At 41.3% G+C, this 243,793-nt stretch overlaps 14 protein-coding genes and 1 long non-coding RNA gene across 41 annotated transcripts in view; 3 read left to right on the forward strand and 12 right to left on the reverse strand.

Moving 5' to 3' along the window:
* kank2 (KN motif and ankyrin repeat domains 2) overlaps positions 1-12,204 on the reverse strand; it is a 15,268-nt gene extending 3,064 nt beyond the window's left edge. Inside the window, exons 1-8 of the mRNA XM_010730510.3 lie at positions 11,841-12,204; positions 6,176-6,260; positions 3,277-3,372; positions 1,628-2,980; positions 1,252-1,461; positions 1,056-1,161; positions 264-890; positions 92-179 (exon numbers count right to left, since the gene is read on the reverse strand). Coding sequence (XP_010728812.1) covers positions 92-179; positions 264-890; positions 1,056-1,161; positions 1,252-1,461; positions 1,628-2,980; positions 3,277-3,346 — 2,454 coding nt within the window. The 5' untranslated portion in view covers positions 3,347-3,372; positions 6,176-6,260; positions 11,841-12,204. The remainder of the gene's footprint in view (positions 1-91; positions 180-263; positions 891-1,055; positions 1,162-1,251; positions 1,462-1,627; positions 2,981-3,276; positions 3,373-6,175; positions 6,261-11,840) is intronic.
* Positions 12,205-13,651: 1,447 nt separating this feature from the next.
* dock6 (dedicator of cytokinesis 6) lies at positions 13,652-37,983 on the reverse strand. 3 transcript variants are annotated; one of them, XM_010730507.3, is made up of 50 exons: positions 37,744-37,983; positions 35,756-35,843; positions 34,607-34,785; positions 34,359-34,427; positions 34,101-34,227; positions 33,238-33,450; positions 32,510-32,595; positions 32,328-32,394; positions 31,956-32,105; positions 31,705-31,785; positions 31,341-31,497; positions 31,067-31,197; positions 30,461-30,554; positions 30,200-30,362; positions 27,495-27,612; positions 27,086-27,156; positions 26,836-26,974; positions 26,616-26,717; positions 26,432-26,518; positions 25,766-25,997; positions 25,223-25,387; positions 24,925-25,097; positions 24,103-24,204; positions 23,664-23,750; positions 22,952-23,047; positions 22,704-22,844; positions 22,308-22,421; positions 22,036-22,206; positions 21,796-21,935; positions 21,463-21,632; positions 21,188-21,339; positions 20,713-20,895; positions 20,327-20,453; positions 19,950-20,034; positions 19,682-19,778; positions 19,444-19,578; positions 19,027-19,179; positions 18,765-18,923; positions 18,570-18,670; positions 18,292-18,484; positions 17,970-18,113; positions 17,704-17,835; positions 17,580-17,594; positions 16,955-17,080; positions 16,777-16,866; positions 16,435-16,671; positions 16,192-16,335; positions 15,914-16,020; positions 15,647-15,820; positions 13,652-14,948 (listed from the first exon to the last, which is right to left on the reverse strand). In XM_010730507.3, the coding sequence occupies exons 1-50, from the start codon at positions 37,791-37,793 to the stop codon at positions 14,906-14,908; spliced, it is 6,360 nt and encodes a 2,119-aa protein (XP_010728809.3). In that variant the 5' UTR covers positions 37,794-37,983; the 3' UTR covers positions 13,652-14,905. The 3 variants fall into 3 exon arrangements, with proteins under 3 accessions (XP_010728809.3, XP_010728811.3, XP_010728810.3); XM_010730509.3 differs by lacking the exon at positions 24,103-24,204; XM_010730508.3 differs by lacking the exon at positions 23,664-23,750.
* Positions 37,984-46,475: 8,492 nt separating this feature from the next.
* elavl3 (ELAV like neuron-specific RNA binding protein 3) lies at positions 46,476-63,627 on the forward strand. 13 transcript variants are annotated; one of them, XM_019252831.2, is made up of 8 exons: positions 46,477-47,032; positions 53,567-53,786; positions 53,882-53,985; positions 56,192-56,345; positions 56,468-56,696; positions 57,219-57,272; positions 57,842-57,880; positions 58,660-63,627. In XM_019252831.2, the coding sequence occupies exons 1-8, from the start codon at positions 47,024-47,026 to the stop codon at positions 59,006-59,008; spliced, it is 1,158 nt and encodes a 385-aa protein (XP_019108376.1). In that variant the 5' UTR covers positions 46,477-47,023; the 3' UTR covers positions 59,009-63,627. The 13 variants fall into 13 exon arrangements, with proteins under 13 accessions (XP_019108381.1, XP_019108376.1, XP_019108379.1 ...); XM_019252834.2 differs by having other exon boundaries at positions 58,681-63,627; XM_019252833.2 differs by having other exon boundaries at positions 56,471-56,696.
* A 1,163-nt stretch (positions 63,628-64,790) lies between these two features.
* On the reverse strand, positions 64,791-70,556 carry prkcsh (PRKCSH beta subunit of glucosidase II). 2 transcript variants are annotated; one of them, XM_019279622.2, is made up of 18 exons: positions 70,431-70,556; positions 69,975-70,110; positions 69,770-69,886; positions 69,553-69,648; positions 69,408-69,465; positions 69,145-69,262; positions 68,797-68,926; positions 68,451-68,535; positions 67,926-68,013; positions 67,751-67,834; positions 67,512-67,673; positions 67,334-67,424; positions 67,095-67,164; positions 66,832-66,921; positions 66,672-66,746; positions 66,479-66,578; positions 66,233-66,386; positions 64,791-65,006 (listed from the first exon to the last, which is right to left on the reverse strand). In XM_019279622.2, exons 2-17 carry the CDS (start codon positions 70,063-70,065, stop codon positions 66,246-66,248), a joined length of 1,596 nt encoding a protein of 531 aa, XP_019135167.1. In that variant the 5' UTR covers positions 70,066-70,110; positions 70,431-70,556; the 3' UTR covers positions 64,791-65,006; positions 66,233-66,245. The 2 variants fall into 2 exon arrangements, with proteins under 2 accessions (XP_019135167.1, XP_027141122.1); XM_027285321.1 differs by lacking the exon at positions 70,431-70,556 and adding an exon at positions 70,219-70,402.
* Positions 70,557-74,904: 4,348 nt separating this feature from the next.
* pde4a (phosphodiesterase 4A, cAMP-specific) lies at positions 74,905-113,540 on the reverse strand. Of its 3 annotated transcripts, none has more exons than XM_027285318.1 (15): positions 112,327-113,540; positions 89,310-89,495; positions 88,808-88,844; positions 88,576-88,646; positions 87,909-87,958; positions 86,994-87,106; positions 81,690-81,783; positions 81,410-81,573; positions 80,878-80,976; positions 80,617-80,781; positions 80,330-80,429; positions 78,459-78,613; positions 78,233-78,355; positions 76,135-76,317; positions 74,905-75,921 (listed from the first exon to the last, which is right to left on the reverse strand). In XM_027285318.1, exons 1-15 carry the CDS (start codon positions 112,620-112,622, stop codon positions 75,385-75,387), a joined length of 2,373 nt encoding a protein of 790 aa, XP_027141119.1. In that variant the 5' UTR covers positions 112,623-113,540; the 3' UTR covers positions 74,905-75,384. The 3 variants fall into 3 exon arrangements, with proteins under 3 accessions (XP_027141119.1, XP_027141120.1, XP_027141121.1); XM_027285319.1 differs by lacking the exon at positions 112,327-113,540 and adding an exon at positions 91,181-93,008; XM_027285320.1 differs by lacking the exons at positions 86,994-87,106; positions 87,909-87,958; positions 88,576-88,646; ... (1 more) ...; positions 89,310-89,495; positions 112,327-113,540 and adding an exon at positions 84,123-85,822.
* An 8,836-nt stretch (positions 113,541-122,376) lies between these two features.
* Positions 122,377-132,944, reverse strand: raver1 (ribonucleoprotein, PTB-binding 1). 8 transcript variants are annotated; one of them, XM_019279628.2, is made up of 15 exons: positions 132,506-132,944; positions 131,487-131,553; positions 129,615-130,084; positions 128,004-128,195; positions 127,779-127,899; positions 127,603-127,703; positions 127,467-127,499; positions 127,021-127,099; positions 126,553-126,755; positions 126,341-126,422; positions 126,103-126,242; positions 124,984-125,055; positions 124,753-124,884; positions 124,454-124,519; positions 122,377-124,363 (listed from the first exon to the last, which is right to left on the reverse strand). In XM_019279628.2, exons 1-15 carry the CDS (start codon positions 132,827-132,829, stop codon positions 124,190-124,192), a joined length of 2,256 nt encoding a protein of 751 aa, XP_019135173.2. In that variant the 5' UTR covers positions 132,830-132,944; the 3' UTR covers positions 122,377-124,189. The 8 variants fall into 8 exon arrangements, with proteins under 8 accessions (XP_019135173.2, XP_027141520.1, XP_019135171.2 ...); XM_027285719.1 differs by having other exon boundaries at positions 127,431-127,499; XM_019279626.2 differs by having other exon boundaries at positions 127,021-127,102; positions 127,431-127,499.
* Positions 132,945-133,814: 870 nt separating this feature from the next.
* On the reverse strand, positions 133,815-142,219 carry tyk2 (tyrosine kinase 2). 2 transcript variants are annotated; one of them, XM_019275336.2, is made up of 24 exons: positions 142,063-142,219; positions 141,288-141,498; positions 141,050-141,173; positions 140,829-140,961; positions 140,554-140,717; positions 139,992-140,370; positions 139,724-139,909; positions 139,260-139,417; positions 139,050-139,167; positions 138,770-138,953; positions 138,514-138,632; positions 138,243-138,413; positions 138,067-138,154; positions 137,709-137,836; positions 137,308-137,443; positions 136,709-136,860; positions 136,460-136,610; positions 136,290-136,378; positions 136,020-136,206; positions 135,558-135,676; positions 135,182-135,354; positions 134,971-135,088; positions 134,744-134,869; positions 133,815-134,654 (listed from the first exon to the last, which is right to left on the reverse strand). In XM_019275336.2, exons 1-24 carry the CDS (start codon positions 142,063-142,065, stop codon positions 134,511-134,513), a joined length of 3,561 nt encoding a protein of 1,186 aa, XP_019130881.1. In that variant the 5' UTR covers positions 142,066-142,219; the 3' UTR covers positions 133,815-134,510. The 2 variants fall into 2 exon arrangements, with proteins under 2 accessions (XP_019130881.1, XP_019130882.1); XM_019275337.2 differs by having other exon boundaries at positions 134,511-134,654; positions 141,288-141,490; positions 142,063-142,215.
* A 1,729-nt stretch (positions 142,220-143,948) lies between these two features.
* On the reverse strand, positions 143,949-147,669 carry LOC104918675 (cell division cycle 37, HSP90 cochaperone). Its single transcript, XM_010730497.3, has 8 exons — positions 147,562-147,669; positions 147,025-147,306; positions 146,073-146,178; positions 145,854-145,969; positions 145,529-145,651; positions 144,849-145,031; positions 144,693-144,764; positions 143,949-144,593 (listed from the first exon to the last, which is right to left on the reverse strand). The coding sequence occupies exons 1-8, from the start codon at positions 147,667-147,669 to the stop codon at positions 144,453-144,455; spliced, it is 1,131 nt and encodes a 376-aa protein (XP_010728799.2). The 3' UTR covers positions 143,949-144,452.
* Positions 147,670-149,673: 2,004 nt separating this feature from the next.
* On the reverse strand, positions 149,674-150,423 carry cmc4 (C-x(9)-C motif containing 4 homolog (S. cerevisiae)). Its single transcript, XM_010730496.3, has 3 exons — positions 150,333-150,423; positions 150,176-150,235; positions 149,674-150,086 (listed from the first exon to the last, which is right to left on the reverse strand). Exons 2-3 carry the CDS (start codon positions 150,231-150,233, stop codon positions 149,953-149,955), a joined length of 192 nt encoding a protein of 63 aa, XP_010728798.1. The 5' UTR covers positions 150,234-150,235; positions 150,333-150,423; the 3' UTR covers positions 149,674-149,952.
* An 873-nt stretch (positions 150,424-151,296) lies between these two features.
* icam3 (intercellular adhesion molecule 3) lies at positions 151,297-172,536 on the reverse strand. Its single transcript, XM_027284959.1, has 22 exons — positions 172,334-172,536; positions 170,258-170,530; positions 169,852-170,172; positions 169,411-169,635; positions 168,634-168,861; positions 168,255-168,518; positions 164,588-164,857; positions 164,331-164,492; positions 162,918-163,136; positions 162,457-162,699; positions 160,653-160,848; positions 160,513-160,585; positions 159,002-159,167; positions 158,145-158,420; positions 157,703-158,023; positions 157,318-157,581; positions 156,879-157,032; positions 153,178-153,335; positions 152,309-152,575; positions 151,887-152,219; positions 151,551-151,805; positions 151,297-151,466 (listed from the first exon to the last, which is right to left on the reverse strand). Exons 1-22 carry the CDS (start codon positions 172,389-172,391, stop codon positions 151,459-151,461), a joined length of 4,734 nt encoding a protein of 1,577 aa, XP_027140760.1. The 5' UTR covers positions 172,392-172,536; the 3' UTR covers positions 151,297-151,458.
* Positions 172,537-193,875: 21,339 nt separating this feature from the next.
* s1pr2 (sphingosine-1-phosphate receptor 2) lies at positions 193,876-210,011 on the forward strand. Its single transcript, XM_010730494.3, has 2 exons — positions 193,876-194,479; positions 206,770-210,011. The coding sequence occupies exon 2, from the start codon at positions 206,900-206,902 to the stop codon at positions 208,013-208,015; it is 1,116 nt and encodes a 371-aa protein (XP_010728796.1). The 5' UTR covers positions 193,876-194,479; positions 206,770-206,899; the 3' UTR covers positions 208,016-210,011.
* On the reverse strand, positions 208,854-212,168 carry LOC113747041 (uncharacterized). The gene is made up of 2 exons (XR_003463306.1): positions 212,059-212,168; positions 208,854-210,560 (listed from the first exon to the last, which is right to left on the reverse strand). It is a non-coding gene; the product is annotated as an uncharacterized LOC113747041 (long non-coding RNA).
* On the forward strand, positions 211,469-223,364 carry dnmt1 (DNA (cytosine-5-)-methyltransferase 1). The gene is made up of 34 exons (XM_019252858.2): positions 211,469-211,661; positions 212,093-212,129; positions 212,604-212,711; positions 212,806-213,046; positions 213,164-213,236; positions 213,360-213,444; positions 213,544-213,584; positions 213,666-213,720; positions 213,879-213,962; positions 214,169-214,278; positions 214,406-214,524; positions 214,627-214,719; positions 214,809-214,960; positions 215,465-215,652; positions 217,328-217,511; positions 217,617-217,714; positions 217,825-217,972; positions 218,086-218,201; positions 218,281-218,482; positions 218,561-218,694; positions 218,781-218,960; positions 219,062-219,286; positions 219,375-219,567; positions 219,689-219,779; positions 219,869-220,009; positions 220,122-220,404; positions 220,766-220,907; positions 221,368-221,534; positions 221,655-221,832; positions 221,938-222,133; positions 222,223-222,386; positions 222,487-222,603; positions 222,877-222,970; positions 223,068-223,364. Exons 1-34 carry the CDS (start codon positions 211,615-211,617, stop codon positions 223,103-223,105), a joined length of 4,524 nt encoding a protein of 1,507 aa, XP_019108403.1. The 5' UTR covers positions 211,469-211,614; the 3' UTR covers positions 223,106-223,364.
* Positions 223,365-236,129: 12,765 nt separating this feature from the next.
* Positions 236,130-239,134, reverse strand: eif3g (eukaryotic translation initiation factor 3, subunit G). Of its 2 annotated transcripts, none has more exons than XM_010730343.3 (10): positions 239,002-239,134; positions 238,855-238,901; positions 237,906-237,994; positions 237,590-237,649; positions 237,384-237,488; positions 237,048-237,243; positions 236,834-236,944; positions 236,584-236,720; positions 236,356-236,462; positions 236,130-236,268 (listed from the first exon to the last, which is right to left on the reverse strand). In XM_010730343.3, the coding sequence occupies exons 1-10, from the start codon at positions 239,022-239,024 to the stop codon at positions 236,253-236,255; spliced, it is 891 nt and encodes a 296-aa protein (XP_010728645.1). In that variant the 5' UTR covers positions 239,025-239,134; the 3' UTR covers positions 236,130-236,252. The 2 variants fall into 2 exon arrangements, with proteins under 2 accessions (XP_010728645.1, XP_010728644.1); XM_010730342.3 differs by having other exon boundaries at positions 236,828-236,944.
* A 1,614-nt stretch (positions 239,135-240,748) lies between these two features.
* Positions 240,749-242,466, reverse strand: p2ry11 (purinergic receptor P2Y11). The gene is made up of 2 exons (XM_010730426.3): positions 242,308-242,466; positions 240,749-242,030 (listed from the first exon to the last, which is right to left on the reverse strand). Exon 2 carries the CDS (start codon positions 241,978-241,980, stop codon positions 241,060-241,062), a length of 921 nt encoding a protein of 306 aa, XP_010728728.2. The 5' UTR covers positions 241,981-242,030; positions 242,308-242,466; the 3' UTR covers positions 240,749-241,059.
* Between the last annotated feature and the right edge of the window lie 1,327 nt (positions 242,467-243,793).

Consider the following 243,793-nt stretch of genomic DNA (forward strand, 5'->3'; position numbering starts at 1 on the left):
CGCTTCGTTGTGCTCCTGCTTGTTTTCTTCCAGCCGGTCTGATAAAGTGGATTATGCTACTGAAATGAAATGAAATGAAATGAACACCTACTGCTCCTTGTTGACTGAAGGCATTGGGTTCCCCCAGGGCTTTCTGCAGGGCATGAAGGGCTGACTTCAGGCTGTCACTCAAGTCCAGTCTGAGACAGAAAGAACATCATACACAGGCTTGATAGTACCATTACAACTATATTAATCTGTCCGTTAACCATGTGTATATTTACCTGACTTGTTTGGCCGAAGCTGTTGCGGTGTCGTGTGTGACGCTTTCAGCTGATGGCTTTATATCTGACTGGCTAGAGAGGATGGTCGTTTCTGACTGGACGTTAAATTGCTGCGTGCTAATCTCAGTGGTTTTAGTGACACATGTTGATGAAGAACTTGTAGCTATGGAGCTTTGTTCAGGAGTGCATTCAGTGCTTGATGATGTGGAGGTGATCTCCTGGGTGACTGAGTGTTTTTCTGAAGGCTGGTTGACAGTCTCTTTAGGGGCAGAGTCGTTTGCTGGACATGGAGGAGTTAGAGTGGAGTTGGAGGCTGGTGACTGTGAGGCACAATTTTCTACAACAGTGTCCGTTGCTGGTGACTGGGAGGCTTTATCTGGCAGTCTTGTGTCTACAGTTGCAGACTGGTTGGGACTCTCCTGTGAGTCTGGAATGACGGCTGGCAGTTTGACTGCAGTCTGTTGAGGTACACTGTTGCTTTCTGGTGGCTGGGAAGCCTTGTTGTGGATTATTTGCTGGTGCTGGATTGAGTCTGGTAGTTTTTCTCTGGCTTCATGATATTCGCTGGAGTCACTCCCCTCATCTGAGCTCTCGCTGCTGCTGTCGTCTGATGATGTGGACTCATAGCTGCAAGACAAGAACATTTGGAACTCACACCTGTTTTATCACTACATACAGTATGCAGGTAAAACAAATACATTTTTACTTCATAACTCTGAGAGAATACGCTTGGCTAAGCAGACTCAGACCTGGGTAAAATGACTGATTGGTGGTCTGCAATGACTGACTTACCCTCCATTGACTCCAGTGAACTGTAGATTTTTCTTTGTGGTGGGAGATCCTGGTTCACCTGCTTTCCGCTTCATAATGGACCTCAGAGAAGACTGCGGAGATGAGGCTGGAGAAGATGCCAGTGATCATGCACACAGTAGGAACATGATGCAGTTAAAAAAAAGTTAGAATAATGAACAGAGTTCAGTCCAATTACCTGTTTTAGGGCCTTCTTGTGACTGGACAACCTCTGTGGATGTATGCAGGTGTGTCTCTCCTTCTTGAGAATGCAGCAGACTAATCTGATTACCAGACGTGCCTACAGCAATGACAGGAGTAGCTACAGGTACCGAAGTGGACAACTCGCTCTTCAGGACATCGCGCACCTGCTTGGAGCTGACTGCAATTGGCAACTCAACTGGAGCATCTGTGAGACAGAAAGAAGTTGAGACTTTTCAGTCAAATGTCTTGTGCGAGGAATTAAATACTGAACATTATATGTTTCACAAAATGCTGTTGCATTTGGTCAGCATTACACTGTCACACATTGTGACTCAGTATCCTTGGTCATACACTACCAGCTGAATACAGACCTTCAGATTGTCCTCTGTGGTCGGCCTCCACAGTTCCACCAGCTGGTTGAAGTGAGGGAGAGCTGCAGGTCTCTGCTCGGAGCAGAGTGCCCACCTCCACCACAGTAGGCTGCTCCAGTGTGTACACCTGGATTCCCACAGTTCTCTGTTCCCTCTGTTGGGGCAGCTGTGTGAAGCTGACCACAGTGTGCAGGCTGCAGTCTTGTGGCTCCTGCCAGCCCATGCTGGTAGCCATGACTGGATGCTCTGCCTGAGGGGCCTTCTGGACTGCTGCAACCTGCTGCTGTGCAGTCAGCAGCTCCTGCATCGTCCTCTTTAGCTGGCCCTCAAGCTGACCCACTTGATTCCTAAGAGCCTCTGTCTCTGGCAGCAGCCCCAAATCCTCCTCCCGAACTCCGACTCCCACCTGACTGCTCCTTGAGTTCTCTGGTCCCACTCCAATAGTGCGAAGTTCCCGCTTTGCATCTGGTCGTGCTCCACCCACAATCACTGTGTCCTCAATCTCACACCCCGAGTCTTGCTTTGTGCCTTCGGGTGTGGTGGGAGACAGTGGGCCTGCTGGCTTGCTGCTGCTCTTAGCTCCATTGCTCACCTCTTCTTCAGGGATGTCGATGTAGAGCTCTCCGCGAGGACGACCTCTGCTGAAACCCAGAGTATGGCCAAGGAACTTCTGACTCTTCAGCTGGACACTGAGCTGCCGTTTCTCCTCCTGCAGCACAGAGATCTTGACCTGCAGCACAGGGATGGTCTTCACCTGCTCTTCAAGCTCTTTTATTTTCCTGAGGGCAGCAGCCATCTGCTCCCTGACATGCTGCAGGTGGGCTGGTGTTGGGGTCACTGGGGTGGACAGGCCAGAACTCATTGGGGTAAAGGATCCACTCTGGGCTCGGTTGAAGCTGTGCGCACTGCTGAGAGAGGTGTTGGAGCCTGCTACACTGCTGTGCATGTTGCCCAGGTTGGAGAATCTCCGCCCCTCTTTCTCCTCCTCCAGCTTCCTGCGTGCATCCAACAGAGTTTTCTCCACCCGGGCAGTGCTGAAGTTGGGCCTCTGTGATGTGTGATAGCCTGGGGCACAGTAGGAAAAGGAGGAGTGTCGGCTGTCCATGCTGGTGTTGGAGCACAGAGACTCTGTTGAGGTCCACCAGGAGCCGGCGTAGCCATAACCACGAGGCAGGGAGCCATAGCGTGGCCGCCTTTGGATAGGCACCTTCTTGATAGTGTTTCCCTTCTCTATGTCGTTAACATATTTGAGGAAGTCTAGGTCCAGACGGTAGCCATAGGGGGTCTCCACTGAGTAGGGCGCCTCCTGTTCTTTGCCGTGCAGGGAAGGGGGAGCAGGCGGGTTGAGTTTCCCTGAGGGGGAAGGAAATCAACTTTAAACAGAAGGAAAACTGCGTCTAATCTTGGGCTCAGACTTTAGAGAATAGTATTAACTTTGGCTACTGTGTATTTATGAAGCAATCACCAAATTAGGTACAAAGTGAAATGTCACAGTAGCTACAACCTGACATTTTAAAGTGTCTGTAAAGTACACCTTTTATTACTTCTAAGTTGCCTGACAGTTTAAACGATCTTAAAATAACATATTTATTATAAAGAGCAATATTAGTAAAAATAGTTATTAGTAATAATATTAGTAAAAGTTGCACCTGGGAAGCCGGGGTCCATATGCAGCACCTGAGCCATAATGAGCGTGTGGCAGCTATTTCCAACAGTCATCCACTAACTCTCACCTGTGGAGAGTTCTTTCAGTGACATGAAACAGAAATACATAGATTAATACATGATTATGTATGTCCAAGATCAGTGCTTATATGGACATCTTATAAAGTGATTATACCAACACATTTGATTTGCATACCAGCAATAAATTATTGCTCTTTTAACAGCATGGTGTTTAGTTTGATGGTCAGAAATAGTTCACTGTTTCTTATTTCACCCTTCTTCTTCCCTTTCTAATTTTATTCGTTCATTCTTCGGAGCATAGTGGGTCACAGTCGATCGTGTGTTTGTTTCTGTTCTTAGCATTCAGAGATGAGGGGTTGGAGGGGAAAGTTTCCTGGCAGCTAATTCCAGGACAGAGGGTTGAGACTGCGTGTTACAGCCATATTAGGAATCATCTGTGCACGCTTACTTTGCCTCTCAATTTAAGGTTTACAGACACTCTCTCCCCTGTCTCTCCCTCAATTTCTCTACATCTTTCCCCTCCTGTTTCTTCTCTGTTTGTCCTCCTTTTTAGATATTTTTCTGGTGCTTGCTCCCCCCCACAACGTCAGCTGACGATCAGGAGGTTTCAGCTGGTCACTGTCTCTCATTCCCTCCGCATTCACTTGCTCGTTCAACTGAGAGCATAGTGAATCGCTGAGAACTTCAGTGCTTTTTTTTCATACCAGCGGTAATGCATTTTGACTCTTTATAAACAAGAGATTGTGCTTTTTCCTCCCACAGAGAGCAAACACAGTGCCGGCATCGACACAGAACCCACCACGCCAATGCTTGGAAAAGATTAACTTTCTAGGTCATCACTTTGTGGGAAACAGGGATGTAATATTTAAGCCATCCACAGCATTAGCCAGTTGAACATCGTTATATTACTTCAAGGGGCTAAGATCATCAGTTTGGACTGCAAACCTTCACTTTGCTTTTTAGGGGACGTTCAGTTCACTTCACTTTAAAGCTGGTTTTCTTTCTCTTCACCAGCTTGTGACCCTAGACAGGGCTTGCTCGTTTGTGAAAAGTAGGGCACTTGGAAACACTAACTTGGTATTTTTGAAGTCCTGTAGTCAGTTAATGTCTTGGTGCAATTCCCCTTATCTGTGCCCCTTCATCACCCTCTCATACCAAGATTGCCACACACTATGATGCATGGAAATACTGCATGCATGCATTTTAACACTGGCAGGATTAAAAGTACTCCTCACTCCACTGTGATAAAAAAAGACTGCAGATTTGTAGGGCCTCTGCCGAGCGATCTTTTTAAAGCCAACTATATCTTAATGTACAGCTGAGGAATTTATCGGACGTCCTTGCCTTAGATTGGTAGAGAAAAATAGAAGATTGGGAGGCATCTGTAAAAATACAAAAATAAAAAATAAAAACAAGAAAATAAAAGCTGCCTTTCACCATGGTGTGTAATGTAATGCTTAATGTGGAATAATCTCACTGCAATGCTGTTTATCTCAAGCATGGAATAAAGGTGTTTGATTATATGCTGTGTGTTGTACAGGGCCGCCTTAATATGACTGGATGTGTGAGAAAGTGAGAAAAGGACAGAGAGTAGAGGAGTGGTTGTGAGAAAGCGAGCATGTGTGTATGTGTGTGAGAAACTGAGTGTATGTGTACAGGAGGGTGGAGGACAGCACTGACAGAGGACAGTTGATGAGATATAATTAGAATATGCAGTTTAGCGACCGAACGTCCCAGCCTAGCAGTCGAGACGGCTGACACTGTCCACTTGATTCCCCTTTGAATCCCACAATGTGGTTTTCTCTTCCTTCAAATCATATCTACACTCTCCAAAACTGACATTATTCCCTGCTTCAAATGTCTCTTTGCTTATTGCTTCTCCCAGTGCCATTCTTCCCACATCACCCTCTCAAGACGCCCACGCGAGCAGGCCTCCACATCTGCTTCTCCAACAGTGGCTCATTGGGTGTTTCAGATGTGTTAGCATGTGTGTATGTACTCCCCTTGAGTGTGTGTATGTGTGTGGCTGGGGTGGAGTGGTTGACCTTCCTCCCTCTCTCTCGACTCCCAAACAGAGTTCCTTTGAGATGACATCTGAACAGAAACCAGTGTGCGCCCTTCTCCAGTGCCACACAGCTATTCTTCAGACGATTTTCCCTGGGCTAGTTTCATCCAGGACAAATGCTGTGCCCCCATTGCGCCCTCCCGATACAGCTGCATACTGTACAAACGGAAGTTAACATCTCCTGGTCTACTCCCTCCATTCCCAGCTATTAAGATTAAGACATCCCCTGAGGGTAAGATGCAGGTCATACAGCACAAATTACACGTCTGTGGTATGTCCTGTAAGATGTCACGAGAATAAATGCATTATACTGTAGCTTCTTTGACCTCTCACAACCTTTGCACAATGTTTTTTTTTGTACGCACAAGGCACCTTCAGGTTTATTCTTTTACAAACAAACTCATGCATGCGAGTGTCTGGTGGGTAGAAAAAAAGAAAAAAGGATTTGATTTACAGCATGTATAAATATTCCTGTGTCTTTGGTGTATCAGAGGATTTAGACCACCCTGAAAAGTAATTTACGATGCCAAGCTTCATTTCAAAGTCAGTTCTCCCAAGTTTATCAAACTCATTGCTTCCATTCATTAAGTCACCTTATTATTATTATTGCCATTACAAAGGATTAGACTTCAGTATTGCTAAGTCAGAAATACCGGTCTTCCCACTACCCAGAAAAAATCTTTATGGATTTTTCCACTGCCTTACTGACTCTCTCAGCCTTTGGTGATTACTATTCTGCTCAAGCTTGGGAATGGTTTGTGAATTAGGAAAAGAGGGATTTATTTTCCGCTTCATACCAGCTGCTTGCACTGCAAGGACGGGATCTCTCCTCCCCAGGCTCCTTGCTCTCCCTTCCTTTTGGTGCACTCTTACGCTCACCACCTGTGGGAAATAAGAATAAAGAAAACTTGGAAATTCTGCAGTCACTGCATTTGATTGTAGCAGTTTGTAGCCTAGAGAAATGTAAATCACGGGAAAATAAAAGAAGATATCTAGACAAGTAGTCACTGGGGGGACGCCTGTAAAGCTCCATTAAAAAGGTGTGTAGCTCTGTTGACACACAGATAAAAACAGACTCATGACAGGTTACAAAAGAGTGTCCTCCACAAGATGATAAACACAGGTTACAAAGCCAAAAAAAACATTCCACAACATTCCAGTGGTTTTGACTGACATGCCGGATGTGAACAATATGCCCCCATGAAATGCCAATCACTCTCTGACCTCTTTGTAGTGCAGCCTGGTTGAAGCCTGATCCATGCATGGCTGCTCTCCCAGCTTTCTAGAAACACTTTCCCCCACCCCATTCCTCTCTCTAATTTAAAGCTCTCTAATCAATTCAAGGCTGGGAGATTCCCTGCCATGTGATTGGGCAATGTTTTCTGTTTTCTTGCCTCTGTGACTAACACTCCCAAATCCACTGGTACACACACACGCCCTCCAGTTTTTGTGGGAACAGCCGTCAAATGCACAGATCACCTTTAAAGACTTAGAGCCAGACTGATTTCATGAGCCTTATAATGCGTTCCCTTCATGGACGACACAGACCTCAACCGTGCACTATACTCCACTGTGTGCGTGTCCACCAGATAAGCTGCATGACTGTGTCTGCTGATTCTCATACTTTGGCTCAGAGCTGTTCATAGTCAGGCTGCTGTGTAAGTGTGGTCGACATTTTGTCGCAGGGTCTCGCAGACCAAAAAGTACTGACGAATGACCTTTGCATAATATCATTACAAGACTTGCTGTTGTTCAGTCCATTGTTTCATATTGTTGTCATGCCAATACTGCCATGGGTGGAGGGGTAGAGGGAGAAACAGACCTTTTAGACTGGAACGACAGCCAAATCACAAAGAGCCATTCATTCAGCCCCTAGTTCCACAGCTGGTTCTAATATAAAGCAAGGAGGGGCATCGCAGAGAGAGAGAGAGACAGAGAGAAACAGTGTGTGTATGAGTGTGTTGCAAGGAAATTTGCCTCAAAACAAACAAACAGTTGATGAAGTGCTGCTATGGACCCACACACTGACAGACACTGGGAATACAAGGAGCAGGACTGAGTGATTGAAATCTCGACAGAAGTAGTGCCAGAGGTTTTAAAAGAGACTGGCTACCTGTGCTGTTAATTGCGTAAGATGACACAATATTAGGAATGCATCTGGAGCTGATTAGACCAACATAATGCCAAAAGCTACTGTCAAACAATAGGATTAAAGGTAGTGGACTACATGGAGATAGAACACTGTGTGCAGATGGCAAATACTTGTTTCAAACAAATACCAAACTTTAGAGGAGACAACTTGAACTCCCACCGACTTCAACATAGCACAGATGAAAACACACAGATCTCCAACACACCAACACTGTCCGAAACCCAAAGACTCCCACAGTTCAACAAACACAGCTGTAGCTTTTAAGTTGATTTATTCAGGTAAGAGCGAAGAAGATATGAAAGCCAAGTGATTTGGCTGTTTTTAATTTGTCTGTCTTTTCGGTGACAAATCTGATGGTGTGATGATAAATTTCTGATTCCACTAAGAAGTAACATTTTAACAGGTGACGAAATGCACCTTGTAACTGATGTGGCAAAACATAGACACGTTGCAATCCTCTGCGGTCTGATGAAGAAAGGGTTACAGGAAAGGGAGCTCCATCTTTCTATTCCCGAAGGATCCAGAAACAACCCAGTCACTTCCTCCCAGCCCAGGAGAAAGAGTAACAAGGAGGAGAGCATAAACGAGAGAAAAAAAAAGGGAACAGGGATAAAAAAAAAGAGCGAAAGCAGAGTAGAGGAGTACAGTATGTGAGGGAGGGTGGGAGAGAAACAGTGGGAATGTGAGGAAAGAAAGGCAAGGCTGCAAGAGGAGGGGGGAATGCTGCTGAGAGTTTTAGATGGAAACTTCTCGAATGAGAAGACCATGACTGTTCTCAGATTTGGACTCCGCCAGTATGAATCACGGCAGATCCTGCAGCTGACACCAGAATGTCGTCTGTTGCTGTTAATGCAGGAAGAACATCAGAAAGATCACACTGATGGCCCCTCAATGGCCCTCACAATGAGTATATAAAGTTTCAAAGGACCTTTTCTCATAATCTTAAATGGCTCCGCCTAGAAGATTACCATCATTTGTGCATTCCACACCTAAAAATAGGCTGACAATAGAGAATCCCTACGAGAAGCTGCACTTTAAAAAAAAAGTTGATTGTTGTTCAGAGGTTTTTTTTTTTCCTCAGAGCAACAGACCACAGAGACCTGAATATAGACTAGCAGAAGAGTTTTAAATGTTACAGAAAGATCATAACAGAAGACACGGCTGTTAATCTATCTAGCAAGGCTTCTTTGTCCTCCTCCTCATGCTGCAGCACAGATGGCTTCATTCAGCCAACTGGTCCTAGATGAATACTAAATCAGAAAAAAAATATAACAAATCTTTCTCCTGACCAACTGAAGAATGCTAAATGTAGGAGCAACAACAGACATTTATCACCAAGCATAATATGGCTGAATGGTGCACGTCACTGCTCGTCAGAGAGCCTTCGCCATGCGTAACGAGGCCAGATGATCTCATATCAACATGGAAATACAGTGTGCTGTTGTGCTGCTGGTGGACATGTGGTTTTTGACTAATTTGGGTTTTAAACTTCGGACAGTGAAATCATATCCCAATGGGACCTCTGCTACAGGACTCTCTGCCCTTTCACAAAAGTCCTGTTTTTTACATTAAGGAGTGGTGGTATGGAGCAGCAGACGACGCTGGGCTGAGCAGTCTGGTGCGGGCTAGAGTAGGGCCAAGGGGAGGGGCTGGCTAGCTCCCATTACTCCTGGAACAGGAGCAGAGTAAACACCCGCCAGTCTGCTATTGGTCATTGTGCTGACCTCCAACAGGAAACTGAGCAAGGGTGGGGTTGAGCAGCAAGGAGCGGCACCGGAAAAAAAGACAAAAAAAAAGGGGGCATTTGGGAGAAAATTCCTATGCAGTTGTGGAGGTGGGGACTAAGAATGATGCAGAACAGAGAGGCCAGAGTGCTGCACTGTTTTGAGGAAACTGTGGGGTCTGAAGGGGAGGAAGACGAAGTCCAGACGGCAGAATGACGGGTGGTGGGGAGCCGGTCAGAGCAGTGTTGGGGTTAAAAGCTCAGGTCAGCGTGTGTTGTGGTACAGAGTGGACAGCACAGCAGAACAGAGGAAGTAATCTTACTACAACTGCGATGTGGTTAAAGTGGTTCCTTCTAGGGGATCTTATCAATTACTTCCTTGATCAAAAGATTCTGTGAACTTAAAAACAACAAAACAGACCAGGAAAACAGCCATAATACTGACTATTCTAACATGTGTGTGCGCTTTACTTTTATGTGTTACATATTTACAGGTTGCTTTGGAGGATGGAAAACATTTAAAAAAAATGTAATTTATATAATATAATTCATCAGCAGTAAAACTGTCAAGAATAGCTAATCAGTGGTCGACAGTGACAGACAGTCTCATGCAGGTTCAGGGTGTAATTTCATTAGTCCAGCTAAACCATTTAAATGCCCGGCATGTGGCCCAGTGTGCAAATGGGGTTTATAACCCTGCATTCCATCGCAGCACCCCTGGGTCCAAATGCTGTAATGAGACAATCACATTCCAGGTTAGTGAAAAAAAAAACTGCTGAAGGAAACTCAGCTGCTGACAAACCTGACTAGAGAATCCAAAAATGCAGTCCTGGGGACTCCCAGGGGTCTCTGATGGGATTCCAGGGGGTCCCCAGACAAACAAGGAAGAGTCAGTTTTCACTATTTTTACACTTACTAGATCCCAAAACTATACAGCTGCCTGTTTACGAGAGAAACATAGCCCTGCAATAAATCCTTTCTTAATGAAGCATGTAATGTTCTTTTTCGTGTGTGTTAAAACTCAGTTCACGTCATTATAAGTGAACTAAAAAGCAACAAACCAGCAACCTGTCCATGTAACGACATGAATGACAGGACGGAGCCCATCTGAGTGCCATGCAGCTGCTACAATCTCTGGCTGTTCACTGGTAGGTGATTTAATGCAGCCTGCAGCCCATTACAACACAGCAGGACAGTGGTGTATTGTATGATGCAGTGTAACAGGCTGATGACTACTCCCCCACATCCTGCCAAGTTCTGCATGTCCTTCATGAAAACAACATCTGATATGTTTACTGATAAATGTGTACACTCATGACACATCCTGCCAGATAATGTTCAATATCAAACAAACAATTTTCCATATTAACATAAAACTAGCAGACATTCAAGGAGATATAGAAATAATCTATTTGTGCATTTTACCTGAAAAGATGTAACTAATACGTTTATTAAAGGAAATCAGTCATCAGTTTAAAGCATAGTGAGTTTACAGCTTCTGCATTATCTGAAAAACAGTCAAATAGAGTTTAGGATGTTTTACTCTCCTCCTGCCCAGCTGGCAAACAACTCCATCAGACCTCATCCATCTCCTGAGGACATAAACTCTCCTTAGTGACCACCGTGCAGCTACAGGCGGCGAGACGAGCAAATTTGAGGGCAAGAAGCGGCAAGGAAAAGCTGATGAACATCTGGAAGTAATGAAAACTTGCAGAATGCACGGACCCACCCTCTCCCCTGAGCCTCCAGTCTTCACTGAGCTTTTCAGTTTTTTTTTTGTTTTTTTTTAAATGAAATGCTTAGATTGTTGCAAAACATCATATGTTGGCCACACTGGGGGGGGTAAAGTTTCATAATGAGGGGTAAACCGAAACGCACACCCAAAATGTGTTACTCGTGCTGACAAAAAAGGGGGGAGAATATTTGGCAATGCAACATACTGTAATCTCAAACTCCTGCTTTAAACAATTAAGTCTAAAGTTGAGGCCGCGTGGCAAAATCGCCTCTCTATGAGCCCTCTGCGAAAATAACAATACACACTGTACATGATGGTTTCACAGGGATACTGTATAAATGCACACAGACAATTTCACGTTATTATAATAAGTAAACCCACTGAAATGTAGATTCACTGCAGTGTCACGTTTCAGTCTGATAAAATAACGTTTAGTCCGTGCAGGAATATTATTATTATGAGATTATGGATATTTTCGCTTATCCGCGCTTCTCGCCGCCGTTCAATGATGCTCTGAACAAAAAGGCACGCACCGGAGGAGCGACCTCAGACTCACAGTTTCACAGCCCTCTAAAGGTAAACAAACACTAATGTCAAATTAGGAGCTACCGATTGGTCCGTACAGCAGGTAGTAATATTTATATATCAGGAGCTGAGGTGTTTTTGGAGGATAAAGGACCCGCTACTTGGAGAAAGAGGACCGGGGAGGGAATGGGCAGGACCGACGCTTCACAAAAGAAGTCACACTCTGAAGAAAGCGCCTCGCATGAGAAGCTTTGACATGCAGATAAGATAAAGAGACGCACAAACGGGTTTCACACACAGGAATGGGAAGTTATCTGCTGTTCTTACCTGTCCTTTTGGAAATCCTTTCAGCCGCCTCGGCCCAGGAGCGCTCACTGACAGAGAGAGACAAAAACACCGCAGCCAAGATGCTCCGCGCCCCCTCCCGCTCCCCTTAAAGGGCCAGCAACCATGAGGCCAAGCAGGGACCTCCATCATCTTACAGGGCGCTTTAATCTTCTGAGAGGCCTTCATTTGCCTCCAAGGATCCACATTCTCCATGGATCTACAAGAAAGCACCGTCAAGGAAAATCCAAACAACTCCATCAGCTTTCAGTGGCTTTTAAAGGTCGTTTAAGGACCTCTAAAATGATCCTTCATGGACATGACGTACCTCCAAGGAAGGACCCCAGTGGTGCCAGAAGTATTTAGACCTTTTACTGAAGTAAAAGTAGTAATGCCTTAAGGTACAATTACTCCATTACAAATCCTGCATAAGTATTAGCAGCAAAATATACTCAGAATCAGCACTGTCCATGTGATATGTATGTGCAGCATTTTCTGTTTTAGCTGGTTAAAGTTAATCTAGTTTAATCTATCACATTGACTCATATTTTGTAAACTGAACAAATAGTTTGCATGTACAAATGTACAATATTTTCTTACATTTCAATGTTTTCAGTGTTAAGGACTTGCAAGGAAGGAAGTATCTGCAAGTACAACAAACTTACCAGAAAATACAACAACATTCATGATTCCTTGTGTACCAGTATAAGGAACTCTGAGAGCAGACACACACACACACAATTAAAAAAAAACCCAATTGTTTTTTAAACTTAATATTTACAGTAAAGTTTTAATTTACATGCAACTTTTTTAGAGGTCTGTGTTGTTTTTAAGCCTGCTGTAACCTGCGTGGATCATCTTTTATAAACAAGGTTGATATTGTAATCCTCTACATTTCCTCATCATCATTCCAGTACATGTGGAAAATTGAGACTGAGTGATCTTGTTAACTGGAAAACTTCCAGTTCTGAGTGACTGAGCCTCTGCATATCTGTTTGTAAAATACCTGATTATAAACATGGGGCCCTTTGTTCTGGTAAATTAGACAAACATTGCTGGCTATAATGTGGATCGGCCTATTGCTACAGGAAATTAAACTAATGGTAAAGAAAAGGAACGTTAATAAGACATGTGGATCAAATTTATCTTTGCCTCACATTTTAAGCATGTAAGATAAACTTTAGAGAACCCCGCAGGCCTGCGTGAGTGCAGGAAGTAATGTGATCTTGTGATTTAATGTCTATCAAAAGCTACAGTAGGTGAACTATTTAGTGAAATTGCTTTCTGAACTTTCAAACTACAGCTAAACCAGGTGTGCCTAGTTAAAGTAAGATAGATTTACCAGACCAGAATTAAATATTTTAAAAAATATGTGTATCTATCTATGTACGCTGATATAGTATATCCATGTGTGTTTTTGCTTAGATTAGTAGCATAAAATGACATGGACTGACTCTACTGTGTCAGGTGAAGATAAATGAGTTGGTAAATGAGGACAGCAGATAGTGTTTGTTATATTTTCACAGAATGTTATGAAACTCTTTGAATGCTATTAAATGCATTTTGAAAGACCTGGAGGGAGAATCATCGGGGTGTCATTGCTTAAACTGATATGGTTTTATTCACAGTATGTAAAGCACCTTTTATTTTTGGGATAGTATGTGTTGTTGTAATAGTCTGTTTTGATTGGTATCCATTTAATTTACTTGTTCTTAGTTTGTGCTGCTGCATGTAAAAAAAAAACATTAAAATATATTACTCGACTCGTGTCTATTCTTCAGCTCTGTAGCCCCACAAAAAAAGCTGAGCAGAGATGTAGGAAGAGAAATTTAATAGAAGGCAGTAAAAAAGACTGTAAATAAATAAAAAAAATGTTCATCTAATTGGTAAAAAAACAGTTTCCAGCCTTGTAAATTAACAAAAGCTCAGATATTTTAGTAGTTACAGTGTTATGTGCTGCAGTTTGTTTACAATAGTGCAATACAATAGATACAGTAGTTGGAAATAGCTACAATGAATATAAAAGTGTTAGACACACACAAGACACGTGGAGTGCTTTTTAACAGCAATTCAAATACAGTCAAAGGCAAAATGTATTCTGTGTTCAGACTGTACTGCAGGGTGAGAGTAAATGTCACAGTTTAAGCATATTTGTGTGGGTGAAAGCCTGGCTGACAGCAGTGCTTCTGTGATAAAAATCGAATGCGACTGCAGTGCATGACAAGAGAATTTCACAGTTTAAAAACACATTAAACATCCCAACCTGCCTTTCCCTCTGCAACAATCCATTTCCTTTTTAGACTGCTATTTCCGTTCACTCCTGCTAGACTAGGACAGAGGCCTGAGCTCAGATTCCACATCGACTCTATGATAAATTTATATAATGAGAGATAGGCAGATAAATGTGACAACTTGAGGAAGGAATGTCAGTTATTTGGTCTGTTGATAACAAAAGAAAACTCCCTGGGACTATTTAATAACCAAGGCTGGCAGTGGCTACTACCAGGCATAGTTACAAATTAAATGAGGCCACAATACAAAACAAACTACAGCCTCTTCGAAAGAAAATCTTAGAAACAAAAGAAAAACAGAAATAACGTTGAACGATTTGGATACAAAACGTGTTTGGCAGCCTGTAAAAAGTTAAGTTAAAACCATCTCAGAGACATTTCTGAGGAGACTACTTTTGAAAGCTTGGTTTAAAACACTAACACGTCAGAGCCTTGCTCTAAACGATGATGTTTACAGTGCAGATAACCTTCCAGTATAAACAGCCGACGTTTTTTCCAACAGAGGTGTGAGAGCCGTGGTGACGGGGGAGATGCTTCAGCAGGGAAAGAGGTGACAAGTGAGTGTGTGGGTGGTGGTGGGGGGTTAGGGCATGAGTAGGTGGCCAGGGGGTTGGGTGGGTAAAATGACGAGTGAGACGAGAAGGAGGACGGTGTATGTGTGTGTGCTTGTGACAGTTGGTGAGCAATACAATGGGGGAAGGGGGAACAGCAGACGGGATGAGATGTGGCTAATTTCTAAAGCTTGTTTTTCTGTGTTGTTATCCAGTTTGCTGTGCCTCAACAGTCGACTCTGCGGAGACTGGACCTACTGTAGGAATTCCTGCGAGAGAAAAGCAAAATGATGTTTTACTTCAAGTGTTTTAGTTTATTTTGCTGAAAAGAGTGTTTCGAAAAAAAAATTGAGGTTGTTTGTTTATTCGAAATTTATTTTAGATATAAGATCTGACGCAGGGAGTGAAAGAGTTACTGTGAGAGCTGTGAAAGCCTACATGACTTTGAAAGTGTATCTGCTTTCAAAGAGTAAGAACCTCATCATCTCATTCAGTGCCAATGCTCTTTTCACAGAACAACTATTTACATTGAGTTTAATAAATTTGGCAGATTGACTTGAAAAATATATTTGTCCTCAGCATTCAAGCATAACTCTCTGGCAGGTGCCGTTGACTGTAGCTCTGTCTTTGATTATGAACCAGCAGACCCTCACATAAAAACTGAGCTGATGCCAAAAGTAGATGAAAACAACAAAAAAAACATATGGTGATAGTTTCCATAGTCAGGCTACAACACCACAACCCATGAGCTGCTCCAACTTTCTTTTATAAATTAACGTAAAAGCTTTGAAAAATGCCACTGAATGTTGTGTAACAAACACAGACTGTATGTAACTATGATCTACAGTTCCTACAGCTCCTGAATTGGTTTGGTGGTATTGGAGAAACAGCATGAGCTCATTTTGTGTGTTTCTGTGCGTAGGCGTGTGTGTGTGTGTGTATGTGTGTGTTTAATGTCTCAGGTTACCGTTGTGTTTGTGTAGTCTGAGCTGGCAGGGTTCTGTATAGCTGGGGGATCTTGCGGTTGATGAGAGGACCCAGAGCTTCTTTCAGCTTATTGTAGTTCCTCTCTAGCTCTCTGTGGTACTCCTTCTGATCTGGTCCAATCAGGGCTTTATTCTTCCTCAGGGCGTCCTCACACCTGCACGGAAAAGCGCAGAGAATACACAGGGATTTGGGATTTGTTTATTAGTTACACAGCAGTCTGTGTCTCAGTCGTGGAGTGTGTCATCACCTCTTAGTGAAGTCTTTAAAGCAAAGCCGCAGTTTGTTGTGATGGCGAAACAGCTTTGGATCATCAGGAATGTCGGAGAGAAAGACCTGCGCCACCTCAAGGGGGCCCTGTGAGGGGGAGAAACTGTTACATATCTGCTAAGGAATGTCTGTCGCTACTTTATATACTGACCCAGACTTTCAACCCCATTTGCATGGGATTTATATTCCATGGAGATGTGGGCTTTTGACATTTTCAAAGCATAATGGTTATACATCATCAGTTATCTCAACAGGCACCTGGTTCACAGTGGTGCCCACACAGCCCTGCAGCACCATCTGCAGCATCTTGGAGTCTGCTGGGTCTTGGGTCGTGGCGAAGGCGAGCTCCTGAGTTTTCTTCTGCATGTCCTCAATGGCCACCTCCATGGGGACGAGAATGATCTGGATAACCAAAGACAACAGAAATAGAAATACTTTTCTCCCTCTTACAACACATTCATACAACAACTGACAAAAAATCCCGCCAGAACCAACACCCACCTCCTCCTTGTGGATAACATTGATTCGCGTCTTGATGTAAGGGAAGGCATGAGATGTTGTGAGGATGGTTTTGCGTTTGTACTGCTCATTCAGGTCACCATGGGCCCGGCCGTCCAGAGTAAAGGGAGTACAGTACATGAAGGTACGCAGGTTGTAGTTCTTGTCAAAGTAGGTGATTCTTTCCTTTAGCTCGTATGTGTCGAAGAATGGTTCAACGTAGGTGATCTGGAGGTAGGCCTGAAACAAGCAACAGTCACCAGTACAATTACAGTTAGAAAAATCTTAAATCTTATTATATCTGATATAATAGTAGTCACATGCTGTATGTGTAGATGTTGTTACCTTGTTGGGATCCAGTTTATTTTTATCCACTGGGTTTGAGTCCTTAATAATTTCAACCACATCGTCCCCAAATCTCTCTGAGTAGAACTCCTACGCACCAAAGAGATTCAACTTTAGAAAAATGTTTCTCATAAATCACAAAGGACACCTTTATTAGTATCATGGGCAGTTAACATGCCTCAAGTCTGTGAGAGATCTCGGCTAATTTGGTGATTGATGGCTCTTTGTAGACAAACTCCTGTTCATCCAGGTCTCCAAAGCGGGAGCCATAGAAACCAACACGGAAGTAGGTCCCAAACATTCTCTAAACACTGAAGATGGGAAGAAAAGAGAAAAGAGGCTTCAAAGTTATGTTGTGACCTATATTCATGTATATTCAAAGCTTTTTGGCAGCCTAGATGAATTTAAATAGGAAAACAGAGCAACAGTGAGAGAAATAGCACAAATGTAGTGAAGCTGCAAGTCCATCAATTGCCTCTATTGAATGTACAGTTTGTCTAATAACTTCACTTTAAATCAGATAGCAGAACATTTTGTAAGAGAAGGGCAACTATTGAAGAACAAAGGGGGAATATATATTTAGACTGAGATGGCAACAGTTTTGTAACAGTTTGCAGTTTAACTAAATTATGTCAAAGTGTGAAAGCAAATGTTGTAACACTCACCAGTCACGTGCCATTCACACAGGAGGGGAGATGAGAACAATCAGTAGGGGGGGGAGAAAACAAGGAATTTTTGTATTACTTTAACCTTCAATGTAATATATGAATATATAATATGAAATGAACAAATGAACATCTTACCTCCCATCCTGAACTCTAGAAACGGTGTACAAAAAAAGAAAAGAAAAAAAAGAAAGATGAAAATAAGGAGGAATCCAGGATAAAGTTAATTTCTGGTGATTGCAGGATCAAACTGTCAACTCACTTGGTTGTAGACTTTGTTGAAGGCGTCCTGCAGCTTCCCATGGACAGTAGCCAGCTTTTTGAAGTCTCTGTTGGCTTCGTGGATGGGCAGCAGAATCTTGTACACTTCATTTATGGCCTCGTACATGGCAGCCTTGGGGTTACAGCAAAATGGAAAGGCAGTTTTACACATACCATCCGATCACATAACACTCCTTCAGCCGTGGTAACCTTGTGCTGTGTTAACATGCAGTCTGTCACCATGTGGTTGGAGAATGTGAGTCGTACCATGTTAAAAGAGGCAGCTGCTTGCTCCAGGAGGCCTACAAGGCCAGACTCACTGAAGTATTTCCCAGCACAAATCCCCTCCTCCTCTGGAGACAGGACGTCATCAGATACGGCTGACTCCTCCAATACGTTGGATGAAATATTCTGAGGGAAAACAAGAGAAGTCAGAAGAAACATAAAATCTTTATATTTGCTCGTTTCAACATTTATGGGCTGCAGTTGTGGTGCTCCAGTTTTTAGGCCCACCTCCTACTTCGTTCCGCTGCTCATATAAATTGATTGTAAATACAATGAGTCATCAAATTAAACAGTGTGCACTGACCTGGAATGTGACACAACCAATTGGCAGGTAGCGGCAATCCTCCAGCATGTTGAGGTATTCTGCCACCAGTGCTGCGCTGTGGACCAGACAATGTGCAGCTTCAGCATGGTTCCCTCTCTCACAGTGTTTTCCTGCCATGTTCTGGAGCCACGTCAGACGCAGGTCAGGAGAGTTCTGGTATCCCTTTGCAATCCTGCAAAAAAGAAAGTAAATATCAGAGATCTGAGTTGTGATATTTTATTGTCGTATTCAGGCATTATTGATGTGCACCATAGTACCTGTACATGAGGTCAATGAGCATCTCTGGATCCTGTTGATGTTCTTTCATCTTAACAGTGTCGGTAAGAATCATGTGAAGGTTGAACACCAGATCCTGGACCTGCAGTTTCAAAAATGCATCACAGGACATACTGAAGCCTTGTATATCATTCTAGCAGCTCCACATGAGATCTTGTACAGAGATTGTTACATACCTGCTCTGGGAAGGGTGTATCGCGCAGCTCCAGATCCTCTTCAGCGTATGTCAGGATGGTCTTAAGTGAGTGACGAAGATGCTCCTCATTAAAGTTTTGAGATGTTCCCACCAGTGATGACAGGGACATGGTCACCTGCATCTTTACTCGAGCAAAGTTCTGGTGCAAGGGCAAAATTAGAGCCTGTGACTCATGAATCTATTCTTCAAATAGTACACATCAAAATGCAAATGACCTACAATCCAAAGATATCTCAACTTACATTTCCAATCTCAAAGTTCTGCCTCATGAGCAGGTAAAGAGAGGCGGAGGCGTGACTTCTGACAGAACCAACACTACTGCTGCAGTGACGCAAGAGACGTAGGCACAAGTCTGCACAAAGCTCTGTGTCCTCTTCAAACAGCATCTCTGGGAACTACATATACAAACAGACTCTCACTTTGTATATTTCTTACACAAACATAAAGTGTGATTTACTATTTGTGTCTTTAAAATTTAAGTTCCTTGTACAATTATAAAACACAGAGCAACTACAATAATTAAATTATACACATGGAAGGGAGAAGAATTACATGTGAACAGTGTTAGTGTGACAATATTTTAAGCTTCATTAATACTAGACTGTAAAAGATACTAATAAACCAACAGCACAGTTCATTGAGACATTTCACAAAAGTACCTTAAATACCAGAGCCCTTTGTGTAGTGAAGCAGTGCTGCAGGAAGAGGGCGCTCTGGTTGCCTGCCATGCTATGTAGGAGGACTCTCAGTACTCCACCCAGAACACTTTCCTTTAGCTCTGATGCCACCACAGTCTGACAGAGGACACACACAACAAATTACAGAAAGGTAATAATACAATAAATGCATAATACTGTGTGTGAATGTAAAAGGCTTTTTTTTTCTCCATCACTTTACCTTCACTACAATCTCCAGTGTGTCCAGTACTATCAGAGAGGCCTCAGTAGCCAAGTTTCCATCCACCACAGACTCCTGCTCCATCTCAGCTTTAGTCCTGTAGGACAGCATCACATTTAAGCACCGTAAAATGAAGAGACAGCATATTACACCATGTTCATGATATAAATTCTAATTCTGAAATCTATCATCATTTTTCAGTAGTACAGTATGCACAGACATAGACCACTTTCAGCTGGCACTGATGTAATGAATGTGAAGAACATACTTGTCAACTCTGTCTGCATTTTGTCTCCAGTGAGTGACGTTCTTCCTCCACCTAACGTTCTCCTGGCTGCCGTAGGGACTCCTTTCTGGAAAAGTAAACAAATTACAGTTTCCATGAAAACATTTTGACGTGAAATAGTGGAGTAAACACAGGCGTTACCAATGACACTAATTAAAGTTCTGTTAAATTCATGTCAAATAGAGTCAGTGTGCTGTTGTTGTGCATGTTGGCTCACGGGAAAGTCACTGCTGCACTAAAATGGAACCTTAATGGTATCATAAAGTATCATTGTTAAGACCAGTGTTTACACTACTACTTCATGCCATTTTGACCTGTAACACCTCACAAAAACCCTGTTCACTGTGCTCTAATGCTACCTCTGCAACGCCGAACCATCTCCTGACGAGCCCCAATGGTGCCCAGTATGGCCTCCTCTAGTCGGGCCTTCATGTCCTGAGACTTTTTGAACGTCAGGCTGTTGATCCTCTCCAGAGCCTTCTTCCCCTACAACAACAATCGACCATCACAGGCGGAGACAAACAATATCAATCAGGGAAAAACAAGTTTGTAAAAAAGAAATGATAGGGAGCAAAAGTAACATGGACATTAGATACTCAAACATTATAAAACGCATTATAAAAATACAGCATGCTGCACTACTGATAATCAAGACAACAACTAATATCTGTAATATCTGTTCAAATTAAGCATCTGTAAATTGTTTGACTCAACACTTTTGACTGTAAGCGCCTGCTTATTGTACCTTATATTCAAAGCAGGAGACACAGAGATGCAGCAGATCCAGCAAGCGGTTGATTTGCAGTACTGACAAATCAGACACCCAGCGCTCCAGGAGAGCTGCATCTGCATTCTTCAGCACCCACAGGAAACACACCAGCAGAGTCCTGCTGCATTCGGCAGACAGAGAGCTGGATTGGCGCCCAGCCTGGTGAAGACAAACACACAAACTCAGTGGCAGTCTTTTAATATGCTTCAGTACAAAATGGCTGTTTACAGAGAGTTCTAAAAAGGAAAAAGAACAGTGAGCCACCTACAGGCTAAGAGGAGGAGTTGTACTCCAGAACAGAAGATCAACACGGAAATGTTGTTATGTAGAGTTACAGAAAGGGCAGAGTGATTGTCTGTCAAAACTGAGACAGCAGCCTCCCACACAAATCTGTGACATGTCAGTCTGTAGGGCCTGGGGGTACAGCCTGACCCCTGTCGCTATCACTCACCACTGTGGGCAGTGCAAATGGGTTGGCTTTGGCATGCGGCAAAGGGGAGCCGGCAATCGCCATGGCAACAGACTGACTGATAGTGTTGCCGCTGTCTGGGTCAGCATCGTCGGCGTGGGCAGAGGCATGCCGGACCCGAGCAGGCGAAGAGTCTACAAAGAAATATGAAAAGCACTCTCAGGTGTAATAACACTAGAAATAAAAACATTCTGCAAATTAAATAAACATGCGTAGGAAGTGGATAGCTCTAAGAATATTAGTGGGTTGTGTCTGACCAGAGAAGTCGTGGAGCTGATGCAACGTCTCCATGACGATGGGGATGAGGGGCAGGTAGAGCTGAGCGATGTGCGCTCTGACCTGAGGGTCAGTGTAGCGAGGGTCTGCATCATGGCTGCACAGCAGAGAGTGAACAGCACTAATGGCCTTTTTATGAAGGAAGAAAACCCTGTGGGTGAAAAAACATATGTATCAGTAAAACGGTTTCTCACTGCGCATGCACTTCATGCTCTACTGCATTTCATTTTTAAGTTACATCTCTGGTGATCATTACGGGGAAACTGAATGACAACCCTGATCCTTATATATAAACGCAACTTTCAAGAGCCTACCCTTCACCATCAGGATCAAGGATGAGAGAGAGCTCTGTAAGCAGTAGGCCAGACAGGAAGTGCTGCTGACGAAAAGGGACGGAGAGCTCAAACATGGTGGCTACACCCTGGTCTTGCACCATACTGGAAAACGCAGAACTCTGTCGAGACAACAGCAGAAAGAAGGGTGAAGATGAGATAGAAGAACATGAAATGTATATATTCATCAGTTATCTTGTATATTCCAGCCTGCTTCAGTACCTGTGAGGTGGTGGAGGAGGTGGAGGGGGAAGGGGAGGCTGGAGGGCTGAGAGTGGAGCATGGCAGATTGAGGGTGACATAGTGCTCGTGACTGCAGACGATACGAGTGAAGTCCATCCTCAGGGCATTCAGAGAGCTGGGGTTCTGTGCTGTGTGAAGCTTGTTGGCAATCTGTTTTACACGGAGACAGGAAAAGCAGTTTTAAAATATACACGGGACCACTGGGAAAGTGTCTGATATTAAAGGAAAATGGGGAAGGGAGCATGAGGCACCTGTTTGTAGTAGGAGCGGATGAGGTTGAACACAAAGCCCCGGTCCATGAGAGACAGCAGCTCATTCAGGAAGAAGGCCAGACTGCTGTTTAACCTCTCCACAAGCTCCACATCCTGTAAGAGGGGGGTGAAGGGAGTATATATGATTAGATAAAAGGGAAGATATCACATCAAAGGGAAAAAAAAAGACTTTCTGGTCACTGTACATTGTGTTATTTGTGAAATCAATACTGATCACTGGGTAAGAGAAGAGGTAACTTTCTATTGGACAAAACTTTAAAACCACTATCACCTCTGGCCATCTTTTATTAGTTAATACATTGTTCACGGAAAACAAATGGACTTTCTGCATTACTGTCTTGAATTGCTTGTAGTGTAGCTTTGTTGGCTGTGTACCTTGTGATATCGACCGGCTATGTCTGCACTGATGGCACACACAAGTGCAGCGATGTCGTCCACAAAGCGGTCCGGGAAACGCTGGCGTCTAGGAACATCCAATTTGGAAGTCAGGAATAAGTGATGTGCCATGCTCTTTGTCTAGAGAAGAGGGTAAATAAGAAGAAAAAAAATGATGAAAATGTTGTATGTGTGCCTTGTGATGTGTTTTTTTGTAAATCAATATAAATGTACAAAGGCATACTCACCATAAGCTGGAAGAAAAACCAGGCCTGCTGCAGCGCTGCTTCCCTCACTGTGCTGGTGCTGACCACCCACTGCAATGCCAGCTCCTCATGGAGGAGCTACACATGAACCAACAGAGCAAAATTTAAGCTTACACAAGGAAACCATTTATAAACTAGATGAGCTCATAAGATTAAAGTGATGTGTGTGTGTGAGTGTGTTTGTCTTTGCGAGTGCAATTGTTTGATGGTTATTCTGTCCATAATTAAGGTAAAACAACCTGAAATAATAATTAAAAAATATATATATAATGTGTAGAATTTAGTGGCCTCTTGCCTCACCCAATTTCTGTCTGTAAATAGTGCCCCCTAAATCTTATACACTGGACCATAAAAAAATTATTTTAATGAATTACAATGATTTATAAAGTTATGATTAAAGTTCAGAAGTAATAGTAAAAATTAATTTAACACATTAATCAGTACCTCTGCCACAGATTTAGTCCTGAAACCTTCAGACAAACTACAGACGCTATTAAATGTCAGTATATCAACACACACACACACACACACCAACTTAAACAAAATCACAATTTTAAAATGTATGGTGATGAATGTTAATGACACTGAAAGTTGATAAATGTTAGGACATTAAAATGTGTTAGTTGGTTCTGAATATGTTGCTTTTTTTTTCTCGCTTTCACTTTTGTTTTTTTACAGTAGGTGTCAGTTTTACCTTCTTAGCAATCTGCCTTGTGGGAACTGAAAACAAGGCCACGCTGTCCAGGAAGGCAGACATGCGATTGCAGCTGCGGTCGTTTGCCTGACATGGAGTGACGGTGAGGTGAACACAGAAATGAGGACAAAGTGGTGTGAAAATGGGTGAATGAAAAAGGATGGGTGGCCAGAGAACTATCTACAATGAGTGTAAGACTGGTAAGAAATCAGACGAGCGCCAGGCAGAGATGATATCTCACAATGGACATGGTTTGTTAGGCGGTGGTGAAAGACGAGGTGTAGTCGTGGATGAGAAGGTGTTAGAAGTAGGCTAGCAGACTGAGAGGCATACAGAAGCAGATGCAGATACAACCCCTGAGAACTGAGGTAGGAAATGACCCAAACGAGTTGATCAGAGATGGTTCAGGATAGGAAGGTGAGGAGGAGGGATTTGGCACCTGCTTGAGCTCACAGCTGGAGTTGGGGTTCCGGCGTATCACAGATCTGGAGCCCCCAGGGGCATAAGCAGAGTTTACCCAGGAATGGGAGCGGTCAATGCCCTGCCATAGGCCACCATAGACACACACACACACAAACACACAGTGTGGCAAGAGGCAAGGCCACAGTGAGTAAAGGGAAGGTAATTACCGCACAAGAGATTATTTGAAGGATAAAACTGGGAAGAAGCAAAAGTGGGGACCAAGGAGTAAAAAAAAGTTAAGCTTAAATCAGCAAAGAACACAGGAGAGGAAGGGCTGGAAGTACCATATAAAACACAAGGGACAGAGGCACAAAGCATAATTGCATCATTGACATAAGCGGCATCATTAACTGTCAGCACAGAGAGGGTCTCAGTTAACCTGAGCTAATTGAATCTGCTGTGTAGACTATCATTACATCAAAACTACAGCCTGATACCAGATAAACAGAAAGTCAGACTATGGCACAAGTCGTACCATAAAAACAGGGATCTCATAGCAGTATAACGATATAAACAAATACTTGACAAAATAGTGCAAAAGACAAGTTGCAAATGAAATAAATATGCAAATCAAAACAAATACCCCAGAGAACACAAGTTAGAGCCATAACACTGGATAAATTGCAGATTTCTTACAACACATAGAAAGATGACCAAGAAGATGCATCATTTTAAAGAACTGGATATAAAGTATTTAACTGCTGTCATGACTTCTGAAATCTTCCACACACACTAACCACAGCAATAGTTGCATCGCTCTCATAAAAATAGCACATTTCAAAAGATAGGCACAACTCACCTTGCTCCCTATGATCCTCTGCACCTCTTCGTCAGGAGAAATGGGTGTGCTGGCCAGGTCTGGGTTGGAGTTGCTGATACTCTTGGAGCGGGACAGGTGCAGGCTGCTCGGGCGGCCCATTGCTCTCGATAAGGTGGCGTATTGCACAGGCATCTCATAGGACTGCGAGCCAGCTGCTCATGGAGACAGACGGATAGTGATGTCACATGGGAGATATTAGCAAGTCACCAGTCCAATCAAATGACCGCCAGTGGTCAAGGGAAAGGCTCTGCTTCTCAAAAGCAGACTCGTGACTCACCTGTTGGTGGCACTGCAGGTTCAGCAGTTGGCAGGCGGAAGCAGTACTGAATGTAGGACGCCAGCAGGTTGTTACGGCCGTGCTGGTCCTGGTTCCCTTCCAGATTTTTGTGGATCTGGTTGACTAATAAAGCCATAGCTTCAAAGGCAGTCCGGCCCAGGTTCACTGTAGATAAATGAAGTGAGTGAGAGCAACAAGAGGCAGAACTTAAAACTATGGATGGACAAAAACACATAATTGTAGACTAATTTTAAACTGAAATGATTTATACTTTACATGTAGACTTTAATAATAATGCTTGTCCAAACCAAAACAATAGCACAATTTGATGTATTATTTAATAGGTATTATATTAGCACTTAGCAATTCTGATGTCCTGTCTTGTGTGTCAATGAAATTGAAAATAATGAAATACAGTAAACAGTAATTATTAGTCATCACATTATCTGCTCAAACTATACGAATGGCATGCTCCTTAAAGTGTACTTTAAAATTCCAGAAGTAGCATTTAACTCAAATATCTGTCCTTAAGAACTCACTTACCAATTTGCCCCGCAATGACCGGTGGGTACACGATGAGCTGAATGAGCTTGTTGAGCAGCTGGTGCAGAAACCTGACACAGGTATCCAGCAGAGCTCCTCTCAGTGCAGACATACTGGCCTTCAGCTCGCCCTCCATGTTTGCTTCAGTAATGATGACGTCCTTCAGGCGAAAGGGGAAGGAGTACTCTTCCAAAACATAAACTAGAGTGAAGAACTTATCCAGGTGGGGGTCCTAGAATTACCAACACAAACAATATTAAATATCACTTGAACTGGGTGCATTTTAATTTAGTAGCAAGGATTTTGATATGGTTAAAAATTAGTGAGACATGTGTGAGGGTATCTGTGGTTATATGCATACACTGCTGATATCAGTACCTATGGACATGTAATGCACTAGTAAACAGGTAGGTAAAAGGTATAATAAAAAAAAAGACAAATCAAAAATGTTTGTATCTGAATTACCTGTAATATGTTCCAGTTAGTTTTTCTTTCCAGAGAAAAACTACAGGCATTTACATTTACAATAGATGAAAACTATGGATGAACAACTTCAGAAACCCCCTCAGTAACATTAACCAAAGTCCAATTGGGCTTCTTACAAAGGTGGGTGAAAGGGTCATATGGAAAGGCAGAAACTATAATGTGAAAAGGATATTTGTGTACCTGAGTGTGAACCGAGGAGGCCGCTGTCACCTCGACATTGAACACTCCTTTGTGATTATCCACCCACTTCATGCCTGGGAGCTGAACCTGCCACAGAGTGACATCCAACTCATTAAACACTCAGTCAAATCACAAAGGAGTAGGTAATAGCAGGCAGTTACAGTAACTCTTTAAACACACTCACGTCAGGGGTGAGCACAGAGTAGCTAGGTGGAGGCTTTTCCACCGAGACGGGCAAACTGAAGGAGCCAGTGCGTAGTCGGCCATGCTGCATCAGAGGGATCCACTGCAGGCAGAGAGACACGCACATGATCTCTCACCGATGGCAAGACAACAGAAGGAACAAACAAATAAATGTGTGGGTGGGAGTATTAAACGTGGGAAAGCTGAAGAAGCGTACTCACAGTGTAGCCCACAGGGCTCTCCAGAGGAGTGTTCTGTTTGGGCTGGCAGCTGATGTGGTAGAAGGTGAACAGCAGATGGTGGTTGTCTGTTAGATTGGCGGGAATCTTCATCTTCATCTCCTCATAGAACTCAGGAGACCTTTTGAGCAAGAGTTAAACGCAATGTTTAAGGAGGACACCGTGAAAAAAGAAAATGTTGGACAGACTCCAGTGGAGGGTCTGTTAGGGTTAACAGGTGTTTGAGCCTTACTTGTTGTGGTAGATGATAGGACTGTACGCCTCATTCATGAACTCAGCACAGCTTGACTTCCCAAAGATGACCTGGTCCAACAGCAGAGTTTCACTGTCAGTATATTTTCAACAATACTTCATTCACTTTGCAACCACAATTTGAACCTGCTCTTACTTAATCTGACTTGCCACTGGTGTGCCCCAACATTTGATATTCAATAACAAAAATAAATGAGTCATAACACAAACACTTTGCTGTAGCTCACTAAATGTAACTAAACTTTCCTTCTCTCTGTGCAGAGCCCAATCTGAAGATGTTCACTTTACCAAGAATACATCATACTGTATAGTATTTCACTGCCTCAAGCTGTTCTTTGTGACTGGATTTCATTTTCTTGGAAACGCCGCAATCACATCATGTGACTCACCGGCAAAGCTTGACTGGGGTCCTCCCCTGCCATGAACTGAACTTTCACAGCAATGTTCCTCACTGAGCCCTGACGACTGCTGAAGTTCAGACTTTGTGGGTAAACATAGAGCAAATTCCTGAAGGCAAAATGATGTAACACAGAGAATGAGAAAGAGAAAAAGATCAAAAAGACGGATTAAAGCCAAGAAAAACATAAAGAACCATTGTTTGTTGGTTAATTGTATTTAAATCACAATCAGAATCATATTAAACTGGTCCTAGGGAGGCAGTTTCACAACCCGGCTCCAGCTTGTTATGTTCTCAACATTTGTCAACAATATCACACACATCATTCCTGTCAACCTACAAAAGTATACAATATTATTATTCTTAGAAAAGAAAGAGTCAGAGTGTTTCATGTGTGCACATGGAAAGAGTGTGACCCAGTATTGGATTTGCATGCTGAAAGTCACCTTAACTTCTATCCAAGGCAAACATTAAAAGGTAACATTTGTTTATACTTGGAAACAGCTGATTTTATCCACTTGTCAAGGACGTGCCACAAAATCACGTATCTTCAAAATGATATTGTGAGATTGTGATATGGCTCATACATTTTCTGTATCAGACTGTTGTTGTTATGTATGTTACATGTTTTTGTGACCTAAATGACAAAATTAGTATCTCAGGGGTTAAACTTCAAGGCAATGTCAGTGAGACGAAGGTCATGGGCAAATGGGCAAGACCTCTGATCGAACCACAGTTGGGCTAATGTTTTACCATGGTATTGCATGTACATATCCAATATAAGGTGCACTGACCACCCTTCACATTTATCATCCACTGGATATTCTGATGATGCTAACATCTCTGCAGCTGTGACAGACAAATTGGTGTTTTACAACCTTTTTTTCCTTACTTAAAACATCAAAAGCTTTTCCTTATTGACCAAATTACTAGGAAAGAAATAAACTTTTTTAACAACTGAGTGAAACAGACTTAGACAGAATTTTTAAGTAGCCAATATTATGAAGATGATCTGGGCCCTGTGTCTGCTTTGTTTGGCCGGGGGTTTAAGAGCAGTCCATGCAAGTCCGATCAGGAAGACCGGCATGACGGAATACAAGGCCGCGCCGCAGGAAGAAGTCAACGTGCTCATGTTTGGTGTCATACAGTTCAGCGAATCCCTTAAAGATGTTTATGAAACCACTGATGCAAAGATAGCTAAAGTCAGCCGGGCCTTGAAGAGCCATGAGGGGACTCTACAATATCTGGGGAGGGAGACTGAGCAGGCTGCAGAGGTGGAGAAACAGATAAAACAAGTGATACAGTGGCTACAGGTAAGAAAACACAAAATTACAATCAAACTGCAGATCTAAAAAGGCACAGCATTCAAAGCACAGGGAGATATAGCCAGTCTGTCCATTATCTAAAATCAGATTAAACCTTTGTGTTCCACTGATCTCAACAGAAAAAAGAGCTAAACAGACATAACAAAGCAGCTCTTTGATCATTTGCAAAAATGTTAAACAACAGAACAATGAATATACTATGTCTACATTAACTCTTAAGTCTCATCTCACTCTTTGTAAAACTTCACAATCACCATATGATTCTTTAATATTCTTAATATCTATGGATACATTTTATCCATGAGAGTGAGAGTGACATTAGAAAGCTGCATGTTACACTGTGAGGCAGACAGCTGCCAGCTGCACGGGGATAGTTGTTGGGGGAAGAGGATAATATGTGCAGATGCTCCTTTGACAGGCCCAGATGGCCAAGGAACACGCTCAGACCAAGATGACTAAAGACTGGCTGGCCAGCATGGAACAGGAAGATGTGGAGCTGAATACAAAAGTGAAGATGTTGGAGATGTATATCAACAACTCTGTACCAACCAGCATCAAAGAGCTGCAGGTATTCAGAGTACTAGGCAACTTAACATATCTGAATACCAGTCACTGATTACTGTCATATAATAAAATGTCACTTTAATTTTATTCCTGTTTTCAGGGGAGAGCAGAAGAACTCTCTGATGTCTTGAAAGGTTTACGGGATTTGATCCAGTACCAAAAAGAGAACATTGTGGCTCAGGATGAGCAGCTCTCAAGACTGCAGGAGACGGTAAGTCACCTGTCCAAACACGTTTGAATGTTTGGAACATTTCATGTTTTTATTTCAATAATTTGACCATTTATTTTCTTCTTCCAGAGTGAAGCAATGACACAGTCATTTTAAGATTCACCACTGAGATCTCCCAGTCTACACCGATCTTAATGCGACAAGTCTATCCAAATCTGAACTCTATCATGTCACTGCACTCCCTTTCATGTTTATTTTATTAGGACTCTTGTGATTATGTCCACGTCGTTGCGGCTATCCTCTATTCCTCAGGTGAATTTTTATTCCATTTTTTGTCTTGACTTTGATGTACTTTGTAAACCTTTATTTTTAAAGAGTGTTCAAATAAAGTTATTAAATTATTATTTTACTCATACAGTATAGTTTGTTATTTTAAGTACATACATAAAAAAACTCAAAGATAAAAACTTATTTTTGTATTTCATGAAAGAAAATCAATAAAAATGTTTCGGTTTGAAATGAACCTGCTGTCCTCTTAGCTTGAAACGGCAGACTAAAGTTAAAATCTCCAAATCAATATCCAAACAAACACAGTAAGCCATACACACAACGAAGGGTTGAACGTATGTGAGCACGCACCTGTAGGTGGTGTGCGGTGTGTATACATAGCGAGCAGGGAACTCTAGCACATCTTTGGTCGGGCGAACACGCAGGTCCGGGTAAGGCTTCACGTGAAGCAGCTCTGGTGACAGACAGTAATGAGGAGAGTCCGGAGCTGGAGAGATGTCAATCTTCAGCTGGGCTGAGGACACAATAAGTCACAGATACACAGCAGTTATAGATGAATGCAGACAAAGTCAATGTATTAATATCTTGACTATGTGGGCATTTGATGTTAACCTGTGACAGGCCTCAGTCGTCGCAGTACAGAGGACGGTCTGCGCATATCTGCCAAAAACTTGTAGAGATCCTCATCACTCAGTCTGTCGCCCTCCTTCATGAATACAAATAAAAAAGCAAAATTTGTATTAGGACTACAAAAAATCTTATTTTCATATAGTTATCATGGAGCAACAACAGTAGAGTACTACGATGTTATAAAAAATATTCAAAGTTGAAAAATGAAATTTTAAAAAAGTCTATTGTAACGTAATGTTTTGTAATGTTTATTTTCTCACTCTCTATAGTAAAATAACCTGATAACCAATTTTACCAGTTTATGATGGCAGGTGTCCATCATGGGTTAATACATTGTGAAAGATGAGGCCTTTTGCACAGTTTCATTCTTGTTGCCAAGTTAATGGTACAAGTAGTTTGAATGCTCGTCTGTCTCTGAACAATTTTACTAGTTCACTGTTTGCTGTTAAAATTGACCACACTCAGCTTTATGAGTAAAATGATTTTTACTGATGTTTTTATAAATAAATAAATAATTGGCCACATTACATCATCATCTACATTAACTACTCAATGAGTCATAAGCATTACCACTAGACTGAGTCTGACCTGTTTGAAGAAGTTGGTGACAGTCAATGTTGCAGGACGGAAAGTGGCAAAATTACACATGTCATCCCCTACACTCATCCGCTCAAACCCCTTTTTCTTTCTTTCATTCCATGTTCCGTGACCTTTTCGCTCTGGTGGGAAGAAAAAAATCATATAATATCAGAGAGGCACAGGCATGAATGTTACCTTTGTCACTGTAAATAGTTCAAATGCTCTTTGTACAGGCTTGTGTGGCACTGTATGAAATTGAGGACGTGTTCGAAGTCAGCAGTACCAGAGTCAGAGTCAGGGTCAGACCGATCCAGACCTCCCACACTGCTGACAATGTTGAGAAGGTGAATGGCCGTCCAGGCAAAAGGCATGCGAAAACGGCCAAGACGATTACATGACTGCTCTGCCTGCAGACGCAGTTTCTCCAGCTTCTCTTTATGCTGAAGCAGGATGAAGAGCAGACAAGATAAGGCGTAAAATATCTGCAGTGGCCAACAGAGTTGGCCTGCCAAAGAGGACAGTAAATATTGCAGCTACTCAGACAGTATTGAGTAATGCTCGTGATTAGACAGTAAGTGTCCCACGTGCATTCTGGCTGCAGTCCCTGAGAATTGCAACAGTTTAAAACACATTTCTGGCTCCATTACCTTGGAGGAATCTGACTCTTTCATAACCATGTAGGGTTCACAGCATTCTCCAATGTCTCCTTGCTGAAGGACTTTCTCAAGCTGAAATACATGCACACTATTATCCACACATTAAAAGCACACACAGTTTTTTAATCACATGCCAAATAAAAATTGCAAGTGAACTTCTGTATGAGCCAGTAAGAGATAATTATTGCATGGCATTAAATTTAAGTCAGATTCTTCTGTGTAAATGTGTGTTCTTTCAGTACCTTAATGACCAAGAAGATATCTGCAGAAGGGTATGTGATGGAAAAAATAGCAGACCGGGCCAGTGTGGAAATGGCAATGTGAGGTGTATGAGGTTTAAGCAGCCCTTTCATCTGATCCGAGTTCAGGTCGAAGTAGAAATTCTCAGAGATCTGTTGGAAGGAAAATTGAGATAAGTGGGAAATATCAGAGGGAGGGGAAGGAAAGATGATAATGGAAATGTGCGTCAAGGGATTTTAATTCAGTTTTCACTCTAAACCGCAAGACCACTTAGACCTTTTTGAGACAAGGGAAATTTGATTAGTTAAGCATGAGCTCAGCATTACGTAAGTGGTTTTACAGAGTGAAAGTCATCTACGGGAACAAAAGAATACCTTTTTCTTTTCCTTGACGTCATACAGGGCAAGCGTTCCAAATATCGGCTCAATTTCTATTTCAAACCTGCAAAACATAAAATGTACAGTTGTCAAATACAGGGAATATCACGAATAGTTCTAAAAATATATCAGAGTACAAAGACATACTGTAGATGTCAGCTATTCTAAATGTTACTTACTTCAGAGACAGACACTTGACCATGATCCTCTGGCCACAGTGTTCTTTGGGCACTTCAATGGCAGAGCATCTCTCTACTGCTTCATCCTGTCACACAGAAACAAAAGCCATGTACAAAACACACAGGCATAACATTTACACAGATGTCATGGCAACGTAGCAACAGCGTGTACACAGATATAAAGAAAGAGGGATCGGGTGCGAAAAGGAGAAGATGGAGAGAAGAAAAGCAAAGAGCTCTCGGTTTGGACATTATGCACATTTGGTTTACAGGAAAATCCAATAATGTCACTCTGAGCTTAACAAAAGGCAATTACATTCACCAGCAACTGTTACTGCTGGTTGCTGTTTTAAGCAGTGATCTCTTGGATTAAGCTGCAACGAATCTATGTGGCTGTAAACTCATTTAAATTCTCTGCTGATGACATTTGGCTTTCCATACATGGAGCTCTCTACTTTGTTAAGCTTAGATATCGGTCTGATGAAGGGTGGGGGATTCAATTGTTGATGCATTAGTAATTGAATGCATCGCCATTCAAATGCACTTAAGACCTTTGGTGAGTGAACAATAATGAGCAGTAATCTCTATTGACATTAGCCAAGACCAAAAAGTCACAGAGATACATACATTAACTAAGTTTACCAAACTGTGATCGAGTGAAACTTTTCACAGGTTTGTCACTAACATTCCACAGCAGAAGCACAAACACATGATGGTTTAATACGAACTTCATCAGGGGGAGGGTAAAGGCCCAGCAGGTCACTGTGACGCCCCTGAAGGCGCGCCTCAGTATTGCGGCGGTCCATGTCCTCCGCAGCTGTACGTTCCAGCACAGACGGCAGGAGAGCGTCTGGGGAGGAGTTCTTCAGGTCAAAGATACTGGAGGCCCAGCTCCCCCGGGGAGTCTCATCGAGGCTGACTGACCGCCGCTTTGCGTCATCCTGTAGCACACACGAGTGAGACGGAGAGGTGAGATCATGGGTTTTTTTTTTCTCTTCCAGGCAAAGATACCACCTTTAAGAGCTCACTGCAGATGTTTTAGAACAATATGCTACAGATCCCATTACCTTATTACTATTTAATATGACTCATATGGACACTGTGTAATGGATAATAGACAAGGTAGATCCATTAATCTTTTGAACAGTGCCTATGCTTTTAAATTGGTAATGTATCTATAACTGTGTGTTACTGTTGTTTGTCTGTTTTTTTTACCACTATGACGTGTGCCGCTGCCTTTCTTGGCCAGGTCACCCTTGTGAAAGAGGTCTTGATCTCAATGGGTTTTTTATCCGGTTAAATAAGGTTATAAATAAAAAAAAAATGTATGCATTAGTCATTCTCCTGATTATCAACTAGGTGAGCGGAACACAGCTCATAGTGCCGACCCCATCCTAATGAAACAAGCCATGCTGGCTATTCTCTCCGTCTCTTTGTTCACATATCACATCATGATAAAGGTACTAAACTTTTATACCTGGCGCCACTGTGTATACAGGTAATCAATAATATTTGTAAAATGAACCTAAATTGACTGGATGGTCACGCAGTGTTTAAGATAAGGAGTCCTTTGAACATCATCATCAGCTACCTGGTCGTCCTGGCGCTCAGCAGCAGCTGCCTCATCCAGTTCAAAGGTCTGTTTGACCAGTCCTCGCTGCCTCTCCCTCTGTCGCTCAGAGTTGTGAGGGCTGTATGTGGTGCTGTAGCGTTGATATCTCCACGGGTGAAAAACAGTAATAATGTAAGTGTCAATCATGTCAACAGGGAACAGGGTAAAGTGCTGCACATTATTAAACAATAGATTAAACATGTACGGTTGGCTAACTCATCTGGTAGCACCACTTACTTTCTTTGAATGACGAGCCAGTCATCCGTGTAGACTGCCAAGGCATCTCTCACTCTGGGATCCAGTGAGCTACATAGAAAAACACATTAATAATTGATCAAAGCATGCTTTTATTAAGTGTGTTCAGTCAGTGTCACAGAGACAAAGGCTTTGTTCCTGTCTATATTGATGCTTGTCCTCCATTACAGTAATATTAATGTGTGTGTTACAGTATGAGGGTTGTGTCAGCCATTAGTAGTTGGACTCACTCCTCCTCCTCAGGCAGTGGGGGCTCCAGTGTAATGCACTCTTTGTCCAAGTGGAGGAGCTCCAGGTCATCCTGGGGAAACTCCATTAGCTGTCTGAGGGGGCCAGGCTCCACCCCAGGAGCATGACTGCTCACATACTCCTCAAAGTCCACCGGCTCAACCACTTCTGTCAGGGGCAACTGTCAATACACAGTAGAGTATTATGTACCAATAAATATGACATGGCCATAATAACAGAACCAGAAGGAAGGTTCAGTAAAGAGTAGATATAATGCTACTATGATAGAGCAATACAGGATATGTTGTATAATAATTAACACTCAACATTCACCTTTTTTATTTAGTGAAAATCCACATACGCATGAATACATATGCATCACAATAAATAGTTTGTCAGTAAGTAATTAAAAATGTTCTTTGACACTCACGGGATGAAAAACATCCAGCATATTGTACACGTATATGCACACTGAAAAATAAAATTTTGTTTTGGAATTTTTTTGAATGCTGAAAACATTTCATTTTCAGTTCTCACTTCTTTTCAATGCACCATCTTCCTTTGTTTATCCTTAGACCAAACGAAACCTGTCACAGTCATTACTGCTAGTAGTCTGTCACTGCTGCACGTGTAAACAACTAAGCTTTCTTATTAATTATGTATAAAAAACACTGTATTGGCAAATTTAACCTAAAAAACATTTTTGCTTGTCTCATTTGCTTTCACCTCTAGACTTCACAGAGTCTCTGTTTCACAACCTCAGTCTGGTTTCTCAGAGGTTTCTGGTTTACAGCGGACACCATAGAGTATTAGTACATTTCTGTTGGACTAATTAAAAAACGCCAACCTTAACTTGTAATATGACAACAGACAGTTGAGAAAACACAGCATATTATATAACTACCCCTCAGTTTATTTTGGGTTAGCGACCATGCAGAAACAACAAAGGTGAGCAGGAATATCACGTTTCAAAAATCACCTCTACTCACACCTGCTGTCAACATTAACTTACACTACACTCACATGCATTCCTTGCATTTGAATTTAAACCTGATTCATAAAGTTACACCCATCAGCTTCTGACTTGACTTAAACGGGAGTTTTAAGCCTGTCGGCCTGAAACTCAGCAGTTTATACATAGGGTGACTCACAGGGTGGTGTGCGCTTCCTCGTTTCTTGTTCATCTGAGGAGAGCCATAGTCTCTGGTCACTTGTTTTCTGACCTCTGCAGCTACCGTCCTGAGTAAAAGAAAGATTTAAAAGGTTTGTCAGCTAGTCAAACAAACAATAAAGCACAAATCTATAGGTATAGCTGTAAAAATACCATTGTGTTAAAAATAAAATATAACATGATTTGATGGACAAGATATATCCATTTATGAAGTAAGAATCCAAGAACTAAACCCACTTCCAAAGAAATTAGGGCCAAACTGAATGAACTTACAATACTACAGAAATCTGCATAAACGAAGCCATTTTAAAATTCTTTAGTATTTCAGCTTCCATGTTAAACTCTGTTGGGGAAGTGTCAAGTTTCAGAGAGACCTACAAAACCCTCTTCCTATCACAGAGTTTTCACAGAGCTTCTGGTACTACTAGTGATGCTGAAGACCAGCAGCTGTTCTGAATAGGGACTCGAGCGGATCTCACAGAGAGGTGACGAGCTGGCTCCAGGGAGCAGGCACAGAGCCAGAACTCCGTCCCTGGCCTTTATGGACTAACGGCAAATGGGAGGCTTAAAGAGAGACAAAGCAAGAAAAAGAAAAACAATCCTTGCACAGAGACAGCAAGCAGCTGCTGCTCTAGAACCGCAAAATGTCTGTTTCTCTCATATACACAGCTGCAAAGGCTTTAACATTTCCCAAACCATGGTCCTCATGATTACATGCCTTTACTCCATCAATACACATGGACTGAAAGGCAGAGAGAGAAAATAAAAGACCTCTACTACCATTTCCAAGATGTAGATTTTTAGCTTGCTGCTGATGACATAGCCTCTTTTGGAATCAGCTTTTTTTTTTGCATGTTTAAAATCTATGAGAGCTATATCATTAAAATATGATGGAAACACTCTCTGCAGCTCTGTACACCTCATTTTAAAACAGGAAAAAGGAAAGCTATCGACAGCAAGGGCAATAACCAGAACACCCCTTCCCACCCTTTCCTGCATCCGGCACAAAACAATGGTCTGTGTCCCACTGAGGAGAGGACAGAGAGGACTTGGGAAATGCGGTGATTGCAGAGAGTGTTCCATAAAGCTAATATATCTGCAGGATATGTTATTCTTTACCAATAATGCAATACACTATTTAAAATAAAACAAGTCCCTCTTATGATGGAAGTAGGTCTGGTGTTTATAGTAATGATGATTTCAGCAGTGGGGTGAGAAAACATTGACTTGCAGAATAAGTGCTTGCTTTCTCACAGGCTTCAGGAGAAGCAGACTAAGCTGTTTCTTGATTAAACAGGCAATTAACAGTGAAGACCTTGGACAAAATCAAGATTTAAAGGGAGCCCCATTCATAAACAGAGAGGCAGCAAATACTTCCACATTGTTAAAGCATGTTAATCAAAGAGCCAGCTGACAGATGCCTTTACATCACATCTCTCTGATCACCCTGATGTATTTGGTATAATGAGACATGCTGGATTTCCAATCAATGCAGCACTTACACCTCTTTATGAAGAGGCAAAACCAGTTTACAACATGTGGGAACAGGTTGCTACAATAGTGCTGCGAGCCGTTCACACGACACAGGAACAAAACATATTGATTAATAACGTGTGTAAAAGCATTTTTCCTACACTTTAACACTCCTAAATGTCATATCACAGTCATATAATCGGCCCAAGTAGCTCAATGACCGTACGATGCTACGATAACACGTACAGAACAAGATATTAAACTCTCCAAAGAGTCAGAGGTTATTTAGAAGAGCACAAACTGTTTCAACACGCACTGGTTTAATTGTAAGTAACACACAGTTGTGCTTGTATTGACTGGTTTATTGCCAGCGATACCTTACAAACCCTAGCATACTGGCTATGTGTACGCCGCCTGTCCGGCAGCAGCAGCAGGTCACTCTCACGCACAGCGAGCGGCACAACTGTTCAACGGTAACTTCTGTTTCGGTCTCACCGGTTGATTTTATGAGCAAACGCCCTCCTTTCGCTCGCTGTAGATGTCATTGTGTGTCCCCATGTAAAGAAGTTCTTCGAAGTCAAACTGAAAGTAGTACTCCTCCTCCTCCTCCTTCTCCTCCTCCTCCTATGTCCCGTCTTGTGCGTGGGGATGCGGACTCCCTCAGACCGCTTCCTCCTCCACGCTGGGACCGGGCACGGATCCCTCCCTGTTCCTCCTGGCGGTTGGGAGCCGAACGGCAACCGTTAGTGTCAAGTCAGCCGTGAAACATGCACCACATCCGGTACACTTCAAAATAAAACGTTTCATGACAACTTATCTGTTGAGTCATACGCAGTAAGGAGATAAAGTAGTCTGTATGACATGGCCATAATAACAGAACAAGAAGGACTTAGGAGGTTCAGTAAAGAGTAGATATAATGCTACTATGAAAGAGCAATACAGGATATGATGACATGACTTTTTTGTATAATAATTAACACTCAACATTCACTTTTTTATTTAGTGAAAATCCACATACGCATGAATACATATGCATGACAATAAATAGTTTGTTAGTAAGTAATTAAAAATGTTCTTTGACACTCACAGGATAAAAGACATCCAGCATTTTGTACACGTATATGCGCACTGAATAATAAAATTTTGTTTTGGAATTTTTTTGAATATTGAAAACATTTCATTTTCAGTTCTCACTTCTTTTCAATGCACCATCTTCCTTTGTTTATCCTAAGACCAAACGAAACCTGTCACAGTCATTACTGCTAGTAGTCTGTCACTGCTGCACGTGTAAACAACTAAGCTTTCTTATTAATTATGTATAAAAAAATACGCAGTAAGGAGATAAAGTAGTCTGTAGCCGCCATCTTCAAATTTCTTTCAGATTTATTAAATTCAAATGAGAATATTATTGAATTTTAATAGCACAGCGCTGTATTTGTTGTGTATACACTTCCGGCCCCACTACTTTCGCCAGCTTGTACCATCCACCGTCTGTTCACGCAGAAATCTCACCTGACCGGTTTAGATCGACCTGCGCATATCCACCTCAGTTTAGGGTTTCACTGCTTTCATTTCTGTCTAGAATTTAGGAAGCAAACCAGTTTCAAGTGTGCTCGACGTTACTCTCGCATTGTCCTGCTTTGGAGGGGATTTCTTTACTTTGTCACCGGGGCACTCATAAAACCAAGTGATTGACCTATTTGAGTGCAGCAAGACTTGATATTTCACGTTTCCTCAATTGCCTTCCGCTCACAAGGACGGCCCTATTGTTAATGTCAGGTTTATTATAAATCATAGTGAATTATTAAAAAAAGAAAAGAATGAAAATGCACAATAGCCACATCTAGAGAGTAGTGCGTGCACTGCAACATGTCTCTACAAGACAAACAGAGCTATATGTTTTACCGAGACTACCCCAGCAGGTGGCGCTGTTCACCATGTTTGGAAGAGAAAGCCAGCTTTGCCTCATCAGTGATTGTTTAAGATTCAATCTTCAAATTTGACCTCTACAAGGAGATGAGAAATAGCTACAGCTTTGTTTACTGGCTTGCTGCCTAACAGTGACTGAAAGTCAGATGAGTGAGTCATTTGATTAAAAAAGAAAATCTTTTACAGTCCTAAAACAAGTAGCCATAAAGGGGTGCTACAGATTCTTTAAAGTGAGTAAAACAAATATGCAAGAACCTATATATGTGACAAGGCCCTTTGTCTGTCTTTTTGATTAAACAAGTGCTGACATTGTCAGTGACTCTTTCCACTAATGGAGGACTTGTCAGTTTATTGTAATGGCAGGTCTACATCTCCCTGCCTGCAATCACCCCCTGCTCCCCCCATGCCTACTATGAAGAATTAATATAGCAATGTACTCTGCTGCAGCCCACCCCCCCACTGCTCACGTCTTCTACCCCACAGTCGTCCTATTCAGCACCCTGGAGAGCTGCTGCAGGTACTCGGGCTGTCCTCTGTGAGATGGCTGATGAATGGCATGAATTGTATAGGGGAGATGTGAAAAATGGAGAGAGCGGAGACCGAGGTAAAACTAACCTTGCGTGACTGAGGCTTCACTGTAGCAGAGTAAGGACAGACGTTTCAGGGATATATGTTTATGCATGGAGCAACAGTCGGAGCAGCGGAAGAGCTCACACGAGACATGAGTCTGGACCATACACACTGCTACTAATGAAAAAAAATGAAGCTCACATACAGGCACACTTCCATCACAATGGCAAAACTCATCTTTCTTTCTCTGCTGCTCTGAGGTTTGTGCAATTGTGCTTTCCATAACTGATTTATTCATGAATTATAGTATTGTTCTTCTCTTGGCATTTGTATGGACATCTCAAGCATATCTAATTAAACTAACCTGTATGTCTAAATATGTACCACGTACATTTCAATATGGATTCATTGAGTAGATATATAATATATATCTACTGTTTGTTTGACATTGCAGCGTCCTTGTATGGTTGGAAAACCCACATCATATAAGTGGGCTGAACCCATGTCTGCTTTATCCTTCTGTCCGCACCTTCCCTGCCTGCTTCCTTGCCTTTCTGTTCATCGAAGGCTTTCAATTCCTAGATCGGTACTATTGTCTGAACGCCCAGCCCCCACGGCAGCGAGAGCCCCCCACCACCACCACCATCACTGCTGTGTTACCAAAGAACAAAAGAGAGAGTGTCAGACACCACCCACTAGATCCCTTTCACACCAGAGCCCCCACCTCAGTTCCAGATGGGGTTGCCTTTTTTCAGGGTTTCTCTCAACCCCAAGAGTCCTCCAAAATGGAAGCCCCCCTCCCCCCGGAGCCCACTACTCAGCTGCCCGTCATCCACCTGCTCCGCCGCCACGCGCCCGTGGCCAGGGCACGTCCCCTCTCTATCCCACCCCACCAGGGAGTCCTATTAAAATCATTAACCACTTTCTTTACTGGGGTCTGCTTCCAGGACATTACTCCGCCAGCAGTAAAAAACTTTAACAACATTAACTCCTAAAAAGGAAGGACAAACTTCAATCCATCTTTCTATGAAAAGATAAAACAATTACCACCAATGGAAAAAAAAAAAAACAACATGTGCAATAACCGTTAAAAAAGATGCATTGTGATGTTTTTTCAACATTATATGATATAAAATGATTACACAAGACATTCTAGATCATATAGTTCAGCTGCTGTTAAAGCAGAATGAAAGAATTACATCAGACTGAATATTTTAATCAATAATGCTAATTCTAATCTCCATCCTGTGGTGACATCCTATGCAAGGGACCGGCAGATGCTCATTTGTTTGTTTCTCTCAAAGCATCAACATGTAGCATCTTCAAGAGAATCTCTGCTTTAACCTCCACCCCTGTCTTGACCTTTCCCCTCCAGGGACAGAGAGTGAGGTGTAGCAACAGGACACATCTGCTACGAGACAGCTGTTAAGTTCCCTAATGTTGAGCCTACAGTCAGGGTTGGGGGGTTGGGGGGGCTAACGGTAATCACTGCATTACTTAAAATCTGCTTAATTGCTACAAAACACACAAATGTACACCTCATGGTATTAGCCCCCTCCTCCTACCAGCACTGAGCTAATCAGACAGAAGGAAACTGTGGTGTATTTCTATGCTTATTTACTAATAAACTGTAAATAATCAATTGAATGTATCTTGTACAACAACACATAAGACTTAGCCACCAGAATGTGCAGCTACAATTTCTCCTCTGCCTACATTACACGCATGGATGCATGCTATGCTGTCACTCACTAACCGAGATTTATGGAAATATTCAGCTTACAGCTCCACTCAGTACAGTGCACACAGCACACTGCTATTAGTGTGTTCCATGTCTGAATATATGCAGATATATGCATATAATGTGTTTATGAGTTCTTTACTGCATTTGCTTTAGACTTTTTACAGGTTCTGTGCTGCAGGAAACGACTAAACCCTCATCAGCATTACCACCCCCCCATCCCACCACCATCCTGCAGTCCCTAAGGGTTCAAGCACCCAAATCAATTGAAAGAAAGAAGAGTGCACTGTGGTCCTCCCCCTACATCTGTCAGGGAGGGAAAGCAGGAGGGGCCGCACTCATGGGTCGTATAGGGGAACAATATCACTCCATCTGTCACAAACCGTTTCATCTCTGATGGGATGAAATATAGCTCACAAATACATCTACCTCTATATCATCTATGTGTATTAGCTTAGTGTTGCCCAAGCCTTCGTCAATTCCCAGAAGCATACGCAGTGGCTTTTTGTCTCATATTACCTTCCTCCCACCAGCCAGCACTCTCCAACCACCTTGCAAATTACGCTTTTAAGCCAAACGGCATGTTAAAAGAAATGATTCCACTTTACACAGTGAACCAGTTAATGAAAATAAAAGACTACCAAGTAACAAAATTTGCATGTAAAAAAGTTCCAGAATGAATGTGCAGAGCAGCGAACCTGAAAGGTTAATGAAAGAGAAAGCACATATTGCATTTGGAGGAAATACTGAAAAAAGTAAGATGCAATCTGCTAATAACCAGGGAGCTCTTTCATATTCAAATGGTGCTGCTGCTGCTGTGTTTGGAGGATGGGTGTGGCCGGTTGATTCTTCTTGCCTCCTGAGCTGTCGCGGCTTTGTGACGTCCACGATTCTATTTGTTCTATCAAATTATGCTATCGGACTGGTCACTGTTTAGTGCCGAGGACAAAATGACATCCCCAACAATACCTATCGAAGTGCACAGTACTACACGCTGATCTCCAACAAAACACGGTAGCTCAGTGATCCAGTAAGCTGTAAGAACAGCACAAAATGGCCAGGCTGTTTACTGGAGAGAGGAATGAAAAACAAAAACCCATATCCCAAGAGCCATCATGCATCTCTCTCGGCAGCAGGTAGAGCTGCAATCTCAGTCATTCATATTTAATTCCACAAGAGTTTCCGGCCAGACTAATGTGCTATTGATTTCAAGTCTCCTATTACTAAAACGGGGGAGGGCCATGATGGGGAGAGAGCTGGACTACAGCGAGTGAGAGCAAGAGATTGAAAGAGGAGAGGAGGAAGGATGAAGATGGAGGGGGAGAAAATAGAGTGCAATGGCTAAAGCACTAGCAGAGTTTTTGTCTGCGATATTATCATATTCCATTTGGACAGCCTACAGTATGTTATCTATCCAATAATCTACTCTTTCCCTGTCAAGAAAATATGGAACAAATCCCACATGAAAGCACAATGAGTACAAATCAGGTTGAGGCAGGATACATTTTATATTATTTGCTGTTCATTAAGAGCTGGGACATTTACAGTTTATGAGGCTCAGCTTAACAGAAGTGGGCACACTTTCACCTCTTCTATTCATTTTGTTTCTGTCACTTGTGTCTTTTTTCATGTCAGATCACCAGGAAAACGAATGAGAGGAAAACAAAGAGAATGTCTAAAAGCTTTGTGTATTTAAGGTCTCTCCCTGGATGCAGACTCAGACAGGACAAAATGAAAGATTAATAACCATGGCTTTATATCTAAAAAGGTTTCGAGTAAAACATGGTCTCTGTAAAGGAGGTTAGCCTCGCTTCACCCAACCTCAAAGCCACATGAACATTTATACACACACTCATGAGCATACAAAGGTGGCACGGATGACGTTATGAATAACAAGTATTAATATATACGTGCATATGCGTGATTTTTTTTTGCTTCAAATCAAATAATAATAATGTGGCACATAAACATTGACTGAAAAGGTTAACTATATCTCATACTGCACTGAATACATACAAAAGACAGATAACTGTTCACTGAGAATTAAACAGGCACATGGAAAGCAGAATATAATCCATAAATAAAAAGATGACAAGAGCGTCTACTTCAGAGACTTCCTCCCACCAGCCTGTCTACTCTAATAATAGCCCAGAGACAACACATCCAGACACAGGGAGAGAAAGATATAGAGAGAAAGAGAGGAGAGAGACAGAGATAGAAAGTGCAAGAGTGAACCCATGAGGGAGACCACAAGAAAATTGCCAAATAATACATAAAGGGTTGAATTAGGCCAGTTGCCATTATCAACAAATGTCCCTTTAAAAAGAGGCTAATTTAATTTTGGAACCTTTCCTGAAAGCAGTAACTGCTTCACTGCTGCTGCCACAAAACCCGGAATTGCCAGGAGCCAGGCCTAGTGGAGAGACCACTGAATTAACCAGACCTGAGGCTGAATCATCCTACCCATCCCCCAGACACACTGTCATAGTGTCACTCTCTCACTCTCCCTCTCTCCCTCGCTCCCCCTCTGCTTCACACACACACAAGGCCACTACTTTACCGCAGGGCAATGGCAACAGGCTTTCATTTTGACGTAATACTACGAGAAAAGGCTAGGCTAAGGAATTCAAACCTAAAGGGCTTTCACAATTTACAGTGTTAAGTATTATTATATATTTACTATTCAGAGTTCAAATATATATTGCATTTATAATTCACATACTCCTGGCATATTCTTACTCTTCTGGAAGTGCTGTACAGACAAAATTGTACAATTAAAATTAAAGATGGTATGTAAAATGCATTTTCTGCTGCTGCTACCATATCTTCTATGATAATCGCATATTTAGAGCACTTAGTATGTTTCTTCTGTGAACTTTAAAATCAGGGAACTAATCCCTCTGGCACAGAGGAGCATTCCATGATATACCAAGAGAAAACGACCACTGCAATAAGCCTCCTAATCACCACTAGTGGAGGAACACTAAACAATAAGAAAATAATCAGTAGAATAACAAAAAGCCTTTTAAGCAAAAACCAATGCTTGATCCTTTGATTCAGTAATGTACAATAGGCGCTTCAAATGCCCTCTTACCCACATGGAGGATTCAGCTGCCGTGCTACTAACCAGGGCTCTAATGAGGGGCCACAATTAAGCCCATTTATTCACATTAAGTGTGAACTGTAAGTGGGGCTGCAGTCAGTTGACAGACCTGGGTGCCTTTGTGTTACAAGGGCCGCTTTTATTCAGCAAACAAAGACGGAAAAAACACAAGCACCTAATGACCGAATCTAGCTGTCTCTTCTCAGACGTTCATACACACGGGCAGAAACACACACATGCACACATGTGCGCGTGGACACACTCTTCCTCCCTCTCTAACAAACTGACTCAAAGGCTCCAACGCATCCAGGCTGAGTTGAGTCACTGCTTGACAGAACGGTGGGGGCGGGGTTAAGACAGACTGACAGTGGGGCTCCATCTCTATCCTCTTATTAACGCTTAACGAGTGCTTTCCTCATGCAATATTCATCTCCACTAATATCATCCAAGCTCTGAGCCGAGCTTGCTACTTATGTAAGGCAATTATGTAAAATATCAAGACAGGGCCCATGTTCAAAATCTGACTGGAAGAGAGCTGCAGGACAATGACAGGAAGAAAGAGGGGGTATACATGAGTGACTGGGAAGGAGAAACAATAAGAGACATAATGTACGGGGAAATTAGGTACTTGCGTGTCCTGTACTATATCTTCATACAAGACTGTAGACTGACATCCATCCACAGATTTCATCAAAGGCAAGTCGTCAATGTCAATAATGCAAACAATTTCCTCCCTCACACCACCACTACTTACAGCCTGAGATGTCTGAGGACTCCTCAAGGTCAGTTAGGGAGAGCAGAGCAAAGCAAGCTGACTGTTGTTGCAGGAAGGCTCACATCAGCACCACTTGTCCACTCATGGACAAAAAATAAATAAAAACATACACAAGAGACATTAATTCACACAACCGTCCTTCATCACCTCACTTCTTCAACTGAAGAGCAATCATAGACTCATACACAAATAAACAAATATACACTGATCTACCCACACTTGCACGCACCGCACCGACCCCCCTAGGTCAAGGCCCTATGGGGGTCTGCACAGAAATAGGTCATTTGTCACACATGATGTCCCGGGGCAGGGGATGCATTATAGATGAGCCCAAACAGCATGTCTCAGTGAGCACTCACCACACAGCTAGACACAGGAGGGAGCAGCAGGAGGTGGGCTGAGAAGGATGAGAACTCCTCAGGACGGGGATACTGGGACATCGTAAAGTGAGACCAAAAAAATAAAAAAATCACTGCTGGCCAAGTTTCTGTACGTAAAGCAAAGAAAAGAGATCATCCAGCCTGATCAGAGATACAACTGCCTTGCTCAACTTTTCACTGAATAGACATGAATTTATTCAGAGGGTATCTAATTTGTTATTCTCATATCTGCACCTGACCCTATAACCAGCCATCTGCCTTGCAGTCATATTATGGATTGAATGCTTTGTTTCTAGCCACAATTCACACCCAATCATTGCATATTTGTGTCTTTTCCCCATTGCTATAATTCTGTGATTACCAGACTAACAAACGTCTGCTGATCTACACTCAAAATCGCTTTTATTCGCAAAGACAAAAGCCTAAAGAGTGAAGTTGTTTGCTATGGTTTCAAACTGGGCCTAAATGGAGAAGAAGAGAGAAAGGAAGGGACTGTGCTGAGGGAGAAGTGAGTGCAAAGTGTGGGGAATGAGAGAGACAAGTCTGCTGTCTTCTGCTGCACCCATCTGTTCTGAAAGTGCAGGTGGAGTCCTATTCACTCCGCTCTGCATGTGTGTGTGAAGAGGGGGGCAGGAAGAAAGGAAGGGCAGCGAGAAAAAGGGAGTGGAGAGATGGAAGGGCAGGGATGGAAGAGGGAGGGTGGAGGGTTGGAGAGGAGGAGGGGGGGGGGACTCTTGGTGATCTCTCCTGAAGGGGATAATGGGAGAGGAACGCATTGCAATGGCTGCCATGTAGTACCCTCCCTGCACAATTAGCCAATCAGCAGCGCGCTCTGCCAGCCAGGAGGACGCATAAAAGAAGAACATTGCAGCAGAGGCACAGAAGGAGACTGCGAGAGGAGCAGGGAATTACACATAAAAACAGCAGAACCAGAACACCCTCCCCTGGACACACCCTGCTGAGGATCACTGCTTCTTTTTTTTCTGAACCATCGCCCACGCCACTCGGAGAGAACGCTCTCCTCATCATCATCCAGTAGAAAACCCCTTTCTCCTCATTTTCATCCTATAGAGGACACCTACAATCTCAGAGGGCTGAGATTCCCTGACGAAGATTGTATTTTTTTTCCTTTTTTTCTTTTTTTTTCTTTTAATTTGGACTCCTGACAGAACATAAGGGCCATATAATATAAAGGCCGAAGAGCATACAGAGATTCAGCCTCCAGCTTCAAGACCCGTGCAAAGAAGGACCTAGATTTCTTTCATTGTACGTCAAGAATGGTTACTGTACGTATGACTCTATTTCTCGTATATCTTTGAACAGGATGTTGTAGCAGCATGCCTACATTGTATCCCAGTCCCTTTATGTTGGATTTGTTATACACTATAATACATGTACACATGTGATGTAGCCATACACAGATTTATATCACATCTTACTGATATATCTTTAGTGTAGACTAAAATAATTTGAAGCAGAGCTCTATGGCTCTGCCCACATGCCAAAACATAGAAGAGCTTTAGGATTAGTGTCCTGTGTTTTTGTTTAATATCCAATGCCGTATTATTATGATAAGATTAACGATCGATAGTGGCAATTAGCAATCTCATACTGAGTGATGCGCCATGCCGCCTGCCTCCAGCCTGCAGTCATTACCAGCGATGGATAAAGTCTTTATCCTGCCATTTTAGATAGCACAGCTTTTACGTTTTCTATCACAGCTACTCCGACTGTCTAAATGTCGCAGCTTTGATTATATTTCCAAGATGATGCAGAGTCAAGGTTTAGGAAATTCCGCAAGATTACAGTGATGGAGATGGAGAAAGGCGCTCGGTTCAGTGGGGGGAGGACTTGCTTTCTTTGCCTGGTGCAGCACAAGGATGCTGGAGACAGGTTTCTGAGACAAAACATGATGCCTCGGAGGCTGAGGGCCCATCCAGCAAGGCAAAGGAAAAAAAAGGGTCGAGTCACTCCGGGAGGGGGAGGGGGAGGAGGGAAATTACGCATCCATCGGTTTGCATTGAATCAGACAAAGTCCAAATTCCTCAGGGTTCTCGTTGCGATGCAACCGAGTAAATGGGCTGGAAATCTCTGAGGCCGCAACAGTAAGGACACGCACGGACATCTCCATTTTAAGCACATTTTCTCTCAAGTATCACATCGCATACGTACAAGATGGCCATGCTTTGCATTGCGCCTGTTGGATAAAAGGAGATGTAAGCGGTGATAAACTAGCTTTGCTCTGAGCCGACGGCCGGATTGGGCGTGTCTCTGCTGGACTGGAGCACTAAACGAGGGCCTTGAAGCCTCAAAAGGCCTACTCCGCTTCACCTCTTGACATGCCCTACAGTTGACAACAGATAATTTAACTAAGCAGACCAATTAAGACCAGACACAATTACATGAAATTATAGAGGCCGAGAAAGAAATAAGAAACCAAGAATCAGCTGCATAGAGTCCAACCTAAAACCCAGTGTATAAAAAAATCAGAAACAATTTTATTAGTTTAGTTTTAGGGAACTGAAAAATTAATTAATTGTAATTATATTTACACATGATACAATGTGAGGCTGTTCAGCCCATTACTCATGGAAACACAAATAAATGATTTAGCACAAAAAAAGAACAGGGTGTGAGAGATGGAGTTGAATAACTTTAAGATCTCATATCATTGAATTACAAATATTGCTCCGAAGAATTATGCAAAATGGAGGCGGAGAGCACGTTGATTCATCATCTGTGAGGCTCGGACTGTCCACTTGACACGTTTGCACATTGCAGTTTTAGTTTCTCTTTGTTGTACATTACCTATTGTCTTTGGTAGGCCTAGGCAGAATCACACCGACAGAGGCTGTAGCTCCCCTCCACATGGTCCGCAGTCCTCCATGCCTGTACCGCAGTGCCAAGCAAATAAAAGCGTTGAGTCAGATAACCTATCCAAAGCACACACAATTCAAGGACAAGGGCAACCGAGGCCTTCACTGTAAAGCAGTCTAAACAGTTGTTTGATGTTAAGTTAAACATTAAATGTAAATCTTTCTGGCTGATAATTTAAAAGGTTAGAGTATTTTTTTTTTTTAGTCTCTGTCCGAAAAAAAAATATTAAAAGACTTCATGTTGTGTTATATTTTTACAGATAGGACATGGCATGTCGAACTTATAGGAGAGGTTAAATGCAATTATGTTATGTAAGCAGTGATTTGCCAATGACTTCATGTAATTATCAGCAACAAATATAAAGCCTGTTGGGAAGAAATAAAGAAAGAAAGTAAGAAAGAAACGAATCCCTAATACTACTACTACGACTAGTTTGTCTTACAATCACGTCTTAAGCAAAAAATACCGATCATACAATTTTATTGCACAGGGTAGATAAACGCAATTAATATAGTTTTATGAGTATCATGGAAAATATTATTTACAAAATATATTTATAATAGTATCGTAAGCTCGCCGAGTTAAAGTCAGTTCATTCAGCCTTTTATAACACGAACTACAAGACTGTTCATCTCCTTAGAAAAACAGGATATAAATTAGTAAATAAATAAATCGGTTTTGTGATTCCTTATTTAACCCATCATGGCGTTTTTGACTTGTAGCTGGCAACTGTAACAGTCATTGTTCCCGGAGAGTCCTGCAGCCCCTGGCCACGACACAAAGCGCCACTGTTTACATTAATATTCATAGTGCTGCCATAGCCTCTGCGAGGGAGAAGAGGAGGAACGGGTGGCTCTTTTGTTTGGTCGTTTCAATACGTTTATTCAGCAAAAAGGCGCTCCGGTTCATGAATGCCTGCAGAGCTCACAAGTCTTGCCTTTAAAATAAGGGGGGGCTAAAAAAGGAAAACGATTAAATCGAGGGATTATGTTATGCGTATGCCATATTTAAATAGCCGTATATGTGTTTTCTTTGCTAATTACTCAAAGTAAAACGTTTACAGACTAGGCAGAATCTAAAAGAAAACGAGTCGGTGGTCTTTTCTTGATTCACGGGCCTCTCTGGCCTCAAATGAGACCGTCCGAAAGCCACTCCCTTTTTCAGCACGCTGGATAGCGCCCCGCATGCTCCAAGGACTCGCAGGACAGATTTTGTCTCCCCGAGCCTTTGACGTTGTCTGCTCCCATCTTATCAAAAGCAGCACACACCGAGAGAGCCGAAATCTTTTAGAAATCTTTTATTCTTATGATAGAGCCTCAGTGCATGGCTGACATGAGCTGTGACTCCTGTCGTCCTGTTGTTTTACAGCTGCCACCATGATCCCTTAAGCTGCAGAGAGTGTGGCTAATGCCCTTTGTTTGGGATAATCCTGTAATCTGTGTTATTTAGAAGGCTCATTTACACTTCAGCCTAGCATTCAGTTTTGATTCATGCTTCCAAAAAAAAAAAACGTATATATATTTATATACAAGGAAATATAATGTGCACTAGAGTCAAGGTTATATATTAAAAGGAGAATCGTTTTCTCATATTCATCAGCTGGGAATATTTATGTGTATTTCTTAAGTGTTCATCTTGATTGATGATTAGTTTTAGCTAGATAATAACAACTAAAATACATATGTTACATGCATACAGCAAGTGAATTTAAATCTACACTAAACCACTAAAAAGCTATTTTTTGTTGGGACTGCATGCCAAAACAAAATACTGATGGTGGCGTGTTAATTCTCACATTCAAAGTGAATTTCTGGTGATCCTTAGTGAATTTAAAATGTAAAACTGGGAAATAATTCTTCATCTATATATTACAGCCTCCAGCGCTGTGCTGCATTTAGAGCAGAAATTAATTGGGAAAGCTGTTTATAGGCATCAGAAGACAGGGAACACAGACTGCGTTTACATCTAGCCATGTAATGCTTCTGTGTTTTGTAATTTAATTGTGTACAGTGTAGGTGGTACGTGTGCTTGGCAGTGGAGGCAGGGCTCTTGTTTGCGTGCAAGTCTGGGTTCATGTGTTTGGCAGAGGAGGCAGGGCTCTTGTTTGCGTGCAAGTCTGGGACCATGTGTGGGCAATGCTGATGCAGTACATTAAATATTAAGGGAGATCTCACAGAACCCCAAAATAGAAAAAAAGCAGTGTGGGACACACTATGCTATCCAAACAACTGGAATCTTTGAGAAAGATGTTTCCAGCATGTTTCCATTGATATTAGATAGTTGATAAGAAATGTGTTGAGAGAGAGGAGGGAATGATATGCAAAAAGGTCCAACCCTATTTTACACCCAGGACGTCATGCTTAAAGGTTACCCCTGGTGTGGTGTTTTTATTGTCTCCAATAGTTGAAAATATCTGAAGCCTAAAGCTGGAGTAGATCTATACTGGGCGTACTGTGATTATTCGTGCTATTATAGGCCTTCCTGCAACATCACAATGACTTATTGTCTCTATGTCATAGTAATTGGGTTACTGCAAACCAAACTTTAGACTATTTGATTTTTGTTATTGGTATACAACATGAAATATGACTGACGAAAGATGAAACACTCCCGTGTGGTTTTTTATCTTTTCTATTTGTTTCAAATAACTTCAAAGCATGCTTTTGCCCTCTATTTCTGTATGAAAATCTTAATCTTAGCTGCTGCTTGTGTCAGCCAATCTCAGGGCCCAGCCCATAGACCGTAGGTCTGTGAATTATATAACTTCACACTGTTCACTGGGGATGTGTGTTCTGCCATGCTGAGGGTTATTTCAGTTGATGAGTCAAATTTGCCCTAATATGTTTTTCTTTCAAAATGCTTTTGTCATATTTGGGACACATTCAGTGTCTCATATTCCTGTTAGTCAGATGCATCACATCACACAACAATATACTAGGTTAATATTACAATAAATACAACGTAACAACGTGATTCCATTTTTTTTTGTCAGCTTGTGTTTATCATATCATAATGGCAAGAAAAAGATAATCAGCAGGCATTTTAGTTGTGCACCAAAATCTTGACGTGATTGCTATCTACATTGCACTGCCTTTGTGCATAGATGTGTGTCTGAAGTATTTTATTTTTAGGTTGTCTTAACTCTGTCGCTGTGTTCCTTTCCCCCTTGTCATTATCAATTTACTGATTTCCTGCTTCTGCAAACATGGAGAGAAAATGTCTGACCTGTTATGTGCCCCTAATAACCACAGACACAAACACACACTGAGCTTTAAGTAAGAAAGCAATTCAGCCATTAGAAACAATGCAGTCTTTGAGGGGCTGTTACCTGGGCAACCTGAGTGGAGGTGAGGCTCAAAGCAAGACGGCAGGTTACAGAGACGAGGGAGAAACGCAGGTTAGACCTATTTGTAGACGCTAGAAAAGGAGAAAGAGAAAAACACATGAAATGGCAAGGAATAAATGAACTTTTTTGTAATATGATAACACAGAATGCGAGCATGTTCAAATACAAAAGGGTGCTCAATTTACAATAGATGGGAAGCAGTGAAGGAAATTAATGTCATAAACAACCTGACAGAAGCTCCTCATCTGTGTCAATAACTTCAACTAACTCATTCAGACTGTGATCATTCTTCGGTTACCAATAAACACAAATCCTTAAGGGAACTCACCGCTTTTTTGGAATTAAAATGAAGCTGGTTATGATTTATTAGAGCACATAAACCAAAAAGCAATAGGGGCTAATTGCTGGGTAAATGTTTCAGTGACATCTAGAGTAATTAAATCAGGAAATTCCCTGAAAATAATTATGAAATAATTCTGAAGGTTCAATAATTAAGTCTCTTTGTTGTTTTGGTCTACATCATAAGAGAGCTTTAGAGGGAACTCATTTAGCCTCACTGACATTCATAAGACCCACAAGTTAGAGGTCTGCAGCAGCTTGGATAAATTTTTTTTTAAATTATATATAATATAAATAACTGATATTAAGCCTGAAACTGTTGCAGGGTTTCAGTGCATACGCCAAGTATATTAGATCATTTTTCAAATTCAAACAGCTGATACGCCAAGTATATTAGATCATTTTTCAAATTCAAACAGCTGAACAAATCAGTGCAGCTACATAACATCACACTAAGTAACAACACAGCAAGAAATGTAACTTGAAATGCCCTTTCACAGTATATAGTGAGTTTTCATGAAATAATTATTCATGGATAGAGAACTAGTGTGAGGAAAGGAAAGAGAAAGTAGAGCAGGAAGTTTTGTTTCTGACCACACAGATGTTTCTTCAGAATCCTCTGTGGATTAAATTAAGCAACACAGTGCACTTCAGAGCAACACAGGAGACAAAAACACTACACTGTGCACTAACTCACAAAGATAAATGTCAGTTCACCACAAAGAAACCTGAACAAAAACAGAAGAACAAACGCATAATCCTAACTTATTTTTCTACCAAACCGTGATATTTCACATTTATTGTAGCACGAAATCCATTTAATATTGTCACTCTCCCTTTTGTCACCCCTAACACCCAAAGCCTCACACACCACTATCACTATTATCCATCCCTGTGTAATGATGTAATGGTGTTTGACCCTGGAAGAGAGTAGGGGGAGGGGAGGAGTAAGGAAAAAGGACTGTGACATCTGCAGGACCAGAGGCAGGGAGCGAGAGAGGAGAAAAGATGGGGTGAAAGTGGGGGAGGGGAGATGATAAATCATACATTGCATCCATCTCCATTTTTAGCAAAGCTGATTCCTGACCTTTCCCTCTGACAGTGACAAAGTGGACAGTCTGTGTGTGTGCGGTTGTGTTTATAGTTTATATTTGTGCAGATATTATATGTTTATTAGCACATGCACATTTATATAGCCACTGTGTCCTATTGTGTCTCTTGAAGTGAATTATGAATCTAACTCCACCCTCTTCCTCAGCAGATAATCAGCACCATGGAAACCCAGGTGTCCAACGGTCCAAGCGGAACCAGTCTGCCTAATGGTCCAGTCATTAGCACCAATGGCTCCACAGATGACAGCAAAACCAACCTGATCGTCAACTATCTGCCTCAGAACATGACCCAGGAAGAGTTCAAAAGTTTGTTTGGTAGTATTGGAGAGATTGAGTCCTGCAAGCTAGTCAGAGACAAGATAACAGGTACAATGCTTTGTTCACTTTGAGAAAAAAAAAATGATCACCTTAACTGCTTTTGAAAATCACTGACTTCCCTATGGCTCTTTCTTTGTCTCCAGGTCAGAGTTTGGGATATGGCTTTGTAAACTATGTGGATCCAAATGATGCAGATAAAGCTATCAACACACTTAATGGTCTCAAACTGCAGACTAAAACAATCAAGGTGAGCAGATCTGTACTCTCAATATTCACTCTTTATTTTTTGATTCTTGACAATGTGCTAGACAAAAAAAAAAAAAAAAAAAAAAAGGAAGGAAGTGGAGATTTTTTTGGGGGGTGGGAGGGGGTTGTGTTGAGAGAGGTGGTAGCAGACGTGACAGAGGGAGGGGAGGAAAATGGGGAGGAGGAGGAGAAGGAGGAGGAGGAGGAGGAGGCAGAAGGGAGCTGTGGCTAGAACAAAGAGAGTGAGAGAAAGGGTGAAAAGAGAAGGAGAGTGGAGGTCAGAAAGCAAGGGGCGGACAGCATGCAGAGGTTATTGTGATGGAAATGTAATTAGGAAGCCTGACTGTGGTGCACTAGGGTCAGTCCAGGTTACCCCATCTGCCTCCAATCTAGGCTAATTAGGGGGTTTCTTTGTCCCAAAATCAGATGAGGGAAAGAGGGGGCATATTATAAAACACTACTTCCTTCCATCCCCCCCGATCTGATCAAAGTAGATCAAAGATTGAGACAAACAGCAGGATTGAGAAATCAAATCTATGGGAGAGCAGAGCAGGTGATCTTCCAACAGCTGTCCATGAATAGGGACATTAATTCTGACTAATGACTGATCAAAGTTACAAGCAGGAAAAGTCGAGTGCTAGATTTGGGTCCTTTTTGAAAGAACAAAAATATGCAGATTTGAAACAGTTAGAAAAAAAAAAAATGCACAAGAGCAGTTCTGTGACAAAAAAGAAAAAGTGTTGATTGTCATGATTTTTTTTATGTTATGTTTATGTTAGTTTTATATTATTGATCTTATGTTATGACATTCACTTATTATTTCATGTATCTATACATCATTTGCCTTATTTAGTTCTTTTCAATAATTTGTTCTTACATTTAGGATATAACACCTCTGGTCAATACCGTAGTTTTATCTTTTTGGTTTTGCAGGAGGCATTAATAGAGAGGGGTGAGATAGTGAGGGAGGGGGCGAGCAGTAGAAGGGTAGGGGGTAGCTCGGAGAGCAGAATGCCAATGACAGGATTAGAGGCCATATGGGCTTCAGGCACCATCTGTACTGTGGGAGCGACAGGGAGAGGGTTAATTATAGGGCAGCCTCTGCTCCCCGAACACAGCAACTCCCCCCTGACTCGTCCAGAACACCCTAATCACTGCACCACACAACCCTCCCGCTCATACAGTCTGTCTGTGTACACAATAGACACTGGTGCTTAGTTCTGATGGATGAAATCAGAACACCTGTATTCATGACAGATAATATACAACTCCTTTTAATTTGCATCTCAGCTTTCTATGTTCGTGTGCTATAAAAGAAATTCATTTTAACGCTACAAGTGATTAAAAAAAATCATCAATATTTATATTTATCATGCAACAATATATGCAAAAAACAATGTTTGTGTGAGAACAGTATGTTTATAAGTTGTCAAGGATCCTGCAAGTCTTATGATGCACTCACATTGTTTGCTGTTTGCCAGTGGAGCTGTTCTCCCCCAGAGGATAGAAACAAAGGAAGGAGGCAGGACAGGGAGAGCAGCTCAGCCTATCTCAGACAACACTCACTCTGTCTCTCCATCACGCACAAACACTGCAACGCCAACAATGCACTGAACTGGATTATCTATCACACATGTGTTCGCGTGCTGCCATAAACACAAAAACAAGAATGCGTGTGACTTTTTTTTAAACAATCACTCAGATGCAGTATGAGATGTAAAATGTTCTGAAAAGTAGACCAACAGAAAACCATAAGGGATATAAACACAGACGCACCAAAAATGGCCATGCACTAATTAAGTCACCAGTGAATTCAGGAAACTACATCAACTAAAGGCCGATGTTTTTCATTGCAAAACAAAGCTGACACTCGGGCTTGTTAACTGATGATTGGTATCAGTTTGGGTATTGGTTACAATCATCACAGTGTATCTGTGTCTCAGTGTGAGCTTAAAGGCAATGATTAGGTCGACAGATCGCAGAGAGACAGTTGGGTCTGTGGAGAGGGCAAATGAAAAATCAGCAGGAGTTAAAATGAAGACAGTGGGTTGGAAACTTTTGGGGAATTCAGTCCAGTTACATCAGATCTTTCAAATATGTTCCTTAAGTTGATGTGTTTGGTTTTCTCTTATGTCTGAGACAAACTTGTGGTTTTGTGCTATATAAATATGATATACTTATTGATTTATTGAATTTGGATCTTATAGGTATCATATGCCCGGCCAAGCTCGGCTTCTATTCGTGATGCCAACCTTTACGTAAGTGGACTCCCAAAAACCATGAGCCAGAAGGACATGGAACAGCTGTTTTCCCAATATGGTCGCATCATCACATCCCGCATTTTAGTGGACCAAGTTACAGGTATAGCCTTATTTGACTTCTCCTCATGTCACTTTAGCACAAATTCTCTGAATGGAAGACTGATAGGCAGCAACAGTCCTTGATGCCAAGGTAGTAACATTGGTCTGTTTTCTTATTCGGAGCAGGCATATCACGAGGAGTGGGTTTCATCCGGTTTGACAAGCGAAACGAGGCAGAGGAGGCCATCAAAGGTCTGAACGGACAGAAGCCTTTGGGGGCTGCAGAGCCCATCACTGTCAAGTTTGCCAACAACCCCAGCCAGAAGACAGGCCAAGCCTTACTGACTCAGCTGTACCAGACTGCTGCCCGTCGCTACACGGGGCCCCTGCACCACCAGACTCAGCGTTTCAGGTACTGAACCTTGACCAACATCACACCACCTGCGAGTTAAGCGCTAGTTAGTCTGTAAAAAGCTATTGTTTCAAGACCAAATCACAGGTCATCCTGCTGTGTTGCCTTGCTTAAGCAAACTCAGTATCCCACTATTTTACAATGACGTGTTAAGTGTGTCAACATTTAATTGTTTTAGTCTGATATGGAATGTCATTACTGAGTCGTCAGTCAAGTCTTTTTTTTTTTGACAATTATTAAACCTCAACTACACAGAGAATAGCTAAGAGTAAATATACAAGAAAAATCTGATGAAGTGGCACACCTCAAAAACAGCGAATGTGGTATAGTTTTATAGGAAAAACTGTGTAATCGAAAAAACTTAAAAAAACAACAAAAAAAACTTTTCTGTCAGTACTAACAAAACTTATTTGTTAACTGTTCCTTTAAGCAATATTATTGCTTTATAGTACAGAAGGAATAGGCAATATTGCATTGTCCCTCCTTCTCACTCTTTCTCTCTGACTTTCTTTTAAACTGCAGCATGATCCCTTCACTTGGAAAGGGACCAGATCCAAATAACAGCTCAAAACCAATGTAAGAGACCAGATTTTTCCAAATACAATAAAAAAACTAAAGCTAAATAAATCTTGGTTGATAATAATACTGAACCTTTAATTTTTTTGCCTATACTGCATAGGTATCGTAATGATTGAAATTGCCAGATGTTGGCCATAAAGGTTCAAAATGTTTTAAAGTCAAAGGCTTCCAGTATTAAATATTTTCATTGCACCTTACAAACAATTGTAGTTACTCTCTCAGGTTGGATTGCTCACTTACTCAATATGGATAGTTGTTTTAATCGGTAGATGTGAAATTACCTAGAATACTGGGTTTGTTTATCTTATATTTAAACTATTAAAGGGGGATCTATTTTGGAGCTTTAACAATAACAATGAACAATACCTATCAGCTGAGACACATATTCACAAGACTATTGTATACGCCATCAGTTTGAGGTTGGATGGTTTGGGAATGCGTTGCAGTGAAGGATGCCCTCTGGAGGCCTGCTGGTGAAGGAGCAACTTGTTAACTGAAAGCCCCCCTTCCTTGTAGATCTCATAACTAACTTCTGCATCCCCTTCATTCTCCCTCTTGCGTTGCAGACTCGACAATTTACTAAACGCCAGCTACGGAGTCAAGAGGTAAATGCCAAAGGTGTACTTTCAAAAGCATCCATGCCAAAATAAAACCTCAAACAAAGTGCCTGGAATACCACCTGCTGACTTCATCTAAAAAAAATCAGATATAATGGCCATAATGCCCACCGCCCATTCAACCATGTTACAGAAGCAGCCCAGAAAACAAAATACTATCTGTAATTGCAATAGGCAATGATATAGCCTTCTAACAGCAGGGTATTCTGGCATGGCTTTGTTTAACCTTTTTGTTCTTTTGTTTTAATTAATAGAAATAATTTCTATGTATTTATTTATGAACTAACATTGTCAGTTTCAGTTGCTTTAATGTCCCCTTTTTTTCACCAGCATGGACATACCAGATTCCGTTTGCGTCTCCTCTGTTTGCTCCAGTTTGTGTATGATTTGATTCCAATTTGCTTTTCATCCCTCTCTAGGTTTCTGTGTTTTGTTCAATACTGTGATTTTCGTTGAACATTGTGATTCATGTGTTTAATTCTTCCAGAGGCTTTGGTCAGCAGAGAAAATGAGAAAATATGCACATTGTGTGGGTGTCTGTGTCTCAGGGCACACAGTGTCATTTTGTATGAAAGCAGGTAGTTTGGAGACACTGTGGTGCCCACACATATTTATCTACTTACTATACAGCAGAGGGGATGGAGATGGGGTCCCCCGACTCCATACCCGACTACAGTCTTTATCACTTCTCACTGAGAAACATGCCCATAAGAGACAGTATAGAGCACTGAATGCCGTGTTGAACTTCAGAATGACACCCATGGTAGTTCTCCTACTCTCTTCCCCAGATTCTCTCCCATCACCATTGACAGCATGACCAGCCTGGCCGGGGTCAACCTTACTGGTCCAACTGGAGCCGGCTGGTGCATCTTTGTATACAACCTGTCTCCCGAGGCGGACGAGAGCGTCCTGTGGCAGCTCTTTGGGCCCTTTGGCGCAGTCACCAACGTCAAGGTCATCCGTGACTTCACCACCAACAAATGTAAGGGCTTTGGCTTTGTCACCATGACCAACTACGATGAAGCCGCCATGGCTATCGCCAGCCTTAATGGCTACCGCCTGGGTGACCGTGTGCTGCAGGTTTCCTTCAAGACCAGCAAGCAGCACAAGGCCTGAGAGAGGCAGCTGGCACCAGCTCCTTCGACTTGCAGGGAGAGCAACCTGAGCTCCCTGTGTCATCACTCTACATGGGCCTGGACTGAATCTCTCTCTGACACATTCTCACACAAATTCATGATATATTATCGCAAACACAGACACGCAAATACACACAAACACACGCACACACACATAACCAAACATATCCATACGCAAGCATACACAAGTCAGAGTTTCAAACAAACACACTAGTGGAGTTTTTCTTTTCTCTTTACACAACATGCTAGTCCTTCCCTATATTTGCCTGGATTGAATTAGAAGGGGTACGTAGCTGGTTTGTTGGGTAGGGGCAAGAGCTATCTATTTAGGAGACAGTCTAACGAATGTGACAGAGAATGTGTACTGAGTGCTTTGATTGAATTCAGGCAAATAATGACAACTGATGAACAAAACGATCAAAAATTTAAATGAACAAATATGTGCAATTTACCCAAACTCTTACCCCACCATCTCTCCCATTATCTTGCTGGAGAGGATGTAGTCACTTTTTTACACTTGGGCATTTTGAATCAGCGATTTTTTTAGATCAAAGAAAATGAAATTAAAAAACAGTGTTCTCTTATATACGTCTATTAAAATATAACTATATATTCAATATTTAAGGTGGTTATAATAGCCGAGTATGTAAGCATTTTCTAGAAACTTTGACTACTGTTTCCTGACCTGCATTAGGTGGTGCCTAGCATAAAGGCAGTTTCTCTACCCTGTGTGAGCTTGTTAGCTCAGACCCAATAAGATTTAGGTTAACCAATGAATACTGGTCACAGAAAAGAGTAGCCCGAAGGCCATAAGAATCACTCTTTCCCTCACAGTCTCACACCGAACAACACAATAGTACACTTATGTATCACAGAAACACAGTTCAATAACTAGAAGATATATACATATTTAGTCCACAGAACAAAAAAAAAGTTCCTGTATTTCTTCTAATTTCTCACAAGCAGACTGTCTGTGAACTTAGAGCAGAGTGGCAGTGCTCCCATGGTGACCGTGTTCATTAGTAATTCTCTAGTGGGCAAGAGTGTGACGCGTGCAAGGGGAAAACCACTTCACCATAACACAGCCACATCAAGGAAATACCGGTGTTTTTCACTTTTTGCATCATTATTCCATTGCACCTGTATTTTACACTTTCCACAGGCCATTTTGCATGGTTTTGTGAGCCATGGTTTGGTGTGATATCCCTTTAACTAAAAGGCTGTATGGTGTCAAGAGTTTTTTTTTTAAAAAAGCAAACGAGATGTGAAATACAACCAATAATGAATCATGAATGTCTTTAGATTCATCTAGATAAATGGAAGCAGGACAGATCGATAGTTGAATATGATTATGGTCCAAGTTGCTGCAAAACGTAACTCTAAAGACAATGTCAAAAACACACCATGAACTCGGCAGGGGAATAACAAAATGAGCAAAAACTCAAGAGCACCGGTATTATTCTTTAGTCTAGTGCACAGATAGAAGCTCCCAGAATAAATGAGTTCTGAGTTTTACCATTCAGTGAGCTCTACAGTAACAATATGCATAGAGCAGCTTAAGAGGACTGCAGTTCCAAATGACTGAACATTTAAAACTGACTTGGAGTCACATGTGTCAGCGATGATATCTGGCAATGTTAAAATTATCACTGATCCTTTGAGGAGAAAGACTACCAGTTCCTCCAGCTTTGCCAAATGCTCCTCAGTTTTACTTTAAACCCCTCTATTCTCTTAAAAGCTTCCCAGAAACTTTGAACTCCTGCCCTCTCAAAAGATGACTGTACAACATCAAGCCTGCAAATAAGTGTCATAATTATACTTCTGTGTACAACAGAAAGGTATTTATTTATTTGCTTCAGATCTGTTTGGCACCACAAAAATAGCATTTCTTAAAAATATCCCCAACCCAATTGCATGAAAAAATTATTTATGGCACCCTTGATGAAACATTAAGGCCAACCTGTCTAGTTGGAATGTCTGTTACAAACCAGACTTAAGATTTACCGTGGGGAGAGCTAATGTCTTTCAATATCAAGACATTTGCACATGATAATAGATTAAATAAGGTCAAGTATATTCAAGACATTTTTGCTTTTGCTTTTCTAAATGACGCTGTGTTAGCCAAAGAGGACGATCTCTTTGAAAGGATTACATTAGAGATAAATCTATTTTTATACATACAAAGGAACAAGACCTTGTGCTGAATTTTTACAGATTCTTAAGCTTGGAAAAATTGGGACATCGCATGGCTTTATTTTAAACCCTCTGATCTTTGCAGAGAAAGGGGGAATAAGCATGCGGTGTATGGGTGGGGATTTAGGGAGGGGGCGAAGGAACATTGTATCTCGTACAAACTTAACCATTCAACCATATCAAAACAATTGAAACAAACTTAACAAAAACAAATTTGATGTAAAAAAAGAAAATAAAAAAAGTAAAAACTAAACAGTTAGGGGTAAAACCTGACAGACACATCTATACTTTTGAGTGCTTAGGCACACTCGCATCTCTTGTCCTGAAGTTGTGTACAGTGTTGCTTCAATGATGGTGCAGTGAAGTGAAGTTCTTTGACTTGAGAATCCCAGACAAAGCTGCAATGAGACCAGCTCATTGCCCAGCTGAAAAACTGAATAGCTGCTTGCAAATAAAAAGGTAAAATGCAGATTCAAACAGTGATGCAAATTCATAATGAACACTGAGCATGATTCTTTATGATTAGATAGATTTGATTTTTGCCAAAGAAATGCTTTGCAAGTCAGTACCAAGAAGGATAAATTAAGACTAACTATATTATTCCCTGAGTAATTGCTGTACAAATCTATGTTATTTATTGAATAAGGACCCTCTACAATTTCAGTTATCATTACTTTTAAATATCTAAGTTGCGCATATCAGTTTGCATTTGTAAATCCTAAAACCACTAAACCAAATGCTAAAATGAAACAGTTGCAAGGAATCCCATTTGCACACATTTCATGCAGACACCGAATGATGAAAAAGGCATATCAAAAATAAATTAGGATGAATCAGTTCACCTCTTGACAAAGGAAAAATTGTGTGCATCCATAAAATGCATTTCCCCCAACATTCATATCATCTGCTTTGTCTTGTGACCAATTTAATCCTTTAAAACCGTTAACATTGCACCACTTACTCTGGCATCTTTTGATCTGACTCATACTGTTTCATCCCCCGAAATACTCTGAATGATTGTTGCTTTTGTGTTCCAAGTCGACCACATAAAGGACTAATCAAGCTATTATGGTTCGAGCAAATTGCAAGAGAGCACCATAGGACTGAGCACTTGGTGAGACCAGTGATAGACGTTAGAAACAACCGAGATAACAGGCCACATTGAACTACAGCTGGAGTTGTTTACCCAGCCATGTCCAATGCAGTACAGTCAACCCACAGAACAAACCCACAGCCCGAAATGACCTTTCATACACAGTCTATACAAAGACGAACACCTACAGTAGAGAACCAAGGACGATGGCAGGAAACAGTACTACACAGCTTGAGCAACAACAATAATCATTGAAAAAGACAAAAAAACTTTCCTATGGAACAGTAAGTGCAATGTGCTTTGTTTTTATATTGACTGAGAACAAATGATATATATTTTTTAAAAAAGAAATTAAACGTCACACTGAAAAGGTTTGCGGAACAGTGAAAGGAGCAAATGTTCAGGCAAAAACATTAAAACGAACAGACTCATTAACAAAATCAAACAAGCAATGAGAGCTCTGATCTCTAAATTTCCATAATCACCTCCTTAGCCCCTAATTTGTGCTCTGACCATGCAAGCTCAAACAAACTGCATATCTGGCTTAATAGAGCAAGTCTCAATGACCTTGAAAGGAATACTGTCTAATATATCATCAGTTTTAGCCCATGTCAATTTCAAATATCATTTTTTTCTTGTAATTTATTGATTTCATTTACATATCAAGACTCACTTGTTAAATGAGCGTATTTGTGTTGTTGATGTTGCCATAGAGAACACACATGGGTCAAAGATTTTGTTTGGTTGCATTGATTGGGTACAGTTTATTTTTCTTCCATTATTTAATTAGTTGCAGTTTTTACAGTGTATGCAGATTTTAGACTTAGTTAGATTTTTTTATTTCAATCAAACTGTGTTCAATTGTGTTTGTAAAAGTCTGTGGTAGCTTTTGTTGCAACATAAAATAATTTAAACAGAAAAAATTCAAAATAGCGCCAACAAACTTGTATTATTTGGGCGACTTTAAGCTTGTAGTTTTAACTTATTGTTAACTTAAAAACTATTTATTATGATTATTATTATTGCCTCGTATAAAGTATGTTTTGTGTATATTTATGGTTTATTTCATTATATTTGCAAGTTTAAAAGATTTAAGTTTGCCAAAATTGTGGTTACACCATTTCGTTTCTTAAAAGGGGGACAAATAGAAAAACAGCTTTAGAAGTACGATTTGGAAACGTTCTCCATAGTCAAAGAATGCACTGCTATATTTAACTAATTGAAGTGTATAAACATACATGCTGTGTGCTAGATGTTATGCCTTTACTGCCTGTGTTCTGTTTGTCTTGTTAAATGAAAATCTTTTAATTATTTAATCTAATCACAGTCTTGTTTTTTCCAACCACTCGGTGAACCCCTGAGACATGGGACAGCCCCTGTAGCAAGGCTTTGGCCCACATGAAGGTCCAGAAATTAGCCAGAGCAGAGGGGATGTCCTAGGCTTGATAAGCTCACAAGATGCTGATTCCTGTTTATGCTGATGGGTTGATTTGTATATATATATATATATATATCTATAAATATTAGCATATATCTATCTATCTATCTATACAGTCCTAAAAGATATTAAGGGTTACATTTCTGTAAAAGCAATGTAATCCTGAGATCATTAATTTCAATATTTGTGCTATTGAAACAAAGATGTTCTTTAGCGCCAAGATGCATTTGGAAACCCAGCCAAGAGCTCCGGCAAAATATAGCAGAGTTCCAGAAAAGCTGCAGGAAGGTTTTCTTGGGAGTCTCTAGGGTAGTAAAGGGCTGAGTGGTCCTTCTGTTTCTCAACCAACTGTATTTTGTGTCTATTTATTTAGAAGAGGGGACGCAGTAACTTAGTGATGTTTTTCTTACATTTTCCTGGAATGGTAGAACAAATCAAAGGTGAAAATGATCAAAACAGTTCTGCTGACACCAATGTCAGTGGGAGAAATACAAAATCTCATACTTCCAAACATGACCAAATGAACAATGTCAAAATTTAACAAAGAAAAAAAAAAAATAAACCTTTCAGTTTAGTCTAGGATATTTATTACTGGGATTTCAGCTGAAGACGCTTGAAGACTTTTTCATGGAATTGTTTAATTATTTGTACTTTACATGCCAGAAAAAAATAAAATAAAAGTTACAAATAATGAGTGACCTAATTTTTATTGACCGTCAAAACATTATTGAATGTTATGAGCAATCATATTAAATGATGATTTTCACCATGACGTATTCACATTCACCAAGGCTGGTTTGTTGGCACATGCAAAGCATTTATTTCGATACCAACATGTTTCTCTAGGCTCTATTTTATATCCATAAAATGAATGCAGACTAAGTACTATGCTAAATGGTTTGAGAAAATAAAGAATGGGTAATATACTGCTACTGTTACTACTGATTGTGTACCTTATTTGGCAGTCACCAGGTACTGACTGAAATCTCTGTTATAATAAAATGGATATACTGGAGTAAAAAAATACATACAAGTTTGGAATATGATAAAAGGAACTTTATTTGAAAACAATGGAATGACATTTGACACAAATCAGAGGAACAACACAACACGGAGTAGTGGAAAAAATGTGTACACGTCATAATTACTCATTGGAATTTCCATAGTTTATTTTTCATGGTTAACCGATGCCAAAGTGGCGCCGTTCATGGCAACTTCATGTTGCTGCAGTGACTGTGGTCCCTCAAGAACAACCTGCAAGAGTGAGAGTGCACACACGTTCATTTCAATGGCTTGTTTGCTTAAGTCATGACTTCCTAGTTGTTAAAAGGGAAAGGGCAATTGAGTTGCAATTAATCCCTGTAGATCCCTGTATTTCCAAGCACTAAGCAGTAATGTATCCAATTCTTGGGTTAGATGCAATATTGATTTAGGTCCACAGGACATAAAATGAAATCTAATTCTGTTGTTCCCAAACAGTCTTACTCCCACACTATCATTATCATATAGCTCATCTTATTTTAATTTGTTGAAAATATCACCATTGGACATAAATTCCATAAACTTGAGAGCAAAAACATAAAATGATGATGGTTTGAGAAGTTAAATAAGTTCTAGTAGTATTTTAGAATCCTTGTTTATTTCAAGGAAAGCGCCTGGTATCTAGTCGGCCTCGCAGGAAAGCTCATGACATTGCCTTTAACCACGGTAACACCAGACAAGCATGTTTATGATGTGCAATGCACAATATATTATCGTAGTATCAGTAACTACAGCGCAAAATGTAACCCTAAATAAACAGTTTTATTTTTTATTAATAAGTATATAAATATTATATTTACTACTTTAATGCATTATGAAATGCTTTCCATTCAACAGAATTTAATAGGCAGCTTCACTGAGGAGTTGGACAGCCTTAAACTAAAAAAGTGAAGTGTCACAAACCTCAGAACAAGAGTTAAGATTAACACAGCACAATATTAGAGCCAGTTTATCAATAATGTAATCAAAGAAAACGTGGCACAATATACCGCTGCATATATTTGTCTCCCCCATATAGTGCATCATTAAATTCTTGTGATTCATTCATTCTTAATTCTCAATTAACTTAACTACATGAACTCAAATTAAGTTGCCATTACCTTGCTCTTGCTGCTGTCCTGCACTTCTTCTAAAAAAGGGAGGCTGTAACTGCACATGGGACTTTCCTCGCGACAAAACGTTGAAACACTAAGCCACATTATTATTTACATCAGGCAGCTGATTGCAGCTGAGTATCACGGATTTGTATTTTTCTGGCAATTGTTTTTTGCTTGAAAGCAAGACTCTTCTCGCTTGGCCCAATTGGAGGGCCAATTTAAAATACTACTGGAAAAAATATGGTCATGCAGCAGAAGGTATGTGTCCCACACAATAGCGTGAGAGTGTCCCAGTTAATTCTTAAGGTTTGCCAACAACACTGAAGAGTTACAGTTACTCACAAATCAAACAGATCTAGAGCTCGTCATGATGCTCTAGATCCAGGCTTTGGGGCTCCTGGCAGACAGCAGGGGTGGTGAACTCCATCAGGTATTCACACCGACTGGGCTCTGAGGTAGATGTCACAACTGTCTCCTTTCCACATGTTAACTTAACCTGAAAGACAAAGATTATCTATTTTCTGTGCTTTGTCCAATGAAAAACATTAATGAGGTGAAAAAAAAAATCAAATTAAGGCTGAGACTTACAGTGGTAGATCTGTTAGGACCTTGCCAGCATGATGTTCCATGTTCATACTTCATTACAGAGTAGACATTATCATCAGGACCTGCCCATTTCCCCCATGTTCTACAGAGAGCAAATGACAAAAAGTACAGGATGAGTTAAGTGTGGACAAAAACAACAACAAATAAGTAACAAACACCGCAGATATTCTCTTACCCCAGGTTAGTTTCTGAACCACCAAACTTGGGTTTCTGGGATACTCTGTTAAACGGACATAGCCTGTAGATGTACCTGAAAGCAAAAGATCAACTTCAGAAGCTTAGAACTTATAACAAATACTAATTAGTAAATAAAAGACATCAGAGTGTGCACTTACTCGCTAGTAGTCAACTCATAACACTGGCTATAGAGGTGGGCAAACTCGGCACTGGGTCCAAAGTCAAAGGAGATTTCCTTCTCAAGGTTCCTGCAGACAAAGTGCAAATCAAAGTATTTGTTTTCAACTAACAACACAGCCATTACGAAGCAAAATCATCCACTGCAGCTGTTGAAAGTTGGACTGCTGTTGAGTAACAAACTCTAATGATTGCATTATTGACAAAGAAGCTCCTTCGTATTCATATTCTTAGTAGTACTTACTTGATTTGATCATCCACTTCACGTAGAGCTCTCTCAGCCTCATCAAACTCATTCCTGGCTTTCTGAGCAGCTTGGGATCAAATATTTGTGATATCAGAATTAGTGATGAGTTTCAAGTTAGCACATTAAAGTTCAAACTAACAGGTATGCGGTCACATCTGTGCTTTTCTACTGGTATTTTACAGTGCGACTCACTTACTTGTAGCTGTGGACTAACTGAGTTGTATACACACACTTACCATCAATGAGGATCTGTGTTTCTTGGTCATATGGTGGCATAGCTCCCTCATCATCTCCATCCTTCTTTTCTTGAGTCCGTGTCGCAGGAGGCTACATATCAAACACAGATAAGAGTGACTAAAGTCACTAAAATAAATTTGAGAGTCATTCAACATTAGTTTGATAGAGAGGGCTTACCTTATAGTCTACGTCATCTGGGTCATCATCTTCATCCTCTTCATCATCGTCATCTTCTTCCTCTGGGATGTCTTCATCAGGGTATTGCTCAGAGTCATTGTAGATTGGATCTGTTGTCTCCTCTGGTGGAGTCTCCACTGGTGCTGGGGTGTCTGCATTAGCCTGAGGCCAAGAAAGTCACACATTTAGAGGGGCAGAGGCACACATGGAGTTTACTCAGAGAATTATCAGGTTATTACCTCTGATATGTATTTTTCTTTGATGTTAATCCAAACAGACTCAAATGCTGCTGTGTCCACTTTGTCCACTCCTCCCAACAGTCCCTATACAAACCAAAAACAATAAAAACACTTTGACATGGTCGGCTTCTTAAGATGTGTTTTTATAAGAACGATACAAACAGAAAGCATTTACCTGAGCCTCTGCCTCCGTGAATCTGGCATCTGAAGCATCTGAATCTGGGTCGAGCTCCGAATGGGACAGTAGTTCAGCCACTGAGACACTGAGAAAAACAAGAGACAAAGCATATACACAAACTGTTTCAGGAGCGATACTCTGTACTCAGAACAATTCATCTCTGCAGCATAGAACTGATTTTAAGTCTGCTGCATGGCAGCATTTGGGATTCCCATTAAACAAGGCACAGAGCAACAAGACAACTTAAAATAAATACGGTTCCAGATTAGGGTTGTTAAAAGTATTGATACTTTTCGATACAGTGCGTTTAAAAAGCGATGCGCTCTGTGTTAAGTAAAAGGAAGGTGAGCTACTGAGTATTGTTTTTTATACTAGTATTGTATTAACGTTCTAGTGCTGTAACATTTTTCTAGATTATCAAATTAAGATGCATTCCTGCTTTACTGATTTGTCCCTGATATGCTTCAAATCACTGCGAGTATTCTCTCATTATCGGTTATTCTGGAGGGAGCTGGTACTCACAATCCATCTGCATCATCATCAAGTTCAAGAAACACTTCAGCCATTCTAGCCAAGTCCTTCTCCCTTTGGATGGCAGCTTTTTCATCTGAAACAAAATTATAAATGGCACTTTCTGGTGAGTCATCAGTGATTCTGATATCACACACACATACGTGTATAGTGTCACTTCATGCTTTTAAGATAAACTCCAGGACAGAGGCCTTGAAGTTTTTTTGTTTAGTAGTACTAGAGTATGTGGCCTCTAGTCAACTTAGTCTAGCACAAAAAATGAAATAGACTGTACCATATGTAATGTGATTCTCAGTACAAACAGTAGATGGTGATATACTTTAACATCTTGATTTACCTTCCCATGCCTTCAGATGGCGCTCTTTGGCTTCTTTCTCTGGCTGCTCTGCAGTCTCTTTTACAGTTCTTAGAGCCTCCACCCTCTCTTCCAGATCCTTCTTACTGACCTGAACATCTGCAAGTTTGGCCTGTTGGTGGAAATAAATAGATGTAACTAAATTCATATAATAGCACCAGTGTTTCGTGCTAGCTCTATCTCTCGGTTTTTCTGTATATAATAAACAAAACATAGGTGACATAGCTAGATATACAATAGTTAGTGTAGACACCTTCGAATATCTATATAAAAAATGTTTGACACTGCAAGAACACACAAACAAATAAAAGGTTTCCTTGTCATTCACACCTTTTTATCCTCTAGACCCCTCTTGGCCTCCTGGATGAGTTGCTGTTTAAGCTGAAAGCCCTCCTTGGCAATCGCTGTCATCTTCTGCAGGCTCTCCATCTCTTTGCGCATTAATTCCCTGCAAATCACACAATAAAAAACAAAACAGTTAACATGTCCTTGAAACTCATTATGTATAGTCTTTATAGAGAAATCAGGCTTGGACTGTAAAGCATACATAAGTTATTAATGCTATGATCGAAAAAAAAATAAAGCATTCCCACCTGCAGGTGTTCTGGCAGGCAGCACCGCTGTTGTACTCGTCTGTTGTGTCACAGCAGTCTGTACGGAAAACACAAGATATTAAACAAAATCCTGCCCGCGCGACACATCTGAAAAGAAATAGTCAGCATGGTTTAAAATTCATACCGCAGATTCCGTCATTGATGCGGGAGGAAGGGATAAAGCCCGGATGGAAACCTGCATTGGTGCAGTGGAAGCTGCCATTGGGACAAGCAGCAGTCCCTGCAAATAAATGTTATTAAATGTATAGACTTAATATTCTCATGATGTGACAAAGCTACTCCTCTACTTTTATGAGTAACTTTTTTTATGCTGTGGATGGTAGTACAAACAGTATACACACCTGGCTCATCAGAGCCATCCTGGCAGTCACAGTAGTCATCGTTCACTCTGTCAAAGGGGACAGTGCGGGATCCGTCCAGGCAGGTGAAAGGTTTGCCCTCTTCGTAAAACTGCCGCTCTTTCATGGGCAAAACAGCGGAAACAAGTCAGCGTCATGACAAAGGTTACTCGACTCACGCATCTGTCTTTGTGCCACAAACGCTTACTTGATAAAGGGACACCGCGAGGGCGCTGGACCTCCACGGCCGAGACTCCGACACCGAGCAGCAGCAGCAGGATCAGACACTGACGGGACATCGTGATGGTGCAGCTCCGCGACGGGTCCGGATTTAGCAGGGTTAACTTCACCAATCAAAGAAGATTAATATAAGAAATAACAACTCTAAATATGCGTGGACTTTGTCCACGAGGCTCTACAATAAGACATGAAGTGCGCACGCTCGTGTTTACCTCTCGTTAGTTAGCCCAGAGCTAACCATTTAATGCTAACTAGCTCATTTAGCTGAATCTGAAGGCAAACCATGAACTAACACGTGAATTAAAAAGGCAGTGTGTACGTATGCCATTATAACAACATAATACATGTAATACACGAGGTTAATACAGTCGATAAGTTAAAGAAAAGTGTATTTTCTTCTAACAAGCTAACAGCTAATCCTTACCGGTGATGGCTGGGTCCGCCTAGTTCCGTGGTGACCGCCCCCCTCCGTCTTGTTTCACTCTGATTGGACGACGTCTTCTTTAGCCATTGTGATTGGTGGACAGTCGTGACACCTGTTAGAAGTAGAGGATTCTGGGTATTTTTTGTTTTTGAGGACGCAGCCATCTCATGCCAGAGAAAGACAGGTGCAGGTAGTCCACATTGTCCACACTGTCCACACTGTTTACAGTGTTTACAGTGTCCACACTGTCCACATTGTTTACACTGTCCACACTGTTCTTTATGATAGCTTATAGTGGCGTAAAAAGCAAACAAGTAAATGACTTCCAAGTGGATAAATATCATTTGAAAACCTTTAGAGTTTAGTCTTTAGTCTTTGTCATTCAATTGTGTTCAGGGGCGCCGTATAGGGGGGAAAAGTTAGGACAATTCCAAGGGCCCACAACTGACAGGGGCCCCAAAAAATATTGTTGATATATGTGCAGCAAGTTCAAAAATCGGCTGTTTTCATTGTTTTAAGAGGATGGTGTTAATTTATTATAATTGGAAATTTAATATATCTTTTAAGTTTGTTCACTTTTCTTTTTTTTTTTAATCGTTAAAATAATTTTCCATTTTGCAATAAAAATACATTGATACTGTAAAAAATGGCCTTCAGCACATTTTCATGGTGGCTTTTGATCTCCCATCAAATAGTGACCTGCACTGCATACTGTATGCAGACTTGCATGCATATACAAATCACCAGCAGTAAGTATTGTGCTAGTACTAGTATTGAACTACAAGACGCAAAACAGTTGCAAGCCTTTAATTAGAGTTATGTAGAGCTTTAGATGGGATAGTTAGGTCCTAGAGATGTGGTGACAACAGCTGCGCAGAGGGGGCCCAATTGGATTTTTTTTTGTTTGTTTTTTTTGTAATGGGGCCTAAAATTCCTGGTGGCACCCCTGATTGTGTTTCAGAAATAGTCTAGTCCATCTATTTTGTGTCTAGAAATGTGATGTTATAGCTCACATGGCTGATGTAGAGTTTACATCAAGTTTCTCACATACACATGGACTGGGCGGTGTTAAAGACAGGATGTGTCTTTGTGGGTGCAAACCTACACTGAAGCAAATAATGAGCGCAAATGGAAGTCCTCTGTACACAATGACTAAAAAAAGTTGTGGCTTTCTAATGACCAAGGGACATTGCCTTCATTTTCCAGTTAAAGGTTAGAAATAAGATAAGTAAATGTAGTAGTATTAATGCAAACAATACAAACAAGTAAAACGCTGACAATTAGTTACCAAACAGTTGCAACAGTAACAGAAAACAATGACAATGGTACTGCATTTAATATAAAAATCTTACTTTATTTGTATTTTTAACACACTTTACAGTACCGAACAGTGAAATAAAAGAAAAATATACTGATATACTATAATATTGTTTTATATATAGATGTTTGCTTATTAAATGCATTTATTCACAAAATGACACCTCAGCTCTGTTAAGAGGAAAAACTTTCATAAAAATAATATAATAAAAAATAACTTGGACACATTTTACACATTACAGCAAGATCATTTACAAATATTACAATCATTTCATGTTTTTTCCCTTGAATAATCTTTCTTACTAGTGACAAACACATGAATTAAAGCCCAGAGAATTATTCACAGAGGGAGTCAGTCTGCGACAAAGTAACCTGACAGCAACCCGATGGGAACCAGCTAGTTAGGCCACCATTGGACGGACATTTAGACTATCAGGCTAGTGATTAAAGTTACTAAGAAACAAAGGTGGTGATAGTACTAGAAATGGCCAAGTTAGATAAGGACACATTTATTTCCTTTGAACATGTCACATCCTATGTGACTACATCAGCTTTACATTTGACTTTATTAGTCAAATAATTCAATCTCACATGGACTATTAATAGAGAATGACTAGTTTGTTTGATTATGCTTCTAGAGAAGGGGTTAACATTGATTACTGCACAAAGAAGGTTTGTGATTTGGCCCAATGGAACATAATCAACAGGTGACTGCCAATGACCAAACCACCAGCACAGACTGTACACTACCTGAAACACACTGTCTGCCTCAAAACCTAATGGAATAAAGTGCTGGTACAATTATACTTGATTTTAACAATAAATGTGGACAATTAAAAAAGACATAATGTTAGCACAAGTGTGTAAAAACATAATCAGAGATTGAAAACATGGGGATGTGGTCTGCAGTGCTTCAGTGGTTCACGTAACAACCTTAAGTGGTTATTTGTCAATCATTATGACTTGGATAAATTTATAATTTACAATCCAATATTACATTATATACAAGAGTGGTAATTCTTATAGCTATATCATCAACACGTGATTCATTTTCCAGACCATCCACCAGAATGATATAAAAATAAACTGTACACAAACTGTTCAAAGAAAACACTTCCCATGGTTTTCTTTTCATCATTTAAAAAGAATGGCAGCAATCAATCAATTGAATAATTGTCTTAATAAGAAACAATTGCTACAGTATTGTGTTTGTATGGCAATTAAATATTAATGTTTTTATAGCTTATGACATAACAAGAAGCCACAAAACAAAGCAACATCTTTAAAGTAAAAGGCCAATGCATATGGGAATCTTTTATTTAAGTGACTGAAATAGTAATCCTGGATTCCCATTCCGCAAGATGAAAGCCTGTGTGGTGGCCCCGCAGCTCTGCTCCATCCTGCGACAGAGCAGGTCAAACACACAGACTTCTGTTGCACCGAGCTGTGGTGTCTTCAGATAAGTTCAGTTACTGACCTGCAGAAACTTGCTCTTACCTTCGAAAGAACCACACCCATGTTCATTTTTTTTTTACCCTGTGAAAAACAAAGACCTAAACAAGCTGTGACCTATTTAAGCTGTGCTGATCGAATCATGAACACCATTCAACAAGATATGGTGATGCCAGAGAGGGAACAATGACACATATGAGAGCATCTTTAGCATCCTGTCTTCTCTTTCTGTTACTCACTCGCTTACTCATGACAACACAATAAGCCACGCAAACAAATACATACACATATCAACTTCAAATCAATATCTGGTCAGATCCAAACAGAAGACATCCTTATTCATTCTCATTGGCTGAAAAATCTTCACTCCCATATCTTATTTCCCCCTGCATGCCTCCAGGTAGCTAGCAATGAGATAATCATTTTACCGTCCTGATTAAAAAAACTACACATTCTTTATGTTGGTCCGAGCACAGCAACAACATAACAACTAACTGGCAATAATGTTTCCCTTTCCCCTCCAAATGCAATGCTGGATACATTGTGTATAGACACACTGATACTCACAGAAATAAGCTTACAGACGTGATATAAATATACTAGGATATCTATTATATATCTTATAAATCTACATACTGGCAGGTATGTATCCTGCATCTGACATTAAGGCAAAAAAGCATCAAACATAACAAGGATGATTAGGGACTGCCAGACCACCTTTTGGCCAAGTCACACGTCTTTCCCCTGACATTCTGCCTCCGTGATTTTCTTATTCATCTGTGTTCTTTCAAATCACTTCACCCACTGAAGTTTCTCATCCCTTACTTTGGTGAGAATCATTGTGTATGAGGAGACATAAACATACAGTGCAAGTGGGTTTGAGATGGCGAGTGAAAATTTGTTCTGCTGATGAAATAATTCTGTATCCCGTCAACATATTTAGCAACTGTTAAATAGAAAATAGGCAAAACTTATGCTTCAAAGCATCACATGGCTTATTCTCAGAAAGTTAAAAAAAATAAAATAAAATCATTCTAATAAGAAAAAAACATAAGCTGGAAAGAGTCCACTGGTGGTTGTGGTGGTGGTAGTGATTGCTCTGCATCTAGAGTTCTGAGTTATTATATTACCAGAAGAGCAACAAAGGAAGACTTACAGCTTAAAACATATCACCACAGAAACTGTACGTGTGAGATACACACCACAATACCATGAACAGTAAAGAGAGATCTTTAACAAGAGACAATCAAAAATGATAACAAAGTCAGACACTCCTGTCCCACAATGCATTGCTTCACGACAGCTCCATTCAGGAAGCTGGTGTTTCAGAAAGGCACAGAGCCATCTTGCACCAGTAGCACTCTCCTCGTAAAGGGAAAAGGGGTACGGGACCCGACGGCCCCTTCTTCGCAGCATCTTCCTTTCCTTCAGTATCTTTCTCTCTCCTCCTCCAACTCTGTGGATTTTCTTATTTTTCTTTTTCCGACAGAAATGGAAAAAAAGTCACTTGGATGTGTAGCTTTTCTGAGGAGAACAGTTTCTGTTGAGGTTCAACGAACATGAATTACTAATACTGACTGAACACTAGTTAATACTCCATTAAGAGATGGCTTTTTCCAAAGAGATTCATTACCGATCAATGTCCCTCATGTAAATGCACACAAACAAACATACAGTCAAGTGTGTGTGTGTCTGTGTGTGTGTGTGTGTGTGTGAGAGAGAGAGATTGCGTGTGTGCATTTGTGCGTGTGTGCGCACGTGTGTGGTTGTGTGTGTTTGCAAGAAAGGACAGGGTATATTTGGGCTCCAGTGATACTGCATGACTGATGCATGCATGTACATGACTTACTTCTACTGTGGGTCTGTATGTGTCACTTTATGTGTGTTTATGTGTGTGCATTCCAGTCCCAGAGTGCTACGCTGTCAGTTGCCCATCTTTAATGCTCTCCTATATTCCTCTTAGTCTAAAGTTCTTTGTGAAATCAGTCGCAGGACTTGTCACCACTCCAAATCTACAGTTGCTGTGTAATTACCTTCTCTTTAAGCGATTTTAATTTATTCCCTTTTTGAAAAATATATTTAAAGGTCTGTATTGTCATTGCAGTCTTATTTGTTCTTGGTTTGGCCATTGAAAGGATGAACAAAATAATGTGTGCAAGTGAGGAGGGAGATACAGAAGCAGAACTCATGTATCTTCAGCTTGTGAAGAAGAATCTTCCTCTTCCTCTACAGGACTTGTGTCAGAAAGTCTCCCTTTTTCGGATCTCACCTCCAACTGAGCTTTCAGCTCCTCCTCCTGCTCCTCTTCCACCTCCTCCTCCTCCATTGCCACCTCGTCTTCCTCTTCTATTATGTCCTCATTTTCCTCCTCTGCCATGATGTCTTCATCATCCTCTTTTTTACCCTCCTCCTCTTCCTCCTCCTCCTCTTCCTCCCCCTGACTGCAGTCCTGTGCCACATGGTTCGGCGTAGGCTTGTCACCCTCGTCTCCCTGCTCTCCCTGAGAGCTGTCTTCGAGGGTGAGCTCAAACTGAAACTTGTCCATGCAGGCGTTTAGTTCCTTATCCTGGCCCACAGGAGGTGGTGAGGGGCTTTGTGGGATAGTGCTCTGGTACCAGTCCCTGTTGTCCTCTAGAGTGTCCAAGATGTCCTGGGCGTCAGGGTGCACAAGGTCCCCCCATGTCTCCCACAGCGGGTGGACAATGTAGTCAATAAAGCCCACCTGCATCCAGAAAAAAAAGAGTGACTAACATCCTATAAACTGACACAGTGGTGTCATTTCACTCCCTACAAATCAGCATTAAAAATGTATGAGGATGACTGCTGTGATCAGAGATGACAGATCACTCTCTGCGCTACCACCTACAGCATTAACAGTTATCCAGTTGTGTTCAAAATCATATACACACGTAATATTTCAGGGCTGATCATTTACCTGGCTCTTTTCCACAGACGCAGTGTGTTTATCACACATGGGACTGATCTCCATCCCTCGCTCTCTCTCCTTATCTCCCTGCCTGAAGAACTCCTCCATGATCCTCTCCGTCCATTGTCGATACACAGCCAGGGGTTTCGTAGGATTGCTCAGGTCAGCACAGTGCACCATGTTCCTCAAAACCTGCACAAACACACAGTAACATGTCATACACTATGTTCTGTACAATATCATTAAGGTTCTAAAACCAAATGGAGATGTGCCTTTAATCTCCCCTGCCCCTTTGGTCATGTGATGATTTGTGTTTCAAATGAACAAATCTTTTAAAAGCTGAATGGATGTGGTTGGTAAGCCAGATTTCTCATGACCTATTTCACTTTTACTTTATTCTCTTTTCCTTTCTCTTAAATTAATTGCTAGTACAACTCAGAAATCCAGTCCTGTGCCTCTAAAACTAGGACACACTGCAAGTTTTTTCCTCTTTTCCCAACACCTCAACACCTGCACCTCCCTTTTCATTTCTGCTCACGATTTTGTCACCTACCTTGGCTGATACATGTACCATATTTAAAAATCTCAAAAGGCTTCCTCCACCACACATTGCTGTATTGAGGCTGGCTTTAACTTCTTTCTCTACACTCCCCACAAAATCAATCACCATTAATTTATCAATACTTTTGTGACATCTGGCTGTGCGCCTTCATGTCACATAGTTCCTGCAATGCTCAACTCTTCCTCATCTTATGTCAACAACAACAGACTAGTGCCATTTCCTTAATTAAACAATTGAGAGTCCAGATTCAAACCTGCATATTGAAACAACGCTGCACTGCTGTCTGTGTATGAGTCTCCTGACTTCATTTTAGTCACCACCATGCACATCCCCCTTGGCACTCTTGCAGACAACAGGATCTCTGGGAAAGCACTTGCATGTTTCTCTTTTTTCCCTTCTACAGCTCTCTTAATGAAAGCTCGGATTCATGCTTTTGTGAATGACACTCAACTGTACATCTGATTTGAAACTTTGAGACTCAGGTCAAATCAGGTCAGATACATTTCTGCATGCCTAGCAGACATCTCCAGTCCATCAAACTCTAAAATTTCAATAATATTGAGCTGCTCTTCCTTTCTGCTAAATCTTGCTCCACACAAGAGCTTACAACAGGACATGTTGTAATTTCCAGGCTACTAAAACATGCATAAAAAGAAATGACTACTGAAGCTTTCTTAAGTCTGTTCCATATTGTCTCAACTATCAAACTTTACCAGCACTGGAAACAGGTTGGAGCATGTAAGTCACGATAAGGACATTGCTCCCAGATACAAACCACTTCCTGCAGAGGTGAAAACACTTTGCACACATGAGTTAGACCAGCCTTCACCTCAGTTGGTGTTCTGTCCAGCCTCATGCCTTGTAACCTCTATTTTAACACTAGCCAAAGCAATTATTATATCCTGCTTATCCATCCTCTCAAAACCCAAACCCATTTTGCTTTTTAGCACTCAGGATTAATTGAATACATCCTAACAATGCTTCAGTAACATTCAGCTCTTTTGTAATCTCAATAAACCGATATCTGCACATGAATGCAGAATCTGTTGGCAAGGAACCAAGAGTTTAGCATCAGAAGCGTTCTGCTTTTTGTTTGTAGTCTAAGTAGTACTGATCACATTTGAACAGGCTTTGGTTGCATGCAGGTAAACAGTCTGTGTACAGTGCAAAACAGATGGAATGCATTGGCTGAAATGCAACATCAGACGTCAGCTACTATCTGATGACGATTTAGCTTCTTATTAACTTTTTAAAAAATATATCTTCATTCATATGCAGATATCTGTTTATAGATGTCACATGTCAAGTTGCCAGTTGGACTGCAGAGGAGATCTTGGCGCAGATACCCATTATCTGTTTTCTGAATGTCTGCTGGCTACATGGACGCAGCGAAACATTGGTCATTGCCCCCAAAGGCTAAATCATTGTCAGACAATAGCTGATGATCTTGCAGATAGTTATTTTTGTAACAGATTCAAAATCAGAACATTTGCTAAATGGCTAAACTGTTTATTGAAGTTACTTCTAAAGAAGATGACATCTCACCTGTATCCGATCAGTGTAGTGGTCGAGCAGCAGTACTCCAGAACTTGTCACTTTCTTGGTTTCCACCATTGTCTTGAGGTCTGCCAGCAAACTCATGTGTTTAGACATATCCGTTGCCAAAACCTGGGAAGAAAATTGATATGAAGGAATTACTGAAATAAATAGAAAAACGGAGAACTACAAGGTGGTAGAGGAGAATAGAGGAAAGTGCATTGACAACTCTCACCATATCAATAACAAGTTTCCTCAGGCTCTGTCTCTGCCTCTTGCTAAGGTTCTGGAAGATGTCACAGTTGTCCTCATGAAGCAGCTTGAAGCCTACAGCTAGGTGATGGTTCTCCAACACAGACTCATCATTATACATCAGGGCTAGCTCTGAGTCTAAGGGAAGCACCACACAACACATATGAGTCAAAATCACACAGAGTAATTGCATCATCCCATCAGCAGCATCATGCTCCCGCCATCATCACACCATACAAAAACATAAAACAAACAAAAATTCTCCTTGGTCACTCAAACTGAGGATGACTATAGAACCAAAAGCAAACATAGTAAAATTTTAACTAAGCTTAGTGTATTATATGCATTATAAACAATATGAAAATCCAATTATACTTAAAATAACCACACAGACTAACAATATGAAAATCCAATTATACTTAAAATAACCACACAGACTACAGTGAGGTCCAAAAATATTTGGACAGTGATAAAATTTTCACAATCTTGGCTCTGCACGCATCCACAAAGGATTTGAAATATATTAACCAAGATTCAATTGAAGTGCAGAATTTCAGCTTTAATTTAAACATCGTTTTTGTACACAGCCTTATTTTGGGGGCTCAAAAGTACTGTAAGTTTTGTACACAGCCTTATTTTGGGGGCTCAAAAGTACTGTAAGTGGACAAGAATCCTTTGTAGACAATGGTTGCTTTAAGTCTAGAACTAATGGACATCACCAATTGCTGGGTTTCCACCTTTGCGATGCTTTGCCAGGCCTTTATTGCAGCTGTCTTCAGTTGTTGCATGTTTGTGGGTCATTCTACCTTAAGTTTTGTCTTCAGCAATTGAAATGAATGCTTGATTGGGTTGAGATCAGGTGATTGTCTTGATCATTGCAGAATATTACTTTAAGATACTTCTTTGACTTAAAAAAATCCTTTAAAATGTTTTAGATCATTGTCCGTTTGTAAAGTGAAGCACCATCCAGTCAGCTTTGCTGAATTTGGCTGAGCAAACAGTACATCCCTATACACTTTATCCAGCTGCTACTGTCACATAATCAATAAACACTAGTGACCCAGTGCTATTGCAAATGCCACACACTGTACACATATTGTGGGCGAATATCACACCTGGAATCAACTCCGGACCTTTTACCTGCTTAATTGATGAAGAAATAATAAAAGAATAGCTCACATCCGTCCAACAGCTTTTGAGTCAACTGTCCAATTACGTTTGGTCTCTTGAACAAGAGGGAGCTACATATTAAAAAGCTGTAATTCCTAAACCTTTTGTCCAATTTGGATGTGAATAGCCCTACATTAAAGCTGAGAGACTGCACTTTTAGCCCATATTCATTATATAAACAACTAAAATAACACAACTTGTCTCAGTGTCCAAATATATATGTACCTAACTGTAAATGTTGCCTCTAAGTGTCAGTACTTTACAATTTACATAAATGCCTTAATTTGAAATTGTCCAGTGTTTTGCAGCATAATTATTAGTGATATGATTTAACATTATTAATGAAATGCTAGATTTTGTCAACGTAGTTGACCCAGGAAAGTAACATCATCTAGCAAACTCTATCTTAGCTATCTCTAACTTACCTACATTATACTCTTTCCAAAATAAAAAGATGAGACTAGCACTCTTATTATTATACTATATTATATACGTATTTTTTCTCTTTACAGAGACCGAGACTTAGTCTTGGTCACATGCAACACATATCATGTGTATTTAGTCCTAAACCATTTGTATTTTTCAGTCAAAGCCATTTTTTTGTGTCTGTCCTTGCCATCATGATGTCCACAGTTTTCTTGTTTTCTTTTTGTTTGTTCGTCTCTCAGTATCATTTCGACTCACTGGTGTTTATGAGGAATTGGTTGGACACTCCTGGATGGTCGACATCATGGATGGCAGCGGCAAATAAAGCAGCTAGGATCTCTAGATCAGTGAACACAGCCTGTCAGAGAGAAATGAAAGAGGAAAATAATCAGTATAAATGCAGTACACAGTTTCTCTTTGAGTGCTGTGTTCTTTGTAGGGTGGGGGTGGTCATTGTGGAAGTCTGTGCACGTGAAGTTAGATGTGTATTTGGTATGTAGTAAATGCTGTGTCTTTGTCATCGGCGAACCAGTAGAGGTATTTACATCTAGAGCCGGTGTAGATAGCAGTACGTGAGTAGACTGAGTGACATCTGCAGCGTGGAGGCTGTTGTGGTAGGCCACATTGGCATGGTAGTGGTCCTCCAGGGTCATTACATAGGTAACGAATGTATCCACAGGGATCTGAAAAGTCTTCAGTAGATCTCTTTCCTGCAGCAGAGACAGTCCAGAGGGGTCATAAGTAATGCTACATGAAGAAACTATATAAACCATCGCTTATTAAAGCTCAGTTTCTCTGTCACTTACCTGGAAGATGGCAAACATTATGCAGCTGAGGGGTCGGTTATTAGAGAACTCTGCCACACGAAAGATATTAAGGCCCCACTTGTTCAAGTCGTTCAGCTCCTGGAGGCACAACAGAAAACATTAACACACTTCAATAAAATAATGTAGCAGTTTGCTACCCGTCCTTATTCTACTGGTGCATGATCCCACAGCCATGTGCTTTGAATTTGAGGAAAATTAGGTTTAGTATAACATATTTAATAGCTATATGAGGTTGTGTTGTATTGTGGTTCTTGCCAGTGGAGAAACTGGTTTCTACACTAATGTTTCCGTTTTAAACTCCTTTTCAGTTGTGATACCATGTCATGTACTGTATAAAGCAAAGTCTTGGGGTGCATTTTAACTAAACTCATACATGAGTTAAGGTCATACATGTAAACAGTTTTTGGATGATGTACTTTACTGTCACATCGTTATGGTCTAACAAAAGGATTTTTGCAGCAAAACATAATACATACAAACACAATAGTAATACAATTGAAGATGTGTTTACCCTGGCTAACGCATCTTCATGTTCAGTCTTCACGCCGAAGCGCGGCATGGCGGAGTTGGAAAGGCTGGAACTGTGCGTGAGCTTTTTCACACCACTGATGTGACACATGGGTTTCTCCCTCTCCCTCAAAGTCGGGGATGGAATCTCCACCTCGTTCTGCTTATCTGCGGGGTAGGATACAAGGAGGTCAGCCAGGATGGAGTATTAGGGGTTGTGTTTGACCTACAGACAAATCTGTACTGCTATAGTGGTTGATCGCAGATGGGTAGGTTTGCTTTACCTAGAAAGGTAGTGGAGATGTATTCTGACACCTGGTTCCCTGAGCGACTCATCTCTGACAAATGGGACAGCTCCCTGTTCAACATCCTCTTGAACTGAGGTGAAGACAGACAGAAACAAGAAGTGAGTGACTTTATACTACACAATACAGTGAATAAAGGGTTAGTGACATATTCAAAATGTAAACCTTCAAAATGATTAAAGTTGCACTTTAGATTTCATTTGTGCTAATACAGAACAAAACATTCCTATGAATATGAGAAAACAAATTATCAACCTCAATCTGGCTTCATTCTTCATTATGAATTATGTCTACCCTTTTTTAGGAGCATACTGTTCAGTACCCTAATTCAGTGCTTGCATTTAGATTGCCATGTATTTATGTGCTGCAGTAATGTGGCATGTTTGTACTGTACATATTTTTCTCTTCAGTAGCAATCATGAACAACTCGTCTGCAGGTCCTTGCAGTACAGACACAAATGTGATTAAGTGAATACATAATCCCTGCAGACAGAAAACACTGTTCCTGAATGTTCTCTCAGCTTTTATGTCATTTATTTTTGTTTCTATAGACAAATTTGGTATTTTGGAGACTTGACAGTCACCTGTCGCACAAGTCATGTGAAGGCACAATGCAATTCGGACAAGACCCCTCGGTCTGTGTCCTACTGACTGATCTTTCACACATAACAATCTCCATGGCAACCAGAGCGGTTGCCATGGCAACTGCCTCCTCACAGTCAGTCCTTCAGCTTGATGTGAGAGCGGTGGCTGCTTGGGTGACAATCCGAGGGAGTAGGCAGGTGTCTCTGACCTTTACCAAGGTCAACCCTCCCCTTCTCTGTTGTCTTCCTCTCTATGTCTCTCTGTTACTTATATCTTCTCCTCCCTCCCTCTCATGGTAAACAACACTCTCCGCCACTTCCCTTGAACCTCAAAATCCTCCTCTGTAACAGCCGCCTCCCTGCCCATCTCGCACACATTCCCACCATCTTTCACTCCTTTCCTCTCAGTTATCTCACTTTTTCCACCCATGCCATCCAGCCTGGCACTCGTCACATGATAGGCCAAGCAAATAGGTACTCTGACAGCAAATCGTAGAAGCAGTCAGGCAGAATCAATCAGGAGCCAGGAAAGCAAGTCAAGCCCAGTGGCACACTTAAGCAGCAGGCTCAGCCCAAACGTCCTCCTCTCTCTCTCGTTCTTTCCTTCCCTAATGCTGTAACGCTGAGTCATAGCTGCCAACCAACACTTCCACGGTGCCAGTCCGAGTGCCAGGACAAACAACACTCTTCCTCTGACACTGACTAATGAAGCAAACATGCAAACGCTCCACAGATATGACCATGAACACACACACACACACACACACACACACACACATTTCTACACCTGCATATGTGAGGGACCCAGGAGGGCTTTATTTCTTGGTCTGTGATTATGAATAACATACAGTACATTAATAACCAAACAACACACGTGCTAAACGTGACCCTCCTCTAAACTATAACCTGTACATTCATTGATTCAGACTGTAAACATATCAACAAAGAAAGAATTTGGGTGTCCCAATGTCCCCAATGTCATTCTAGAAAACAGCAAAGACAATAGCCAGATTTTGTTTTGGTAACACAGTGACAGGATGCCACATCTAATGCAAACCTGATGTAACGCAAAAAAACTCAATATCTAATGTCATATATTTTATGGCTGTAGCATGATAGCACACCTGAGGACAAAAGGAACAAATAGAAACATCGACTCAGTCTTGAGACAATAAGGACTGTCCTTCACTGACAATACGCTTGGCTTCCTTGAGTCTGTATTGAGGCCAGCCTCGGGGTAGCAGGACAGAGACACAGGGGGATGTGGGACGCAGGTGTGGAGGATGAAAACGGACATTATGTGACACTGCAACGTACCTGCAGTAAAGATGACTAGACTTCGTATCACAAAGTCCCTGAGCTATTTCTTAGCTTGGCGTTATCTCAAATGACCGAAATGTAGACCAGGTATGGAAGGATGAAAGTGATATTGTCTTTTTGTTTACAGTGCTGCTGCAATGTAGAAACAATGAACAGAGTTAATAAACTCTGTGCCTTTATCACTGTTCCCCTTCAGTGGATTCATGTATAAATTATGTACAGAAACACACTCAACGACATTCTGCCATAAAGTTTCTCACAAAGCCACTGTCAGACACAAAACTTTTCTTCATCACATAAATTCCATGTATGTAATGAATTCCACTGTAGCTTCTATAAACTGACACCATTATTGTCGAATTACAAAAAAGCCATAGTAACATGGAGGAAGTAAGTAGATGAGTTGTGAATGCATGCATAGATGTGGCTGTAACACTTGAGGACTCCACGTCTATCCAAGATGGCCACTGCCAGGCCTTCTTGCCCTCTGCAAGCTCTCAGAGCCTACCTGGTCCCACCAGCCGATGAGCCAGGGCCTGGAGCAGGTCTCACAGAACAGGTCCACTAAGGGCGTCCTGCGCTCCGCCGTCGTCCCACCCCCCTCCAGAACCCCTCCAGCAGCTGCACCAAGGTCCAGCTCTGCCCCTGCCCTCCCCTGCAGGGGGCTGTAGCTGGAGGAGCGGGGCAGCCGGTAGCCCCCTGGTACAGGCGAGGGGCAGGGGGACGGTGCTGGGTCAATGGCCTCTACTACACCCATGTTGAGGGTGACAGGGGGTTTGGGCCGATGGCACAGGCAGGTGGTGCGGTAGTGGAGCGGGGTGGGGGCACTGCGGGTGCCCCAGTGGCATGAGGGCGTTGTCAGGGTGTGTGGGGAGAGGCCACAGCCAGTCAAGCCGGGACACTCCAGAGTGACGGCTGCCCCGAGAGGGGGCGAAGGAATGGGGTGAGGGTAGGGGCTGCTGGTGCAGACTGTCCTTGCCTACATGCAGCACCCCGAAGCAGGCCACCCAGTCAGTCCAGAGTCAGGCTCCAGCCTTAATGTGGTCCAAAGATGAGGGTCCCCCTGATGGGCAGACCAGGAGCCCCCTGGTTCCGGCTGCTCTGGAGACTACATCTCATCCCATTTGCTGAGCAGACTGACCCAAATGTACAATCACTGCAGGGTAGAGGTGGATGGGAGCCGAAAGAGGGAAGATGGAGGGAAACAGAGAAGGAGAGGGAGCAAGGGACCGTCTGAAGGGCACAGAGAGGAGCCGTTAGAGAAGGAGAGTGGCAATGTGAGAGAGATGTAAACAAAAAAATTATGTTGAGAGAGCTGTGGTGCTTGACAAACAGTAATAAAAAATTTAGTTGATGGAGGTGAGAGAGATGGAGTGGTGGTGACAGCAGGACAGAAAGATGACAGTAGTATCGAATGACTGAGGTAAAGGGAGCTTGAATGACAGCGGAAACATCGGGGAAGGATGAAGGGAGAAACAGATGATGATGGCAAGAGTAACACAGGGATGGAGAGGATGAGAGAGGGAGAGAGAGAAAGAGACAGAGAGGGATGCAGGCAGGCCTGTAGCAGACGGTCAGGCTGAAGAATCACACCAAAGCTGTGGTCTGGAAAAACAGACTCCCTCTCCCTGCATCGACTGCCCCTCCCCCACGGTACGGATCCAGAGGCCCGGCCCAGTCCTCCCGGTGCATCAGCCCGCCTGTGCCATCTCACACCGATCCCAGCAACGCACAGTCAGTCCACAGTCAGTCAGGCTGCCTCCTGATGGCTCCGTAACACAGTCTCCTGCATCAAGTCAATCCATGCTTCAGCTGACCAAAATGCCAGAGGTCTAATCCTGCCGCTTTAGGCTGCTGTTCCTCCTCCAATGCTCTGCCTCTTGCGCCATTTCCCTGGATGCTGTAGACAGCTCTCGCAAGCTAATCAGGCAGTGTGGCTGCAGGCGCATGCATGTGTGTGTGTGTGTGTGTGTGTGTGTGTGTGTCTGTGCTTGCTTCTGCTCTCAGCCTGAGTGCGCATGTGCGACAAGACAGCATGTACGTCTGTCGAAAATATGTGTGTGAGTGAGGGTGTGAGTAAGAGTGAGAGACTGAGTGGGAATATTCATGTGTGCCTCCATGTTGGCACAGTGCGGAGGATTTCTGTAGCTTAGTTACGGCTGCTAAAAGGCAGCAACATATTCACAGAGACTCTGTTTACCCCAGGAGACTTCCACATAAATGCACACACACACACACACACACACACACACACACACACACACACACACACACGCACGCACGCACACACAGATAAATTAAGTCTGCTGTTATCTCTCGCAGTCCTTTCATCATAAGCCCGACTGATTATAAGCACAAAGAATCTTGCCATTCATTTATACTGAAGAGCAACATGGGGATAATTTCTAGAATAAAACAAATAAAGTACAGGATGCTGTCTCTTTAAGACAGAGCACTATTAAAGGAGCATCACCTCTATTTCATTGGTTGTTGCCCAAACCACATGGCTTGTGGTCAGAGTGGCAATCCAATGACTAAAAGGGAAGGGCAGACCCTGCTGCTGTTCTATAGCAACCAAGGTTACAGCAGAGACATTAGCATCAGGACCCGTTCCCCCTCCCTCTCATGTCCTCCAAACCCACAGACCATCACCCTCCCTCACTCCCATCTCTCTCTCTCTCTCTCTCTCTCTCTGTCTTCTTCCTGTGCCACCACAAATACAAATGCATATTTAAGAAACCTTCCCATGTGCACACATACAGGCATGTAGGTGGAGTACTGCAAAATGAGCACCTGCATCGCTTTTCGCAGTTACAGACACAAAACATATTCACGTGTAGCTTTAGTCCAACAAATGCCATAAAAACCCAGAGATGGATGACCACATATGTGGTAAACAAATCATCAAATTACTACCACAGAATTACAAATAAAACCAGCATAATATCCAGAATTACCACCTCTAATTAATAACTGTGAAAAACGATCTATGGTAGAAAAAGTAGCACATGATTATTTCCTCATATAGTTTTTTTTTTCTGAACAAAATTATGTGAAAATGTGTGAAAGTTCAATGGCTGAAGGTATTTACCATCCAAATGCAGTGTTCTTGATGTATTGTTTAGTGTTTTAATGCATGCATGTTGGAGCTGCATTGTTTGTATATATTCATAGAGTGGAAGCTTCAACAGAAAGTTAGCCCTTATGTACACTGATTGATACAGCTGCAACACAATAAGAATCAGCTCTCATGAAGTCATGAAGGGTTCTCGTGAACCATGAAATACACACTTTATGTGTGTTCATCAAGAAGCCTGGGGCTTAGTTAACGTTGAGAAGGACGATGAGAGTACAAGTGTGTGTGTGAACAGGTGTGCACCTTGTTGGAGGCCATCTCGCTGACTGAGCGGTGGGTCTGAATGGTCTCCAGCTGGTCCAGACACCAGTCCAGTTCCTCCAGAGTCTCCCGAGCCATCTGCTGGTATGTCTCCTCTGGGAAGGACACACACAAACACACGCACCACCAAAAAAGTTAAGATAACGTTTAATGCAACCACACTAAAACAGATTTTAGATTTTAGGCAACATATATATATATATATTTATGTGTGTGTGTGTGTATGTATGTATGTGTATACACACACACACACACACACACACTGTTGCGCATAAAGTTGGAATTAAATATCTTTACCTCTTACCTCATGAAATGTGATTTATTCTTGATAGATAAAGTGTATCTTCTCAAAACTTTATTGATCGGTCTTTTCCAAACATATCACAGTGAAAATTAAACCACAATTAACCTGATGTGTATAAATGGGATTAAAAAGAGGAATGAATTATTCCAACTTTATGGGCAACGGTGTACATACAAAGTCAAAATCTTTAATTATAAATGTAATTTGTACGTTTAAAAAAAAGGCTGCCTCTACTACTCCATTGAAGGGGACACATGGTGTCTGTAGATATGATAGGATCTTTCTAAGGTAACAAAAACATAGATTCTTATTATTAATAGAGCTGCCTAAATTTTACACACTGGACCTTTAAAACTCATAAAAATGTTCCTGTCAGGCACACACACACACACACACACACACACACACACACACATATCTTTTGAGGTATTATGCAGTGTCGTTAATTAAAAAATTCCTCAGTAATGGCCACATGATATTCTGCAACCATTTTTTATTAATGATGATGCATTTGGAGAGTGTGGGTCCTTAAAGCTGTGTGGGGGGGACCATGGACTCTTTGGATGAAGAATTTTAATTGGTTGACAACATACCTGAGAGTGTAGCTTGGGGAACAGTGGGTTGGCTTGTCACTGGTGACCTCCTGTGGACAAACACATCATTACATCAGGAGGAGAAGCATACACTGCTGCCCCCTGCTGGGCTTCAACACACATTCAGCATTATGTTATGAGGCAACAAAAGGCTTGGCTCATACAGGGAATGTAGATATTTATATGTATGCCATTCATTTCTGTGCCCCCAAAAAGAGTAGTTATGAAGGCATTTTCAGGGCACAACACTGTTTAATTATAGATGCTGATAACACTGTGGTGCATTGCTTTATATATCATATTGACGTGGAACTAAAAGCCTGCCAACTCAAGCTCCTACTGTCTACCGCATTACAAAGGAGAATAATTTTAGTGTTATTGACCGTCTCCATCGTCTGAGTACAGAGTCAGGGACATACATCTGAGGAATAGTGTTCTCTGCACTCAGTCCTTAGCCAGCGAGTTGGAGAGATGCCAGATAATGCAGATCATATTTTCCTTGAGAGCAGTTTGATAATCATAAACTGGTTAATCATGATGGCAAAAGTGTTTCCCACGGGTACAAGGGAGAGGGAGATATTATCAAACACACACTGCAAACTAAGCAGGCAGTCGTGACGAGTGTAAGTAAGTGGGGGGAAGGGGTGTTTGACTGCATGATACTGACTTGTTAGTGGGTGTTGTGACATTGGCGAGGATGGTGAAGTTGCTTCTTACGGTTCGTAGGCTGGCCAACACCTGGGGGATGGATGGACAGCGTGGGAGGGAAAGAAGGAGGAGGAAGAGAGGGAGGGAGGGAGGGAACAGGATGAGGGAGGGGGGGACAAGTTCACTGCACTAATTAGCCACCTTTTTTAGTCATTTACAGCAATTAAACATGTCAGACAAGGAAAACATACCTGAGCGAAAGGGGTGACAATCATGTCTTCTGCGTGCCTAAAGGACAAAAGATAAAAACAAAAAGCAGAGAATGTGACGAATGTGAGTTGTTTGGGCGTCTGATGCACTCAGTATTAGTGTTTATATGAGCGGCTGTATCTGTGAGCTGAATGTTTACAAAGACCTGTGTGGATCTAAACACAGAAATAGTCCTGAAATGCACTAATGGAAGGTTTTGGGGTGTTTAAACTTACCGAGAGACAAGCCAGCAAACAGAGCACAACAGTTAATGCTAAGAGGATTCATCATGATTTCATTAGCATAATGATTGCATAATTACAATCACAACTACTGCTGTGTTGATTGGGATAATGCAGACACTGTGCTTTGTGTGCACGTGTGCATGTATGCGTGTGTGTGCGTGTGCGTGCATGTGTGAAAGAGTGGACACTGCAGATTTATAAAACATGTTTCAAATCCGTCCGCCTCGTGATGTATCCAGGATGATGGCTTCATGCTTACCCTTCACTGTTGATGGAGGAGTTACGTGACATGGTTTTGGGGGACGTGTCATAGTCTGAGTCCGAGCGGTACAGGAAGGACTCCCTGCGCTGGCTCTGGGGGAATGAAGGGTGGAGCACCAACCCAGGACTCGCCTGCGAATCCATGGGACTGCGGCCTGGCGAGGGACCATTTTCTGAATCGAAGCTGAAGGGTGAGAGAGAAAATTAGGTTTACATCCGCTACATCTCTTATCTCACGGTGACATCAAGTAGTGGCCAGATAAGACTAAACACCCAAACACACAGACATAGGGGTTAAAGGAGGAGTACATCCTCCTTTCATGTTTCTAGTTTCCTAAAGAGGAAGTTGAAGTAAGAGATGTGACAGATGCTACAGTATGAAACCCATGCAGCTGTGACTCTGGTGTCGCTGGATTGGCAGACTGCCACTGGGCTGCCATGAGAATTATACTTTACTGACAAGTCGTATTTTAGAGCAAGTCATGTTTAAGTGAGCAAAATGAGCCACATCAACTGCAGTTTCCTCTGGTCTATCGGAAGGCCTCTTTTAGGAAGAAAAACAGTGTTACGACCCACTATCACGTATCATGTTAAGACTACTTATCATCAGTAAGCATCAGCTAGAAAAGAAAGAGAGAAAGTGAAAGTTAGATATATAATCTAAACTATTGTTTCAGTGATGAAGCAACATCATCATCGACCTTTACAGTCATATGAATCAATGTCTTTCTTCTCCTTTTAGTTTGGGAATGAAACGCAGCATCTGTCCACACAGCATCAGGCCAGCACATTGCTGATTGTCATTAAACCCTAAAAACAAGGCTGAAACTAATCTGCCAGATCCATTTAAAGACAGGCTTAGCCGAAAGAGACACGGCAACAGGCTTCTCAGGTTACACACAGCTCTTTTTCACAACACCTGCAGTCGTGAAGCCTTTATCCTCCAACAGCTCTAGACAAATCTCCAACTTTCTCCGAGATGAAAGAAGATTCGATCTTGCAGCTAAGAAGTGAAGTTAGTATTGATTGAATAAGGTTGTAGAGTTTGGCAACATATAACAAGAAAATGATGGACAATTCTTCAGTTACAGTGCAGACAGATACCGATTTATCTGGCAACATTCGTGAAAAGTACGCTGTTTAAGTTGTTATTAGGTTTGTTGTTTGCTAAAATAGCTACAAGCTATATAATAACATGAATCTGTATGTCTATATAATTTTCAGGCTGCAGTCAAATGTTGAGATGACTAGGACAGATAGGGAGGCAGGTTGCAGTGTAGCTGCAGCATCTATTTTTAATGTGACTTTTATCTCCGCAACAACTCCCCACTTCTCCTAAACTTCTCCAACTTTTGTTGTCACCACACCATTGTGAACAGTTTTCAGTTTGACGTGTATAATTAAGCGTGAAGTGTAATATTTTTAGATTTTACTTCCAAATTGGCCAATTAGGAGCCACTCCTCTCCCCAGAAGGCTTTGTGAATGTGGCTACAGATCAAATTATCATTAAACAAGTTTTCCCAGTAATGAAAAACACATCAAAAATGTCTGCCAGGGGGACAATCTCTGCAAGCTGAACATGCTAATCCCTGTTTGTTTGTTTTTTTTTTTGCAAACTTTCAGAGTAATTATGAGACTTCAACATTTTGAAATCAGCACTTCCCAAAATCTAATCCATCTGACTAATGTTATTCTGTGTGCGTATGGAATAATTTACTCTGAAATATTCTTTAGGACGAAAACATCCACACAAATGTTTATCAGAACAATCACAAATCATTGCAGCTTCTTTTTTTTTTTTAAACAGGAAAGCGATTAGTGAAGACTGGGTCAAATTATAGATCAGTGGCTTGGATGCAGAACTGTACCTGCAAATACAGTGAGATGAGCGTCTGCGCTCCTGAATGCTGCGGTTCAGTTTCATGCGGCGAAACAGAGCAGAGCCTCCATGTCCGCGAGACTGATCGACCGGTGACACAGGTGAGGTGAGAGAGGGCGCAGGAGGTGGACCCTCAGGGCTCTCCCACAACCTCAGCTGTCGTGTCAGCTTCCTCTGACTCATCGCTGTCAGCTCTGGGCCTGGTGGAGCCAACCAGTTAAAGAAAACTCCCCCAGCCTCCACTTAAAACTGGCTGTCTCACTCTATTTGGCTGTCTCCCTCCCACGCAGTCCCCCTCATCGACTTTTTACCACGTCGACTCACGTCTGTGGCAGACAGAATCTGCCGTATGTGGCGCAAACTGTCCTCAATCCAGAACAAGATCTAATATCAAGGCCTGATCCTCCCTTTAGTCCTGCTCTCCCACGTGTCCCATGCCGGAGGAGTCAAAGTGCATCAACATGCGTATCCCGCGCTGTGATCCTCAGGCCCTGAATGCTTCACCCTGGAACTCCAGTTCACCTCTTTTCACATGCTCAGTTTGTCCTCTGGAAATATGCGGGTCTCCTCAATCCTTGCCTGTGCAGGTTTGTTTGAGGTTTGTTTGTTCCTCAGCGACGACAGCTTCCCAGAGGAGATCTCTTCTGATATTTCACCACCTCAGCTTTGTTAAAGCCCCACTGCTGCTGTGCCTGGCCAGCCCACACTGGACCTCTGTCCCCATCTGGCGTCCAGGTTGCTGTGGCTGCCGTCTCACATTCACAACGCTCGACACTCCAGGGCTGCAAAAACAACTCCGAGACCTGCAGTGATCTCTGCTAATTTCCTAATTAGCCAACCTTTCGCCCTTCACGTTGTATCTGTTACTTTTCCTCTCCTCCCCCCACCTCCCCAATGCAAGCATGTGCTCTCACTATCCTTATCTCGCTGCACACAGTTCCTCTGCAGCAACAGGAAGGCTGATCAGTTAGAGTAACAGACAGCAGACACAAGAATAGAGCAACACACAGAGCCTGTGTAATGAGGATTTGAAGAGAAGATGGAAAGAGGAGGAGAAAAGAGGGAAAAAATGGGAAAGTGGGTTGACTCATACCCCCAGTGTAAATGTTTACATGTTCTGCTAAAGAGCGTGCAGGGTTTGCGCCCAAAACATTTAGTATTTTGACATCAACAGCCTTGCTCACCAACACACTTTCCTTGGCCTTTAGATGTGAGCGGACACATTTGTACTTTTATATTCTCCATGAGCAATTATTAGACCATGAAATAGCTCTCAAACAAAGTGCCTTAGGTCAGCCACAAGTAATTCAGTGATGACATTGGAGATAGTAACGTAAGACAGCCTCAAGCAGGTTTTTTGTTTTTTTTACGTGGTTAACGTGGTTTCTCAGTTGCACCCTGCAACTATAAATGCAAAACTATTTGACTGCATTATAAATAAAAACTCTGGAGCTATTGAACGACTGCAGGCATAAGATTCAGTGGCAGCACAAGTGTTATTTATTACCCTCATAAGAGAAGGTATTGATTAAGAGTATTATAATTACCTCATTAACCTCTGAACAGTCTCTTACAAAAATGGTATTTGAAACAACACTATTGCAAGTGTAGCAATTTCCTAGTTAAGTAAGTTAACAGAGTGTTGCACAAGAATTTCTGTGCATTGATTGCAACTCAGTGTTCCAGTAGCACTAATAGGCCAGGATAGTATTTCTAACCTCACAATGTTATTGTAGTTACTTAACTGAGAAATTGAGCTTCATAATTACAAATTGCCAGTAAATATTTTATTATAAATAGAGGTTTGTGTCACAGATGACATTTTACCTAAACTTTTACTAGCGTTTTTTGTAATTAAGAAAGACTTCATGTTTATACAGCAGGTTGAGGTACTTCTGAAGTCGGGACAAAAAAATAAAAAGAGATCTTAGATTACAGCATCACGTTCTGTTTGTTCTTGATTAAATCTAATTCTTTATTTCTGCTTGCCTGAGTGGAAAACACTCCAAACACTTTTCTTTTTGTTTTTGGTAGCATGGCTAACCTTTTGTTCGTGTTTGGAAAACAGATTGAACATTTTAAATGTGTGTGTGTATGTGCGTGCATGTACGTATGAGACAGGCAGACGGCGTTTGTGTGTGCCGACACACCTGTGTGACAACCTGCATTTGTGTGTTTACTTGTGACTGTCGTGAGACAGAGATATTCAGACTTTGTGTCACAATTTGAATAAACACTGTGCATATACCGAATGAGATGACTTGTGAATAGTGCCTGTTTTTCTCTCAGTCTTTTTTTCTGCAAGAGCAACCAGCAAAAAAAAAAAAAAAAAAAAAAAAAACAGCTGCATGAATTCAGTGTTCCACCTTTCAGGAAGCGGCTTAAAGCCTGAGCACAGCAAAGAACACAGTAAAGATAAGATGCCTTGTCAAGCCGTTTCCTCTTCTCCTATTGCCTTCCACATTCAGTAGTTTACCGTTTCTTCTCTCTCGTCTCTCTTTTCCCTCCCTCTCCTCTTTTCCTGGTAGAAAGTAACTATCATTTGTTTATGACGCACAGGGAATGGATTGTGGAGCTCGCCTTGGAAAAGTCAGTTATGAAAAGGCCTCACATACAGCCTGTTTGAACAGTGCCTTTCAAAGACACACTTTGGAAAAATGTCAAGAATTCAAATTCACATGACAGTTACTATTGTAATCTCTGGAGAGCTGATGAAGAGACAATTATTCTATCTCCTATTAAATACAGAGTCCCAGCTCAATAATAGCTGGTGAAACCTCTCAAAGTGACTCATGCACACATGTGAATGCACACACACACACACATAGACACACACACACACACACTGGAAAAAGCACACCCCCATGTTGCACTTAAGCGCACACACAGATGAGCATTAATGCTGCAGCTCTTTTGTTTTCACTCAAACAGTATAAAAAGCCAAACTAGATGCTTGTACACACACACACACACTGTACACGGGGTGATTATAAGCCTGGCTGTGGGCAGCTCTCTTGGTTTCATTATGTGAAAGCAGAGTCCCTGGAGTGTATCACTGTGGACAATGACATGATGATCAGAGGTTTCAGAGGGATGGGGATTTGTGCCAGCCGAGTGACTCCTTCTTATGGAAGATAACAAGCCGTCTCTGTCAGGATGGCGTGGAGCACATTAAAGCTGTCTTTCATGTAGCCCCGCTACCTGAACTGCCTCACTCCATTTACATGTGCTGGCTTGGCTTGACTCAGTTTGACCTGGTTTGACTTAGCACATCAGGGATTTGCGTCTTCATTACATCAGGGCTATCAGGGCATGTCTTTAACTGATGAAGTGCTTGTCATTCGTCGATGACATTCAAAAGCAGTGCTTGTTTACTGTTGCACTGGGCATTGGTTGTTGGTAGCTACTTGTCATCCCGGATATTTCATCACAATTTAGCTTGGTATCTACTGTTTCTCTGGAGACGCTTCATCTTGAGGCAAAATTCACTCGCTTTTAAACTGGTAATGGAAATGCAAATTAACCTGTCATGGTTTGACTTGGCATGGCATAAAGTGCTGGGGCTTGGTGACAACTCATGTAAACAACTGTAGCATCACCAACTGAATGATGTTATAACTCTTCAGCTGAACTGATATTTATCATACACAACATGCTGTGAACACACCCTAACAGCAGCTGTTTTGGTCCTTCCTCTATTTCCCTTGGCTTATATGCTTCTTAATATGCTTCTACATGTGTAAATATGCTACGCAGTTAATTTGTTTCACTTTGTTTCAAGTTTTTACAACCAGCAGTTTGCACAGTGTGTTTTATTTAGAAAATCGACTGGATTGTCTCTAGCAATCATGGCGCACACGGAACGCCGCGTCCGGTGGAATTTGGGGGTTAGGGGGCGAAAAACTTTTAATGGGAGGTTAAGCTGGGTAATTTTGGAAATATTTCAAACTGGAAACTTTCCATCTGGGTAATTTTGGAAATATTTCAAACTGGAAACTTTCCATGGGAAATCTGGAAATTTAGGGGAATTAACTGGAAATTGGGATTATTTAGTAATTGGTGGTAAGCCAGCATCATGATAAGATCTCATAGACAGATCTCATCTTATCATGAAGAAGCCTCATAAATGGTCAATGAAATGCTGGTAGCTATAGCTTATTTAGCATATAACGTATCAGCTAGCTATCTACTGTATGAATACATTTTCATGTGCTGTTTGCAAGATAAATATTAATGCCATACATCAAATTTATTTACCCCATAAGGGTAAATAAAAACTTACTTAACTTTATGCAGTCCACAGGCTCAAATGTGTGGCTTCAATAATCTGGGCTGGTATGGTCCAGGGCTCTAATATTACATGTAGGGGGCATGGCCTCAATAAGTAAGCAATGTGCTATGTGCATGTGATTGAAGAATAGCATTCAAGTGTACTTTCATGAAATCTGGTTGTTTTAATCAAGATTATGCTAAAATATATTTTCCTATATTTAAGTTCCCTGTTAAGGGCCAACCTTTAATTTTATATTCATGGTTTATTCCCATAAATTCCTGTTAATTTGCATAAATTCCAGTAAATTCCTATGGAAAGATTGCAACTTTAAAAAATCCCTGAATTTTGCATTCCTAGCTACAATTACCATGAAGGTAGGACAATAGCACAAATCACATATGAAATGCAGTTTTAATCTACTTCAGGGGTGTCCAAACTTTTTTTTAAAGAGGGCCAGATTTGATGTGTAGATGTGAAGATGCCCTTGGGCCAATACTAACATTTAAAAAATTACCAATAAAAGTTACATACAAATGCACTGTTCTGTAAAAAATATATTTTCATTGTTGGCTGTTCACAATTATCATTTTTTTAAATGGCAATGTAACCGAATCTAAGCCAATCAGGCGTGGACAATTCTAAAAACCAATTCTTCCTTTCTTTCACATCTGGAGTCAGATAACAAAAAATAAATTGTATGGAATACATTAAACTTGCATGAAGTTGATACAGATCTAAACCTCATGTTCATTTTAAACATGACTTATTATGAGTAATGCAAAGTCTGTTAACATTTAAGTTTAAAACGTATCACTCTTGCTCTTGTCCTTAACAAATTAATTCAGAAAGTAATATTTTGTGTTACATCTACAGATATATAACACCAGCAGTTATGTCCTTAAAGGTTCAAATGCATGCTCAACTGAAAAAGCCAAATCTACCAGCCATACAGTATCTGACAATCCTAGCAGGCCCTAAATAATATATTATAAAAATGAAGCTTCGGGCCATGATTGGCCCCTGGGCCATACTTTGGACATCCCTGATCTGCTTAATTCAAGCTGTTACTGCAAAACACACTTTAATAACACAACATTTCTTCAGACGGGCAAACTAACCGAGGAAAAGGAACCAAGGACCAACTAACTAATTAATGAGCACCCGAGAATTTCTTACACATTTTTCATTTTCACACTCAGACTAACTCAAACAAACAAAAAAACAAACAAATATTACACAAAATAAAATGAAATACTGACAAACCTTGTGCCTTTGTAGGTAAGGTGCTAAACAAACATTTTCCTTCTTTTGAAAGACACACTACCCACTACACTGTCTTTTTTTTTTGCCTCCTGCCAGTGTTACGCCTTCAAAAATATAAAAGCACCAGCCTTTATAATATAAATAACGGCACAGATAATAACACAGCCATGAGAAAACATTTCTGAAATGAATCAAACGTGAAAACAACAGATCATTTAGGTATGCAAGACCATTTGAAAGGTCATTTACAAGAACATGACTAATTCATTTTGCATGACCGAGAGGATGTGGTCACTGACTTGGAAAATGTAAAGCTCATTTATTGCATGTGCAGTAGCTATGTAACATCAAGCTGAAATGTATTTTGAAATCTTATAGGTATTACTGTAGTACCAGTGTGGTTATTGAATTAGCACTATGCATCTTATTACAGATAGTCCTTGTGTGCAGTATAAGCCAGGTTTTGCTGCAGCACTTCATTTTCTCTCTTCGCAGCACACATTTCTGTAACAAAAGGGGAGCTTGTTTTCATGTCATTAGTATGGCAGGCTTCAAAGGCTTCAAAGTCAGTGCAGTGATTAGTTTAATTAAGCCTATAAGTCTATATGCAAGTGTAGAGGAGATTTACATACATCCCCCATGCATTGACCCTCTCTTGCCATCGATTATTCATTAACAATCATCACGAGTCCCTGGCTGGGGATAAATGCTGCCGTGTCAGCAATTTCCCAACAGTCTGGTTGGTGTCAGCTCTCCTTTCCCTCCCTCTCACTGTATGCTGCTGTTAATCAGGCATCTCTGAGGGGATGATCCAACCCTCATTCATTTAAGCAACTTCAAAAACAATACATTCCCAGTAAGTCTGTCTCCCATCCCCCTTTTCTTCATTCTCCTCAGTTCACTAAGTTAATGATTAACCTGCCTGAGTCCATCACCCTCTCTCTCCCCACGACACACACACAGGCCGTAGTCTCAGCCTGTGTGGAGAATGACAGTTATTTCCTGCCCCCGCTTACTCCTCTGCCAAGCAAGCACAGATGCTTATTTCCACGTGCAATTTTAACCCCCACCCCTCCACTACACCCCCCCACCCACCCATGAGCTGTGCCTCACCCAGGCATTTAGCACCTGGCTGATTGCTACCAGTGTGGGGGTGGCAGTGAGGGGAGTTGAAGGGAAGAGAATCGGGGACTTGCAAATTGGGAAAGGGTGCTACTTTTATACACTGACCATATAATCACAGCTGTGCTCTATTGCTGCTGTTGAATCATCCGTGGATCTATTGAGCACATTAAGGGATTTCATTATGACGCTCTCTCAGGCTGGGGCATGCTTTTAGGGCAACATGCCCGTAACTGACATCTCAAATGACATGACCAGGGCGGGCTTGCCATCTCAGCTTGCCTCAGCTTGCCCTTTGTGCCTCTCAGGCAATCACAAGAGAGGGGAAGAAAGACAGAAGCACGCTCTAGCCTGCTTCCATTTTAATGTCGACATTTACAGTACGATGCACAAGAAGCGGAAGCTCTGAAGGGAAAGAGCTGGCGCCATGCCACATGGGCAAAGAGAGGGAGCATCTGGTCATTGGAGCTTCACAGAGCCAGGATGATAATGCGATGACATACATGGAGGAGAAGAAAATACAAGACAGGACAGTGGGGCAGGAATAAACAGCTAGAAAATACTGTAAGGATACTGTGTGAATGTGACAGGTAGTCACTTTTTTTTTCAGCTATTCTTTCATCACTAATTTAATATAATTAGATTTCTAGTTATGACAATCGGAACCATTTCAGAACTTATAAGCATGAATTCAGGCTTTGCGACTTCTTGAAACCTGTCTGCCGAATGCTCATTAAACTCTGAAACAGTGTTTCTTCTTATTAGCATATTTCCCAGCAAGCATTGTGTTGAGTTAACCCTTCATTTATCGTTATGAATACACTTGCATGATGGAGGCTTATTATGAGTTTCTTCATGCATGCGTACCAGGTGAATCACAGACAGTTTCTCAGATAAAAATTAAAACAATGCTAACCCCGGTGAAAATTCAAATCCACCTCAGCCTCTGCCCCCACACTCTCAGTTTAGTCTCCAGAGTTGCATTGAGATCCACATTTCAATACTAATACTGGACTGCATTTGGCTGTGCACAATATGAGAAAATCTGAACTTATTACCATGCATGGAGTATTACAACCTCAAGTCCATCAATACTGAACGGACTGATGCAACTGGAAAGTAAAGCTGACTTGAAGCTCTTGTTAAAATAGCTGAACGGCTTTTGATAGCTAAGATTTATCTTTAGTTCGAGGGTTACATTAAAACAACCTGTGACCAGACAGAGCAAACTTCATTTAACACAGAATATAAATGTCTGGTAATCTATATTTTTAAAGTAGAAATTAGTCAGTGTTTTTAGAGTGCAGTAGCCCTGACCTCCCTCAGCCCTGCCTGGTCCACTGTCCCTCCCCTGTTTGCAGCTTTGGCCTCAATAGCTTTCTGCTCCACGCATAGACCCCCATCCATCCAGCTCTCCGCTACGCCATGGTCAGATCACAGAGCTCGGGATTACAGCAGATTACCCTGCCCACAGGATCACAAACCTTACTCTGGACAGCCAAACACAGAGAGCCAGCCCCAGCTGCTGAAAGTGCAGAACACATGCCTTTCAGGAAGAACCTGAAGGGATTGGCCACAATCACACACCTGGCAAACGCCACAGGAAAGGGATTTATTTTATGGGCTACACTAGACGGGATAATCGTCCTTTATTCCGCGCAGCAACAGGGCCTTCACATTGTGAAAGGACAGCGCCAGCCCTCTTAATCTATTAATGCACTGTACAAAACAAATTCCACATGGATTGAGTGGTTCACATTAGACACACACACACAGCTCTCAGCACAGTGTTTTCTTTAACCTAAGGAATTTAGGCTCTGTCGCTCTGTGGATTCTCTTATACTCTGTTCTTCGAATCCAACCAGAGGGGTCCATCACTTTGCATCACCATCAGCAGATCTCTGAACCCTGAAAACTCACAGGAGTCTCTCCTCAGGTGGAGAGCGACTCATTCTGTCACCGCTGTGTCAGCTTCATGGGTTGCTTGACTTTCAGCTCTGTTTAGATGCAAGTTTGTGACATGGTCTGCTGCAGAGCACACAGCTGCTGTATAATATGTTTTAAATGCAACCTTACAGTGGATAGAGAAGGTATTGTGGGGCTTTCACACTTGTGTTTTGGACTTCAGCACATTGGATTTGATTTTAAACACAGATTTAGAGATTAAAATCCCGACTTTGCTCTAATATCTGGGTGTTTACATCCACATCTGGTGAAAAATGTAGGAGATGTTTTGGGTGTTTACATCCACATCTGGTGAAAAATGTAGGAGATGTTTTTTTGTTTTTTTCCCTAAATTTTAGGGGACAGAAAATAATTCAACAAGTTAGAATAATTCATATTTGGATGCAGTCATAGTGTCTTCCATGTGCTATGCCAGGCCTGTACTGTAGCCATCTTCACATCTTGCTTGTTTTGTGGCCTTTTTGCCTTCAATCTGGTCGAGGAAGTCGAGCACATGCTCAGTTGGACTGAGGTCAGATGAATAACCCATAATGCTTCATTGGTTGCCTTGTCTTGTGTGTTTGGATCATTTTGCTGCTGTAGAGTGACTTGGTAGGTTAAAAAAGAAGCTACAAATCTTTATCCAAAACTACAATATTTTGTAGTTTGCATTTTTGTCGCTTGTGTTAGAAACAGGGGGCAACAAGGTCAGCACAGCTTGTATTGTATTATTTTCTAATTCGTTTTCATTGTGACTGCTATACATCAGTCTCTCCGTCATTCAGAGTGCTTTTCTCACTCTCTTCCCTTTCTGTGTTAACTGAGATTGTGCACACCTTGCACAAAACCAAATCTTTCTCTTGTTATTCTTCATCTTTCTTGCTCCCCTGAGCTCTCTATACTCTTTTAGATGTAAATCCCCGCTGCGACCCCAGAGACCGTTTAGTGAAAGGTAAGTATTTAAGAAATATGACTCCAAAAATTGAGTTCTTTTTATAACCAGCGTTGCAATTTCCAAATATCATGGGTAGAACCAGAGGAACTGTTTGTTTTATGAGCAATGTTGCTCTCAGAAAGCACCTTGTAGGTTTGTGTTGTGGGAGCTCCACTGTATGTCTCCTCCCCTCGTCTGTTGTGGAGACTGACACTGGGCTAAACAGATGGATCAGCTGACACGGAACCATCCTATGAGATGACAGATGGAGAGATGTGTTCAGTTGGTGCTTTGTTTAGTTTCCTGCCACTCGCATCCACATAAATTAGGACTTGAGAGACAAACTCCTCGACATGGAGAGTAACTGTTCCGCAGCAGCAGGACTAATAGAATGGTATTGATTCGCTTTTGATGTGTAATGGAGTTTTTCAGAGAGGAAATGCGAGCAGAGGGGGGTGTGATGGAAAAAAGCAACAGGGGTCAACAAGATAAAAGAGGTATCCAGCTGAATTCTGCTCATTCAACTCAATTTTTAATTGTACTGACCAGCATTCCTAGAAAGTTGACTGCTCTTACGGAACCCAATTAGTGCACGATGTGAAGCAGAGATGATGAGAAAAGAAGCTGGAAATGTGATTGAGCTGGACTGTGGAAAGTAGCGATAGCACAGGCATCTCTACCATACCACCAAGTCCATAAACCTCCCTCCCCATGCTGTGGCCCCCTCCCTCCCCAAGCACAAGCCCACACAAGAAGTGGTATTTTTAGCGCATCACCCTATCTCTAAGATGGAGCATGTAACTCCCTCTCTGCAGGCTGGGGCTGCTGGGCCTCTTTTATTTTAATCCAGACTAGAGAGAGATGAAGAGAGAGAGAGAGAGAAAGAGAGAGGGAGAGGGAGAGGGAGAGAGAGAAGAGTGTGTGAGTCATCCAGAACTACCTTTGTGTCACTGTGGCTCTGTTCCTCCTCACCATCTCACTATCTTTCCCTCCATCTGTCTTTTCACTCAGTCTATCTATCTATCTATCTATCTATCTATCTATCTATCTATCTATCAGTCATGGACTGGAAACCTCCATATCTTTTTTTGTAATTTTCAAATTCTGTCATATTTAATCCAATCTAGAAATGAAAAGCAGACTAATAACCAGTCATGACATTCAATTTGTCATACATATTGCCCAGCACAAAGATCGTTGGCTGCATCGTTACCCTGGCATGATAGATAATTACTGATATAATGTGGTGCAAAAGCAAATGCTGGACAGGGTGTAGCTGAGTGAGAAAGCATACAAGGTTGATTTGAACACACAGTGAAATGGTTTATTTAGCTTGATGCTCAATGCATCCATGACATGGCTGAACAAAAGTGGGTGCACTAGTGAATTGCTTCCCTCTTGTTCATTTCACTGTATTGTCCTTCAGCCCCATGGCAGTGCTCTACAGTAAGAAACTGATTTAAAGCAGACGTGCAGCAGTAAGATCCGGCTGATAAATACGACTTCAAAGGTAGCATGCAGTTGGTTTTCAGAGCTGCCTACCGTGGCTAAAAATGATGCTATGTAGTGAAGTATGATGTATACTATGAATTTATATAATTAAGGATTACACACTAAAAAGATGAGTGATATTACTTTTGCAGGAGCTGAGAGTTTTATGTATAGGTAGATTTCATAAAGATAAAATATAGGTAGAGATAGATAGAGATAAAAATCTACCATAAATTAAATCTCATAAAGAACAATTAGCAAAACTCTACTCCAATTACAGCGCTTCTATAATAGGCATTAACAAGGAGAATCATGAACAATAAGAAAATCAGTGTGATTATCCTAGATAGCAGTTAGATATCATTAGTGAGAAAAGGCAGGATTATCTGTATGGATTCATTTGTCCTGAAACAGCCCCAGGGCCATTGCCTTGCAGCGGGGCAGTGAATGTGACATGCCTGTCTGATGAGTCAGTCTGCCTCTCATTTTTATTCTTATGTCATTCACTGCCCCTCATATTCTCCCCTTTTTTTTTTTTTAAGTTTTTTTTTTTTTAGCAGAAGCACTATAATTTTAGGCTCCAAAAATGTTCCTCAGTTCAAATGCACCCTTTCTGTCTCGACTTCTTTTCCTCACATCACGACACGCCGACAGCTTGAACTTTTCATCAACTGTCGGACTTTATTCTGTCACGCTGTAGTGGCCAAACCATAAAAAGAGGTTGCTGTATTGACTACATTAAATAAAAACAACTGTGTCCGCAAAACAAAAAAAAATTGATACCTTTTGCTTTTAGTTATATGTAAATGTGTGTTACAAATCCAATGAAGCTCTGATTCTGCTATTTTTTTCAACCCCTTCTCCGTTTGTCTGTTTCCTCCACTGACCATGGATGAATGTGTTCTTATTCTTATTCTTATTCTTAGAGGTGCGGATGTTGATAATTTATGTTCTCTTCTACTGGGAACAGAAACAGGGGATGAATAACAGATATGTTTATCAGCAGAGAACCGAGTGAACCTGGGGTGCCAAGTACTCTCTAACTGATGGCAAAATGATGGAGGTAGAAGCTGTGATGGGGTAATGATGCCTGAGCAGCGTGGTAGAAAAGGAAGAGTCTAGCAGACCGCTCTGAAACGTCAGAGTCTGAGAATATGGGCTGTTAGAATCAGCAGTATGTCCAAACAGAATGGATGTCTCCCACTCTGCTATTCCCTAGACACTTTCCATCTCACAAAAGCATTCACAGAAGCACATGGTCACACGCAGACGTTCAGCCACAATAGCTGTGCCAGTACGGCTCTCTGGCTGCCTATCACAGATCTGGGTTCAACAATAGCATTGCACAAACCTTGTGCGCTGTGGTTGACTATCACTTTTCCACTGGCAGCAACAGACGGGCCTCACATGCATAATATGGAAACTGCTGGAAAAGTCAGGATGCAATGTGGGAAATTCATGAAGATTTCAAGTCAGTGGTTGGAGCTTCGTGACGGCACTACATTATGGTGACTCTACCATCATGATGAACACATCTTAAGGAGATGTACCATGCCCTGCGGGGTGCAAAATGAGGACATTACACACATACTCACACAAGTCTTTCACATTATGTTCACATAATGTTCCTACATGGACTCTAGTCTAGCAAGCAGAAGCAGCCACACTCAATATCTTCCTTATCCATATTGAAATACAGAATGGAAACTGAAATAAAGCTCAATAAAACACTGGGAGCTGAGGCTGGTTTGGTTTAATCTCATTACACTGAGAGCCCGAGGCTTCTCCCCCCTATTTATAGCACCCTGAGAGGGAGGAGGGCTGGCCTTTATGTACACAACATCACTGGCTTGTGCAACTGTGGCCACGAGTGGCAAGGGACACAACCAATCACAGACAGGTCTTGCATCAAATTTGATGTGACAAAATACACAATTGCCAGTGATCTGTGAAGACAACCACCCTCTTTTTCTATTCTCCAGACACATACACGCTTCCTTGTTTGCCACATTCACCTTCTGTTCCTCTCCGCTCTCCTTATCTTCACACCTTCTCCCTAGTGTCGGCTTCCCTCATCCCACCTGTTTGATCCAAACGAATGGGCTCAGGGTTTGTCTTCTATGAAAGCAGGCAGCGTCTACATGCAGGGGAGCATCCCACGATCAAACCAACTGATGTAACTAGTATTTTCTGGTATTAAAACTGAGGATAAGGATGGGAATTCCTGGATGGATTTAACTGATTTTAGCCATTTTCTAGTATGCGTCTGAAGCGTATGATGATGCAAACATATATGAACATTAGGTACTCTAGCTCAGGGACACACTTTTTCTTGGCATTGTCAGTACTGTGGACTACACCAGCAACCTTTCAAGTTGTTAAAAAATGCCAACAACAAAAAGGAGAGGCTTGAGGGAAAAGCAAATTAAGAAAAGACTCATTTTTGATCTTTAAGGAGACCTCTCACGACAAAAACCCTCAATCCACATAAGTAATCACACAATAAGTCCCTTTGATACACAACAAAAATGAGAGAGAGGGTTAGTAAGAGAGGGAGAGAGAACCCAGACTAGAGCCTCACTGCTGTTAATTACTTTGCCTTTGTTGGGGGTAAAATACACCTCCCAGTCTGCGTCAGCATCATTAGACATGCCGACAAGGCCGAGGGTATAATGGACGATGTTACTTAAAATCTTTTGCTGAAGGCCTGTCCAAAAAAAAAGAAACGTCCACATCTTCAAAAACATCCACGTCTCAAGCTGAAAAGTGAAACATCAAATGAAAATACCATCCTGAATCCGCGGGCCATGCTTTCTCTCCCTGTCTGCCCTCTAACAGCCTGAATGTTGAGTGTTAATGTGTGAACATGAACACGACCTACAAAAAATGGGCTCAATGTTCTGACAAGGCGGGTTATGCTCACGCATTGATCTAGCAGGGGTCAGGAGCTGGAATAACAGCTCATTTTCAAATAGAGGAAACCGAGGTGTGCATCATGCAGTGTATCACACCTTCAGCTGGCTATAAATCAGAAACTGCTTCATGCATTATGTAAAGTTCTGAAGTGTTCCCACAAATATTTTTGCAGCTGCACAAATTGCCAGTGTTATTTTATTTATTTATATATATATATATTCCTCGCACAAACCTATTGCATCTGTTTTTTTCGTGGGTTTTGTGAGTCATTCTGTTTCAGTGGCAATAAAAAATGGCTTTGCCCTGATTTAGACAGGAAGCAACACGTATAATACATTCCACAAGCACCATCTGGCATCAACGTATAACCGTAGCCTGCACACATGTACCGTGCACTGTACGTGTTAGGGTTAATATTAATAAAATCTGGAGCTTTATTTTGGAAAAAATAATCATTTCAGTTATGGGAGGAACATTTCATCAGTTTGGAGTAGTCGAGGAATTACGTGCTCCTCTGTAAGCAGAGAAAATTCTCCAAAATGTATTTTTTTTGTTTCAAAACTGCTCTGTCATGTATCTAAAAACACAAGATCATCTGTGTATTGTTATAGGTTATATAAAATATTATGAATTAACTCCTTAACCATGCTTCATCTGTAAAACGATACATGGATTCATCTGCAATAATAATATATGTATAATAGTATGAAGCTTTATATCTTATATATTATTGACAATACTTACACACTTTTATTTAAGTCAGATTTTGATTAATGCAGTGTTTTTACATTGTGGTATTGCTAATTTTACTGATCTGAATACTGCCTGTGCCATGGCTAAAGAGAATACATGTTTTCATCCAACAGCAGCTCAAATGACGCTGAATATCTGCTGGCTGATTTGTTTTTTTCTGCTTTCCAAATTAGCACACTATTAAATATTTAGTGGCACATTTAGAAAGCCCCTGTGTTGTTATTGTTTTGATAGCAACTGAATATTATTTGTTGTTGTTTGCAGAATTTTTCCAATCAAGCTCACACAACAACAATATAGCTGAGTCCGACCAAGAATGGGCGAAACAAAACAATATCCTGCTGTATTTTTTTTATCTCAGTCATATCAACACTGTGTTAAAAAATAAATAAAAGTGATGAACAAAACTTCTGGACCATTGTGTACAGTATCCTTACTGTACAGTATCCTTACTGTACACTGTGGTCCAGAAGTTTGTGACATAAGCCACTATTAATGCCATCTGTGGCACCTCACTAAACAGGACTGGCACTCTTTCATAATCATCCAGTGACATTCTGCCAGTAATTTTGACAAGAGCACTGTCCTGAGGCCGGAGGTGTGGAAGTGATAGCTCAGATTTTAGCAGGCAGTTGAATGAGCACGCTGTCTTTATCTTTGCTCGTCTGTGGTAAATGTGGTCTCCAGGTGCACTTCATCCCTCTCAGCTCCAATTTGTTGCGAGTTCTTGATTTGAACTAGGCTTTCTCCACATTCACCGACATACCTCGCATTAGTCTGTCACAACGCTCTGTTTGACAGATACACTATTTATTCTACTGTGTGTGTGTGTGCTGTGCTGCCACACAGCTGGGGTTTTGTCAGTCATTCAGTCAGATCTCCGCTAAGACTGCGCCCTAAAGCACATTTCAGCAGGGTTGTCCTCTCAGTGAGGTCACTCTGTGCCATAGCATCAGAGGCTGCAGCCGTTTCTGAGTTATGGTGGTCTGTCACACCCCGCGGGACTCAACATAGACGCAGTATCCTTGTTCTCACATCTACTGTAAGGAAATCTCCTGCAGATCGAGCATCAAATTAGAGTTTTCTCTCAAGCAGAGCTGTTTGCTAAGAGGTGAGAGAGAAACACTTATTTTGAAACTGAATACACCACACATTTTGACATTTAAACACTCCTGAGTCTCAGCAATGAAGACCTTTTTCTTGGCCTAAAATGAGTGACTTGATTGCACTAAAAAGGTTTTTCCTTTTAGTTCCTCTGAACCCCTATGGGCCTAAAGAATAAATTACTATTACTACTACTATAAAGCATTTTTTACAGAAGAAAAATAAATCCAAGAAAAAATTCATTCTAAATTCTCACAGTATGATTTTTTAGCATCTATATTCAAGTCACGGTACAGTTATTAACAGTTTTTCCTTCAAATAGACTCCCCTTTGATGCACAGGTCTTTTTGAACTCCCCATTTAATGACAGCTTACTGCCAGTCATATGATGAAGGCGTTTGTGTCTGCTCTGCCCTTGAAGTCTGTGATTTTTCAAGGCAATGACTGGAACATAAAGACTGAAAAATTACATCAGTATAAAATACCTTTAAGGAAAAGAATATAGGAAGAGATGGGGCACTGCACACTGTCAGTGGTGGGCAGTCCATTCACACCACTGGGAATACAAAGGTTTGAGATTCAGATATGGCTTAGAGGGGGAAGAGACTCCGCAAGCAGCTCATGAGTGGACAAGAGAGGGAGAGTGGGATGAAATGATAGATTTATGATGATAATGTGTGCTCAATGCCGCTGTAAGCAAGAACACAACTATCAGAGAGAATCTCAGAAACCACGGGGAGCCAATGAGAGACAAAGCAGAGAACAGAAATAGAGATGAAATCGATACTTCCCATTTACTCAGGGGTGAAATGAAGCACTGGGAGGATAGGGGATCAAAAAGAGAGAAATGCAGCAATTAAAGACTGTAATTTGTATGGACAAAAGGCTGATTCAAACAATGTATTAGATAAAACGAGGTAACAAATGGCCAGCATGAGGCTTATCACAATCACACATCTTGAGACAGGCAGAGGAAACTGTTGCATAATAAACTGTGGCAGAAAGTGTCATGGAGGTTATGTAATAGACATGAACATGACGTGAAAAGGAAATAATGACTGTATCATTATAGACTAAATGTGAGCAGACTAGTTGCGCCAAACTAGGAGATATTTGTGGGTAACAGGTGGAACTTGGATTTTTAATGTCGTGGCTCGCTTTGTTTCCTCTCGCAGGGATCCTTGCCCATCCACACTTGTCAAAAACAAAAAAACAAAAACAAATGACTACTGTATCGACACTTTAAGAGGATTCAGTGTGAAATTAATTAACATGCAAAGATGCCAAGGATCGCAGTCTATTCACGAAGCAAACTGGCTGTGCTAAATGTGGTTATCAGTGGCCTGAGTGTCTGAGGAGCCTGCGGGATCCTATTGAGTCCTCCAGTGAGATAAAGTGATGAGCAGAGAGCAAACACAAATAGGGACCTTGGATGAGAGCTGTATGCATTCCCTTCAACCAAACAACCTGTTTGGTGTCATAGCTAAACATCTCCAAGGGATTTTACCTGAGGTGTATCTGGGATCTGCCGGAGCCAACCAATAGTGAGCGGCGTTCCAGTACATGAACAGCCTCCAGATACTAATTAGCGCCGAGATGAGTGAAAAAGCACAATATATTCACAGAAGAGCGCAATCTGTAACTTAAACAGATGGTTCCACTACACAGATGAGATAAACGTTCTATTACTTAACGCTATTAAAACACATTTGTTGGGATAATTCCTGAATACACGCTACATGAGACTTTTTTGTTTTTAGAGTGCAGCAATTTATGATCAACAACAAAATACAGCTGTTGTGGTAATTAACTGGAGCTGTTCCTCATTATAAACTAAATAATTATGGCAGCAGGCCAGTCAGGCAGGCAAAATAGCAGCTTTCAGCTTACAAATCAGCCCTGGGTCCCAGCTCGGGGGGAAAAAGGTGTAAAGAATGCATGAGGTGGTAGGTAAGAGAGAGAAGGAGGGAGGGATTGAGGCTTTGGTTTGAAATTGTTGCAGAGGACTGAACAGGAATCTGGCTTTGTGCTGTGATTAAACTATTGGCAGACTGCAGTTCTTCAGCAGAGGTATATTAATATTCATTTTTTCACCTTATAAACACACAAGTCATGATGCATTTCCAGCGGGATCTGCTACATACTGACAAATTATACAGTCAAGCCCATCAAGTGCCTGTAGGCTTTGCCTTTTTTGGGTAAATGAAATCTATTCTACAAATGTACAAAACAAGTAACCATAGCAACAGAATTGCGGGAAGAGCTGTTACTCGTTCGGTGTCAGTCATTCATTTTCGTGTTGGAACTTCCCAGAGCGCATTGGGCATAGGACCTGATGACTGATACGCTCATATTAGCATCCTCTGACAAAAGGACTGACAAAAGACACCGGGGGTGGGAAGAGGAGGCAGACTGACACTCTTGGGGGGAAGATGATTGCCACTAAGACTGCCATTTTGTGGGATACAACACAGACACAGAAATAAATTAGCAAAAACAGTCGCAGACAATGATTGTTCACGAGATTACGTATCCAGAATCCCTCTCGTGTGCTCTCCATCCTTAGATTGGTGACTGTTGCGTGCGCTTCGTTTTCAAAAGCAAGGGTATCAGTTAAAGTAACAAAGTACAATCTTTTTCTTGTCTGAAACAAATTCACCAGCAGCTCCAAAGCTGATTGATCTTTCAAACCTCCAGATGAGGTCTTGACCAACTCTTGAGTGATTGAACGGTCTGCTTCCATGAGACACTAAGGTCATCTGCTGGGTCGATTAGTGACCAACCAAAGACCAATTATTTTTTCCACGCTCCAACAACAACGTCACTTCATGTTCCTTAGCCAATAAATGTACAATATAAAACATGTTTGTACTAAGCTAAAAAAAGGTTGAAAACGTATCCCGAATTCATATTTAGACATTGAAATACTTAGCAGGAGAGTATTCAGCATCAATTTCTGCTCAAAACTGTTGGTGACCAATGCTTATTTAATAACTTGAACCCAGAAATATTCAAGATAAAGGGGGCAACTGCTAATTCTTGCCTGTCTTTTTCCATTTCTCGGGGCTTAGTATAATGATATTTGTAGACATTAAATGAATGTAAATAACAGCAGTCAGAGCAGATGTGCATAGAGCTGCTTTCCATAGGCCGAACTCAACGCAAGTAAGCCTTGAGCTAGAAAACATAGCTGCTGGATCTACATACGTAGATGTTCATAAAGCCTGATAAATCCAACAAGGAGATGAGGCATCCAGCTTGAAGCGTCTTTTATTCGGAAATAAATAAGGAGGCAGAATATACAGTCGCTCTAATATGTGAAAAGATTGAAAATAATATCAACACAACGGAAATCCCTCTGGCCTCCCACTGATATGAAAACAGATAAAACAAGGCCTATTGCAATCCATACAGGCTACAGGTCAGACACTAACCTGTGCACAGCCCACTCACAAATACCTCCACACACATACAGACACCGTGCACGCCGCATTTCACCACTACTCATGACACACAACATTCATCTACCAGCCTCCATTCCTCCGTGCACCCTCCATCCTGACCAGTGTGTAGTACAAACACCCACAGACCGTACACATCACCTCATGGATTTGTTAAGGCACACACACACAGAGTTGAAGCCAGCTTGGTGAGCTCTCAGAACGGAGCTTGTCGGAATCAAATTATCTCCCTCCCTCCCTCTCTCTTTCTCTCTCTCTCTCTCTCTCTCTCTCTCTTGCCACCCACAGAAGGAGAAGGGCAAGCAGAGTCAGTCCCAATGCACTAAAGATTGGACTGCCTCAGAGTGTGTCCTGAGGTCTAAAATACAAATCAGCCCTTCCTCTAGTCAGCTGGAGTTGGCCCTTCTCCCAGGGGCCTGCCGGGAAGGCCGTCTGTGGCATTTAAAAAAATGAAAGAAAGAAAACAAATAATAACAGGAGTAAAGAAATAAATACGAGACCCCGACAGTCCCTGTGAGACCGACCACACACTCAGGGATGTTATTAGTCTAATCATCACCCTGTTTAATGTGTTTCTCTTGTGGAAAGAGCACATTTGGGCTTCATCAGTGACTGGGAGGAGGTGAGGGGGATAATAAGGGAGTCAGAAACAGTCCAACATGTAAACTAACTCTTTCTCTTGCAGGAACATCTGGGTATTTCAGGTCACACAAAGGACAGAGTGGAAGGAGAGAGCAACCTGGAAAACCTGCATTTATAGTCTTGACTTTTTGTCCCTGATAGGCTCTGCCAGAAACAGGGATACCCTGTTCTCACAAACAAACAAACAAATCATTTAAATGAGCCAAACCAATAATGTAAAAGATATCATATTTAACAATAAAACAACCAGGTGCTGCATTCACAGTGTCTTCTTAAGACAATAAATGGACAAATTGTTGTGTAGGACCAAAGTAAACATATCAAAATCGTATCGTTCCATGACTCACTTAATGAAATGCCTTTAATCTAATCTGCTTGATTAACATACCTTGTGTAATTTGATTTGAGTTCTGGAAGAGTTGTTAGCTGGTGCCCGGTGGAGTTTAAGTATCATATAATTCTGCTGTGTTTGTCTCCGGTGTCAGTCACTGTTCTCATCCTAATGCAGTGAGTTTTAAAGCTGTCATATCTGATCAGAGAGCAGCTGTGGTGTGCCATTTTGAAGTTGTCTGTGTGACAGTCGTGTGTGACACACGTCCAGGTAACATGTCATACCTTTTGTCACATCTCATGTATACCATATAGAGAGAGAGTGTTTAAAACCCAGCGTTTAGGGGGTCAGGGGCCAAGATACCACCTTTGTGTTAGAGACTCATTGTCTTTCTAAAGGGCACTTAAGCATCCTAGTAAACACGAGGTTTTAACTTTTGGTCCTCCGCCCACTGGGCCCCAAACCTCGGCTCTGCAAACAAGCAAAGGCCTGGCAATATCACGCTCGGACGCACCCACTAGACCTTTGGTGCCATTAAAACGACTGTGCCTCGTCAACTATACGTGGAACATGTGGACGCTCTTAAAAATGTTACTGGTATTTACAGATGCTGCTCCTGCGTTTCGAGTGGGCGGACTGGTTTGCGCTTTATACCCATCTGACACACACACACAGTCTATCCAAAGACGCATAACGCATCAGCACCGAAAACCCACGCGTCCCGCCTCCCGATAGAAAAACGCTTCATATCAGTTAACCCTTAAGGCACACTGCGTTATTACGCACTCATTAAAACGCATCCCCCTGTCCCCCCTCCTCCTCTCCCGTTTACGCATATGCCTTGTGGGCTGTCATGGACTATTATTGGGATGTTTGGAATGCACACCCCTCTCTCGCCTACCGTTTATTCCCGACACAATTTCCGATGGATGTGTTTGTGGTCCCGTGGAAGGAGGATGGCCAAGACATCCGAGACTTTTTCAGTCCTGGTCGGTCGCTCGTATCCACGGCGTCGGAGCGCTCCATGTGCCTATGGTGATGCCGGTCGGTGTCTGAGTACCCCCGGTGTTTGATTTTGATCGGGGTCCGGGGTTGCCTCCAAAGATGCTGCGGAGGCTTCAGAGTCGCCTGTCCTTCCCGAGGTACCGGGAGCGACAGGGACAGGCTCTTCTTCGAGCATGGTGGTGGTTCCATCATAGTGCAAAAAAAAATATTAAAGATCCCCTTTTCAACTTATTGATTAAATGATATGGCTGTATTCGTTTATTTCAAGCATAAAACAAAACGTTTCATGTCCCTCTCTGCCACTTGATCTCTGAGCGAACAAATCAAAGTGACCAAGTCCAGCACAGCCCAGATTTGAATCTTGTTTTCTGAATAACATCAAAAACTGTCACAGTGGTAATCTGACAAGTCATCCAAAAATCATTAATCTCATTTTTTTTTTTCCAGTGGAGATCAATTTTAATTTAGCCCAGAATCTCCGCTCTGCCGTGATCCTCACCAGTCCGGAGATTTGGTGATGAGACACCGGTCCTGCTGCTTCCCCTGAAGTTTGACGCCTCGTCGACCATGGCGCACAACCGGATGACTGTATTTATTTTAGAGAATTTATTGCTTTTTATCAGCCACTTATTGCAGATACACACAGTAGATCCCCTCGCTTACTTCAGTGTGTGTGTGTGTGGTGTGCTATTATTGCTGCCCGTATGTCTTCCAGCTGAGCTGAAATTTCCAAGCAATTTCCATAAAAGTACTCAATCTGTCACGGTTCATGTAGAGCTACGGCATCTCTGTGCTCACACACACCGCAGAAGTCTCCAGTAATTCCTCCATTGAGATATTTGATCCAGTAATTTTAGTAAAATGTTAAATTGAACTCAATAACCACTCCTTTTCAATAAATCAGGTAGGTGTAAGGAATGGTTGGATATGTCCAAAAAAAACCCACATGCGATCCTTTGTTCTTTGCTGTCCAGAGTCTCTTCCTCAGGTTTTGTTTTGTCAGAATGCATCATAAAAGGACACACATTGATAATTGCGGAGGTTCAGTCATCCTGTTCACTGTGGGCCATTATCTTCCCATCCTCATATTTGCTGGAGTTCGACGACAAACATTGGCTTCACCACAACGCGCGCTCTCCCTCTCTCTCTCTCTCTCTCTCTCTCTCTCTCTCTCTCTCTCTCTCCCTCTCTCTCCCTCTCCCTCTCCCCCTCTCTCTCTCTCCTGGCAAGTCCAGTCTATCTATATGGTGGTTGGGTGGTTTTTCTCCTCAGTGATTTGTCAGCACTGGAGGGCTTTGAACCTTTTATGTGCTCATCCATTATGTTTTGCCCCATGCGTGCGTTCACTGCGCATTTCCTTGACAGAAAACAAACACAACAAATTGCTCAAATGATGTCAGCTGGGAGAAAAGAAAAAAAAAAAGGCCTACAAGATCAGGCGTGACGTGCAAAATGACACTATTTATTATTGTTCACCTATTTGTAACTGAAAAGTGTCACTTTACAGCTTTACATGTCAGCACAGGTACCTTCCACTTTATCCCACAGTGTTCCTGTTCCCAGTATTTTTAGTTGTGGAATAAAAAAGTGTCCTGTTGCTTTGCGAGCACTCACATTGTTAAAAGGTAAACGATCTTATTCCCATCAAGGCCACCACAGCTAATGGTACTGTAAAACGTTTTGGATGAAAGCATCTGCCTAATGACATTCATCACAATACACAATACCTCTGTCTGTCTGGGATCAATGCTTACTCCATTGAGTGATCCACAGTGCTTTTTAAATGATGCAAAATCAGATTTCACTCATGATCATTTCAGTTTTTCAGGTGCCAGTTGGGCTGAGTAGGAATAGAAGGAACTATTTCAAAGGATCATCTTCTTCCATGTTTTGTTCATTGAGATTCTTGTATATTAGATTACTGCCATTGTTTCGTTCTTATATAGTACAAAAATCATCTCAGAGGGACTGAGTCAAGCTGATTTCTGTATCATATGGACATAACTGACATAACGGACCGATATGATCTTTTGATTGCTAATAAACTCTGTTCCTCCAGTTTTGGATGTTATTCCGATAGTATTTAGCCACAACTGAAATATAATCAAACACTCTGAGTCAGAGCTGTTTGTGTCATTGTGCTATTAAAATCAAGCTTGCTCTTAATTATAGATGTCAAACTGTAATCAAGAAGCAGTTAAGGTCTAGACAGTATTCCCTTCGGTGATATTAAGGTGCATCTTTGGTGTCTGTAGATGTGTCAACCTTTTGTCCTTATCGCATTGCGGCTGAATAAGACCAGTTTGTTATAAGTACGACCACATCTGAGACCAAGTTTTCTCCTCAGTCCCATTGTAAAGATAGCTATTACATTGGCTTCATGCTCTGCAACAGGATGAAGCACCAGGCTAAAAAAGTTCATACAATGATGGTGAGTTCAGGTTAGTTAAGGTGGATGTGACGCAGCCTCCCAGGAAGCACCATGCTGGCTGGACTCATTACAGCCTCAGCATCAGCTGACCTGGAAGAACCCTCAGATTCCTTGAGAAGAGCTGGAGGAGGCTGCTGGGAAACAGGACATCTGGGTTGCTCTGTTTGTTGCTACTGGTGACCCTGACACAGATAAGGAGCTAAAAAAGAGACAGACGGATGTTTGGATCTATAAACTTAGGAAAGTCGTTGCTGCCTTTCTTCCACTGCCAGCGCACTCTGAAAGCTCTCAGGAGTGATGCTCTGAATAATATGAATGATGGTACTGACAGCTATAAATTGCTGAATGGAACATATTTGGTGCCAGTTTGTGCTCTAGTGCTCAAAAATAATTTATGTATGCATGCATTATAAGTGCTGGATTTACACTCAGGGCGATGCATCAAAAAGTATGACATCAAATTAAGGAGGGGTCAAAGTATGTAAACTGACTCAAACAAGATGGCACTCCAGACTAATAAATTTGATATAGTGAGGGGCTGTGAGAAGTCTTGGTGGAGGTTTGCTACAATCCCACCCACTGGCTCCATCCACTGCTGACTGGCTGATCTGCAGCCCACACTTCACACCTCAGGCGATTTAAGCTTATTAGCCGGAGGCCACCAGAGACAAATGACTGTTGCCCTTTGTGTGTAGCGTGATGTAGCAGAAGAAAAGCTGTATTGGGGAAGCAGTGGTGCCACTAAGAATTAACTAAAAGTCCTGTTTCCATAGGGTCCCCTGAAAGCATTCCCTCATTTCTCCCCGGTGGTGTTTCCTCCACTCTGATAGATTGTAACAGAAGGGAAGGACGTGACCAGAAAGAAATTCAGGGCATATGAGGAGACTTCTTGTAAACACTAACTAAAAACATGTTTTCTATCATTTCCCTTCTGAAATGTCAAGATATTATCTGTATTCTGACAATAAATCTTCATTGTGTCATCCCTTTACATATCTTTTAGTTTTATGGAGAAACAGGTGCATAACCATAAACAGACACATGGTCTAAACCAACAATTTTGTTCGCTGGCCTCACAGAGGATTGAGTATGGTTAAAGACTTTTAGTTTGGTTTATATCCGTTCTGTAATTACTGGCTTTAGAAATAGACAAACACTCTAAAGAGTTGTTTTCCCCCTGTCCACATGCCTTTTTCTTTTCTGCTTCAAGCTAAATTAAATAATGTTCTTCTGTACTCATGTCTGTATTTTAGAGCAAAAACAACATACTGCATGTTCTGCTTGAGGTGTTTGATGTAAAGAAATATTGCTTTGAACCAATTTAAGTAAAAAGACAAAGAGCATATAGTACAATAAATTAAAAACGCACAACACAATCACTTGAATGTAATGATTAAATACATTAAGCTGCAGTAGATGATGAGACTGAAGTGATACAGAATGAAAAATAACACAAAATACCTAAGCTTACAGTCTGTAGGGGTACATTGAATAGCTCAGCGACAATGTAATGAACATGCAGTTTTTGTACTTGATTGTTAAGTACCAACATTATAGATATTTCAGTACTGTCACTGGATCATAAATTCAGCCATCTGCTTTAGCCTGATGATTGCAATTATCAAAAACTGTTGTCCTGAGGAGCTAATGGACCTAAAAATGTTCAGACATATACTATGGTGCTTGGTCATGAAACACTTTCCACAAAATTTAAAAGAGATTGAAACTAATTTGTAAGTTAGTCGTCAGAGGAGAGTAGCGGCAGCATTATAATTGGAGCTGAGTTGCATAAGATTTGTGAAGACAAGTACAAAAGCACTGCAGCAGTTCAGGCACAACAGAAAAGCATTAATCATTTTGTCTGTGTCTTTAAAAGCCAGGACATGCCTAATTTTAGAAATGTTTTTCTCGGCTGCATGAAAAAGGGTTTTTGCTTGTTGCATTTTTAAAGCATGGGTTAAATCTAGTAAGCTGGAAATGTCAAGTCGTTGGAGGTCTAGTAGTAATTTTATGCTCATTTATTTTGAGAGTCGGAGAGTCTTGATGTTGATATGTATGTCTGATTTACAACCATGTCTCAGACAGCTCAGAGGGATATATGAGGACAAAATGCAGGTTGAAAAACCTTTCACTCTTGTCACATTTGCATAAAATGTACAACTTATACAGCCTATAAAGAATATGTTTTGACTACCGACCTTGAAACATGTAACAATTCTAACAAAATGACACTCACTTTGTGTAGTACACATTTGCCTTTAGACTAGCTTACAGTTTAAATCTAATCTTGATATAAGGTCGATTTATGTTTTTCTTTTCTTACTTTACCTCTCTGCTACACAATGGCACACACACACAATAAATCTGCAATTGAATTTCATCTTTAAATTTTTATTATGTTCTCTCAGAGCAGCTGTGCTGAAGCACATCCAATACTGTCACAATACTGTCTCCTTGAGAGAAAATTGTCATTTGTAGCACATGGCCTTAGAAAATGAATAGGAAAGAATGAAAAAAGCTGTCTGTAACTGGATGCAGAATGAATGTGTGGAAATGGCTGCATCTTCCGGTTTGAAGCAGATGAAATGATATAATGTTTTATGTATTGTTTATTAAAAGCTGTTCAGGGTTCAGAAAGAGTTCAGAAAAACCCTTAAAGGAGAAAGCAGGGCTGTTTATCAGCATCACATTGTGGACTATTGTTTCTCTGGGAAACACCTAGGTCTTTAAAAAGAAAAATATGAATTTTCAGTTGAGTCGCTAGTAGGAATAGCTCTCAGAAGAACAATTTTAGCACAATTAAACATATAATTCAGTAGCTTCATCAGAATGTAAATGAGCACACAGAGACTCCAGGAATCCTTTTTTTGTTAATTCTTGCATGGCAACAAAAGAAACTTGCTTGCTTTCATTTCGTTTCAAAACCCTTGACAAAATATGAAGGGAAAAAAATACCCACACAGTGTTGTATTCCACTTTTATTAAATGACCAGGCATTTGATCACACAACCTTCGTCAAAACTTTGACCAAAAATTTAAAAAATGATGCAGACCATGAAAGCCATTCCTTGTACAAGACATAAAAATTGCAGTAATATCACCCGCATTATATAACTGTACTAATATTTGAGTATAGAATGTTGTTTAAATGGAAATTAAATGTTAACATGTTCAAGTCCAAATAGTCTTAGATATTTCCAGAATAAGAAGAAAGTAATGAAAGGGTGATACAGTGGATGACAAAATGACCACTGACCACAGTGCGGACTGGACTGCTTCATTGTGGTGTGGAAAAAAATATATATTCCCCTCGCTTGAGTCAGCTGCACACTTCATTCCGTGAGCATCTGATTTATTATGAGCAAGCTCGCCAAATGGCTCTGCACGTTATACATTCATATTGTGAGGAATAATTGAAATGCCAAGCAGTCCTACTTACTCAGTATATGTGGATGAGATGGTTGTGGGGGGGCTATGGAAAAGTGCAGCGTATAATTCATTCTTGCTCTTTTGATTTTAATGTTGGTGGGGTAGGAGTGTTTGCAGTAGAGAGTAGAAATTTATCATAAATTAAACCTGTGGAAATTTTCTCCATTACAGCTAACAGTCAATCACAGAAGGCAGTGAACTCTGCGTGTCCAGCAGAAAGATCAGCAGCAGCCTGTCTGGCCTCTGGCCCAAATTGTATCTACACAGTGATCATCAGGGAATGCTGGGAAACAGATCCACTTTCTACCAGTGGAGGGCCATGAAATAGTAATCCCCACCTCCTTCCTGACCGTGAGCAATAGTCTGGCAGCCATAAGGCATGTGTGTATCTGCATGTGTGTGTTTTTACACGTATCTAGGAAAAGGAAAAGGAAAATAAATACACTAGAATATTAGTGAGTGTGTGGGAGAGGAAGAGAGAGGGAATTAGGCATGTTCAGACGTGGTTGAATTAATATGTAACAATGTTTCAGCAGGCTAGCAGGTCATTTATATGAAGTGTTAAGAAGATTCCTAAAATAACTTCAGATTGTCTTTTTCTTGTTCTGTGGAGGTGCACTGTTGGGGGCGGACCGTCCTTCTGTCCACACTGTGTGTATGTGTGTCAACACTCACACACACACACACACACACGCTGATTCAAAGTTAATGTTCGAGTAGACCTGCATAAATCCTCCACACACTGAACAACATGCAAGGGCACGATCATCCAGAAGCCATTCTGGGTATGTGTTCATAAGCAGCAGGGGCGACCTCACCTAATTTTTTCAACAAGATATGTTGTTGTTTGACTCCAAACGAATCAGATCTTGCTGAAATTCAGCTGGAGGCAAAGGAGGAGTTAGATGGGAAAGGATGCAATGTTACATCAGAGAGAGGAGGTTTCACTTTAGGGACAAGCTGAGGACCAATGAGACCTCAAATGATGCGATAAATAGATTTCAGAGCTTCTAAAAACCTCTACTAATGATGTTATGGAGCAATAATGGCAACTGGAGATGGGAATCAAGTGTCAGAATGGCCACAAGGTTCTTCTTTTGCTCCATACATGCTCCTGCAATGCGCTTTCATAGTCACTGGTGTGAAATATATCATGTTAAACAAGGGGCACGGTGATTTATGGACCAGGAAACACAAATTAAACGCCTTAAAGCATCAATCAGTTATTTGTTATAACCACATTAATTATGCATATTCAAATATATAATTGAAGACTTTAATTTCGTTTTTTACATTCACATCATACAGTAGGTGCTTTAGGCAATATACAAAGAGTCCAATGAAAAATAAACTTCAGTTCTCAGTAAAAAAATTGAAAACACACTGGTCAGAAATAAAGTGTTCTTGCAATATCTCCTAATTCAATAGTGATCATGCAAGAGACAAGTGGCAGCAAAAGAAATAAGAGGAATGAGAGCTGCGCTTCTTGGCAGAAGTGTTGGCTATTAATGTTGAGGAGCACAAAGGGGGACAGGGGATATGATTCAGAGGGAGAGAGGACAAGACATACTTGTTGAAGAGATGAGTTTTTTGGGTGTATGGTGGAAAGTCTCTTCACATTACCAAACTGGCGCTTTGCCTGTGTGATATGTGATGCTCTCTGCCTAATAGATAGAAGTGTAAACCACGTACATCTCACAGTCAAAGTCTGGATTGCATCAGTGTTCTGGAGAGGTTTAGTAAATATTCAAGATTGAATCTAAGTACGTCTGGCCAAAAACTGAGACTGACTGTATATGTAAAGCTTACAAAGAAGAGTAACAAGGCATTTTGTTTTGGAACATCTCTGCGGGTATGTTTAGTGCATCAGAGCAATAACACTGTACTCAGAAACATTGCTTTTATTTCCCATAACCAGAAATTGTTATCTTATTTTGTAGTGCCACAATGATATACAGTTACACAGAGGATTGACTGGAAAAGATGAAAATGAAGAGTGTAACAATACCCAAGCTTATTTCAGAGGGGATAAGGGTACGTGCTCTGGCTCGGAATTGAAATCCCTACTATAATATAATCTTGTTTGGGTGTATAAGCAGGAGCACCGTTCAAGCAGAGTGGCTCTCCTCCTCTTTTGAATTAAGCAAAAGGCAGACTAGTAGCTTTCTCCTGGGCTAGATGTTCTACTGTTTTATAGACTGTTTGTCACAAGGGGGAGTGGGCTGTTTTCTATGACTAATCCTGCTATAAACAGCTCTTGTGACATACCCTATTTGATTACACTTTGTTGCTCGTATACTGAAATAAAGCCATAATAAATCGTAGCATGTGTGACTTCAGTGTGTTTTACATGTGGATTACAATGAATCTCCATATTTAAATACACCAATTTTAATTCTAGACACATGGGCAATAGAGTGGATCAGTTACATCTTAAACAGTACACATAAAGGCACAAAAAATAGAACTTTTCCTTCGCTTTTGTATTTGTAATTTGTGATAAATGATGCTGTAGTGATCTGCTTTCTGAGCACTTCCTCCTTCCTCTCTGTATTTGGGAAAATCGCAGGTTTCAGCAGCATTCACCAGCAACTGTGCAGGGTGACTGTGTGGGTGGAAATATGAAAGGCAGAAATCTAAATGTGTCTGACACAGCGTCCACCGAGCCTCGGTGGATCCCTCTGAGAACTCTGTGCAGACTGGCTGCCGGTATGAGAACATAATTCAAGGGTGCCTGAAGCATTACAGACAAATATTACAGAAATAAACCCAGCAGCGGGGAAAAAATACATTAATATAATGCCATCATTTCTTCACAATGTTCTCATTTCAATTGTACTTTACAGATTGCTGATAAAATACAGGACTATTTCCACGTTACACTTATTTCTTGAATGATATTCTATTCCATTCCAGACCTGAACATGAAGTAAAAACTTTTTTGCTTTCCAAGAAATGTCAAACACAATATCACTGTTAGAAAAAAAGAGTTCTATGACCAGTGTACCACAGTTGTGTTTTTTGCCCATCAGGGGGAAAGCTCCATCAGCAGCTCTGCTCCTTCACGCTCGGTAAGACCACAAGTATAACAGCTAATCAAAACCTTTCATCATGATGGCTGCTGAGAGGAAGAGGAGCTCTCTTCATTGCGTCTTTCCCCATAGCACCCCAATCTGAAGGGTGAGGGACAATAATACAAAGTGTTTAGACCTGCTACACAGTGAGTCCTCTGGGCAGATGACCTCAGCTCAGTTTAATTCCCTGATAAGAGCCCAATTGACCTGCTATTATCTTGAGGGTCTGTTGAATAGAAAGGCTGAGAATACTGGTCTGATAAGAATATAGCCTAGTTGTCTTTTAAATTAAATCTGAAAGTTATATGCTGCTGTACACAGTCTTATCGGATAAGAAGGATTTTCTCACCTTGACATTTCTTCAGGTTATTTTTTTGAGCAACCTGTTGTCAGCTTTTATAGCTGATGACTGAGTTTATTGTTGAATGATTCATTCGGGGAGCACAAATCATCCTCCCAGCAAAAAGCTGCTTAATACTCACACAGGTCACAATCACAGCAAGACTGTGCTGATAAGAGTCTACAGGAGCCACCCATGATATCTGCTTGTTAACTTGTAATTGAAATACACCACAATGTGCAAAGGCACATCTGTGAGAGCTGCTGGGGCAGGTTTGGATCATAATTCTTAAGACTTATGTACATCAGTAATCACCAATACAGCCATTGTTTGAATCAATAGCCTCCTTGTAATAGAGTTTACAACCAGGACTTTATCAGCAGACATTTCGTGAACCGTTCCTCTGCATGTCTACATCATCCTGCTCTCAACCACACATGGAGATTTTGCTATACTATTGATAGAAATTTAAAATTGAATAATTAATAGGTTCTCTGTGAAATCACAATTTAGTCTTTGACAGAGGTTTGTAGTGTAGCTGACTACACACATACCAGGATAATACAGTTAAAGAGCAATAATGTTAAACCAAACACTAAAACATGCAAGAAACCAGCTATATGTTCAGGGTCAAAAGCAGAGAGGAAAAAAAGAGAACAACTTCACAACAACTTTGACTTTAAATAACATTTACTTTCTCACGTCACCCACACATACAGAGACAAATGGCCAATGGCGGTACAGGTGAGAAAATAGATTCAGATCAGTCAGAATGGATGATGGTCATAAAGTACAGCTGCATCTTGGTCCATACACAACATGAGCAGTCTGCTGTGGCGCGCCACTCTTGGTCACATCAGCTTTCAAACAGACAGGCAAACGACAAAAAAAACAGGAGAAGCAGCAAATTCATTCAAAACACCAGACCAGAGGCAGGTATCATTAAAAAGAGAGAAGAAAAAAAAAATGTTTTGGACTCAGGAAAATGATCACGCTTAACTATTTACACAGCAAATAACACAGAAAAGTTAAATGTAGATGGAAGCCAACACAGGGCAGGATGATATCACAGAAAACACTGTTAAGGCTCAAGTGCAGCTGCATTTCCTAGCAGAAGTCAGAGGTAATGAGTTTTCACAATCAAACTGTCAACTAGATAATTATTTAAACAAAAAAAATTTGAAAGAAAAAACAATGACAATCATGTCACTGACCAATGATCTGCAAGTAGCTTCCATTAGTACCCCACCCCCCACTGGAAAACTTTAAACACGTCCGTGTCCGTCATTCCAGCTGCCATCTATTCATCTAAAGAAGCAAATTCAACTGAGAGTCAAGCATCTCGCTCAGGAGAGATGGTTAATGTTCCTGTATTCACCATCTGCAGCTTGAGATGACACATAGCGCATGTCCACCACCCCACCCAACTCAACTCAATCATCGAGGTGCGGTGTTTGGACTTTAAGACATTCAAAATATACACAGAACTTTACGTAAACACAAATTATTCAACTCATGGACACGGACATGGACATATGAGTGAGGGGAGACTTGAGAATGGCATCTTGTGGAGGTGAGAACAGATTTGGGCTGTGACCTGTGCCCTTCAAGTGCATCACTCAACAACCAGTGCAGAGAACAGACTCCGTAAACAAGTTGGAGGGTGTTGATCAAAAGACGAACGATGTGGAACAGTTAAGGCTTGGAAAAAAAACAAAAAAAATATGCCAGCGTGGTGAAAAGCTTCACTGTCATAATACACAGACGGGTACATACAGCTGTCATTGGTGGATGGAAAGCTGAATGTCACCCAATCAGGAGAGGCCTGATCCAGAACTTGAATCATACAGCAAAATATACAACCCTGTGGAAGAAAGGGGAAAACAAAAAAAAATACCACAACACAAAAACACCATCTCAAACAAACTACTAAACTTTTTACATGGAATTAAGGCCATTTAAAAAAAAAAGTAGAGCCTTTGAAGTAAAGCTTGTTTTTAATACTATGCAAGTCCCTTTGCTTCATATTGTGGACAGCATCACCTTAGTGAGATGTCAAAACATAAAAAGCAGCCTATGGCTGCCATCGAAAACTGGCCAAACTATCTGGAGCTCTGCTGTTACACTACACTCAACGCAGGAATTAAAAAAAAAAAATGCAAGAGAAAAGACTTCATTAGCTAATTAACCATTTTTTTTCCTCACTGTACAAGTTTTTCAACAGGAAATTAAAATTCAAATTAAAAGAAAAAAAAAAAAGTAAAAACTTAATTTACCAACACACTAAAATCATACACACAAAAGAAAAAAACAAAAACACAAAACAACCACCAAGAATTCCCATAGAGTGATACAATGTCCATGGCAATAGGCTGCACTCCTCGGCACCCTCCAGGGGCCACTCCAGGAGTACACAGGAGACAAGCACCACCAAGCTCAAGTTTACTGGAGGAGACCAGAGGAAATGGCCGTTGGGTCCTGGCTGTTACAGCAAGAAGCATTCAGCTGTATTTAGAAAAATACGCCTTTGCTTAAGGTACGAGTCTGCATAATGGCCACCGAGGCCCTGGGAGTGCTGGCCCACATAGCTGCCCTCAGGGCTTGGCTCCGGAGATGGGATGAGGCGGGAGAAAGCGCGCTTGTGGCTACCAATGGGAGTCTATAATGGGTATTAAAAAACAAAAATCAAACTTTGTCTTAAAGCAGAAATATATACAAAAAGTCAAAGACAATAAAGTGACTAAATTACCTTTACAACGTTCCCCAGGCCTGGAGGGTAGTTGGCAGTGCGACTCATAGGAGGCATTCCCACAGCCTGAGGACAAACAAACCAACTCTGTGACTTATTCTACTGAGGCTCAAGCACTCAGTGCAAAATTAATTATTGAACACGGACTTATTCTTGGAACCCTCCACTCCCCTTTATCTCTTACTAGTACTACCTTGATGTTCTTGCGCTGACAAATAATCAATAGTGTGAAACCAAAACAGGGGTTGATTTCAAAAAGAAAAGTCCAAACCCAAATCTGTGTAAAACTTGAGGCTTACCCTGTTGAGCTGAGTGGCTGGAAGGCTACTGTTACAGGAGGCCTCAGTCCCAGAGCTGAAGTAGGACAGGGGTGGGCTGGGAGGATAACCGTACTGGGAAAACCTCTCACTGTAGTCAGAGTGACGAGAGAGCTGCAGAGACAACCAAACAAGATCACAACTATTACATTACAGGACAGAATGCATGTAATTTGATCAAATTAAGAATGTGCTCAAGCTACTGGCAACTACCTGCTGACCAAATCCTGCCAAGGCCCCGAGATCAAGGTTCTCCTGCTGTTCATACAAATGGGCCAGGGGATCCTGAGGAGAAACACCAGATGGGCATCAGACCAGAGCACATCATATTATACTGAATTAGCAGCATTAAGCAGCCACACACTACAGTCAAAGTCAACAGGTCACCATACCATCATCTGAAAAGACCTTAAAGTGTAACTAAAACCCCCAAATTTAAGTAGCTCCCTCTCTCCCAGCATTTTTTTTAAAGGGCTAAACAAAACATCACATGGGAGGTAACATTGTTCCGAGTAAGAGACTGATCAGTGCTCAGTGTAGCAGGAATACAGCTGCTGGTAGTCAGAGTAACCAATCAGCTATGAGAGGCTACTGCCAAGCTTTCCATGTCCACATGCACGACCATTTGTAAAAGTTGCTGTATATTGTTAGCTGAGGCTACGTCTCCAGTATGTGTATCTGTGCAGGAGTGTCAGTATAGTTCAGCTGTAGAGCCTAGATTTAATGTTATATTAAGGAGACAGGCAGCCCTGACTGCCCGTCTCCTCCTTTTGGTGACCAAAGCTGTCAACATATACGTCACATGTCTCCAGATCAGCCAATACCACAATTCAATAGCCGTGTTTCAACCAGCACAGGAATGTTGCTATGCATATTTATAGCACAAAATGACAAAAACTGTCAAGATTTCAAACTGAATTGATCAACAGCAGTACTAAATATCCATGTGCTTTGGTTTTCGGCTGAAAAAGGTGTTTTGGGGCTTTAGTTACACTTTGCCCAAATCCATATGAATGCAATATAGATATTAGACAGACATCTTCTGGTCGGCATGGGAAAAGGCAGAATGGAAAAACACAACATGCGTGATGGTAAAAAAAAAAATGAAATAAAATATAAAAATAAAATTATTCAGTGTATTATTTTATGCAAGTCATGAGTAACTTCTTGTTGTCCAGATCACTCATGTTTTCTTGCTGTGTAAGGCAGCAGCAACATAACAACAACAACAAGTGAATTCTGTTGCAGAGGATAACAAAGTTATTCTAACTTCGGACAGCAAGACCATATGCCATTACTGTTCACCACTTTCTGTTTTGGTCTGCTAGTTACCTGGTGTAGTGGAGGATAGTCGGGGCTGTAAGAATCTTGGTAGCGCAGGTTGTAGTTTGGTTGTATGCTCTGGCGTGTGTGCTGGTTGGACACATTACTTCCTAGCCTCTTCCTATAGGGATGAGGTCTGCAGCTTCCTCCTGAGTAGGGGAGGGCAGATAGACAGAAATTAGACGCTGGAATATATTAACCTGACACAAGAACAGACTGCTAAGTAGGAAAGAGAACAAAAAGTCACCTGAGGGAAAAACATTGTTGACGCTGAGGAAGGCACTCTGGGGATGGTTCACATCTTTGGGAGGATCTCCTAGTATGGAAACCTGACAGGAGGGCAAGAGGTGATTCATTTTTGCAGCAAAAAAACAAACTCTAATTTACACTTAGGTCAAAAAGCTCAACAAGAACACAAGAGACAGAAAGCATATTATGGAAATTACTTAGGGACCTCACCCCTTGTGCTGTGAGACCATCTGCTCCCATCATGCCACCCATCAGGGGCATGGAGATGCCTTGCAGAGTGGGAGAGGAAGTCTGGGGGAAGTTGCATGCTGCTGTGGGTGACTCCTGCTCCCTTGCCAGGGCTCTGCCAAGTGGCATTGGCTTCAGGGGGTTTAGAGGATCTGTCTGGAGACCAAGACCTGGGACTACACCACCTAGGAGAATTGGAGGCATTATAAGTAAATCACAATTAACATAATCTTACGCTTGTCATTTTCCCCCCATGGAACTACAAATGTAAACAGACTTCTACTACACAAAATGAAGACATCGCGATCAAAATATCATAAACCATTGTACAAACAAGAAACCATGACTAACAAGTAAAGAGGGCTACAGATGTTTAGCATCATAAGCAAAGCAAAAAAACATGCAGTTTATGGCTCAAGGAGCTACGGCTGGAGTCAGTGGATGCCAAACCTTGGGGCAGGTCTCCAAGCAGATGGACTCCCTGCTGGACAGGCAGAGCAGCCAGAGGATTCTCCCCGATGAGTCCTGCCTGCTGGCCAAAAGAGCAGAGTTCAGTGTCATAAGAGGGTCAAGCAGCCTGGCTGCGACACTCAAACAGTGAAAAACTGCTGAACTACACGCACACTTAATTAGCGCTGAGGCTTACTCACCGCATATGAAATTATGTCCTTACAGAGGGAAAACATGAGTGTAGTACACCTACCACATCATTCAGCGCCACTCAAAAGCACACGCCACACATACACAAAAACAAACCTCAGACTTTCCTACTGAGAGCTTACCTACCCATTGCGTTTTCTATCATATAAAAGACCACCACCTCACACCGATAGCCAAACACAAACACCACGACCACTCACACAAGGCACTAGAGGATTTTCCTTATTGTGCAGCACCTGAGCCCAGAGAAGATGATTTCCCAGAAATGCCTGCTAATGATTAAGAAGGAAAAAGCAGATAGTGGGGGGGTTGGGTCTATGAGTAAGAGAGGATGAATCAAAACAGGCTGAGCAGCAGCAAAGGTAGTAGTACCTGCTGGGCCTTGGCCTGGTTCTGAAGGAGTATCTGGAGTAGGGCAGCGGAGACGGCAGGGTTGGCCAGCAGGGGCATCGTAGGAGCTGCCCCGAGGAGGCCTACACACAAAGAGAACATAAGGATCCACAGCACCAAAACAAATCCTAAAATTAAGCCAGGTGAGAATGCCTCACCTTGTTTGTGTCCCTGTGACAGTGGGTTGAGCAGCATCTTGAGCGTGGCAGGGTTATTGAGGCCCGTCAGTATCTGCATGGCTGTAGGATCAGGGAGGAGACCTTTACCCCTATTCACAGCCTTGAAGGGAAGGGCCACAAGACAAACAATCAGCACAAGAGCAACGGCAAAATCTTTGGTGATCTTGGACATGTGAATAAAGTACATCAGTTTCACTTAAATACCATGGTTTGGGCAGCAATCAGGGCAGCCAGCATGCTTCTTCCAGGAAGGCCAGGGGCACAGAAGGACACCCTGATGTGCGTCCCACCCAGTAGCCTCCCATCAGTCAGTCGCTGTGCCTCCTCAGCCATTTCAGCTGTGGCAAACTCCAACACGGCAAACCGGCGAAAGCTTCCATCTTGTCCTTGAGCCAACTATGGAGAGGAGGAGGGAAAAAAGCCATTCTAATCTCAGACACACTTGTGTTTCACAAACCTTGTTGTGCTGCCAATACAGGGAGCCCCGTCATCGCATGTTTAGCACAAAGATGATTGCAACATCAAAATCAAATCCCCTGAAATGTGCCACAATCACTGCAGGAAACTAAATTATTCGTGATGTTTTCTTCTATGACAAATTGTTATGCTTATTGATAACACGGCAACTCTTAACAGGTGGGCACTGTTGTAGCATCTCATATAGCAGTGTGTTATTCAAGGCTCAGATAATTTACTCCTCCTAAAGTCCGAATGTTTTGATCTGTTGGATGCATCAATGAAAATTTAAATAAGGACGATTGAAACTTTCCACTCATTGTACCTAGTCAGTTAGAGTTTGGCCAACTTCACAACACAATTACTAATAAGCACGTACTATTCTTTTGACCATATAGACTTTGACTTCCCTTTTAAACTCAGCGTCAGTCCCTAGATGTGGCCTCATGATTTAATACTGGGTTTCAATATTTCAGTAACTTGTTAAAACTCATCACATGACCCTTAATCATCACCGTTTGACAAAAATCCTACACACCCTGGAAACAGCAGAAAAGTACTACTATGCGTGTCACACTAAAAGGACACCCCTCTCTCTCATTCCAGAAAAGCCTGCTGAATGACACCACCTGGCGAAGTCAGCTGGTCATCGCCATAGAAACCAGCAATGCTCATTGCTATAGAAACTTTGAGTGACCGCAGGACAACTGGGGTAAAGGTGAAAGGTGCTGAAAAATATAATACAGAATACAATTTTTACAAAGCGACTCCTGCGATCTGCAACTCTGTCAATTCTAAAACTTTTAGACACAAATGGCAGCACGAAACCTTCGTAAATGACTAAAAGCTCTCAGGTGCTTGATTAACGTGACCTTGCATAGCATAAATTAACAGTAGCTACACAAAGAACCTGTTCAAAGAAACTGACAACTGGGAGGCTGTATTCAGCTTCAAGTCAATGCTCAAAGAAAAGTGGTGATCCATTAATTGCCAATTATTTTTCAATCATTTAATCTGTAAATCATCCTAAAAATGAAACGATAAAAAAAAAGGATATTGCAATTATCTACAGTCTATGGTGATGTCCTCAAATGTCTCATTTTGTTCAAAATCCAAAGACAAAAGAATTTACTATAATGCAGGATTCAGGTAAGAAGAACGGTAATTTTCTGGCATTTTTGCTTAAAGAAAATGAATTAAACTGTTGATTTTCTATAAACAAACTTGTCAATTAATGGATCAAAGCTTTGAAGTGACGTTCCATTTATTATTTGTGGTGTAAAATACTGTTTATAGTGTAGCCTTCTGAAATAATATTAACTGGCATGTTGTAGTGGGTTTGTGTGTGGTGAGTTTGACCTGGCAGAAGGCCGGTGCGTGGGTATCAGCCAGGGCGTTGCGTAGGTCTTGGGCTGTCAGGAGCCTTGGGGGCAGGCGGTCCACGCACAGGCATTTAGAGTGCAGCTGCGGGTATGTGAGGGAGCCCACCTCAGTCCAGTGGACATAAAGCATGCGGGAACCCAGCTGCTTTCCCAATAGCTCTGACTTGGCCCGAGCTGCAGAGTCCTTCTTCATGTACTCGACAAAGCCATAGCCCTTAGAATGCCCCGTGGAGGCGCTGTACACCAGAAAGCAGCGCTCCAGGTTACCAAAGGGTCGCACCAACTCCTCAAACTGCTGCTGGGTGAAAGCACAGGGCAAGTTGGCGATGCATAGCAGAGCATCTGTTGGCTGCAGCTGTACGGAGATCTCCCTGTCCCGTAGCACATGCTGGTGGAAGTCTTTGATGGCACTCTGCGCTTGTTCCCCATTTAGCAGTGTCACAAATGCTGAAGGTGATGGGGGACAGAGGGAGGAAGAGAGACAAACACAATTTGGTGTGAAGTGAGGAAATGACACTTGTTCAGTCAGCATTAAGAGAAAGTTATTTTCATACACAGCAGGTCTCAGGTGGCACAACCTTGGGATGTGACACCCTTGCTCCTTTAGCAGGTCTGATAAAAGACAATGCTGGTGGCAGTGTCAACACACACCGGCTTCTGTCACTGAAATATTATTGAGACGACAATGGCTGTCATAGCAGCTGACAAGAATCAAAGGCATTTTATCTGACTGAGAATCATGTCACACCTAGACCTGTACGACTTTTTAATATTATTGGCACCCACGTTTTCTAACAATGTGACGGGCAGGTTTACTAGACCCTCATACTGTGCTGCTCCATGACAAGCAAAGATCCTGTTACCCATGTTTTTAAGAGGAACAGAAGTCTTGGTGTTCGGGTTGCAGTTATGTCTTACAGAAAACATAGCAATTGAATAATTCTTTCACCAGTCTAGATTTTGAGTAAAAGTTTGACAAGTTATCTGCACCCACAGTTTGGTAGATACCAGCCATACCATGAATTTACCATCTGGCTCATGCAATTCATTATCAGACTTTCTGGTGGAATACTGCAATGCGTTAAAAAAAAAGAAAAGAAAAGAAAAGAAAAACCCATCTTAAATCCATAGACTTTATTTTTTTAACATCAGCTCTCTCTGATAAGTAAGCTTTGAGACTTTTGCTGGTCTTTCATGCAAGCAATTGCCCTGAATTGAGACACAGCTCACATTTTTGGGTTATACAGGGTTGATTCAGCCTTCTTGGGATAAGTTAACACTGATTATTTTAATTGCAGAAACCGGTTGTTGTGATATATACAAACTGATTGACAAACGGTGGAACTCTCGTCAACAAAAACGAGTCAGCAACTGACAGAAATGTGCATAAGAATACCAGAACTATATGAATTCAATATGAATGAACGCCACGTTTCAGTTTAAGCTATTAATCATCACATAGAGAATTGAGAGCATTTTGGTGCTGCCGGAGTTAACACAGAGCACTACAGATTCCAATACATACCGGATCCAAACAATTGGAGCGTATTTAGTGAAAGGCAAATAATAGTTGTCACCATTAGTGGTGAAATACTGGAGCACATTGACAACCTGAACAATATCTTTTTTAAATAAGGTCAAATTATTTCTATGGAAACCGGTTCTTTTTTATTTATTTATTTTTCAAACTATTTGTCCTCAACATCTTTAAATGCAGTGTGTGAACTCTTAATGCAGACAATCTGAGTTGCCTACGCACTTATTAAGTTAGTGAACAAATATAGATGATCTGTGATATATCCTTTATATTGAACATGCAATGACACCACAGACCAGCAGTGAGACCAACCTGTGCCCTTGTATTTGTCGACAAAGCAGTACTTCAAGTCATAGTTTCCCAACAGCTCATGGACCTCCTGTAAGTGGGAAGAGATAGTTATATCCAGACATTCAAATCCATCATCATAACCCTTTATGTATCATACATAAAATATATGACTTTTGTAAGTTTTAATTGTAGATTTAATAAAATCACATCATCAATTAACTAATTCATGCCCAGTGGGGAAACTAAGCAACAAGTGCACCTGTGGGGTTTTTGAGGTGACTCATTGTTCTCGGAGAAATTGTTCCGCGCTGCTTTTGACCATTCACAAACGAATGGCGATGCTGTCCAGCATTTTCTGAAACGTTTTGTGTCCACACCTTCCACCTTTTGTTATACTGCAACTCACATCTCGAACTCCCAAACCACCCACCCACCCCCCCGGTGTGAACAATGGTACCGCCCGCAGGCCCACCGCTCCCCACGAGTCAGGCACGTTCCAAAAAAAAAAAAAATGTGGCATCATGAGTAAACCACTGTCTGTTTAAACAACAACAACGCCGGTTTAAACAACAGACGGGCTCATGAAAGCGTGCCAGTGCACCTGTAATCCCACAGTATTGAGTATAATTACCGACAGTTTGGCTTGGAGGCTTGAATAGTGAAATAGTAACTATCAAAAAGTTGCCGGAGTGTTACCTCCGAGGCCGGACTCGCAGGTCACACAGGCCACAGATGACCATTATTGACAGTTATCTGACCACCTGGCGCTGAACCTAATGTGCGTTTGTCGGCGAACCCAGACAAATTAAGACAAACCGCTAATGATGTTTGGTGGCTGGCAGCTGTATGTTGAACTAGTCGTAGTTTCAAAACAAGCAAAACATCGTATAGACCACATTTAAAAAGAGACAGCTAACGGGATAAATGGCTAACGGGCTAATGTAGCATGGCAGGCATATTGAAGCTAAGCTAAGGGTTAGCCCAACGACCCCGTCAATCAATCAATCAACCTCCAGTTGGTTAATAGTTTATACTCGTACCTGATTGCTAACGTCGGAGGGCAGGTTTTTTATGATGATTTTTCTACGGTTGTAAAACTCCCGGCGAGTTCTCTCCAGGCGGCTCTCAATCTCTTCTAGGCTCAGCGATGTCAGGTCCTCGTCGACCCTCCGCTGACACTCGCGTTCAGACGCCGAGTCCTCCTCGCCCGTTTCGGGCTTGGGTTGTCGGCGGTCTCCGGGAATCCAGTTTTCGTGCTCCGCGGCGAGGTCGTAGTTTTCGTGAAGCGGACGAGAGGCGAAACTGAGTCCTGTGTCTGTGCTTTCATCTCTGGCAGCTGTACTAACAGACACAGCGGCCGCCATCACTCTTGTTTGGTGGAAGTTTTGTCGGTCTGGAGACTCAGTCAGATTTGAGCAGTTTAAACAATACACACATGGCCCCAGCGCCGCTTCTCATTGGTGGAGAGTAGGACGCGTTCTCCTTGACTACGACGTAATTGGACGTAACGGAGGGTGGTGGGCGGGGCCACTGGCTGCTCAAAACTGGATTTAAATGCAACAGATTTCAGTGCAGCGTGTAAACCACTGGGGGCCATAAAACTGATTTTAGGAGTCTCAAAGAAAGTTTAAATACACAGCCCCACACTGTGAGCAGTCCTGTATTTCTAGGCTGGATTAGATATAAATCTAATATATATATAATATATATAATACATCATCATCTTCCTCTTCTGTAATTTGACACAAACATGGTCAATCACTTTTTGCAGTTGTTGCACATTATTTAACTGTAAATTTGATCTTTTATATAACTTTTTAAATATATACACATACATGCATTGTTCTTAAAAGACGGTTACTTGTTTACATATGTTGTTTTTGTTTGTTTGTATACCTGGAGTATTGCAACAAAAAAAAAAAATTCCCCCTGGGATTATTAAAGTATTTCTCATTCTGATTCTGAAGATTTGGACTATACAGATTCCAGTCAGCACAGCAGTCTTGGATAACATCACGAGTCACTAGATTAATTGGACAGACACATTTTAGTATAAGCCTGTTGTACTAAACTCTAATTATAAATACAAATAAATGCATCTAGCTATATGGGTGTATGTATTGCTCATGTTTATGCAGTCACATGTTTTATTGGTATTGGTTTCTTTCTTTAAATATGTGCTACTTCCACATTGTTCCTGGATAATCTTTTTCCCTGGTCTTAACGTCTTCTGGTTAGTGTGTTTTACATTATTATAGGTATTCATAAAACATCTGAGATATTGAGGCCAAAAGCAGCCCAGCCTTTTGAAGTTTTTGAAAACAAAACAAAACTGAAGAATCGCAAAACCCTGATTGACATTTTATTTACAATTGTAGAAAATGCATTTTCAGGCTGAGATTAGAAGGCTCTGATTACATATTTAATTGTATATTTTTCTAACCATAGCCTTAGATGTGGAGGAGTAGATGTTAAATTGTTTTAATAAGAACATACATACATAGATTTGTAAATTTGTAACAAACATTTTTATACATTTCTTTGATTACACATGCATCAATCTATTTACGTTTTCAGTGAAAGGGATGTGTAAATGGTTTATTATATTTTGTATTTTTCCTTTTGGTTTATACAAAATTAAAGGCAAAATTAACATACATTCAAAAATGTACAAAAATTAAACATCAATGGAAACATAGTGAACTCCCAGCCGTACATAAATTCTTAATACTTACTGTGATATATGCAAACCCATAACCTATTTGAAAGACAAATGCTGACAGTTGCTGATGCCTAAGGCATCACCTTTCCTAATGATGTTCCAACTCTTCAGCCAAGAAAAAGAAACACTGGCTGACTTTATCATTGTGTTAATTTCACATATGAGAAGATAGCAATGTACTTTTATCAAAAAGAAACCTAGTATAAAGGCATATATGGAAATGGAGGCAGCAGGCATTGCACAGCAGGGGATATATCACTGGCTACCCTGTGATATACTGTTGCCGTCATGGCATGTAGACAAGCAGATCTTGAGAGTTCTGATCAGCAAATCTGAGCCAAGGAAAAGTTTATATTAGACTGCCAGTCGTACGTTCGGCGAATAGCCTCAAACCTCTCGATGAGGGATCTGAATAATGGCCGTTGTGCAGGCTCTGCAGCCCAACACTGCTCCATTATTATCTTCACCTGTTGGTTAAAAGAGTAATTACAAAAATATCAGGCTACTCATAATGCACACAAAATGTCAAATTTGTTTAATGGGCATGTAATGTTACCTCATTTGGGCAGTCTTTGGGACAAGGCAATCGCAGATTTCTCTCCAACAGTTTTATGAGGACCACCACTGTCATCTGTCCAGAGGGTCCTCCAGGGACTGATGCTTCTATCATGTCACAGAACCTCTACAAAAAACACAATAGAGTGCATTGTGCATTTAACACAGCTATTCAACATTTATTTTGTTTTGCATGAGAATATATGCTTGAGGCCAGTAATGACATACTATTGGAGGGCTTTGGCGATGGTCACAGCGGGTCAGGATCTCATATAAGGTGACGCCAAAAGACCAAATGTCAGAGGAAAAGGAAAATTTACTCTCCTTCAGGCACTCAATGGCATACCTATGCAATATAAAAAACAGAGTTTAGTGGCAAAAGTCATGGAACAAAGCACAGAATAACACTGCTATTCTAACAAGTCCGACATGAACTCACCAGTACACTGGACTGTCCCCATGCTCACGGACACGATAGTAGATATCGCCTTCAGGGATGTATTTCGTCAGGCCAAAGTCTCCAATCTTTACCAAATTGTCATTTTCCACCAAGACATTACGGGCAGCTAGGTCTCGGTGGATGTATCGCTTTGAGTGCAAGTACTCCATACCCTTTAAAAGAGAACAACAGTTTGTCCAGTATTATAATACATTTATGATTAAATAACTGCAAACTGCAAAATGAAATGATGGCTGTGTGATAGACTATCTACCTGAAGGAATTTCAAGTGTGTGTTTCATATATAACATAACAAGACATGTCTGCGGTTTGCAGAACACACTTAGAACCCAACTACAAAACCCGTTAAACTCACCTGACAGATCTGCTGAGCAAACATAAGGCACTGCGGCACACCCAGTTTACGTTTGGGAAGGTACTCTCGCAGACTCCCCAGTGGCAGGTACTCCATTATTAGTTGCACCACTTGTCCTCCTGTCAAAGGACAATGCAACAGTGTTTTTATCCTCCTATTCCCATCACATTTCAAAGGCAAGAATTAGATGCTGCCTGTCCTGGTGTTAAAGTGCTAAGGTGCTCAGCATGCTCTGTGTTGAAATCTCAAAATATTGACACAAGTGTTGCACTTTGAATAGATTTTCAATATTTACAGAGGAACTGCAGGGATCAAAATCAATCCCCTGAATCATCCACTGAGCACTGCAAGCTCAAAATGTATTGAGCAAGCACTCATTTGCACATGCAAACATTATATTCTGTATATTTATTTTAATAAACTTAAAAGATTTAAGCAAACAGATGACAGATGGGGACCCACCCAGTTCAGTACAGCAGCCTTTGTACTTTACAATGTTGATGTGATCAAGGGATTTGAGGATTTCAATCTCCTTCATCCAGCTCTCCACATGACCATTCTCTTGTTTCAAAGCCTTCACTGCTACTTGCTCTCCAGTTCCATCATTGTTCGGATCATACAAGTAGAGAGTCACCTTTCCAAAGTGACCCTGGAGACAGAACAATGAGCAGTGCATTACTCTATAACATACAGGAAAAAGAAAACTACTGGTGATGTGGTATTAGAACTCACCTCTCCTAAGTCCCGCATCTTTTTCAGGTAGCGTTTATGGTACATGCTAGGGTCCTTGTAGAGAGTTTCACTTGGGGATATATCAGGATCTGTGTGCAGGACACATTATTAAAGGCACAAAGATAGGTTAAAAAACAAAACAAAACCGGGGTGAGCAAGCAAAAACTTACTTTTGAGCATGATTTCCTTGAGCTTTCTGAGCACAATGTGGAACGAAGGCCTCTCCACAGGCTCGTAGGTCAAACACATGCTGATAAGGCTGGCCAGTTCCTGGGAGGATGGTTCTGCTAGACGGCCCTTTTGCTTATAAAAGTGCTCTTTCTGTTTGGGGGCAAATGTTGCGGTGTTAGAATCAGAAGTCAAAATGATAAAATAGGCAGGTATAGCTTGTGGCTACCGCAAAAAATCAGAGGGATTACCTCAGACAACGTGCAGCCGCTCATGGGAAGATTGCCGTTGTTGAAGATTTCAAGCAGTGTGGCGCCAAAGCTCCATTGATCAGAAGCATTGCCGATGGATGTGCCGCTGTCAACACACTCAGGGGCAATCCATGGGATACGCTCAAGGCGCTCTGCAGTTTAGAATAGCGATATTTCAAATTACAAAAGTTACATGCTAAGGTCATCTCAGTCTCTGGCTGCTCTGGTTAAACCATAGAACAGCAAAATTTAGTTTAATATGGTTCAAAGTTTAAGAAAACTGAACAATTGTTACATATTATTGCTAGAATTTAATAGAAACTGACGTTCTACATTAGAAAAATACATACTAAAGCATCTGCAATGTTAGTTTCCTATGTGAGCAGCTGCTCACAGACTTCATTTTGGACAGTCTTAAATTACACATTGTGAGATAAAACGACAGGAAATAGAAATGGTCTAGTTTAGGTTTCCTGTTTCCTAAATCTGATTAAAATAAGGCAGAAGAGTACACAAAATACAGAACATTTGAAGCTGACTGAGTTGGGAGACTTTCTTGTAGTGAACTTAACTAAGAGAACTAAGTTGCTGGTACTGACCTTCCCGTGAAAGGACGCTCAGGGAAATTCCTGGGTCACTCAGCTTGACGAATGGAGTAATAGTATGGTCCAGGCCACGTCTCGCCACCAGAATGTTCTTGGCGCAGACATTTCCATGAACCAGCCGTTTGGTCTCCTAGAGTGATAAAAAATCGTAGAGATATGAACTTTTTGAGCTGTTAAAATAAATTTAACACAAATGCATTAAAAAATATCATACTATTTTATCCATTGGCCCACAGCAGATAAGTGTGAAGTGTAAGACTATCTGGTGAATGAAGATAAAGTTGTACAACACTTCGATATCGATTAAGTTTATTGGCCACTTAGACGTGCTGTCATTTAGGTGAAGTGTATTGATTTATAATCTGTGACACACAAAACACAGTGTTTGAACTCACAAGATAATTGAGGGCACTGGCAAGTTGTTTCGCAACAATGAATTTCCACTGAGGAGTCACTGATGCCTTTTCTTTGCGAAGGAAAACATCCAGAGGCCCAAACTCCACAAATTCTTCTACCATGATGTCTGTAAAGGAAGAAACAAATCGGTCCGATCATTGGTATAGCCAAAAGCCAAAATGTAGACAGGTAGCATCTTTGAAATAGAACAGAGTAGGTGTGGTTTTGCATTTGTTTCATGGTTCACTTAGTATTTATATCACACATTTGACTATCACAAGCTCAATGGGGAAGTAGCAAACCAGGAAGTCACACAACTAACAGTATAAGACAAAACGTAAACAGTTTTTCTCTTACTTTCAGATCCTTTGACTGACACACCATGTACAAACACCAGGTGGCTGTGGGATACCTGGCTCATGAAACTTGCAGTTTCAAAAAATGCCTAAGAAAGACACAAGGGAGAAATAATGAAAGAGTAAAGTACCATTATAACTGTAGGTTACCATTAATGCAAACATCACAAGGCTTACTAGAGCAATGTCTTTGTGGCTTTGGTCTAGAATCTTGAGAACCACTTGGATCCCTTTGCGGTCAGCAAAGTTGTTGTTGTTGAACTCGTCATCTTCATCACTGTCTCCACCACGCACCAGCAGACGTCCTGAGTAGATGTTAGTTCTGGTCCCTCGACCTAAATGCTGTCCCTGCTCATAAACACAACACAGACTAGTCAGTCACAGAGCAGAGAATGCAGAGCTTGTCAGGTGAAACAAATGGTCATATGGAGGTGGTAGATCTCATCACCTGTTTGATCTCTCTGTCCTTGATCTGGTGGAAGCGTAGCTGGGTCATGTTCAGGAGTACGTTGTCAGTTTGAGCACGGTGTTTGGCACCTTCCCTCATTATCAGAAGGTTGGATAGCTCTACATCAGACACACAAAACAAACCTATGTAAAGATCTAAATATACCACAACACAGAATATCTTCTAAATGCATGGGAGTATTTTGATATAAAGTAGCAAAATAAGTCTACAGTTAAAAAGTCCAATAAATACACACCTGCTTGTCTTGGATAACAGCACTTTTTTACAGTAAAGCTGTCTGAGCCAGACTTGAGTACAAAGGTCTTGAGGCTGTTTGTGAGTTCCTTCATACTGGAGAATTCTCGATCCCAGCCTTCCAGACAGAACTTCGAACCCTTGTGCTGAATACGAAACTGCTTGTGGCTTGGCGTCGATCCATTCTATGAGCCACAAGTACATATAAGCACAGTAGCTGAAAATCTTCAACATCACCACACTGCAATAATTTCCAGAGTGGAGCGTGGGTGTTGACTTACCTCGTTTTTGTTCAGGACAGCCAGGATGATGCGGTGATAGTCGAGAGCACTCCAACGTACGAGGAAAGCTCCCTCCTCTGCTGCCTCTTTTTTCAGCTTCATTAGCACAAAATCATCACTGGAAACACACCAGAGTTGTGATACAACATACTGTCTTTCTTTATAGCTTTCTTGTGTCTGTATGTGCATGTGTAAGAGGCGAAAACTCACTGCATAGGTCCATGCAGTCCATTTGCTTCACTCTGCACTACCCTTGGGGGAGCCACCTCATGACAAAGATAGTGGTGGGCGTCTGCAGTCAACCGGTAGTATCCATCTAGGAGGGAGATAAAGGAACGAGCCTCCTGGCTGGAGTTCATCTGAACCTCCTACATACACACACAGAAGCACCACTAGCTTACAATCAGAGCTCCCACCTACAGAACCATACAGATTCAAAACATAATAAAATGCCTGAAGCATACCAAAACCCAAAGCTCTTATATAGTCAAAAACGTATAGAATTAGAGGATATATGCAGTATATATATATCAGACACTTTAAAGACTGGACAATCTGATCAATAGAGTGAGTAATGTGCAGTATATCAATTGGACTAATGTAGCACAGGCAGATTTACCAATCAAATTAATGCACTGCAGCTTTTACATAAAAGGATAAACAAGTACTCTCACCATGCAGTGATTGTCCTGAGTGCTAATGCACACATTAGCTCCAGTGATGCCTATGTGAATTATATCAGGGAAATCACAGAAGAAGGTCCATTTATTGGGAGTGTTTGCACTGAGTTGGCTGGACTGTTGTTTTGTTTTCCTCATGTAGTTCAGAGGGTCATTCCTGAAGTAAGTGTTTGCCTGCGCCTGGGTGAAGAGATCGAAGTCTGAATACACATCAAGCCACAGAATAAGAACATCAGAATCTTGAAATTATATTTTGACAAACCTTTTGACTGGACACCTCCCTCCACTGAATCCCCTTGGTCCCAGTCACCATTATTTCATGTGTGGTGGGAGCTCTGAAGGTATCTTTCGAGACACCCTGCGCATGAGTCATGTTGGAGTAGGAGCTACTTCCATCCCCGTCGTCTCTCAGTTCCAGGTTGGATACAGCGAAGGACTCTATCCCAAAACCTGGTGCCAAGTGTTCGAGAGTAGAGATGTACTTATACATGATCTCGTGGGTGCCTAGCCGCCCTTTATCGACAGTGTGCTGCTGGAAGGTCTGCACAAAGTCCGAAAATACCCGCCGGATCCTGATTTTTGTCAGGAAGTTGTCTTTAGATATGTGTTTGGCGAAAGACCTTGGAATGCAGCGCAAGAAGCTGAAAAAAGGAAAAATTACAGTGGATTACAGTGATTCAATTAGATTAGAAGAAGATGGAGAAACTGGAGTGTCACAGTAGTAGAAAATAGTACAGCATACAACAAACAACCTAATTATAGTGAGACTAATAAACATCTACGTCTACTGTACTCGCTGTTCTAACTCGTTAAGAAGTAATTACCTGACTTTTTTGGCAACATCTTGTAAGGTGCTGCCTGTTTGCATTGCCTGGTGTGAGAGGTGAAGCACAGCCATCCCCAAGCTCTCATTTTTGAAGCGGCTTAGTTCCTCCTCTGACTGAACGTCTTCCATCTGCACTACTTCGTTCACAAATTCATATTTGGCCTTTTTGGAGAGACAAGAAGCAAACAGGTTACGTACTTTGCTATTGTGAGCAGAACAAAAATAAATGTCCATTCAATTAATACACAGAAAACCAAAAACATAAACACGAACCTGGGAGAATAAGTACTCTAAGGCTGTGATTTCAAGCAGCGGAGAACCCCCCTGATCTGTCCCAGATCTGAGAGCATAGCGGGATACATTTGGCTCTTTTTCATTCAGTCCATGCCAATTCCGAAAGTAATACCTAGGAACAAGGACACCAGACAACTAATGTGAATATGCTCAGTGTGTCTTGCCTTGCTTGTCTTGCTAATACAGTGTCATAGACTAACCTCATACAGTAGTGAAGCACAAGGCAGGAGTTGTCCTCTGGACTGAAAATGTGGTTTGGGCTGTACCAACAGTGTGATTGTGGATTGTACAGAGCAAACAACACATGGCATAGAGGAGTTATCCCTGGGGGACAAACACTGAGGTTACACGCATGCCACCAGGAGGCTAAAATACCACAAGAAGCCACATACAAACTACTTTAATGCCGGTCTTTGTGAGTTAGGTCATCACTCTCACCTACGGCCTCTGCGGCCAAGATGCACAGGTCCTCTGCTGTGATTTCTCCACACGTGTGAGACAAATATCTCTCTCCATCCTTTGTCCAGAAGAGGTAAACATGGGTGCCCTGACCCTGAGGAGGCTCACACATGCCTGGAAATAACCCTGGCCTTGAATGTGTTGACAACCCACTTCTAGACATGGTGGGAACAGCCAAATCTCTAGAAAACTCACACACAAACACACAAACAAACACATATTAATCATATACTGTACAAATAAAAGCATATCAATGTAAACCACAGTACATGGCTGTTTATTCAGCTGTTGCATTGGATGATATCACGCAGGGATACGCATCAAGGCCTACGTAAACACAAACGTAAGAGCAGTTTTAAAACGACATCCTGCGCTTTTCTGCAACAACATGTTCGGTATTTCTCATTTTACACGATGATTATTCAAGTGAACAAAGTTGCCGGGTTAACAAATGACAAAGCACATGTTGAACTAACTTAAAAATATGACATTAGGTAAAGAAATGTATTTTACAAAAGGCCTTCCTGGGATTACACAATAATCCCAATTTATTGTTCGCAGTATAAAATAGTTTATAGCACGACAACAGGTCTATAATATATATACTATACGTGTATATAACACACTGCGTCACCGAGTGGCCTGAAAACATGGGTTCGCATATCACATTGTGTCGGATGCCATGCCAAGGAAACACAAAAACATTATCAAAGAAATACTTTCTATGACCGCCTATGACTGGTGCTTATCTTACCATTTCACGACGAGCTTTTCAGGATGTTACATTAAAACCTAAAACGCAGAGACGAGCTGACAGATCGGCTTCATTACGAGCGTATTTCCCCTTCGCCTACGTTCGTGGCTTCTCATGAAGTGTCGACAGACCTCTTCCCGAAACCAGCACGGTCACTCCCCACCAGACCGGCGCTGGCACGTACACACGGGCTGACGTTTCAAAAGTGAACGTCACGGTGTGTCGATAATGAAAGTGATGAATATTGTATGAAGAACACAGTTGTAGTTAATTGCCCTTGTGTCCCTTTGTCTTTGCAATGTGACTACAGATACGTGTGCAACAAATAATGAAAAACATAGGGGGGGATTTGTTTTTATTCTCATCTCTCTCTTAATATTATTATTTATGAACAAGGAAAAATTATGTACTTACCTCTAACATAAGGAGTTTACCACTATTTATTCTGAAATTCACAAACACCTATTAATGTAATATAAAACACTTCCACCGGATTCTATTTTATACTTCAATAATTTATAGTTCCTAGTTCCTCTGCAGATTATTATTATTATATGACATATTTGATAAATTCATAAAAATGTTATAAACATTATTAAAAGGAGTGAAAATTATACATTCTGCATAATGAGTACCTTTACTTTTGAGCACATATAATTGTGACAGCAGGACTTCTACTTGTAAGAGAGTATTTTTAGATGTTGGCATTGATATTTTTTACTTGAGTATCATGCATAATAAATCATCTACTTCCTCAGTTTGGATTGTGCTTTTTTTATAATGAGGTGGAGGGGTGGGCAGTGGGCAGTGGGTGTTATTGTGTGAAGCACTTTGTGTTAAATGTTTTGTATGAAAAGTGCTATACAAATAAAGACTGATTGGTTAATTGTTTCATAAAATGTGGTTGCAAAGATGTTGAATGTCATATTTTGATTAAGTTAACCTTATTATCCAGTGAAAATATTTAATTTGTGTAATCACTTTTCATTTTCTTCATGACGGTACGTCGTTTGATGCCAGCTGCTGTCCGATATTGTATTGTGCATTCAGAAGTCTCACTCCCACATCAACAGTCATTTCAAACTTTAACGGTGTTTTGTCTGGCCTGCCTTCTGTCTTGATTAAATTAACGCCAAGCTGTCCTTCATCATTTGCTTTGTTTGCAATGTAAGGTAGTCCTGATGTTATGATCAGGCGTCTGCAGTCCTTCATCATAACAGTAATTTCACACAAAAGCTTGGAGGAAAAACATTTTTTCCCCCGCAATAGCCTCTGGCAGTATACTCTGAGCACTCTTTAACGCCTTTGTTTACACAGTTTTACCTAATTACTCTTTATTTTTTACTAAGTCAGTCAGTTTGTCAGATGACAAACACTCTCGCCTTCAAAATAAAAGCATAGAAAGTGAAAGTATAGAATGAAACCACACATATCTAGCATTGGCACTGTGACCATGTGAGCAATTACTCTTGGACATTTATCCATTTGAATTCTAGATAGGCAACAGTGGGAACAAGTGGGGGGTCCACCCATAAGACTCCATACGTCCATTTATGTGCTTGGGCCGTAAGAAGCATGATTATGAGTGGTCCTCGGGGCAAATTCAGCTTTTTGTGTTTAATGTTTGTAGTTTTGAAATTTTTTATGTATACAGGGAAGTACTGAAACACTGACTGAAAGATCTATTCAACCACACCTACTTAGAGCAAATGTCACTTGTAAATACCATATGCTTATTAAAAAATGGTGATTACCATCATACCACCATTTTCTGATTATCATTTTCTCTCTTATGACACATTTTTGACCTCTAACTTCATGATTTGAATAACATGTCACACACACACACTGAGTTTTTGGACATAAGCACAACCCCTGGTCTTGAGTAGTTGGATACAATTCGAACTTTAGTTAAGCAAGTTTGTAGAAAATGTCACTTTTGGGGGGAAATATCCATCTTAATTCATTTGCTGCTCAGGCCCTAAAAAGTCAAACAAAAATCTTAAATTTGGAAAAGACAAAAAAAAAAAGGAAAGAAAAATCAATTATATGCACAACCTGAAAATGTATAGAATGTTTTCAATTATACATCAGCACAAATTAAGCATACACAAACTGACATACATACAAATAAATGTACGAATACGACTTTAGTGATGTCCAAACAAATAAAAGACCTAAGGACAAGCGAGAGTTTGTTTTCCAAGCAGAAGTTACTGATGCAACATACTTGTGCAGATAGGTGTAAGCAAATCCCTTTAGTCAGCTAAATATTTTAGAGAAGTATTTTCATTGTTCCTTGATTGGCAATCTAGTCATACACATAGTGGAGTTGCAATGCAGTGGGTAAATACATTTGCAGAAACAACAAATCACAGGATCAATGTTGGTCATTCCTTCTTAGGTTCTTGCTGCTCCTGTTTCACCTCCTCATAGGTAGCATCTTCCTCTTTTTCATCACCATCGTCTGTCTTGGAGTTGGGGACCCAGAGCCCTGAGTCTATGCACTTCTTCATGTGAGCCTTTGCCTCCTAAATTGTGTAAAAAAGAATGTATTAACTGAAAGATAGCATACATAACTGAAATCTGATTCTGAAAAGAAAACTGTAGACTTCAACAAAGAAACCTACCGTTGGGTCCATTTTGCTAATAACCTCTTGCAGCATTTGGATGTCCTTCTCATCAAAGCATTTCTGCATCTCCTGCAAATCAGAGCATGTTTTATGAGCAATTTTAAACTAACAGGAGAAGATAAAAGGTGAGTGCCTAAAAACAGAAGAACTTACGGCTGGCAGGGTCTCATACACTTCAACGGGATCTAGACCCCCAGGTCCCAAGCGCTTTTGTCGCTCCTCTTCCTCATATTCCTTCATCGCCTTTTCTATGCGGATCTTCGCCCTGCCCCGAACCCGCTCCTTAAACGACTCCAGCTCATCATTGAAAGCGTCCTGGTACTGCTGATCTGCTGTCTATGAAAGAACACGTGATCCGGTGAGTTGATCGTCATACAAATGCATTTTAAATTTGATTTATTTTAATATTTTATGAACAGGTGTTTTTCAACAAAAGAATCTTTTGAGGAATTCAAGAAGTCCCTGCTCCAGAGGTAGCACTTTCCAATAATTCAGAAACTACTGGGGGAGATGAGGTCATAGAGTTTGATAGCTAGCGAGTGAATGAGAGGGGGCACAATTAGAAAACAGAGGTGAATAGAGAAATAATGGCAGTTATGTTCTCTCAAAAGAAAATGAATAATCACGGAGACCGGTGGTCTAGAGCTACAGTCTTCCACCATCATGGTCACACAACAATAAATACAAAGGAACAACAGCAAGGTATGGGTATATGTTGTCATTTCATTGTGTGAAAATTGAAAAAAAAAAAGAAAGTTTCTCAGTGTCCTCAATGGTTACTGGAGCCTTTTGGTCAAAAAGTACATTTTGTAGCATCCAACACATTTATTCACCTTAATCTTGGCAAAGAATTGCCGAAAGCAACCGCGGGGGTCCACCTTGAGGCTTTTCGCCAACTCTAGAATGAACTGCATGACGATGGTCTGATGAGCCACTTGCTCCATCAATGCGTGTTTCTACAAAAAAAAAAAAAAAGCAAACACTTTAATAACAATGTACATACTTAAAAGAAAGCAAGGTGTGGCAAATGAGGAGGATTTACGAGTTATCACCCCTTAAACTAACTTCAGTATATTTTAATCTTTAAATACAATATCTGGAATGTGAATGCTCTGAGAACAAAACGTTGATAAGTGCATTGTCTTTTGTTGTTTTTACCTCCTCGACCTCAAGGTCAATGCACATGATGACCAGGTAGTTGGCAGTCTCTTCACATACTAGATGAGGGTTGTCAGAGAGGTACTTTTGGCTGTCATCCCAACGTCGCAACATGCCTGCAGTATAGACAGCAATGAAGGACAATCGCTACTTTTAAACGCCAACACCCTGTAACATGCAGTTAATAACAATGGAGAACAGTCAGTCAGTTACGCTTACCGAAATGTTTGATCTGCTTCTCATTTTTCTCCACAAAGGTTTTATGCTTTTTCTCCTTCTCTTCTTCAGTTTCCTCAGCAGTGTCAGTGGTGACATTAACAATGCTCTGTGGAGGCCGGATAATAAATCATTACATACTGCTTCTCTGATTCCTTGAGAGAGCATGTCGTATCAGACATAGCCTGAAAGGGGTGTAAAGATTAACTAATGTGTCAGAAAATCACAATTAACATCAAAAGTTATGGACATTATTAAGTCACAGAGTTAAAGCAACTTCATATTCAAATCTGGACAAACAATTTTGGGTTACGTTTCAACTTAATTAGCCTGTGTGTGTTTATATGTGACCCACTGCTAATTCCATCAATTACATACAAACTTTCAAGGGGTCAAAAAGCTCTATGTATGAGGTTCAGCCTAGACTGAAGTTATCCTGGTAACAAGTAATTCCATTATTGGTTTTGTTCTCTTTAGATAATGGGATGGTGATAAAAAGATGAAATAATGCCAGTGCTATTCTTTGAGCCACATTCGTACTATTAAAACAGAGTGCAAGTCATGCTTTGTTTGTTAGGTATGTCTACTATACACTATGGGAATAACTATATTTATAATAGTTGTTTTTTTAAAATACACATAACACCTTCAAACAATATTGACCCACATCACTTAGATAACTTTTAATTGTGACCATAAGACAGTTGATTTTTACATTAACTGACTATGTGATGGAGACACCGTGTGGCATTTTAATACTTACACACCAGCATATACACAAATACCGAACAATTTGCAATATTGCCAACATTGTCAGATATACCAACTTTTCCAATTTATCAGCCTACCTCTAATGTTTTTCCAATAAGCAAGTCAACGTCACACTACTAAAGAAAAACTACAGGCACACAAAGACAGGCTTCATTTTTCTATCAGGCCCCTCTCTCTGCCTTACCTTGCTGAAACCATCCTTGCTGAGCGTGTCGACGTTCCAAGGCATCTTCTTCTCTTCCCGGTTGTGGTCTTCCACCTTCTTCTCCCACTCCCGCTCCTCTTTTTTCAGTTTCTTCTCCTCGGCCTGGGCTTTGCTCAGCTCTGCTTTCGCATCGTCTGTTTTAGAGATGCTCAGCTCTTGGACTTTCTTCTGCGCCTCGGCCACTTTACGCCGGCAGTCACGCAGCGTTTTGTTCATGTCTTCACCTCTTTGCTTGAAGTCTTCCATTCGCTCCACACGTGCCTGAGAGACAAATACTACAACATTATACATGCACAAACATTTCATGTCCACCAGTGTATGAATCACTGCCATCATCAGTATTTATAGAGCCGTAGTCATTAGCTATGGTTTATCACATGCTTTCACAGATGTGTAAAATCACCTACTGGAATATTTCTAAGTGCATACAGCAGCATTGTGGGCACAGGAAACAATACAATGAGCATACAAGCCTAAACATGAATATCTTTAAGTAATGCTGCCTTAAATGTGTACCTGGTGTCTCCATCTGAAGAGGCTGGGTGTGTCGATGTTTGGGTGGGTGTCATCTTCATCGTCTGACACCTCAATGTGGTCCCACACGCTGTAGTCTATCCTGGACATTATGCCAGCAAACAACGTTAGCTCAGAGTATGACTCGGCTAAGTTATTGGGCTTTAACGGTGCCGACCAGAATCCTCAATCAAAGAGGCGTATAAACGCAAGTACGCTGCACTATTCAAAAACGTGTATATGTGATCACCGCAGCGGCTGGCTCGGTTTTTATCCCAGACTAACTCGAGTGAAGCTACCTAGCGTGAGCTAGCAGGAGACTGCTACAGGATTCTAGAAAGATTTGCTGCTGCACATTTCCGTCCGACGTCACTGCGTCATTGCGTCACTGCGTCATAAGGACGCATGACGCTTCTTCCTCATCTCCTTGTTTTTATTCGCTTCATCAAAATTATCTTTTTTTTTTACATTTATAAAAAATAATTTAAGTGAAAGTAATACGGTTTTTTTTTGCAAAGGTATGTATATAATTAATTTCTTCTTTGTAAAAATCGTTTTATTTTACGTTTTAATATATATTTATAGTCCAATCTGGTATGTTAATATGTCGCCCCTATCTAACAAGGCAGTATTATACATACATTTTATTAATTTAAAAAATATAATAAAAATACATTTAGTTAATTAATATATATATATAGTCCGCTGGCAACATTGTCGTTCTTAAGTTTTGAGAGTTTAACTCCTTTGCACATTTTTAATTCCCCTGTACATATTTAAATCCTTTGCAAATGTTTAATTTCTCTGCAAATGTTTGAAATTGTTAAATTTAGATCTATCTTAGGTTAATTTTAACATATGGATACTGTGTTATAGATCAATTCTAATGAATGTTCAATGTACGTTTGCATGCTGCTACTGGATGCTTGAATTCCCTTCAGGATCAATAAAGTATCTATCTATCTATCTATCTATCTATCTATCTATCTATCTATCTGTCTGTCTGTCTGTCTGTCTGTCTGTCTGTCTGTCTGTCTGTCTATCTATTTATCTATCTATCTATCTAAATTGAATACATATATGCTGAATAAAAATGTGTGTGTGCATGTAGTCTGAATGGCGATTCATGCAAGTGTTTTTCATTAAATACATGTGTAGTATTATATAATAGTATATGTATGAATATGTATCTTTACAGTATATCAAAAAAGTCAGTTTTGCCTCTTTCCTCAAGTTTATTGAAATATACTTTAAAATGTGGTGGGTTAAAAAGATTCTTCAAGGACAAAAAATCAACAAACAAACAATTGTCTAAATTTCTTGTGAAAGCATCCGTCCTGTTTAACACTTTATTTGGGTATTCCAACTCGGATAGTTTAGTATTTGTAACACTTCAACAGCTTGAGATTCAACATCTATTTTCTGACGTTACATCACTGTGGTTATGGTGTTTTCCTGAACTGTCACACATCCTGTGTCGATAATCTGTTAAACATCTATTTACAAAGAGAAACAGTTCAAGTGCTACTATTTGTAGGTGGACTATTCACATACAGTGCTACCCATCTGAGCAATCAGGAGCTTCTTTTCAGATTAAATTGAAGTTGCCTGAGGTGAACATACAGCGATCAGACAGGGAGAACTTCACCTGTTTATCTTATAACAGTAGGCATGACATGCACTTAAAAAAGTTTTTCTTTCTCCATTTCCTGTACTGATAAGCTCTGTACACCTGGATTATGTTGTGTGTAAGGTCAAAACAAGCTGTAATTGCATATTCAGCGCATTAATAAATTATGTATTAACTTCTCATAGTTTTAGCACAGATTTTTTTTAAAGAAGATTTGCTTTTGTGATCTCCTGAAGTGTGATTTTTCCAGCCCTAATATGTGCAATAAAGCTCAAACATTGGAGTGTGCAGAACGTTCACCCTGCACAGTCCTGAGTATATATAATATACTATATATATATATATAACCATGAGTGTGATGTGTACATCTGCAATGTGACTTTCTCAGTAGCTCAGTGCTGACATGCACAAACATGTGCCTCATACTTACACAATAACAGGGTGTGGACCCAGTGACATGAAACGAAAGCCAAATGAAATAAAGATTGCATTATAATGTTCAGCTTTATGTGATTTTAGGTGCCCTGTCAAACAGGAAATGAATAACATAAATGATGGTTACACTCATAGCTGGAGTTCCCCTGGAGTTGGACAAGTTACAACATCTGAGAGGCCTGTTGAAATCTAGACAATAAAGATCTGTAAAGATTCATAGCCTTCCAAATTGTGTAGCAAACAACTCAGTACAGTCAGTGTTACATAGTCAATAAGACACTGACACAATGTTTCTACCATCATGTCCATCAAAAGCGTCCATCTGGGAGCTATGTGTTACTTTTCTTGGCTGGTGGCGAGTCCTTGAACCCGGAGCAGCAGATGGAGTGTCCAGCATGAACCTCGCAGCACCGCCGCATCTCTCTGATCACATCCTCACACATGCTCTCCACGTATTTGTTAGCTGCAGGAAGGGGACAGTCAGCTAAACGATAGGTGTGGTATTCGCTTTAAAAACACACACATTAGCATTCAAGTGGCTGTTTTATGTACCTTGTAAACACGTCTGAATTGCACATGCTTGCTTTTGACACGGATCTTTCTGTGGCATACCTGAAAGGGAACAGACAGGGACAGTGTCAGATGTTGTCCCGCTCACAGTGTTAATTTCATGCATGTCATCACAAAGGACCCAGTGCTGACTTCCCACCTTTATCAGTCAGAGTAGTTGGCAAGGTCGTTTTACCAATGCTAGCATGTTAGCAGCTGACGTCGCTTCTTCCTGTGACAGTGGGGCAAATGTTTTGATCACGTGACGCGCCGTAAGCCAATCAAATCGTCTTCGTGAAGGCGCAACAGCGACATCTGGTGGTGTAAGGTCAGTGCGGCAGCATACTGTCTGCATGTGTACCACAGAGAATGAAATGAATTTTGAACAAGACCTATCAAAGGCAGTTTTTGATACAAAAACCCTAATATGTAAATGGAGTTATAAGAAGCTGCTCTGCTTTACTGTGTAACTAAAAGTTTAGCATTGCTCTTATGATTTAACCCTCAGGCGACACTATGGACATTTTGGTTCATTTGAGTTTATTTTCCATTTTTTTCATAAATAACATCAAGTAAACAAACTGGCATTAAAGGGTTAAAATCCTCAAAATGATTAAATGTTTGGTAGTTTTGAGCAGGGAAGTAAATTATGCTGACACGAGAGGTAACGTCACTTCAGAAATGAGCGAAGCGTAACAGTGACACCCAGCCGTAACACACTACTAAGACTAATACTAATACATAATCTTAGTATAATAGTTACGACAAGAAAACACAATGCTTGTTTTTTTATTTGACATTTATTGATAAAGATAAGCAAATCAAGAAACGGTTCATATTTACAGTAATGGCCTGCTGATTCAGTATTAAAGTTTATACATTAATGATAATGTAGTCATCATTTCTATATCAAGAGGAGTAGCTACACATTTGTCATGTTACAAGGTAATTTCATTAAAATGAAAATCAGTCTAGCAAAAAATATAAATTAGATACAGGACATCACATGGAAAGCATAAAATCTGAACTATATACTAATCCACCAATCTATCTCACAGGATACTGAAAATACTGACAAATCAAATGACAGTTACCAAACATAGTATATTCGGAATTTTTAAAAATGAGATCTAATTCTGCCTGATAGCAAGATCCATATAAATATCTCTTGAGTCATGAATGTATTGTCATTTCCGTCTCCAAAGCTTCAACATTAAAATCCTCTTAGTTGATTTCTCCTTGTTTGTCCAGTGTGGTCATCTGATCCCATCTCAAGCTCTCTTGTTTCAAACACCTAAGTAAAAGCAAAAGAAGAAGCTGATTAGGATAGAGTGTATAGAGGCAACGTGTACATATGCACTTCACAGTTCCCGTCTACCTTTGGTCTTGGCCTTGACAATGAACTGCTTGCTCTTCTTTTCCAGTGCATTGGAGGCAGTGCAGGTGTACGTCCCTGGGAGCAATGAGGAGGAGGTAAGAGCGGCTTCATCCTCCATCCTCTCCTGAATGGGATGGGACGATTGCCAACTATACACGGGTGCAGGGTTTCCCATAGCAGTGCAGTTCAAGGTAATTTCATCACCCACAATATAGTCCAAAACTTCTGGTTCAGGACTCAGGAATGTTGGGGGAACTACAGAAAAAGATCACATGGATTAGATGTATCATCTTCAATGTATTAAGTCTTAAGATTGGGAAAGTCTTCATGACTTACAGTACACAGAGGCATTAAGAGGCTCTGAGGTCACAGTAGGAGGTGGTTGTGGTCCCTCTGGTCCGAGCTCCAGCACTGCTACACACCTGTACTGTGCTCCATTCTCAGCTTTGGTTGGTGTGATCACAAGGATAGAGGATACTTGGACAGGCGAGGAAGATGTGAGGTCAGAGAAAGAGTGGTTATAAACCTCCGTCTGCCCTCTGTACCACCTGAGGGTGAGGTACTGGACAGGAGCAATATTCTGAACCTCACAGAGCAGCTGGTATTCCTTTCCTTCAACCATAGGGCCAGTGTGGTTCGCAGGCCTTATGGAAACACTATCTGGGGTCTCTGAGTGAATAATACACAAAGTTCATGTTATTCAAACAGCTTCGTGTGAGGCATTTCTACACTACACATCAAAACAGGGGTTGACTCACTGTAGAGGACAAGGTTGAGTTTCTCCTCACACTGTCTCGGAGCTGTGAAAAACACACCATAGCAGATTGGCTCCTCTATCCAGTCAATGAGGCTGTCTACCTTCCACTGCACTGACAGGTCCTGTTGTGTGTGTGCAGCACTGATGGCCGATTCCCAGCCCAGGACACGAACAGGGCGAGTGGCCTCACAGCTGACTGACACCGGCTCCCCAAAGCCCACCACGACCCTGGAGGGCTTGAGGATGAGGGAGCAACCTTCACCTGACACTGAGACATAAGGCAGCAGTCATCATCATAACACCAACTACTTTTATACTTGTAGCACTTTCATATTTATAGAGGCCTACAAACAGACTGTAGTTAGCCTATTATGTAACCCTTTTACAACACACAGGGAAATCACATGTACTAAATCTAAAGCCTAACATTTATAAATACATATTATAATAAAATAATAACATAAATTATATCTATCTTGATAATTATGTATTTCTCTGTTATGGCATTAAAACTTTGTAGGCCTTTGTACTAATCTAAAAAGAATTAGGTCAACAGTTTATCCGGTAGCCCGTCATATGTTTCGTTGCGGGATATATTGTGTCTGCCTAAAGACAAATAAGCATATTTTCAGGCAACAAACATCTATAATACATAAAATAAAATATAAAATAGTCAAACTTAGCGAAGACTGTTGTTGAAAGGCACAATAAACCAATGCTTTTCGTTATCATGTTCATATTATCACCGACAAGAGGTCAAAGTTAGCCTACGTTTTCGGTTTTTTTTTTCTTACAACACAATTACTGCACCAAACATCATCTACAACACCAACAAGTCCGATTAAAAACACGTTGCCTTCAACATCTTACCTGTGTAAAACATGCAAAGCGTCAGAATCCACTGAAGAAAGTTGTTTCCCATGTTATTTTCTGCACTGAGAAGTCGATTAAGGGGCGAGAGTGAGAAAATTCCACCTTGAACAAGCTTGGCTACTCTGCAGGGAACTATGTTGGAACAAAAGGGCCCCCTTCATCCCAGCTGACTTTGGGGGTGGGGGGTGAAAGGGAAAGAGGGAAATTTAACAGGTGGTAGGCCTCTGAAAAACACAGCAGAATCCTTTGTACTGCATTCACTTTATAAACATTTTAGCAGGGAATTATGGGCCTATAAATTCCACAGCAGTAATACCACACTACTACACTGTGGAAATGATATGGTCATTTATCAATAAAAGATTCATCAGTATCTGTTATGTTACAGTGTAAGCAGAACAAATAGAAAGCTGTAACTTTTGTGGAGTAATACATACCCAAACTTGCCTTGTTTTCTAAACTAAAAAGAATAACATCTGGCCCCGTAAATCCCCTTGAATATAAACGGAAATCTCAACTGGACTATTTTTTATATTCTCTACATTCCACTGAGGCCACGATATGTTTTCAATCCAACAATTTCATCTCTCGTCTTCTCATCTCAGCCTGTTTCCAGTTGTGCTTGCTTGCATGCTCATCTCCTATTGCTCCTGAACTCCATGTTTTGTGAAATCCCAGCAGGCTGGAGCATTGGTGTTGTGCAGCATGCAGCCTGTAAGCCCCACACTGTGACCAGAATGCTACACAGGATATCTACTCTGACTGCAACTGCAGTCCAAGTGACCAAGTAATCGGATGCTTTTGGTGTATTTGTGGAGAGCACAGCTGGGAATCTCAGTGTACATGTATGTCATGTAGATGTACATTCTGGCTTCACTTGGAATATGCTGCTCCTTTGAGCTCTCTAGAGAAATATGTTCAGCTTGAGTCTATAAGAAAATGCTGTTTTTTTAACTCCATGACAAATTGAGCAATATCCACTCTGCCAGGTTGTTATAGCAACACAGTCAGAGCATACACAAACAGTGCTTTCCGCAAAACCTTTAGTGGGAATTTTAGGGACTGAACATAAAGAACATGGTTTCAGAAAAAATAGGTTTATTTATTGGCAACCATAAGCAGGATAACAAATGTTCTCCTTTACATTCACTTTGTTCAGAGCTAATTAGTATGGCAGTCCCAGCTCTGTATAATGTACGCCAGATTGAATGAGAGGGAGAGAGACAGAAAGAGAGAGGTCCAAGGCGTTGACAAAAGGTGGCAGAGAAACAGAAAGACACTGATTTGACTTTGCCTCAATCGGTATTCTGCCTCAGGATGTCACTGACCAAGAAGCTGGTTTTATTTAACAGCTGATGTATATGCACAAGCTGTCAGTGCACAAAATAGATTAACATTCTGAGTTATATTCCCTTTTTCTGGCACATCAAGCAAACTGTATGTATAACACACACACACACACGCTTCAGTGGCATAAACATTTCAGATCATATAAAAATTGGAGGTACATCACAGAAATGGCATGATCAGTGCAAAACTAATTCAACGTACCAGTGCATACAGAAAAAGAAATCATTTGGTAAAACTATTCTACGGAACAGGAAATTAGCATAATTCATGCACACACCAAACATGAATAGAATAAAAAAATAAAAACTATCAACAGTGTGCCATAACATTTGTCAGAACACTCAATTGTAAAAAATATATATATATGAGTGTTGAAAACATGAAAAGCGATGATGAGAAAGCAACTACTTTTTCTTTTTACATTTTCTTAAAATGTTATGCGCACAAATGGGTAAGAACTTTGGTGTTGCTTGTAGAATTAGGATAGGTGACAAGGCAATAATATAAGACATAAGGCAACAGTGGCTGCTGGATCTGTGCAGTTTTTACATCTTCTATGGCTTACAATCAAACATCTAGGTAATAAAAATAGAGGAGGTGCATACCACAAAGCATTTTCAAACTTTTTGGCTACTTGGGGGGACTTGACCTGTTATGGCCTTACAGTAACAGTATTAAGTTGTATTGAAGTATTACATTTAGTATATCCAATATATATTTTTCTTTCAGCTCTGGTTTAGTCTCCACGACAGAGTCTATGATATAGACTAACTTTCTCATTGTTATGCAGTAGGTTTAGTGTTGTGCATGTAGGTTTATCAGAGCTTTTTTTCCTTTTCATGTATACATGTATACATGCATACATGCATACATGCATACATACATACATGTATGTGAGGTTGATCATAGTGGCTCAGACTGAACCATACAGTAAATGTCAGGCCATAAAATAAGTTTTTTTTAAAAAGCTAAAACACTCAGTAGAGCTGCAGAGGTGTGTGATAAAGCTCCTGTGTTCAACAGTAATTCAATTCAGTCACTGTGTTTACATGCACCTAAGTAACAAAGGTTACAGTCAGCTTCTGCATTCATGTGCAAGACAAACAAGTGTTGTGGTGACAGCAGAATGGTATGATGATAGAAGGACAGATAATTGCACATACCGATGCATATTTAAAACTGAAAGTAACACAAAGTAGCCTGAATACTGGACTGTTTTTGCATAGCCAAACTTATCTTCACACCTAAACCACTCATAATCATCTCCAGCATGCAGCAACGGTACCCATGCAAAATACATGAATGAAGATAGCAGAAGTAAAAGGACAATGTCGACTGCAGTAATTGGCCAACACCAAGAGCTCACTTCGTAAGGCCACGTTCAGATAGGAACAGGGAAACCAGACACCGGCGACATTTTTTTCAGTTTATTTCAGTGGGGGTCATGTGTTTTCGCACCGGCAGCCCGCAACGCAGGGGTTGCCACAAAAAACATCACCTTTTTTGGGACTTTAGGGAAACCGGAGCCCCACGTCATGCTCCACAAGCCAATCAGACAAGACACTCAGATCTGTTAAATCTCCACAGACAGCCTGAAATGTCTCTGAAGCAGAGACTATCCAGGTGGATTCACGGACTAAACTCTGACAATCTACCTGTGTGTGTGTTCTGACTTTGTTTATTTCATGTATCCAGCTTCTAAATGTGAGTCTGACTCGCAATTTTTAATGCCACAAAATAGTGACATGAAGAAGTTTCATTTGATTTGTGTCTGATGATCAGAGTAACAATAACGGAGAACGAGCGCCGGCCTCGATACAGCTGTTAACCAGCGAAATAAAGTTATTCCCTGATTGTTTCACAGTGGTTACATTCAGCAGGTATAGACACGCCCACAGCAACCCACCTCAGCTCCCCTCACCCCTCCACCACCACACTCCCCCACCACCGGTTGCCAGTTTCCCTGTTCCTGTCTGAATATGCGCCAAGACACATCCACGCTGTGGAAGTAGCTGTTCACTGTCTGTCTGTCCTCTCAGCGTGCTGCAGATTTACAGTAACAGAGGTTACTACCGAGCATGTAGACATGCAATACGATACATTAAATGATTGATTGATTAGTCTAATTTAAAAGATAACTAATGGGATTATGCATTCTTAAAGCTACAGTGGCCAAGCATAAGCAACCCACATCACCAAGCCCATTAACTGAGCATGCAGGACAGACTATGCCTTGAAGACACAACACTGAAGTTTCCTCAAGCACATATAAACATTAAAAACAACAAATCTATTATAAAGCCATGCAAAATTAAATACTAATAACAACAACAACAAAAAGTCAGCTTCATACAGGTCCTGACGAGGCTGGCTTTCCTCTGAGATAGCCTCTGCTGGTAGAAAATGTGCCTTCAGGTGTCACCAAAAAAAGACCAGCAATAAGGAGCACGACTCCCAGGGCGGTAAATCCTCCAAGCAAGGCTGCAAAGGTTGTGCGATTCCCTGTGGGAGAAGGGAGTTTGTGTTACATTCTCTCTCTCTCTTTTCTCTCTTATCCATTCAGACTCTCTGGTCTTGCAACTGAAGAGTTTCTCTGTTTGTGATAAACTATACATCCAAGAATAAAAATCAAAACAAAAAACACAGCCATTAAAATTCCAGCAGTGGTCCCGGGGTGACTACCTGATGGAAAACAACAGTATGAAAGAATTATAGAATAATTAAGGCTATAAGACAATGGAGTAGAACAAGCAGAGAAACATTATGATTTGAGTAACAATATCTTACTTGCAGGTTCGGTGACAGTAAAACGTTTGGTCTTGGTGCCCTGGCTATTAGACACTGTACAGGTATAGGTCCCTGGAAGCTCAAAAGACGGGGTCAAAATGGACTGATTGGTACTTTGATTCTTCATCCTCCGTTGTATGTCATGTGGGAGCGTCCAGCTGTATGCTGGCATTGGGTTTCCTCTAGCAGTGCAATTTAATTCTATCTTAGTACCAGCTTTCAATTCTACCTCCTCATTTGCAGGATTGAAGAAGGTTGGCGAGTCTGAGTAAATGCATGAAATTAAAATACAGAGAGGGAAAAACAAAGAGTACAATTAGAGAATGGCAAAACACACCAAATATACACTGTGATGGTTACATTTTTCCGGTATTAGAACACTCACACAGTACTGTCACTTGATGTGATTTTGATTCGATCGGGGGAAGACTTGGTGCATTTGGCCAAAAGCCGAGCCTTACTTCACACCTGATCGGAGTCCCATCATCATCTCCATGGGCCATCACATTGACGACAGATGACTTATTGACTGGAGTTGCACTCGTATCATCATCAAATGTCTCAGTGTGGATTATCCTATTTCCTTTGCGCCAGTGCACAGAGAGGTACTTTGCCGGTGCAACATTTTTAATGTCGCACTGCATGCTATAATTTTTGCCTTCTATCAATACACTCGGCTCAGACATAGACACACTGTCGGGCATTTCTGTAATAAAGAAAGTGACAAGGGACAAAATGTTCAATTAAGTCTGCAGCATTGTTATTAAACGATCCGAAACTACATGGAGCCTGCTGAGCAACTCCAGATAAAGTTAAGGACTACTTACTGTAAACGACGACTGTTAGGTGGCTCAAACACTGATCACCGTCCTCGAAATTGATAAAGCATTTCGGTTCCAGTTTCCAGTCTGTGACAGAGTTTATGTTTAAGGAGAGAGAAGTCACATGTTCTGTGAGAGCTACACCTCCATTTGAAGACTCCCAGCCCATTGCCTCCGTTTGGTTCGATGTTGAGCTGCAGTTGGCTGAAAAGGGGTCTTTATATTTCACTGCAGCTCTGGGTGGATTCAACTCAACAGGACAAGAAGAACTCACAGGTTTTCCTAGAAAAGGACACAACATGAATTACAGCAAACAGTACAAGCACCTTTTACTGAGCATTGTTCTTTAAAGTCCCAGCAAAGACAAGTGGGACACTTTAATGGGAGTCAACATTAGTTTGGCAAGTAAAGTAAATTATAAGTTATGCAAGTAAATGCATGTTTTAATCTGTCATGGCTGTGTTGTTATGTGTTGTCGCCAGAGATAGATTCACACTGGGCAGACAATGATAATACCTGCATGCTAATGCAGTAGCCACCGTGTTCACTAGCTTCTCCTCTCTCTGTCGAGGTTACACACAACAACATTTCAGATTTACTGCAGAGAAACCACACACTCTTTTACAAAGCGAGTTTACACGTATTCGTTATTATGGATACAGATTAATGTCTGTAACGCTCAGAAACATGAACTTTGGACGCCCTGCTTGTACAAAGCAAACATGATAATCTGGTTAATGTCAATCACACAATGGGCGTAGGCTGGCCTGAAGAGTCGACGCTGACTGAAAAATAAAATAAGAAGCTGTAAAGTTAGCAGCCCTTATAAAAGCTACCAAACAAACAAACAGAAAGCTTTTTACCTGTGCACGCTATCAAGCCGCCGAGTATGAAGAGCCACATATCGATTGAGCAGCACCAAACTTTTACTGAAGGAAACAAAAAGCCCGTGTTCCCGTAGCTCCACGCCTTATCTGTGTCTGTGCGTGTGGTTGCGAGGGTGATTAATAGAAAGTCCCGAAAGTTAAACTATCCACGTGATGCATCTACATGTTGCCTGCACCTTTTTTTTGGGCTGATCGTCTATTGGGTGCAGTTTTACACTCAAGGGTTGGACTACAATTATTGCACGAGTGCAGTTTAAAGGAATAGTTTGACATTATTGGAAAGGCTTATTCACTTATCAAGAGAAAAATGTATACCAGTCCCCAAGTACAAATTTCTGTAGCTGAAATATGTATGATTGCAGTTTCCAAAGATCTGCTGGTTGGTACAGGACAGAGGTTGCCACAATGTCTGAGTTTGAGGATTATCATCCCTTGTTATTTGCTACTTTGAAAAAGAAACAACCAAATGAGGCGTGTCAGTTCTGACCCCAAATTCATGTATGGTGGATATATTCAGAATTAAATATTAAAAGCAGTTTTGTTGAAAAGCCACATTTTTAATATTTTTTTAAAAAAACTGTCACAAATATTTACAGCTCTATACACAAATGTGTTACAATGTCCTCATCCTTTTATTGCAGGTAGGACTTCAGCTCCAGTAACTCCTCCAACATTTACAATGTTTATGTCTGCAGTCCATTTAATCAATACTAATATGTTCCATTAAAAACAAGTCTCATAAATAAATATAGTGTTTTGCATTTACATAAAATATTATTCCAAATAGACAGTTTTGATAGGCATTAGGCAATATTGCCTGCAGTCATTCATACAAAAGCATATAACTGTGGAACAAGACAAATAAGGCCAAAGCCTGACACAGTATGGCACAACAAGTAACCAGGCACAAACAAAGGCTACAAACACAGAAAGAAGTGCACAGTGGCTTACAAAGAATAGTGAAGAGACAAACTGAACATTATACGATGCGGTATGCAAGCAATAGTGTCCACAAATAGATCGTAGCAGTCTCCTTTTTCACAGTTCAATGTCATGTCTTCAGAGAGGCCAATAAGCAATAAAATGAAAATAGGTGGTGCATTTCCTTTAGTGTGAATCCACAGCAGGCTCAGGGTCACCACGTTTTAAATGTATGCTAAAATCATGATCACTTTGTGAAATAATTAACATACAGAGATCTGTGTTTAAGTGAATACTAAGGGGGTATACTTCAAGCAAGATTTAGTAAATCAAAGGTCAACAAAAACATTCATAAAAAAAATAAATCCCTTTGTGCTCGTTTTCAAAACAGTCTCTTTGGCAACTCAGAGCCAAAATTTGAGTGCTCCTCTTCTTTTTGTCCAGTGAAAACAGGTAAAATCCAGTAATAAATATAAATTGTACATCTCAAGCCAAGGTTGCTCATTTTTAAAAAATTTGACTATTCCATGTAAGGTAAAATACGTTTATATGTGGGAAAAATATACGTGAAGATTTGACGTGAGGAGATTTCCAAAGAGCCCCAGTTTGGGGCTGCTGGCTGAGTGGTATTCAGGCTTTCTGTTGGCAGAGAGATGCAACTCATTCAGAGTGGTCAGCTATCCATCAATAGGTGTACTGCTAAGACAGTTTGGTCATAGGAAACTGCAGGTCTAAGCCATTGTGAGCCACGTTGCCATTGTGGGTGCTGAGTTTAGGGTTTTTAAGACTGTAGCGTCGCATTCTGGTGTTCTTGTAGTAGATTGAGTAGATGAAGAGGAAGATGATGGAGATGGCAACAACTGTGACTGCCACAAATCCAGCTATGAGGGGAAGGTAGTCCTCTGTAATGAAATTGATCAAACAGGCAACAGATTAATGTCTGGATTTCAGTTTCTACTGAAGATGCACTTATAACCAGTCAGAAAGATTAACAAACATTAGAGAGGCTGATTGTATTTGTAAGATCACTGTGAAAAACAAAGAAGTCCTTCTGATTATAATATATGACAACTGAAAACCACTTGTGAATGACAATGAATTGATTGTGACTTTGGACTGCCATCTAGTGGCCAGTTTGTTGAGAGCGAGGTAGTGGGAGGGACTATTAAGCCCCATAAGCTCCACCTGTGCACCTCCTCACCTGTGCACCTCCTCACCTGTGCTCATCACCATTGTCTTTGTATCTTCAGTTAGCAGTTTGGATTATCTATGGTGAGTAAGTTTTGTCTGAATTATGTATTGTAATTATATACATGTTTTTTTATGTCGGTTTGGTCTGTTTAAGTCTGTTTATTGTTATCAGGAGGCAGATGGTTCCCAGACGGCACCTTCAAAAATATTAGCTCCTACTAGCTTTAATAAATGTATCTTTTTAATTGTCTTAGAATAGGAGATCATTTTGTTGATGATTTGTGAATTATATTAGGTTTGTAAATTAAGTGTTTCACTCATGAATTTGATTTGATTTTTCTTTTCTTTCTTTCTGTATTTCTTTCTATAGTTTTCACGGTGCTACGGCGATAAATAAAACTTAAAGCATCCGTTGAATCTCTCCGCCTCATTACTCGACACCAAGGGTCCGCTACACCACTCATGGTCTAAAACGAAGCTTTCACCAAAACAACCCAAACATTTCACAGGCCTCGACCTGTGAGGTAAACCCTTTTTGTTTCAGTATGCAAACAATGTTACAGTATATTAAAGAGCTCAGAGAAATCATACAGCAGCATTTTAAAATTTATTTATATGCCTGGATAGAATCCTCCTTAAAGCTGTATGACTTTTGCTCTGCTGAAATGTTTACCACCATAAAGGTAAGCTAGTTATAGTAAAGTAAAAAATGTTATAGATTAAGGTCACACAGAGAAATTGTGCAGGGGGAAGTTACTAAATCATTATTTGTGATGCTTTAACTTCTGTTAAAAGTAAAATAGAGTTCTGAGCAAGACAACCTCCCCCCCAAAAAAATTCTATTTAGTTTGTTTTAGAATATATTTCATTAATTTATTACTATTGCATTTATTTTAATCTTTGTATTTACTTTTTTGTAAACACTAGGGGGCACTGGAACTAAAGGTAGCAGGTGTATCAGGGTCAAGTTATGCACCAGAAAGGGATATGTTTTTTTTACTAGGGCAAGAGAGAGGCAGCATGATGAATTTAAGTTAACCTGGACAAGGGTCCACTACAAATGGTGCATCAGTAGCCTTTGTAAGTTTTTATTTTCATTATTTTTATTTCTGTGTTTTAAGAAAACGTTTGACAAAAAGCCTGTCTGTATCTTTATATAGGGGAGAAGAGTGGAGTACGTATTAGATTCAAACCTTTCTGACATTTGGTTTTATTACTGGGACATTTATATTTCGGAAAGATTTCTACTATAGATTGTTATAGGAAAACATACCTTTTTTTTTTTTTTTACTAAAATTAAACAGAGTAAAGAGTGTTACCTTTTAAAATCACTTCAACTTCGTGTATGATGATATCAATGTCATTGGTGGCTTTGCAGCGGTAGAAACCTGCCTCAGACACGGTGAGCATGTTTCCAGACACATAGTGCCCATTGTCTGAGCTGTAGAGCCACTCAATCTTTGGAGGTGGGTAACCGTCAGCTTCACAAATAAGATCCTCGGGATAACCTCTGAACACTGGGATTGTCTTTGGAAGCTTTGTGGTATTAATGCTGGGTTTATCTGTTGAGAAATAATGGCAGATAGCCCAGAATGGGGTCAAAGAATATTCAAATACTATGATTACAATATATACAGTAGAATGTGGAGTCCCTTATTCAAACATGTAGACATGGTCCTGCACCTTTTCTTACTTTTAGGAAAACAATAAGTCTGTCACCTGATCTTACAGTGTTGTCTTAATCATTACTATAGAGCAGCAAATATAAATGTGATCTCACAGTAAACGGTGATGTTCAGAGGACTGGACGTCCATTCCAGTTGAAGTTGTGGTTCAGTGGGTTCAAGGTCCAACTTAGCCATACATCTGAACTCTGCTCCACTGTGCTCTCTGTTCAGTTTGATGCTGATGGTAGACGACACATTCAGCGCCGATCGGATCGCATTGATATCACAGTCTCTGCTGTGCTTAGGCAGGCAGCCAGTCACTTGCAGTGAGTCTGATAGACAAATGAACATTTGAGAAAACACAGTAAGAAAAAGACAAAAGTAGACTGTGTTTAAATTGTGTCATTGTGTGATGCTATTTTTAAAGCTTAAATGTTTTATCTGTATTTACATTAATTCCTCTTGAACACAGAGGGACTTTTGCAACAGTAGTTTAGTATGTTGTATACCTCAAGAAAGTTGTCTGGGACCATGCCTGTTCTCAAATTTTATTAATAATAAATTAATCAACTTGCCCTCTGCTGTGAAAAAAGCAGGTATAACAATGTATGCTGGCGATCGTACTTTATATTGTGCACCAACCACATTCCATGAACTAAATCAAGTTTTGTTTAGTGAGTTGAATATAGTATATAATTAGATTAAAACTAATGAATAAGCCTTAATATAGCCAACTAAAAGTACTGTGTGCATATCTGGGGAACCCATTCATCAGGTCAAAGCTAAATTGCTGGTCTAGTCCTTGATAGCCCCCTGTCATGGATTGAGTACATTAATATAGTTGTCAGTAAAATGGGCTGACACATCTTTCTAGCTCAATCATTTAGTGCCATCTGGACTTCTGTTCAACAGTGTGGTCATCTGCATCAAAAACAAACCTCACAAAGTCATATTAAACAGGGCTGACTTGTTCTGGGCTGCTCCGATAGAATAAGCACTGAAAAATTGCACTCCCGCCTCTCATGGATCACCATGGAGCAAAGGATTTCCTCAAGCATGGTAAGCAAACATTGTTCAGCTGTACCATTTCTATTTATAACAAACAGTTTGCTGTAATAAAACACATAAACAAAACATAATTTGCAGAGCCACAATAAACTGGTATAATTTACAACATAATATCCACCTAACTAGAAACAAATCATCCTTTAAAAAGAATGTGCAGAGGCATTTATTGGCTAGTAGATATCTGTGAATGTGAATTGTACAACTCTGCTGGTTTTCTTGTTTCGCTTCATATGAGTCGTCCTTTTCTTACTGTTTATAAAGAATTTTAAAATTATTATTCTATCTAAATGTATCTACAGTATCAACTGGCTTTGAATTGTGTATACATGTGAGCTTTATTGTCATTTATCATGGACTCCAGGAAGATTAGATTCTATATCAGCTAACAGCGATAATGTAATTGAACAATTAACCTCAGAAAAAAAAAGTAGAACTTGTGTAAAGAAAAATTAACTCACCATTGGTATTTGATTTGATGGTTTCATTCCCCTTGTACCACAGCACAGTGAGATTTCGTGCAGGAGCAACGTTGATAATGTCGCACTGCAGCTGAAACTCGCTCTCCTCCACCACTGAGCTCAGGTTACCCGCAAGGCGGATGGAGACACTGTCTGGTGTTTCTGGGGAAGAGTGAGGAGAGTTTCAAAACGTGAGAAGCAGATTTGAAGTTAATGACAGTAAAAGTGTTTAAAATAATTAAGTCAGCAATACATACTGTAAAGAGTGAAGTCTAAATGTTTCTGGCACGTTCCTTTTCCCTTGAACGTCCCCATACAGACAGGCCTTGCGTCCCAGTCTTTATTGGTGTCGGCAGACCAACTTGTGCTGTTTGTTTTGATTCCCTGCTGAACCTGCCAGGATATTGCTCCTTCTTGATTTGCGGAGCCCTCAAGTGTTGGCTTGCATATTGCATTCTGGCTCTTTCCTTGATATTTTATCACCATCCGCTCTGGGTTTATTTCAATAGGGCATGATTGCGTAGCACCTGTGGAACGTAGAGTGAGGGCGAGAAATATTATTCCAGTCCAAGTCACACACACACACACATCCATTATCTTGTTGTAACACAACGTTTCCATCTCCAGGGCTGTCGTGAAATACTGTTGAAAGGCCGCAGGTCCGTGGAACAAAAGCTGTGCCTTATGAGGCAACAGGAAAAGGCTCAGGAAGGAAATACCCTTCCCTGGTCTGCACTTGCTGCCCACCATGATTTCTGCTGGACCTTACAGCAATTTCCATTTTTGTGAGATGCGTCACATTCCACCCAGCCCATTTGTAACGAATTTAACAATCATTAACGCAGAAAGATAATTTTTTTTTAATCATAAAACAATGCGTAGGAGGAACCTTACAAAAGGTCACAGTGCTTACTAATAATCAGACACACCAAATCACACAAAGTGATATTCCTGTTGATTTCAAACTAGCATCCACACACATAGTTCTCATTTCAAACATATGTAATATGCATTATGTGCCATTCAATTCATACTTTTCCAGTCTCCTAACACATCTCTGTGTTGCTTTAAGTTAACTCCTCGTCACTCAGCAGGCTACATAAATAGCAAACAAAACAATCCAGCTTTATAAGTCTGTCGAGCCTAATCGAGCCATTTCAACCTCGACAGACAGGAAAACATGAAATGTTACAACGCAGCGTTCAGGCGGGCACAACTTACTCGATCCTGTCCCGTTAGAAAGCGACAGCAGCAGCAGCTCTAAAGTAAAAACGACTGAAAGGAGACGAAGATAGTTTGAATCATCCATTGGGGATAAAGTTAGTGTGGGCGCCTCTCCTGCTTCCTCTCAGCTGCACGGGACGAGCCAAAAGGCGATTTGTTGACTTTATGGGAGAAAGCTAAGCTAAGCTTTGGCTTGGTCTGCATGCATGCACACAGTTTATAACCGGAGAGGAAACTGGGAAACAGCCCTCCCCCCAACACTGGGCCCACACCACACATATATAAGACAACCCATCACACCCACCGTGTCTATAAATGTGCTGGTTGTTGGCTTAAAGTTAGACTTTGGGTCTGGAGACCAATGACTTGTTGTTGCTGTTGTGGCACCGTGAGAAATAATTTGTGACAAACTTTAGAAAGTTAGAGGATGTCGTGGTTAATTAAAAAAAATAATGATTTGGTTATAGTGGTACAAAGTCTTAGCATGTAACTTTAGCATTCAAAAATATTGTAAATAAAACAAAACAAATGGCCATTTTTAAAAAAAAATCTTGTGCACACAAGTTATTTATCTTGTCATTGACTATAAATTCATATGCATTTCAAAGTGCTTCAGATACACACAGCCATCACATAACTCAAGTTTTATTTTCACCTAGAATTGTCATATCACATTACGAAGGAGCATTTGATGGAGTTTTTAAAAATGATTTGACTGGGAAAACTTAGCCAAGGCTCACTTACTATACAGTTGGTTTTGCTAATGATTAATTATAAAGCTATAAAAGTGCCCCAACACTTTAAACGATTGTAAGCGCTGTATTATCAAAAACAAAATATTTTGAGTTGAAGATGTGCGAGCCCTCAGTCTGAAGTTCAATTCTTTCAAATTCTTGAACAAAGCCAGGAAGCAACAACAGGAAGCCAACATGAAATACATCATAACATTGCACCGAACAACCAAAATGCTCCAGCATTCATTATTGTAATGCAGCTAAACTGTGATTGGCTTCTCCTTATATTGTAATTGACTCATGATCAACCTGAACAACATCTCAGTGAAAAAACACACTGTGTGCTCCATTGTGCCTTTTTGTATAATGCAAAACAAACAAGAAGTGTGAGTTTAATATATATATATAAAAAATACTATTTGGGACTTTAGGGGCCAATTATCACTGAACACTAGTACAGCTGTGTATGTTATGGAGTTTTTTATCCTTAGGTTACACAGGATCCCGTGTGGGCCTTGAGGTCCTCAGAAGTACTAATTGTTTGGCTTTGCTTGAGAACAGCAGGTGCCAGCCTATCTCAACACTGTGGTGGCCAGGGTCAAAGAGACCTAATGTTGTCTTCCTAGACATAATAGATAATACAGAATAATTTCCGTTGATGTTTCGTTAACATAAACAGACAACAGTGGCTCCAGACTAGAATGTGCTCATGGTAACACCTCCATGTTAACATAACATCAGGATAACATCCTGTTATTTCCTTGGCCAAGCTTCAATAAATATTACAGCATTAGACACCAGAGGCTGCTGGACACTTTCTTCCCTCCTGACCTCACCGTTGACCTTTGACTTCAGCAATTTCTCCACAACAGTGTAGACATTTTGGATTTATTTAGTTGATCATAATCCTACATTGTAATCCTTATCCTAGTTTGTTGTTTTCCACACATGTGACATTTGCATAGCTGTTGGCTAGTCAGTACATTTCAAAACTATCTTCAAGACTCTTCTTCTCCAGTCTGGCAGTTCAAAACTCAGCATCCTTCTACCAATATATTCACTATCTCTCCTCTGGACATGTCCGAACCATCTCAGTCTGGCCTCTCTGACTTTATCTCCAAAACCTCTAACATGTGCTGTCCCTCTGATGTACTCATTCCTGATCCTATCCATCTTGGTCACTACCAAAGAGAACCTCGGCATCTTCATCTCTGCCACCTCCAGCTCTGCCTCCTGTCTTTTCCTCAGTGGCACTGTCTCTAGACCAAACAACATCGCTGGTCTCACCACAGTTTTGTACACCTTTCCTTTCATTTTAGCTGAAACTCTTCTATCACACATCACACCTGACACTTTTAAAACTATTTTCAAGACTATTACGTCTCGCCAACTTAGAGTGGTGTGTTAGCACCCAAAAATGTGCTCATCAGCACTAAACACAAAGCAGCTACAGATTAGCTGTCATTAGTTTTGCAGTTGAAAATTTAGACCTGATGATGGTGACTAGAAGTTGAGATCGCCACTGATGACAATGAATCCAACAGTTGTTGAGGCAGTTTGTGCCAATTCATCACAAACAAAAAAGTAAAAAAAATCTGACCTGAACTGATGCCTCATCAACAGCATACATTTTATCATTAAAGTAATACAACTGAATATGAGGAGTAAGGTCATTTTATATTTTATGCACTTTATATTTACACTGTTATTTACCTTGTCTTCTGTTTTTACGCTGAGCCTATGCAATGTAATTTCGCTCAAATGCACATTGTTAATGTACAGCTGAATGACAATAAAGTCTGTCTAAGTCTAATCGTGTCATGCATACTATCATAATGCAATCACAATCTGCAGAACTGTATCCCTCTAGTTAGACATCATAATGTAATGAGCAGGCTACCAATGATAGATGAGCTTTAAATTATTTCATTATCCATTCATTAAATATATATTATATTGACCCTACCTTTTACAGTCACTCTGACTGTTTTAGAGACATTTCCTATAACATTCGAGGCCTGACATGTGTAGAAGCCCGTGTTGTATCCAGTGGCATTGTGGATGATTAGTAGGGACACTCCATCTTCATTTTCCACTGTCACTTTGTGAGTGCGATAATAATTCCAGGAATATCTTGGTCGTGGGTTTCCCCTGGAGAAGCATTTCAGTGATATGGTAGAACCAACATTGACCTCAGAGTCTTCAAGCTCAACTATCTGTGACGGTGGGTCTAAAGACAACAAATTAAATATTAGAAGTCAGAGAGAAACCAAATGTATCACTGTAACCAACTGAATCACTCATGTGAATAATAGGTTTTTAGGATTAGCGTCAAAATAACTTACATAAGACAATAATATCAACTGTGACGTTGACAAATGACACACTGTTTGAAGCTGTGACCGAGTACTGCCCTGCATCACTTCTTGTTAGGTTCTCTGGAAGTTCCACCTCCTCATCATCTTTATACCAGATTATCTTGGGTTTAGGATAGCCTTTAACAGTGCAGGTGAGACTGTTAAGAGTGTCCTCTACTGCAATATAATTTAGTGGACACTCCAACTCTGGTCCATCTGAAAGCACAGAAACACAAGAACACTTCAGACATACAGTGGAGTGACCATATATCACTATCAACCAGTGGAATGGAATAATGATACTTCTACTTTACTTGAACTTTTATATTTACCTTATATTTATACTCCACTGCAACCAACTACAATAGTAAAATATAGCTTACACATTAATGCATGCAATAATAATAATAACAAAACAAATTACAATATATGTATATGGCCATTCTGCATACTTTGGAATTGGATACTTTAAGTATATTTTACTGACAATACTTCTACACTGTTAAGCAGGTAAAGTAAAGCCAGGGCCTTTAGGGTAATTAAGTATTTTTATTTTGTAGTATTTGTACTACTTACTATGTAAAATATCTCATCTTCCACCACTATATCATGCACCCTAATATCAGCTAGACCAACGTGTTATTGTTAATCAAGCTATTTGCAAATACAAAAACTACATAAAAGACAATAAATGTAAAAACAAAATGCTTTTACTCTTATTGCTCATGTGGGGAACTGACTGTGATGAACGAATGTGACACTCACACAATACAGCAACCTGCAATGTTCTTGATGCAAAGGAATATCCTTCAGCTTTAACAGTATAATTGCCCTTGTTCTCTCTGGTCAGAGGAACGGCCGGGTCTACAGTCTGTCCATTATACTGCCAATTAATAAACGGGAAGGGTTTTCCTGTAACAGGACAATGGCTCTCCAAAGTTTCCCCTTCCAGTAACTCGAGACTGTCAGAACATCCTATATCTGGTCCATCTAAACAGAAACACAGCAACAGTTAATATTATATTAAACATTTTTTAAATGCTAAAACATAAAAAACACAGTTACAAACACACGGTTAATCAAAATAGTTACTAATACATTTTCTGTCAATCGACTAGTGTAAATAGCAGACATTAAAACTGACCATTTTAAATAACCTTAATATGCTGTTAGTGACATTTCAAATAGTACACGTGATATACTTACAGTTAACTGTAATGTTATACTCTTGTGAAGATACTTTAAGTTGTGGCCCTTCTGGCTGCAGGTCCAAATGTGCCTCACATCTGAACGTGACTCCATCGTCTTGTCTATGCGGTGTAAAGCTGAGGACAGACGTCTGATTCACTGGTTTCTTACTGGGATTGTTAAAAGTGTCTGTATAGATGATCGTATCTCCTTTGTACCAGGTTACAGTGAGACTCTGAACAGGTGCTATATTGTGGATGTTACACGTGAAGTTATATTCCTCTGCTTCTTTTAGAGCACCATCACTGTCAGGGCTGATACTGATGGTTTCTGGAAATGCTGAAGAAAAAGTAGCGGTTATCACAGAGTCATAGTACTCCGGAGTATCAATGGTCTACATAGTAGTCTAAACAATCCGACTTACTGTAAAGTACAACTTTTGGGTTTGCAGAGCACTGTTCAGTAAATTGACTATCCGGTGATAGGTTTAAGTAGCAAACGGGAGAGATGTTCCAGTCTGTTAGCGCCTCTACAGTCCAGGTCAAATGTTTGACTGGCTGCAGACTTTTGCCTCCTTGTGTAGCCTCCCAGCCCATTCCATCTAACTTGCTCTCTGATGTGCTGCAGTTGATTGAGACCGAGTGTCCATATCTCAGCACAACAATGGGGGGGTTCAACTCAATGGGACAGGAGGCACCTATAACATGGGAGTGTAGTTGTGATATTTGCATAATTGCCACAAGAAAAACATGACATTGCAATATTTATCTTTTTGTTCAGTCAGCAAGATGATTCGGAGTGCATGGCCACTGTATGTTATGAGCTTCATGAAGCTGTAGTTATGTAATAAAAAGGTTCAGAAATTCTGACTTGGTTGACTGGATTAGACCATGGTTTTCAGAGGATGTATTTAATATGAAAAAAAAACAGAAATACAATTTAACTTTTATTTTTAACTTATTATGAGCATGTGAAATGTAACTGGTGAAAACATGCTGAAAAAACACATCAAAAGCTGCGTGAAAAAGAAGATGACATGGAAAGGGACTTATTAAATTACAGTAAAAGCACTAAATCACTAAGAGAAAAAAAAACATGGTAATAATTTGAAGGGAACCGCTCCTTCCTTCCACTTCCGTCTCCTACCATGGGTGCTTTCCCCAAATTTTCCCGACTGGCCTCAAAAGCCTTTTACTTCGTTCCTATACTGCTTCCACGACTTAAAACTTTATTAACAAAACCAATAAACAATAGTCAAAGATCATAGCTTTAAAAGTACGTCTGTTAATATCTGGCAGCATGTTTTTGGCATCACTCTTTCTCTTTTGGTTACTGCTTTCAAAGAATCTCCATGATGATAACAAAAAATAACACAAATGAAAAGTGTATCCAGCAATCTGATCAAATAAATCAGATCTTTAAGAAGGTATACGGCTAAATATATGCCATATTTTAAATAATTCACTAGTTAAAACATAAAGTTTTTTTGGCCAGTAAAAACTATTGTATATACTTGTTTTTTAATTTTAATTTGCCTTTACTTATTATATTTTATATATTTTATATTTAATATCGGGCTGCTCCGGGACCAGGGGAAACCAATTTCGTTTCATCCCAGGTTTTACATGTGCTGTAATGACAATAAAACTCCTTGAATCCTTGAATAAATCGAGCAACAGTTTTACAGAAACAAACTCATATTGTGAAGAAACTTTAAATGACACAACTAGGCTATTTATTTTAGGGAATCAAGTAGGAAAACATGATTTAACATATAAACTCTTGCCATGATTCTTAATGGGCTGAAAAAGTTTTTATGCCTAATGTTGTCTTGGAACGTATTGAGGGTCAGTGTCAGTGCATACTGAACTGTCACTTTCTTTAATACCGCCCCCTTCAGGTTAAAACAGTCTATGCAAATTGTATATAAAATATATAGAAAAAAAAGAAAAGGTTAATTGTTACCAGAAAGTATCTAGAAGTAGTTTAAAAAAGAGGAACACGCCTATAAATGAGTAGGGACTGAAACATGATGTCTAGGAGTGCACTTATGGATGATAAACTGTAAACATGTAAGACAGTAAGTGTAAATAAAGATATCACACTGAACAAATATGAAAAGACATGATCAGAAATAATGACATAGAAGAAGACATAGAAGGACAGGACACATGATTTGCAGACTTGTTACTTGTTTTTCGTACATGTCACATTTCGAGCATAAACTGTGTATTCGAAATGATCGAAATAAAATTCTTATCCTAAAACTTAGTTCTGCTCCTCTGGCATCTGACAGTTTCACACGTCACTATTTTACTGTTAATCATGAACACTTGTTTTGATAAAGCAGGAGCTCATACACATTTTCACATTTGAGTGTATTTCATACAGAGCTCGTGGTTCATTCACCATTAAAATGTAAAATAAGACAGAAATAGACATTATTATAAAACCTATAGCTCATTACATCATTTCAGCAAAGAAGGTGAGAAATGCCTACCTGTCGCACTGAGGAGGAACCCCACGAAGAGTCGGACAAATGAGGCACTTTCACTCATTTGTTTGGAACAATGTCCCGTCTGTCGGTTAAACAAAAGCACTGCTCAGCCTCTCCTCTGGATCTGGATCTGCGCTGTCCTGATCCGTAACAAACCAGTGTAGTGCATTCAGAGGAGGGGGAGACAGAGACAGAGACATAAAGCCAGGCTCTCTCTCTCTCTCTCTCTCTCTCTCTCTCTCTCTCTCTCTCATGAGTCAGGCGATACAGTCAGAGAGTCCTGCTGCTATGGTGTACTAGGCATGTATTTTTAGCACACGTTTGTGTTGAAAAAAATGCTCTTTTGATACCTTTACTGTAATGAAGACAAGTTCAAGTTTTTTCAGGTTTATTTGTCATATGCAGGTTAACACAGCGTCAACAATGTAATGAAACGTGTCGGACAAGAGGATAAAATAAGGATAAAAATAAGCTAAAGAAATAAAAGAAAAAGAATACAATAACATTTTAGGTTAAAAAAATAAGTTAGTATTTAGTATATACAATATACTAAAATAGAATGAGAAATATACACATGTATATAAAGAAAATAATAAAAATGTACTGAAATAAAATATGAGAAATATATATGTAAGTCCATAGAACAAGACAACAAGGCAATTCAAGATATAGTTCATGTTCGCTCTCAAAGTATAGAGAGTGGACTGGTAGCTGTGCAGGGTACTGATCCCCTAACTGCTCCCATGGCATTGCTGTGTGTGGCTGCCCATCACTCCACCATCTCTGTCCACATGTCTATTAGCCCTTTAGCTGTTATTATACAGTGTGATGGCTTTGTGTGTGCGTGTGGTTCTATTTTGGTGAAATTAATGTAAAAACTGTATAAAAAAAAAATGAAAATAAAAGATTTTTAAGAAACAAATGTAAAAAAAAATAAATAAATTCTACCATTGTATCTCAGACACATCTGACTGTCTGGAAAGATTCTTAAACATTTGAAAACAGAAACTGATGCACTAACTATGAGTACCCTGATATATTTTATACTCCATGTAAAGAAATCTTACATAAAGCTCTACTTGAGCTCTGCTTTACAACCAGAAATTTTAAAAAGAAAATGCTGTACTGGGAACTAATTTAATGACAGTGATGATATCATGCTCCTTTTCTGAATCAGGCTAAACCGTCAAAAATATTTTGTATGCATGCTGGAAGGCTTCATTATGCCCACACTTCTTAAGGTCACCAGCGCATAGATTCACACCCACACACCCACATTTTGAGACAGATTGAGTGTTTGCAGCTCTACCAGCACCATGTTAACATATTTTAGACCGTGTTTTTCTATCAACATTGTGTTGTTGTTTTTGCTTCTGGATTTATTCTTGATGTATATACGTTCTTATCAAGATTGATCAGTATATAGGGGTTTGTAACAAACATGTTGGCTTATTTCCTACAAACATGTGTCATGCACATGTGTGTTGCAAGTATATTTCCCTTCAGGAAGAAGCAAGAAGTTTGACCTGTGGAATTTCCACAGCAAGTAGTCACATCCTGTTTTCTAATTTCAGAAAGATATATTATTCCTGGAAATGCTGAATTTCTCAAAATTGGGAAGATTTGGAATGGCTGAAGGGATGCTAACCTTAAGATGCCGACTTCATTGAAGACCAGTAATAAAATAAATGAAATAGAAATCTGATGAGTCAGATTCCGTAGAAGGGCATAGAGCTTGTAGTGTAATCACATCCTCCTTGAACTCTTGTAACCCACCGAAATAATGAAGAGAAACCAGAACAATGTGCTTGTAGTTAAAATAGGGAAATGAAGAATGCGGAGAGTAAACAGCTGCACACAGCAAGACAGCTTTAATCCAGATAGGGTCAAAGGTTATTTCAGCAGTCCATCAGATGGGAGCAGAAGGGGATGATAGAAGATGATCTGCAACAAGGGAGGCCCTGAAAGACAAACAGCAGGCTTCTTTTTAAGAAAACAAGCATTGAGATTCCAATCATGTTGCTGAAACACTCCCTGTTCACAAAAAACTCAAACAAGCATTGCAGACACTTTTCTCCACTCTTGCTCAAAGAGATTCATGTACAAAATCATATTAGATTGCTGTTCAATTTTAGTAAGTTGTTGGCTGTATGCAGAGTAAGATTTAATCTCTTTATAGGGTTTCTGCATTTCCTAGAAATAAAGTGGAACAAACAAAGGAAAGAGGAGCTGAGAACAAAGACTGCTTCCAAACAGAAATGAAATGTTGTTGTAAAAGGTGTGTTTGTCTTTCCTGAATGTAATCAAGAATGCATTATGATTACTATCAGCTTTATTTCCCACAGAGCTGTTCACCTCCACTTCTCACTTCTGTCTGAAGTCCATTCTTGTGCTAATAGAATAGAAAATAGTTGCATATGAATGGAAGTCCCCAGCTAGATGACAAATAACTGAAAGTGCTGGATTAAAAGATTAGTTACTTCTCTGCATGTTTTGTTGAATGCCAAGGTATGCGTGGGGGACAAGGGACAGAAATGAGTGAATTGGATACACTAGTAAACTAACAAATGTGTTCCAGGAGATAAAGTTCTCTTTTAACATTTAACATGACAAAGAGGAAATGGCTATATCCCTCTGAGAATCACATGGAAAAAACACTTGACTACATGTAGAGGGGACTATCCAGAGACTAATGACTTGTTTGGACACTGACAGGCTGACCTTGTACTTTTGGAGAAAAACAGCTTTAGTGACCAGATTTTTTCTTCTTTTTTCTCACCCTCTTTGTAGCTCTAAAACTGAGCAGGTATTTTAATGCTCAACTGGTAGATTTATGAAAACAGAGAATAACACGAGAGACATTCACAGTGCAACAATATGAGTGTTGTCCATTTACTTACTGAAGCAAAGCTTACTGTAATGTGATCATGGAAAATGCATGAGTCTAACAGAGGTCCCTCTGTGTCCACAGATTCCTTGTGTCTCTGCTGGCATTTTGAAGCCATTTTCTTTATCTTGTGCAAGAGCAATGATGCCAGTGCCAGGGTGGCTGGACAGACTCTGTACTGACAGGATTGATAGCTTTTTATATTTAGGAAATCATAGATATTGCTTTTTCCTCCACCAAGGACGATTCTGTTTTATTTGCTGGATGATGGATTCATCTTATCTGGTTTCCAAAGAGGATCTCTTACTCATCTGTCTGCTAAAGAGACACCTTCAACTTCAGTGGAAAACAACTCAACTTGTATTTCACATCCCAGAAAAAATATTCATATTCAAATTAAGTTTGAGTAACACACTTTCCTGGATTTCGGCAGACCTCCAACTGCACAAACTCCCCACTAAGAGTCAAGACTCTACATACCACAACATTGAGTAAGACCAAACTCCATGCCAAGTATTGTGTTCTTCTCTTGATCATTAACAGAGCATAGGTCATTTCTGGAATGCATGTGTGCTTTTTGGAGGGGTACTGTAAATATGCTCAGTGTACTGATTTCATGCAATTCCCCCTGGAAAGTTGAAGAAGAATTTGAGAAGTTAAAGAAGACAACCCATCACCATCTTAGTTTAGTGCAGGGGTTCAAGGTTTTCCAGGCCAAGGACACTGTAACTGATACAGAGCAGGAACGCCCTTTTGTTTTGTGTAAAACTGTGTTGCATATTAAGCCTACAATAACGTTTGGGCACCATAGCTGTCTAAGGATTCATGGGTAGCCTATCATTAATGTTGTTGTAAATTGTCATTAAGTGGATTCATTGGATTAATGTTAATGTGCATTGCCAGACATCTTTTAATTAAAAAAAAAAAAAAATGAACAAACGATAATTTGGCGACCCCCCTGCAGTAACTCTGAGGACCCCCTAAAGATTGTGGAGCCCCTGTTGAAAACCCACTGTTTAGTGTGTAAACATGCTATTTACCACTAAGTGGTAGGTGTAGCTCAGACTGATGGGAATATCATTGGTTGTTCAAGTTTTTGTTCTTTTAACAAAACTATTGTACAAATTGAAATTATGATCAGGTCAATTTTTTATCCATAGTTGTTTGTCATTTCACTTAGATGTCCTGTGTGTGGGATTTAGTGTAATCTAGTGGTCAATTTGCAGATTGCAGATTCAACCTAATATGGCCTCACCCTTCCTTCCATGCATCTACAAGAAACTTTGCATAATGAATGTTTGTAAAAGATCTTGTGGCAATCCACGATGCAAACTTGACCAAAAGGGTGTACCAATCAGACCAACATTCATCATATCATTGCTGACCTTCTATTGTGGCTTTGTAAACATTCTCACAAGGTCTATCTGTGCCAAAACACCACATGGTCCATTAATTAACTTGAAAAGGCATAACATTTACAAGTGGTGAAAATGGAAAGGGTAAGGCTAATATACACAGGAACCAGATAACAAGCATGAATTTACAGCAGACAATCCCATTCAGACAACGGAAGACATATGGTGTTTAAATTTAGTGTGAGTGGTGGAACCATGCCAAATATCACCACAGACTGTTAGTCTCTTGTCCTGATCTTATTTCCTCTCAGATCCCCTTTCTCTGCTTACTGGAAATCTCTTTATCACTTTACATGACACAATCACGCTGTGACCCTATTCCACTATTTGACCCTCGCTTTTACTTTTGCTTATTGACAAAGACAGCACTTCCTGTGAGCGTGCATTGTGTAGATTTGGATCTCTGCCTGCCAATGTGAAGAAAGGATAGATGCTGGCCTAAATCCTTTTCTTTCTTTCTTACTCACTTTTCACATTTATACTTTCTGTCTGCTCCTTTTTCTCTGTCTCCTTTTAAATTCAACGACTCTCTTCACTTGGAAATGAAGGAGTCTCAGCTGAGACTGAAGACTCTCTTTTCACAGTAATCACATTGTTTTGTTCAATTGCTTTGTTAAGGCAGGCTCACTCCTATCCAGCTGAGTGTTTGGAGAAGGCCTCCAAGAACAACCTGCCCAAGCCACCCCTTGCATTTACTCCGACAGCAGACAGATCCTTAGAAATTCCCGTTTGGCAGGTACAATGAGTCACAAAAACTGCATTGTCAAGATAAAACTTGACTTTTTAGATTAGTTTTAGAATGAGTCACAAGACAAGACAAAATGCAGAGTTTCCTGAGAAAACTATTACTCTATTAGTATTTCCCCTTTCCAGATCCAAAGAAGTCAAGAAAGCTTCAGTTTAGCAAAACAGATTTGCTGACATTGGGTTTTTGGTCCTCAAGTTGAGGGAGGGTCTTCTGTTTCCCTTCTCTAGCTTTTTGAGTTTGATGGTCCCAGGCAATGATCATTGCTCTGCAACACAAAGCTTGACATCATAGCCATATGGGAATGTTTAGGGGCTGTGTGATGGGATGGAAAGGCAATGAGCTCAGACAAAAGCCCATTCTTCTATCAAAGCCATTTCTTTTATTTTCAAAGACACTAACAGAAACAAAACTAGTCAACAAGTCATTTGGTTTAGCAAAAGCCTCAATTTGATTTGTTTTATCAGATGTGGGTCAGAAACTGGGTTCAGGAGAGGCATTTGCTGTGAGGAGAATGTGAAAGATGATGTAATGTATTCTGGGAGTAATAAACTGTAAATATTTTTCCAGTTGAACAGCAAAGACCCTCCTACATCATCTGGGTGCGATTGCCCCTTTAACCCCTTTTCAAGATATCCTCCGAACCTACAGCCAATGAATTCTGTCCGTGATGTTAAATGCTTCTGCAGGGAGGAAAAGAAGAGAAACATATGAAAATGTTTTATCTGATGGCTCTTTGTTCTGTCCAGGGGCTTACACTGCAGAAGCAGCAGAACTGCAGAAGTCAATGATCTCTGGCTCCCCCACATGTTCAATTCAACAAAGTCATCCTAAATTAAATCACAGTGCACAACCGCCTTTACTTCAAGAAAAACATTTAATATTTAAAATACATTTCTTTTAAATGGCAAGAGTTTTCCATTGTGTTACAGTGTTGTTTGTTTTTCAAGGACACTTGAAACACTAAAGCTCTACCTCATTTTTATTTTTCACCACTAGATAGCAGCACAGTGTCAAATCAAACTCCAACACACCATTTAACTTTCATACACATTTAGGGTCTTCTTCCCTGTGCAGAGAATTGTGGGGCAGTCAAGGTTGTTTATAAAGGTGGAGGGTGGGGGATGGCTGCTGCTAACAGTTGGGTATCATATGGAAATTTGGAAAACCTCAGCATTGGCAACCACAGCGACCACATACACTCACTCTGAGGTCATAACAAAGCCTCTAGGAAAACCTAATTAGCAAGGTCAAAACCAAAAATGGGTTTCCAGTTAGTTAGATTTAATTTGAATTAATCATTACTTGTGATGGGTAGGTAGCTGTACCTCACATGTGCTCATAGGCCTCTCTATTCTATCTATCGTAACCACGAGGACGAGGGGGTACTGCTGAATGTTGAAAGTCAACCTTTGAACACAGTTTTAGCAGGAAATGCGGTTCAAAGGCTGATTACCTAACACATCATGTCTCTCTCGAAACTGACAGTTCTATAAATCTCACACACGTACTGTGTATTTGATTACTTTTACAACTTTATTGAAATGCGGAATGAGATATGAGAAGAAGTACCTCTTACTTACTTCTTCTTTTATGAAATCATGTTATTTAATGCAGATATAAATATAGGTATAGGCTGTACTATTGATTCAAAAGTGTTGTTATGATTTTGCTGAAAATATTATGCACACCATCGTATTCATGCAAGTATAAGAATGAGTGACTTTACAGCTGTAATTAAAATACACGTCTCTCTTGGTGGCACCTGTGAGAATTTTAGAACATTTAATATCAAACTTTTAGATACTGTCTTCCTTCATTATGTGGCAACCAGCTGTGCCTGAGCCAGTGGTGTAGCTGTTCCAGACATTACTGGTTGTATTGTGGTGGGATAAACCACAAAACTGACAATTTCTCAGACCTTTGAAATGGTAACACGGTAATCCTCTGTTTGTAAGAACTTTAAACACGGAGATTGGCTGTCTTTCTGTGGTTTAATTTTAACTTGTTTATTTTGGGCTGTGTCCAACATGCTGCAGATGGACACTTTCTCACAGAGCTCCTCAGCCTGGAGCATTTCCCTACTCTCTCCAGCTCTCTTCTTTGGTTTTGAGTCTGGGGCTCACCCATGGCCCCAGTTGATCCAATGGCCAGCTAAAATGTTGTTGTGTCGTTCCACTTCATGTCCCTTTGCCCCACCCATGCTCGCATATGTCGAATAGTCTGGCAATGTTGCTGCAAGATGCCAAAATAACAGAAACACTCCAGAACCATCTTTGGATACAGTCCTGTGTCAATAACAAAACTCCATTGAAAATTTGCATAAACAAATAAGTAACTGATGAGATGAGCTTTAAAGCTAGCACCATCGCTGGCTTTAAAGAGAGAGATTAGCATTTTAAAAAACTTGGCCTGGGGGACTGTAATGGTCTACTATGCCCCGGGGTCTACCGTGTCCTATGTTTCTGTGTTCATACTGAGAAACAGATAGGACCCTAATGATTGCCCTTTTACAGATTAGTAAAGCACAGCTTGGAACATTGTATGGAACATAAATCTGAGACTGTGACACAAGATCATTTAGTGAGGGTCACGAGGAGGGAAAGGAGGGAAGATGGTAACACAAGCTTGCTCTTGAGAGTATCCATTGATTTTTTTTTAACCCTAGGAGCTCATAGAACTAGACAGAGGAGAGAAAAAAGAAAAACACTGGTAGGATTGTAATAAGTTGATGAGGGGCAGCTGACACAAGATACTCAAAGGCCCAACCCGAGGATGGAGACAAATGAAACCTAATAGTATTTACCACCACTACCCATCTGAACAGCTGCAGAGGACTTTGTTATTCTGTTTGTAAGCACACCTTCTTTTCTCAAATGTTACCAGGATGTCTTTTTTAAACCACACCCATGCTCCTTTCCTCCTGCAGCTTTTCATTTGAAACCCAAAGGGAAGACAGATCAGCTATTACCCTGTGAAAGGGAAAGGATGCCGAGGTCTTTTTGTAGGCTCAGTAGGAGCTTGAAAGGTCTTGTGCCCTTTCCCTCCCCCCTCAGAGGCATCCTGGGCACCATTAACACCATGAGAGCGGGGCACTGACTTCAAGGTTTGGTCAGCCTGGAGACTACAGCATCTCAACATCTGGAAGGCATTACGCTGTTGCTGCCAGAGGGTGAAACACAGGGAGATGATGATGGGGGAGTGACTGTGTGTTTTTTTGACAAAGCTGTGTGTGTTTTACAGAGAATTACTTAATTGCATTGTTTTGTGAGAGTTACGGTATGAAACTGTGACCTCTTGAGAAATACTAAGGGTTGAACGAGGGTGGCACTGGGAAGTAAAAACAGAGATGATGGGAGATACAGTGAAATACAGTGTGCTATGTGTATTGCAGGGGTTGTGTATGGGTGCTCATGCACAGATGTATGGCTCTTTGTTCATACAACTTGTTTGAAGACTGGGTCTTTTACTGGGCAGCAGGATGTAGAGCTTTGGACCCCTGGCAACAGAGCAGCTCCATCTGAGCCAGGCCTAAAACAAGATGGCTTTGTATGTGTGATCACCATCCTGCCCCTCCCTTCCTTCCCCCGACTCTACCTATAGGGACACAGCCTCAGGCAGTGCGCACCAGGTGCTCCCACTCGTTAGCCTCACAGCAGCTCAGGTCCTGCTGCTTTTAGGGAACAGAAGTTACCTCAGAGCAACCTGACCTTCACTGGGACCAAAGCAGTCTGCTCTTTAATCAAGAGAGCTCTGACATGAGCCGGGAGCAAGCAAGAGGCAGGCCAGCTGACAGGGAGCAGCATGTGATACCACTAGCATAAGACTCTTCCCTTTTATGCTTTATTGCAAAAGCTTGGCAGTTCATAGCTCAGCAGACAATCGTCTGGCTTCTTGTAAACCTCATTTTATTTGTCAAAAACAAGGCCAGTGTCAGGGTGAAGCAGAGCCTTTTGGCAAAAGGAGTCCTGATTCCTATTAAATGAATATGTAGGTCAAATTTAAGGTTTATGCACTGGCTTGGATAGCATTTACTATGTGACACATATGTGGTTAATAAAAAAAGAGTTTTTTCAGATGGGAACATTCTCAGACATTTTGTGAGATCTTCCTGCCTGTGCAGCTTTCACACCCCCAACCCCTATGTATAATTTTTTTTAAGAGAGAGCTGAGTCCTCTCCATAACATGAACACATGCTGTGCTCCGCCAACTGCCCCAGGCTCACAAGAGACAGGCAATGGACGCCCCCCACTCCTCCTCCTCTTCCACCCCCATATCAACCTGTCATCTACCCCTCTACCCTCACTATATGTCCCATTCCTCCTATCGTCCCTCCTCCCTCTCTTGCCGTGCCTGCCCATCAGTCGGCTGTTATTGAACAGGCATTTCACAGACACTCCCACTGAGACCAGTGACCTCATCAGTGGCCAGGAAGTCAGAGGGTTCAAGTTCCTCCTGTGAGAGTAATCCCACACATCTCTGTGTATTTGATTCAGGAGAAGGGAGCATGTTGAGGGGCCATGGGGGTGTGGAGTCCCCTTGCTTACTAGTTTCTCACTACCAGACCATGTCACGTCATCAGTGTCATCACATGGCCATAGGCTTTGGCTTAACCCACCCTGGAAGGAGAACAATATCAGTGGAAAAGTAGCTAGATCCAGGTGTCTTTACTTCCCCAGCTCTAAATGGTTGCAACGTGGCAGTGGAACAATGTGGAGGAAGAGATCGGATTAGAAAAGAAAAGAAAGGAGCAAAGAGGAAGGAGTTTTTAAACAAATGACGAAAGACGTTTGTATATTTAACCATTAATGGACAAAGATGTAGTGTGTATATGACCATTAATAGACAAAGGCTGCACTGTCCCCTCTTACATCAGGGAATAATCATTAATTTGAAACATTATGGACACGCAAGCTGATTGGTCGCTTTTTCTCTCAAGTGGGTTAATGACCTTGACTGTTTGTCAGTCCCTTCCTGCCAAAGATCTGTTGCCTCAACAAATGACATCAGTGGGAATATAAACCAACACTGATCCAACTCGTGGCTGGACACACCCACTGCAGTATCAAGGATTGCATAGTACATGTTATTTTTTGTGGTTATGTTGCAAGATTTAAGTAGCCTGTTTTATTGTTAATACATGCAAAGCCACATACCACAGTTTTAATACAGTATAACAAAAGAAAAAAAAGAAGACTGTCAAACTGCTGGCTGTTTTGTTCAGAGAATTGTTACTGCTACTGTATTGATCCATTTCCATTTCATCCATCAAAACTGTGGCATGTGAGTACATGCGTACAGTGGATCAATGGCATACCAGTTAAATATATCCTGGAGCTATATCATACAAACACATGCTCTCAATAGCACAAGCGGGTTTTAAAAACACATAAGTCCACACATCCAGTATGACCCAAGCATTCAAAGTTGTAAACAAACTTTGAGACTCATTTCTATCACATCCCATATACACCTCCCACTCCTAACCTCTTTCAGGGAGCGAGAAGTGAGTGAGTTACAACACGTTACCGGCAGGTCTCGTTTTGTGCTGACTCTGCACAAAATCACTTCAGTTCCAGAGGGTTGCGTCTGGGCTTGGCCACTCCTGGCATGCACGGCATAAAAACACGAGCACTGCCAGAAAGCCTTATAGTACTTCCACAGAAGAAGAAGAAGAAGAAGAAGAAACCCCCAAGAGGAGTGCACAACACTAAAATCAATTGCAGTGTGTGTGTGTGCATTTATGTGTGTGTGTGTGTGTGGGAGGTGGGATAATGTGAAATGAGTTGGACAGCAACTCAGCTCAGCTCATCACAGATTTTTGCCAAAGGGAACATTGACGGGTTTGTGCCCAGATGTGTGGGAGGGAGACAGAGCTGAACAGTCAAATCCAGTGTTTGTCGGTTTGTTCCAACTCTTCAGACACGGTCTCATTCTCCTCGATAAATCTGCCGTACTTCCAGGCACTTGGCATCAGTTACTTAATCACAGATTCTAGCATGCACAAATAATGAGCTTTTTTTTGGCCTTGAAAACAGTACTCATACACGCGTGTACACCAGCAGTGTATAGACATACACAAGAAGAAGCAGGAAGTGTTAACATGTATGTTTTTATCACAGACTTATCATTCAGGAAAAAGAATGCAGTGATAAAGTGATGCAATTTAAACAGCACCACATGTCTGTGAGGCCCACTGTCACCAGGCCATATCACAATCAGCCCTCTCTGCAGTCAATGTGGAGACTCTCTATGTGTTTTGAGAGTCTTTTTCTCCCCTCCATCTGACTCAGTGCCAATATTCATACTTTAGTGAAACAGAACATTCAGATAGAGACAGCAGTGAGACTGGGAGGACATTCACTGATAAACTCTGAACTCACACAATGAGAACATTCAGACTTTGTAGCCAGGGATGAGCTGCTCTTACTCAGCACGCAGAAGGTCACCATGGTGTCTCTGGCCCTGAACAACTGCAGTGATTATACTGTTATTTGTGCAGAAAATGTACCTTACTGTCATATGAAACTTTTAATTAGAGCTTGTCACAAAGATAGCGAGATATGGATTGGACTAGTAGAAAATAAAAGGTCACGAGGATCAACACGAGTCAATGGATAGCATGTGATATATAGATGGAGAAAAAGAGAGTGAGGGAGAGAAGGAGTGATAGAGAAAGCCTATGAAAGTGAGTAAGTGTGTGGGTCAATGGAGTCTGACTGCTCAAGGTTCAAAAAGGTCAGCGCTGATGTGGAAACGTCATGAACTATTGCTGTGTGGGAAAATGAAAGGAAAGCAACAGGGAATATTTTCAGGTCTGTTTGGGATAATTGAAGTGCGTCCTTCAGCTGGAGTTTGTGTCGGCGGAGCTTTGGTCATACAGAGAGGGGGGAGAAGAAGAGGAGGGAAGGAGAGAGAGAGGGGATTTGGTCCTTGAGCAGGTCTGGTTCCCATTAGACCAGAGGCCCGGGGTCGGTTTGTTTGTACAGGCAGAACATCCCAAAGGAGAACACAGGCAGCCTGATGTTGCTCCTCCCAACCCAGCCACCATAGAGGGAATATCAGCTGCAATGCTTCAGTCTCTCTCTCTTTCTGCATCCCTCCATTCCACCCACCCTTATAGAACAAAGTCCAAAAAGGTCTTCTAAATTGTTTACGGATGTTCTCTGTTTATGTGCTATTCATGAGAGCTGTGCCGAGAGTTCCTGTCAGAGCCCTTGGCCCTACTGTCCTAGACGCCGAGCCGTGTGATGGATATGTCATTCATATGTGAACCTAACCCTGTGTATTCATCAGCTCGCCTGTGTCTAATGGGCATGCAGAGACAGGTCTATCGCTCACATGGGTTGGGCCACAAACTCCTTTTAGGCATCAACACAGGCCAATCAATAAAAAAAATATTTTCTAATAGTACCCTAAGACTGCGCTTGTGCAACACTTTATTTTCCACTAAAGTGTGTTATGTCATGGAACATTTTCCCAACATAAATTTTGCAGCTATGTCCTTGTCAGTTATTTGTATAATTTTTGCAACATGAGCTTTCTTCCAGCAATCCCCCTACAGGAATTTTTGGTCAAGTTTGCCCCTGTGCTAACTATAAAAACATAGTCAGTCTGACTGTCACCGTTGTTGTGGATTGTGGGCAATAAAGACCTAACAACACCATGACCACATAGAGAAACACTAACAGGTAAATAAAGCAGGGAGTCTGATTGAAGCAGCATGACTTCGACGCCACTGTGGTGTGACAGACGGTGCCATAAAGATCAGAGTGCACAGTAAGTGTGTCAAAGGGAGACCTGTTGGGGTTGTGGTTAAATGGTGAGGAAGTTCTCATCTGCTGCTCGATGCTGCATAAAACAGTGTGGGGTGGAGCAAGGGGGATTCAGAAAAAGGGAAGGGGATGATGTTTCTCCCCCGGTGCTCTGCAGGGAGCGGCTGGGGAGTGGAACAGTGATTTATGAAAGCCAGAACTTCGCTGTAACTTTTTCCTGGAATTCAGGGCCATTCTGAGTGGGCGGGGGGTCGGCTAAGGAAGGGGGTTAGGGGGCAAGAGTGGTCCGAGGCCAGGATAAGAGCAATATTTCACTGAGACTGTTAAATCAATCCACCTCTAGAAGGAGCCAAGCTGGACAGCTAATGAACAATCTGTCTTTTCCTTTTTCAAGTTAAAAGGCTGTTTCTTCAAGTTGTCTCCAAATTTACTGCGTTATTGGAACTGGTTTAAGTCAGTGGTGCGAATCATTAGGTAACTAGGGTTCACAAGAAGTACAAAGCTAAAGAAGAAAGTTGATTGAAGTAGTTCTTCAGTCATGAGAGGCCCACAGTTAGTACAAGGGATCCTCCTACTCTTTTCCACTGAGAGCATTGTAAATTGATCTGAGCATAGTCGTAAAAATTGAGATAATCATCATTTAAAAAGTGACACCTTGAACAGTTATTACCACAAAATGAAACCATGTTATTGTATTTTCAAGGGATTATAAATAACCAAAAGTATTGGTTTACAAAATGATACACTCATGGACTTAATTAGTGTTCCAAAAATATGACTGATACTGATTTTGTGTGTTTGTGTGTGGTGCGACATCAGAGGACAATCTTAGGTCTGGATCAGCACCACCATTCAAATTTAGTAAAAACTGTGGTCCTATTACAGCTTTACCATAAAGAAGAATGTCTAAATCAATCTGTTTTTAGTTAGTGAGATTACTGCCAGTCATAGAAGAATTCGTGTGAGCTGTTAATTAAAGCCACATTTCTTTTTTGTTATCCAGCAGCGATATTCGTCTGTTTTATGGAGCATTCTCTGTGGTAGCCACAATGTTGCCAAATTCTGAATTTTAGGGGTGAACACTCCATTACACACACAAGCACATGTACATGCACATCTCTGACTTTGCCGCTTTCCCGTCATCCACTCCTTACTGCCTGAAGGTATGACTCTTTATATGTTTTTCACAGCAGATGCTACCAACCTGCAGTCTGATTAGAAAATGGTGTCACAGTCTCTCTATACCGCTGTGCAGACTTTAAGCTCTAATAGCATGACTCACAAATCACTAAGAAGAACCACCCCAGCTGGCAAGCAGCAGCATGAGCTAATCGTCGTCATGTGAAAACCTCACTCACAGATGTGTGTATCCAGGGCCGACAGCTCCACTGACGCTGGGGATCCTTGAAATTCATTCAGTGAGAAATCTAATAGAGGGCGGCGCACTTTAGTCATCATGGGTCATTGTGAGGAAAAAGTGACGTCTGGATGTCATTAGCGAGCAGAGTGATTATTTAGTGATGGGATATTGTATGTGGGGTGGGTTGCCAGTTCTTGAGTAAGCCTGTGAAATCTGTAGCTGCAGTTAATTATCTTTTTTGTTTATATCGTGCTGCTAGAGCGGTGCTTTTAAAGTGTATAAAAAGGATTAACTTGCAATTTGGTTCCTTCTCTATGGTATCTGGTAACGTTTCTTTAATTGCAGAGACTATTACAGATTTTTACTGTGGGTGATAAGTAATTTTGAACTTGATTGGATGTGGCCGGTTAGGTCATCATGCAATTAGAGTAGAGCTGTATCAATATCAACAATTTCTCTTGGCCAGAATATAATTTTCCTTCTCCACCTTCTGCCCTGACCACCCTTGTTGAAAACATTGGGAAAGTTCCCCTTTTTAAGACTTTTCTTTGTTACCTACCAACCCTGGGTAAACAACTTTTGTCCAGAAACTATGTAAGAAAGCAGTGACAAAAATGTCATAAACTAATTTTACACTTTGTCATTTGACTTTCTATCTGAAGGCAAAGGTGAAGGCTGTTTATGATCTGTATAGCAATGTACAAACCTTAACTGTATGTAGCATAACAAGATGTCTAACAGTGACAGTGCAGAGCTGTAATGTATGATTACAAATAGCTAAAAAAAGCTCGAGGCTTAGTAGATGGCAGAGATGTGAGATGACTCAGATGAAGTGACAGAGGCACTTCTCTGTCAACAATCACATGTATTAGATGAGTATATACCTGTTTGCTGAAGTTTATGTAATAATGAAACCTGTTATACTGACTGGTTTTTGAGTTTTTTCTTCCTTGCTTTTGCGACATCAAGTTTAGATAATTTAATACACAACAGATATACATTTCCAGTGTAATTATTAACTAGATTTATGTAACACACATTATTATCTCAGTTTTACACTGTCTTTCTATCTTCCACATACAGGGGTCAGATGTCATGAAAAACAGAACATTCAGAAAGAAAGAGGAAGAAACTCGGATAAATGATCTCCCATGACATGCAATGTATTTTCAATGATCATTCAGCAGCGACAAATACCAACTCAAGGACGTAATGATCTAAACTCTTACAGAATCTTTTCTTCATGCTGCTGCAATTGCACATGCTAACTTCAGCTGAAGTCAAACAGAGGTGGGTTGTTTCAGCTTTCTAGAGTGGGATTTGTCAGCACGACCTTGGTGGAGTGAGGGCTGAGCGACTGGAGGTGTTCCAGCTGCAGCCAATAATAAACACGGGGCAGGGAAGTGAGATGATGATGAGAAGAATGTGCACAGTGTGGTGATCAAAGCATCACTTCCCTGGTGGCGTGTGGAACTTGACCACAGGGGAGGCAACAGTGTGCAGCAGCCAATAAACCTGAGAGGGTTTCAGTTCAAAGGTGACAAGATAACACAATTTAGTACACTATAAAACACAACCAAAACGTTATTACTCATCACTTTAATTCATTCTTATTAATGATTTACATACCTTATCTCCCTGTAATAATGTCATAAAGCATGCATTACTGTAAGTTGTTTTTTTTTACGACCACCAGTAAATGAAACCAAATTTCATAAAGCTTTCTTCTTTAAGTCCTTCTGTGCCAGTCATACTGCAAATAAACGAAATTACAAATTTACAAAATTATCATGGCAGCTGCAGGAAATTTGGCCTAACATTCAATGTCCATGATTGTCTAGGCTACATCCAGGCCGGGTCTGGGTCACACTCATTGTGTGTGTTTGTGCGTGTGTGAAAAGACAGAAGTGCTTCAGGCTGTGTCAGTTGAGTGTGAGATTTAAACCCCCGCAGCCCTCCTGCCAACTCTTTGTCTTTTTAAAAAAAAATACATTTTACCACTTGGCTCTGCTAACAATGACATTTAACTGAGAGAGAGAGAGGAGAGGAGTACAGGTCATGAGAGGGGCTGTTACAAACTGCTGGATTAAAGTAATGGCCTGGCCCTGATCCTTCTTATCTGATGACCCCCAACATTGACCCCGGCAGTCAAGTGCCAGGAAACAGACGTTAAGTTCTGCTTGAGGAGAGAACTGTGCACCTTTTGACGCATGTGTAAGCTTAAACACTCTTTTGTCAACACACTTTTACAAACAAATAGTGAATGCTCTGCCTCAAGCAAAAGTACACAAAAACCAGCTCATTGAGTCCAGCCTCCGTGTTTCAACGATACAACATGCAAGCTTCTCCAGGCAAGATTCCAATAGGTGCACGCTTGACCTGGTTACTGAAAGCTTATTTTACCCTCTGTTGACCAACTTCACTTCCTTCCCTCCTCTCCTTACACACATTCATTCTTTTTCTATTTCCTTTTTCAAGTCCTTCACCATACCGCTCCATCGGCTTCTTCTTTTCCTTTTACCCGTAAAATCATCAGAAAGGTGCTGCATGAGCGGACAAAGAAGGGACAGGTCTGTTTTTTCCGTTATGCTGAGTGATTGCTGTGCAGCATCTGTGCACCAAGTCTCACACTTACCTAGACAAGCACATAGCACTCTCTGAAACCAAACAGCACTGAGGTTAAACCGAAAGCAGATGTTATGTACATCACACATCTGACAGAATTGCAAACCACTTCTTTGTCATTGTAAACTGAAAAAAACAAACAAACGATTGAATTTTTTATTTCTGGTCTTGCCCTGCACACACATGCATGTGCAAACATATGAATAACCTTTTGAACTTTTCTGTTCAATAAATTAACAAGAAATGTCAGGGTTGGGTTTCTTGGGTTTCCAATGCAAGAGCGACTGATGGCTGCCATATGGTTTCAGGTCAAAACAAAAGATTTTTAGCTGTGCCCTTTGTGATGCCTCTGAAGATTAAATGACAGGGGTCTGATCTGTTGCTGTATTAAACTCTAAACTGACGTCTTAATGCCCTTTCTGACCTTGCAGACCACTCCCAAAGAGCAAAATGTTGCATCACAACTATCCTCACTGCAGAATAAAAACGTGCACTCTCAGTTATAATGTTAATGGAAAAATCTCTAATAATGGATGTGTGGATTTGAACGTGTTTTGTTAAGGGTACTTCAGCAAAGCTCTATAAACACTGTCCTAATCTGCAGGAAGCCACAAAAGTCATGATTCCACCCCCCACCCCCCCTTCCTCCTCAACCATGTGGGCCCCTTCACTTTACTTTACTATCCACTAATACTCTTCCCTGCAGTGGTGCAGAGGACAGTGAACACAACGGACACCCAATACTAATACCCAAGCATGGTAACCAGTACACAGACCAGTGCAGAAGTGGACCATGGGAAAAGTCTTTTCAGGCCTGACTGTAAAAATAAGGTAACTCTATACTCCTGTGAGAGACGCTTTAGTAGAAGGGTGGAGTGATGTAAAATTATAAAAGCGGCAGAGAGACAAATATACAAATAAATGTCAATGGTTTGTTGCAGATGCCCAGGATAAGATGCAACACAGAAAGTCCCAAGCAATAGCAAAATCCCAAATCACATTTGTTTTAAAAAGATCAAATGATCTCAAATGTGATGAAATGTTGGCTTCCATCCCTGACACATGAGGCCTATATTTTCTTTGTGTGACCTGAATGAGGACAGTGATTCAGACTTTATCCCTGCACAGGGAACAGATCAGATGTAAAAGAACTTGAGTTCTTTTGTGCAGGATGGGGGGAAAAAAGCTGCTAGATGCTTCAGAGATAAGCAGTAAGACAACACTGCAGATCTCGCACGAGTGAATGCAGGGTGAACGGATTTCTTCTAAAGCTGTGAACAGCAGAGACATGTGGCACAGCCAGCACTTAAGCCTGCTGTTTGGCGTGCAGAGAGAGATAAGCCACCCTGACTCCAGGCAGCACTTGTGCTTTTTGGTGTTGTGAAGGGAAACAAACCTCTACTGCCACGAGCAATGCCTTAATTAACTGTGTGTGTAGTGCCCTAGATATACATTTTAATGATTTTAACAAAAAAGTAGAGCTACATCTTGCTTTGTCAGGGAATTTTCATAGCAGATCCTGTTTATGATCTGTCGATGCATTGATTCAGTGTTGATTTGTACAGAAAAGCCAGCAAAGCCACTATGTCTGGTCCAAAAAATATTTGTTGATCAGTTGGTTTAATTTAAAATGTGAAACAAACAAATAAAAACAAAAAAGATCTGTCACAAGCATCTGGTCTCATTGCTAAGAATAGTGGTGACAGTTTGTCAGATGCAAAGCACATTCATTTCCTTCTCCTTTGATGTGCGCTGCAGATTTCTTAGAGTTGTGTCATGCAGATCAGTCGTTACTAACTCAGACAACTCTAATGCATGTGACCTGAAATGCACATTAACTGTGTTCAAGGCATCTATGAGGAAAAGAGAGTATTTTTTTTATATGGATGAGGAAGTGATGTTGGATCTTCATAAAACTGACTTCCCATTTACATTTTCTGTTTGAAATCAGTTCAGAATCAGAAACAGTTGCTCTTATCTCCAGACATGTTTTGTCTGGATAGATTAGTGTGCATAAAAAACACACTAGTGACTCAGTAGATGAAAACACAGAGCACACAATGACATGTGAGGTTGTCCTCATATTATATATAACATATTGACAGCTGCTGTTATATGTTGCTCTAAAAGCACGTATAGCTTATGTGGTTAAACAACAGATGGAAAGTCCCCATCTCACACAACACAGAGGCTGAGAACAGTTTACTGGTAATGACATCCCAAGTGTAATCCTGTGTCTAAAAGTAGGAGCATAGAATATTTAGCCACTTTGCCTTTTTTGGGTCTTGAGTTCTTTGAACAAAGGTCTACAGAGATGAGTAATACAAACAATAATCTATCTTCTCTTTGTATATCTGATAGCCAACCTACTTTCTGTTGCTGCTCTCATCTTAGTCTCAGACTTAAAACTTGCTTAATGTCTCTCTTCTAGCAAGTTCAAACCTCGGTCAGGTGACCACAGCTTGTCTGAAGGCTTAAGTAAATGAGGTAGCTTTCTAGTCTACGTGGTCTAAAGTGAAAATAATGTCTTTAAGAGAAGGTTTCAACATTTTGGAAACTTCTTATTTCTTTTTCTCAAGAGTTCCCCATGAGAAGATTAATCTTACTGTAATGTTTGTATAAGTGACGCTGGTGCAAGCAGTTGGTTAGCTTAGCACAACAACTGAAACTAACTTGCCTTTGTCCAAATGGTAACAAAATCCGCCTACCAGAACCTCTAAATCTTGTTAATTAACATGTTATGTCTAGTTAAAAAAAAATAAAAATCTGTATGAAAACCCAAGTGTGAGAACAACACAGTTTTAATTGGGGACTACTTCTTGGCCAGGAGCAGTTGTCAGGCAGCCAGTGAAGACTCCAGGAAGTTATTGGCCCCAGCCAAGAAATTGTTTGACACCAAACCCAATGCAAAATGGAGAATATGAAAAATAAACAAGATGTAATGTGTTGATTAGCGAGTATTAGAGGTGCTGGCAGGCAGATCTTGTAGTACATCTAGTGTAGCACAGAGCCAGGCTCGCAGTTAGTTAGTTTCATTGGTTTCAGTCTTTATGCTTAGCTAACCAGCTGCTGTCTGACAGACATGAGTGGTAGTGATCATCTAACTTTCTGAAAGAAAGCAAGCAAAAAAGGGCATATTTCCTAGAGTGTATAATTATTACTTTAACATCATTCCTTATTATTGTACTGAATAACTAAATAAAATGCCAATTTAAAGGCTGGGAGGGAGATAAATGCAAATCACCAAATAAAACAATAAACCCCAATTTTCCATTCAAGTTGTTGCACCACAGCAGTGGCTCATGAAAAAGTACTATCCCAGAGAGTTTATTTTAAGGTGCACATCCACCAGCACATGTAGTAATCTTCCTCAGGGGTTGGTGGTGGAGGGGAGGGTGGGTACAGGAGGTTGCTAATAACAGCTGCCAGATGTGCAGCGTCCCCTGAGCCCATGCACATTCTCACAGACAATGGAATGCTTGTGAGGAGCCCCAACAGGAAGTGAGGTCAGGGCTCTTGACCCCTCCCCTAAAAGCTTAGTGAGAGACACAGCAGTGGGGCAGCTTTAGTGGAGCAGCTCTTGAAAGAGTCCCCATCATAAACCCACTGACAGTGAGAAGTCAGTCCATAAAATCTGTCTACTACACCTCCATTACACACTGCTCATTCACCCTGCCAGCTCTTTAGCCCGAGAATACAGAAAATTAACTAGAGAAGCTTTTACAGACGCACCGTTAAACAGTTAAAGTGAGATTGCAGGTTGAGTTTTTTGGCAACTCTAACAGAAGTATTGCAAAGTTGAAGTTATTCTTCTCTTTTTCTTGTGAGTACTTTCCACATACCAGCTGCTGCTGCGGGGGCGGCAGATATGAGTGTAGAGCGAGTACTTGCTCAATCTTGATCTTTTCTCCTCCAGTAAACCATCAGCAGACACACCATGAGTCAAAGTTGTTGAAACTGTTTGGTACAGACCAGACGCACGTCAGACTTACTTACTGCCAATGTGTTTCAACAGGGATGTTTCATTACCGCCATAGGTAGACTGTATGAGTAGTAGGATGAGTAGTGACGTGTATTACGTGCTGTGATATCATTCATTCGGATCAAGCCTACACGTGTGAGCCTGAAGAGGTAGGATGCCACCTGTTTCCTGCACTGTGGTCACTTAAAGAGAAAAGATACGTTCAAGAACGTTCAAGAACACTTTTTTGTGAACCGAAAGAAAATTTTAGCAATTTTGATGGTGCACCCACAATTCCTGAAGTCTACATTTCTTTAGCACAGAAGCCAGGCAGCTCCTAGATGTTTAGTAAGATAACTAATGAATACTATTACACGGCTCCTTCTTCACATCATAGACACATGACATCATGGCCACTTGGGATGAGTTTGGCTTCCAGAGAAATAACTAGGAGGACATAATTATCTCCCCTGGGCTTGGAGAGAGGCTCTTTCACTGGAACAAGCACCTGACCTACTGTACTAGGCACAGCCCTGATGACTAACAAGTCCTAACTTACCTCCTCATTACACTTATACACAGACCTGAGGTAGAAATGAAAACCACACATAACAAACACAACAAATAAAGTGGCTTAGTTTGTACTGTAGGAGGTAGGATGCATTAATTCAGTCATAGATCTGTATGCATTTGCAACTGGGAACTGCTCTCAAGAGAAACAAAGCCAGGATGAGTTGTGTGGATCTGCAAGTTAAGAGGTGGAACATCTGGACTTCATTTGTGCGCTCCGGAGTGGGGAAAAGGTCCAGAAATAGGCATAAAAAGTATTTTCCATATTAATTGCCGTTTCTATTTCTATTTCGACACTGAGACTCGCGACTCTTTATGGGTCTGTGACGTTTCCATACACCCTGTCTCTCTTGTGTGGGTGGGTGTGTGTGTGTGTGTGTGTGTGCGCGCGCCTCCCTGACGCTCCACAGCCCCGTGGAGCTCTTGTTCCCACAGAGCAGGACGACAATAAGACGGACTGTTGGATTAGAGCGACAAAAAAAAAAGAAAGTGCGCTCTCTGTTTTTGATGCTTTCATGTCTTTTTTATTGCTTTTCATTTTTTTAAACCGTCGAGGTTTCTGGTTATTCGTGTGATTTTCGCGGCGGAGCACAGACCGGTATGGATTTACCACTTACCAGACAAGACACGCCGTCTAGTCCTCCGCCAAAGTTTTGATTGTCATCGTAGCCTCTCGACCCTGGAGCAGGGGGGGAAAGCGCTGAACTTTGACGCAGCATTTGTGGAAACTTGTGGCCACATGTGAGGACATTTGGAGACAAATATTTGTCGGAGCGTCTTTTCGCTGCTCTCCACTAGATCTCTCATGGGGTAAGTAGTGGCACCTTCTCAAAAAATATTGTCAATGTGACAGTCTGCATGTGCTGCAGCAACCTAACAAAAGGATCTGATGTGTCTCTACTACTACTACTATTAAATTAGTTCATTTCTTGGGAAATGAATGAGTTCCCATTGCGTCAAAGATGACCCAGACAGTCAAATAATGAACTGAAAGTCTCGATTGACGGTCAAACCTCAAAATCAGTCGTTGACTCAAAAACAGCTCATCTGTTTCAGTATCACATTAAGCAACACACCAATTCTGCATTTATTTTTTGCCACAAACACTGCAGCCTGCAGCCACAGTGAATATTTGGGCCAATATGTGTGACAGATGCGTTTGTTAAACACAGTGTGTGTTTTAATGAATAACATAGTGTGGTGTTACATATTAACACGCAGGGCTACAGCTGTCGATCATACATGGTGGTGGTGGGGGTGGTGGTGGTGGGGGTGCATCATAGCTGTTGTTGGAGATGAGGTGCGTGCAACCCAGGCGCGTCCTCTTAGGGTGCTACACACACACACACACACACACACACACACACACACACACACACACACACACGGTTCCTTGGAGCCGTTGCACAGCCTGCTGTGCCGCCCCCGCCCCCCCCCCCCCCCCACCCGACCCGGACGATGTTGTTGAGGCTTGTTCATCCGTCACTCTAAAGAAGGCATTGTATTGAAAGGATGTATTAATAAGACAAAAGCCCCTATTATCCCCCATGTACCGGAGTTAATCTCATGGGGTTTGAGATGTGCTCCCCAGAGGAAAGTAGCACAGAGCTTTAACAGACTACAGTATATTGTTAGACAGACAGGAAAACGAGCAAAATATAAGAACAAACATTTGTATTATAGACAAAAAGATTATACTTTGCATATTGGAATGACATTTAAAGTCGTTTTGGACATCTGGACATCTGTGCTATCACTTTTTAGGCCTATTGCTTACATTTCCTTATCACCACTATAAGGCCGGCCTGACCAAACCTTATTTCCCAAAGAGTAAACCCTGTAGAAATGGATACATAGGTGTCAGCAGTCCAGTCAATGAGGCATCCTGTTGTGGGAGAATCTTCAAATCACAGTGAGATAAGTTGATAAGGTAGAGGAACTAATGTTTATTGCTTAGATAAAAGCCCCCCATCCATCAACTGCTATCCTGTGGATAGTCTGGTTTAGTCTGCATGCACTTGTGGTCAATAGCAGGCTTGTCTGAAACTGCAAAGCTGCAGCTTTAGATACTGTTTTACAGTAGTGAGAAACCAAACTCTCATATGCATACGGATGCTACAAAACCTGTTGAAGACAAGCAAACATCTTATTGTGATAAAATCAGGAGTAGGGGGTGAAGAGGAAGCACGCTCAGCAACATTAGGAGAGGACTATCAAGTGTTGATGGCCCTGTCAGCACGTTCATTGATGGTGGGGTTGTGTGAGAGCAGCTTGGTTTGTATTGGGCGTTCACGCCTGCTTATGGACTCAGGTGCTTCTCCCAGCATGCTTTGGACTGGCTTAAGACAGGGCATGATACAGCTGGCCGGCCGTCTGCGTTTGGCCCATGTGACCACATGGCTGATTGCACCAGAACAACACTCGCCACCATACAAGGTCTGACCGCTGCCAGGTTTCTTCACACACACTTCACCATCCTTGGCCTGGGCGAGAGTAACCCCAGGGTGCTGTGAACAGCGTCAACTTATTGGCCAGACACTCCAAAGCTCCAGGCACACGCAGCCTCCCACAGACATGGAGCACACATGGTATTAGTCTTGCCTGTCTGTATAGAGGGACTTTAAAATCTTTTATGTTAGAGCACAGGCAGACTGGCTCAGTCCAGCAGCCCATGACATCATGAGTTTAGGATCTGTATGTTGCTGACCCAGCTCACTGTGCTCAGTGGCCCCCGTTTTCCTCTACAAGATGACTGCTGTAATCAGGGGGCTGCCAGGGATAGCGTGAGAAATCAAGACAAATAGATGAGTTGAATAAATAAATAGATGTTTAAGTGCATGGCTGGATAAATAAATTAATGGCAATTCAGCAGTGGGAACTGGATTTGTGGGACTTTTTTTTTAAATGGAACAGGTCACTAGGGGGTTGAAGGCGGGGATGGGCTGTGGGTGGTGTCGATCCCTGATGGATGCTCGGGTTTCAGCTCAGGCTTGAGAGCGGTTTGCTTATAGGAAACAGCGAGAAGGCTTTTCCTTAGGGAGAGTGACTTCTCTTTTGTTGTCTACACTCACCACTTTATTCAGCCAGATTGGAGGGGTAAAAACACTGAAAGATCACAGGAGCGACCTGCTAGAGGCAACCTGGCTTTTACCTGGTTAAATGAAACCAGTCAGAGGTCAATACAAGTAACAGTACAAATAATGCATTACTTTTGTGCTTTTCTCTTTGATATTAGTAGTCTTCTGCAGACAGTCAGCTCGCTTCTACAGTACAGTCAGTCAGACTTCTAGCTGGTACTCCCCCATTGCATGAAAAACACTTTCTTTGGGTGTGGCAGCTGGAGAAAAATAAACGCCTTCTGTTCGCAAGCTGCTGTAGCGCAAGTCACAACACACAGCTGACAGCATGTAGCTTTATGATTCACAGCTAAGAGCTGGGAGTGTCTAAGATCAGAGAAATAAATATGGCGGCTCCTGTTTTATATCCATTTTGTAAACAAAACTGAGTCTAGTATGTCACTAAAGGTAGAGAAATGCACGTCTTTCCTTTTTCGAATAACCTTTCTGAGTTGCAAGAAGATGCTGTCATTGCTCTTCTGATTATTATATAAACATTTACATAAGCTCTTATTTGGCTTTTTTAGGAAGGTGTTTTAACCAGTGAAAGAATCCATTAGCTTTAACGTCTCCTGTTACATTCCTTTTCCACTTGAGGGACTTGGACAAACTATAAGACCCCCCATGACCAGACACTGATGCTTGTAGCAGCATGCCAGGATTTCCTGACGCTTTCGAGGGTGGGGATAAGTCTGTTCTTCTTCTGTCACACTTCAGGCTGGGACCAGCCCTTGTTCAAAAACGCTGCCAGTTGGAAATGAGGCTTCAAATGGTTTTTAGAGCTCGTGACAGGTTTTTGACATTGTGCACAGGAACATCAAACATCGTTCAGAGACAATGACAAGTAGATTGAATACAAGGTTTCTGGTTACTGGTGTGGCTTTGGATGGGATCGGCAGCACTTTGCAACCTCTCCTTAGGTTATATACTGTGATTTATGAACTAAATGGGACGAGCCTCATACTGTCTGTTCTAGCGGGAGGCTTAATTAGTGTGGTCATGTCGTGGTTTCCTGATTTCTGGTCATTCTCAGCGCTCACTCTTAGAGCGATCTTGGAGCAGGTACACATGAAGATGCTGTGGTTTTGGAGACTTCCTCCTCCTCTCTCTTCTTCTCTCTTGGAAGCCTTTGTTATCCAGTGTGCTTTGTTTGTGCAGCTGGAAAACTCAACAGGATTACTTCAACAGCCCACCTCCCCAGATTCAGAACTATGTTGGAGACCGTTTTTTTGGATTTTGAATTGCCCCATGCAGCCAGTGAGAGTCTGCTGAAGCCATTCATTTTGTTTGGAACTGAAAGTTAACTTGGTCTCTCCTCCTAATGAGCTCTTTCAGATTTTCTAATGCTTGACAGACTTTCAAAATAAGGCAAAATAGCCAACTGTTTCTTTTTTTGTTAGAAAGAGCTATTAAGATTGTTTATTCTGTAAAGGCCTCAGCCTCAGCAGTTCCAGGCTTAAAGACGTGTTGGAATTAACCTCCAGCCAAATACAAGCCAGGTCACAACAGAGGCCAGACTGCTCCATCGCAACCGACAGATTGAGTGGAAGTAGATTCTGTTTACTTCAAAATAATGTGACAGCTGCTGCATTTCAGATGAGCCTTGTCTGAGCCAAAGTCAAGTAGCTGTTGTCTCATACCATCTGAAAAGCTACACCACAGCAATACTCACTTTCTGATCTGTGTGTTAAAAAAAATACCCCTTGGCAAACCACTCTAGCCAAAGGCTCAGTAAAGCTGCATAAAAAAGCCAAGTTTTTTAAAGTGAGGCCTTTTCTTTTCTTTTTAAAAATGGTAATGTTGCCATGAAGTAAAGCAGATATTGTATCCCTCCAAAAGTCTATAATGTTAAATACCCTTGGGTCTCTTTCCATGCACACATTCACTGGTCTTTTAAGTGCAGGTTGTAACTGTACTGGTCCTGCAAAAATATTTGTGCAGGGCCAGTACAATTACAACCTGCCCTGCACAAATATTATGTAAATCTTAAGATATACTGTCTTCATGCCAGAGAGCCCAATTCATCATGTTGACATCACGGTTTTTCAAGAAATTAATTTGTTTTTCAAAGCAAGAAATTCTTAAATCGTATAAAATACTGAGTGACTGACTGTGTGGACACAACAATCTTCCCTCTCCAGGCAACCATGTTTTTCTCCAACAACAGAGCTGTGTTTAATGGATCTATGTTTGCCAGAGAAGTCTGGAGTTGTTTTCCTATGCTGGACTCTCCTATGAGGAGACATGGAGGGCCTCCATCAATTCATCATCTTATCAGTGGGCACTAGGCAGAAGCAATCAGGGCAGCTTTGTGCCCCTGTGTGTCAGCCTGTGTAGATGGTATCATTATCCATTGTGTAGTGCTTTGCTTTGTTGCCAGCACCTTCTCTTCTCTCCTCCTCTGTGTCTTTGATTCTGGCATGCTGTCCCGTGACTGTCTGTGATGATGTTCAGTGCACTGCAACATCAGTGGAACAAACACGAGTGTCACAGTCACAGCAACCCTCCACACTACCAACATACACAAGGCTATATGTTGTTCCATCTCATGTTCTCTCACTGGCATGCCATGCAGCAACAAATAATCACAAGCCCTCTCACGGCAACCTCACACAACGATGCACCAGAACATGAGAAGGGGTGGAGTTCAAGGTCTAGCAACAGAGTAGAATAGGAGCAGGTAGCTAATACAAAAGAGACCTTTATAGAGAGTTCAAAGCCATTCATTAGGGGAGCCCTCATTGTAAAAACAAGAACATGGGAAGGTGTGAGAGGGGCAGAGTTGCTGAAACCTGAATCATGCATTTAAACTGAGGTTTCTGATGCAGGCCAGCCAAATCTGGTCTGAGTTCTGAGTCTGACAGCAGATATTTTGTCTTGTGTCTATATCAAGACAAGGAGGATGTGGTTAACAATAGCCTTCATATAACACGCAAATGCACAAAAACCTCTTACCCAAGCATTTATTATGCCTCACCACTTTCCCATGTGAAGAATGGCTATATTACTTTTTTCACACTGAGCAAATCTCCGGACAGGCTGTAGAGACATATATAAATATGTATCTGTGGTGAAGTTATAAAGTATACGAGTGGAGGAGTGGGGGCGACTCTGCAAATCAGCGAGCAGCTTAAAAGGGAAATATGCAAAGTACAGTGATATAAAAACATGAATAATTTGGAAGCTAGTCCCTTAAGTTGACAGGAATGGTCAAAAGGGTGAAGGTATTACAGTAATTGCCTCTCAGGCGCCACCCTTGGAGATCCCCCACCCCCCAATGGGGCAGACTCAGGGGGGAGGGTGTCTGTTGGTCATGCGGGTTATGGCTCCTAAGGCTGTATGATGCCCTTCTTTATACAGCTCTTTGTCTCCGGCTGCTCTCACTGCCACTTCATGAACCACAGCACATGAACAGTTGCTATAAATAAAGCATTACAAAGTTGCAAAGATAAACTGTCAGAGACGAACAGCAAAAAAGTCAAACACACAAACTCAAAACAACTTTTTGTTCCTGATTTAAGTGCATTGACAAAATGCACCCCTCAGAGGAGGCTGTACCCAAACTGTCAAACTTGCTTGATGAGCGAAAGGACAATCCCTAATTACATGACCTAACCCCATGTATTGAGGACACTCACTCCCATAATATCTAGCAGCTTATATGCTGTTTTAATGAAGCATAATTGTGTTAGAATAATAACGGACAAAGAGAGAGGAAGCTTTGCTATTGGAGCTAAAATTAAACCTGTGTGAAAAACAAGAGGGAACCGTTTAATCTCTCAGTACAAAGGAACTGTTTTGTTCTTTGCCTTTTATCTAATGCCACGACTGAAGTATCATGACACCGATGCAAACTTGTAGTAAATGCTTCTGTGTTTGTTTAAGCCACAAAAAAGGATGTAATTTGTATGTATGTATGTATATCCACAGCGTTGTTTGGCAAGCTGCAGACACTTCTTTGCCAAGTTCTTTTTCTGTTAAATTTGTTGTTTCCCCAGTTGAGTTCCTCTCCAACATAGAAACTGTGAGATATTGCAGGCCTCCATCTCATATCTCTGTTCTGCCTCTTCACTGTGCAAGTTACAGCATGATGCAGAAACAGGCTCTCTAGTTTCTCGTTGTTTTGCTTACTTCCCCCTAAACCCCTACTTTTCATCTGACTGGTGATTTTAGGAACCACTTTTGTAAATCTATTTTTTTTTTACTCATCATTCTCAATTGGTTTACCATTCACACTTTTGTTTTTCAAGTAAATCACTACCAGAATGTGTCTCTCAGGGTTTACTACTTCTATTTGTATGTGTGTTTTTTTTTTAAATATCACTAAAGAGCTGTAAAACATTAGAAAGAATAAAAGTGACCAAGTGCTTCCCACTCTTCGCTTCAATATTGACTGTTGGTTACTAAAGATAGTTTCACAATCTGACTTTGGTGGCATTTAGGGTTGTGAAAGCCCTGTGGTCCTGCATCAATCTCTACAGTAGTAACCAAACTAAAACGGAAAGGAGGTTGAAGGAGGTTTATAGTGAGACTTTGAGGATTAGTTTGCATGTTATCTTCAGATCGTCTGTGCACCTTCCTCGTCACTGTTTTGAACAGCATCTTTATCAGTTAGCTGGCATGGGACTTGTTATGGAGATAACAGTGACAAATTAAGATAAGGCAGTCATGACTGTACTGGGTTTATTTTGACCTTATAGGAGAGTGCATGACTATTTAGTCTGTGCTGTTAGGGTCATTTGAAGGACCAGGACACAGCTCAGTTCGTGTCAAAGCAGCAACAGGGATCCTCTTTATCACAGTAACAGTGATGCTGGAAACATTAATGGTTTTTCCTGGAAATTGACTGTGAACAATCAATAGTGTTGCTGTGGTGATGTGAAAAGGTTTCACAGACAGAGCCATGGGGCTCAGTGATGGACAGTTATAGCTGCAGATATAGATACTGAGAGATACTGCACCCACCTGCCAGCAGACTTTGTCCATCCCTGTGTTTTCTGCAAACTGCAGTGAGCTTACCTTAATTGGCACATGTGAGCAGTGGCTTGTGACAGCTTGGAAGAGCAATGAGCTTGCACTCTAGACACACAGACATATAATATGTCATCGCAGATAAAGTTCAGGAAACAGAAAAGTTTACTGTTCTTTAAGCACGCATCTTTCGCTTTTAGTCATATCCTACCAAGCTCCCGTGGTAGCAGTGGTGAAACTCTGTGGTTGTAATACTCAGTTGTGTTTTCTCCTGCGTGTCTAACATGTCAACACTTGACTGGGGAAAATGCTCTGACTACATTGCCGCACATGGAATTTTCCTCTGAGGTGTACCTACACACTGTAAGGTCAAAGTCACAACTTTTTTTTCCACTTCATTTGAAATACCCCAAAAGATACCTTGGTTCAGATTATATGTATAAGCTTAGATGTTTTGCCCTTCAAACATTTTGCTGTCTCTCTCATTTCAGCACATCACACACAGCTGCTATTTCGCCCAAATTGCTGATATTTCTTTCTCATTATGAGTGCTGGTCATTACAGGTGGCATTGCCCATAGACTTGACCTTTGGTCTGTAGGTTAGAAGAGCAGAAGGGAGGAGAAAGGTGTAGACAGTTACAGCAGAGCACTCTTAGAGATAAGCTTTATATTGATAAATAGCATTAACTGCTCTGAAACTAAAGAGGAAAGAACAAATCATACCAGCAGATGTTTTTTGTGTATGTGTGATTTGTGAGTGAGTTATCTTGTGACTGTTCTTAAAACTGAGAAGACGTTTAGTCTACTCTAGACGAAAGACTCGAAGTCTCATAGATGGCGCAGGAAGTCATAAAATCTCCTTAAAATGGAAAATGTGCATGATTAACGTTTTCATATTACAGCCATAACAAAGACAGGATCTAAAATGACATTTATATTTATAGTCATCTGAATTGTTTTAGTTTAGTGTAGTTTTTACATGTGTAGTTTAAGTGTACTACTTTATTTAATGTATACATCTGATTTTTTTGTTTATATATTCCTGAAAGAAATGGCTATCACTATTAATATGACTAAATTACAATCTAAGATTAGTAATTTCTTTTGTTTTAGTTTGTGTTATAATGCAAATTTAGTGAAAGTAACCACTTATCTACCACACTAAATGAACAGTTCTAATTGGATCTCTCCCCAACGTGTTCGTCCAACATATTTATCTCCTTTTGTCATTGTAAATTCGTTTTGATGTATTTTTCTAAAATTTTCACTGAAAAAATGTTGTCATCAGAATTAAAAATGGAAAAAATAGGCCTACAATAAATACAGACAGAACAAGATGTGTTGCAGGATGTTTCAGACCACAAACCCAGCCGTGATACATCGTGGGAACAGGCACATTTAACAGATCTTAATGCAAACAAGATAAGATAAGATGCAAATATAAACTGCTCGTATCTAAAATGTTTGTGGCAGATACGTGAGTGAAATTGTGTGGGTACATGGAAACGCAAGGACACATGGTATGTTCAGGGTTAGGAGCTCTATTTTTGTTTTCAGTGCTTTCTCCCAGAGAAAGTGGAGCCAGGTTTGAGTAAAGTGTTATAGGTAGCAGGTGGTGTAATGGGGCAGCGTTGCCTTGGTTTTTGGTGAGCAGACGCTCTGCTAATTGGGGCTTATCAGGTGTTTGTGGGGAAAACACCTGAGGCTTTTGTGCAGCTGTCAGTCCCATGATGGAGAGAGGAACTCTTTCTCTTTTTAGGATTAGGAGAAAAGAGTCAGCTTTCAGCAGCAACCATTACTCCTTTTTGAATTATATTTTGGATGTTAGAAAATCTAGATTCCACATGCAACCTTGCAACTGCGGTTTCATGGTTTTCATTTGTATGTGTGGTTGTAAAACGTAGGCATAGCTGTGAAAATACACTTGCGCTTACATGACACTACAAGGGCATATCTGCATCAATTTTCAAATTATGAGAAACCAGCACCCATGATGATACAGCTAAGTTTCTGTTAGGATATCCTGCCTCAAGTGTCTGTTTCTTTTTTTGACTTCCTTAGTTACCTCTTGTTTTTACTCTCCTGTCCACAATTGTTTCTTTCATCACCTAGTCTAACTGTCTCTGGGCCTCACTATGAAATTCAGACAGGATATTATGTTTACTTTTCTTATTTAACCACTCAAACCATCGCCTACATCATCCTTACGTACTTGGAAATTTATTTGTGTAACCAGGGAAATTCCACAACTTTCAAAATCTTCTCTGTCATCCACATTTATAAAGTACTTTAAATACACATATTTCTGATGTCTACATACGTATGCATATTAATTAGTTTGGAACAAATGAATATGACTTTAGTGTATGTACCTAATATTTAAATCATAATGAAAGAACTTGAGTACAATTTTTTTTTTAACTTGGACCAATTTAAGTTGCACCAAAGTAGTTGAATATGTAAGAGTAACATTTAAGGTTCTGTTTGTACACTGAAGCTAGTTTTTTAGACTTCTGCTGCTGTTGCTATCCCATTGTGTTGGTTAGGAAAAGAGTCCTCGGTGTGAACATGGCGTAATAACGTTTTCAACAATGTGTCATGTCTATTGTGGAAGTGTGACAGAGATGTCTAGGTTGAGCACAGGGCACAACTTTGCCTTTGAGGGAGGGCTTGCATAGCAGGAAGTCTGCACTTCTGTCAACCAATCACTGTGTAAACACATGTATGGCACACGGCAGGTAGAGGGGCGGGGTGGGGCTGCGACGAGACACTGCTGTAGGCAAACCAGACCATCAGGTTTCTCTCACACACAGTGAAATCCCTTGATGACAGACACCAAGGACTGCAGGTGACAGGAGGACCTTGAGCTGTCTACACAATACATGGCATGATGGCAACACTCTCCAGGGAAAACCTGGCAGAGCTGAGAGAAAAAACTTAATGAGGCAAAGCATGGGTTTTTCTCTTGTGATGATACGGATACGGTGATACGGAACTGGTCTATATCGTCTGACTTTTCCATTTATAAAATCATTATAGGCTGAAATAATGCAACCTAACGTAATTACGTTGGTGCAGCTGCCGCATGTGCTCAGCCTTAAGCCCTCTATTTGTGTCTATTAATGGAGCTGGAAAGGAAGGGGGGAGACGAGCTGTCCTGATACAGAGGTTCTGATAAGAGAGTGCTAAACTGTAAATAAATTTCTGCTATGATACAGTTGCAGCAGCCAAATGGAAGTGTGCTGTCCCATTATTAAGGCTGAAGGGCAATGCTCTCCACACTGAAGGAGACTATTGTTCTTTGTTCCTGCTTGAGGAAACAGTGTGCTGCTTATTACTGACAACCAATAGCAGCTCTATGTCAAGATGCATGTATGCAGGGGAAAGCTACACTACTCTATGACTGTCACAATTAGCTGTGTGTGTGAAGAAAAGCTTCTTTGCACGTGCAGAGAAAATTCGGTGCAGTGGAACACGTCACATAGATAAATTTGTGTGTGTGGATGTCACAGTGACGTCTCAGATTCCTGCCTTTGTGTCCAGATGCCGTTCCACATGCATGCTCTCTGTCTGGCTTTGTCTAGTTCTCTCTCCATCTTTCAGTCTCTCAGGGTTTGCTCAGCAGGACAGAGAAGAGCTTCAGCCCCAGTTTCCACTAAAGGTTTCCAGTTAAGAGCTGCTGCAGCCGTTCAGGCTTGTTGAGAAGACAAGCAGTGGAAGCATCAGTGTTCAATTACCTCTGGAACTGGCCTGCACAGGGATCCTGTTACTTTTGACAGGTTTAAGACACCAGCTCCACCTCTAATTAGATTTCCAGAGCCTTCAACTTTCCTTTGTTTTCAGCCCTGTAGCTGCAGTGCATTTTAATTTGTTTGGGTTTGTTGTTCCCTTTAAAAGGTTTATAGTCATATTGAAGCCACATTAGTGGTTACAAAATGTTTTGTAACTCGGGTGCACCATTTAACACTTGGTTTAAAGGCTTTTCACACCGGTAAGCTTTGTGGTCATTAGATACATCAAAATGTGACAACATATATTTCTAGAGCATCAGACATAATGTCAATGTGCATGTAGGCCTACAGTAATTATTCTGACCAAACTTCAATATAACGCACACAATGTAGAAAATCTTTTGTGTATTAAATGCTTACAATTGCACCATATCGTATGCAAATGGTTAATTGTTTTGATGCAGCTCAATCAAGACTTTTTTTACACAGTCAGGGAAGCTCCCACATTCTCTTCTTGAGTATCTAATTGATTAGCTGTAGACGTTTGTGAACTGGGTAGAAGGGGCAGGTCAGGATGAAGAAATCTGCCTGATCCACAAGCTATTCTGACGTTTAAAGAGGTAGCTCACTGGAGTGGAATGGTTCGCTCCCCACAACAATGCCGTGTGTTGACAGCAGAGTGCTCGGACAGGGTTAGTGGAATGTCCCCCTCAGACTGTGAGCAAAGCCCTTTTTCTAAGTACCAGCACTCTGCCTTATAGACTATTTATTCTTCTACCTGAAGATTATCTCTGTCCGTGAAGGTTCACACTTCAAAACATATTTACGATAATGTACAACCTTCTTCTGAGCCACTGGATTATTACTTTTCATTCCTTTTAGACCGCAAAAAGCTGCAACTGCTGCCTGCGTGGGTGTTCAGTTTGGGATGTAACAAATGGCGACAGTGAGTGCAGTGTGTTCACTCACTACGAGGTCTTTCATTTATGCCATGTGCTCTCATTTTGAATTTGTTTATCTGTTAGATCACCTCAAGGACATTTGATAATAAGGGAAACTCTAGTCTATTGCTGATCCTCTGCTCTATGGGTCATTACATTAAAGTCTTCCTCAAGTAAAAAAAATGTTTCCACCGTGCAGGTTGTTGCCTGGTTACTGTGTTTGCTAGAGGATTTTGGCGAGTGTATTGCTTTGCTGAAGATGTATGTTTGCTTTGTCACAGTTTAGTTCACGAGTGCAACAAGTAACCCAAGCCTTCTCTTCCTTTCTGTGTCTCTGCAGGTGACCCACATAGAGGTCCTTAGACGTGACTGTGGGACAGGCAGTCTCCCTCCAAGCCTGGGCCCTCTTCCTGTCCTTTCCTGAAAGGCAATGATTATCGGCTTAGACACTGCACAACTCCACTGTGTGAATGAATCTTTGCCGTAAAGCCGCTGTGCTCTGCCACCCTGTCACCATGAAGAGCAAGTATTCCCTGTATTACAATAAGAGTCTGATCCACTCTTACTATGCCTTTGCTAAGAACATGACCCCCCAGGAGCTGAAAGACCATATTGAGAAAAAAAAGCAGCTCACCACCCTCAATATTGTCATCGTGGTTCTCTGCACCATCATCATCCTGGAGAATCTGCTAGTCCTGATTGCTGTCTGCCGCAACAAGAAGTTCCACTCTGCCATGTTTTTCTTCATCGGGAACCTGGCATTCTCTGACCTGCTGGCAGGCTCGGCCTACATAGCCAACATTTTTCTATCAGGGTCAAGGACCTTTGACCTTATGCCAATACAGTGGTTCATCCGGGAGGGTACAGCTTTTATCGCTCTGGCAGCTTCTGTCTTTAGCTTGCTGGCGATAGCTGTGGAACGCTATATTGCTATCACCAAGGTCAAGGTGTATGGCTCCACCAAAACATGCCGCATGTTTCTTTTGATAGGAGCATGTTGGGTCACCTCCATCCTGCTCGGAGGACTTCCCATCATTGGCTGGAACTGCATCAACAATCTCCCTGAATGCTCAGCTGTTTTGCCACTCTACTCAAAAAAATACATCCTCTTTGTTGTCACCATCTTCAGCATCATACTACTCTCAATTGTCATCCTCTATGTGAGGATCTATTTGATTGTACGCTCCAGCCACCAGGAAGCGACCAACTCAGCGGCCTATGCCCTTTTGAAAACTGTCACTATTGTGCTGGGAGTCTTCATCATGTGCTGGTTGCCCGCTTTTACCATCCTGCTCCTAGATTCATCCTGCAGAATTGTATTCTGCCCTATTCTCTCCAAAGCAGATATATTTTTTGGCTTTGCCACTCTGAACTCAGCGCTTAACCCAGTGATCTACACGCTGCGCAGTAAGGACATGAGAAAGGAGTTTCTGCGTGTGTTGTGCTGCTGGGGGGTGCTGCAAAGCGGGCGACCCTCTGACCGTTGTCTGGTCCCCCTAAAGAGCTCCAGCTCTCTGGAACACTGCACCAACAAACATGAACACCAGACCACACCCATTATGCAAGATTGTACCACCTGTGTCTGATGTGGTGCAAACGCATCAGAGTGATTGTGTGTATGTATGGGTGTGTGTGTTTGTGTGTGTGTGAGAGAGGGAGAGAGAGAGAAAGCATGTGTGTATGATTTCAAGTAGATCAGCTGTGATGAGACGGAGAGATGTTAAAAAAGAAGCAAGCACACCCTGGACTGACATTCCTAGCAGGGCTGTGACACAGCTGTGAACAATGCAGACCTTTTTTTATTACAATCAAAATTGTGTGAATTCACAATCAACATTGAAACTATGCACCAATGCAGCAGGTGTAAAAACACAATGTTTGGAACAGTTTGGAACAATTTCTTAGGCGAGAACTTTCATAAATGTGAAAATAGCTTTTTCATGGGTACTCAATAATTATTAGATATGCAAACCATTGTCATGTATATGCCTGCCATCTTATTTTGTTTCTAAATATTTAAACACCTTTTTAAAAGAAGCCAAAAATAGAAAGATAACATGGATACTATCATAGTAATGCTGAGTGGTGTTGGGCCTTACAAGAACCGCATCAATCCAAAGCTTGCAAAGTTGCATTTTGCAGATTACTCACAGGGATTGTTGGCCTTTGTATGGTTTAACCGCACTACTCTCCTTTATTGATATGTGTATATATTAGGCCTTGCAGACTCATCACTGATTCTTTACAAAGCTGCTTGGAGTGACCAACTTCACTGAGCACTGCACTCCACAGAAGCCAAATTACCACGAGTGCTCCCTCAACGAAACCAGGGCTATATATTCCCTGTATAACCTTGCTTAAACCATTTGATTAACTACAACAAACGTACATAATCTGCATACATTTAATGCATGAGAATCTAACTTATTTGTAAGCGCTGATGTGTATGATATATTACAGCTACAGCTTCCATCACTAACACCCCTAGTCCTATTTGTCCTCATAATCTGTCCCTCTTGCTTTTACTGTTGTCTTTTGTATCTTAACAGTTTCCGTCGAGGAAGGCCTAATCAGAAAGCACATTTCCTGAAGTTAGGTGGCACTGATGAATCTTACTCAATGACAGCTGTCCAGCATCTCTGACAAATGGGACCAATGTCCTGTCAGCGTTGTAGCAACATAGCAGCAATGTGCTGTCTCTGTTTGTGCCTTCCTCTTGAGGAATTAGGCTGAATGTATGTATGAAGTGTTTGGGGCAGGCGCTCCATTGTTGACAGTATTATCGATCATCAGTTTGAATTACCAAGTCATAGTCAGAAAAGAGTGGGATCAGCAGGTTAGGTAACTCTCACTGTGAAGTCTTAAATAGCACCATGAACAAGAATTTGTTGTGAACATCTGGTTTAATTTGCTAGCCATATGCCTTGTGTGACTAAAGATGTAAGCAGGTCTCATCTTTCCAAATAACCCTTACCTCCCCTACGAAATAGGAGAAGATCCGGTTTCAAGCACACAGAGGAGATCTACCCTCGTGGGAGGTCAGCTTTATCCTCATTCTCTGACATCCTACAACGTGCAACTTCCTTCATCCATAGGAAGTCCTGTTTTTCATTGTCCGGTTCCTGTTGTTCAGGGTTAGACTAACCTTCTTCCTGTAGACACACATTTAAAACTCTTCTCTCTCACTCAGTGTTTTTTTTTTTATATTGATTTTTACATTAAGATGGCCAAGTAGAAATGGTGAAAAGCACTTTGGCAGCTTCAGTGATGTTTGCTTTCCCCCAGTCTTTTTTTTAGATGGAGAGTCTGATCTGTGTACCTATCACTTCATTGTTTTGCCTGACTATTTTTTTTATGATAAATACATGAATAACTATGTATGTTTGTAAGTATGTATGTATGTATCTTTGTACAGTATGTATGATTTGTATTGTATGAAATGTCTCGTGTGCAATAGCCTTGTGTGTCCTGTAGCACGCTGCCTGTGTTAAATCGGTACAATCTGAAACACTAATGTAGGTACATAAACATTTTGTTAATTGCATTCCTTTTTTTTATAAAATAAACGAAATACTGAAAGAATCCATTTTGTGTGTTTAATTCTGAAGCATGTCCTGAGATGTCTTCTATTGTGCCTACATCTGACGAGTATTCAAATTCAGCATTTAATCCTAACATGCTCTGACAAGGTCAGGAAAGCACTAGCTTCAACATGAAAGTCTGAAATTGTACATACGAATGCTGCTTGGTCATTAATCATGTTTCTCTCAGCTAATAAAATCGTTTAGTTGCTTGAAGGCTAAAGTAATACAGGGCTATGATGGGAAGCCGGGCATAGGGCAGGGAGGGTGAAAATGGGGTGCGGTGAAGAAGAATGTCTATTTGTAAAATTGTTTGTCTGAGAGAAGCATAAAGAAAGGTCCCGAGAGAGGCTTTTGGATAAGGGGGAGACTTGGGGTGAGGGGAGAGGCTGACTTATAGTGGCCTTGGGAGAGTTAGGCCTGTTTCCTGTCAGACGTCCAGGATTCCTGGGTGGGAACATTGGCTGAATCAGCCCCAGGAGGCTGTGCTGCTGGGACGTCTGCCAAGTCTTTCCAGTGCCCTGCAGGATATGACATCAGACTCAGAAACCTGTAGGTGAAGTTGTGTACACAGAAACACTTAAGTCAGCGCACAAGACCAAAGTGGGTTTTAATCTGTGAGAAACAGGACAGCCTGGAAAACAAAACATGGACAAAACACAAGACAGTTGTGAATCATCTTCATTTGATTATTACATCAGTAAATATAGGTCTATAAAATGAACTGATGTGAGGTGACGTATAGTAGATGTGGATGTACAACATGTATGTGTGAAAGAGAGGGAGAAGACCCGCAGACAGAGCGATGAAGGCTATTATTTTCAGGTTTACACTGACATAGCGCCACCTTGTGGTTATATAAGCATATAGCAAACCACAGTCTTTTAAATCATAGAAGTCAATAAGAATTATATAGCTCGCTTAAATGTACATCTATATTTAGATCTCCGTGTAGGAGAGAGAGAGACAAAGAGAGACACAGCCAGGATCTGCATCATAACTGAGTCATCTACAGCTCTCACCCTGCACTAAAACATATACTCTATAATACACTATAAGCACAGTGTCATCTATTAAATGCGTCCATTCAAAAGTACACACACACACCATCTCGATTACATGAATTTATTGCTATATTACTCATTAGTAAACAACGATCAGATTGCTTCCGCTTGGTCAGTTGTCTACAACATCTGGCAAACAGTAGGGGGGGGCTTATTGAGTTAGTTGTTCATTTCAAGAAATTGCTATTTTAAAAATAAAACAATGTGACGATCACAGTTGTGTTACAAATACACGACACATTCACAGGAAAACGTGTTTCGCATTCAAACCGTGCACCCGGCGGGAAATATCACGTCTTAGAGTCAGAGCGTTTCCCCCGTGGATCAGTGAAGTGGTACAGTCCACAACACCCGGGTTTCCGCGCGAAAAGACGGCCCGCGCGCCCAAATTGCTTATAGCATCCATTGCGAGACACGGCACACAACGGGCACCACCGCGAGCCGCGCGCCAGCTGCCAACAGCCGGTCTGAACATTGTTTTAACCGATTTTAAAGCGATTTTATCTCTTTTGTCTTAAACATTTAGCTAGCTGGTTCACCATGCCATCCAGGACTTGCCTGTCTCTGCCGGAGGGTGTCAGGAAAAGGTACGGTAACGTTAGTAACGTGAATGCTAATGATGTCTTGATGATGTAGCATGCATGCAGCTTGTTGTCTTCACTTAAAATAAAAAAAAAGCCGCAACAACCTCGGTGAAAGCCGTGTGAGGGGCCGTTTTGTACTCGGCTCTGGTTGTCGTGAGCTACTTTCTTTTGATGCACTAGCAGCTGCAGCTAGCGTTAGCTTGTTGACAGTCGGAGGCAACCAGTTAGCCACTTAGCATCTTAGCCTGTCATGGATGGGAACAGCGTGTGGGATTTGGCGCCACTCAGGAAGTTTTTTGCTGTCTTTATGTTATGTGCTAGCTCGTCGACACGCCAGGTTTTTAATGCTACATCCTCGGCAGTCGGTGTGCTCGCTGTCCTCTGTAGTTCACTAACTCACCGTGGCGTTGTTTTGACATGTTCGTCGTTCACAGGCTGCAGGTGCTGGACGAGGATGGAGTTTCAGACGAGGTGAGTTTACCCACTGCAAGTCCAATCAATCAGTGTCAGCTCCACTCCAGCCTCTCTCTAATTGCACTTGCTAATGACTGTTCAGTTTGGGGATTCAAGAGCCGTTCACAGTGTACTGTCACATTAAGGGAAGCTCCACTTTGAAATGGATTTGACTTACATAAAACTTTATTATATTATCTAGTAGAAACAAATGACAGAGCTGCCCCACAATTGCTGTGCACTTAATAAGATTAATGTGAATATCTCAAACACCAACTCCCCGAGTGTAAGATAGCTTCAGAGTCTTGATGCTGGCATCTTTAAGTAATGTAAAGCACGTACTAAAAATGTTAAAGATACAATTTAAATTATCTGATTTTAAAATTTAATGTACTGCTTTTTTTTTTTTCTTTTCTTCCCAACTAACCTTAATTAAACTTAAGTTAATTAAGTTTTTCTGACCACATCCAATTTCCTAAAATGTCATTCCAGGATCATGTAAAAGAGAAGCTCAAGTTGGTGCAGGACTTCCTGCACGTCGACGCTCAGGACCAGCTCACCACCCTGGAGGAGAAGATGAAAAGTTCAGAGATCTCAAAGGTTTGTGACTTAGAAAATATGTGAAGCGTTACTAACCCTTTTTAAAATAACTGCTTATTGTAATGTGTGATTTATGCCATGGGCGCTTCCTCAGGAGGTCTACATCTCTAAAGTGAAGGCTTTGCTGGGAAAAGAGCTTCATCTCGAGAATGGCTCACATGTGGATGACGTGGAACAGAATGGAAAGACGAATGGCTTCACAAATGGCTCCCACAAAGATGAGGACAGTGAAGATGTAACCATGGATGCACAGGAGGAAGAGGAGGCTGTCAAGTCACCAACTGGCCCTAAAGGGAAGGGTGGACGGAGGAGCAAGGCAAATTCTGACACTAAAAGTAAGTTAGACTTCCTGTCAATGTTTCTCATGTAACAGCTGTTTTTCAAGATGGAGATGACTGAAAAACAGTTGACTGGTTCAAAACGGAAGAAATGCTTTTTGTCCTTTTTTGTAGAGTCTCCAGCCAGTACCAGGGTTACAAGAAACAGCGGGAAGCAGCCAACTATCATGTCAATGTTCTCTAAAGTGTGCGTATGGGAGTTTTATCTTGTACCTTTTTATACTTTCTCACACTTCATCCATTTACAGCAAATAGTGTTTCCATGTGTAATTGTTTTGTACAAGTTTTTAAGGATAACTCTGTCTTGCAGTCAAAAGCGCAAGTCTGAAGACTTGAATGGAGAAGCCACTAATGGACAAACTGAAGTGAAGAAAGAGGAAGATGCTCCTGAAGAGGTGAAGCACTTTTATGTATCTGACGTTTAAACATCAAGAGTTGGTGCAATTCTCAGTGTTTGATATATAACACTATCCATCATTTTAAATCTGTTGCAGTCTCGGGAGGAGAAGCGTCTCAAAGTGGACTCAGATGAAAAGTAAGACTTTCCTCTCTGAATATTGGTGATAGTAATGGAGATCACGCACAAGTGAATGCACTAATGCATTTCTTTATGCAGGCCTGCTCCAGAAGAATCGAAGACTGAGAGTATTAAGCCAGTTTCCACTGCAAAGGTAACAAATTGGGTCATTCGGCTCAATGCTTATAGGATTGTTTCCAGCTATGACACTAATTCATCTTTCTTTGACATCTTTCTATGACACTAATTCATCTTTCTAAATAATTTCCCCCTGGGACTATTAAAGTATTTCTGATTTTTGTTTTTCTTTAGACCCCACCCCCAAAATGTTCAGACTGCAGGCAATACTTGGATGACTCAGATCTCAAGTTCTTTCAAGGGGATCCTGATAATGCTGTGAGTTTGTCTGACTATTTATCGTTCAAGTAGAAGCTTTATTGCGTCCTTCTGTAAAACCAGAATACATTTTGAACTGACTAAAGTATGACAGTTTACAGATGAAATAAACATGAAAACAATTTTATTTTCAGTATTGTATATTGTTTTAATGTCATAACTTCACTAGAAAGCATGAAACAATTTTATTTTTTTTCAATTCTCAGCTGGATGAGCCAGAAATGTTAACAGATGAGCGCCTCTCCCTGTTTGACTCAAATGAGGATGGCTTTGAGAGCTATGAGGATCTGCCACAACACAAGATCACGAACTTCAGGTAATTCTCCATCTGTCTTCACTGTTAGGTGATACGTGGCTTGTTTGCCTAGTTCAGAAGACTAAACATCTCCCTTTTTTATATCATAGTGTTAGAACAAGATAGCATGAACTCTTTTGTCTTGCAGTGTGTATGACAAGCGTGGCCACCTTTGTCCATTTGACTCTGGGCTGATTGAGAAGAACGTGGAGCTCTACTTCAGCTGTGTCGTCAAACCCATCTATGATGACAACCCTTGTTTGGATGGTATGAAAACCCCCATTTAATGTTGCTAAACTGAATATTTTTCAGCCACTACAGCCGAGCAGATGTAAACTGGTGGTTTATTTATTTATTTATTTTTTAAAGGTGGTGTTCCTGCCAAGAAGCTTGGGCCCATCAATGCCTGGTGGATCACTGGCTTTGATGGTGGCGAAAAAGCTTTGATTGGTTTTACTACAGGTAATAAATTTTAGCTTTTCTCCTCCAGATTTTAATTGATTTTGCCCTGTATGATGTACTAATGGTTAATATCTATTGTCATTATCCAGCTTTTGCTGATTACATCCTGATGCAGTCAAGTGAGGAGTATGCACCCATCTTTGCACTGATGCAGGAGAAGATCTATATGAGCAAGATTGTGGTGGAGTTTCTCCAGAAGAATCGTGACGCTACTTATGAAGACCTTCTTAACAAGATTGAAGTGAGGATCTTTGATAGTTGATGACAGGTTTCTGTTTCACTATATTCAACATACCTCCATGTTTGTTTAATGCACATTAGTGAGTACTGCTCCAGTTTTGTATCACACTGATGGCAACAACATGATTGAAAGCTATGTCAGGAAGCGCTAAATCGACTGGTCATGTCTAACATTTAACTAAATATTAAATCGGTTTTCAAGTAAATATCAGACATTAGTTTCTGGCATTGCTCCTTGTGATCGGCCTCTTTATCTTTTTCTGACACTTTACAGACTGGGTAATTAATACGCTACTTGCAACACACTTTTCCTCTCCAGGGCACTATGAACCTGTGTAAACTATGAAATGTGTTGAAGATCAGCATGAAATGTTATGATGAATGCTACCACTTATTGTAAGATGGTGATTTCTAGGAATTGGACTAGTTGGTTTTTTTGCACGTAAGTGCAACATTTGAAGTTCAGAACATGAACCCAACAAACTTCTGTTTCTTCTATCTGCAGACAACCGTACCTCCTGCAGGGCTAAACTTTAACTGCTTCACTGAAGATACGCTGCTGCGCCACGCCCAATTTGTGGTGGAGCAAGTGGAGAGCTACGATGAGGCCGGTGACTCGGATGAGCAGCCCATCATTGTTACTCCCTGCATGCGAGACCTGATCAAGCTTGCAGGAGTCACTCTCGGGAAGAGGTATGGCTGAAGGATTTAGTTTGTTGCTACTGTGAAGTTAATGTCAGCTGTAAGTAGTCGAGATCCTTTAAAGCACTTGCTTTAATTCCTGAGCCTTTAAGAGAATAGTATGCAGGTTTACACGCCACATAAACCTCACATCAGCTCACTTTACTAATTAACAATTAAAAATGGAAGAAGGGTTGTTTTGATATCGTTTGGAACACTTGAAATTGTCATTTTATTGTACCATACATACAAGTAAGCTTTCCATAGCCACTGTATGTAAAACATCAGCAGTGTACATGCTACATATTTATTCTCAGCTTCAACCGTTTTTTTTCTAGCAGCAGCCCCTTTTGCGTTACAAGTGCTTCAGGAAGTTATCCATTATTATTTTTTTGCTTGTATTTCTGCTCCTCGCTCCCTGATGTCTAACGTTCCTTTGACATTTCCTAATGCAGCATGCTGCTGTACTGGTAGGTAGGCCTTGTTGTGAATGCCTCATTAGCTTGTATGGTGGTGTGTTAGTGTGAAGCATTTAGAAGCTATATAGCCAAAAAAGAGCATTACACCAGAGTTCACACTGGAATTTTATTTCTAATTGTATTTATTTTCAATTTTTTTTCTTTATTTTTTTTTCTTTACATCGTGGTTTATTTTAGTTTATCTGGCATATTTGAATTCTGGCCATACACCAACCACATGGGTGGGGGTGGGTGTGTATTTCTGGGGACTAGTGTCCGTAAGTTATCTTGACTCAATGCAAATCGAGGGAGGATAAAGTTCTTTTGCAGTTTCTGTATGTACATATATTGTTACGTTAAACACCTGATTTAACAGACATGAAATTCTTTTGTTCAAATATGCAAAATTACTTCCCTTTTTGTTCTATATTCCAGGCATGCAAACTCTAGTTACTTGTGACATTTATACATTCAAACTGAGCCAGATTGGTAGATGAAGGAATTGGTTTTCCAGTTTTAACTTGAAGGAAAATCAGTTGACGCCTTGAACCTCAGTGTCTCCTGAGGGTTTTTTCTCTGCACTTAATCCATAAGCCCTGAATGACAGTTATTTCACACAAGTTTGGACACAAGATATCTCTGACGTTATAATTAATGAGCCGTAAGGGTTGGAACAAAATTCATGCAATGTTAACTCGTGAAAACAATGCTGTAAGGAGGAGGATGATTTTTAGTGTATTGAGCCAGAATTAAGTTACACCTGGGCTTTCTGTTGGCTAGCATTCCCCTCAGTGTAATTTGGTGAGACAAACTGTATATTTAGAAAACAGAGGCTGGAGTACCCTGTGAAAATATTTTATCTTATATTGACTTGGAAAGCCACCTTAAGAGAAGTCTTGCAGCAAAGCTTATTTATAACTTAAAATCTGGGGGAAAATAATGTATTGTTTGCCAGATAAGACCAAAGTGCTCTCTAAAACATAGCTGTAACTCTGCAAGCCATAATGTTTGGGAGGAACTTAATTGTCCAGTTGCATTTTATGGGAACTCTGCATTGTACATCTTTACTGTGTCTGTTTGGTTTTGTTTGCTTGTTATGTTGCATGGCCTGATGCTGTGGTGTGTTGACGGCCAGGGGCTTCATAATGCCATCGCTCCACATATCATCAGGTGTTTGTGCCAAGCCAAATGGAGCTCTCCTCTGAGCAAAAGCTTTATTCTGTTAACAGGAGAGCTGCCAGAAGACAGGCCATTCGTCACCCAACAAAGATAGAGAAGGACAGTAAGGGACCAACTAAAGCAACCACTACCAAGCTGGTGCACCAGATCTTCGACACCTTCTTCTCTGATCAGATTGAACAAAATGATAAAGAGAGTGGTGGGGTCAAAAGACAGCGCTGTGGTGTCTGTGAGGTGAGTTGTTATTACGTGAAACCCCACTGCTACAACACTAATTCACTAGTGTCTGTTTCTGTGTTCGGCAACAGTTGAAATCCATACATTTTTGTCTGTCTTCAGGTTTGCCAATCTCCTGATTGTGGCAAGTGTGCAGCTTGCAAGGACATGATCAAATTTGGAGGAAGTGGCAAAAGCAAGCAGGCTTGTAAGCAAAGGAGGTGAGTGTCTCTGAGCAGAACAGTCTGTAATAAAAGCTTTCATGTACTGTGACAAGAGTGTCGTACATTGGTCTAGAGTTCTTAATTCCTGTTGTGCATAACCTTTTCAGATGCCCAAACCTTGCTGTAAAGGAGGCTGAAGATGACGAGAACATTATCGAGGAAGATGTTCCATTGGAGAAGGCCAAAAAGGTTACTCATGCTAAGAGGAAGAAGCAGACCCAGTGCAACCTGACATGGATCGGAGAGTCTGTTGAGGTATTTGTTTAGCTCATCACTGGTTAAGTTGTAAGAAATGGTTTTCCTGTCAAGCATGAGAACCCAGCGGTGTGTCTGTGCATACTTAGTATATTTGTTTCCAACCCTGACAGACTGAAGGGAAGAGGCAGTACTACAGGAAGGTCTGTCTGAATGATGAAGTGCTGGAGGTTGGCGACTGTGTCTCAGTTTCATCAGAGGATCCAACCATTCCTCTGTATCTGGCAAGGTGTGTAATTTTTTTATTTTATTCTGATAACATTTTGTCACTCTGGACTGTATAAATATAATTACTTACTCCTCCTCAGGATCACATCACTGTGGGAGGACCTCAATGGAAAGATGTTCCATGCCCACTGGTTCTATCGTGGGATTCACACGGTGCTGGGAGAGTCTTCTGATCCGCTGGAGCTTGTCATCGTGGATGAGTGTGAAGACATGCATCTCAGTTATATACAAGGCAAAGTTAATGTCACGTACAAGGCCCCATCGAACAACTGGTTTATGGAGGTAAGTTAACTTAACTAACAGCAGCTTCATTTTGTTTTTTGTCAGTTTTTTGATCCTGTGGTAACATTTGTATTTTAGGGTGGCATGGATGTTGACCTCAAGGTGATTGAAGATGACGGGAAGAGTTTCTTCTATCAGTTCTGGTACGACACAGAATTTGCCCGCTTTGTGACACCTCCCAAGACCACTCCATCAGAGGACTGCAAGTTCAAGTAAGCATAATCTACACATGGTTTTTGTACTGCACGTGATCACTTCTATTGTTTTTAACTTGTTGGTATGTTCCCTTTGCTTTCAGGTTCTGTGGCAGCTGTGTCAGGACTAAAGCGAGAGTAGAACAGGAAAAGCCTACTGCATTTGAACCCCTGCCGGACAAAGACAGTGACTCCAAGGTTCTGTATGCTATGGCCTGCTTTAAGGGGTTGCAGTTCAAAGTGGGAGACAGTGTCTACATGCCTCCTGACACTTTTAATTTCAGGTGAGGGGGAAGAAAATTTCAAAATTTGTAATTTACTCAACCTTTCATGATGGGGGGTGGGGGAAAAATGCATAAAATCTGACTCATTTTCCGGCTCTCAGTGTGAAGCCAGCCAGTCCAGTGAAGCGCTCCCATAGGAAAGAGGATGTGGATGAGGAGTTGTATCCAGAATATTACAGAAAGTCCTCAGACTACATCAAAGGGTCAAACCTGGACGCTCCAGAGCCTTTCCGCATTGGGCGCATCAAGGAGATCTTCCATCTCAGGCGTAGCAACGGGAAACCTGACGTCTCGGAGGTCAAACTGCGACTCTACAAGTTCTACAGGTTCTACATTACAATTGAATTGCTTGTCATAGAGGGTTTAGTCTGTAACGAATGATTGTTCAGAATTAACTAGCTTTTTGTCTCCCAGGCCTGAGAACACTCACAAAGGTGTTAAAGCAAGTTACCACACAGACATCAATCAGCTGTTCTGGAGTGATGAAGAAGTGACTGTCGACATGACTGAGGTGCTTGGTCGCTGTCAAGTAGAGTATGCAGAAGACCTGAACGAATCAGTCCAGGACTATTCCAGTGGTGGACCTGACCGCTTCTATTTCCTGGAGGTATTGTTACTGCTTTGTATCTGCAAGAATTGGCAAATTGAACAGCAAGGTGGCATATCTACTGTCATGTCACTGTTGTCGACGAATGTAGTGTTTATTCATGTACATTATCCTCTCACAGGCCTACAATGCAAAATCAAAAGGCTTTGAAGACCCTCCGAATCATGCTCGCTCCGCTGTCCATAAAGGCAAAGGAAAGGGCAAAGGGAAAGGTGAAAATGCAAACAAAGCTAATTTTCTTCATCTGAAATTGGTTATGGGCTCACTGACATCCTAATCAAATGATCCTATGCTCTACAAGGTAAAGGCAAAGGAAAGGCATCTGCTCCACAAGAACCACAAGATTCTCAGAGTGACCCACAGACGCTTAAAGTGCCCAAATATCGCACATTGGATGTGTTCTCTGGCTGCGGTGGACTTTCTGAAGGCTTCCACCAGGCTGGTAAATGCTCATTCTGTCACTCATGAAATGTTCACAGATCCACAAACCATGACTCTGTTGAATTAGTTTTATCTTTCAATGCAATGAAAACACGAGTGCTGTTCGCCCTCAGGTATCTCTGAGACTCTGTGGGCCATAGAGATGTGGGAGCCTGCAGCACAGGCCTTTAGGCTCAACAATCCTGGCACCACAGTGTTCACTGAGGACTGCAACATCTTACTGAAGTTGGTTATGTCTGGAGAGAAGACCAATTCTCTTGGCCAGAAGCTGCCTCAGAAGGGTGATGTGGAGATGCTGTGTGGAGGACCTCCTTGCCAAGGGTTCAGTGGGATGAACCGCTTCAACTCTCGCACCTACTCCACATTCAAGAACTCACTCGTGGTCTCCTATCTCAGGTCGGTGTCTGTAACTACTCCAATTAAATAATGGCCTCACATCAGACAGATTTTATTTTGGTGTTCTTATTTGGTGCACTTCATAATCTAGTCATAACTAGTTACTTTCTACATTAAGACAAATTAAACTTTGTAGCTCTTTCATAACGTTGCGACCATACATTTTAAGGTAGTGCATGATACACTTTAATGCAACTTATTACATTTTTAATGACTTCAGGAACTTAAATGGCATGCTTTGCATAACAAAAACAACCCAAACAAAACCTCTCACAGTTGGTGTCTGTAAAGAGTTTTCCTGTTGTATAGACTGTACAGTCCTTCAACGCAAATTTTTAAAAACGGTTTTCCTTTCTTGCAGTTACTGTGACTACTACAGGCCCAAGTTCTTCCTCCTTGAGAACGTGAGGAACTTTGTCTCGTTCAAAAGCTCCATGGTCCTGAAGCTGACTCTACGCTGTCTTGTGCGCATGGGCTACCAGTGTACTTTTGGTGTTCTTCAGGTGGGTCTGACTATTGTCTCTCCAGTCAGCCATTCCATTATCCCAAATTGTGCTTCTGGGTGAATGGCATTAATATGCATGTGTAAAGCTCCTTATCTTAAGTGTGTGTTGTGTGTACCATCCCAGATCCACCAGTAATTGTATTGGAATGGCAGGAGCAAATTAAACTGGCTATCACTTTTTAAAATGAATTTTAACCAAGTTATTTAAATAACCGTTCTCCCTGAATAGCTTAAAATGTGACGTGATGACAGTTACAGTCCTACTGCTATTAACATGTGACACACATTCCTATTCATTTTATTTACCTAACAACACAAATGTCCTCTTGCCAACCCCTTGTGAGTTTTTTTTCTTTTGAGCAGTTAAACCAGTGACCCCTCCGTCATGCATACCAGTATTTCTATGATTGTCAGCTTTACTAGTCCACTAACATGCTTAGTGATGCCCTCCTCATCAGGCTGGCCAGTACGGTGTTGCCCAGACGCGCCGCAGGGCAATCATCCTGGCTGCTGCTCCTGGAGAGGAGCTGCCTCGTTATCCTGAGCCTCTGCATGTGTTTGCTCCCAGAGCTTGCTCTCTGAGTGTGGTGGTGGACGAAAAGAAATACGTCAGTAATGTTACACGGTAATGTAAACCTCACCTCCTGGACCAAATTATTGATTTGTATTTCTTGATCACAAAACCTGTACAGCTCCTTAAACGGGTCATGATTGTATGCTAAACTAAATGTTCTGTCTTCAACAGAGGTAATGGCGGAATCTACAGAACCATCACTGTCAGAGACGCCATGTCTGACCTGCCAGAGATTCGCAATGGTGCAGCTGCATTGGAGATTTCCTACAACGGGGAGCCTCAGTCTTGGTTCCAGAGGCAAATCAGAGGCACACAGTATCAGCCAATTCTCAGAGATCATATCTGCAAGGTGAGCGGTCTCACACTTTTGGTCTTGGCCTAACATTGTGTTGCAGATGTACTGTGACGTAGGATTGTAATGTGATGGTTTAAAAAAAACTCTTTGTGTCCTCAGGACATGAGTGCTCTGGTTGAAGGTCGAATGCGTCACATCCCCCTCGCTCCAGGCTCCGACTGGAGGGATCTGCCCAACATCGAGGTTCGACTGAGAGACGGCACCATGACCAAGAAACTGCGCTACACACACTCTGATAAAAAGAATGGACGCAGCAGCACTGGTGCACTCAGAGGTGTTTGCACTTGTTCAGGAGGTATGCAGGTCAAACTTTCTACTTTAAACTCAGATTACAGCTTACATTTCTAGTGTGGAGGCATCTCTGATTCATGTTTGTTGTTTTAGGGACACCATGTGACCCTGCTGACAGGCAGTTCAACACCCTGATCCCATGGTGTCTGCCCCACACTGGGAACCGCCACAATCACTGGGCCGGACTTTACGGCAGACTAGAGTGGGACGGTTTCTTCAGCACAACCGTCACCAACCCTGAACCCATGGGCAAGCAGGTAGATCAACTTTTTATAAATAGCATTTTGAGTAAATACTTTTTTCTTTTTTTTTTCCAGCTAAATCCTTTGAATCTTAATCTGAGCTTTTTGATTTCAGGGCCGTGTTCTTCATCCTGAGCAGCACAGAGTTGTCAGTGTGAGGGAGTGTGCGCGTTCTCAGGGATTCCCTGACACCTATCGCTTCTTTGGAAACATCCTGGACAAACACAGACAGGTAAAATTCTGGTTTAATTTATCCTACAAGCAGCAGGGTGACGTCATCTGATGACACATCAATGTAGCTTCAACATGATTAAAGACATTATGATAAACGTTGTACAATGTCGGCCCCGGTTCGAGTCCCGCATCGGACGGCCTTTGCTGCGTGTCATTCCCCTCTCGCTCCCCCAAAAAATACAATCTAAAAAAAAAAAACTATCAATGCTAAATGTTTGTCAACTGTCTGCTTTATGCTGTCACATATGTAATTGCTTTCTGTTTCTGCCAGGTTGGAAATGCTGTGCCCCCTCCACTCTCCAGGGCCATAGGCATGGAGATTAAGAGTTGTATCAGGAAGAGAATGAAGGAAGAACAAGCATCAGGTGACTTATCTGTCTAAATTGTACATGTCCTGCCTCACATTTAACACTTGAAGATGCAAAAAGCCTTACAGGTGGTGTGTTTTCTTTTCCTTCACAGAGAATGTTGAACAAGAGAAGATGGAGGTCTCTGATTAGTCCCTGGTTACCTTCCCAGCAAGAATCTGTTCCACGAATCCTGATGCTGACGTGTCGGGCAATCGTTCCTTTTCAAATAAGCTGGCTTTCAACTGTGTAACTAAGTGGCCACCATGGACATTCTGTGCTGTGCCATTCCATGTTTTTGTTTTTAAATGTGCTTTTAATCAAGTTGTTGAGAAATGTTCACCCAATGTGGGATAAATTGTATGTAGTTTTTATATGTGTAATGTTTCAAATAAAGCTCTTATGAAATTAATTATTTGTGAATTTAATGTATTGAAACAAGTGACTTCAAAAAGTTGTTAAACAGTCTAGTTTTACAGCAAACACTGTAGCACAGGAAAAAGACGGTTACGGTCGAGGTTTAACCACAAGAACACCAGTCAACAGCTGCAAAGTCCCTCCAACCTGGGTGACTTTTTATTTTTTTTATTTTAACCTTGTCATATACATCCATACCTTTTACAACTGTATGTTTATGATGAAAGTGTACTGACTTCAAAATTTACATTTTCTTTGGGGGGGAGGAAGACACTGGAAATGAACTCCTGAAATGAAACTTGACTCACTTCAAATTCTAAATTTATGTTAGCGTTGACAGACAGTTGCTGCCCTGAGGTTATGTTAGCCAAATCTACTGTAGTAAAATCAGACTTCATAAAAGAGTACATCTGCAAAAAGGCATCCAATCCTGCAACATGCTTACTGAGAAGGCTGACTCACCCAAAGAAATTTGGCAAATATTAGCTACACCATAGCTACCTAAGTTAACTATATACTGTCCAGTCTTGGTCCTGTCTTATCATTACCCCTCAAAGTCTTTGTCTTTGCTTTTTGTTCCCAATATGTAAAAAAAGCAACTCTCATTTTAAGTCTGACTATATACATAGCTCTGCTCTGGGGGGAAAATTGGATACCCCTTTTTTCTTTTTTACTTGGTTAACATTTGAAATTATTTTATATTCAGTTTCATGTGTCTTGCCTCACTGTCTTTCACATTGCTCTTGGATGACTTCATGCCACTTCTGACAAAAATTACAGTAAAAAGAAAGCAAAACGTACAGCAGCTTGGCTTCGATGACCATCTATCTCTTTATCACATTCCAGAGGTTTTTACTGGAGTTCAGATCTTGTGATAAGCTCTTGATCTGGTGGTCCTCCATCCACACCTTGATTGACCAAACTGTGTGGGGGAACATTGTCTAAACAGAAGAAAGCTAGTTTTCTTCCAGGATAACCTTGTGTGTGATCCTGCCTCCCTAATATCTCAGATTTTCCACATTAATATTGGATTTAGAAGTTTTTTTTTTGCTTCTGTGGATTTGTCATGTATTAGCCAAACATGCTTTTTTCACTTCAGGTACCGTTTGTGAGGTTTAGTACAAATAATCTACAAAGGTGACAACTAGTAAGTTCTTCAGTGTAGTTAAGGAAGCATTCATGATAACTAACACATCCCTGACTTTGTTCACGGGTAGCTTGAATTTTCAGAATTCAATATGCGCTTATTTCATTTACATTTGTATATGAAGTGCCTCTTTTCAGTTGGCACTTTATAGACTTGATAGGTCTAATATGAAGCCATTGACTATATAGCTTAAAAAGAACTTTGGGGTCGGTCAGAATACAAGTTGCTGCGAAAAACAAAAAGCTACACAAACTAAAAAGAAAACAATGGCAAGAAAATTGGAACAACATTGATTTTCTTTATTATAGCCATATTGATTTCCTCAGTTTGAGTAGATAAACTCTTGGGCACTTTGGACCCTGAAAGTTGTCTTTGCTGTGCAAACTGGACAATCGGTATAATAAAAAAGAAATAAAGATATGATTTGAAGCTCCCTGACTACAATACATCTCCTGCAAACTTACAGTGTGGTGGATTATGTCCTTTTAACTTGCAGTCGGAGATATTTAACCAGTTTTTGAATTACTTGTTTAATATTTTCTTGGTATAGCAGCCTTTCTTTATAACTGTGAATTTTGGCTATATTTCTTTTGTTCATGAGGTTACATAATGTGTCATATTTAAATTGTAGGCCTTTGTGTAATGATGTGATATACCTTTTGATTCTATGAATAAGTCTGCAGAGTGACCTGTTCAGTCCACGTGTGTCCATATTATTATTATTATCATCAACAGTGTGCCTTTCGTTATGTTATGGTCGACTCATGATCTTCTACGCACCTGTCGATCCACGGATGTGCAAAAGTTTTGCTATTGTAGGATTGTGGGACATAAAATGCAAGAAAGCAAATTACACCAAAATGAAACTAAATAACGTCCAACACTTTTTGCAATATCTGTCTTTTAGTTATTAAGACAAGTTGTGGCATCTGTCAAAATAAATCCAGCCAGCAGAGAACTTTTTAGGCCGCCTGCTATCACAAACTGGGTGAATTAAACACTGTGTTTTAGTAGTGCTAAAAATCGAATTAATTAAAGGTTCTGTGATTAATTAATCTAACTTTTTCTTTCTGTGAAAAGCATCCAAACATATTCAAACATGTTTCAAATCAAATTTGAATTTGAATTGAATTTAGTAGCTGAAGAAATATAGAAATAAAGAAAATCTGTTTGACTTCAGGATCTCCAATCTGAATTTCTGTGATGACAACCACAGCTGGAGATAGCTCCTTTTCCCATAGGAACAAGAATCCTGTGAACCAGCTTGATGTGAGGATCTCACTTGTGCTTGAATCTCTAGAGGCAAGGTCTGCAGGGTTATCGTTAGTAGAAATGTACCCCCACTGCTGAGGAGCCGTGCTAAGATGTATTTTCTGTATCCTGTTTGCCACAAACGTGTGAAAACGACGTGCCTCATTGCTGATGTATGCAAAACTACTTTGGAATCAGTCCAGAAATATTCATCAACATCTGCCAAACCAAGCTCCTCTTTCAGAGTGTTGCTTGCTGCAACTGACACAACAGCAGCTGTCAACTCCAGCCTGGGGATCGTACGAACACTGGCCATAACCATGTGTGCTTGCATCACAACTTGTCCAAAACCAGCAGGCACATAGCAGCGTGGTATGGTGATTTTTTCCAAATTTGCAAGATCTAAGGGCAGAAGTGAGCATTTGTGAGCAGCAGTAGGTTTCATGCCAAAAAAGAGTACTACAGATGCAGTATTTGCTTTGTCGATGTTGATAGAGAAGTAGAGATCTATCTATCTATCTATCTATCTATCTAAGTTAACAAGCTACAAGCAACATTGTGTAAAGTAAAATAGCGACATATTAGCTCAAGTAATAAAGGTCTTCAAATGAGATCTTGATATAAGACCTCTCTTCAGATCAGGTATATTAAAGCCAGGTGAAGATATACTTTACTGATCCAACACAGGGATTTCCTTTTCACTTGTTACAGCAATTCACAGTACACAAGGTGGATAAGAAATCAAATAAAATGAAATAAATAATAAAAGAATAAAAGAAAAGTCATCTGAGGAAAAAAAAAAAAGTAGTGACTGATCTATATGTGTTTGACACATCAGGGGTTTGACACACACATCACTTATGGACAGAAACACCTGCTGCACGTGTATCACCTCCATCACGCCAATGCGCGTGCTTCGGTAGTCATGGAGACAGAAAGGGGCGTGGCCAATGTGCGTCCAGAACCGCGAAGCAGCTCTGGAACTGCTCATTCGAGCTTGGACTGAACACGAGTTAGGCTGCTGAGAAAGGTCTCTGTCGGAGAAGTGGACTGGACTGGACTGGAAAAGTTCTTCTGCAGACTAAACTGTTGGACTGTGAGCTGAATAAACCCAGAGAGAGAAAAATGGACCCGCTGGAAAGTTTCTTCAAACACAGCCCCTGTTTCGGAGCCCCTGCTGAGCAGAGTCAGGCGGTGGATCTTACATTTTACAAGTAAGACTTCTTTTAATGTTGTGCCAATTTTATTTAAACATCTTTCCGAAACCCTTAAATAAGTTTCAGGACAAATTAATATTTAATTCATGTAAATGGCTGAATATAACGCTAAAAAATAAAAATAAATAATAATAATTTTACTGGCCTGTTGGGAAAACAGTGACACTCGACGTTTTCTCGGTGTAAAACGATTATTAGATGGTAAAAATTGACTGTAGTGACTTAAAAATACTATTGGAGAACATCATTTTTTTATTTTTGCAAAATTATCGATGAAATGTTATGGAAAAAGATGGCGACCGTTCCATATTTCGAATCAAAGCTAAGAATCTCATATTTCTCTGTCACCATGGAGATTAAACGTCTAAGAGCAAACATGTTATGATTTAGCTTAAAATGTATCAATTTGAATTTCAGTTGATTTATTTAATGGGACCATGTACAGTATTAAACATAAACGAGTACATTTGATGCTTCCAGCTACTTTTCATCTGCAGTCCCTTCGGCAGACACAGTTAAAACATGTTACAGCACAATAACAAACAGTACAAAGCAAAAAACACTGTAACATAATACATACATAATACAGTCCCACCAGGATTTCGCTGGCCTTTTTTTAAATAGTTGCGGCCTAAAATGCCTGATGTTGCATGAGGTTTTCAAAAAAAAAAAAATGCGGGAAAGTTGCGGTGCTTTTTACATTTTTGTTGCGATTTTGTTGCGGGAGGAAGTGAAAGTTGCGATAAGTTGCCATTTGACAGTCGGCGAGCGGCCCCCCAGAGGGCACAGCGAGCACTAAGTGCACGGCCCCGGGAAGCGGCGAGGTCCGGGCGGGAGGGCGCTGTCCCCATAGACATATATACATACGCCTCATTGAGCGGGTTGGTCGTTGGTCGCGATACGTCAACGTGTCCGCCATATTGGATCGGGCAGATCTGCCGGTAAACTAATACAAGGAAATGGACTGAACTTCATAAAGCGCCTTTCTACAAAGTTCTTTAAGTTAATGCCTCTTATACACCAATTCACACACACACTAATATATCTGGGAAACAAACAGGCACCAAAAACAACGTATGTAACTTTTAAAGTGATGATTATAAATGTTTACTCCTTATGTAAGCACCAAACCAACGTATGTATTTTTCTAATGCTGAGTGTTTACAGCTACTAATGTGTGTAACACTGTTACTGTGATGATAAATATTGAAATATTTATATTTAACATTTAATCTGTGTCTATAATAACCAGATCCTGAAATGTAGATGTGACATGAGGGGTTGCTGAATAAAGACACACACACACACACTCACACACACACACACATATATATATATGTCTGTGTGTGTGTGTGTGTATGTGTATGTGTATGTATGTACACGTTAGTGCTCTTTATTCAGAAAACCCTCATGTCACATCTACATTTCAGGATCTGGTTATTATAGACACAGATTAAATGTTAAATATAAATATTTCAATATTTATCATCACAGTAACAGTGTTACACAGATTAGTAACTGTAAACACTCAGCATTAGAAAAATACATACGTTGGTTTGGTGCTTACATAAGGAGTAAACATTTATAATCATCACTTTAAAAGTTACATACGTTGTTTTTGGTGCCTGTTTGTTTCCCAGATATATGAGTGTGTGTGTGAATGGGTGTATAAGAGACATTAACTTAAAGAACTTTGTAGAAAGGCGCTTTATGAAGTTCAGTCCATTTCCTTGTATTAGTTTACCGGCAGATCTGCCCGATCCAATATGGCGGCGATGTCGATGTACGATTCAGCGCTCAATGCGGCGTCTATGTATATATGTCTATGGCTGTCCCCGAGCCTTTCCAAGCTGACCCAGAGCCGGTCGCGCCGCACCGCCGCAGAGGAAATGTGCCCGCCGTGGGCCAGCCAGAGCCGGGGAGAGGCCCCATGAGAGGATCCTCCCGCACTGTGCGGCCGTCCCTGACCCGCCAAGTTGAATCCCGCGGGCAGACTGCGTGGAAGTTGCGGAAAAATCATGGCGATTGGTTAAAATTGCAACACCGCCCTAAATTCACATGGATTCACTGAAGTTGCGTTGAAGTTGCAAATGGCAACATCGCGAATTCCTGCAGGGTCTGATAATACAAAATACAAAGTTACACACAATAGCACATAACATACACCCACAATGTCAGTGGCTACAGAGCTGAGTATCCTTTAGCAGACGTTTTAATTTGGTTTTAAATGTACTGATGGAGGTGCAGCTCTTTATATCGTCAGGTTTGTCATTCCACTGAGTGGTGTCTTTCACAGAGAAGGCTGATTGCCCAAATGCCGAGTGACGAAATGGTATGGTACAATCTCATATTCTAAATTTGAGAATAATCTAAAATTCTCAAAGCTCAGTAACTTGTATTTTTCCAGTACCCTACAGTTATGGAAATGCATTGGCTTTTTGTCTAGAGTTTTTAGAGTTTGTTTGTGTATGGATTTAAGAGGTCTTGGTTGTTTCTCCAGCCTGCCCCCAGCATGTAATACAATGAGACATATGGGAAAGAATCATAGCATGCATAAATATCTTGGCTGCGTCCAAAGAGAGACAGTATGTGTGTATCCCGAACAGTACAGATATTTACTGCACACACACACACAGTATACTGAGCAGTAGACATATATACTGCAAACACACAGACAGTATGTCTGCAGTAAAGATGTCTACTGCTCAGTATACTGTTTGTATATCCTGAGCAGTACAGATATTTACTGCACACACACACGCACAGTATACTGAGCAGTAGACATATTTACTGCACACACACAAAGACAGTATACTGAGCAGTAGACATATTTACTGCAAACACACAGAGAGTACTTCCCATGGACCCACCACCCATGGGAGGGGTCTCAGGGGGCAGGTGCGGAGAGAGATGTGTGGCAGTCGGAGGCGGGGACCCTGGTGGTCCGACCCCTGGTTGCAGAAGCTGGCTCTGGGGACGTGGAACGCCACCTCTCTGGCGGGGAAGGAGCCTGAGCTGGTGCGCGAGGTTGAGAGGTACCGGCTAGATATAGTCGGGCTCGCCTCAACGCACAGCGTGGGGTCCGGAACCAGTTTCCTTGAGAGGGGTTGGACGCTCTACCACTCTGGTGTTGCCCCCGGCGAGAGGCGCAGAGCGGGGGTGGGAATGCTTGTTTCCCCCCGGCTCAGTGCCTGTATGTTGGGCTTCACCCCGGTGGACGAGAGGGTAGCCACCCTTCGCCTTCGGGTGGGGGCACAGGTCCTGAATGTCGTCTGTGTCTATGCACTGAATGGCAGATCAGAGTACCCACCCTTTTTGGAGTCTTAAGAGGGGGTGCTGGAGAGCGCTCCCTCTGGGGACTCCCTCGTCCTCCTGGGGGACTTCAATGCTCACGTGGGCAGCGACAGTGAGACCTGGAGGGGCGTGATTGGGAGGAACGGCCCCCCTGATCTGAACCCAAGTGGTGTTCTCTTATTGGACTTCTGTGCTCGTCATGGATTGTCCATAACGAACACCATGTTCAAGCATAAGGGTGTCCACATGTGCACTTGGCACCAGGACGCCCTCGGCCGTAGTTCGATGATCGACTTTGTGGTCGTGTCGTCGGACTTGCGGCCATATGTTTTGGACACTCGGGTGAAGAGAGGGGCGGAGCTGTCAACTGATCACCACCTGGTGGTGAGTTGGCTCCGATGGTGGGGGAGGATGGCGGTCAGACCTGGCAGGCCCAAACGTTCTGTGCGGGTTTGCTGGGAACGTCTGGCTGAATCTCCTGTCAGAAAGAGTTTCAACTCCCACCTCCGGGAGAGCTTCACTCATGTCCCGGGGGAGGCGGGGGACATTGAGTCCGAGTGGACCCTGTTGCGTTCCCCCATTGTCGAGGTGGCTGACCAGAGCTGTGGCCGTAAGGTGGTCGGTGCCTGACGCGGCGGCCCCCGAACCCGCTGGTGGACACCGGCGGTGAGTTGTGGGGCTGTCTTGGTTGACGCGTCTCTGCAACATCGCGTGGACATCGGGGGCAGTGCCTCTGGACTGGCAGACCGGGGTGGTGGTTCCCCTCTTCGGGTGGGGGGACGGGTCCTGAATGTCGTCTGTGTCTATGCACTGAATGGCAGTTCAGAGTACCCACCCTTTTTGGAGTCTTAAGAGGGGGTGCTGGAGAGCGCTCCCTCTGGGGACTCCCTCGTCCTCCTGGGGGACTTCAATGCTCACGTGGGCAGCGACAGTGAGACCTGGAGGGGCGTGATTGGGAGGAACGGCTTCCCTGATCTGAACCCGAGTGGTGTTCTCTTATTGGACTTCTGTGCTCGTCATGGATTGTCAATAACGAACACCATGTTCAAGCATAAGGGTGTCCATATGTGCACTTGACACCAGGACGCCCTTGGCCGCAGTTCAATGATTGACTTTGTGGTCGAGTCGTCGGACTTGTGGCCTCATGTTTTGGACATTCGGGTGAAGAGAGGGGCGGAGCTGTCAACTGATCACCACCTGGTGGTGAGTTGGCTCCGATGGTGGGGGAGGATGGCGGTCAGACCTGGCAGGCCCAAACGTTCTGTGCGGGTTTGCTGGGAACGTCTGGCTGAATCTCCTGTCAGAAAGAGTTTCAACTCCCACCTCCGGGAGAGCTTCACTCATGTCCCGGGGGAGGCGGGGGACATTGAGTCCGAGTGGACCCTGTTGCGTTCCCCCATTGTCGAGGCGGCTGACCGGAGCTGTGGCCGTAAGGTGGTCGGTGCCTGACGCGGCGGCCCCCGAACCCGCTGGTGGACACCGGCGGTGATGTTGTGGGGCTGTCTTGGTTGACGCGTCTCTGCAACATTCGCGTGGACATCGGGGGCAGTGCCTCTGGACTGGCAGACCGGGGTGGTGGTTCCCCTCTTTGGGTGGGGGGACGGTTCCTGAATGTCGTCTGTGTCTATGCACTGAATGGCAGTTCAGAGTACCCACCCTTTTTGGAGTCTTAAGAGGGGGTGTTGGAGAGCGCTTCCTCTGGGGACTCCCTCGTCCTCCTGGGGGACTTCAATGCTCACGTGGGCAGCGACAGTGAGACCTGGAGGGGTGTGATTGGGAGGAACGGCTCCCCTGATCTGAACCCGAGTGGTGTTCTCTTATTGGACTTCTGTGCTCGTCATGGATTGTCAATAACGAACACCATGTTCAAGCATAAGGGTGTCCATATGTGCACTTGGCACCAGGACGCCCTTGGCCGCAGTTCAATGATTGACTTTGTGGTCGAGTCGTCGGACTTGTGGCCTCATGTTTTGGACATTCGGGTGAAGAGAGGGGCGGAGCTGTCAACTGATCACCACCTGGTGGTGAGTTGGCTCCGATGGTGGGGGAGGATGGCGATCAGACCTGGCAGGCCCAAACTTTCTGTGCGGGTTTGCTGGGAACGTCTGGCTGAATCTCCTGTCAGAAAGAGTTTCAACTCCCACCTCCGGGAGAGCTTCACTCATGTCCCGGGGGAGGCGGGGGGACATTGAGTCCGAGTGGACCCTGTTGCGTTCCCCCATTGTCGAGGCGGCTGACCGGAGCTGTGGCCGTAAGGTGGTCGGTGCCTGACGCGGCGGCCCCCGAACCCGCTGGTGGACACCGGCGGTGATGTTGTGGGGCTGTCTTGGTTGACGCGTCTCTGCAACATCGCGTGGACATCGGGGGCAGTGCCTCTGGACTGGCAGACCGGGGTGGTGGTTCCCCTCTTCGGGTGGGGGGACGGTTCCTGAATGTCGTCTGTGTCTATGCACTGAATGGCAGTTCAGAGTACCCACCCTTTTTGGAGTCTTAAGAGGGGGTGCTGGAGAGCGCTCCCTCTGGGCTAGAGACCGCATTAGTCAAAGTCACAAATTACCTCCTAATGGCATCAGACAAAGGACTCATCTATGTACTTGTCCTGTTAGATCTTAGTGCTGCACTTGACAGAGGCTGCTCAAATAAGTTTCTTAGGACTAATTCAGAATGCTGCTGCACATGTTCTGACAGGAACCAAGATCAGAGATCACATCTCTCCCATTTTGGCTTCCTTGCACTGGCTCCCTGTTCCCTGGCTCTTCTCCTTACTTACAAAGCTCTTCATGGTCAGGCACCATCATATCTAAAAGAGCTCATAGTACCTTACTACCCCTCTAGAACACTGCGCTCTCAGAATGCTGGGTTCCTTGTGGTTTCTAAAAGTAGTTCTGTGGAACAAACTACCATTCTGGGTTCGGGAGGCTGTCATGGTCAACATTTTTAAGAGTAGACCATTACCACCACCATCTGTAAACATACATGTCTCATTAATGCATGTTACTAACTAAACTTCTTCCCCGGAGTTTCTGTGCTCTTATCGTCCAGCAGGTTCTCATGGATCGTGGCTGCTGCTGCACGACATCCACTACATGTATTACTGTCATTATTGTTACCATATCTCCATTACAGTTTATAGTTAGTTGATGATCTATCTCATCACAGGTCCCACTGCTACTGTAATCATTTTATCATTTATTGTAATTGTACAATACGTTTGTGTTGATTTCTTCTGTACCCGTGACATCTATTGCACGTCTGTCCACACAGTCAGAGACAGTCAGCGTGGATGATTTTCTTCTTCTCTATTTATATATGTATATATTTGTATGAGTGAGTTTTTATTCATTTTAAATAAAAACACATGAACCTAATTTTGTGTTATGTGTATCTGAAATGGGGGTCAAATGAAGTAATGAAAGATTTTTTTTATTTTAGACCAACTATATTAGTTTAAGTTGTACAAATGTATAAATCAGTTTAGGCTTTTTTTGTCTGTGTTTGATAAAGATGAGTTCAACCAACTCAATTAAATCATATTACAATGAGGTACTTAGTTCAAGTTGGGGCTACATAAATTTAATGGATGGAAATCCTGCCCAAAATTGATTCAGTGTATTTCAGTGTACCTAAGAAGTCTCATCCATCTGTGCTCAATGACTATAGACCCATTGCCTTGACATCCTACATTATGAAAGTCTTAGAGAGACTGGTTTTGGTACATCTCGGACCTCAGGTAACCTTCTTACTAGACCTGCTGTAGTTTGCCTACCACCCCATGGCATGTGGCGTGGTGTGGGGTTAACCACCTTATCTTGAATGTGGCCAAAACAAAAGAGATGGTTGTGGATTTTAGGGAGACCCAAGTCTGACCTGAGCACAGTTTCCATCCAGGGTGTGGAGGTGAAGGTGGAGGACTATAAATACTTAAGTGTGCACCGAGACAACAGGCTGGACTGGAGGTGTAACACTGAGGCTGTCTACAAGGAGGGGCAGACTAGACTCTACTTCCTGAGGAAACTCAGGTCCTTCAATGTGTGCAGCAAGATGTTGCAGATGTTCTGCCAGTCTGTTGTTGCAAGTTCCATCTTCTTTGCAGCCATCTGTTGGGGCAACAGCAACACCAAGAAACTTAATAAACTAATTAGGAAGGCTGGCTCTGTACACACACCTCAACACTGCCTGCCATAACAGTCCAGGCAGTGTCATATCATTGTTTGTGCTAAGTAAAGTACATTTTGATGCATCTATAATAACAGTGTGTGTCTGTGTACAAGCTATATAGTACTGGCAACAGAATAATCATAGCTGCATTTGACACATTTCACTGTCACTGTTACTGGGACAATCAATGAAACTGAGCCATCAATGTTGTTATTAAGTCCACCTGTGTTTGTCCTGCTTTGACAAGTCGAAACATCTGCTGTGCAACCGGTCCATTGTGCTCATGGTGAAGAGTTGTGGGGTTAATGGATGGGTGGATGGCTCATGCAATATATTTTGCGAGAATCCTCTACAACTCATAAGAAATACCTACAAACATGATCAGCAGATATCAAGAGTACATATGTGATTACACCTTGTGCAACAAACATTCATCTTCTGAACATAAACTGAACATTTCAATTTACGAAAATCTTTGTATCTTTGAAAATAATCCTGTTGAGAAGCAGGGATGCTGGAAGTAATTTTACATTTGGGGGGGCTGAGAAACGTTCCGATGACGTCATAATGCGAAAGGGCAACATAAATAAATAACATTCTCGATAGGGTGTTACATTTGGTTTATATGCCTAGTAATCCTGTGATACAGGCTATAATTTACAATGAGATGTCATTACAACTAACCTGTATTAGACCTACAGAGGTTTTAGAAATACATCATAAGGCCAACTTGATGGCAACGTAATGCAAACTCAGGAATGTGGATGTGCTTCATTGAATCACACATGAAATGCAAGTATTTTTTTAGAATGTCTTTAATTAAGACCTCATATATTTAATTTCACGCACAATATACCGAGATTAGGCACTAGACAGCATTAGAAACAAGTAACATAGTGTTACCTTTTAAAAACCTTCTCTTGCTCTGAACCAGTTGGGAACTGGTTTGACGTTTTGGCTCGTTGCTGGTAACTAGCTAACATCTTAGAGTCCGGGCAAAAGTGTGGGAAGAAAGAAGGACAAAGTAGTGGCTTTCTTGCAAAACCGCACATTTAATTCCTTTAAAAAAAAAAAAGCAGAAGACACATCAGGCCAAGTCAAAATCTGACTGGACACTGCTAAAACACTCGGACGTTCACATGAGCTAACTCTGCTGTGTACATCTAACACACTGGATGTGTACCCCTTCCTCCTGTGTTTACCTGTTTGCACCTGTACGCCACACACACCGGGCCACCGTCTTAAAAGGACAGGGCTGGCCGGTAACAATAGCCTAGATGAGGCTAACTGATTTTATAGTTTTTACAAACGTTAAGAAGGAGAAAAAAAAGTCCTTCCTCTGAACTCCAAAGCCTTATTTCTGCCTTGAAAGACCGGGAGAAGAGAGGGTGATCAGTTGATGGTAGTGCTGGTAAAGACCCTTGAATACTGACACATTCCACATTCATCGTCTTTCGCTGTTTGGTGGACCCATGACCCACAGGATCTTTGAAAGAAAATCTGAAATTCTTTTCTGACTCATACTTTTTAGCTCTGTTCAAAATGCTCTTGCTAGCCTAGTTGTTACGTCCAGAGTAGACGCTTTAAACGGTCATTAAGTGTTTGTGGTACTAAATTTTGTGAATCAAATCATGCTTGTGACATTTATAGTCAAATATGTTATTTTAGTTATGTAAATAAAATGACAATAGTATAATAAGTGTGAGATTTATTTATTTATTTCAACGTTTTTTTTGCATTTCCATTCCACTTCCAGCGTCCGTGATTTTACCACAACAATAAATCTGGCATCCTTGAATATATTCTGATGGATTCCTCAGTTGTTTGACGGTCTGCAAAGAGAGTAAGATAAAAGGTTGGGGGCAAGAATAAATAACATGCTTAAACGCTATGTTGAAAAAACAGTGACATTCACTTACTTGGCCCATTCAACATTGAGAATAAGATGATCATATCCAAATCCTGACACTCCTGCGATGGCTCTGGCTGCGTCCTCCCGACGATGGAAACTGATGAAGGCAAAACCCTGCAGGAAACACAGCAAATAGTTTATGAACTACCCAGTAGGTCCTGCACTTGTGTAAGAATTACAGATGACTCAAACATAAAAATGTGCAGGTCTTTATATTCTTAAGATCAGGACTGACCTTTGATTGCCCAGTGTTCTTGTCTTTGGCCAGGTAGATTCTCGAGATGGAGCCAAATGGTCTGAAGAGCTCCTGCAAGTCTGTCTCACGGGTGTCCTCAGACAGATTGGTCACACGAATTGTGGCATTGTCATCAGCTGTAACGGTCACAAACACATACAGTTTATATTGCGTAATGCTCTTAACAGCTGTATAATGACTCATGTGGGGAATAGGTGTATAGCAAAATGGAGCAATAACTTACACCCACCTCTGCGGTTGGGCTGCATGGACTCCCCTCTTCGGGTACCTCCATCCCTCAGGCTCGGGGGAACGTACTTTCCAGTCTTGCTCTGCGCAGGCTGTGCAGGCTCTGGTTCCGCTGGTGAAAGGAGAAAAGCAGGCCACACCAGTTAGAACTTTAAGAACCTAGTCTAGCACATGATAAACAAATCAAAATCTAGTGAATGGAGTGCTGATGGTACCAGAGCCAGCAGGCTTCTCCTTGTCTGCAGTGGAAAGCCCAAGCTGTTCAGCCAACTCCTTCTGCATGGGGCCCAGGGTGTCCTTGTACGGACAGCGGGTGGTCCAATGGTCGCCTTTGCAAATACGACAAGACACGATCTTCTGCCCTTTAAGTTTGTTCATTGGATCTTCATCCTGGTCTTGGGCATTCAAGTCCTGCAAGAGGTAAAATCACGTTCTTTGTCACAAATCAAGTCAATCAAGAAAAAGGTTAAAGCATATTTACATTATTATGTGGATTGCTACACATTAATGAGCAGCAGTACAAAATCTTGAAGCTGATGATAGATGCTTACCTCTTTGCTGGAAATGAAAGTCATGAAGACATCATCACTGACTGTGGTGGTGGCGACATTAGGACCTGGAGCATCAAACTCTGAGTTGCCAAATTTCTTCCAGTTCTGAAATAAGAACAATATATTACACAACATATGACTTTCCCAAAGTCTTGTTCATTTCAAAATGAAGGCAGCTTCAACTGAATTCAATATAAATGAAAGACCTTTCTCCTGGCAACAGCTTTTGAAGCTTTTCTTGTCTCGATCTTAAAGGTCCGCACAATCTAGAGGACAAAAATGCAAATTCGTTTTAATTTCACTGAGCCAAAATGTTACTTTCTGTACTCAAAATGCCCAATTTAAAGCCTTAGTGTTGTGACCTTTAAGTTTTTTAGTGGTTAAGTGTCAATGAAATATTTTCCAAGAGTAGCACAGAACGTTTGATGTAGACTAAAATGCAAGATGAAGCATAAGAGCAACCATAAGCACATTCATACACAAACCGACACTGTAGAAAAAATAACTTAAAACCCAAATTACCTTGAACTTCTTTCCGTCATCGTCTATTTTATACTCGGTGATAGTTTTTATGTTTCCTTTGATGGTTTCCTTGGGGGATGGTAGTGTTCCTTACAAAATAAATGAGACATCAAGTTAGAATTAAACATTTCTCACCCTCTATATATATATATATATATATATATATATATATAAAAAGACAGCCTCGGACAATGTCCGATCCAATGGCAATGAAATATGGCGACAAGGATAAGATTAGAAAGGCCTTTTTTCCACCATAAATTCTCATCACTCTGATAAAAATAAGACCATTTGGTGTCAACAGTGTCAGTGAAGCAGCAACATTTATCACCTCTTGTTCTGAGTTGGTCCAGTACTTACTTTACACTCAAATTAAAACATTTATCAGGAGAATCGTTGCATAGTTAATCATATTTTTCGTTTAAGCCAAACTAAAGCCAGTAACGTAGCTAGTTACTATATTATATTACTAAAGCCAGTAACACAGCTAGTTACTATATTATATTACTATTACTAAAGCCAGTAACGTAGCTAGTTACTATATTATATTACTATTACTAAAGCCAGTAACGTAGCTAGTTACTATATTATATTACTATTACTAAAGCCAGTAACGTAGCTAGTTACTATATTATATTACTATTACTACAGCCAGTAACGTAGCTAACGCTAAGCTTGCTACCGTTACCAGTGAATGACAATGCCGACGTCACTGTCCGCGGGCCGTATGTCGACAACACGTTTCACCAGTGGCGTTAAATCTAATTTTATGTCAGTCTCTCAAACATATGACTCGACCTTTGAAAGATTAAACATTCAAAACGCGTCAGTTACGTATATTTTCAAGTCTGCTATTGCGCCCGACAACCACGTGGAGGTGGAAGCCGCCTCGCCGGCCTCTCGCTCAGGGAGACAGGCTACAAGAGACAGGCTAGCATTAGCTACCTACCTTCATCTCCTTCCTCCTCGACTTGGTCTGCCCAGCTGGGCTTGGAGCTGGAGGAGAGAGGTTGATATGCAATATAAGATGGACAAAAACAAAACAAAACACACACAGTACATGTAGACCTCGTTAAATGTTTCCAATAACACTCACTCGTCGTATTCGATCGACGGCATCCTCTCAGCTAGCTTAGCTTCAGGACAGCAAAGACCGAGGCAGTACGAGCTCAGCCCAGCCGCCACCACACTCACTTCCGGGATTAAACTTCGCAATAAAAGTACGTTAGTATCGTTACTTCAAAATAAGAGTCGTGTATTTATTTATTTATTTTAACCAGGGGTTTCAAGTTTTACCGGTGGAAGTGTGGAAATAATGATAACGATGAAGATGAATAATGATAAGAAATGCTATCTCTATTTTTTATTATGGTAAAAATGTAGAGCAGAACTATAGAGCACTAGCTTTCCCTTCATCAATTTCTGAACACCCCACAACAATCTGAGGATAGTTTTATGGGTTTTAGGCTAGACGAAGCATACTTTTTCAGGTATGATATTCTACACCACCCACACACACCACAAACCACATATATATTATACACACCACACACACATACATACATATATACAACATTCACACCCGTTTAGAACACCGAATTTTTTACTAAAATTATTCAGTTTATTGTGTCATTGCACTCTGAAATGAAAGGATAGAACAAATAAGCAATTTGAGTTGAAAAAGAAATCATAGAATCAATTTATAGACCAAAATGTATTCTAAACTTCTGACTCAAAGTAGCCACCTTTGGCAGATATAACAGAACAGCTGAACACACTCGTAGCATTCTTTCTACAATAGAAATCAAAGATTCTTCAGAAAGTTCTTCCCAGGTCTGTTGCAGAAGTTCCCATAAATGTGTAGCAATTGTAGGTTGCTTGGCTTTAACTCTTCTGTCCAGTTCATCCCAAACCAGCTCGATGGGGTTTAAGTCTGGAGACTGTGCTGGCCACTCCATGTTTTCAAGCTTGAGCTTGATCTTGTTCATCTTGTTCTTTTTTCTTGAGGTAGTTTTGGCATAGCTTGGACTTGTTCGCTTCACAGTTGAAACTGAGACTTGCTTACTACGACCGCTATTAAGCTGTGCTTGAAGCTGTTGTCCTGTGAGCTGCCTATCATGCAAGCTGTTAACTCTCAGAAACTTGATTCAGTTGTGGCTTTAGATCTGCCAGACCGCTTCCTGTCAGTTTCCAGCAGTTTCTGATTAGCTGTAACTGTACTCACTGACACCTTGAATTTCTTTGCAATTTCTCTGTAGGAAAGACCTACATTTTTAAGTGTTATGACGGTCTGTCGCTCGCCATTTTTGTAGCAACACACTACTTTCTGCAGTACAGTACTGTTCACCTTATGCCCATGAGGGTCTGGTACCACACTGCTGCTTTTATGCAGACAGAGGGGGTTATAAGTAATCAAGAAAAGTTGGAACACCTGTATGAATTAGTAGCACCAGCTTTCAAGCCTGATTCAACCTTCATTGCTGCAGAACAGCTTTAAATTGTTAACCCACTTCAAATTTATGCTTTTTGTTGTTGAATGCTGAATACTTTCACTATTTTAAGTCCCCTAAACTCTACATAACCTGTGATTAAGAAGTCACTAGTCAACAACACTTCATAAGCAGTGAAACCACTTACTCAGAGAGAATCTGCTTTAAATGTATTAATAAAAAAATGTTAATTGTGATTATTTTTGTTCTGTTACAAAATCATGAGGATTTTCACAGATGTCTGTGATAATACACTCATTGTACTGGTGTGGATTAGAGATCAAAATCAGAACTTGGATGTCAGTGGATGTAACTACACTGGTCCAGTGCAAGGATGGCCACGAATCATACAGATGTCTTTTGACGTTTTATTTCTCTCCCTCTCTGATCATCAAACACTGTGAAAACTACAAAGAAATATGAATACAAACAGTTTCAGGTTAATGTGCTAATGTCAGTTGCTCAAACATGTTAACATAAGAGAAAGTAATCTCAGATGAAATCACAGAAACATTAACATCGTTCAGTATTACACAAATAAACCTTCATATTACACACAAAATAGCTATATATGATATGGGGCATCAGACAGAAAGTTAAAATTAGGCATAGTACAGCAACAAACACATTGAAATAATGATGTACCTAACAGAAAAGTAGCACCTTTACCCCGTCATCTCCCTCTCCTTGTTGTCATATCGGCTCTTCCCACAACAAGCTACTCTTATACTGTCAAACACCGCCATGTAAAGGATTGGATGGATACACATGTTCAGAGTTGCCAGTCCCTTGGACACTTGATACATGTTGTAGACCCAACAGTTAGTTCTGTTGCCTTGGATTTTCAGATACAAATTATAGATATGAAAGACATGGTGAGGCACAAAGGAAATGGCATACAGGACAATCACTGACATGACTAACAGGGCTACTTTGCCTTTCTCCAGTGAGGTTATACTGACACTTTTCCACACCACCCAAATCACCACACAGTAAGAAGTGAAAGTAACCAGAAAGGGAACAACACATCCAAACACAGCAAGAAATATAATGTAAGTGAAGTGAGGCCACTCTTCACTATTGTCGCAAATGGATACACAATGAGTCTTATTATCGTGCGTGTGACAAACAGAGGCAAATTTAAACACAGGGCAGGAAATGACTCCTACAGTGATCCAGATGATGACGCTGACGGCTTTGGCATGGGCAGGCTTCACATGAGATCGGGTAAAGAAGGGCCACACGAGGGCCACACATCGGTTCACGCTTATCGCCATGATGAAGAAGATGCTCACATATAGGTTGCAGGTGAAAAGGAACCTCTCGATTTTGCACACAGCATCACCAAATATCCAGTTTTTCTCCAGTGAGTAGTAGACAATCAGCAAAGGCAGGGTGAGGACATACAGCAGATCACTTATTGCCAGGTTACACGACAGGACAACACCAGTGTGCCAGTTTCTTCTCTCTCTAACGACCAGCAGCCACAGGGCAAACAGGTTTCCTGCCAGAGCAACAGTGAACTCAATCCCATACACTGAGGGCAGCAGGGCCATTTGAAAGCTCTCACAATCGAAGTCATGCATCTTGATTTCTACTGACGTTTATTTTCTTACTGCTTACTGCTGTCCAATACCTGGAAAGTGACGTATATCAACTCAATAAATCCTGTCATTTAAATAAGAGTCATATCAAGTTTAAGTACAGTTAGATTAAAACTGCATTTTGATTTCTGTTAAAAGTTAAGAAACCTATTTAGAAAAAGCTTTCTTCTTTCTTTTTTTTAAAAATAACCTCTACAGTATGTTAAAACTTAACATACTTAGCATACTTAAACTAAAAATGTTACATTACATTACAGTCTTGATTTAATTACAAGAAAATCAGAAATTAAAATGTTAACTTCGACTTACCCAAAGGCAGTTTTGCAGAGTGCTAGTACAGCTCACAACTTGTCTGAAGAGAAATCATTTCCTGTGTGGTCAATGGAAAAAAATAAATGTACGAAGACACTGAACAAACTCGATTACTACGTGCATGAGATACGGACAGCTTCAGACTAAAAGTAACTTCCTCTTGTGCTCTGCATACATTTCACAATTTGAAGAAGCCATCCCTGCTTTTCCTGTTTTTGCATGTGTTTCTGTGTTTGCCAATAATTCACAGGTTTTACTTTTTAATTTCCAGTTTCAGGCTGTTTCCCCCAAATGTCTATCTAGTGTTTCTGAAACTGTTCATCATGTTAGTGGAGTCTCGAAAATATATCCCTATAATAGGAGTTGCAGTACAAGTGAACAGTTTAGTTTTGAACTGGTTGACATGCTATTTTGTCTGTTCTTTAGATTTTCTATCGTTTGATCATATTAAAGCAAAATTAACTATTAATTCAAGGATTCAAGGATTCAAGGAGTTTTATTGTCATTACAGCACATGTAAAAACATGGGATGAAACGAAATTGGTTTCCCCTGGTCCCGGAGCAGCCCGGGGCCAGGGGATATTTTTTATATAAAATAAAAAAAAGCAATATGGATAGGATAGATAGATAGATAGATAGATAGATAGATAGATAGATAGATAGATAGATAGATAGATAGATAGATAGATAGATAGATAGAATATAAAATATAAAAAGTAAAGGCAAATTTAAATTAACACCATGTTGAGGTGGTGACATTGTGCAAGTGTCCAGGTTGTGCAAACAACTGCATTGTGCAAGTATTGCATAGTGCAAGGTATTATTGTCTGTGCATCTGTGGTGGGGTCCTGGTGGGGGATGGGGGCAGGGGCTACAGGGGCCCTCCAGAGTTTAACAGTCTCACAGCTTCTGGGAAGAAGCTGTTCCTCAGTCTGGTGGTCCTGCTCTTAATGCTCCGCAGCCTCCTGCCTGAGGGGAGAGGGGCAAACAGAGCGTGTGCTTGGTGAGTGGGGTCCTTCATGATGCAGGAGGCCCTTTTCCTGCATCTGGGGGTGTAAATGTCCGTGGTGGTGGATAGGCTGCGTCCCACAGTCCTCTGTGCAGCTTTAACCACCCTCTGCAGAGCCTTCCTCTCTGCCGCATAGAAGTTGCCGTGCCACATGGTGATGCAGGTGCACATGACGCTTTCCACCACACATCTATAGAAGGAGGTCAGGACTGAGCTCCCCAGTCCAGCGCGCCGCAGCCCCCTGAGGTAGAGGCGCTGGTGTGCCTTCCTAACCAGATAGGAAGTGTTGGTGCTCCTGGTGAGGCCGTTGGAGATGTGCACGCCCAGGTACCTGGAGACCTGGAGCTGGAGACCACTTCCACCGCTGTCCCTCCGATGTGCAGGGGAGGGGGGAGATGTCTGCCCCTTCTGAAGTCCACGACCATCTCCTTGGTCTTCTTCACGTTGATGCAGAGGTTGTTTTCTCTGCACCAA

Source organism: Larimichthys crocea, chromosome XII (assembly GCF_000972845.2).
Source record: "Larimichthys crocea isolate SSNF chromosome XII, L_crocea_2.0, whole genome shotgun sequence".
Taxonomy (NCBI): domain Eukaryota; kingdom Metazoa; phylum Chordata; class Actinopteri; family Sciaenidae; genus Larimichthys; species Larimichthys crocea.

What these genes read in the sequence shown, in the direction of transcription:
- pde4a (XM_027285318.1), bottom strand. Translation starts at nt 112,622, where the DNA reads ATGATGGAACCACCACCATGCTCGAAGAAGAGCCTGTCCCTGTCGCTC. An exon ending in TATCTACACCGGCTCTAGAT is followed by an intron (nt 80,430 to 80,616) that starts GTAAATACCTCT and finishes TCTCTCTGACAG; the next exon opens with GCTGTGTTCACTGATCTAGA. An exon ending in CCAATTCCTCATAAACACCA is followed by an intron (nt 78,614 to 80,329) that starts GTGAGTCGAAAT and finishes TGCTTCCCTTAG; the next exon opens with ACTCAGAGCTAGCCCTGATG.
- p2ry11 (XM_010730426.3), bottom strand. Translation starts at nt 241,980, where the DNA reads ATGCATGACTTCGATTGTGAGAGCTTTCAAATGGCCCTGCTGCCCTCA.
- cmc4 (XM_010730496.3), bottom strand. Translation starts at nt 150,233, where the DNA reads ATGCCACAGAAAGATCCGTGTCAAAAGCAAGCATGTGCAATTCAGACG. An exon ending in AATTCAGACGTGTTTACAAG is followed by an intron (nt 150,087 to 150,175) that starts GTACATAAAACA and finishes CCCTTCCTGCAG; the next exon opens with CTAACAAATACGTGGAGAGC.
- eif3g (XM_010730342.3), bottom strand. Translation starts at nt 239,024, where the DNA reads ATGCCGTCGATCGAATACGACGA. An exon ending in GGAGAAGCCTGCTGGCTCTG is followed by an intron (nt 236,945 to 237,047) that starts GTACCATCAGCA and finishes TCCTTTCACCAG; the next exon opens with CGGAACCAGAGCCTGCACAG. An exon ending in GCCCAACCGCAGAGGTGGGT is followed by an intron (nt 236,721 to 236,827) that starts GTAAGTTATTGC and finishes TGACCGTTACAG; the next exon opens with CTGATGACAATGCCACAATT.
- s1pr2 (XM_010730494.3), top strand. Translation starts at nt 206,900, where the DNA reads ATGAATCTTTGCCGTAAAGCCGCTGTGCTCTGCCACCCTGTCACCATG.
- dock6 (XM_010730507.3), bottom strand. Translation starts at nt 37,793, where the DNA reads ATGACATCTACAGCGAGCGAAAGGAGGGCGTTTGCTCATAAAATCAAC. An exon ending in TCCGCTCCTACTACAAACAG is followed by an intron (nt 22,207 to 22,307) that starts GTGCCTCATGCT and finishes CGTGTAAAACAG; the next exon opens with ATTGCCAACAAGCTTCACAC. An exon ending in AAAGGGCTCTGGTATTTAAG is followed by an intron (nt 19,180 to 19,443) that starts GTACTTTTGTGA and finishes TTGTATATGTAG; the next exon opens with TTCCCAGAGATGCTGTTTGA.
- tyk2 (XM_019275336.2), bottom strand. An exon ending in CTGTTATCCAAGACAAGCAG is followed by an intron (nt 138,633 to 138,769) that starts GTGTGTATTTAT and finishes TGTCTGATGTAG; the next exon opens with AGCTATCCAACCTTCTGATA. An exon ending in ATCGCCAAAGCCCTCCAATA is followed by an intron (nt 134,870 to 134,970) that starts GTATGTCATTAC and finishes TGTTTTTTGTAG; the next exon opens with AGGTTCTGTGACATGATAGA.
- dnmt1 (XM_019252858.2), top strand. Translation starts at nt 211,615, where the DNA reads ATGCCATCCAGGACTTGCCTGTCTCTGCCGGAGGGTGTCAGGAAAAG. An exon ending in TCAGAGATCATATCTGCAAG is followed by an intron (nt 221,833 to 221,937) that starts GTGAGCGGTCTC and finishes TTGTGTCCTCAG; the next exon opens with GACATGAGTGCTCTGGTTGA. An exon ending in CTGAACCCATGGGCAAGCAG is followed by an intron (nt 222,387 to 222,486) that starts GTAGATCAACTT and finishes TTTTGATTTCAG; the next exon opens with GGCCGTGTTCTTCATCCTGA.
- raver1 (XM_019279624.2), bottom strand. Translation starts at nt 132,829, where the DNA reads ATGGCGGCCGCTGTGTCTGTTAGTACAGCTGCCAGAGATGAAAGCACA. An exon ending in CAACAATGTTTTTCCCTCAG is followed by an intron (nt 126,243 to 126,340) that starts GTGACTTTTTGT and finishes TCCCCTACTCAG; the next exon opens with GAGGAAGCTGCAGACCTCAT. An exon ending in CAGCCACTCAGCTCAACAGG is followed by an intron (nt 124,520 to 124,752) that starts GTAAGCCTCAAG and finishes GTTTGTCCTCAG; the next exon opens with GCTGTGGGAATGCCTCCTAT.
- LOC104918675 (XM_010730497.3), bottom strand. Translation starts at nt 147,669, where the DNA reads ATGTCCAGGATAGACTACAGCGTGTGGGACCACATTGAGGTGTCAGAC. An exon ending in TCTTCAGATGGAGACACCAG is followed by an intron (nt 147,307 to 147,561) that starts GTACACATTTAA and finishes TTTGTCTCTCAG; the next exon opens with GCACGTGTGGAGCGAATGGA. An exon ending in TGTATGAGACCCTGCCAGCC is followed by an intron (nt 144,765 to 144,848) that starts GTAAGTTCTTCT and finishes TCTGATTTGCAG; the next exon opens with GAGATGCAGAAATGCTTTGA.
- icam3 (XM_027284959.1), bottom strand. Translation starts at nt 172,391, where the DNA reads ATGAGTGAAAGTGCCTCATTTGTCCGACTCTTCGTGGGGTTCCTCCTC. An exon ending in TCTGAACATCACCGTTTACT is followed by an intron (nt 162,700 to 162,917) that starts GTGAGATCACAT and finishes ATTTCTCAACAG; the next exon opens with ATAAACCCAGCATTAATACC. An exon ending in ACATCAAGTGACAGTACTGT is followed by an intron (nt 157,582 to 157,702) that starts GTGAGTGTTCTA and finishes GCATTTACTCAG; the next exon opens with ACTCGCCAACCTTCTTCAAT.
- elavl3 (XM_019252831.2), top strand. An exon ending in TGCAGACTAAAACAATCAAG is followed by an intron (nt 53,986 to 56,191) that starts GTGAGCAGATCT and finishes TGGATCTTATAG; the next exon opens with GTATCATATGCCCGGCCAAG. An exon ending in TTTAGTGGACCAAGTTACAG is followed by an intron (nt 56,346 to 56,467) that starts GTATAGCCTTAT and finishes TCTTATTCGGAG; the next exon opens with CAGGCATATCACGAGGAGTG.
- prkcsh (XM_019279622.2), bottom strand. Translation starts at nt 70,065, where the DNA reads ATGTCCCGTCAGTGTCTGATCCTGCTGCTGCTGCTCGGTGTCGGAGTC. An exon ending in GGATGGCTCTGATGAGCCAG is followed by an intron (nt 69,649 to 69,769) that starts GTGTGTATACTG and finishes ATTTATTTGCAG; the next exon opens with GGACTGCTGCTTGTCCCAAT. An exon ending in TATGAGTTGACTACTAGCGA is followed by an intron (nt 66,747 to 66,831) that starts GTAAGTGCACAC and finishes TTTTGCTTTCAG; the next exon opens with GTACATCTACAGGCTATGTC.